A 263494-nucleotide genomic window follows, 5' to 3' on the forward strand; every position below is an offset into this window, starting at 1 on the left:
ACCTCGGTCAGAACCACTCCAGGCCTGGCTTAGTTGGTGCTCGTGTCTGCCATGCCTGCACGGCGCCCCGTTGGAACGCAGTTTAATATGCGCAATAGCCACGGCACGCCCTCACTCACTTTAGTCGAACAATAACCACGGACAATAAGACCCATCGCCGAGCTCGATCGAGTCCACCACAAGAAATGAGACAGACGTACACAATGCGACTGATAGCACCGGGCCCGAAACCGACTGCGACTCTGAAGAGATGTTTACCAGCCCGACGACGTCTCCACTGCTTAGGGTCTGGGAGCCCAACTGCGGATACTCGTGCCCTCACAGATCCTGAGTTTGTTCCTTTGCAATTTCTTTACGTCGAAGACCGATTTCGTGTTGACTTCTCGACCAAAGTCGGCCAGCCAGATCCCCCTTCGGCCCCCGTCTCTCATCCCCGGCAGGCCGTGGAAACATACGCTTCTGAAATGACGAGTTTCAGCGTTGTCAAACGGGTGTACAACGGTCATTTCTTATTCTACATGCCGTCCGAGGTTATACAAGCAGCGCAAAACACATATACACATACACGCAGCTTTAGCCCCTGACAGTCCTTTGTGACGGATTCCTGAAGGCGTGAGAGGGATACGCTCTGGAGCCGTCTGACCACTGACCACCTTGGCACCGGTAGCTCAGGTGCACACCATCCGTCGCCTGGCCTATCGTATTGCTGGCTGACCCATCACAACTCAGTCCGAGCAACCACAACGGCGCCAGACTCGGATCGCAATTACTGACTATAGTTCTGCATCTCATTGCAGCGAGGGAAAAGAGAACCTCACCGGTCGACGAGCAGCAGGTGCCCCTTTTCTTCAAAAATCAGCATGTGCACCCGTCCCACCCACCCTCACTGTTCACCCGGCCTAGACTGCGATGGCACCCACATTGAAGCTTGCCAGACCCTCTTGATCACATCGGGAGGACTACTATTGGCTTCTCGAGGGCCAAATGCCGGGTTCGCTGCACGGGGCGGTCGGAGTCGCATGCTGCCAAGATTTTCAAGAACTGGCCAGCGATTGAACAAAGATCAGTCTACAATCCACTCGAAAGCATTCCCTCCAGTCCCACGACAGCCCGCCACCGACATCGTTGAGACCGCTGTCGTGGCACGGTACCGGAATGACGCCCATGCTCGCTGACAAGGCACGTACGGTGAGTTGAGTCAAGCAGTTTCTTTTTTGTTGGACATGATGAGTCTGCCATGAAACGAAGAAAACATCACTCGGTGTCGTCAGCGTGATCTTGGGAGAATAGCGGTCTTTCTCCTCTCCCTCCCCAGTCCAAGTAGTATCCCGTCGGCTGTCCCTCGCCTGCTCCCGTTTCTCCCCCCGGAGTACGGAGCCGAAGACCATTCCAACTTTGTGCTCCGCCCATAGACTTGTTCTCTGCTGCGACTCTGCACGCTCGACCCGTGACGACTCATTTAAAGGTTGCTTGCTCCACTCACTGAGGGCTTTGCAAGCATCTTATGCCTCAGCTCTGAACGCCAGGATCAGCACACCCCCAGACCGGCAGTCATCCATGAAAGGTACCTGTTTCCACGTTCAGAAGACCGATTTGCCACTCCTTCCTGCGCTTGTATTCACAAGTACCAATATCTATCTTACTGTCGTTTGTAAACAAAGAATTGTAGACCTACTAGAGGCTATGTAGTTCAGGGCCGAGGACTTTTCACTTCGTCATTAGATCGTCTTTGGATACCTAGACAAGCTGTCTGCGGTGAGCAACCTCTTCGTTCATCAATCACTTGGACAAGCCTGAGTCATCAATTTCGTCATGCCACCTAGACTACGTAGACCGCTTCACTTGGCTCTGGCTTTCTTCAGATTTCAAACATCGGCTCATGGTTGAAGTAGATCGGCAGAGATTCCTTTATCAGCTGTCTTAACCCATCAAATCACCAGATGACCGCGGATTGGCGCCGATCATTTCAGAACTGACTTGGGAAGGGCCCTCGTCTTTTCCCGAGCGTCATGATTAGATCGACATACTGCCCGATAGTCACTGCTTCTTAAATATGGGCTAAAGCTACCATCACGGTCCCCGATCAAGATTCAGTTCGGCATTGTACTCTTAAGACGAGGGAAACGCTCACGGTTCTGCGGCATTGGGAACTTTTAGTCAACGCCCGGTCGCCTAAGCTGAATAAACGGCAGTGCTACGCCTCTCAAAGCTTGTCATTAGTGTCACCTGAGAAGGCACAGCTCCGAACTCTGATATCCCTTCCTGTCTACGGTAGCTCAGTTTTTGCTTGGTCAGCCAGGAAACTCCCGTTTAGAGTTCTCAGTCATGGGCCATTTCTTGATCTCGCACCACAACCTTCTGACGAACACCCTTTTAAATTAATTGGGCCTCTTTGATATTCGCGACCTTACGATGCTGCAACCTAAAGATGTTTGCTTGGGACTGTGTCTAATCAACGACACGTAGGGGACACATGCCATTGCCGGGTTTGTCTGTTTTTATCCCTGGGGTAAGGGAGAAGAGAGATCTGCTGCCGGGGACTGCGTTGGGCAGTGGTGCTGCGCTCCAAGACTTTACAGGTTTAATCACTGCAGAGACCATTGACAGTCCGTCAGGGTGTCCTTCACGGAGATATGTTTGGTACTCATCAGTCTTTCCAGCAGGTTGCATAGCTTTCTTCTTAGCAACGGGCTCGAATCACGTTCAGACTCAGATAGATACCTTCAAGTGCTTACTTACTTAGTAGACTGAGAGGTCCCCAAATAGACAAGAAATTGTACGGGCATCTGTGCTAGTGGTCTATAGTTCCGTGACTATGAGTTTTCGAGCTCTCCATGATTATGGCTAATTTAATTGTGATGATGTGCTCAAAGCGAATTGGAAGTCGTGTAACCGGGTTTTAAATGATGCCTTGACGTCTGTTGAGCCGACTTACTTCACTTCAAAAACGCAACAATATCATGAATATCCTACATGTATATGAGGGTATCGTTTCTCACAGGAGACGTAGCAAGATGATCTGCACCAAGCGTTGATTTTCGAGACTCAATCACATGTTCCTGTAACTTCTCGGCTTCGTCCCACCGGCACTGGTCACTGTATATCGATGCCATCTCCTCCATATCGTTCAGCTTGTCGCGATCCCAAGCCTGCAGATGCATATTCTCCACGTCTCCGTGCGATGTGTGGCTATCATGTGTTTCCAGATGCTCTAATACCATATTCGTGGTGCGGGTTTTCTCGTTGGCGGACTCGTCGAATGTCTCAATCGCTCTTTCGGTCAACTCCATCCCAGGGAGTGCGGTTTCCATGTCGGGATCACGGGGGTCAGTTTCTTTTAAGTCCTCAGTATCCGCATCAACGCTATGTTGACTGAATCCAGCATCCTGAGATGTCCCCTCGACGACACCATTCGCTCTATTTGACTCAGCATTGAAGTCGCTCTCATTATCACCCGTGGCAGAGTGCGGGAGTGAAAAGCATGCGAACCTCTCCAGATGCAGCACGATGTGATCTTGCATCGCCCGCGCAGTGCCAAGCGTTATCATGCAAATAGGACAAGGCCGATCCACAGTATCTCGGATAGATTCACTGGCCTGAAGAACACGGCTCGCAGAGGACTCATCGCTGCCGTAGGACTCGGCGTGATCGCTTCGCAGATGGTGTTTGTACGCATCAAGCTCGACGAAAATCTAGTCATGGTGTTCCAGACACCGCCACACTCTGCGATGAGCCGAATTCTCATGCTGTATCCAGTCCTGTCGCCTGTCATAGAGCTGCGTCGGATTTCGGCAGTCCTCGTATGTGCACATGTACGGCCGTAAGTCGTGGATCAGATGGGCTTTCCAAGCCTTGTCCGCAAGGAACTCGCGAGGGCAGAAGGTGAAGCAGAAGGGGCACTCAAAGGGTTCGTTGGAGCGGGTCTTCTGCGGCAGTTTGGGCGGAGGAGGGAAATCAACCGTATCGCGGGCGGGTTGCCCTATTGACGGTGCGTATTCTGATACGGTCCAGGTCGAACGATTGTCTATTACTTCGAGTTGAGCGATGTTCAGTGTCGTGGCGGTCGTTACGGAGTTTGCTGGGATGAGTGGTATAGGTGCTGGCGCGTCGGAATGCCTGTGCAATTCCACGGGTGAAGGCTCAGTCTCTGAAGCCTCTTTGGATAAAAAAGCGTTGGTATATTTGTGGAGGTTATCCCGGTGCTTGGACCAATATGCAAACTGTTGGCGCCGTTTCACGTTTGCCTGAGTGATGCGATCGATCAAGAAAGACTCAGTAGCGCTCCGCTGATGGCTCAGCACAGTCCTGATCGGTTCCCACACTGCGTCGTCGTTGTCCTCAGTTGAATTCTCGGGCGGGCTCGGGTCATGCTCTTGGAAAGCTCGAAATTTCTGATATTGGAGGAACATGGACCTGATATAATCACGATCATTTTTTTCAATGGTCTGCAGGAGGTCGACCCCAGTTTCTTCGTCCACTTGCTGAAACTTTGCGGCCCGCAACGAACCAAGTCTGGTGGAGGGATTTCTGATCTGTGTAGATATCTTGAATAGTCTGTTGATAGGATCACGAATCCCGTCTAGCAAGAGATCGATGTCCGATTCGACGTCTTCATCTTCATCCTCATGCTCTGCACCTCCCGGATTTGATCTGGAGACTGCTCTCTGTTCGTCGACGGGCGTCTGCTCCTGGACGGCGCCTGGAAGCATTTGCATCACCTCATCCAGAGAGTCAATGAGCTCTCCCAACAACCTCTGGAGCGTCTGCGCCAGTCTTTCGGCCTCTCGGACCCGGTAGTCCAGAGAGCCATGACCTGGTACAAACAGCCCCAAATTTGCAGCCCAGAGCTCGAATCGTTCTGACTCGGCCAAGAATAAAGATACGGGCCATGCTTCATCGACCTCGTTGTTGAGGGCTTTCTTAACCTTGAGGAAGAGGCCGGTGGCTCGGGCTCCCAAGGCTGCTAGGACCCCACTGTTGGAGACGGTATTATCTTTGGACGTCATTGGGGGAGATGGCAGATGGAGAGAGGTCATGTGCGGCAGATGAAGAGCATCAGGAGCTGGTGCATGTTGTATGAAAAGAGGATCAATATGCAGCCTCCTTCAGCTTGCGTCAGTATGTGCCTTCCACTGTCGGCTTGACGTCTCTACGGTGGTCAACGTAATCGAACCAATACAATTGCAATTCGGAACCGGGTTTCCCCTCTCTTTACTCACATGTCTCTGGGAGGACTACTGCTGCACGTAAGACCCCAGTGCGGAATAGTCTCAGTGGCGTTAATGATCGCAATTCATCCTCAGCTGGCCGGGCATGAGTCCAATATTGGACCTTTGGTTCTTCCTCCCGTTTATCAAAACCTCTAAGCTCCTGGTACCCTCCAATGCTCAATATTCCAGCTTGGCTCTATCTTTTTCCTTACTTTTCAGACATGTCGGGCATTGACATCGCAGGACTCGTGCTCGGAGCTCTCGCCCTCGTGCTCAAGTCGGTGGACGATTACAAAGACGGCATCCGAAGAATCACAACGCTCTTCAGGAAGCGTAAATATGTAGAGAAACTGGCGCGTGCTCTCCTCCAGCAGCAATTGTTCTTGGAAGAGCTCATAAAGTCCGTCGCACTGCAAAGTGGTTGCGAGCATGTCCTGTCTGTTCAGTTGCTTGTCGACGATCCTGTCCGCTATCTCAGTGATCCCGACATCCAGGAGGAACTGGAACAATTTCTAGGTCCGAAGCACTCTCACTTCCTTGTGGAAGAGCTCCGGACAATCGGCGAGACGGTGGAGAAAGTAGCTGGTGGTATAGCGGGGCTTGTACCTTCGATCCAGGTGATTGCCACTCCCGCATAATATCCATCTTGCCCTGAAGCCGTGACTGATACTGTAGCACCCTGCAGGGCCCGAAAAATGACCTCAGGGCAATCATCAATGCCAACAAAGACAAGTCCAGTCTACGGGATGACCTGGCTCCAAGGATCAAATTGCTTTTCGGTATCACCGATATAAACACAATGATCGAAGAAATCGATGCAGGTACTGAGAAACTCGGCCGTTTTTCAATGTTGATACTATCAAATTGCAAAGCAATGGGAAGGGACCCATCTGGAAAAGGCACGAAACTCGCCAAAGCATTCCGCCGAATTCGAGAGCTGGCCGGTGGTCTGTACAGAGCTGTCCAGGATGGTTTCCGCGATCCGTGTCACGAAAGCCATGAGGTCAGGCTCTATCTCGACGACCGCATCGACGATGCCTCCAAGATACTTCGGCGACGTGATACGACAGACTTGGACACATCTCTCTTAACTTTCGACCTCGTCTTTCATGCCAGCAACCAGAATAGCGACGTGCTGGTTTACCGAACAGCTGTGCGGGTCTTGAACGCATACAATAATCCATGTTTAAATCAGGGCGACAGCAATAATTACAATAACAGCCCTTCTGGTGTCCCGACGAGCGGTGCGGTGACCTTTTGCGTCACTCCAGCTTCCCCAACAATATCCATGCATCAGGTAGTCACCATCACCAGCATCTGTACTACTATCAAGAGTGCAGGTAGCATAAAGCCCCGACTTTCGTTCGTGTTGATGGGGAATCAGAGTATAGGCCCCCTCCCAGATGATAAAATCAGACTAGCACGGGGGGAACATGGGGGATATGTATCCCTCCGCCAGGTTTTGCGAGCCACAATAACAACGCTTCCTATCAAGCCCAGGATGCATCTTTCACTGCAATTGGCCTCCAGCCTTCTTCAACTTCAACACATGCAGTGGCTGGCACAGGCATGGTCCAAAGACACAATCTTCTTCCTCAAACCAAGCCTGTCGGCGAGACAGACCCAAGTCGACCTCGACAAGCCGTTCATCACCCGTAGCTTTGATCTTCAGCAGCGGGTTGAGACTCCCTCAGGTCCCAGAGAAACACTACTAGAACTTGGTATCTTGCTACTCGAAATATGGCATGGGACGACTCTGGAGACGCGCTTCGGGATGGACCAAGCTTTTCGCTTGCCTCCGACCACTTACTATGAGCGCCTTGGGCGAGCGTTGGAGTGGCAAGACGACGGGGGAATGCAAGGGCTTTACGGAGAAGCTGTCTCACATTGCCTAACGGGAAACCACGGGCCTGCGGGACAGAAACTCGACTGGGAGGACACAAAGCTGTGGGGCTCGATCTGTGGCAATATCATTGAGCCGCTTTCGAACCTCTGCAAACAATTTTAAGAGAACGGAACGTTGCAGTGGTATCAATTAGTGAGGAGGTCCGTATCCCGACATGAGGCTTATCTAGCTTATGGTCGGCTATTTGAGGTAGTTTCATGAACATCAATTGGGACCTAAACAGATATACTTGAGTACAGTTGGAATCATGTGCGCTTTCAAGAATATTGATTCATGTGTAGCATCAGGTATGCAACTCAACTATGCATTATCTACTGATATAACTAGGAAAATCATATTAAAATAGTAATTAATTATTGTGAGCCCCAACGTCTCTTGCCTTCTGTATATACATTTTGCCCATATTATTTCCAAGTAATGTCCTGGATGACTAACAACAAGCTGATGAGCTATAGCCATTTGTCTTCTACCAGTGTGTATGTCATATCAAGTAGGTTAGCTCTGTATCTACCTAGTCAATTCTGTTTAATTATATCAAATGCCAGATTAGGAAACTTGTCATCCAGTTTGGCAAAATAATTAAAGAGACCAGTTAACAGCGAAAATGACAGTTGAACCTCTGATAACTCCTCACCTCCCAGACGATTGGTTTCACTCTTCTCTAACCCACTCTCGAAATCAAGTGCTTTTCCCTTGAGAAGGCACGCTGAGCTGCTACATCTCAGGTGGCCGTGCCTGAGCCGTTGCAGCGTTCATTGGCCGCACTAGAATAGGGGAGAAGTGTTGGTTCTGGGAAACGGTTACGGTGCAAGGAAAGGGTTTTTGGGGCTAATGATGAGACCAATTATACAAGGAATTTTTCTGGTTTGCGTGGTTTGAAAACTTGCAAATGACACCATTGTGAATATGAAGAATCACTTACTAATTATTCTATATAAGTATTTACTTATAGTCGCCATCAAGGTCCAAGAAGATGTTAAAGCATATCATATGAGTTTCATTGACGACTGAATTTCTTAAACAAATCGAGCGTGATGACATACATACCTCGGAAATTCAGAGATTCATGGTCCCTCTGAAACACGACCAGGTGCAACCGGGGTTGAGAGTATGGGATGTGACAGCATGGTATGCATATGCAAGGCATAATCCGGAAGGCCGGCAGTGTTAGTGGGCTAAAAGTAGTGTACTACTATAGTACACCCCAGCAGTCGTCAGTATTGAGACTTAGTGCGCTCGGCACTGAAGTGCCGTAAAAACAACGTCATTGATCTCCAGCCGCGCCGCGAGACCCACAATGACGGAGGTCTTACGACTTCGCACAGCCCCTCGAGGGTTCGCCCTCCAGCAGAGAAATATATTCCTGTCACACAGCGCCGTAGTCGTCGTCGTGATTATGAACTCGCGACACAGCTCAACCATCATTATTAACCCAAAAGTCGTTTTCGACTTGCAAACTTCGACTTACAATCATAATCCTGACATCTGAAGCAAGCACGTCCACGATGTTCGGCATTCCGTACTGGATAATACCAGTCTTTGCAGGCTGCGTATGGCTAGGTAAATGATCTCTTGCCCCGAGTGATCCGTTTGGGAGAAGAAAGAATACGCAAGATCTGACACTTTTTCGTCCCTGCGACGACGCGAACAACACACAGGTGGCCTTCTCGCGATGCTCTGCACGTGGATAGCCAAGGGCGAACCCTACTACGAGTTCATGCACGCGACCTCCCAGCACATCGTCTACATCTCAGACATCGGCGCCACCTCGTGGGGCAAGCCCATCTTCATCGCGACCTCGGCCGTCATGGTGGTCAGCTTCGACCTCGTCTTCATGTCGGAGCGCTGGCTGCGGCACAAGCGCCGCCTCACCCCCAACTACAGCCGCTGGGAGAAGGCCATGTCCATCCTCTCCATCTTCTGGTCCATCGTCGGCGCCGCAGGGCTGATCCTCCTCACCATCTTCGACACCGCCCACCACAAGACCGCCCACGACAGCCTCCTCGGCGTCTTCATTGCCGGCTACGTCATCAGCGCCATCTGCGTCTGCATCGAGTACCTCCTGCTCGGCCTCGTCGCCCGCCGCCGCGACCACGGCCGCGGCCTGCAGACCCACCGCCAGCACCGGATCCTGCTGGCCAGCTTTGCCATCAAGGCTGTGTTCATCATCGTTGAGATCGCCCTGGCCGTTGCGTTTGGTGCTCTCGAGTATACTGAACGTTACAACCAGTCTGCGATCCTTGAGTGGGTTGTCGCCCTTGTCTACATATTTTGTGAGTGATAGTCCCTCTTTACCTTTTTCCTTCTTCTTTCTTCTTCCCCTTCCTTTCTTCCCCTCAACAGGAAACAAGTAACCGTCTGGCTAATCATCGCCCGTGATACAGATGTCTGGTCCTACGTCTTCGACTTCCTGCCGGTGAACTTCGCCATGCACAGGACGAGGAGTAACAGGTTCCAAGGTCACAAGAACGGCAGCGAGGAAATGGCTATGGCAAATGACGGATCGCCAGCGTTCGCATGAGAGAGGAAACTAGAAAGCTTCGACAACGGGCACTGAGATGCAGAGGCGGCACCCAACCCAATTGTTACAATAGCGCGTCGCCGTCCAGTGCTGGAAAAGACATATAAAAAATATACTGCTCGTCGGAGCAGCGTGCGGCGTCACGAAAACGACGATAAGTAATGTTTATAGACAATGCATTGATACCCAACTTTCCGAATTTTCTGTTGAGAAACGTCACAAATTCCCGCCCTACCTCCGCTGCATCAACCGATATGATGTTCGCATCGACTTTGCTCAGAGAGTTTCCCTCGTAGGACGGACGGTAGCAGTTGTCTTTTTACAAGGCTTGTAAGGGCGTGCACAACAGAGTTGTGTAACGAGCGTGTATCGCAAGGAAGTTTTGGCGAGTCAAGACTTCAAACACTGTGACGAGACATGAATGTATTAGAGGAGGTTCATGATTCCAGTGGCCGAGACATAGGCTGCAATTAAACCACAGTCGGTGGATTCTACACAGCAAGCCATAGCGTTCTCAACAGTCGTAATGGTCCAAACAAAATCTTATGCGATGCCTTTGATCAGAGGAAGAACTTGTTTTTTTCTCAAAAACGCAATTAATAGCTGGATATCAAATGAGGTTTTCTGCTCTGCCGCTCTGCGACCGTGCCAAGACAACAACTCCCCAAACGCCAAAGCAAAGCAATTCGAATCCAGTTTTGCCTCGGGTATGGGGCAACACAAGGACCAAGACTCAAAAACAAAAGAAGAAAGAAAAACCTCTAAACATCGTGAAAGAAGAAGAAGAAGAAGACACGCCGCCCAGTTTCATAATGTACACTCCAAGGCCTCAACAGTCCATAATCTGCGCAACTCAGTCCACCACCAGCGAATGTCAAGACTATCCCTTACCGTTTCCTGGCAGACGACCTGAGCCGCTTCCGACCAATACCTCCCGACGCACCATTCGCCTTCCTCCTGCTCGAGCTCCTGGATGGCAAGGTGCTTCCACTGCCCTGCTCCGGTAGCGTATGGACAGGTGAAGCAGTAATGGTGCTGTCTTCGACATTAAACTCTAAATCGTTGAGCTCCTCCTCGTCCATATCCGTCAGCTCCTCGCTGAGTGACCTCAGCGCCTCGCGTCCCGCCCACTGCTCCTGAATCGCAGTTGTACCCTCGGGATCAAAAGGCCTCAGGTACCAGGAAATGCCGCCCTCGGTGAGCGTGTTATCCATCCCGCGGCCGAGGCTCCCGTTGGACTGCGGAGGTGTGAGAGGAGTTGGGTGCGAATCTTGGGATATGTGTGTGTATCCGTTCATTTCAGGGGGTGTCGGTGCTGACTTCACGCCGTTGGGCAATCTGCCTTCAGGTTCATGGGGTATGTCTTCCCCAGCTGTGGCATTCTCTGCTGTGCCGCCATTGCTCTCCCCAGCATTTTCGTCCTTGACCTCAATGCTCAGCTCGTCGACGTCCATCTTGTCGGCTTCCTCGCCGCCAGCTTCACTACCCAGCTGGGCATCCGCAACAGTGATGTGAGTCTCAGCCGGAGCATCTACCATGACAACGCCCTGGGCCGCTTGGCCCATTGCTCCCTGTTGATGAGGAAGACCAGGTTTTCTGATCTCGAGGCTGGCGTCGATCATGCCCTCAAGTTCCTTCTGCAAAGTAGCGTACTGCTTCGACGTGATGTCCGCCTCGGCCTTCAGAGCGGCCTCCAACTGTGGCTGGACCAACTTGATGATGCGCTTGCCGAGCCTCTTGCGATCTCGAGTCTCAGAGTATGATGAGCTATGCTTAGTAGGCGACACATCGATGGGCTCAAGCCCGGACTGATCGACAATTTCCGGCCTGCAGTGAGCGTTAATGCCAACATGGATGACTTCGCATAGATCGTGAGCGAAATCGAGGGTTGTCGTGTAGAAGCGCTTCTCGATTTTGCTCTGCAGCTTCGCCAGACCGTCTTTGAAGACGTTCTTGTCGTACCTACTTATCGCGTTAGCATACAGAGCACGCACACAGTATTGGATTTGGGGCGGAGGACACTCACGCTTGGGCTTTATCGATGACAGGCGAGAGAAGCCTGAAGATGGGGAAATAGCACGTGTCGACAAAGTCCTGCTCCATCTCAGCCTGCTCTAGCTTGTCCAATTCGCGGTTCACGACGTCGTCGGTAAGAGACTTGAGCTGTTCGAGGTCATTTAGGAGGGTCTCGGCAAACTCGATACGCCGAGCCAGACGAGTTTTGCCAGAAGGACCCATGGCGGCGAAATCCCGTCTTGTCAGCTCGATGGACGAGAAAGACTCCATCTGCAGTTGCAGACGCTTCAAGAGCGCGGCGCCCCGGCGAGACTCTCGCTTCAGGGTCCAGTATCGACATGCCTCGGCCACGTACTCCTTCCGCTTCCGCAGGCTGAAACGTGCCAGCCCAGCCTCTACCAGGTCGAAGACAGCTTGTGGGATTACTGGTGCTCCTGAAGGCAGCTTCCAGATCTTTCCGGTCTGCCCCTTCTTCTTGTCGCCCGCGCCACCAGAGAGCTTGGCTCCGATCATTTGCGACTCGTCGGGTGGGTGTTCGGTGAAAGCATGCCGGTGGGTCGCCGCCAGCTGTCGAGCTGAATCCTGACTGTTTGCCCAGATCCGGCCTTTCATCGTGCGCTTGTAGAACTTCTTGGCCTCCTTGAACGCAGCAGCCACGCCGTGCTCCTCTTCATAGTCTGGCGGGCAATGCTTGTCGCAAAAAGCCTTGAGCACCATACCGCCATCCAGCACTGCGAGAGCGCCTTGGTTGTTCTTCATCTTGAGGTACAGATGCGCCCGCCGTGCACATGTGACATGGAAGGCTTGGTAGCACGCCTTGTTGCCACACTGTATGCAGGCGCCCATCTTCTGGTTGCAGATGTAACACTGCAGTTTCCAGCGATTTTTGGGGACTTTGTCCACGTCCATCACGGGCTCCATGAAAGTGTGGTTGCCAAGAGAAACCTCCGGAATCCACATTGCACAGAGCAGATGGGCCCATTTCGAGTTGTTGGTCTGTTTGAACGCACCGTCCGTGTTGGGGCAGAAGATGCAAGTCTGTACAGTTTCGCCATTAGCCGAGTGTCACATTCTGCAGTCTGAGCGACCCCCTAGTTATACAACTTACTGGAACTCCACGACCTGCGAGCTGACACTTTCGACACATCCACTGTCCTTCGGGAATGAAAGGTACTCCATAGCATTCCTGATGCACCGCAAGATCGCAGCCATCACAAAACACAATCGCATTGGTATTTTCGCAGTCTCCGTCGTCGCATATGGCACACTTGCTGTCCTGCTCCTCACCCGCCCCCTCGCCATTCACGGCCGCAGCTGAACTTGACCTTGGCCGGTGCGTCTGTGGTGGTTTTGGATTGGGCTTTGGTATCTTCTTCTCCAGAGCATGCCACTCTTTCTCAATCTTGGTAATCGTGATCTCGAAGACCTCACGGGTCACAGGTTCCAGCTCGTGTGCTTTGCGCTGTGAATTAAGTGTTTCCAGCCACATGTCGTCCTGTTCATCCATATCATATTCAACGCGGCCCATATTGGATCCGCTGTAGGGGACAACCACTTCGCCCTCCGCCTTGTGCCCAAGCAGCTGGTCCACATCTTCGTCCACGTGGGCATCGCTTGCCTTCAAGAGACGTCGCTCGGGCCGAATGAAATTGTCGCTCTCTTGATAGCCCGCATTCATCATAGCCTTGTCGACATATTTTGCCTGGCCGAATGTCTTGCTCTCGAAGAGTAATATCCGGTCCGTCTTCCGGTAGGAAGGGTTCTTCAAATCAAGGCGTTCTTTGGGCGTCTGGTTCAAGGTGGACAGGACCTTGGGCGTTTTCGGGGTCTGGCCCAAGTCTGAACGCGTCGCATAGAAGGATACGGCATCCCTCGGACGGGTCGTCCGCCGTCTCGTAGGCGTCTCCACGACCGTGGTTGGAGTCGCTGCGGTCCCTTCCAGCTGTGTCGCAGACTCGCCTGCAGCCCCTATAGCAGTGCCGCTGGCGTCCTTCGAGGGAGTGCTAGCGCCATTGACGGTAGTACTCTGGGAGGCAGGAGGAATAGGGGCAGGTTGTGGCGGAGGGGTCGACTTTCGGGTGCCATCGACGTCCTCGGCGTGGAAGACCATAAAGGTCGCCTCTATGTCAAGATTTGGGTGGAACTCCTCCCAGCCGCGTTCTTCTCTTGGCTTGTATCCCTCACTCTGTGCGACGGCGGCAGCAACGGCGGCCGCAGAGCTGAACTCCATCTCGTCGTCTGCACGGGTTGCGGAGGCTCGGGCGCGCGTGCGTCTCTCTCGCGGGACGAGTGGGGCGCGGGAACGGTTCGAGGATCTCTGGGCGGTGCTTCGAGATCTGGACGAAGCAGCACGAGACTGACCTGTCGGTGCCTCGATAATGTCGTCGGTGAGGATGAACCTGCCGCCGCCGCCAGGACCGCCTGGGATGTACTTCCTCCTCTTCAGGGGGGGCTCTTCGCGATCTTGCGTTCCCGTAGCGCGCGGACGGGCAGATACGCGCCCAGAGCGCGAGCTCCTAGGCGTGGCGGGCCTTGACGACATGGCGATCAGGTCGGAGGGGATGGTCTGAGGATGGAGTTTCGAAGGGTGCGTGGTTTGAGGGGCGCGTCGTCCAAGGGGAGGCGAGCAACACCTGCTAGGGCGCACCCGCGGGCGTTAGCATCGGGAGGAGCGCGTGCGAGTCGCCTGTGCGGCTTGAGGTGTCAAAAGGACAAGAATTCGAGACTGTTTACGATGTCTAGTGGTTGTTGCTGCGAGGGCGAAAGGGCTGTGTGAGGTGCGACAGATGGTCGAATTTACGACTTGAGGTTGCTAACGCGCCTGCGGAGATGGCCACTAGCCTCATCGGGAAGGGACGAGGACAGGGATGCAGGTCCCAAAACGTGGTAAGCTGCCCTGTCGCTTACATAATAAATTCCACGTACTACGGTACATAGTACAAATGTTCCCTCAACTCAAAAGGCTTGTTAGCATCAGCTTGAGGGGGGGAATCGAAAAAAAGAAAATTATCACATTTTCATTCAATACCTGAATTACAATTTTATCAGGGCGATAACATACACAAAATAGTACACCTGTTGTGTTTCATTGATGTCTTTACAACGCGATGGCATATCTGTTGCTTATGCCTCCATTGAATCCACCAAGCTTTTGAAGTCCCGAAATGCCTGGTCAAAACTTAAAGTACGTTCCGTTGCGTTTCCCCAAACAAGGACCCCTGGATGACGGTGGAGTAAGGCGCCCGTCAGAACGCTGGACCCGCTGGTTGATGGATCGGGTCATCGCATCCAAACAAGGCAATTGGCGGTCCTCAGAAATGTACTCGGTGACTCTTGATCTGATCAACTCGTGAAATCAGTTTATACGTAAACACTCAAAGAGAGGAGGAAGAGTATGTCCCAACATGTCCCAATCGGGCGCGGACTTATACTTGCAAGCATGACTTGGCCTCCAACAGCCCAGAAAGAGAAAATTGTGAGACCCGACTAAACATGCCAGCATCTTAAACCGTCCGTCTTCTCTTGAAGACGTCATGCGTTCCCCACTGCAGGGGCCCTCGAGTCTACCTTACCCCGGATTTTAGGGGACCATTTTGACGTGCATCGCATCGTTAGGTAACAACACGTCTTCTGGCCGCTTTCGATCCATGACACCCCAGCCACCCCAGCTTTGGTCAGCTATTGGCCCGCTGTCTCCCGACCAACAACTGCTGCAGACGAGGTCTAACTAGATCTCACTCACGCACGCACGCACTCGCTCGCCTATTCCCGACTTGCCATGTAGCACCCTTCAACTCGATTGCCTGACCACCGCCCCCCTCCTTGGCCCTGCATCCCGATGTCACCAGCACGTTATGTTCCCTGCTACTCTGGAGAACCTTCCAGCACTCGCTTACTCCCGTCCAGTTTACGTGTTGGCGTTTGACACCTTCATCTTTAGACCACCCATGACGATACGAAATCCATTCCAGGGCGACCCGGCCTTTCTCTTTTATTGCAAAGGACTTGCCCCAGGCGACCATTCCTATACCACCAGCGAAATAAGATAGTTCAATTACTGAATGGAAGAAAGGATCATGATACAGCAGCGTGATTTTTCAAAGAGGCAATACATAATTGAAAAGCCCATCTTGGGTCCCTATCAAGGCTGGCTGTCGCAAGACAGGATTGCCAGTCATTATCGAAATCCAGATTTCCCGGCAACAGACAGATCTCTCGTCATAGTCATCTCGCACCCTTTGTTGACAGCATGTGCATCGTCCTGAACGTTCGCAATCCCATACTTCTTCAGTCAGAACACCACGCTCTTGGCGAGAGTGTGGCGTTAGGTTGTAATATCTCTCAATATTCATCGATTCATTCGCAGTTTCGTTCACCACACCGGCATTCACCACAATTGGGACTCGATAGTGCTGGAGAGCGCTAAAGTGTGTTGGACCCACCGTAGGATCTGCTCACAGTACCGTAGGAGAATCATCAGGGCAATGAAGCTTAACAACCGTGGTGTTCAAGGTTCCCCAAAGCTGGTAGGTAGTTAAGTTTGGAATTGGCACCCTGCTCAACAAAAGTGACATGGCAACAAACAATCTGCCGGCCGGGCTGGGTATTTGTCACCTGCATTTCTCACCGCCAACCTTGGAACTCACCTCTCTCTTTTTGCACCAGAGGGACTCGGACTTTGCTGCCGCCATCCACACCACCTACGCCGTGGGTTCAATTATGAACGCAGAAGCCTTTACCCCGACCGCCGGCCCTGGGTCCATACTGCTCATGGAACAAGGCAATTTTATTCGGAGTTATTCGCCCACGGGCTGTCCGCCGCTCGGAAGCAAAGCGAAAGGCTCTAGCGGAGAGAGAGGAGCAAAAAGTACATGCTTGCATCAAGGAAAATTGCAAGCAGGGCGAGCATCATCTGCATACACGTCAAGACTGCACCTATCTACCTTGCAGTTACTGCAAGAGATTCGGGCTACTGCGACCCAGTTTCCTCGAGCACTCGACATGAATAGCGACAGTCCACGACCCCTAGTAAATGACCCTCCAACAGCATCTGATTATGGCTCTATGTCACTCTTTGCCCCTATAACAACTCTTCGCTCGAGGAGAACCCGTCAAGTTCCGAACTCCTATCGGGTTGCGGAGTTGTCGAATATCGGGGCAGGTGACCAAGGGCATATGGCAAAACTCAGTCTCCTATGATTATAGCGTGGCAGTGAGCGTTAGTACAATGAATTCCTCTCGAAGCTGGGGACATACAATATGTCTATCTGATTCCTGGAGTTCGGCAATCGATAAGTTGTAACAGACCTGGTCGTGAGCTTAGCAGAAGGCGGGATCACAAGCTTGCCCAGCTTGCAACGATACATCATGCCCATAGCAGCGTATGGCCCTAACGAGATACTAATAGATGCTTGCTTGCATCGTCTCGAACCAGAAATTCTTGTGCTCCAGGGCGAGGTGTTATCGCTAGCTTTGTAAGTCAAGATTGGTAGCAAAGTCAGCAACGTTTCTATCAAGACTTAGGTTATGTCGACTTTGTCACGGATAATCAACCAGGGAGGGAGGACTACCTGCGTTTGTACATTGGACAATCAGGCGAAGTCCATTCCGCATAGCTGTCGAACACATCGGGCAGATACGCCGAGCCAACACGGCTCCGCTTCATTATTTCGTCTTGGCTTGTGGACAGGGTCACCGTTTCGCCAACTTTCTACGCTTATGGCCCATTAATCCCGCGGGTTTGGCCTTGCGTGAGACTCAGGCAACAATCGAGACTGGCGTCGTGCGGAACATTCTCAAGATGATGTTCTGTCGAGTGTTTGAGTTGTTGCCTGGTGTCCTTTTGACCGAAAATTTCGGACGGCCGTCCGGGCACAAAGAATACGCCAATGTTGGTCTCAACATTCTGCTGCGTCTCCTGCAAGGGCTCTGGGTGCCTCCTGATCAGCGAGACAAATTTGCTCAACTGCAGAGTAACTAATCAGACTCGGAGAACAGAGAGTGGGTGAAGGTCCGCGCAAAGTGGCTGTCCCAACAGTCCAAAAATGAGGCACGGAAGCGCCATGCGAGGGTCCTTACTGCAGGAAATTATCGCTCGGTGACTAGGAGTCTGGCCAAGAAGAACGGATTCTCTCCGGATTCTATCAAGTCACTGAGTCTCCCAGCACCATTGAGCGCTCCTATCGACTTTGCGTGTGAACTCAGATACATCATGGCCGAAGAAGTCGGCGACCGGGTGGGCAACAACAAATTCTTAGCCCCAACGGGAAATACTGGTGCACTCATCAGCATTGTGATCGATTCGGACGACGTGGGAGCTGGAAGGACCGACATTTTAAGTGATCCAAACCGTCTTTAGGCCCTGGAAGGAATGAAATTTACTCGAGCAAACGCGCGTGTATGGACTATTTCTTTCGAGGCATATGGGTCAGGACCCTCAAGATTTGAGGCCTTCTCTCCGGGTTCCACTCGTGTCTCAGAAGTAAATCGTCTGGCTATTCTTGGAAGCGCTGCCAGAATCATCATCATGTGTGGCTTGCGGTGTAAGATGATATCGTACATGCTATGAAACACAACCTGGTTGGTCCTTTCGTGATAAATCTCAGGGACCACAGTCATCGCGTATGGTTCTCCGCAGATCAAATTGAAAAAGCCAGCGGATATCCAGGATCTTCATCAGCCCCAGGATCCTGATCTTGCTTGCTTGATGCTAGATATTGATTCTTTTAGGCGTATCACAGATGTTTTTGGGCTTGCCAGTGCGGTCACGGGCGTCCAAAGGCTGAATCTCGCTTTTTTCGAGAACACAACATTCTCCGCAGCGATCAGATTACGATTGCGGCAGGGACAGGGCCAGAAAAAGCCCATGACAGTGGGCACCTTGGACATACAATTCCGTGAATGGCTTTGGCGTTGTAGTTTTGTCGCCGATGCCGATATTCGTCGGCTCGAAGATATTGCAGGTTCCCTCACTCGTGGCATCATCTACCTGCCAGTCGCCCTCTCTCACGAGGTCCAAACAGCAACTCCGGGACCACCAGCCCGCAAACAATGGAGCCACCCGCTTGTGGCTCACCTTTGCAGAATGACAACGCCTCGGTACCCAAAAAACCCAGAGTTCAAGATCCAGAGGCCATTCGCCAAATCAGGGAGCTGTGGGGGCAAGTGCATGAAGAGCACCGTAAACGCATTGAGGGCTTTAGGAGGGCGCGAAACGACCATGCGTAGGTAGACCAGGAGGTCACCTTTTTCGAAGGCTCGCTGCCTTCTCGTCATGATTATGAGGAAAAGTCGAAAACGTTTCCAGATCTTCTGCCCACAGTTCCTATAAAACGGGCACTTGATTTAGATCCGGCGCTCTCGGAACGTAGGTCTAAGAAGACCTGCTTGGCCAAGGATATGCAACCTCCAGCAGCTCGTCGTAAATATAGTCCAGCTATTGAGCTCACAGCTTACTCCACACCTGCGCATGTTGGCCAATTGTCAAGCCAGCCTACTGAAGCCAGCTAGGAACAAGATCGGATTTCGCTTGACAGTCATGATAGACATAGTTTGTCACTATTCCCGCAAGATGTGGATACAGCAGCAGAATGCAGTGTCCTGGACCATTCAATCACGAACCTGTGCGCCCAGGTCTTAGAGGAACACATCTGCAAAGAAGCCACGTTGGCCTGTTCCATAGTGGATGGCCCACGAGAGGAAGTCAAGACTGAGTTCAAGGTTGCAGATCGTGGACATACAAATGCTGGAAAGGACAGGCAGTTGATGAGTACGCTATTGACGGGCAGCTATACTGCCTCGCCAAGAATGATCGGTAAACACCTCCCCATCTGCTGGCTTTACGTAGGACATTACGTGAACTTCCCAATACCCAAACACTCAACATTAAGCAGCAACACACATCGTGGTTTGGTGTTTGCGTGCGGGCCGAACTTTCAGAACCAGATACACTCCATCCTTATCGAATACTGGGCAACTTTGAGGGGTACGAGCCGAGCGACCCAGCTCTTCGCTTGGCAATTCAGTACCGCTTAGAAAGAGAGAATGACAGAGCGGGGTCGTCGTGGCAGTGGGCGTTGAAGAAAGCTTCACGCGAAGCCCTGTCCCGGCTGAACTCGCTTGTCGATGGATTGGAAGCCGTACCGAAGGAGATCATTCGAACGACGCCCCGAAGGTGGTGGCAAAAATGGGAGAAGAACATGACTACTGCCTGTTACAATCAATGAATACACCGTAATCAAGTACTGTATCTTGGTAGTAGAAAACGTCAGGGTTAAATTATCTGGAACCCGGTCGCGATAGGAGCAGCGCAACAAACGAATATCCTATTTTAATATTACAATTTCGCCCACGAGATCGCGTCCAGTCAGCTTTCGACTCTAGACCCACCGGGGATTGATGAATATTTGCATTTTTGACACATATACAACAATTAATAAGCTGGGTCGTTCAGGACAACTGTATAGGCCAATAATCGTGAGAAGGAATGACAAGCGAACATTGAAGTCTACGGGAAAATGCCACTCTCTTACCAGGGATTAGGTCTATGAGTGTTATTTTGGGGAGTATATTATTAATTGATGGTACCTTGGCCGAGCGGTCTAAGGCGTCTGAGTCAAGAGAATATCTTGTCCGCATTTATGTGGATTTCATCTGATCTCGAAAGAGGCGGGAGTTCGAATCTCCCAGGTACCATTTTCAACTTTTTTTGTTCTGGTTTTTGCACGTTCATCAATCGAGTTATTTTTCTCCTTGTACTTTTATACTTTTTGCCCCTTTCCCCTTTCTCTGAAATCCTGGGTACGGTTGCCGGTACATGCCATAGCCCGGCTTGTCCATACTATGGGATAACGAGCTCTTAGCTGAATGTGAGATACAGGCATCTCCTTGTAAAGTGTACTTTTCGCTGTCAGGACATTTCGACCATAAAATTTCGGAACGTCACCCTCCCGATGGTCCGTCCGTCTTAATACCCCGGTGTGGAGGTCCAGAGTACTACATGTTATAGCATGTCTTAAGAACAGCGTATAATGCCGTGACTGTACGGCATATCTGCTAAGTTTCTTACAGCTATATATTCTCCGAATCTCTAATAATATCACATCTCAAGTGCTAATCGCTGGGCAGGCTGGGCACATATCCTGCCTAGCAATCTCTCTCATTCGCCGCTGTCTTATTGTCAGTCGAGCTTGAGCTCCAGACATTCGAACGAAATTGCAATTTCTGGCAGCTATCAACTCATCAATAGCGCCCAGCTGTGCCCACAACGCTCCACCCCTCAGCTGGCATCAGCCTGAGGAATTAGTTGAATTGCTGCCATGTGGCTTGCCCTAAAAGCAGTGGCTGAGCGGCTAGCTGAAAGACCCGCTTCGACAGGGGCCCTCGCTCTGTTGTTGCAGGCCTCGGGATCACTACCCAAACCCCCTTATTGACTGCCAAATGATCTGTACAGCCCTACAAAAGGTTGGTGCATGGAGTATTTCGATCTCGCAAAAGTTTCGATCCACAAGCAAGTCGACGAGTACTTGTTTTGTGATAATCATGTTGAAGTGGTTAGATGTCACATCTTATCGTCGTTGAGATCTTGAAAAGTGATGTGCGGACCAATCAACTATTTTGACTCGGTGGCATGCCTGTAAGTAATTTCCACCTCCTGAATATAGATCGCTCCACAGCCTTATCACGGCTTAGCTTGGACAAGATCCTTTCCGGATACACCGTAGTTCCGACGACCAAGAGCCCAAATATGGTATGGGGTATAGTTGGATATCATGAACTTGACTACTCGAAGGACGTGAAAAGTTCGTGAGATCATCAAGACCCCCCTCGAAGCTCCCAGGCTCCCCCTTCTTGTGTACTGAGTATCCACAGCTGGCCAGCCACAAAGTAGAGAAAGCCTATCAGGTCAAGCCGTGGCCAGATGTGATTCACGCAAAGAGACAGACTATAAAGTATATGTAGGAGCATCGTGTACTTTGTGTGAGCCCTGATACTACTTACGTCTCTGGTCCTCCTGCTGTCCGACCTTTTTGGGGGTATTTGGTTATCCTTTCTTTCCGGATCCCAACTACGTGCTCTGTCCGAGCGTCCTGTTAATCATTTGGGCTTCACTGTCCCGTCCGTTCGTTCATTGTACTCACTGCCAACCAAATCAGGCGTGATCAAAACTTCCTTAATCCCCCCCCCCCCCCTCTCTTTTTCCTGCCTTTTCCCAACTCTTCTGGTCAGGCGTATACGACCATGATGAGATATACTCTTTTTTCGTGTCTTTCAGCCTTGAGCTGGGGCATCGTCTCTGCTCAAGACGTGACTTGCACGAACCCGACGGTGAATGTTTTGACGAATCCCTCGTGGGAAGATGGGACCGCCGGCTGGAATTACTATATTAGCACCGCAACGACAACCAATGCTTATGCCGATGACGGCTCCTACTCCCTGTTCGTATCTTATATCTATTCCCCTTCTCTTTTCTCCTGTCTCTGTCTTGGTCTATGTGGCCTTTTTCTCCTCGTTTATATCACATCAACAGGCTCAAGCTGACGTTGAGAACCAGCCTCGCCGGGTCCGTTACGACGGCTGGCGAATTTACTCAGTCACTGAGTAACCTTCAAACGGGAGTGACATATACATTCTCAATCGACGTCAACGGAGTGATAAACCCGTCCTACTCTATCTCGGAAACGTGCATAATATACCTATTCCATGACACCCTCACGACGACAAACCTGATCACCTACTCTTCAAAGGTCTTCACCAAGACCACGACTGGTTGGACGACTTTATCTGGCACATATGCACCAACTAGCAGCACCTTGTTGTTTGGTGTGTACTATTCGTGCAGTCCGTACCACAGCACAGTTCTCTTCAACCTTTACTTTGACAATGCCATTGCATCAGGTAAGTCCCAATGATCATCCTTTTGTATCTTGTTTCCTGTCCCCGTCCTTCACAATAAGAGAAGATCTCGTGGGCAGCGAAGACGCCATGTTGCTGGTCGAGTCTTAACTAAATGCCTTGAATGATCTAGCTCCGACCCAGGTCTGCACCACGACCTACCCGTCATCAACGGCGTCGTCTACCACTTCGTCCGCCACTGATTCGGCGACAAGCTCCTCGTCTAGCAGCTCTTCCGATGATACCTCGTCTATCACTTCGATGGCCAGCAGCTCGACCGACGTGCCATCAACAACCACCTCATCGTCCAGCAGCTCGTCTGATTTTGTCTCAGCCTCTGCGACTTCGACTGCTTCAACTACATCCAGCTCGACTGACCTGCCCTCGTCGACTTCATCGTCGTCTAGCAGCTCGTCTGATATTGCCTCAACCTCCAGCTCGACCGATCTGCCCTCGTCGACTTCATCGTCGTCTAGCAGCTCGTCTGATATTGCCTCAACCTCCAGCTCGACCGATCTGCCCTCGTCGACTTCATCATCATCTAGCAGCTCGTCTGATGTTGCCTCAACCTCTACGACTTCGACTGCTTCAACCACATCCAGCTCGACTGATCTGCCCTCATCGACTTCGTCATCGTCTAGCAGCTCATCCGATGTTGCCTCAACTTCTACGACTTCGACCGTTTCAACCACCTCCAGCTCGACTGATCTGCCTTCAGCGACCTCATCATCTACCAGCTCAACCGAGTCTTCTTCTTCGTCCTCTTCAAGCCTGAGCACCGTGGCTTCCTCTTCAGCAACCCCTGACGCTACATCGAGCTCGGCATCGACGTCAGCCTCTTCGACGACCTCAGATGTGTCCAGCACGCAGACATCATCATCGTCGTCATCGTCTGATTCCACGAGCAGCAGCAGCAGCAGCAGCACCCTGAGCACAGCCCAATCTTCTTCCTCCACGGTGCCATCCGTAATTGCCACCAGCACCCCGTCCCCACTGCCCACTGCCCTGAACACGACCTCGTCCTTGCCTACAGCCCTGTCCACCCGCCCGGTGTCCACCCTCTCCTCCAGTACCCCAGCAGCCATCAACGCAACCACATCGCTGCCCCTGAGCACCCCAACCTCGATCGCCACGGTCCCGGCGCTCAACTCGACCATCACCCCCGCAGCGGGCAACGCAACCATCCCCTTCCCCACGTCGACGCCCACGAGCGGCCTCGTGCACCGCAACTCATCCACCACCGTTGGCTTCCCCTCGCCGACGCTGAGCACGCGGCCTAGCGTGTCGGCCTCTGCGCACGTCAACGGGACCATTCCCACAGGTCACTCGGGTCACCCCAGCGGGACCATTCCCACAGGTCACCCAGGCCACCCCAGCGGTGGTGCCAGCGGGGGCAGCGGCAGCTCGACCCGTCCCACCGGAAAGCCGGGCAGCGGCAGCGGCTTCTCGGTGCTGCCCTCGGCGTCTGGAACGGGGAGGGTGCCCCCCCACGCGGGTACCCAGACAGGTGGTGCACCAGTCCCGACCGTGTCCAAGAAGCCTTGCCACCGGAAGCCAGCTGCATAGTGGTGATGAGGATGCAGCTTCTTTTCTTCGTCTTCTTTTTTCCTTATTTTGATAGAGAAAATAAGAAGGGCGTTCAATGCCATTGAGATGATTCGACGGAGTTTTGAGGAGGAACATTTAAAAAAAAAGAAGGTCAAAACAGATTTTAAGATCTGAAGCGCTTCTAATGATAATTTTGTAATCTAAAGTTACCAAGCGTCTCTCGAAGTGTGGATGGTCAAGGCTGTAGACACAACAGAGATATACTTCTGCCGTTCACTTTGCTTAGAAAGAATTGTAACAAAGCTTGTGTATTTCTATTCTCATTCATTGAGTGACTAGACCAGGCCGAGTATGGCAAGTCTGATGTCCTGCCTGTTCCCTGTTCCGCAAAATCTCTTGCCGTCTGAAAGTCCTCAGCTTTGACTGCAAGCGATCTTTTTGTTCTCAAGGTCTATCCCAGAACTGTCTGGCCCCGGGAATGCAGCAACTCTCCCAATTCAAAGGAAAACTTTCACCTACATTTCATTCCCATAGAAAAGAAAGAAAAAAGAGAGAAGAAAAAAAAGTCACGTCTCCTGGCCAAGGATTCGTTGGTATTAGCCGCTCGCTCTCGGATCCCTGGGACCAAATCCCCGCAGAAGATAATTTTAAAATTCGGATAGAGTTTGCCATTAAGATCAATGCTAAGGCCTGGCTGGACTACCTGCGCAGTCCAGTTCGAGGGCTATCAGACTGTCACAACATTCCCCTCCCGTTCAATGCTCTCCCACCACTCTCACAATGGTGAGTCACTCGCTGGACGAGGAGGGGGAGGAGTCGGAGTCGGTGACAACCAACATGGCCCCTCTCTTGGGCCGTCGTTGGATCTCTTGAAGGCGCCACGTGCGACGAGAAGAAGCAAATGTAGTAGTGCCCATTTCTACCCCTCCCCCCACTTGCAGAAGTGAGACTGACCGACTGTTTCGTCGTCACAACGCGTCTAACCTTCTCTCCCCTAAGACGTGACCGGCCGTCGAGAACTCAGCAGCAGCGAGAGTGGAGCCTCGGCAATTCTCTGTGCATATCCTGGGGAAAACACATTGCGTACAAAAAGGAGAGAAAAAAAGGAAAGAAGAACAAAAGGCCATACGGCCGACTTTTTGCTGCAGAAAGGTGGTTTGACAGGGATTGGGAAAGAGAGGCGGGGGCGGGGAAGGGTTGGATGAAACTTCCTTGGATGTTGCGTGAACGGTTAGACCCAAGAGGTTGTTGACCTGCAGCCAAGTGGGACTGAGAACAGCTGTACAAAAAGAAGAAGAAAAGAAAACAAAACCAGCGCCCAAAAAGAGAAAAGACAAAACTCCCCTCACCCCACTGTCACGCGCTGGAGTGGTTCTTAAACGCGTCAAGCCCCAGCCCCGTTCGTCCGCCTCGGCGGAACGTCACCGACGGCGAGGCTTCCTAGGCGCCAGAGGCGAGCCGAAAATTCATGCACAAGTGAGTGGGCTGGAAGAGAAAAAAAAATTCCCGACTCGCCATGTGATGTTCGAGAGGAAACGATGACGACGCACATGCACACACATAAGTAACTGTTTTGAGCAGAGGAGGAGAGGGGCGAGGGAGGAGCTGAGGCTCTTTGTGCATGTCCGGCTGCAGCACAAAAGACATGTCGTGTCAACAACATCATCACTGACTGTCAGCAACACAGCTGCGACAAGATCCCTCGGCCGTTGTCGACCCGTCAGCGGCCATACCAACGGCTACCTTTCCCCCCCTTCCTCTCTCTCTTTCTCCAGGTTTGCGGGGCTTCTTCCATTGGGCCAGAATGCATGTCCCTCTGGCCCCCCTGGCCACAGACCAACATGGGATTTCAAAACGTGATCGAAATCCTGTGGGAACCCGGGCTTGGGTCGTCAGCATCGAGATCAAATTGCTGGGGAGGGGGAAAGAGGCCTAGCACATAACCGCTCGTCGTCTTCCAGCTGGTGCCGATGACCGGCAGTCCAGGCGCCTATTCTTAACGACAGACTTCGGCCCTCTTAGATATGGGGCGTTGTTCTTTCTTCTTCCTTTCTGTTCCCTAGACCAAGAAACATGTTGCGAGATGCAAAAGATAGCCTGCGAGCAAATCAAAGAACGGGTCTTCCCTTTTTTCTTTTCTTCTTCCTTGCTGGACCTTCTCTACCGCGTGTGTCGCCGTGCGCTGTGCTCCACCAGCCCCTCCTTAGGCCCTCAGCTAGGCCTGAGTGATGATGATTCCGCGACGATGTAGTGGTCGACACGAGAGGAAGAAGATGTAGCGAGATGTACGAGAAGGGAGGAGGGGAAGAGTCTTTCGTCCGAGGTTCCTAATTACAACAATCAGACCCAGACGTTGTCTCTGGAAAGAACCTTGTTTGATATCCCTGAGGACCTCACAGAATCATTTCAAGCCAATGAAAGTTCACATATCGAAGAATTCGTCCCGGAATGGGAAAGTCAACTTACTGGGTCTGACAGGGTGGGGAGGGGGGGGGGCCGCTTCTGTTTCTTCGTCTCCATCTTCATGCGTGACGAATGACTGACCAAGGTAGTAGCACTATGGTCTACATGTATGTAGTATAGTGACGTTTGGGAGAGGGGTAATAACTCTGTAACTGATTGTAGTAAATATAGCACGGCATGTCGGGGGTTTCAGAACTTCGCAGAGAAAGCATATTTGTCGCCACAACCAAATCCGGCCATGCATAACACCCCGCGTCGGGCCATGATAACGGCGCATCGACTATGGCAGATGGCAGACGGGCCGCGTAATAAAGGCCTGTTCGCCAGGGTAGCTTCGGGGTATGGGACAGCCCGCTGCTAGGTCGGCGTATGATGTTGATTGTGATCAGAACTCGGAAACGCCGCAGCAGCAGCAAGCTGAACTCCACACACGGAGACGGCATCCCAAGTTGCATTGCGGCGGCGTGATTGACAAAGCGGCGGGCGACTGGGAAGCCTCCGAAAAGTTCTGCTCTTCTCTCGACTAGACCCATCGTGAGAAAAGAGGGGGAGAGAAATCCTGCGAGAATTTTTTTTCTTTCTTTCTTCTTCAACCTCGCATTAGGACCCAAGAGTCCTTGTCTCACACCGCGATTCTAGAAGAGAAAAGATGCAGCATGGCGCTGCATGCATATAGACCAGCGTCCGACGCTGTCGACCAGGCGAGAACAAGACGTGATGCGAAGAAGGGTAGCAACGCTGACAGCCACCTTCATGTACGTGAACCTTTAGTGAGACGCCTCTCTTAGGGTGCGCAGGCAAGCCGCCATGTCAGCTTGGCCGTGTCTCAAGGCGGTGAGAGAGAGAGAGAGAGAGAGAGAGAGAGCGGGCAATTGGCGTATCAGGAGCCGACGTGCCTTCTTCGCTGCTGTCTGTCGAGGCACCCGCAATGCAGAGGACGAGAGGTGCGACGTGGTGCGACACAGAAATGCCCGTGATCCGATCTGACGATCACGATCATGGGTGGCGGCGAGGATATTTTATTTTCATTTTCAATCTGAGCAGGCCCTCCTCTTTCCCTAATGGTTTATCTTTTTCCTTTTCTCTTTTGTCTTTCTCTTCCCTGCAAGACCAAGGCCGGGCGTCGAGCATGTGGGGTAGAGAAGGAGATGCAGGATTTCGAATACTTGGCCCCTCCATCGAAAGCAAAAAGAAGCCAGAGAGGAAGGGTGGCCGGTTTGCGACAGGGATCCAGAAGCGTGTGTGTGTGTGTGCGTGGGCATGTGTGTGAGTGTGTTATTATGGGTGCATATGTTCCCAGCAGGGATTGAGCACACCACAGCATGCGCAGGTGGGGCGGGTTCACCAATTTCGAACAGCCGCCATCGCCGCGTCTTTGGGCGACGGTCCACACAGCAACAATCCGGGGGGTCCAATCCTGCGATCATCCCTTTGGGATGCACGGACCTGCAGAGAGCTCGATACTACCTACTACCGCAGATAAGGCAGTTGATATGACCCTCATGACATCGAGGTAGGGTTCGCACAATGCCTCGACCTGCAGCAAGCTCCAATGTTTCTGGATTTGAACGTTGGCTGACCAATGCACAACAGCACGTTTTCTTGTGCCCTGCTGATCACAAGACATGACGACGAGGCTCCAAGTGGCTGACTCGCCCGATTGAGGATCACGCACGCCTTACTATAGTAGAAAGTCGGTTTTGCTATGGAGTACGTCTCCATTCTCAAAGGAGGGGCCTCCTCCTCTTCCTCATCCCGCTGATAAGAATGACTTTCTGGCCTGCAGATGGGCACCAATGCCTGCTAGCCTGCGTTCAAACGGCATCTGAGATAGAGCCCGGCATCCTTGATCCGGAAGCCCTGTGTCACTTCACGACACACCCTAGCACGTTCTTGTATGTACGTTAGTACCATAGTATGCAAGCACTTTGGAGAGTGTGGTGCGTGTTCAAGATGCATGTGCTATTGGCTCCTCGGGAAAAAAGGAGAAGATAGATCTGCGCACCTGCGAGGCTGAGGTAGATACACAGCATTGGCCCCCCTTCGTCCTCCATCTTTTTTTCTTTTATTTTTTATTTATTTTTTATTTTTTATTTTTTATTTTAGCGGCGCGCCACTCAATTTCGTAGCGACTCAAAAGACGTTACACAGTGATCGAGGAACGCGATGGTGAGGGTATCTTCCTAGCCTCGAGAGACGCTTCATTGTGCTAAAAAGGTATTTCTCTCTGGTCAACCCCAAACACGCCAGTCCGCTCTGCAACGACAAGTCGAATGGCGACAGGCATCACGGGAATACGAAGATGGATGGCCCCTGCTACCCCTCCACACCCTCCCACGTCATGGTGTGCACACCTTCGTCTACACATGAAGCGTATACGGCCAGCATTGATTAACTTCGTGCGCCGGAGCACGACATGCATAGCCCACCGCTCTTGGAGAAGGAGTGATCGCTGGTCGATTCATACTAAAACAAATCAGAAATCATCTTCTGCCGTGGATAAGACGTTTTTTTTTCTCTCTTCTCCCTAGCGATGCCCGGCATTTAGTAGCGACGAAATAATTGACTGCGAGCGCGACAGCAGGAAGAAGGTGAGCATTGTGCCACTCGTTAGACACGTGATAGGGCTTTTGCAACTATCAGCCAATCCAGATAAGGACAAGACCTGTGGCAGCTTCCATATGGTATTCCAAAATCAAAACGACCTGCTGAAGTTTATTATGAGGCTGTAGGCGCAGAAAACGGCTCACTTCCCTGCTATGAGGGGAGTACGTGCAAGAAACACCCGTGGAGAAAACAAGGCCGCACATTGGCCATACATAAGACTGGCACAGGTCCACGATGACTTGGTAGCGGCTGCTTAGTCTCTTGTCCTGGTGTTACGGTGGACGTGGCTTGAACGACGAGTCTGTTTGGTGAGACGGCCGGTGGAGACAGAGAGCTGTTGAACCGGAGGGGTCCCGGTCCAAACCTGCAAGGCAGGAAAAAAGATATGCGAAAGCTCTCGATGCTGCAACGTAGGGTTTCCTTGCCTGCCATTATGATGAACATTTGTCTGACTCTTGCCTGTGGCGGGTTTGCCAGAAATATTGATCGCGGGCGTTGTGGTGGCTTTCTGACAATGATGCTTCATGTTGATACACAGCACACACATCAGCCGAGCTGTCGGCTCCAAACTGATGGGGCATAAGCACAAAAGCTCTGGTTTTCCATGTACGAGCTCCACACCACGCGAGAAATTAACCAAGACTCGTGTATAATGGCCTCAGATGATTGCCGCCCAGGACTTGGCTTACGAGGAGGTCATCCAAGCATCGGTGCGGATCGAGCACCTCTGACCGGAAGACTGGGCAGCCAGAATGAATGATTAGGAAACTTCTGTGCATTGTGCGCAATCCATGGGTGTGTTCGGCTTCTGGTGTCACGGGAGGTCCGAGACGTATTCAAATGGAGCCACCCCCGGGACTACAGTGGTCAAGGGTGCGCTTCGGCAGTGGTCAAGTTGCTGTTCGCCATATGCACAATGGCGTAAATGGTGTGGTCCTGTTTGTGGTCTCAACCCCATCGACCTGCGCTCGCTTGTTACCCGTCTGGAGAGGGCTTCCTCGACACAAGTTTCAAGATTCCCCATCTCCAACGCCTTGGAGAAGAACTGGACGCTGATCGAGACTCGTCGCAGATGAGGCGACATACCAGAGCTCTCGGTAGGCTACACCGTCTGTTGCACCGCCGTGATCTGCTGTTGAGCCCGAGCTTTGTCCGACTCAGTTGGGAAGATCTCTCAAAGTTCTCACTCGAGGATAACCTGTCGTGCAGTGGCTACTATGGATACATGCTCTGCCTTGGCTGCTTGGCCTCGAGGGGAATGGGCGCTAGAACATCAACGCTCCGACGCACAGACAAGGCCCTTGAAAAGTCAGGGTCCATCCGCTGCTAAGGATGGCGCGGGCCACTGGACGGTCTTCTTCATTCATAACCCTGGCAGGTTGACCTGCAGGGAGCGCAGATCTGGTGAAGGGAATCCTACCGTGAATTGGAGAAGAATGAATGGCGGCCTGTCGTGCCTGTCCACGGTATCGGGAGGGGGCCAGTTAGGCGCAGTCGGATCAGTCGAGCCTGCATGTGTGTGCGAGCAAGCTAATTGGGCCGTTGAAACCATCCCAAGATCCGACGTCGAGGCGGTCAAGCCCAGGGCGGGCGGCAACGTAAAGTATGACGAACGACTGGGGGAATCGATAAACTCATCTACTCTCCCTCTCTTTCTTTTGTTTTCTTCTTTCTCTTCTACGCCGCGCTGGTGCTTGGTTGCTTGGTACTGGTCTCGCCCATGTCGGTGTAAACCTTGTCGGGGACCAAATTCTGGGATTTTTGTGACCCTGCGACCGCCACGGTGTTCCACAGTCGCGTCGAGGACGGACGTTGCTTGAACAGTGGGGCGCTCGTCAGGATCCTGGTCAGTAGTTGACGCCATCAAAGGTCCAAGTGGCACCCTCATTTGGGGGACAAGCCACTAACGGCGAGCGCATGAACTTGTCATTCGGAATTGTCGTCGCCAGCTCCGGAGGATGAGCGCGCCGGACGTCTTGACATACTGATTTGGAAAGTAAACAGCAGCTGATGATGTCGCCGCCACCGGCTTCAGGAGGATCGGTGGCCACGCACAAGTAGTATGGACGCCTGTCGCCACAAATAATAAATGGCTTGAACCAAATACTACTTGATTAGCTGAGGGCTGGCCGCAACCCAAGTCCAGAGGAAAGGTTTCGTTAATATGCGAGTTTAAAGGTCGAGGCTGAACCATAGCGCGCCGTCACAGCGATTTGGATGCGGCGTTGAAGAATCTGCAATACCCTGTCTGAGCCGCCTTGACCAGTAAGTTGCAACGGTGCTGGGTCTGGACGAGGGCCCTGGATGCCCAGGACAACACGGAGCCGAACTGGGCCACCTCTACATCCCAGTTGAGAGTCACCGAAGACCCGTGGGTTCAAGGAGGCAGGTCGATGGTTGATCAGAAAGGCAGAGTAAGCTTCTCAAAGGCGTGTAACGGATGTAATTCATTTACCATTGCCGGCATCAATGCCTCTAAAATGCGGCTGGGAGCGTGGGCCCCTCCTCTTTCGACCAGTAACCAGCCACGAGGCCACCGCCATGATCATGGCAGATGGACAGACCCTTCGGAATGATTCCGACCACACAAATCCTGTATTGTCATGCGATACCCGCAACATGATGTAAATGCCGGAAAGAGTCGTGCACACCAAGAAAGAGGACGGAGGAGGAGGAGGAGGAGGAGGCAGAAGAAGCCGCAAATGGCTGCAGACTATGGGATCACCCACTCAGCGCTGCGCTCTGCCTTGATGTGTGCTATAGTAGCACCATAGAAGTGCTCTCTGTATCGCGGTAGGTCTGTAGACGCTTGGTTGTTGGTGAGGTGAACCCGCATTCTGATTCTAGCGCAGTCAGATGCAGGTGCTAATGCAGCTTGGGAAGCCCCTGTACCCTCCATCAGCGGACGAGTGACCTGCCCAGCATACTTGCGTTCTCATGCCCTCCTCATGCTGCACCAGAGCTGACAAGGGAGGTTCTAATTTATTCCCTGTCAAGTCTGAAGGCGACAAAAGTTCAGCTGTGACAATAGTCACGAAGAAGGAGAGGTAGAACATCAACCACTGCATCGTGACCATGGTGGCAATAGGAGGCAAAGTATGAGCTGCGCTTAGTGGATGAGGAGCAGGTGGGAACGAAGAGATGGTTGACCACGACCACACAAACGATAGGAAGGACGTACGTACTACTATGGTAGTGCTTTTGAGGTCCCTCCTTCACCCACCTCTCCGGTTGCACCCTTAAACGCCCCCCCCCTCCTCATATTGATGAAGAGATAAGACAGATTATCAGCAGATTTCAACAACAATGGAGAGATGTTTAGCACCAGACGATGAATCTCCTGTCCACCTGACCAAGCTGCAGAATCAGCCAGACTGTCTGTCCAGGAACAGGCAGGAGTGGATCTTATATTTCATTTCCACAAAGTTGAGGAAACCGCCAGGAAAAGCACTTCGATACGACCAGGAGCGACCCGTGCTTGGCCCGCTTGCCACTATCCCTGATGCCATCTTACAGGGATATCCCAGCAATTTGCACAAGAACCCTGGACATTGGAACTGGGATGGCTACCCTCTCTTTTTCCCATCTCTGCCCCCCCCCCCATATGCCCTTGTCCGTTTGGCCCCACGCTACATGGCAATAAGACTAAGCGCCTACCCCAACTGCCCTGCTCCAGCGTCCAAACAAGGGCCCTCTGGTCTGTTTTCATCTCCCTTTTTCAACTGGGCCAGTGCGACGGAAGGGACCTTGGGTTGGGATTTTGAGAGAGAAAACAACAGAAAACATCCATTCGTCCCGTCGTCGAATTCCACGATATTCTCCTACGCTTTCACCTCCCCTCCGTTTCCTCCCCCCTCCTCTTCCTCCTCGTCGATCCTTTGCGGCCACACCTGTTCTCTTGGATACATCACGGCGTAGCATCATCTGCTGCACTCGAACGCAGTCCAAGCCAGTTTTTGCCCAGTAAGTCTACTTTTTCTTCTTTCCTGCGCTGTGCTGTTTGTTGCCTTATCTCTCTGCCTTGTTTGAGTCTCCCTGATATGTACACTGTTATCTCTATGGTAGTGGTGTTGGTCCTGCCTGTTTTATGTCGTTGTTATTGTTGCCCTCGCCGTTGCTGTTGTTTGCTGTTTGTGTCACTGCTCCTATCGCCTGCTGGCATGTCGACCCATCGTCGAGTGTTCGTCTGTCTCTCTTCCCCGCCATTCCAGTGAGCGCCCTCTGCAACATTCCTGGCCGATTACCTGGACCGAGATCTACTGCAAGCCATGTGTCACAAGGAGAAAGCAATCAAGGGGAAAAGAAACAGGCTAGGAACCCAGAGGAATGGAACAACGACAAGGTGACAATGGACCATCTTCGTCCCAACCGTCGGCGTCTCCTTGTCCCCGTCCTCCTGCCTGTGTCCTCGTGCGTTATCTTGTGCTGGACGACCTCCTGTTCTGGCTGGTCCGTCTCTCACTCAAGCGCCTGCTGCACTTCGACCTCACTCGAGTGTGCTTCACAAACTCGTGTTTGTCACCATTGGAGTAATTACGACAGGGTATGTGTGCGAGGCTTGCGTGTACCCGTCCAACACTTCCAAGTCATGCTTGCGGTCGACCACGACGCCCCTCCAACCTCGCTACGCCATACAACTCGTCCGACGTAGGATATCTTCCGATTTTTGGGATTCTGGGCCTTTCGATCACTGTCCAACTGAACACTGGAAACAAGTTTCAGTGACAATGCCCCGCCGCTGAAACAGGCGAGACCATTTTCCTAGCCGACATATCTATAGTTCAGAGTCACTGCCGTGGTCGCTTCTTGGGCCTCAACTCTGTCCCGACCCAACGACACCTCAGCCTCTTCCCCTAAGAAGGCTGACCTCAGCTCCTGCTCTCCAACCCACTCCGTTCTGGAAACCAAGGGATATCCTACGTCTTTTCCGGGAACTGGCTTTGGGTACAGCCGCGCAGCACCGTAATCTTACACCACATACATCACACACACCAACACAACTTCTCTCGGTCTCCCATCGAGCCCCATTCTCTCCTCTTGCATTTTTCGGCTCCACGGCCCCTCTTCTTTGTTTTTTTTATTCTTCCGTATGATTTTGTGCCTCGTTCTGTACACCAGGATACTGACAGATGACTTCGCACAGGCTGCTGGCGACCAATCGCCAAGACAGGTTGTGCCCTCGATCCCCCAGAGCCTCTCGACCTCGAAAATCACCTCGTCTCTCGCGACCCGGCGCTGGTACGGCTTCAAGAAAATATCGTCGTGCACTGTTGGCATATTGCTTCTTTCCCAACCCCTCCACTGCTGGTGGGATCCTCGATTCCATTCTGCATAGTGCCCCGTCGCTTCTCGCTGGCTGTGTCCTCCATGCCTTTTCAGCAATGAACATGGACTCAGAAGACGGGGAGTTGTTCATCAAGGTACGACCAAGGCATCATCCAAGTCCTCAGCGTCATAATTCAGAGATAAGAGACTAATGATGTTTGGCATGCAGCAACTAGCCACATTTGTGCGCACCCACGAGAAGGCATTGGCCAACGCCCTGCAGCTGCGAAAACAGAACGCCCCGCGACATGGTGCTTCGCACAGCGTCTCCTCGGTCACCCCCAATGGCCTCACATCACCCACCGTCCCAGAGAGGCCAGCCACGTCGGGTGCTTCCGCATCTAATGGCCTTGCCTCCGCACTGTCCTTCGGCTCCCTGAACTTCACGTCACAGTCCGCCAAGTCTGCGAAGCTCGCCCTGACGCCCCACCACCTTTTCTACCTGCTGTCGCGGTTTGAAGAACTGGCCATACCCGTCGGCCCCATGAAGGTCCGCCTAGAGAATCTACACGACACGACTTCGTCAGCAAATTACGTCTCCTTCCTCAGCCAAACGCAGAGGTCCAAGACCGGCGCCTCGGAAGTTGGCTCTATACGATCAGTGTCCAGCATGCGGAGCGTAATGTCGGGCATGTCTGCACTCTGGTCCAACTTTGGCATCGGAAACAACATATCTGCCGCCCGTGGAGAGAAGCAAAAGGCTGCTCTGCAGGCAGACCTCAAATATCTCTACTCGGCCTTCACCAAAATCCCGTGCCTCCGACTAGCACCAGACTGGCGGGCAAGGCTCATCAAGGGGTATGAGGAATTCCCCTTCGATTCGGCAGTTCCACTTTACGTGTTCAAAAATTGCCAGGCATTGGAAGTCTGCGATATCGATTTCCGACAATTTTTTGGCTGGGATCGCATGGCGGACCAGTTGAGGTCCCTCACCCTCAAGAGGGCAAGCATCGAAAATCCCGCCGATTTGCTCATCGACATCGTCCTGGACGATATGGACAAGAGGAGACGGCGGACATCAAAGCAACAGAGGTCGCCGACAACGCCATGGCCCGGCAACTCGAGCCCACGGAGGAGTATGACATTTGCGACCCCGGCCGAGCTTCAGAAGTCTACCTCGGCCCCAGGCTCCCCCGGCTCACGACCTGCGTTGCTCAATCTCGGCTCTGTGGGAAGTGAAGCCGCTGTTGACGACGACAACGCGGCTCGGTATGCCAGACGGAAGTCTGTCGCTGTCGCAACTATTGAACCGCCACGATCACCCACCAAGACGTCGTCCAGGCCCAGAAGTCACTCGCCAAGAAGACCTGCCAGCTCACGACACGGCTCTCAGCACATCCGCGGCTCCCACAAAGTCCAACGGTCGGGTTCTGGCAGCTCGCAGTCGAGCCTGTCTGATTCGTGGTATCCAGCTAGAGGCAGCATGAGTAACTTTCCCACCACAACCGTGCTGCCTTCGTCAAAATGGCGCTTCTTGAGGCACCTTAGTCTTGCCGAGAACTCCCTGACCTCGATATCGGCAGCGAGCTTTATGCCATTGGCAAATACTCTGTACTCCTTGGACCTGTCCAACAACCTCTTCAAGGAGATTCCCGACAGTCTAGCCACACTTACGGCGCTCCGTGCCCTCAATCTCTCAAAGTGTATGATTGAATCTCTGCACTCGCTCACTCGGAACCCACTGCCAGCCATTACTGCTCTGAATCTTCGAGAAAACCGCCTGGAGTCGCTGGCTGGTATTGAGAGGCTGTACCCTCTGGAGCGACTGGACCTCCGGGACAACGGCCTGAAAGATCCAGTGGAGCTTGCGCGTCTGACAAACATCCCCGATATACGCGAGATCTGGGTCGAAGGAAACCCATTCACAAAGACTCACAAAGACTACCGAATCACGATCTTCAACCTATTCCGCCAGTCGCCTGGATACACCGAGGATATCTTGATCGATACGGCCGGCCCCACATCTTCAGAAAAGAGATATCTGGTTGAGCGTACCAAGGAGCCTCTCCCTGTACCTGTGATTAGACCTCCAGTGCCAGAGATCAAGGCTGTGGACGTGAGCAAGCCTACCATTGTGTACGATGCACCTCCCAAGTCAACGGTCTTGCGCAAAGAGCGTCCATCCCCCAAGACGGTTGCCAGCGAGGTGAACACGAGCTCGACACGAAGGCCGCGTCGAGCACCAAAGCGACGAATTGTGGATCTTGCCGACACCAAGCCACTTCCACCTCGGCCGGTACTGGAAGAAGAAGAAGCTCCACCGGCCATTGTATCCCCTGATTTTAATTACCGAATCTCACAAACACCTGAAATCCATCAACTCAGTCCCACGCCCGAAGCGAATCGTGGCGTTGCGACACGGGTCATTCCTCGCATTGATACCTCAACGATACCCAAGCTGCCCCCTGTGGTCCCTGCTCAGGACATTGGAACTCCAACATCATGGGCCGAACCTGATAGATGGGATGCGGGTGGCGAGCTGTACCGGCGCAAGATCGACACGCTGCGCAGTAACGTCGTCGATGGGTATCTGGGCGCCCTCAGCGAAGAGCGCTGGGATACCGGTGGCACTACACATTTTACAGAGTCACCTTTCGGTCACTCTAACTCATCAATACACCCGAACTCGGCTGCTCCGACCCTCCACCGTGGGAATACCGAACTATCGTCTGTTGCCATCTAAATCGAAACCTCGCCCCCTCCTCCCCCTTCTTCTTACCATCAATTGCTATGATACCCCTTTTTTTCGGCCCTTCGGTAGATACCAAGCCGCTCCAAAATACCCCTCTTCTTCGATACCATCATCTTTCGGGGACTTGTGCGGTTTTCACGATTGATTATCTGGGTTTTTGTCATTGTCAATAAAGCATAGCGGACACCGGCGTTCATGTTTTCGAATTGCTTTGGTACGACTATACCTCTACATGCGCCCTTTCCAACCACTTGGGACTACGGGCGACAATCCTCCGCCAAGAGACGCCGTCTATGGCGGTAATTCCCACCTAAACACACACAGGACAATACGTCTCTAAAGCACAAGACAACGAGGGAAAATTGTCTGTCTTTGCCTCCGCTTCATTCGTTGTTCAGCAACATTACTACTCGGGCTGGTGTCTCGGGCCGTCTATTCTATCTTCCAACGGTACATTATTACTTCTCCAAGATGGGGTTACATTCTTCTACTGGTCGTTATTCCTCGTCGTTTCGCAGTGTCTCATGGTGGTTTTTTCTCACTTTTGTCAATTGTATGGGCTAGCATGGCGGCATGTCTGATTAAGCAAACTCTATTTGGATGTTTTTTTCCGGTCGTCTTTCTTATTATCTTCTTCCGAGTCTTCGCGTGTGGGTACATTCGCGAGTTTGATCATAGTCTCAGCGTGGTGTTCTATTTGACATATTTGGATTTGTCCTGTACGGCGAATTCTAGATGGGTGGGAGGAAGAGGAGCCACAAAAGAGGACTTGGTTGTGTGTTCTCATATAGCAGGAGTGTTTACTTGGACGAGTAGATGGGAAAGTGACGAGTTGATGCATACTTCTGTCAGCCTGTCGGCCCTGGAAGATGGTCGTCGGGGTATCTTTTATTTTATTTTTATAAGTGAAAAGGCTTTTACTGAGCTCAGAAAATGACATTACGGCTGGCAAAAGAACATGTTCTAATTGTGTGACCCTCGCAACCACGGTTCCATGTCCATTGATGCCCTACTTTATTCAACATGCCGGCCCAAAGAAAGGGGTGGGGAGCGAGTTCGTTCGTCATGTGGTGCTGGAATTTGTTGTCCGCTCATCATCTCTGTGCCCCCGGTTTTGATGTGATATTGTATCAACACAACGGTGAACAGAACAAGAATTGACTCTATCCTTCCATGAAAGGGAAATAAGGGGGGAATATGCAGGTTTCCTTCCCCAGGAATCACTCATTGACAACGAAATCCGGATATTAGGAGAGATACAACGGTGCTCGTTACTACGCCTTGATATGTTATTGTCAGCGCCTTGTATCGCCGTTGAGATTCGCAAGTAGATAGCTGCTTGTGAGAGATGCTACACAATGTCACGATTCTACTTTTCTCTATAACAATAAAATTAGGTATAAGCAGGCAGCCTTAACCCATAATCTCCCAAAAAGTCAAGCAGCCAGATGTATGAAATATTGGCAAGGCAACTGGAGCATATCTCTCTGGCAGACTTGCCAGTAGCCAAGAAGAATGTCTGTTCGCTAATTCAAACACACATACTAAACACGGGTAATCCTACTGGACTGTAAAGAAAATCAAGACAGCTATTTCATCCAACTAGCCCCTGCTAAATACATTGAAAGGAAAGACCACGGAGAACACAAAGATCAAGCGGAACGGCGAATGGGCCTGTAATGAAGTCAAGTCGCCGGTGCTGAGTTCAATCCACCATAGTGCCATTTGGATTATTTGGATTCCAAAAAACGGTCTACTAAGCGGGAGGCGAGTCCCAGAACCAACAGGTCGCCATGCGTACCCAAACACGTAGGCCTAAAATCTGGAGTAAGATAGACACCAGTCCAGAGGTAATCGGGGGAACAAGGCTACATAACCTTGACTGGTTTGATTGAGTTTTCACGTGTACGTTGCTTTGTGTAGCCAGTATCCCTGACCTGTATAGTCTCGTTGCCAGTTGTGTCCGCACGAAACAGGTTCAGAGGTAACCGAGAGCGCAGCCCCAATATGCCCTTGATATGTCCTTAAGACGTTCTGCTGTAGTGCTAGTCCAGAGCTTGATGGTATGATTATTCGAACCCGATAGAATTGTGCCGTCCCTCGGGGAGGATGCCCTCTAATCGAAGAATATCTGTATGGTCTTTGAGCGTCTCTATGCATCCATTGGAATGGGATTGGATACATGAAACACACTTGAGAACTGGAAAGCACTGGCCTCGAAATACCTCTAGTGTATTCCGTCCGTACGGGAGGTCAACACAAGGGGAACATCATAAATCCATGCCGGATACTGGTGGAACCGGAAAGGAAACCAGTGGCCAGCACCTCTGCGCCTGCTGCTGAAGAGGATTGCGAGAGCTCATACCAGGTGTCACTAACAAGCGAGGGTGTACATGCACTCCAGTGCACCAGATACACACAAGTGCTTGTACATTCAACATGCTTCTTTTTGTGAACTATTCCAAGCCGTACCCAACCTTGAGTAAAACACGCCATATGAGAGGCTTACTACTTGAGCAGACGATCTGCCAGAGTATCCTTGAACTGCTCCGGGCGGTAAGGGAGGAGAGCATCCACAGCTCTTCCCTTATCGAACAGGTTCCCGCTCGTAATGTCGACTTTATATCGTGTCCCTTTCACCTTGATCGGGGCGAATCCCTCCCTCAATAAGCCCCTCCTCAGACCCAGAAATGCACCATTGACGCCCCTCCCAAAAGCCTTGAAAGGCCTCGTGATCATGCTCATGACGCCGCCTCCGCCCTGGGGAGTTGCAGCCTCCGCCGGGGCAGCAGAGGCAAGGGGCATTGCCTGGAAACGGAAGGGCAGCCACACCTCACTTGGGGCGGCGATGACCTTCTTGGTGGGCAGGAAAGGCACGAGCATGCTCATCTCGCACTCCAGAGCGACGGGGCTCTCCTGAAGGGCGGCGAGTAAGGCCTGGCGGGCAGGGGTCATAGTATTGCCGGGGCCAGCGCGGAGATAAGAGGCAGGCACGGCGGTCTTGGGGATGGCGGTGATCCTCCTCACAATGAACGCGGTGCTGTAGAGGAACCAGAAGCCGGCGGAAACCATGGTCAGGCAGATGACAGCGAAGAGGTGCGGAACGTACCAGGCCAGACCTTCGGGCGGGTGGACGACGCTGTTCCAGTAATGGAAGACGGCATAGGCGATACAGAAGACGGCGGCGCTCAGGGAGGAGACGTGGATCCAAAAGTGAGACGGGCACTGGTAAAGAACGGTGGGCTTGCCGCGGGCGGCGAGGCGGTTCGCCATGGCCAGACTACCCGTGGGCGAGGGGGCTGATATAGAAACAGCAGGTGTTGGTCTGCGTGGAGGTGATGGTGGTTTCAATGATGATTTCGGTGCTGGTGTGGGCTTTTTGGTCGGGGGCGCTCGTTTCGCAGCGTGGAGGCGGGCCGATGTCTGGAGGTTGCGAGCGGCTTGTATTATCGGACTGCGATGGATAGCTTGTGTTATCCTTGTGGCTAGTGGTCGCGGCGCATAGCTGTGTCTGGCTGTTTGAGGGAGGGAGGAGAAGATGCGGTGGCTCAGGCCCAAGCCTAGGCCCCTCGAGAAGGCGGACATGATGTCGTGGTGGTGGTGGTGGTGGTCCGATGCCTGAGAAAGAGGTCTTGTTAGAGTTATTGCGCAAAAGGAGGAGATGAATGACCTTAGGGCTACTCGCCTCAGAGAGAAAGAGGAATTCTCGTCAGCCGTCCAATGCTCTTCAGTGGATAATATAAGAGGTAATCCTCGACCGACAGAAGTGGAATTAATGAAGGTAGAGAACGGCAGTCATATGAAGAAAGAAAGCAAGGGAAAATAATGCCTGCCAAAGCTCAGAAAACATGTCGGCAGGCGGATGCAGGGATTTGCTATCCTAGCATCGTCGCATCCTGGTCATTGGTCGATCGCATATTTACTATGGTGCATAGTAGAGCCCCGTTCTGCGCTGAAGAATGTTCACCAATGTACTTTATGTAGGGCAAAGTGTACTGTACCATACTATTTCCTTGTCAAGAAGAGAAAGAAGAAATAGAGAGGCACCAGGGATAACAAGGTATACCACGCTCACTTGACCGTGAAAATAAGTTGCCAGAAACGCATCAGTGTTGAGGTTGTGCTTGTCCCGTTGTCTAGTGAAAAGTACTAAGTACGTAGTCGCTACAAATTCTCTGGACCTGAAAGTGGTTTCGTGGCTTGTAGAATATTGTATATGGTACATTGTCGTTGAGCTGCAAAAGCTGACCCTGCCATAGCTGGCTGATCCTTGCTCGGACCAAAAGCTCATCAATTGGCGCCACAGTGAGAGCGGAAACCACCGATTCGGTTCCCAACGGAGGTCCAAATATTTCTCTCAACGCCCGCGATCGCAACCCACCAATTATCCCACCTACGCATCGCCGTCTCAACACCACCACTTCCTCCTCCTCCTTCACGCCACCTTCACTGCTCCCTCCTCCCTTCTCTTCGTCAGGTGCTGTGGCCTTTCTTGACGTGACTGCCTGCCTCACCATGGCGTCCCTCATGACCGCATGCCGCCTGACGGCGAGGTTGGCACGGCCAAACACTCGGGGTTCGTAGATGCCATCCTCTCTTCCTCTTTCTCACTCGTTTGCTACGAGAGATTAGAGAAGCCAGAGCCAGGCGCCATGCTGACAGAGTTTCTTCTCTCACTGATTAGGCTTCCGGACCTCCACTGCCTCCCTCGCCGCCCAGAATTTCACTATGCCCGCCCTCTCTCCGACCATGACCGAGGGCAACATCGCCGCTTGGCACGTTAAGGAGGGCGACAGATTTTCCGCCGGCGACGTGCTCCTCGAGATCGAGACCGATAAGGCTACTATGGACGTCGAGGCCCAGGACGACGGCGTCATGTTCAAGATCACCACCGGCGACGGCGCCAAGGGCATCCAGGTCGGCACCCGCATCGCCGTCATCGCTGAGGAGGGCGACGACCTCAGCACACTCGAGGTCCCGGCCGACAAGGCGCCTAAGCAGGCCGCCGAGACGCCGAAGGAGCAGGAGGAGGATACCAAGTCCGAATCCGTGCCGCAGGAGGAGAGGACAGCCTCGGGGTCTGACGACGTGGCCCCAACTGCCCACTCGGGTGCCAAGGGTGGGAAGGCCCAAAAGCAGACATACCCGCTCTACCCGTCAATCATCCAGCTACTGCACGAGAACGGTCTAGATGCCTCCAAGGCCGACGAGATACCGGCCACCGGGCCCAAGGGCCGCCTGCTGAAGGGTGATGTCCTGGTCTATCTGGGCAAGGCGAAGTCCGACTCGGCGGCCAATGTGCAGGCGATATACGACAAGCTGGCGCACCTGGACCTGAGCAATGTCAAAGTCGCCGAGAAGAAACCTGCGCCCGCAGCTGCAAAGCCTGCCGGTGCCGCCAGCCCCGCCCCCGTTCCGGTCGTCGAGGATCTGCAGGTCGCCCTGCCCATCTCCCTGGCGTCGGTGATCGAGGTGCAGAAGAAGGTCCAGGAGACACTCGGGGTCTTCATGCCCCTGTCGACCTTCATCGCCCGCGCTACTGAGGTGGCCAACGACGAGTTGCCACTGGCTGCCGACTACAAGCCATCCGCAGACGAGCTGTTCAACCAGGTGCTAGGGCTTGATCAGGCCGGACCCCATGGCTCTAGGGGCCACTACCTACCGCAGATCTCGGCCCTACCGCCACCAGCCTCCTTCTCGCAGAGGGCAGTTAAGGCTACCAGGCCGGATATTATTGATATCCTCTCCAGTGGGTCAGCGAAGAAGACAACGACGGTGGCTTCACCAACGACCAGACCATCTGGTCTGTCGACGGGGCTGAATGTGTTCAGCCTCAAGGTGCCCAAGGCGGAGGAGAAGAGGGCCAAGACGTTCCTCGAGAGGGTCAAGCTGGTGTTGGAAAACGAGCCGGGGAGGTTAGTCCTATGAGGCAACTTTGGGTTCGACTGTAGGAAAAGGGGATAAAACTGTGTAATCTAGGCTCGAGTACAGCACAACACTATAGACATGGCGGGGTAGCATTCGTGAAGGATGTAGCACACCGTTTTTTCTTCTTCTTTCTTGTTGTTTTCAAGATTACAAAGGCGACACGTTGTTATATGACACGTGCGCGTTGGACAAAAGCGGCATATCACATTCTAAAGAAAAGCAGTTCACAATTTGTTGACAAATTGCCTGACCGTCCTCCCATGTCTTCTTCTATGCAGAAGCGCTTACACTCACGCACGCTACATGAGCAACCAAGATTTGAACCATTAATCATCTTATCATCCATCACAGCCAAACGGCAGTAGCAGCCTGAACGACCCCACCATCCCCACCAAGCCTTGTAGCAGCCACCTCTCGAAAAGCCTTTCCATTCCATCCCAAAATCGTAACCCATCCTTCCTCGCTATCCGTCAGCGCGATGTACTCCTCCTCCTCCCCCCCTCCAGACCTCGATAACGTCTCGTACAGAGCTCGTGGCGCAGGCTCGACCGCGTTCGCCAGGCCTCCGCTCGTCCTCGTCTCGAAGATACACCGCGCGGGGCCAAGGATCATACCCTCCGCGTCCAGCTCGTAGGCGGCCACGTAGCCCTTGGTCTCAGGTCGCAGACCTCTCGTGCTGGCATACAGCCACCTGGGCGCCGCCGCCGCAGCGCCACCATCCTCACTTCGACCCAGGCGCAGGCTAGTGGCGGGGGGCAGGTTAGACGTGCGCACTTCGTCTGCCCAGAAGTCCTCGGCACTACAGCCCGCCGACATGATCGTCTCCCCGCCTAGATGCTTCAGGGCTAAGGCTGCGTCCTCTCCCTCCCCTGCCTCCCCTCCTCCGATGCGAAACGCGTCTACCATGCCGCTGTGCTCCTGGACAACGTACAGCACGCGGCCGTTGGGGTGTGGCCAGGCGTGCCGGGGACCGTCGTTGGGGCGGGGGGAGATGTGTTTTGCCTCAGGGGTTAATAGTGTGCTCCCTTCTCCTTTCCCTTCATCTGCTAATGTGTCGAGCCGGTAGGTCCAGACGCAGTTGTGACCAATGTCAGCGACATACACTGCCCGTCCGTCCGGCGAGATATCAACGCTGTGTGCCCCCCACCGCAGACCTCCAAATCCACCGTACGCGACGCCCTCTCGTGCCCCGTCGTTGGCACCGCCTGCCTGACGGAAGGACAACGCCTGTACGAGGGGGCCAATACGACCCCCACCTTTTCCTTTCTCTTTCCTTCCTTCTTCCTGGCCCTCACCCTCGTCCTCTTCCAGCCGAAACACCTCACCACTGGGCCCGCCGGCGGAGAGGAGGTGTCGCCCCGAAGGGGAGACGGTCACGTAGCCCGACAGCGAGGCCACGGGAGCCGTGTTGAGGGGCGTGGTGCTGCCTGTGGCTAGGTCGACGGCGTAGGCGCCTACAGAAGGGGGATCGGTCCAGTTGGTAGTGTAGAGGCGGGTGTGGTCTGGGGAGAGGGCGAGCCAGGAGTGACCGCCCCAGGCTTTGGATATGTGGGCAATGGTGAGGTTTCCAGACGCTGGAGAGGAAGAAGAAGAGGAAGAAGAGGAAGAAGAGGGAGGTGGTGGTCTGAACTGGAGAGTGTATATTTCTGGGGACCTGAACGTGCCGACTAGTAAGGTGAAGACATTGGAAGGAGACCCATTGGCTTGGTCGCCGCCGCCGTTGGGTAGGGGGGCGTTCGTCGTGCTCATGGTATAATGATAATAGTAGATATCCGGAGAGGGAGAAGAAGAAGAGGAGAAAGGACTATGTCGGAACCGCCAGGCTGACTTACACACCATCCACAATCACAGGCGGAGGAGCAACGATACATAGAAAGAATTTCTTAATAAGGAGGAGGAAAACGAAGACAAGGACCTTATAAGACGACACACCTCATCAAGAGTCACGAGAGGAGGGTGCTAAGGTACGAGGAGCACAAGAAAGAAGAAGTGTGAGTAATATACACGTTACTTGTCATCGTACTTTTGAATTAAAAAACTGGGCTCGTTTCCTCTCTTCTCTCGTAGTCGGAACATCCGCGCGACAGGGACGGCCCATCGCGGATGAGGCACCGGAGAGGAAAGAGGAGTAGTGCGCAGACGGCAAGGCGTACAGTAGCGCCCAAACATGTCACTTTGAGCCACCTGCTCGGTTCAAGCTTAGGACTAATTCGGAGGTATTCTTCTTTTGAAGCAGGAAGGCCTTTTTTTCCTTTTTCGGAGACACAAGGTTAACTCTTGTTGCGCAAAGTCTGCTGATGCTGCGGCTAACATCCCAAGTCACAAACGAGAACGGAACGCAGTTTTATAGGAGAATATACGGGAGCCGCAAGACAACATTTTGGTCCACAAAGTTTCTCCTTACAGGGCACCCTGAAGAATAGGCACACCGTTCTTTTCTTCAGGGGCTCTTTTTCCTCCCCTATCTGGCATGTGAGCCCCTCACTGGACCATTTGTTGGCAAGAGAAAAGAGACGGCATCCGAGGGCAGTCCACTTTTGAAGGAGTAAAGGAAATCAAGAAGGTTGCGCTAATACAGAGAGGGTTATCGTTATCCTCGGCAGGTGCTTGATCCGATGGTTACTTGCATACAGCAGTACTGTGGTACATCTACTTGATACTATTAGTGCTAGACACGAACAAAAGGAAAAAAAAAACCCCCCCTTTCCTTAGGTTGGCCAGAGTTGCACTGATCGTCTCGCGTATATACCATAGTAAGCAAGTTGCATTCGCTTGGCTCGGTTGTACGATAGTACTATAGGACATACCTATGCAGCCGCAAGAATTCCAATCACTCAGTTCCCATCAATCAATTACCATGTATCATGGTAATCAATCGCCTTTTTGTGCAATGGCTGTGGGGAGTGGGTTTCTAGAGGAGGACTTGCCAGATGGAACCAAAAGATGTGCCACAAACGCGTGTTCTCCACACAACTGCCTTGCCGACTCAAAATCTGGGTGTCTATTGTACTTACTGATAGAAAGATAACTCTAATTGATCAGCGTGTGTTATGGAAAAGACAAAATAAAATAGAAAACCACAACTTCTTGGCAAAGATTATACTCTCGGCGCTCCAATTTCCCAAATTGGGCCGTGAATGGATTACTATGGAGTTTACACCAGTCATGGAACCATAGTTGCTGTGTAAGTGGTTGTGTTATCGGTTCAGGACTCCATTCATAGCTGACATTATGGGGCGATACCATATCTATGCCTTGCCTCGTGGCAACTGATAGCGGGCCGGACCAGACCAGCTGTGTAGTATTGGTGAAACGCACATGCAGCTCATATAGCGCTGGTGCAGCAGCCATGAGGGGGAAGGGGAACTGATCAGGTAATGTAGAGAAGGACTTAAGTATTAGTGCTGCCCGAAGATTTTCAACTGTACATGAGAAAGACCGGAAGAAGAGAGAAAGGCACCTCTCATCTTCGCCTCACCTCTCCTTTCGTGTGCTGGCCGAATTGATTGTCATCACCACCAACTGCGCAGTGACCATGGGAGCAGGAAGTGGAGCCATACCGCCTGCGGCAGCTGCTGCAGCCGCAGCGACCACAATGGACGATCCAGCCTGGCCTCCTGGAACTGTCCGACTTGAGAGGCTCCACGGAGAAAATGCTGCAGATATCATCCTGCAGCCCCGACCGACCAGCGACCCGAACGATCCGCTGAACTGGCAGAAGTGGAGGAAATACCTGAACTTTGGCCTGGCGACGTTCTACGCCGTCATGGCTTTCGCTCAGATCAATGCCACCACCCCGACCTGGGGCCCGATGGAGGATGAGCTGGGCTTTGATGCCGTGCTAATGTACGGCTTCCTCCCTTCCTGCTGAACATGATTTCTCGTCAAGCTTTGCTTGGGGTTTGGTGCTGAGCTGGTCGCATTAGGAACAACACATACGCCATTGGCTGCGCGACGCTCGCCCTCGGAAGCTTTATGCTGATCCCCTTTGCGCTGAAGTACGGACTGCGGCCCATCTACATCCTCAGCAGCGCCGCACAGATGGCCATCATGATCTGGGCGGCACGGACAGAGACCGCCGGCGACTGGTGGGGTGTCAACGCCCTGCAGTGCTGGGTGGGGTCGCTAGCCGAGACCATGGTCCAGATGACAGTTGCCGATGTCTTCTTCGTCCACCAGCGAGGCCTGATGAACTCCATATACATCTGGGCGTCCAACTTTGGAAGCTCCCTGGCGCCCGTCGCCGCCGGCTTCGTTACCACCTCGCAGGGCTGGCGGTGGGTATGGTGGTACATGACCATTTTCTTTGGGCTCGTCCTCATCGCATTCGTCTTTGGGTTCGAAGAGTCCAAGTTTGATTGGTCCAAGGCGGCCCTCGTGGGGAGGCCGGTCCCGGCTGCGGCAGTAGAGACGGCCTCAAACGTCGGTTCCAACAACGGCGATGACGTGGTGGAGGAGAAGAAAAGGCCGCAGTCATCCGATCCAGAGAAGCAGGCCCAGGCGGTGCTGTCGCCGCAGGACAGCGCCACGTCGGCTACAGCCATCGAGATTGACCCAACGATCCCCCGCAAGACGTACTTTCGGATGCTGAGCCTGGCGACAACGACCCCAGGGCCCTTTATGCTCTTCGCACGGCACGCATATCAGCCCTTTGAGATCCTGGTGACCATCCCCGGCGTGGCATACATGTCCCTGGTGTACGCGGTGCTGTTGGCATGGTCGACGGTCATGTCGGCAGCGCTGAGCACGTACATGATCGAGGAGCCGTACGACTTCAACTCGACCCAGATTGGCCTGATGAACCTAGCCCCTTTTATCGGCAACACGCTCGGGTCGCTCATCTGCGGTCCCCTGAGCGACTGGATCATCCTGCGACTGGCCAAGAGGAAGGACGGCATCTACGAGCCCGAGATGCGCCTCTGGATCTTTGTTCCCTTTATCCCCTTCCAGGTCGCGGGGGCGTTCTGGTTCGGATACGCCCTGCAGGGTGGACAATCGTGGGTTGCGGTGGCATGGGCCTGGGGTATCTGCAGCTTCGGCTCCGCGCCCATCTCCTCCATCGCCCTGACATACATGACAGATGCGTACAACGAGGTAAGCAGCATCAGCAGCATCAGCAGCATCAGCAGCATCAGCAGTAGCAGCAGGGGACAATGAAGCTAACCTAAACACCCCTTGACGTTACCAGATCATTGGCGACGCCCTGGTGGCACTCACCTTCTCGCGAAACACGCTGAGCACCGTCTTCGTCTTCGCCATGACGCCGTGGATCAGCGCGGTGGGCATCTCCAACGTGTTCAACACCATCGGCGCCATCGGGCTGGCCGTGTTGCTCTTTGCGTTTGCCTTCATCTGGAAGGGCAAGGTCTGGCGGTACAAGAGCGCAGGACGATACAGGTACTTTGCAGCAAGGCAGTTCGACCCGAGGCCCATTGACAACAAGCAGCACTAGTTGGTACCCGCGTATATTGTCAGTTGAGATTGGTTGTAGTGGTCATAATATAGGAACAATACCCACCCACAATGATTCTTGTCCTGAACTGCGACGCTGCCTCCCTCGCTCCCTCTCCATTCATTCCAACTGCAGTACAGTATCAGCCGGTTCAGACCCCTGCTATGAACATCAAGATATCGAGCTGACAGATCATCTTTGTGTTACAACGAGGGGAGGGAGTTAAGTGACATCGCTCGAGACGGAGGGCCAGGGATCTTTTTGAAAGGGTGGTATGTTTGTAGGGGCTTGTGTGACAACCGAGGCACACACCTGCAGGAGTCTAGATAGGTGCGTCATCCGACGGGCGAGGAACCGCGGTCACAATTCCGGCATGCTGCCCCCCCCCCCTCCCCCCGGGCACCTTTCCACTTACGACGATGCTGCTACAGGACCGTGTGTTTTACACACTACTTATTATGTAGTACTCTAGTACGGCAGTACATAGTCCCTGCCATTGAAACACGGTATACTACATCTGGTATGTCGACAATAGTAAATAAACCACAGCAATAAAATGATCTATACAGCATCTATCCCTGCCCTGCCCATGCGAGAGCCACGTTTATTCATCCCATCTGAGATGGATGACTATGCCTGCTGTCATAATTAGGCCATTGTCAGGCCACAGTGGATCATAGAGGTATCAATTCTACATATGCAAAACAAAGTGATAGGGATCGCCCTCGCTGAGAATCTAAAAATGATGTGTTTGTTGCTCTCATTTCAGCTCAAGTCAAATATGATGTACAGAAGGCACTAAGAAGTACTTAGTCCAGGCAGGTATGGGTGGTGGTGGGTGACTTCCAAATGCTTAGGATAGCTGCTAATCCGCCCCCCCCGGGGCACACACCGCCTTCTCTCCCCAGGCCTCTCCTTCTAGAGGTGTAATATACATAAATATACATATTACATCAGTGACACAGGGCCTTAGTACCATAGCATCATAGCGCATCATACCAAGTGAATCTTGTACCTGTCAGCTGCTGTCGAGTAGAATCAGAGTAAGTACTATTGTACCTACAGTGCACCCCTCACACCCCTAGCATTCCCTCACACCCCCATGTCCGTCCATGACTTGTCAACAAGACTACCCCAGCAACTCGATCTTGGCTCTACTATGTAGATGTAACCAGGCCACTGTCTCTAATTCCATTGTGCCTATTTTTCTTGGGGGGTTGTTTTTATTTCTTTGGGGGGGGGGGGGGGCGGGGAAGTCTCCTGCATACCGTAGCTCCCGGTTCAACAAACATTGCCCCCCCCTTCTTTCCAAAAACGCTCCTCATCAACCGCTAATCTTCGCCAAGCTTGCCAATACCGACCAGCTGCCTCACACCTGACAAGCCAATCCCGTTTGCCCTCCTCCCTTCCAAGAACTACCAGGCATGACTTCAGCCTGCTGAAGCTGGTTCCATACTTTGCCATTGGCCTCCATCGCCACTAAACACCACAGCTGTTCCCGACATACACATGATCTCTATCTCTCTCTGTCTCTCTTTCCAGCGTCTTGGATCTCATCGTTCATCTAGCTGAAGCTCATTCATCTATCTACCTCTTACTTCACCCGTCCCTCTCTGTCTTGGAGCTTATTCCGAGCCCTCCACTCCCTTCCAAACCCCACCTAAACACCACTTGTCCTCCCCTTACCTAGCTGAAAAGGGGATGAAGCTTGCTGCAGGCATTTGTCGACAACAGTTGGGAAGTTGACAAGATCTGGTGATCCACCCGGCTCCATTGTGCCACGACATCCTGTCTTCCAACTCAGAAAGCTCTTTCAAAGTCAGGCCTCCGTGCTTGCCGACCTTGCTTATTCAAGTATTCGGCCCGTACGGAGTGGGTAGGCAAGGCAAGGGGACTTAGCCGATCAGTCATCGTCCGCCGTCTCCGTCTCTTGGGGGGTGATCCGCCCCGGAGCTTGAAGGCCGATTGAGACTCACTGCTGTCGACATCAGCCCACCTCACCGTCGCCTCACCTCACCCCAGCCCACCTCGCCCTCCTCATCGGGTCCGCTTCCGATACGATCAATCAACACCTCCCACGGCACAGGTGCTTGGCTTGGCTTACTCCCGCGCATGGCGGGCCGCGACCTGCCGTGACTGTGACCACTGCCGCACCCTTTCTTGTCTCCGTCTTGTGTCTAGGCCCCTCCCCCCACATATACACACACACACACAGAGAGAGAGAGAGAGAGAGAGTATCTCTTGCCAGACAATGACCCGGCCAAAAGTCCCAGATGACAAGAGAATTCGTACTGCGCAGGCCTGCGAGTCCTGTAAGCGTCGGAAGCAGAAGGTGAGAGCATCTCTGTCCCAGATGTCGACACCACCATCTCCTTTCTCACTATCTACTGTCCAATCATGTTGCTTCTCCTCCCTGTCAGGTATCATTTGGGTCTCTTCCGAACAGACACTCTCTCTCTACATTGTACATGTATCACCTAGTGCTAGGCAACATGCAATGAGGAGGGTAGGCAAAGGTTTTGAGAAAGAAGGAGGAGGCGGGATGGGGGCCGGCAGCGATGTCGAGAGAATAGCCCCCATGTTCTCTCAGCCTGTGTTGTTGTTGTCGTTGCTGCTGCTGCTTTTGTTGTTCATCTTACTCCTGGTGCGGGTCAAGATCCTGGCGGCTAACAACCAGAGCCCAATGTAGTGCAATGGGTTGCAGCCTTGTAACACATGTACCAAGAGGGGCTTCAACTGCGAATATGTCGCACAGAACGGCTCCACTCCGAGCCACAGCGGCGGTCCCAGACAAACTTCAGCCATAGATACGTCTCCTCAGCACGAGCCGGTACCCATGTCGGATGCTGTTGAGTCTACTGCCGAGCCAGTTGCCAAGAGGTTGAAGGCCTCTGGAGACGGATCAGGTCACCCAGCACGTCCAAAACCAGCTCGTCATCACGCCTCGGATGCCAATGAGACGGCTAGGCCGCCACGCCTCCCGACTCCTATACTTGCACCTGCTCTCCCTGCCCTGCCCGGCCGAGAGTTAGATCCGGACGCCCGCTCCAGGCAGAGTACCGTGAGCGCTGCTGATGAGGTCGCCGAAGTCTATACCGAGACCAGGATGCTTCAGGATCCTACTGGAAGGCTGCGTGAGTGAACTGCGCGACTCTTCCTCCCCTGCCAGAGTCTCTTTGAACTTTGCTGACTACAGGTTCAGTATACCTTGGTGATTCCGCGACGCTGTCATACCTACAGTTCATCCGTATGATAGTGGAGAGTGTCGATGGCCCATCTCAATTTACCACGGATCCAAGTCGTCACCGGCTCATGGAGGCGACGACCACCCTCCCACCGGATGCGAGGGCGCCCGTCTTGCTCCCAGACCGCAAGACTGCGGATGTCCTTGTAAAATCATACTTCACAAACGTGAGTTCGCTTTCGCACATTGTTTCTTGTGCCTTTTTCAAGGCGAGAGAGCAACTCTGGCATCTAGTATCGTCATCCTTCCACAAGTGGTGGTACATGCCAACTTTGGTTGTTGTATACTGAGTGATGCTGACTTCGGACAGACCAACAGCCTAGTGGAGGTCTTCGAACGGACCGTCTTCGCTAAACAACTTGATGTTTGCTACCAAGACCCCCTCGCTGCGGAACCGACCTTTCTGTGCCTGCTAAACCTCGTTTTTGCCATTGGTCTCCTGCTTGCTACGCCCCTCTCGGGCAGCGACGAGGAGAAGGTCGTACAGAAGCTTCAGGCAGGCCAGGCGGACCGTGCCGAGCTCTTCTTCAGAAATGCCAAGTGCTTAGGAGACCCTACCACGGGGTTTGAGGATGCAGACTTCTGGTCTGTCCAGGCGTTATTGCTCATGTCCGTGTACATGTTGGCAAAGACGAAGCGGAATGCAGCCTATGCGTATCACGGTAAGACGTTCAGCCCAGTCAGTCATGATTGCTCTCTTGATACTGACAAAGCGGGTTAGGAATGGCTGTGAGATCTGCGTATGCCCTAGGCCTGCATAGACTCGAAACCATGGTGATCTTCCCTGTGCCGGATCGTGTGCAGCGGAGAAATGTCTGGCGAAGCCTATACGTCCTCGACCGCTTCCTGGCAGCAGCTCTCGGTCGACCGACGTCCATCTCGGAAGATGACTGCTCTCCAGATGCTCTTGTCACTCCTGACAAATATTTCGCAACGAACGACACCGACTCTTCATCCTTTGGTGGCCTGAACGCAGCCGTGCGTAGTTGCCAGGTCATCGGGATCATCCTGAAGAAAATTTACGCGCACCGCAAGATATCAACCAGGCTCGCACAGGATATATCAGAACAGTGCAAGGGGGGTCCGCAAAAGTACAGCCCGAACCTTCACTGGCGACAAGCTATGAACACCGATATCGATCCGAAGCATGGCATGGCAATATTACACGTCAACCTGTTGTACTGTCACGCGGTTATTCTGTTGACGAGGCCCTTCTTTCTCTTCCTGATGAACCGGCTGCAGCAGGAAAAGCGAGGCATCCCTCGTGCAGCGATACGCCCAGGCTCAAGGATGGAGAAATTCTCTGAAGCCTGTGTGAATGCTGCCTACCACACTGTCACACTCGTACACATGGGTTTTGAGGGCAAATATTTACCACAACGTGACCCATTCGTGATGTGAGTTTTCACAAACACACACAAAGAGCTACTGACGACTACGACGCATGGCTGACTTTCTTGCTCCAGACATTTCCTCTTCGCTGCTGCCCTAGTAGTCCTCAGCAGCGAATTCGCCTGCCTCCACCAGAATTCCGCCTATGCCGAGACGTTCCACAAGGCCATGACAGTCATGAATTACTGTGCCAAGTCAGACCCACAAGCCGGTCGGCTGGTCTACATCCTGACAACCTTTAACCATGTTATCGTAACCAGGAATCCTGCGACAACATCAGCAGGGCCAGACCCGACCTCTGTCCCGAATACACCAACGGGCACGATAAGTAACTCATCCAATGATCCAATGGCCAACTTTTTCTTGTCACATCCGCCGGCTCACCTCAACCCCACCAACCCGCTGGGCACCTCGACCTTCACATCGATCAACGCCCAGGCGCAGAAGGCACCCGGCTTGCCCCGCCGCGACTCTGCCAACATGCCCCCCGGCCCCTCACCATCCCCTGGCACGATGCCCGCAGCCACTACACCTGCCACCTCTGCAGGTGGAGACGTGTTGTCTGACACGGATTGGTTTCACTTCGATAATCTGTGGGAGGCGTGGGCTCCACCGGTCAGTGGCGGCGCTTCCAGCAGCGCGCCGGCAGCCGCGGTGACGGACCCCGCGCTCTACAACGATGCTGCGATCAATGATTTCGCCGTTGCAAGTGACGCCGGGCCGTCCATATTTGCTACACCACCAATGCCATCTGCGCAGATGGATGCCAGATATAATAATAATGGGGTCGCAGGGATGCCGGTTCCTCTTTATCCTATGATGACTTTTACAGAGTAGACTGGCACGTTCCTGACAAAAAAGAGCGCACTCAACAACAGACATTTTTCATTTATCCTCAATGCCCAGTAATTTCACCATCATTATCGACGCAATCTTGCAAAATCTGAGGAATTGCATCAATCCAGCTATTTACAGTAGAAATAGATAAAGCATTAAAGCCTTCCTGGGCTGAAAGCCTTAATGTATCATCATCCCAATGGGGCTGTTTCCGTACATACATTTTCAGCCCTTGAAAAGCCTTTTCAATAGGGCTTGCGATGAGATCTAGCGATTGTGGACAATTGAAAAGGCTTACAATGCTATTTTCCTCCTTCCACTTGCGTACAATATTATTTCCTCGCGTACCGCCATGCTCTGAATCGTTATCTTCTTCTAATACAAACTGATCTCCTCGCCGGATCCATTCGCCAACAACTGGTTGAAGAATCTCATCGCGATAAACTTGTAAGTTCATCTTACTATTCTGATTCGATGGAATATTATACCAGTGAAGACCATCCTTGAAGCCATCATAGCCAACTGCTGCCCAGGCATGCAATCGTTTCTGTTTTTGATCCATTTCTTTCTCTGGCTGCTGATTTTCAACAAGGCAATCTGCACATGTTCTTTCCCAGGGGCGCCGGCAGATATAGATCTTGCCTTGAGGGCCATATCCGAAGTGAGTCTCATTGGTAAAGCGGAAATGCCTCCAGTGTATTGGATCAGTGCCATATTTCTCAAGCAAGCCACGGCAGTATTTTTCTCTTGTTTCTTTTAACTGTGGCGAGATCCAGGTCTTCGAACAAGCTATACAGAAACGCCAGCTTCGAGTACCAAGCATTCGATGTACTGTACGGCCAGAAACCTCGATATCAAGGCCAGCTGCTGCTGGCATTGCTTCCCAGGAAGTTGTACGAGCATCAAAGCCTTCAGATTCAAGGAATCTTTCAAGCTGAGCAAGGCGTTGATTATCTATCAATCGACGCCTTCCTCTAGTCTCGGAGTATGTCGAATGAAATGTTCGTCCATTTCTTTGCTCAGGCTCACGGAGGGCAGCCCAGCCGGATGACTTGCCAAAGCCGAAATGCCGAAATGCGTCAGATTTAAAGTATGGGATACCATGTGCATCGTTGAATTCACAGGCTCCTTGAAATTTATTCTTTTTAGGCGTCGAATGGGCCATAGCACCCATCTTGAATGAAGTTGATTGAAAAATAACTAAATAAAGAAAAAAAAAGAAAAAGGAAAGGGATGGAAAAAAGAAAGGGGGTGGCCAAGTCCTTGCCTAGGTTTAGTGCAATGACGTATTACTGAGTGCGCTCTTTTTTGTCAGGAACGTGACTGGCACATGTAGGGCACGATTGGAATGGAAAGGCGATGCGGAGACAGCGATCCTCCATGATAAGGCACATACTGACGAATTTATGACACACACAAAGGTCGCACAGTCAGGTTGGCGCCAGCTTGGCGCTGCGAACCTCTCTAACGCTAGATCTGTATAAAAAAAAATGTGGATGCGAATACCCGTGGACCCTGGTAATACGTTCTAAGTTATTTCAAAGACAGGCGGCGGGCCTCGGATTAATCAAACTTCATAATTTCCGTTATTATGACATGGAGAGTTTTCGACCCCACCAGATGTACGTAGACTTATTATAATTAGTATAGCTGCTGCTTGATCCTCCATATCACCACCTCGAGATGGCAATTTTCTTTCAATCAATTCAAAAGATCCAAGTTCAATCGTCCGCTACTAAGCAATTACAAAAGCGTGATAGCCTCACCTAAAGATATTTCCCCCATAATTATTATAAACATTCCCCCCATGTTGCGCAACCACCGCACTGTTATTGTTACCACGCTGCGAGGCGCTCTGCAGGTTCGCGTGGGACTCCCTCTCCGCTTTCTCCTTCTTTGCCTCTTCCCTTCGCCTTTGCCGCTTCTGTACCCACAAGCCAACGAGTATTCCTGCGATTGGTATGATGATGCTGCCTGGAATTCCGAGGCCAAGGGCTATCTTTTCGCTGGGGCTGAGCCCGCCTGAGGATGTGCTCGTGGGCTTGGAGGAGGTTGACGCCGTGCCTGCGGGAGATTACATGTTCAGATCGTGTTTTTATCAAGAGACAAGTCGGTCGTGGATGAAGGGAAATGAGATAATTAAGCTGAAGCAGCCTGGATAGAACTAAGAAGAAGGAAGAAGAGAAGAAAGAAGAAGAAAAAGGAATGTCTAGACAGGAGGAAAAGAGAGAGGATGTTGTTCGTCTCACCTGTTGAGCTGCTTTGCCCTGCAGCCGATTGTGTTCCTGTACCACTAACATCCGACGTCGCTGTGGACTCTTGACTCTCCGGCACCGTGGCTGCTAGGACGTCGTATGTAGTAGCAGCGGCGCCGCAGGCCCAGGAGGTGGTCTTGCTGCCGCCGTAGCTTGAGGATAGGATATATGTTACGCACGAGGGAGTATCGTCAGAGCTACGTAGAGGAATTTGTTTCCGGGTTAGCCGTGGGGTTTACTTCCCTTTTATTCGTTTATTTATTTTGGGGAAAACAGAAAGAGGATGGGAAAGAGGCAAGGGACATAAACAAAAAGAAAGGCCGGGGGGGGGGGGGTTAAGCAAAATTGCTAAGATAGGTAGATGGTATGATAAAAACGATGTCCCAGGGAGGCTGCTGCTACTCACCACTGTTGTATCTGCGTGTAGACACAGGCGTCAGACGCAACACCACCGCAGTATGAGTGGCCCTCTGGCTCGCATGTCGCAGGGCTCCAGCAGGTAGAGGCGTCGCAACAGCCCCAGTAGTAGCCCTTGCGGTAGTCACAGGTCGATGTCCCAAGGCAGGTGACTGGTGAGTCTTGCGATGAGAGTGTTAGATTCATAGTTGCAAGGTATAATTATTGAGTTCGGATCATCAACATTGTCGGTTTCGAAAGATGTTTTGGTTTTGTTTCCGCCCCCCCCCCCCCCGTCTCTTCAAACTTACTTGAGTCGCCGCTGATGAAACCACATGTCTGCCCGGATCCCCTCTTGACTAGATCTGCCGGATCGAACGCTGGGCCCGGCGTGACGACAGCAGGAGGAGGAGGAGGAGGAGGAGGAGAAGGTGGGGTGGCGAGGGCAATTACGAAGGCATCCTCGCTCCATACTGTAAGGAAAACCCAGAAAACAAAGGAGCGAGTCGCCGTTGAGAACATTGCCTTTTCTTCTTCTTCTGCATTAACAAACAACGTGTGTAAAAAGCAGAGGATGGTTCAGAAAGACGACAAGTAAATCAGAGAGCGAGACAGAAATGAAAAGGAAAAAAGAATTACACCAGTGCCTTTGCAGAATCAGACCATTCAGTAAAGAATGTGGGCAAGAAGTCTTTGAAAAAAAAAAAAAAAAAAAAAAAAAGTTTTTGGTAGGCCTCCCCCAATGAAGCCTGGAAGAAGGCAGCTGAAAACTATGGACGTCCTGTTCATGCGACCATGATGCCTTACGGCCATTTCGGGCTGGCCTTGCGTTCTTTACAATTTTCCCTCGGCGTATCTAAAGTTTGGCGTCCACGTGCGTGACATGTCTGTAAGTATACATGGCTTTCTCAATGAACGATTAGCCAGAATCGTCTAGATCTCACAGTGGCTGTCAGCCACATTCACAGACTGCGCCGCCGGAAGGGAGTGTTACCGACGGCAACCAGATTTTGTCCACATCACTAGACATAAATTCTTGTCCAGACTCAGCTGGAGCCAGAGAACAAGTTCAGTGCTGACCCTTATGGGACGATAGCCCTCTGCTGAATTGTGCACTTTCTGCTGCGCCGCCACTTTCGCGCCTTACCAATCTGAGCAAGTCGTCCTGGTGAGCTGAACTGGAAGAGCAGCCCTGAGAATATCGGGAGTGATCGAATTGAAAAATATAGACGATTCAGCGGTAGGCTGGTGATGTCTGCACGCCTTTTGGGTGGCAAACGGCCTTGTCTTCATTGTAAGTAAGGCTTCGTTCAGCCTTGCCAAGAGCCTGTCTCGGACACAAGTGTCATAGTGTATGTGGGCACTAAGAGGATAGACATCCTTGTACAGGCTGGAAATGGAGTAAGAGGTTTATATAGAAAGCAGCTGCGGTTCTCGGAGTAGTAGATTGATTGCTTACAGGGGAAAGAAACGGGTGGTGAGGATCCTGTGTAAAGACCAAAGTCGAGCCCAATAGTTAATTTATTATGAAGACGATGGAATCCACAAAACGAGACCATCACAACTGCTTTGCACACTACGCCAATTTAAATCCAACGCCAGGTCTTCAAAACCCGTCTTCCCCTCTTGCCCTCCCAAAACTCCAACCCAAGCCTTCCAGTATTCTAATGCCATGTCTTCGGCCCAAACGTTTGTCCCACCGGCAGAATAACTTGTATAGCGGTATCCTGCGCATCCATCGTCTGCGTCACGATGTCATTACCCCACCACGAGGGCGGGCTGATGTCGTTCAGCGTGAACGCGAAAAAGATGACCAGGGTGCTGAGCGCGAGGCCGAGGTCGAGAGCCGACGAGGTGAGGAAGTTAAGGCGACTCCACCATCTGAAGTGCCGTGTCTTAATAAGGTACTGGAACACGAACCCGACGACACCCCATGATAGGTAATTGAGAGGCGTGGCAGGCGGGATGGATCCGGAGCCGCCGAAGATGACGGGGGCGATGAGGTACTTGGCAGGTGACTTGGGCCAGCGCTTCATGGCATAGTAGAAGATGATGGGGACGACGGCGCCAACGCCGAAGAAGATGAACAGGCCAGAGTAAATCTGGCCCGGGGAGAAGATGCGCGATGGGCCGAGAAGACCCCAGATGACGGAGGCTGTTGTGTTTACATGATCAGCGTGGATTCCTTCTTGAGACCACATCTTGGAACCTCCAGCAGCCCGGGGAAGAAGCGTACCTGAGAAGAAGACCTTGCCTCCGGGGCAGGAGAAGTGTTCGCGCTGGGTCGTTGTGCAGACCTCGGGAATAGCGTTGAGCGAAGCATTTAGGACAATGATCTGGATGAAGCAGGAGAAGGTCGTTGCCACCACCTGGGCCATGAACATGGTCCGCGGCGGGATCTTCATGTAGTGACCAAACTTCAGGTCAGATACGAAGGACAGTGCCTGGCTCATTGTGATGTACCCAAACGTTTTGAAACTATAATTACATAGGAGTTAGCAGATATCCAGTTGTAGATGGTAGGAAAATGCTTTATTGAACTCACATCATTAGCGCCAGAGGACGTCCAGGTTGGATGTACCCATAAACAAATTCGGTCAACACATTCAGGCCAATCTGGTTGTTCGTGATAGCTTGAATGATTCCAATGGGCAGCGCGAACCCAAATGAGATAGCTACTGCCAGTAGGAAGGACCACCAATTCAGGTTGGTGGGGTAGGCCAGTACAGTCACGAAGCCAAGACAGAGCATCTACAAATGACATCAGCTTGTGACCTCGGATACAGCTTGGGGTAAGGAAACAGCGTAACTTACAAGAATAAACAAGCTCCCGTACCACCACGTAGGAGCCTCGGGGTACTTTCTCATGAGCTTCATGTGGATATCATCAGGCTCGCTCTTGCTGTGTCTCCACTGCGTCCAGATTCTCTCGCCATGATGTAGATACGTGTAGACTATGAGAGACGTGATGGCAGCAAAAGACAGACCGTAAGAGAGAGCAAAAGTAGTACTGAAATTGCAAAGTCAGTGGCCCCGTCCGCGCGAATGAGAAATGGAGGGACAATAAGCACACACCTGATGAAGAGGGGCGAATAATTCTCGTACGCCTCTTGGTCGAGGGTGAGCTCTGGCGTCAAGATGCGCGTCGTGTTATAAGGGGCGCCCGTATTATCGTAGGTTCCGGAATCGCTCATTGGCAGGAATTGGCCGTACCAAGTCCCCGTGTAGTGGAAAAGAGAAGCACCAAAGATGAAGAAGACCACGACACCGATCAGGGTATTGGCGATAGCGTGCCAAGGGGGAATCAATGGGGAGCCAATGAAGCCTGAGATCTGAGTCCAGTCAAAGGTGATAGGGATGATGGACAAGCCAGTGGAAGCGCCAAAGAGCTGATTGACCACGGGATTCTGGGGTGCGATCCAGGTAGCAAAGGCAAAGGTACTCAGGAACTGAGCAAAGAAGCCAGGGATGAAGTAGTACACGAAGCCGCCAAAGGTGACGTACGCAAACCACCTGTAGCGAGGCATCATGCCGCCAAGAACCGTGGGGTCGGGGTGCTCGTTCTTCTCGTACATAGCGTTCATAAGGGTGACAGATACCAAGTTGGCGGGCCATATCATCGACGCAGGGTATACAAGGAACCTCCTCATGATGCCCGCGATTCCATAACCAAGAGACTGCGTCGAGATGGTCAACATGAACTGCCAGGCGATGCCAAAGTCCTGCTTGTAGAAAACCTTCTGGGCCAGGATAATGTCTGTTGCATAAGCCACCGAAAAAGAGACACTGGCCATCACAACAATGATGGAATGCTCCTTGATGTTGAATGGTCCCGGGTTAAGCGACCACCTCAGACCGAAAGTGTTGAAATGCTTCTTGGGCATGATTTTGGCCCATCCATGACCAATAGGCCATGCGATGATCTGGGCAATGAGTGCTCCAAGGCCGATGGACGGGTTCCGGAGTGAGAACAGCGTGTTCATCGAAGCACCGATGACAACAAGGGCCAAACCAATAGTCCAAGCACGCACCTGGGTGGTTTATGTGTGTTAGCAAGCCGAGGGAAAATTTCAGCTACCGATTCAGAACTTCACTCACCGTATTGCAAGGCATCTCAACATCGTAGTTGTGCACCGCGGCCCGGACTTCCGGGTAGGGTGAGTCCTCCTCGTCTCCATCCTCGTTGTAGATCTTGGACGCCTTTTCCTCGTCGATGGAGTCGGCGGAGTTGATAGAGGTTCGGGATGATACACGTGTCGCCAGCGGTCGTGTGTACTCCTCGGGTAGGTTCGGGTCTAATAACAATTCGTATTCTGATCCTTCTTCGTCACTGTCTGCTGGCTGGGTATTAGACTCACCCCATAGCGAGAGGCGGTGCTTGAGGTCATCGACAGGGCTCATCCGGCGACCCAGAGGGGTCTCGAAGGTGCCCGTCGACGACGATTCAGCTTCCGCCTCCTTCCCACTAGCCCCCGTCACATCAACCTCAGTGTTCTTGTCTCGATCGTCTCCTGCCATACGAAGCTTTTTGGCCGTACCAGACGGCTCGTCTCTGTATGGCTGGGCCATGGTGCAGGACCCGACAATGAGGAGAACGAATCAAGAGACAGACAGACACCCGTAGAGGTATGATGAGCAAGAGGGGAGTGTGCTATTTAGGGGTGATCTAATTGCCCACCTATGCTTTGCTGGTCGACGACCAGCTGGGCCGAAACCACGGCAAAGCAGTCCTGGACTATACTTTGTCGATCGCAAACGAACATGAAGCAGCCCAAAAGTGATCTCAAAGTTTGGCCCGCGAGGACGCTGATAAGGTCCAGTAATGGGATTCGCCTGTCCCACGAGGCAAGACCGTCATCCGCGCTTCGACCGATGTATTAGCTCGTGATTTGCAACCCCAGACCCGGAGCGCTGCAGAGCAGGGCACTCGGATAACAGGTTTGTCGTGTGCCACCAGACAGCAACTGCTTGCAGATCAATGCAGCTGGGCTATCCGGACAGAAGTTCTGAGTTCGGAAATGGTGGTCGAGTCGTAAAACCCTAGCCCTGGCCTAAAGTGTCGATTTGGCAGACCCAATCCGCATGAAAGTGAGGTGTCTCAGATGAGAACCAAGGTTATCGTCCAGTCACGCAAGCCGAGGGCGAGACTATACCACGCGGACGCGTGTGATTGCAAAACTGACCTGGTCGAAGGTCTATCCTGGCTAGATTTTGACGATCGATTATATGGCGATAAGGAAGGGAGAGAGTGTCTAGAGAAGGCTGAAACGGACTTGCGGCAAGCACAGGTTGGGCCGCCAGATAGCCTCGATAGTCAAGGAACGGGAGTGATCTCGACTACCATGTGGAAAGCTTTGGGAAGCACTGCATCTCTGTGGATATGAAACTGTGGACCCTTATCGTGTCTCTTGGCGTAACGAAATATCTTGATGGACTTTAAATGGTCGGATACGGATCTATGATGGTGTGATCATGGACTCGCGATGAAGCAGCTGGGAGTATGGACAGACAGACGTCTTAAGTCCCCTGGTACTTGTTTCCCAGCCTCGAGAGAGAGGCCGTTCACCCTGTACTCACGATGTACTGTCTCGAGACGATAGCCCAAGAAAGCGAGAGAAAACCTGACTTGCAATCGCCGTGTTTCGAGACGAATGAACGAATCGAAGGTGGCTGAACCCCGAAGAGATGTTCCGCGCAACAAGGCCGTCTTGAAGGAATGGATTGAAGTGAATCAGCTGCCAGAAGAAGAGAATGTCTAAATTGAAATAGAGACGAGTTTCATATTGTTTACTGGAGGGTATTTCGTGGGTGCAGCATCTCTGGTCAAAATCCAGAAAGGCAATGTGTTGTCGTCTCTGAGGAGGAGGAGGAGGAGGAAGAGGATGCGGATTAACAGAGCAGGGGACTATCGGGCCACGTTCTTTGTCAGACAATGCGGCTGCGTGGGCCTTATTGTGGTCTGGATTTAGAAACCGCGATCTGGTCCTAGTAAGCCTGATACCTCGCCATGCCTTGCCCCTGCAGATACCGCCTACCACTGGTTACGGGGCGAACCTGGGGGTCGTAGGGCAGGCCCGTGGGCTTGGGGCAGGGGTGGTTCACCTTCCCACCTGGCTCTGGATTAGCGCAACCCAGTCAGAACCTTATCGTTTCTTTTCCTGTCTTCTGCGGATGACAAGTTTCATCCATGGAAAATCCTCCTCCATTCTCAGCTCGGACACATACATTCATTGCTACCAAGAGCCATTGAGAAGCCTGAGTGATCAAGCTTCTCATCAACCTTAAGCCAGGAACAGGAACAGGAACAGGCTCACTGATACTGAACCCCCTGTCTCTGTAGCTTTGACGCCTGTGGCCTCGCCTGTTAACTCTCGAGTCTGGGCCTCGGACATGGAAACACTATGCGCCGTGTTGTCGTGACAGGTCTTGGCGCCGTCAGTCCCCTCGGAGTAGGCGCCCGCAGAACCTGGAAACGTCTCCTAGCTGGGGAGGCTGGATTGGTAGATCTCTCTGCAGTCGAGCCTCGAGCCCGGTGGAAAGGTCTCACCAGCACCGTTGCTGGACTCGTTCCAGGCGGCGCGGGTGGACTAGCTGAGGGACAATGGCATCCACCAGACTGGCTCGATGCCACGGAACAGAGGCGCATGTCAAAGTTCGCCCAGTATGCGATTGCGGCTGCTGAGATGGCCCTCGTGGATGCCGGGTGGAAACCAACCTGCCAGGGTGACCTTGAGGCTACTGGGGTCTGCGTGGGGAGCGGCATTGGCAACCTGGACGAGCTCTACACCACCAGTCTCGCCTTTGAGAAAGATGTGAGCGAGCTTGGCCCTCCTGAAACGTTGCTGCGGTTTATGCGCGAGAGGCTAAGATCATAGGTAGGGTTACAAGAAAGTGTCTCCCCTGTTTGTCCCCAAGATTCTCATCAATCTTGCGGCTGGCCATGTCTCCATGAAGTATGGGTTTCAGGGACCCAACCACTCCGCAACCACGGCGTGCACAACTGGCGCTCACTCCATAGGAGACGCGTCCAGGTTCATTGCGTACGGGGACGCCGATGTTATGGTCGCCGGCGGCTCGGAATCTTGCATCCACCCTCTGACCTTTGCGGGTTTCGGCAGGTCTAGATCCCTATCTACCGCCTACAACAGTGATCCGAAGGCGAGCTGTCGGCCCTTCGACAGGGATAGAGACGGATTTGTCGTGGCTGAGGGGGCGGCTGTCCTCATTCTCGAGGAGCTCGAGCACGCCAAGGCGCGAGGTGCCGACATTCTGGCTGAGGTTGCCGGCTATGGCTGCAGCGGTGATGCACACCACATGACGGCTCCACGAGAGGATGGGTCAGGCGCCTTGCTAGCCATGAAAAGAGCTTTGAAGAATGCGCAGATAAGACCACGTGAGGTGAACTACATCAATGCTCACGCTACCAGCACCCCGATTGGCGATGCTGCAGAAGCTAGTGCAATCAGGACCTTAATGCTGGGAGAGGATGGTGTGGACAGTGAGAGCCAGGTCACCGTGAGCAGTACCAAAGGAGCAGTCGGTCATCTGCTCGGTGCTGCTGGTGCGATCGAGGCGCTCTTCTCTGTGTTGGCGATCTCAGAGGTAGGCCACCACAAGCCTGAGCAAATACTTAAGACAAAGCCACTGACTGTTCGCAGAGCGCAGTACCACCTACCCTGAATCTGCACAACCCAAACGTAGGAGCCGATTTCAACTTCGTGCCCCTGCAGGCACAGCAACAACGGGTGGATGTTTCCATGTCGAACTCTTTCGGCTTCGGTGGTACAAATGCCTCCCTTGTATTTTCAAGATATTTGTGAGGCCGTGAGTGCATGGCAACTGGCAGTATGGGCTTTGATTGCATCAGCAATGGCGTCTTGCATTACAGACTTAGGTGTCAGCCGAGTCCAGCCTATGGAATTTCCGAAGAACCACATGGTTAAAAGGCTGAGAGGACTGGGGCGACTTGTTCTTTGTATTTATTCCTGATAATATCATTTCTAGGAGGTCAAGACAATTCCGGGACTTTGCCATAGTGTATTTGGTGCGAGATCTGTCCAGCCTTTATTTTGCGGCTCGTGCCTGCGATTTACCTTGCTTTCCTTTTTATTTGTATGCTTTATATTCATCTTCATCCTGCTTGAATTGATGCCCTCTTCCTTTGATGCTTCTTTCTATCCCGAAGCCTAGGGCAGGGGGTGCACTTGGCTGACCAGGAACAATTGTCTGCTAATGATTTGAAGACCCTTCATCATTCTAGTGCTCGGAACTCCACTTCGACGCTGCTAGAACCATGCAAGCACTGCAGTAAGCCTGCCTGCCGGCGCATCATTACAAGGATTGCATCACTAAATTTTTGGGCTCGAAGCGCAAACCATCCATGACGCGAACCATTGTCAGCCCGTATATCACAGGAGCTGCATGCTGTTCCAGACCTGGGCTCTGAGATTCGAGACCCTCCCTCTCCAGTCATATCGAGGTTCGGCTACAAGATCATGGCCAACCAGCTTTGCAGACCATGCCGCGACCTCGCGCGGCGGCAGCTTCGCGCCTTGATCGAGCTGAATTACACCCAGCGCACCTCCGTCGCAGACATTGCAAGACATTCGAGACGAGCGTTCCACCAGACCACCGCACGTCGAGAAGAGAAGTCGCAGCCAGCGTCTGCGCCTTCCGGGCTCAGTAAGACTCTCCTCACTATAGCTAGTGCGATTTTGCCGCGGAGAGCAGTGCAGCCGTACGCGATCTACGGTGCGACGGAAACCATGTACAAGGCCTGCTCGAAGCCGGCAGCGTATACGATTTCAGAGGAGCTTCGAAAGAAGGAAGAGGTCCCTATGACAGAGGACGGCATGGAGATTGGTGTCGGAACTGGCGTGTGGTACGAAGGTAGGTTAATTTGTCCATCCAAGGCGCTGTTGGGTGCGCTGGGTTCAATAGGTCACTAACGGAAGCTTTTTGTTTCTTTGTGCGCTGCAGAATTTGGCCTCGTCCCCACCTTCAGCACCTGGTCCCAAGTTACCATGCTACACCTCTACCTCATTGTCGTCCGCCTGCGCTGTCTCGAGAAGAACGCCTGGCAGGCCTGGCAGACGCAGCTGGTCAATCATTTCTTCCAGCACGCCGAGGACCTGATGGAGATCAACCACGGCATGAAGAGCAGGATGATCCGGTCGGGCCAGCTCAACTCACTCTTCCAAACATGGCGGGGCGTGATACTTGCCTACGACGAGGGGCTGGTTAAGGGCGATGCGGTTATGGCCGCCGCCGTGTGGAGAAATGTGTTTATGAGTAGGGAGGATGTGGACATGCGGCATGTGGCGGCAATCGTTAGCTGGATGAGGTCGACGCTGAGATCCTTGGATCAGATGCTCGACCCGGCGTTGTTGTATCATGGAGGGACCGTGTTCAAGACGCAGCCTACCGCGGAACTGAAGGTGGTGGATCAGATGGCCTCTTTGAATGATGTGAAGCCAGCGTCTGTTGAAAGCGCTAAGCAGCCAAAAAGCCCGGCCAGTCGCTTCGGGTGAAGCATTACGGGCACGATGGCTTGCGTATAGAGGGCAGATAATCAGCATCTGGCCGCTGTGAGCAATGTAATTATCTGGAACAAGAAGAAGGGAAGAGAAAATGACGAGAAAAATAAAATAAAAAATTAATCTGTCCTCTCCCACATCTGAAATTCGTACTGTGTGTCGTTTTCAGATTGCACACCCTCTGGCACTGCTTCCCCAGCCCACGCATCCAAGTCCTCCTTTGGCCTCTTTGTCCACCCGGGAGTGCTTTCCCCCTCATCGCTCAGCTTTAGCGAGAAGTGCGTGTCACATTCGAAATCAGTCATGACCTTCGTCAAAAGTACCCTCCTCGTCTCCCCCAACTCCAAGGCTGAAGTGTAGATCTGGCCGCCGCCTATGACGAACACCCGTCCCAACGTGCCCGGTGATTTACCATGCAGGTATGATATTGCCTGCTCCAGCGACGAGGCCTTGACCGGACCTGCCTCGATACTGCTTGGCTCCTCGGGCGGTGTGCTGAAGGATCGGCTGATGACGATATTGAGACGTCCTTTGAGAGGGCGAAACTTTGGCGGGATGCTATCCCAGGTTTTGCGTCCCATGATCACTGTATTGACAGTTGTGGGTTCGACCTGACCAATGTCAGCCACAGGACGACCTACTTTTCAGCATACTTGAAGACCTGTCTGAGATGATACTTACTGCGGGCGGAAGCCTCTTCGTGATTCTTGCAAAGTAGGCCATCTCCTTTTTCAGACCCGTCCAGGGAAGAGTCCCTCGCAGGCCAATGCCCATGTCACGGGTGGCTGCAAGTACGAGGGTGAGCTCTAATGGCCTCATTGTAGACGGAGAGGTTTCACTGCCCATGATATTGAAAACAAATTATCGCCGGTTCCAAAAGACAAACCAGATTCATTATACAGACTAGAATAGATCATCGCACCTGCCTTTCGTCTTAAATTTCCAATCGTTAGACGGCCGCCCTAAACCAGGAGGTGAGCCTGTCGTACACAGCATCCCCTTTGCGTCCAGAGCACCTCAATAAATGACGTTTGATTGCAAAATAGAACTACAGAGGTGGAACCGAATACTTTCTCAACTTTAGATCAAGCTTTCAGGAGAAATTTACTTGAAATGGGCTCGTCTTCTATCCTCCTTTGCAGCACAAGGGGCTACAAGGACCCTAACCCTGGAGGGACAAGAGCACGTGACCATTCTGGCTTACCTAACTAGCGTTTGTTCCCCACCAAACCTTGGAACGTTACAAAAACCAGCCGCTGAGCAGCTCCCGCATTCGTCTTTCTTCCTAACACCACCAACGACTTCTCTCACCGCAGAACAATGTAAGCTCCTCTCCCCCATCCTGTGTACCAATATCATCAGCAGCTGCAGCTGCATCCTCGCAATGGCCAATTGATCATTTCCATTCAATTGATCTGTCCATCCGCGACCGCGCTGCTCTGCTGCTGATGCGAACTACGTCACACGTCGCTCGGAGCTTGAACATACGCAGCTAACCCCACCACCAACAGTACCAATCGTTCACGATGAGAGCCAAGTGGAGGAAGAAGCGCGTTCGCCGCCTCAAGCGCAAGAGAAGAAAGATGAGAGCGAGAAGGTTCGTCTCTCCAAGCTTTTCTGCGTCCTCACCCATTCCTGAATAAGTACACTGACTTCATCTACAGCAAGTAAACACCTCGCACCAAGCGACCTCACGGTAGCTCGAGCCTTAAACAACAGAGCCATCATGACAACCATCAAGTAATGATACACACCATGTCATTGTCACCGGCCTGAAGCAATCACTCGCGTTAAGCACCATCGTCATCTCTGGTCTACCATCTGCCTGTGTTGGGGAGGATCGGATCTCCTGAGATTCCTGGACCCAAGTTTTGGGGTGGATTGGAGCTGGGCGGGTTCATGACGACGCATGAAGGCTGGCAATTGTGACGGCTTCTTTGTAGAGAACTACCTATTACATTTAACCCGGAGGTCGATACGGGCACACGTGTTTGCATGACACGCCACTACTGGAGCCAACTGCGATGCTATGAAGGACACTCACGAAAACTTGAAGGGGGTCTTGAGACAAGTACAAAGCAAAGAAAAAGCAGTTCGCTTCCATCCATTCCACATCTGTGCGTGACCTCGCGTGACCTGTCTCTGGACCACAGCAAATCCATGTCAATTGTCAGTGTTGCTACTTCACATTGTGGTTCCACGTCGTACGGACTTCAAACCCACACTTGACGAGTGAGAAATAGACAAAACGATGTTTGGTATATGAATTTTCTCCACATCTTGGGCATTTGTTGCCAGATCACTGTACACCTGCCTACACGAGCGTAAAAAGGCTACCGGGCTTGTAGAAGAGATCTGAGCTGCAGAGAATCGCAGGGAAAAAATTTCCTTCCTCGGCTTCAAAGTGCTATACTACCCAGTCTGGTAGCGTTGAGCGGCCAGACATGGTTCTCCGTTGCCATCGTGAGCTGAAGAATACTTCTCTGTCAGCTATTGTCTAATCCAATGACTTTTAAGGCATTTCGAGATTTCAAGCTGTGCGACAGCTTCTTCCGTATGATGTCGTGAAAGTGGGGCTGCCTGCGGGTGTTGAGACTGGCAAGCGGTGTGGTCGGCAAAAACAAAAAGTTCAGAGGCCCCTGCCGGTTTGGCCTGCGCCTGGCCCGCCAACTTCCTGAAATTTTTGGCACAGCAGCCCTGTGCAGCGATTTGTCCGCAACGACAGCTCTCCATCTTTGGGTGATTGATTGCAATTCTCGATCGGTTCAAAGATGGCGGGCGTGAGTAGCAAGAAGAGAAAACACAACGACGACCACGGGTCCGAAAAGAAGAAGTCGAAGAAAAATAAAGTTGCAACAGACTCAACCGCATCTCTCCAGGGTCGGTCGATCAAAGTCTCCTCCGTTGTGCAACCACGAATCTCTCCGCCAGTAGTCGGTATGTGTTTCATTCGACCCCAGACGTTGACATGGCTCTGACACTCCATCTTCTCCTTTTCTAGCTACCGCGCCTGGCATTTCGGTGTCCCAAGATGCCGTCTTCAACTCATATTCACGACGACCTGCAAAACGCCCTCGGTACCGTTCTGATGACCTCCTCCTGCACTCCGCGAGCCACAGGACACTGGACTACACGGCACGAGAGGACAAGCCGAAAGATGGCCAACCGCTTCTCAAACACTACATAGGGCTCCTCGATCCAACCACAGGCCAACTACAGCTCGCAGAAGCCAAGAAGATGATCGTGAGGGGCGCTGTACGGGCACAACAGGCCTCCGAGGAGGAGATGCAGCCACAACTGTCATCTCAGGTACACATCACCCAAATCACTTGTACTCCAAACACCCAGCTAATGTCTTTTCAGTCTATGTACGATCAACGCACCGAACTCGGCCAAGCTTTCGGCACCAAGAAAGCGAAGAAAGCGCTCGCCGCCGTGGTCGAGAATGCCATCAACCCGCATAAGTCGAAGATTAGCGACGGCGCGCAAATACTTGACGCATCCGAGAAGGCCCTCATGGCTTCTATGAAGGATGTGGCCATGAGCGTGCCGACACACGAGGACCTGCAGAGCGCTATCGATGCCGGCAAGCCGGTGCCCAGGGGCAACCTCGAAGCCGACGAGATACAAGACGTGTACAAACCAGAGGAGCTCATCGGCAGGGACGTACTGGAGCTGATCCAGGTCAACGACTGGATGCAGGCTGTCAAGAAGAACGAGGATGTCAAGCTGCGGTCGCGGTTTGTGGCAAACCGGCTGAGGCGGATCGGGTCGGGGGAGAATGCGGTGGCCCGACTGCGGTTGTTAAGGTACACTTATTTCTTGCTAGTGGTGTTGATGACCTCTCGCAAGGGTAGGGACAAGGGCGCCAGGGAGATCCTTAAGAAGGATAAGCTTCAAGAAGAATTGGCGCCTGCGCAGCCGCCCGTGATCGAGAGCATCCGCCGTAAGTTCACAGAGGGGGGTGTTATGCGTAAGCCGCATGTGGATCTGCTCACGACACACCTGTGCGCATTCGCGTGCATACTTGATAACTACGACACGAACACCTGGGATCTGAAGGAGGATCTCAAGCTGGAGCAGAAGGAAATGAACCAATTCTTCATGGAGATTGGTGCGAGGATCAACAAGAGGAAGGTCGAGGAGGGCAGGACGGATTGCTTTGGTGTGCTGAAGTTGCCGCTCGTGTTCCCGAAGATGAGGCGGGGAAGACGGTGAGAATGACGATGAGAAGGTATATGAACATGCCATCATCAAAATTATAGACCAACGCTGTACAAGGGCTGTCTTGGGGGTGGGGCTGAACATTGCATTAGGAGGCCGAGACCCATGCATGGACCTCGCTCGAAACTCACCACCACGGGAAACCATCCGTCAACCGGCTCACCGATGTTTAACCCACCCGATTAAACCACTAGCTACAGCACAGCGCAACATAAAATCCAATCACTATTTGTTCACAAGGTAGCACATTCAGTGCATGCCAATCTATAATTTCTCTTACATACCCTCGTCCATATTCGCCTGATTTGCGTCTATGTTGAGCAGTTAGTATAGAGAACAGGCAGAACTACAGGTCACACTTTTCTCACTTTTCTCTAAGATTCCGGGGTCCTCTGGCCTCTTACGGGTGGCAAGGTTAGAGCCCAAAAAATATTAAAGCAGCATCAGTCGACATCAACTCGGATCCAACCCAGCCAAGTCACTCAGCATCATTCTTGTATAGAACCGGTCGACCCACATAGAAGCGGTTCGCTTGGGAGTTTCCAACTACAATTTTAGCACGTCCGTGGTGGTAGAGCAGTGCGTCCAGTGGAAGGGTTTGCAAGATTTGACTTGGTCAAATCTCAGCAAAAACTGCCCCTCTAGCTGGCAGCCAGCACAGCACAGCCAAGCTCATCCCCCCCCCCCCCTCCTCTTCCCCCTCTCTTTCTTCTCCTCCCTCCCTCGTTCAACCTCGACCCGTCCCTTTGCATCCTGCAGCAGGGGAGATGCTATCGGGTCCTGCCGATCTGCCTTGAAGCCCCAGTTGCCCCGAACCCCCTCGTCAATAAGCCCACGTTAGCAAACGCCATGTCAGTCCGTTGAGCCTCATCCTACCCGCCCGCCATGTGGAGTAAATAAGTCTCCCGACCACGCGGTACCCTAGACATCTGCGAAGACAATGACGACACGCGAAAATAGATTTCCCATTTGAGTAAACTGTTTTTCTGTCGATGACCATGGTGAGCAACCTTCATATTATTGTAAATTCTTCGTAGCCCTGAGGCAAGACTTTCTTTCTAGAACCGAGAGCTAGAGTATATCAATTGCGCTTTTTAGGAATTCACATCTGGTAACATTTCTCTCTCTCCTGACTTGCTCTGGGTGTTCAATAAAGGTTCACAATCTTTTTCGAGTTGAAGCGGCTTTGAGGGTTTTTGCCATTGTCCTGAGGTTGTCAGGGGGAGAGCATCCGTGCTGACCCGCTTATGCGGGGTGCGATTGGCCAGAGATTGGGGGAGACCCACAGTTCTTCCCAGGAAACGCGTCTAGTGACTGCCATTTTCCTGCCATCAGCCATTCACCCTGTCTGTCTGAGGCAGCGCTTTTGCTGAACAAGACAAAATCACTGCCCATCAACTGTGACGATCGAGTTCATCAAGCAGTCTGCATTGCCTGCATTGTTCATCACACATACAGCATGTACTCCACTCTGGCATGTCAGTTCGAACCCTCTCGCTCCTGATCTCCACACAACAGTGACCACAGCCACTCTGCTGCTGCATCATCCCCGGATCGCATCTTCCTTCACAAGCAAGCACTGCCTATCTGGTGTCAGCTCCCCTACACACCAGCCAACCCTCTCTGACCCTCTGCTGCGTTATACAATGTAAGTCTTTATCAGCTTTCAAGAAGTCCACAGCACTGTGTCACACCCGTCTGCCCTCTATACAAGGTCCATGGCCAGTCATAAAGCAAAGACTTCCGGAAAGCCTCCCCTCCAGCTCAAAGTGAAATTACAACTAAGCCAACCAGTTGACGCCTTATCAGCACAGCCCACTGACCTGCATCATCATTGCGCATTCATTCAGATCAACCTTGCTACAGACTCAAGCAAGGCCATCTCTTGTTATCGATTCTGCCACCCATGCTTGATTAATTTTTGAGCAAACATCCAATCCAACAGCTGCCTGTATCCTCCCAGCCCCCACGAAGCAAGCGATTCTTTGTCTTATCACCACAATGGCGCCGAATAAGCGAAAGAGGGATATCCTCGATGGCTTCGACCCCAATCAGTCCGATCCTGACGACGAGAATTTCGATCCCAGCGAAGATCGACCACGCCGTTCCAAGAAGACGCCCCGGGTTTCCTATGCCAGGGGCGGTCGCCCCAGTCGGCGCGCAAACAAATATCGTGGTTCGGATATCGACGATGATGAAGATGATGTTCTCTCGGATAGTATGGACGAGGGGTCCTTCGTCGATGATGACGAAGACGAGGAAGAAGCACCCGTCAATGCCGCCGGTCGCCGAGCCAGAAAGGCTGCTGTGAAGGCCGTCAATTACGTCGAGGCAAGCGACGAGGATGAGATCGTGGACGAATCAGATGACGATGATGAACCGAAACCCCAGAAGCACTCAAAGATTGTGATTTTGAAGACGGGCCACAAGGGTGGGGCGTCGTCTTCCGAACCAGTGCCCGGATCATCTGTCGGTACCCGGCGCACCAGGGCCAGGACGGAAGAGGCGGATGAAGAAGAATTCGTGGAGCTGACAACATCTGGCAAGCATCAGCAACCCGCCCGAGCTGCATCGAGGAGCAAGAGCCCCGAGACCTTGACCCGTCAAACACGGAACTCCAGGGCATCAAAGGCTCTCAAGGAGCCAGCCACTGCGACGATTGAGGAGGCATCTCATGAGACCTCATTCCAACCCGAAGAAGAGCATAACGAAGATGCTGATGCGCATGCTGACGAAGAAGTGGTTGAGGACTCCGAGGGCGCTGCTCAGCAAGAAAAGGGCGTGGGAGAGCAAGCGCCGGTGGAAGACGACGTCCCCATGGAGGATCCCAACGACCTTGCATTGCAGAAGCAGGATCCCGACGAGGACGAGGACGATAAACCCATTGTAGGACGTCGCATGACCCGCTCACTCCGCCAAAGTGTTTCTGGCCCTGCCGCTGAAGAAGGCGGTGACGACGAGTCAGTAACTTCGCGCCCTCGACGTACAGGCCGACTCATCCGTAAGGGTAGTGATCGCATGAACAAGGGCGGTGACGACGAAGTTAGCGATTTCAATCCCAACGACTCTGGCGAAGGCGAAGGTTCCGAGGGCGGAAACATGGATGAAGACGACGGCGATTCAAGCGAGCGACCTGCTCGTGGGCGCAGAACCACAGCGCGTGCTAAAAACCGGCGCCATGAAGATGATTCTGGCGACGAGTTGGTGTTCGACCCGGATGAAATGGCCGAGGAGGCCGAAGACCTCAAGCGCAGCTCGCGGTCGCGGTCACGCCGAACCAGGCAACGTCGCCGTCAGTCCACGCCAATCGCATACGAGGAGCGATCAACCCGAAGACGTCCGGTCGTCGACTACAGGATTAGAATTCCTGCAGAACAGATCGAACAGGAGGATGACGAGGATATACCACCACCTGCCTCACAGCGCAAGCGCAATGGCGGCGGCCCCGCCAAGTGGCAGCGCACACTGAACTCAACGTTTGGCCCATTCGGCGGGGCTGGCGGGGCAGGGTCCTTGCTAGAAGGCCCATGGGGCACCGGCGCTGCCGCAGCTATCGGTGGTGCGGATTCAGACAGCAGTGACGACGAGCTGGGTGCAAGGACGGGCACTGTCGGCGGCGCGATTGGCATGACGCCGACTGCTGCTAACGGTCCTGGGCTGCTGGGAGGTGGTGGGGATCTCGAGAAGCTTGGTCTTGGTGCATCGCCAAACGTTGGCAAGATCAAGGACCGAAAAGCTCTTGCAGATGCAGACCCGCTCGGTGTTGATATGAATGTGGATTTTAGCAAGGTTGGCGGCCTGGCAAACCACATCAACCAGCTGAAGGAGATGGTACAGCTCCCTCTGCTCTACCCTGAGCTCTTCCTCAGGTTTAAGCTCACGCCCCCGAGGGGTGTCCTCTTCCATGGTCCTCCAGGCACCGGTAAAACTCTCCTCGCGCGGGCCTTGGCGAACTCGATTGGTAGCGGGGGTCGCAAGATCACCTTCTACATGCGCAAGGGTGCCGATGCCCTCAGCAAGTGGGTGGGTGAAGCTGAGAAACAGCTACGACTGCTGTTCGAGGAGGCCCGCAAAACTCAACCCAGCATTATCTTCTTTGACGAGATAGACGGTTTGGCACCTGTTCGTTCTAGCAAACAAGAGCAGATCCACGCGTCGATCGTGTCGACACTGCTTGCATTGATGGATGGTATGGATGGGCGCGGTCAGGTTATCGTCATCGGCGCTACCAACCGGCCGGACAATATTGATCCGGCCTTGCGGCGACCTGGACGATTCGATCGCGAATTCTACTTTCCACTTCCCGACGTCGACGGGCGGAAGGCCATTCTTGACATCCACACCAAGGACTGGGGCTTGTCAGAGGCATTCAAGAAAGGCCTGGCTGAGAACACCAAGGGCTACGGTGGTGCCGACCTACGCGCACTCTGCACCGAAGCTGCGCTCAACGCCATACAAAGGACATACCCTCAGATCTACTCGTCTGAGCAGAAGCTCATTGTGGACCCGGCCAAGATCAGCATCCACGCGACCGACTTTATGATCTCGATCAAGAAGATGGTGCCCTCATCCGAGCGGTCTGCATCATCAGGAGCGACGCCCCTGCCGAAGAGTGTCGCGCCTCTCCTCCGAGACCAATTCGCTGCTATCCAGGAGCTCCTGAAGAATATTCTCCCCCTCAAGCCAAAAATCACTGCGTTGGAGGAAGCTATGTACGAGCCCTATGAAGACTCTGACCATGGCTTTGGACGAGAGAGCATGCAGCAGGATTTCGATAAATCCCGTGTCTTCAGACCCCGCCTGCTGATCTCTGGTGTACCTGGCATGGGGCAAGCTTATATCGCAGCTGCCGTGCTGCACTACTTTGAACGGGTCCATGTGCAGAATTTTGACCTGGCGAGCATCCTTGGGGACGGTCGGGTAAGTCAAATCTTGCAGTCCTTCTCATGGTGCGTTTACTGATCCGTTTGTCTGCAGCCTGCCGAGCAAGTCATTGTCAGCATGTTTACTGAGGTGAAGCGTCACAAGCCAAGTGTCATCTACATCCCCAATGTCGATGACTGGTGTGCCACTCTAGGAGCTGCAGCTATCACCGCGCTTGTTACCATGCTGAGAACCATCCCGCCCACTGATCCGGTTCTGCTGTTGGGAACTTCGGAACGCGAAGCGGGCCAGCTCGACAGAAACATTCTGAGGGATTTGTTCGGGTACTCGAAGAAGAACCGGACAGAGATCGCTCGTCCTAATGCCGTACGTTGACCCCCCCCCCCCCCCCAGCGCCTCTACTCAGATGTGAACTAGTACTTACAGCCAATTCGCAGAACAAACGCAACGAGTACTTCCGGAACGTCGTAGCTCATATCAAAAAATCACCGACTGACTTCCCGGACCCTCACACGAGAAAGAAGAGAGTGCTCGAGGATCTGCCTGTCGCTCCGCCGCCGCCTCCTAAGCCAAAATCCAAGGAGGAGGTCAAGCAAGAATTGAAGAGGGATAGAACGATGCTGAACCAGCTGAAGCTCAGGCTCCAGCCCGTGATGGATCAGATAAAGAAGCGTTACAGAGCATTCCACAAACCTATCATACCACATGACAGGCTTGATTTTCTCTTCGAAGAGGCCGACCCCAATTACGTGAGCGCCGACGTCGTGCAGGCACGCCCGTTTGTCATCTCAAGGGACAAAGAGGGCAACCAGGTGATCATGGAGGTTGCAACCGGCAAGTACTATTACAACCTCGATACAACTGTCATCGAGGAGCGGATATCCAATGGTTTCTATGCCCGACCCAAAGATTTCTACAGAGACATCAAGACCTTGGTGCACGATATCAGGAATACTGGTGATCGCGACAGGATCATCAAGGCCAACGAGATGGAAAGCAATGTAGACGTCGACATGAACGACATTGAGATGACGACCGGTACGGCGCAATGGGAGGCCTTGTATCAGCGACAGGTGCAGCGCCATGCCCAGGAGAATGAGAAGGCGAAGAACAGAGCTGCCATGGAGGCTGCCGTTGGTATGGTACAAACGGATGTTGTTATGAATGGCACCGAAGATGAATCGCAGCAAGGCCCGGTCACGATAGGCGTGCCCGTGCCTCCTGAGGCGGGGACAACCATGGCACGCTTCCGGGTAATGAGCCCATTGGGCAACGAGCACGCCCCTGAGCCTCCTCTCACCAATGGTGACTCGGTGCCTTCTCGACAGGTGCAGAGCGGAAGTGATGAGCCTACACAACCACACTCCCAAATGGGACCGCCGCAGCTGCCTAGATCCGGGACCTCTCAATCCCAGACAACGTCTGCGCAAGCAACCGCTGGGACAACCCAGCAGGGCACGCAACACATTTCCCAAGTCTCAGCACTCACATCACTTCCACCAGGTGTGTCGCCTTCTGCAGTCCTGAATGAGGCTTCGACGACCAATGACCCGAGTACGACTCATCGATCATCTGACAATTGGAGCACGAACGCGACCAACGGATACCACCCAGGTCTGGAGATTGCCTCGCAGCTGCAAGATACACAGTCACCGCCTTCGCAAAGGTCCCGTGACCCCAGCCAGCACACGGCTTCTAGCCACTCGTCATGGGTTCACTCTCAGGCGGCTGCCCTAGCTCGTGGCGGGCTGGGCAACACCGGTTACGGGGCAGACAACTTAACGAGCCCTACATCGTCTCAGGCGGATAATGATCAGCGTGCCTCTAGGATGGGTGTGATAAGCCTGCTTAACGACCCTGGCGTCAATGCTGAACACTCGTCCATACGCAACTCTGGTGGTACAGCTACGACATCGTCATCTCAAGTGCCTGTGATACATCAGGGAGAGATCGAGAACTTCCTGGAGGAGCTCACAGATCGGACGTCCGGCTGCACAATCGAGCAGCTAGAACAGATCAACCGGGAGATGATGGATCACATATGGGCCTCTAAACACGAGTGGAACCGTATGAAAGTCCTCAACCAGCTGATGCAGGTCTTCAACGAAACCATTGCGGACATCGAGGACATACAGGGTTTTGGTCCGTCTAGTCAGGACGAAAACGATGAACGTGCGAGATTATACGGCAGTGGTTTTGACGAATCCGCAATGACATAGGACATACAAGATCCGAATGGGAGATGGTTACTTATTCTTTTCTTCCTTGAGCTTTGTGGACATTCATCGAGGGCGTTTTGCCGGGCCCTTGTACATAACACCACTCTTGTCAGCTTGTGAGGGCCGAGGAGGAGTCGGGCAAGACAAGGAGCAGGGTGCGACGAGTTTGTTTCTTTGTTGTTTACTGGATTTTTTCACACTTTGGACATACAAGGTAGTCCGATGCGACACAAAGAGGACAAAGGAATATTTCCGAGCAGCTGCACATCCTGGGTGCTTTTTCTCTTCTCCTTTTCTTTTTTTTTTTTTTTTTTTTCCCTTCTTTTTTTCTCAACCGGCCCCTCCATCGGGCGTAATGCCTCTCTATTGGTCAGAATGAGGAGAGGGGGGGGGGGGATTTGGCAAGCATGTTGCAACAGTGTGTGAAGACAAAAAGAATTGCATGTGTTGTATTTCTAGAGGTTGCACCGGTACACACATAAGTGCGTAAATGCATTTCCTCATCATCACGACGCCCGGGGGGGGGGGGGTCGTTGAAATAATATCCTCAATGTCAGACGAAATATTGTATCGTCCCGTCTAACAGACAATCTTGTCGGTAGGAGTGTTTGTGTCAACTCCTCTTGACTACGTACTTGTGTGCTTGAGCAGCCCCAATTCCCGAAGCAAAGGCCGAACGTGTGGATGTCTGGAGGAAGAAACGCGGGAAGCAGCCAAAACGAGCCAACAGCTAACCACAAATGCTGATTTTGGTTTCCTTTTGTCCTTTCTGATTTTTCTATACCACCAAGTCAAGGGCGAACGAGGGTCGTAGAGGTAGACAAATCATTATGCTGCGCCCTTCGTTGTCACGCGCACACGTCGATCGATCGTCTATCGAAAAGGGGAGGGGGAAAGGAGGCAGTCTTAGCTTTGACCGACTCGTAAGGTCCGTCGAAATATGTGATATATCGCCGTCGTGGTGGTGGAGGTAGTGTAGAAGAAATACACTAGCTGTAAAGAATTGGGATGGAGGGGGGAGGGGCCTCGTCATCCTTTCTGCTGGCGACGAGGCGCCGTATTACCCTATTTGGTAGGGATTTACCTGAATCGTACTTAACCTGCCGCTCGGCATTGGTGAGCGTGGGTGGTGGTGTGTGTGTAAGCATGCATGTTGTGTGTGTCTGTACATATGTATGGGTGGGTGGGGGGCTTTAATGGATTGGACGACAGGCGGTAAACTTTTTCTTCTTTCTTTCTTCTCAGAGTACCCACTCTTGGTAATTATGCATACACCGAGACCGCCTAACTACAGAGAACCGGAGGAAAAGAACGAGAAGAGGAAGAGAAAAGTTACATCACATAATGTTGATCTTCTCTCAACGGGTTAATTTAAAGAGGTGTACTGGGCCAAACGTCGCTTGGGCAGCATAGACAGATTTACGCAGTATGAGCCCAGGGCACTTAATGTCGTCTAGTCGACAGAGCGAACTCAGGTGATAGAAGAAGAAGGGGGAGGGGGGGTCAACAAACGAGGCTGAGAGGCTGAGCACCCACCCCAGCATCCCCAGCCATTGATCGTTTGCGGTGGGGGATCTTCCGACCGACGTTCGACAGGTTGGATTAGGCACCTAGACCTGACAGGAAGATCGATCGATTGATTCTCTGTGGTTTGTGGTATGGCCGATCTGTTCCATTGGTTCTTTGCTTCGGCAGCCTACCATAGTACACTCTGAATAGGCTAGTTTCCTTTTTCTTTCTCCCCGTCCTTTTTTTTTTCTTTCTCTCTCCATTAATTTTTCCCCCATCATTCCCCACCTTTTCTTCTTCCCAGGTAGTAGGCCTGCTTTGAGGTCGCCATGGGAAGCATGGAAAGAGGGGGGAGGGGCTTAGATTCATTGAGTCTCTGGAAAGGCAAGGCAGATGCTGGGCTGTGTGGCGCTTTCTTCAAGCCTCATTGTGAATATCTCTACCTGTATGCCTGAAGAGTTTCCGGGCTGCAGAAATCCTCGTTGATTCATCCTGACAAGGTGCCTCATCTTGGCTTCTTGAAGAGCAAGTACATAATTCAAATGCAATCGAGCCCTCAAGTGACTTTTAGGCTAATAAGGTACGGAGGTTGGAGATGCATTGCAACTGGCAAGTAAAAGGAACAAGAGGAGGAAAGCAGTCATGTTTCTTCATGGCAGACAGGCGTGTATGATAGTGTGGCTGCAGCAAGCGCTGCACTACCTTGTCCTGAGAGAATGAGAGAGACATGGGTTTGGAAGATTGTGGCAAATGTCCATGTCAGTGTCACGGAGACAATGGCTGAATGGCATTGAAGAATTAAGCGCAAGAATAGGGAGCGGGTACAGGCCTTGGCACAGTGGCTGACAGGGCCACTACTATAGCATTGTGCATGCATGCCACTATAGCGCCACTGTAACTGTTGTGGATATACATTACTACGGACAGCGGTTCAGTGGTGCAGTGAGCAAGGAGGCTCAAATAACGGTTGAGAAAACGCTAACCAAGCTTGGTAGTACCTGGTCTAACCGCCCTCTCACCCCTGTTGGGGTATCCTGCTCAGGGGGCCGGGGCAAGCCACCATGTACTATCATAGTACAGTCCCAGGCGCATTTTCTAGTTGCGGAGAGGCAAGGAGAGGAGGAGGCGGGGGCAACAACCACTCACCCTCTAGGATCCACCACCACCACTGCGCTGCATTGCACTTGCACTGCCCTGCCCTGCCCTGCCCGACCCTATCCTTGCAACACCGCATTACCACTGCGCTGGTGCTGGACCGTACTACGGTGCTGTACTCACCCTCTGCAAAGCCGTCACAGCACACATGCCCATACAGCAAACACATCATTTCTCATCATCATCACCACCATCAACAACACCACCACTGCCACCTTCAATTGCCCTCAGTCAACAGGACAGCAATAACCTTCCTCCCCCTCCCACCTCCACCTCCTCCACTGGCCACTTGTCACCTCCTATTGTATCAATCACCTTTTCTTTTGTCTTGTCTTGTTTGATCTTGTGGCCAATTCCCCTCCTGACCCAGGCCAATTCGGCCTTGTCTTTTGCGGACCCGCGACTCAAGGCTGCTCCACCTGCTTCGCGATATTGTCCTGCTGCGTCCTAGCTTTGTCCCAGACACAACACGGCATTCTCATCCCAACTCATTTCAACAATATCATCCCAGGGCCAGACACAGCACCATCAGAGACAAGAGCCCATTACGCCTTCCTGGCTCTTTCTTTCTCCCTCTCAGTCTGGCTGCCTCTCCTCTCCTCGCTCCCTCTCGTCCTTACATTACTCCTCGCCACAGCTCGACACCCATTCGGTTCCACCACTCGCGCTCTTTCTCCCCCTCCCTCTCTCCCTGAACGGACCCTGGGCCTGGGCAAGAATCTCCACTGTCGACAACGAGACGACAAGAAAGGTCCTCTGGAACATTCGCCCCAGTAGCACAAGGCAAGGCACAGGGGGACGGGACCGCCACTGTCAACCTGTCTTGCTTTCCGGTGACACTGCGCTCTCAGCCTGATCTACCCTGCAAAACGGGCCCAGCCCAGACCAGATCACCGTCCCTGTGCTACGCGACACTCTTGTAGCCGGCTGTGGATCTCTGTGCACGCTTGGCCCCCCGTGGTGGCCGTGCTTGCTCACCAAATTGCTGTCGGCGCTCTGGGCTTTGACGGGCTAAGCGTCGTGTGCGTGCGGATCGCTTCTTTTATGGCACAGCAGCCGAACCTTTAACAAAACCCACCCGCCTCCATCCGCCCAAAGTACACGAACCACCTCGAAATCTCCGGCCACTGCGGGTACTCGCCGCCCCGACAACAACACCGACTTTGAATTGCTGCCTCCCAAGAAGACCCGGCCGCCTCGTGCCGAGCTTCACAGACCTTGCTTGGCCTTGCTCTCGCTCTCTCTCTCTCTCTCACACACACCCTTTCACTCCCACACCCTCTGAGCCACCCCCGCGATCTTGGACGAACAGACACATCCGCCCACTCACGTCCAATCCTCGACCATGAGCTTCAACCAGGGGACGGCCTACGCCGAGTCCGACGCCGACGATGAGTACGAACGTGACCTCCACGAGAGCTCTCCCGTAGATGCTACCGATGCCTCCTTCTCCCCGACCGACTCGGACCCCCCATCAAACGAACACACACCCACGACCTACGGTTACCGGTCGAGCGCAGACCGCCTGCCCGAGACAATTATAACAGAATGGACTGCCGAGGAGTGTGCCGACTTCATTGCGACCATCGGGCTACAGCAGTACTCGGATCGATTCATAGGTGCGTGACCAGCTGGCCCCACATGCATATAATTGCTGAACACAGGAATATACTGATGATATGGGGAGTTGCACCCTGAACAGAGAACGAGATTGTTGGCGAAGCTCTGGTGGCCTTGCTACACGACGACCTCAAGTCCATGGGCATTTCCAGTGTTGGACACAGGTTGACCATCCTCAAGAGCGTTTACGATGTAAAGAAGGCACAGGACGTGCCTTTAGAGAGCGATCATTATGTACCCTTGTGTAGGTCAAGATCGAGTTCTGAACCAGCTCTCAGGCACCTGAGAGACGCATGTGAGCACCCTACTGATGTTGTCTTTTGCAGCTGCCGACGCCGAGGCCCAATATGCTACCGCGACCCTGAAGGACATCAGACACCTGGTGGAACAATTAAGACTACGAGATGAGCGAATGAACCTTTTCGAGCAAGACTTCAGGAGGTTAAGCGAAGATTTCCGGAGGCTACGAGAAGACATGCTACCAGCCCTGCGCCTTGCCAAAGATGCGGCACAACCTCTGCCACACGTCAGCAATGGCTACGACACGACCGTGTCCCCACCAGCGCCCACACCGTCCACAAGTAGTCAGTCTGGCGGAGGACTTAAGCGGCAGTACTCCACCAAGAAGATCATCCTGGGGACTACGCCTAAGGCGACCTCCCCCTCCCACCAGCAGACAAGCCACGACCGAGGCCTAGTGGAGCAGACCCTGGATCCGTCCAGCGCTGCCGAGAGGGCAGTGCTATCCTCATCACACCTGGCCGCCATGAACGGAGCCGGCGGCCCGAGTGCAGTCTCGCCGGGCTACCCATCACCCAATATACCCTCACCAACCTCTCCACCAAGTGTCGGTGGAACCACCTTAGCTTCACGATCCTACCGTGCCGACCAGCCCACGCCTTCCAGCCGCTCGACCTTTTCCCAGTCCGAACACAATTACGATCCCCCCCGCGAGAAGCCACCGGCACCACGACGAGGCCAGACACCCGCCCCTGACACGCCGAGCAGCAGCTCCGTCGAGATTTTCAAGTCCTTCCGCGTGAGCCTCGACGACCCATGTTACAAGGTCTTACCAGCAGCCCTCAAGAAATACCAGATCAACGCACCGTGGGACCAGTATGCGTTGTACATTGTGTATGGCGACCAGGAGCGCTGTCTAGGCCTTGAGGAGAAACCGTTGATACTGTTCAAACAGCTGGACAAGGAGGGCAAGAAGCCCATGTTTATGCTGCGAAAAACGAACAACGCGCATGTGGACATATCGGGTGAGGCGCCGGGGAGCGCTGGACTGGGATCTGCCAGCGCAAGGGGCGCAGCGACAGGCTATGATCCCCCAGGTGGCATCATATGAGGAGCGTCGGGGGTTGAGACGTGACCGAAAGAGAATATCAGGCTGAGAGCCAGGACGGCAGATCCTGGATCGCTACAAAGCTGCTCGAGATCGACAGACGAGAAGAAGCACGCTACTCTGGGCAATACCGACGACGTTCTGACCCATGTGATGCTTCTCGCATCGTCAGGCCGTCGATTCGCGAAAGTACGGAACAGCACCGTCGCACTGGATCGAGAATGTGGAATGTCATGCCGGACGCCTCTGGGCACCGTATACAAGGGGACCAAAAAGGGTTATGTTCAATTAAGGCTGGTACGATATGGAGGCCAGCTCTTTTTCGTCTGTCTGGAGCTTGGGTATCACCTCCAGCGGTTTGGATCGTGTGTGGGATCCGCCATTTGTTGTTTTACTTTTTATTTTCTTCTTCTCCATTTGAATCTGTATTTCTCCTTGTTGCTTCAGGTATTGTGTTGACTTTGATATGTGAGAACACGGGAAATGCTGTTGATGTCGTTCTGTCTTGCAGCGGCGACGAGCTGGAAAGGAGAGAGGGGTACATTTTCTCGAATTTCTTCTTCATCCACATCTTCTTGGGCTTTTACTCCCGGTCAAAATACTACTTGCACCACCTCACCCCGCCTTTGGCATATCTCCAAAAACTTGGCTGCTGTGTTTGCTAAAAACTCCTTCGGGTCCGGAATGTGAAAGAGGGGGGTGGGGGACACACACAGGACAGTCCGGTTATGGCTTTCTGTCTAGCTTGATAAGGCCCAATTTCTATTGTGGCCTGGTCTCAACTGACGAGGCACTGTTACTTCTTCCTTAGCTCAGGTGGTGTGTGTGTGTGCAGAGATCAGGAGACCTTCACAGGAAAGTCTCAGAATCTCGATCAGGGCCTGTGTGGTTTTAGCGGCAATCTTGGTTTTCTTCCTACAGGCTTCCCCGCTCATCCATTTGCATCGCATATATGTGTCTGTATTGCTTAGATATTCAGTGGCATGGTGAGGAGAAGATAGGCCACACATGTGACAATGGACAAATTGTTAGGGCATTGCTTCATTTTCTATTTTGTGTACAGTGTGCGTGTGTGCGTCCGGCCGTGCCGTGCCGTGCCGTGTGTGCGTTGCGTGTGGCTTGCAGAAATAGATCTATTTCTGCAGGTTGATTGAAAAAATTGATGCTAATGTGCTGTCTACTGATGTAGTAGTCCGTACAACATTCCCTCTAATGAAGGAAAAGAAAAGGAGACCTACCCCATGCGGCCCCATCCTCCCGCCATGCCCCAAGGAACTGAAAGAGGATGCCCCACCAGCGATCAGACGATCTCGCCTCCGAGGAAAAAGTAAAGAAGAGAAAAAGGAGAAGAGGTAAAACCAAATGACGAAGTGAAATGAAGGAGAGTGAGAGAAAGAATGTGGCTGGCGGGGAAGAACGCCTAGTTATGGGTAAATGTCGTTCAACGTTTTCCCGAGACTTTTCAATAGACTTTTCTTGGTCCCGAACTTGGCTGGTTCATGGTCCCGATATTCCTTCCCGCTATTGCACCCCCAGAAGCAAAAACCAGAATTACAAAGGTGACAAAAGACAGCAGAGCCATCCATGGCTCCGCTGCTGTAGCGCACGACGGCTTTGCAGGTGTTCTTCGGCCTTGGAGGGCGCGCATGGGCACCTAAGGCAGAGTAACATGAAGCGGCTTTGGTGTGCTAGCGCCTTTCGCTCGAAGAATTCATGTGCTGGTGATGGATTCGGCTTGCTCGAGGTTGTTGCCATACACATTAAAAGTGATACTCAGGCTCCATTCAGTAATATGGTCGTTTTCACCCCAACCTCCCTAATACCTCCTCCGAGCAACCTTGGTGGTGTCCTTGGTCCGAGCCGTCTCGATGGTCGTCTTAAAATCCATAAAAAGGTTCTTGATGATGTCGTTCTCGTCCCAACCATCAACGAGCTCATCGGCCAACTTTTGACGCTTCTTCGCCTTCATTCTGTCTCGTTCCAGAATCCTCTCCTCCTCCAGCCAGCCCTCGGTGTCCAGGCGCATCTCAACCCAGTCGCGTAGCGCGGACTTCCAGTGGATGAGACCGTGGGCTGTCTCGGCGTTGGCGTTGCAGGTCGTGCCGACGAGGAACTCTTCTTCTTCAGGTGGAATGGGGTTTCCATCGGCATCTACAGTACATAGTTCAGTATCAGCACTCCATAACGCATACGCATGCCCGAAAACACGTTCTGGAGATGCTCTTCTCTGTGTAAATTGCAGGATAGGGTAGCTTACCGCGATCAACGTCATCATCCTCGTCATCGGAATCACTCTCAACCTCGTCCAATGTCCTGATATCATAGGCCTTCCCCTGAAAACTGATACTCCATGTAGCAGGATGACCCGACCGGCCACACGCCTGACAGTTTTCGTACTCAATGCCGAGGGGGCCGGCGTCGACCTTTGTCTGCACAATGTACGGGCGAGCCCTCAACGCCTTGTAGAAATCAGGCCTCCATACACTTGAGACGAATTTTGAGTTGGCTAGACCCGTGACTTCGTCACTGAGACGTCGCCATGCCGTTGCGTATACCTCATTGTCCCTGTCAAAGGCAGGGTTGATCTTGCGGTGTACCAGCCACTCGACGGCATCCCTGAAGTGTGCCTTTAGAGGTTTTCGAGACGCGCGGGTGAACTCCAGAGGGATCAGGTGCAGCGCCTCGTCGGGAACACCCAGCGTGTCGTCATCATCATCGATGAAATCCTCATCATCGCTGTTAGCGTCTTCGTCGAGAGGAACCGACTTTGTAGCTTTCTGCCGCTTCTTTGCCTTCTTGGAATGCTTATTGGCGGCTGCCTCCACCTCCGGCTCAGACTCATCATCGAACACCTCGAGAACCTGATGATCAGAATCGGTGTCGTAGAGGGCGCCCTCCTCATCGTCGTCCTCGCTGGGGGTGAGGTCATCCATCTTGAGATCTTTTTCGCCTGCTCTTCGGCGTCGAAGGAGCTCCAGCTTCTTGTCCTTCTCAGTGCGATGACTCCTGCGCGCCCTCGACCTCGTGCCCCTGGCTGTTGAAGTAGGCGACGTGGACACTCGCTGCTTAGAAGATGACTTGCCTCTTGACTTGGTCTGCACCACAGCAGAATCTACGTCATCGGAGTCTGGACTGACAGCTGCAGCTCTATTCTTGGCAAGCCTCCGTCTCTTGGCCGGTGTTTGGATCTCCTCATCCTCGTCTTCATCCTCGTCTTCATCCTCGATATCGATGACCTGCCGACCTCTCCGGCTAGGCATACTTGACCGCGGTGTGGCTAGTGGCTGGTCATCGTCAGGATCGTCCTCAACCGCGGCTTGGTTTGGCAGAGACTGAGACGACCGGACGTTCGCCTCCGGCTCCTCGCCGCACTCGTCGTCGCTTGCACTAGACTCGTCCTCGTCACTGTCTTTGGAGATCACCACCACCTGGCTTGCTCGAGCTTGTCGAGGAGTCTCTGGCCTCAGCGGGCCTTCGCCGTCGCTGTCACTAACGCCTCCATCTTCCTCAACTGGGGTCTCTGAGTCACTGCTCACGAGCACAACATGACGACTTCCATTTGTAGATTTCAGCATGAAATGAGACGAAGGTCTATTGCGAGCAGCTTGTCGGCCTCCTGAATCGGTTTTACTGGTGGGACTGGGTACTGGCTCATCGTGATCTTCCATGGCTTTCTGCTGTCCAAACAATTTCTTGCTCGTACTGTTCTCCATCGATGCCTCCAAAGTCTGCTGTCTGGCAGACTTCTTCTTTCGCCCTACTTTACTCGAGCAAATAGAGAGATTTCTGCTGGGGCTGCCCTCCTGAATCTTGCTCGGCGAAGAGAACCTAACCCCGGCTGGAGAAAGTCCGATGCCTGGTAGTGGCGAGCTGCTCGCGCCAGTAGCACCTGAAGATGCGGCGACGGGCTCAAAGGTGAGCTTCTGCTGCTGCTGCTGCTGCTGCTGCGCCTTGCGGCCTCGTTTGCGGGACGCCATCCCAAGGTCTAGATCAGTTGGTGGTGGGATTGAGACTTGTCGCAGCGGTTGGCTGCGTGATTGATTCTAGTCAGAGGCTGAAAGTGGGGGGAGGGAAAGTAAAACCATCGACGGTACCGAGCGCAAAGTCGCAATAGGAAGGAAGGAAAAAGAAAATCCCTCCTACTTCTTGATTATGAGCTGTTCAAGAAAAGATACAGAAGGAAGGGATGTGCTTATGAAGCTGCTTCTCTGTTGTCAAGACGATCAGAATTGTCATGGCAAAAGGTAGAGGCAGGTTGGGATCGTTTCGCTTCTCAAAGACACTTCCAAGGCAGCCACAGGGCCGTGTAGAAGAGTCCAGAGACCGCACACAGGCAAGAGGCCAGGCCGCCTGAATCAGTCAGAAACAAGAATCTCAGTTTTGAGAGTGGATGTTGATGGAAGAAGTCTCGGTGATTCCGCAAGCTGCCGAGACTGCCTTCCCAGATGCCCGAGTTGGACCCTGAAAGAGGCGACGCGCTACCGTTAAAGTGTTTCCTCAACAAACGCGTTGGTGCACGGACCACTCAACCGCTCCCATTAGGTCATACCTTCCTCTTCGAGAGTGACGAGAAGGCACGAACTCAAAAAAGTCATAACAACTCGCCGCAACATGACAATGGTGGCGCAGTCTAAATACGGAGTACTTTCTCTACACGAATATGCACTGCCAAAAGGAATGTATTGTCTTTTTTTCTGTTAAGATACTACAAGAGACCACCGTGGTATCTGAAGCCTTTCCAAAATGCTTTGTAACCAGATTGTCCAGAGGAGACATGCCAGACTTTGGGTACATAGAAGTAAACACCGAGCCCGTGCTTGCACCTCTCCAAGAAAAGTTCAACAAGACATACGCCCCCTAGAGCAAAGAAATATATCATGATCACTAGTTGGTTCACCATCTGCGCAATATTGGAACGGGCTTTCAACGCAGTTCAAGAGAAGGGAAATATCGTGGCCCCGCGAAGCCCTTGGCGTATACTCCTTGGATGTCAATGTTGTCAGACGGATGATACATCTTCAAAAGTATGAATCTTCCAGTGACGGGAGGGTCGAACTTGATGGTGCACCGGTTCTTGCCCTTCTCGATGAAGAACTTTGCGTGCGGCCGGAGAAGCTTGCCGCCCACAGCCTGCACGGCCTCTTGTGTTGCGAGCTGAGATGCCTCTGCTACCTCTGCCAAGGTCAGTCCGTGTGAACGACGGGGAGGTGTAGGCTGCTGTGGAAAGTCTTCCTCGTCGTCAAAGCGTATATCATCCCAGGCGTTCACATTGTTCTCTTCATCTTCACTGCTGTCGCTCTCAAACGGCATCATGCCAATCACATCATGAGGGAGCCCTCGGAGCCTCGGGTGCGGGACGTTATCCTCGGGGTCGCTACAATCCGTGGCTATCGTGACCGGGAACCCCAGTGGTTCGGCAGGAAAGACTGCCGTCTTATAATGGAGCTCAAACCGTGCGAGCGTGGGCTGCTGATGCAGCCTCGTAATTGTTGTTCCATCCTCGTTGTGCCGCACTGACAGTATTGGAGCGGGATCCCGCTCCGCATTAGAGCTTCGCGGCTCCGGTGCTAAGACATATTTGACCTTGTACTGTGCCGTTCGCGTGAAGAGCTCGTCTGTTGCCATCGACACAAAGACCAACCCCTCTCGAACGCTGTGTGTATCGTCAGTAGCTAGATTTTTGGACGGGGGTTGAACTATGGAGGCACATACGGTGCAGAAAACTTGGGTCCCGGTGCTCGTATGATCAGCTCGGTCAGAGTGAAGACGGTCGCACCCTGGTGTCTCAACACGATGTTACAGCTGTCTTTCTTGGAGCAGTAGACCCCGTCATTGTTCATCAAGATGTTCTCCGGCGGGTTGTTTGCATTATCTTCGTATACGCCGCCATCACAGCTGTGAATTTCCATCTTCAACTGGCCGGGCTCAACCTGCCCAAATCTGCCATAGCGGAATCCCTTGAACGTGGAGCCCGGTCTGTCGCAGTCTAGCTTTCGGCGCTTGGCTCGTCGGCTGTCTTCTGCCTGGTCGTGCTGGGCCGTGTGTATATGTAACGATGGGGTAAGAGGCGATGTGATGCTCGTGTTTGTGTACTCCAGGAGCGCCCGCAGCTGTGTGTTCGCGTTGTTCAAACCGTATTCCAGACCATCCAAGGTCGAGGAGGCTGGCTGTCTCTGTTCAGGGACTCGATATCTCTGCGTCGTTCTCTCCGGTCTGTCCTGTCGCTGTCTGGGGGGCGGGCCACCAGTGCCGCTGGGACTGGACGTATCGTCCGATACCCGTGGGTTGGTCATCAGGCGCAGGGGCGGGAGCGTGTTCGCGATCGTCGTGCCGGGAAAGTTCATTGGCACGAAAGTGGGCATCTGACGAGGCGGCGGCTCTCGGGAGAATCTGCGTTGCAGATCCCGGGAAGGTTGACCCGAAGAGGTGTCTCGCGAGTCATTGTCGTCGTCGTCACCGTCGTCAGGCACACCCATCGCGTTTCTGTACAGCCTGGTGTGCTCGCGATATCTGGCTGCATGTCTTCTCGCTGCCACCATCACTTCCCGTCGAGCCATACCGCCAGGGCTGCGATCGTCGAAGATTGAGGTGGCATGCATGTTATCCGTCAACGGTGGCTCTCCGGCGACATACAACAAACGGGGACGCCGACTCTCTTCGGAAGTATCTCTGTCTCCAGTCTGTTCCCGTTCACGGCGCGTGTCTCCTTCTCCGGACTCGGGCTGTGCTCCCCGCGTGGGAGAGAATGGCCTTGTTCGGCCTGGTGCGATCGGCGAGAAGGTGCTGGATGGCCTTGAAGACTGTCCTTGTCCAAGAATTCGGTGTCGATCTCGAGGCTGCTCGTGTTAGGGACAAGTTAACTCGTATTCCATCAAGGTTGGCGAGTCAAGGGTAGGGTAGTCAGAGCTTAGATGCAAGCATCACACACCATGTTGGAGGATGAAGGCAAGAGCCTGGTCAACGTGAGTTTGCAGGACGAGGCTGACAAGCCCCCGCCGGCTCAAGTCTTGCACGGTTTGCCGCCGCAGAAGAATGTTTGTTTGTAACGGCCACTATGTGGCAGGTAGACGTCAGGTCTGCAGGCACAGACAGTCAACCTGCAAAAGATGAGAAAGAGGAATAGGGAGAAAATATAGAGACGATGGTGCGAACAAGGGTAGTGAGTTAAAGAGTGACGAGATGAAATTGGGTGAGTGAGGGTGGAGGATCTAGTGCTGGGCAGAGGGATGTCGTTGGGCGGCGGGGAGAAGACGAGGAATATGGGGGCGTGGTTGGGTCGGCGCAGTCAAAGGGCCCTAGCGCTGGCGCATTTGATGTGCCACAAAATGGATGGATAGACGGTGAATGGATGAATAAAGTAGGTAGAGAGGGTGAGAGGAGAAAACAGAGAGGAAGAGAGGACAAGAGTTTGGGGGGAGGGGGAGTGCGACGTCAGGGCTACTATGCAATGTTCTAACAGAGACGGGTGGCACGCGAGACCTACTGCAGGTTGGTGGTCAAGCTGAAATCATAGGCTGACTGCAAATAGGCTGTAGGTTCAATCTAGAGAACAAGCAATAAATACTCTATCAGTATCCAACACCACGCGCTAGGTGTGACGAGCGGGCGGGACGGTACCGCTACCAACCGTGCACCACCCACCCTGCTGTACTCCACTGTACTTACTCCCCTGTAACAGCTGCTAGCTACCCTGCTCGCTCACTGGCTTGGACCACTGCACATTCACCTTCGAATCTCAGTGAGGCGTCAGAACCTGGGGGATTCAAGGACCAAGCGCAAGCTGCTTCTGTGAATGCAATCAATACGAGACGAGCATTTGACACAAGCCACGGCCCCCCGCGCACACATTTTCAGCCCAAGCAACGACCTATCGCAGAGCTCTGTCTGCTCGCTGGCGTTCAGCCACCTTAGACACGTCCTGCGCACAAACCAAACCCTGCAAACGCCTGGCATCACCACACCGGCAACTTACAGAAACAACATCCCGCCCCCCCCCCCAAAAAAAGGCAAAAGGACACCGAGAGTATTGTCTCATGGTCAGATAGCTGCTATTGGATCCCATTTGCATCTTTCACGGTCGTTTTGTCCCTACCTTTACTCACGGCTCTCGCTTGCGACGGAGAGCCGCTCCCACTTTCACCCCTCAGCTGCCTCGGCTTCGTCATTCCTCACTCATCTTCATCTCAGCCCAAGATGGACCAGCAGCCAGCACCAGCAGCACCGGTTCAGGACGATAAGAGCCTCTCTGCTCAGGCTGACACGGAATCGACCCAGGCGGCAAGCACTACAAACGCCGCCCCTACACAAGCGCCTGCCAACATACCAGCACCCGACTTGAGTGCTCTTCCCCAAGGCAACCTCGCGAATCTTCCTCTGCAGGGCATGCCAGCAGACATGAATCTACTGCCCATGATGCCACAGGATGGCAGCCTATTGACGGATGAGCAACTAATGAATATGCCTCTGATGGTCCCCATGATGATGGACGGCAGTGGCATTCTCAACATGCCTCAGAACGGCATTACCAATGGTATGTTTAGTCGCAGGCGCGCCACTTTGAACCCACGCTCACGTGTATGTGCAGACGAGATCGCCCTCTACGACCGCCAGATCAGATTATGGGGCATGCAGGCGCAGCAGAAGATCCGCAACGCAAATGTGTTGCTCATCACCATGAAGGGACTCGGCAACGAGATTGCCAAGAACCTCGTCCTCGCAGGCATAGGGTCCTTAACGGTCCTCGACCACGACAACGTCACCGAGGCTGACCTCGGCGCCCAGTTCCTCATCTCTCAGGAGCAGATAGGTATGAACAGGGCGCAGGCGTCGCTGACGGAGATACAGAAGCTCAACCCTCGCGTGCACGTCATCGTGGACACGGGCGACGTGCGCCTGAAGGGGCCGAGCTACTTTGCACTATTCGACATGGTCATCGCCACAGACCTAGACCCAGACGCCCTCAACATCATCAACACCGCGACGCGCTTCAATATGCGTCCATTCTACGCCGCCGGCGTCCACGGCCTCTACGGTTTCATCTTTGCCGACTTGATCGAGCACACCTTTGTCATTGAGCGCGAGAAGCCCAACGTGACCACGCAGCCCAAGGCCGAGACCAAGACGCGCATGATCTTCGACGTGCAGACCAGGAAGGAGGGTGACAAGACGGTCGAGATGGTGTCCAAGAAAGAGCTGTACAGCACCTGGCTGCTGGCAAGCGACGGTGCGTTCCTGCCAGAGGATTACACCAAGAGCAAGCGGCGGCTCAGGGCTGTGAGCCCTGCGCTGTCGTGCCTGCGGGCCCTCTGGGATTTCCAGACGCAGCATGGTGGGCGCAATCCCGCCGACAAGAACGACCTGGTGACATTTACGAGGATCGCGACACAGAAGCATAAGGACCTCAGCCTGCCGGCGGAGACGCTGACCGCGGAGTTCCTGCGAAGCTTCCTGCAGAATATCGGCTGCGAGATTGCCCCGGTGACGGCAATCCTGGGCGGACAGCTGGCGCAGGATGTGATCAACGTGCTGGGCCAGACGCAACAGCCTATCCAGAACATGGTCATCTTCGATGGGAACAACATGGAGGCTAGTCTCTACCCTCTGCACCCCCCAGGACCTCTGGGCGCGGCGCAGCTGATGAGCTCGCTGCCCGGACTGCCTGGCATGGGCAACGGGGACATGAACGGGTTTGGCATGACTGATCCCTCAATGATGAACATGGCGATGCCCCCAATGGACATGGGCATGGGCGCCATGAGTGGTGCCACGGGACATGCGGTCAACCTCGGCGCTATGGGCACTGCAGCTGCTACAGGCAACGCAGCAAGCAATACAGGGAATACAACAGGAAACACGGGACCAAACAACACGCAGTAGTCAGGTGTCTTGGTTCTCTCTGCGTTATGTACAGGATAAAGGGCGTAGGGCTTGGTTCAAAGCGGACTTGGTAAATTACGGGATTGCATAGTGAGGAAAGGATTCATAAGACAGGAAGGAAACCAAATGGGAATTGGCAACGCTGTTACCACCCAACGTGGCCGATAATCTCTTTCGATTCGAAAAAGAAAATGTACAGTATTATGGGGGGTTTTTATTTATTAAATTGCGCTGATTCTTTGTCCATGCCTGAAAGCATCTCCCGATTGGTAGAAAGGGTATGAGGGCTTCTGTGTGGAGAGATGAAGAGGCTCATATGACTAGAACGGCGTGGAAATCAAACCAAGCACTGACTTTGATTATGCAGGCATAATTACTCACATAGGCGTTGTTTCGCGTGGCCAGACCATGATTTGTATGTGCGATGATGCAGAATGACTACAAGTGGGCCTTCCCGTTTTTGGGGCGTTCGATCCTTAGCCTTGTGGCAATGCGGCTGCAAACGCAAGACCTGAACGACTAATTGGAGGGCCTGCTGTTGCCGTTGCTGCCTCTGCTGAATCATTTTGAATCAGCTTTTTCTCTTCTCTTTCGTATTCCTGCCAGGCTGGCTAGAAAAAAAGTCTCACGACAACGAGATTACCCAAGGCTCTCACCTTGTCATCTCTGCAAGGAAAAGTCAAGAGGGCTCCCGAGGCCGTGACGAATATCTCAAGGCCGCCGCCCACCGCTGCTGCCCCGCGATTGCAGATAAAAGTCCAGCCTTCCCCGAATACCAAAAATTTCATCTCTATCAACAATCACAACCCAACTTTGCACCACACGCAAAAGCGAACGAATCCTTCGAAAGAGGATAGAACTCACTTCTCTTACAATTTGCAAAGATCTTTAACCTCCATCCAACTGTTTTAAAGTCAAGTTGAAACATCATAGATAGCACCGCAATCATGGCTGTACGAGCACAATTCGAGAACTCGAACGAGTGAGTGCTGTGCCCCTCCCCCTCTCCCATTGGCGTTTACTTCTTCTTGTTCCTAGGCTTCCCGGACTGCGCATCATGAGAACAACATGCTGACAATCATTCTTTCTGATCGCAGGGTCGGCGTCTTCTCGACCCTTACCAACAGTTTTGCACTTGTCGCCATTGGCGCGAGTGAGAACTTCTACAGCATCTTCGAGGCCGAGCTGCAAGACGTCATACCCATCGTCAGAACCACAATCGCCGGCACCCGCATCGTGGGACGGTTAACAACTGGGTACGCAGCAGGCCACACTAACACTCGACTCGAGGCTACGTGAGGAAAGTAGCCAAGACAAGAAGCATTTGGCTAACAGGAGAACATTCTAACAGCAATCGCAACGGCCTCCTTGTCCCCACAAGCACAACAGACCAAGAACTCCAGCACCTGCGCAACTCCCTCCCAGACTCGGTCAAGATTCAGCGGATAGAAGAGCGCTTGTCGGCGCTGGGCAACGTGATCGTGGCGAACGACCACATTGCCCTGATACATCCAGACCTGGAGCGCGAGACGGAGGAGATCATCGCGGACGTGCTCGGAGTGGAGGTGTTCCGGCAGACGGTGGCGGACAACGTGCTCGTGGGCAGCTACATGGCACTGTCAAACCAGGGCGGCCTCGTGCACCCCAAGACGAGCATATCCGACCAGGATGAGCTTTCAAGCCTGCTGCAGGTGCCGCTGGTGGCCGGGTCCGTAAACAGGGGCAGCTCAGTGGTTGGTGGCGGGATGGTGGTGAACGACTGGATGGCGGTTACGGGTTTGGACACCACGGCGACGGAGCTGAGTGTCATCGAGAGCGTCTTCAGGTTGGGCGAGGGCGCGGCGCCGGGCAACATCAACACCAGCATGAAGGAGACCATGGTAGAGTCGTTCTACTGAGCCTAGAACAGGAGGCTGAAGGTTTAATGAACGTCTCTGGGACGACGGGATCAGGCTGGCGACTTCTTCTTTCTCGTTCTTGGCTGATGAGTGCCAGGAGTTATCAGCGGATACATGAACATTTCGCTTCGAGAGGCAGGCCTGAAACAGTGTTTGATGGCTTTAGCTTCACAAAAAAAGATGATGCTCGCCTCCCAAAACATGATCAGTCCGCGATCCACACGTCGACAATTTTGTCTCTGGGCTATGGTCATCGTCTTAGAGAGGATCGCAGGCCAAGCTCGGTCGTGGGATGAAGTTGAGTCTCCGAAACCTACTATGTATTATGAGGCCACCTCAAGCCACAAATCGTCTAGATAAAAAAAACCAACCTATCATGCTTTGCAATTTTTGAGTCAAAGAAAAATTGAGTAACGTTGGGGAGTGACTTGTTGATTTGCTGCAGCGTGGCTGCACTGAGCCAGGAACAGCTTGGTTGGCACCCCTGCCTACTCCAGCCCAGCCACATGGACACCCGCCAGATGACGCTGCCTTGCATTGCATCACAAGCTGAGAGCGTATTCCTTGGTTTACCAAGTTCAAGGCGCATACTTATAAATAAAAAAAAGGTACATACATGCTACCTTTCAAGCCCTCGAAAACAAGACGACGTTTTTTGAGAACCCTTCCCGTTGAACATCTCACCTTTTAATTTTTTTGCGAACCTCGCGGCGTCTCTTCCGTCTTTCTTCGTACCGTCTATCATGATTCTTGCAGTGGCAAAAACCAAAAGAAAAACCGCTGCCGGCGAACCCTAAACAGCGCCTCGCCCCACCAACTTCACGCCTACGCTTGCTGCCCTGTCACTCGCCTCTTGATTGCCTCAGACAGTTCCACGTCGCCTACCACAGCCGCCGGGTCAGGTGGACTTCACTTGTCAAGGACGTGTTCACCTCAACCAGTCGAGACACGACTGAGGGCTCGAGGAGGAAACGAAATCATCCTCAATCGACAGCGAACGAGTGACGTCTTCAAGTATTATCGGACCTGCCGGCACTTGAAAGGAAAAGGGAGACAACAGGAGGACCGAGGCAAGGGTGATCCTGCGTTCAAGGGCTGTAGGGCCACTCAAGGGGTCTCGACGGTGCATGCAAGGTGGTCCTCGGCTTGTGGAGCACTAGCAATTGTGTAGACCGCACCGAGCCTCTGGTTTTGCTATCCTGCCCCGAAGAGATCGATCTACTCTACTCTAGGCTTGGACGAACATCTAGGAGGGACGGACCCTGGAACCTCCCCCCCCCCCTCCTTGTTGTTGTCGTCCTCCTCCTCCCTCTGTCGGCCCCCGCCCAAACAACAACAAGTCCTAGATTGGACCAGCGTTAGGTTTTGGCCTCCAAAGACCTTCGGATGACTGGTCAGAATTCCTTCCAAAAAGGATTCCCAAATCCCTCTCTTTTCTCCGGGATAATTTCCCCCAGTGGGATCTAACGGAATCCAATCTCGTCTGCCGCCCGCTTCCCATTCCGCCCCGCGGAGGAGCAGGGAAGCAAGATAGGCCGTACGGGGCGTCTCCTTTCCAAGGGTCCACTAACGTCTCCACGAAACATTAGCCGGCTATGCTAAGCACCTGCGCGTCTGCCACCGCTGCCATGTCGTCCGACCAGGAGCGAACATCATCTCTCGGGGGACAGGGTCAAGATCGATGTCGAGGTGCTTCTCCCCTCTCAGTCACACCGCGTCGGCCTCTGCCCGCAGCAACAGCCCCAAGATACCTCCCTGCACGAAGCCCAACGGCTCAAGAACAGCCTGGATCCGCTTCCACGTTCTTCCCCTTGGACCTACCACCCACGTCCTCCTCCCTTGGCTACGACGACAGGAACAAGACCATCCTCAGCTCCCTGCACGAATACCACAATAGTCACGGGCAGGGGCAGGTGGAACGTGCGCTCGCTCCCTCACCGTCTCGAACCGGTCCATCAGCCTCCCTCGCCAGCTTCCTTCCTGCAAGTATCAGGGCGAGACTACAGACCCAACCACATCAGCGGCAGTCCTCACTACCCGTTACAGCAGCAGAAGACTCAGGCGAAGACGACGACAACGACAACGACGACATGGGCTTCACAGGCGAAGGGAGGAAGACTCGCAGGGAGTTGACAGTAGAGACACTGGGCGACTCAATCACGAACCACCCACAACAAGCTGCCTCTGAAGGGATCCCTTCGCCCGAGACAACGCCGAAGAGGCTCGTCCGAGGCTCGACACCAGGCCCTACGGACAACGTCCCCAAGAGTGCAGGACCAGCTACCGCTCCGTCTCGACTGTCACTCCTCACCATGTTCGCGAGGAACACACCGCCCTCGATCACCCCTGAGATGCACGACGAGTTGCTGAACATGAAGGTGGATGAGGCGCTGTTTCCCGCGGGCGCGCCGACAGGCAAAGACACCTTCTCGCCCGCGGCGTTCAAGAATCTACAGGCACAGGCCACAGGTCTGCTCACGAAGATGCAGAGTGCATACCGCCAGAAGGCACAGGCGCTGTCCGAACTCGAGAAGGAGCGCGAGGCGGACCGCGACGAGCTGGACGAGGCCGAGACTCGCAGCAAGCACCTCAAGTTTCAGCTGGAGGACATGGCACACAAGGCGGCCGAGCAGGAACAGCGGATGAAGCAGCTCATGGAGGAGCTGGCTACGGAAAGGCGCGCACGGGCCGAGCTGGAGCGGCTGGGTGCCTTTTCGAAGCAGCGGCTGTCGCCCGGCGGCCTCGCCTCGGAGGCCGGCAGCACCATATCCGAGGACCTCGGGGTGGACGAGGAGGAGATGCAGAAGCGCAAATGGCGGAAGAGCAACGGCACCGACACGAGCTTTGAGACGGATGACGACAGCATCAGCTTCGAGGGTGAGAGTGTCTTCTCCCGACCACGAAGCCCGTCCGTGTCCACCACCACCACGACGCGCGGTGTGGAGACCGGCAGCGTGATAGATATGCCCATTCCCACACCCACGTCCATGAGGGGTCCCAACTCGACGAAGCGCACCTCTGTCCAAAGCAACCGGCCCCGCAGCCAGATGAGCACATTCCAGAAGCTGATGAAGGGCATCTCGGGCGAGGACGGCTGCCGCAACTGCAAGGGCCAAGACTCGAGTTCAGCATGGGACACAGTCAGCCTGCTTCGAGACGAGAACAAGAATCTCAAGCAGCGGGTTGGCGAGCTGGAGGACTGCCTCGAGGGCGCGCTGGACGCGGTCAACGGCGTCGGGTTATGACTTGAGAGCGCGAAAAAGATGTGCGATCAACTGCTCGTCCGGCATTCCGCCCTGCCGCCATTGACCGACACCAACAACATTGGGATGGAGTTTCTGGATTTCTTTTCTATTTCTACAACAACAACAATCACATCGACGGCGACCATTGCTATCGGCTCGCTCGAGTACCACCGGGCTCTGGCCCTGACCAACATCCCTGCGGCCCTGCGTACGGCGGCGGTCCGCAGCTTTGCTCTGATTCTGGCTTTTGCTTCACGCTCGAGTGTCCTCCTCATCGCCATCTGGCTCATGATGGAGACCGGCGTGCGTATTGTCCTCGTGCTGTCATATGCAGCATGGTTTTTAATTCTTACTGTGAGCGCGGCTATCACGGCCTTTACATAAGTCGTCTATCTACGGTTCTCAGCATACTTTTTTCTTTCTCGGATGGGTGGCCTTATATGTCTCCTTTTTTATTTTTATTTTTACATTATTGCATACCCCATTAGGCGCGAAGAGATAGATGGACATTGGATCATGTGGATGTTTTCGGGAGCAGAGAAGAGAGGCTATAGTGTTATAGAGACCGCCCCGTGGCTTGATGCTGCGACAAGAATGCTAGATGACAAAATCAACCCCCCTAATGGATGTCGTCTCGCTGCTGCTACCGTGGTGTTCGTGAAGCTGGTTCTAGATGTTTCGTTGCTGGCCACTTTGGGTTGTGGGATAGTGTTGCTCGGGAATAGAGAACATGCTCGTTTCTTGCGAACATGATGGGCGTCCACCTCTGGAATGCATGCCCGACTTTTCCTCTGAGCGCTGCCTCATGCGTTGATCTTCTACACCCGAAACTGTCGGGAACGAAGCCTTTCCATGTATTCTCTTGTGTTGTTGTAGCAACAAGGCAAATGCTATGGGCGTCAGGTCTCCAGCCTCGTACCACGAGGCGTTGATCAATAAAGCAGTCTCTCGTAGAACGGACCCTTCTGGCATGACCTCTGGGAGTGATGGCTTAAAAGCCGCTAGTATGCCTGGCCGGTAGCGGATTCATCAAGACGAAGAAAGCCATTCGTTATCTCTCTCCAGTGGCCATGCTCGACAAGATCACGAGAGCGAGGATCGCACTCTTGACAGATGGCCGAACGACTTGGAATATGTCCTTTTTGTCTTTTTTTCTTCTTTTTTCTTCTTTTCAGATTGAAGCACCGACATCTACTATGTACAGCGGAGACAGTCCCTGGTCTCCAATCCCCGGCCTGATGAGCCAGTCCACTCCTTGGGCCCTCAACCTCAGTGGTGTCCCTCGCCGTGTCCCTCGCCGTGTCCCTCGCCATGGTGCTCATCTTTCAAAAAGACGTACTCATACCCGCAGTATGCCGCAAACGCCACCGTCGCGATTCCTAGGCCGGGAAACGCACCCTTGAATCGGTTCCATCTGCTGAAGAGTCCTGTGTACCGCCACCTTTCACTGTGATCCGGAACAAGTCAGTAATCAAAGGTCGGTATTTGGGGTTTGTCTCGGCTGGCAGGGGACTGACGCTCTATCCCAAGGGTCGTAGACGGGCTTAGTGGCCGCCTCCTTCAGCTTGTTGATGTCGAAGCCGGTGATGTTGGCATGTCGGCCGTTGGACGCCCGTAATATCCTGTACTCTTCTCGTCAATTGGGCTGGACTGGATTGACCTTGAAGCAAAAGGAGGAACTCGAGGGACTCACATAGTAGGTCGCAGCATCTTGTACCAGATTGGTCCGTCAACAGATGCACTGGTGTTGTTGTGGTGGCGGAGGTGGCGGAGGTGGGAAGTGGAAGCTTGACGCTGGAGCAGCGGGTTGACTGGAGAAGCTCACACAATAGACGTCCTCGACTTGCTGCAGCGACGGTGGGTTTGGCGGGCAGGCGAGGGAGAGAGGGGGTGGTGGAAATTGGAAGAAAGGCACGACCCGGGTGACTTTAGCGCGTCGCCCCACCAGACCACTATTCTTAGCGTCAGTCTGACCTCTAACCTCGAGACAGGACGAGAGCTGCCGTCGACCATGAGCGCTCCCAAAAAGACAATGCCCAACAACGACCCAAACCACCCGACTCCCTTGCAAACACATTGAGACTGACGAGTATCGCAATCGCTCTAGCCAGGCGACAACATACTTCACGACCATAGGACACATTCTCTCGGTGGCATCGACATATACACGCACGCAACACACCCCCCCACGCTACCCGCACACAACGACGAGAATCCTATCCTGATTGACCGATGCACTATCTCGTCGACCCCGGCGTCACGGAGCAGATACAAAACTCGAAATAGCATCCAGGAACTGCAAACTGAGCCCCATCGCACTGGGCACGCCACCCAGTCATGCCTCCCCATCTCTCGAGGTTCCAGAGTGGACCGACAAATGTGCCTCCCTACCAGCACCAGTTCGCCGGCCTAACGCCTGGTCAGAGCACCAATTTCCCACCACAGCTGGGCGGCAACCCTTCTCACCTAAATCCGAACGCACAGATACCTTCTTTCGCCACGAACGGAAATGTGTTAGCACTAGGCGGTGGCATGAGCTCAGCGGCCGCGGGATTCGGTGTCGGCCCTGACACGGGGCTCGGGAGTCATGCCGCGAGGATGGGATTCCACGGCGCTGCGATGCAGCAACAACAACAACAGCAGCAGCAGCAGCAGCAGCAGCAGCAGCATGCTCAGCAGCAGGGACATGCTGTGATGGGAGATCATCCCGCCCGTACCCAGGCCAAGGGTCGAATACGAGAGGTGTGGAGACATAACCTAGAGGAAGAGATGGCTGTGCTGAGAAAGCTGGTGCAGAGGTATCCGTACATCGCCATGGTGAGTTCGAGCAGGGCCGTCCCTGATCACAGCGTGATGCAAGTACTGATGACAAAATTCCGGTTCAGGATACCGAATTCCCTGGCGTTGTTGCGCGGCCGATGGGTGGGTTTAGGGGTAAGAGCGACTACCACTATCAATGCCTGCGGGCGAACGTGGATCTTCTCAAGGTTATCCAGATTGGCATAACGCTGTTCAACGAAGAAGGAGAAACACCGGGCACGAGGCCAAACGGTGGCGATCTGATCGATGGCGACGGTGTGGGCCGGAGAAATGCGGGCCAGAATCAGCTTCCTCACGCGTGGCAGTTCAACTTCAACTTCAATATCGACGAGGACATGTTCAATCAGACGTCAATCGAGTCCCTACAGCAGGCTGGTATCGACTTCAACCTGCTCAAGAGGGACGGCATCGACCCAAAGAAGTTTGCTTCCGAGCTCATCCCGTCTGGTCTGACATTCTTCGAGGACGTGAAATGGATTTCCTTCCACGGCGGTTACGATTTTGGCTACCTCACGAAGCTGCTCATGTGCAGACCGCTTCCCAAGGACGAGCACGAATTTGAATACTACATGAAGAAGTTCTTTCCTTGCACCTACGACGTCAAGCACCTCATGAAGCACGCCATCAAGCTGCACAACAGCGGTATGTTGACGCCCAGCGACGCCAGCACCACCGAGCTTCTGCAGAAATTCGAGCAGAAATCCGGCCTGGAGAGCATAGCAGAAGCCCTGAAGATCAAGCGTGTCGGGTCAGCTCATCAGGCGGGCTCCGACTCCTTGTTGACAGGCAAGGTTTTCTTTTCCATGCGTGAGAAGGTCTTCCACGGTGACATAGCGAACGACCACGTCGGTAAGATCTGGGGTCTCGGGGTGCCTGATATCTCCATCCCCCCGGCATACCAGGCGGGCAACCCGACTGTGGATAATACGCCGCCACAGAGCAACATGAGCGGACAGAATGGAGGAACACCGAGCACGCCAAATACTGGAAATGCAGGTCTGGTCCACACACCGGCGGCGCAATCGCACAACACTAATGGTGTCATGGGGCCGATGACGCCGGGCGGGGTTTTTGGGAACTTCCAGATGGGTGCAAGGTAGAACCCACAAGCCCATGACTTTGTGCCGACAGGGTCCGGAGCTGCTCAGATGCCGATCAATCAATATGACATGGCCGCAGAGGCGAAGAGACACAGCTTGGGCGAGGAGACCGGCTTCCCCTCGCCTCCCGCCTATGCAGAACTACCACCACCATTTCCTTACGTGCAAGACCGTCGATACCAGTCCTCAGGGCTACAGGCTATGGCCCTTCACTCCCAACCTATGTCTGTGGCGCCATTACCTGGCTTTGAACTTCATCGACGCGTATTCTCAGGACCTTCCAATACGGGCTTCAACTGTGAGCTCATTCCTATAGGAGGCTCAGCTGCTATTACTCGAAAGCTCCGATGTATGTCCTTACCTGGCTGCAATTCCCGACTTATTGGACGACGACAACCTCCTGATTTTGCAAATCATCAACGTATACCCTCGTTACCGCAATTTGACGACCAGGGTTGGAGGCAGCCAGTATACACGGGCGGGCGGGCGTCGCTGGGAGAGAGAGGTCACACCAATAGCACGCCGTTCTAATTGCGAAGCACCAAACAAGTTTCCCTATCTTCCGTCATGTTGTTCAACCGGGCTGTTTTGAGGAAAGGGAAGGGGGGAAAAGGACACAGGCAGCAGGTATCTTATCTGGTTCACGATGGGGGACTCACCGGACGGAGTTGTAGGGGTTGAAGGGTCGGTTCTTTCTTCCAGCAGAAAAACATAAAAGACAATGAAATCTCGGAAATGTTGGTTTATTCGGTAAAGAAAGGGTCTGGGTCTGGCCTGAGTGTGGTACTTCTCTTTTTCCTCTTATAATCCAATGTAAATGTAGTGCTTTTTCTTTCATCCTTTTTCCTGCTTCTCAATGACTGTTAAGGGTATGGATACCTGACATGGATAGCGATAAATGCATTCTGTGACACACAAGTGCTTGCCTCTTTCTTCTACGGACTCTGCTTATCTGCCTGGTTCATGAGTTCTTCAAATCTTGATTTGGTAACAAGGGGGCAGCCTGTATGGGGTTTCGCAAAGTGATGCTCATTTAATTATCTTATGCAAACAAGACTTAGTTGGTACTTCGACTACAACTCGTCGTCAAGATATTCATAGAAAGTGATATTGCTGAGAGGAGCACTATGGCGATGTGCCTTCTCTTGATAATAATAAGAGCAGACGCCAATGGTCATGACGTGTTCCAAAACGCCAGGTTCTTTACCATCCATATCCATGCCCCGCTATGCTTTTTTTTTTGAAAAAAAAAAGTACAGATAATCATCAACAGCGCTACCATATAAAGCATTGCTATGGGCGACAGAAAAACACCCCAAAGCCCCAGCCAGCATCCATGTCCACAGACTGACGTGTCAATGCACGGCAGAGCAAAACAACTGGTGACCATCACCACCACCCTTTAAGTGATATAAATCTTCTTCAGATCATCCTCAGCAACAACGTCCCCAGTCCACAGATCCTTGACCTTCCCCTCCGGCACTCCTGCCTTGCGTGCATACTCTTCCAGCCGCGCTCGAGCATAGACCCTGCCGCTGGGGAGCATGAGCAGGTCATGTTCGACATGGCTCTGGCTGTGGTGCGCGTACGGCACGCTGCGCGCCAGCTCGTTCAGCTCTCTGGAGCAGATGGGACACACAGAGCTTGTCAGGCCCGTCGAGCGGGCGGCGGGCATGCCGTTGGTGGTGTTGGGGCTGTGGCAGGCGGGTGTCTTGAGCGCGGACAGGCCCGACTGCAGGGCAATGTGCAGCACAGGAAACGAGGGCAGGCCCAGGAGGGTGTTGTGCGTGTTGACAAAGATCTCGGCGAGCTGATCCCACCGGGCATGGGAGTACATCGACTTGTGCTCGATGTCGATGGCATCCGGTGGGCAGGCGAGCAGGACTCCTGCTTGGGCGTACTCGTCCGGGAACGTCTTCTCGAAGGGGAACAGATACTTGCGAGCGAAGGCGATGGCTTCGAGGAGCTTCTCCTCGTTCTGAGTGCGGACTAACTCAATGTACTGTTGGAAGCGCAGTTGGAACTCGAGGTTGCTCTGTGAGATGGGGCAGACGGGCTGTCAGTTGATGTTGGGGTAGAAACTTCAAAGACAGTATGCAGGCATAGTTAAGGTAGAGACTCACATCCATTTTCCTCAGCTCCTTCTTGTTCTCAGTGCACCAATCCAGTGCCTCCTTCACGCTGTGGTCTAGCAGGCTCTGGCGTATGCGGTTCACCTGCTGGAACGTCTGAATGTCCACTAGGTCACCAACCCCCTTCTTCTCGGCCAGCGCCTTGGCACTCTCCTCGTAACCCTGCCTCATCAGGTAGTCCACCAGCAGCCTATCGAGCCTGACGCGGCTCCACTGCTCGTACTTGACATCCTCGAAGACGCGAATGTCGTGCAGCTCGCTCAGGTGCTTCGCCCTGGCGTCCACCTGCCGATACAGGCGAGCCTCCTCGTCGGCACACGCCGATAGCTTACGCTTGATGCCACGCATGCGTGCGATCATGGTGTCGAGATTCTTGAGGACATCGCCAGGAGTTGTGCCACCCTTCAGAGCGGTGTTGGCCGAGTCCTTGAGGGTCTTCTTGATCGAGGAGCCTTCCTTCTCGACAGTGAAGCGGGCTGCTCGGAAGTTGGTGTGGAGGAGCTCATAGGGGAGACGCACGAGCGGCTGGTCCTGTTGGGTTTGGGGAGTATCCTCTGGTCAGCCTATACTGGCGTGGCGGCAATGAAGCTCTGGAGGTCATGGGTGTGCGGCTATCTCGCAGCTGAACAACAGCTTGATGTGCCTTTCCCAGGGACGCTGAGAAGAAGAAGGACTTACAAGGAGGAGATGGTTGGGGTGGTCAATCTTGGTGACTAGGTGGTCGCACATGTTTGGAGAATACGCTCCCTCGAGTGGGATGGCAATATCGAGGATGGCCTTGTCTTTCTTTATCAATGTAAGCTGCTCGAAGACGGCGGGATGTCTGCCCGCACAAGTGGTGGTGCAATGGTGGTGGTACTGGGCTCTTTAGAGCAACAGACAATGACGCTCAGAGGGTCCCTAAGCAGACGGCGATAAGCGATAAGCGCTTCTCACTATCGAGACCCCTAGGTGTGTGAGTCCGTGCGTGGAGCTCGGGCGGGGGACACGGAATGGATGTTAAAACATTCTATTCAATACCCTGGGCAAAACAAGGACCCAAGAAATGAAGGAAAGAATCCTATTTGCTCCAGGGAAATTACCCACCCAGGGCCTTGCGGGTCCAGAGGAGAGGGGGAAGGGGTAAAGACGACTCCGATGCAGGTGGCTCGAAACGGAGGACCGCTGGCTGAGTCTGTAAGGCGTGATGCGCGCCTGACGAGATGCTGGGGAGGATATTCCCGTGTTATTGACGGTCAGCTGCAGATCAGGTATAGATGCAGCTTGGTGACATGGACACTCTGCTAAGACAGGACTGGGAAGAAGAGCAAAATACTATTGATATCATGGCATCTATTTTGTAACGAGATCAAGTTGACCATGTCTGCTTTGGAAGCCTGGAGTCAATGTTGTCATGGCCTGCACGGCTGTATGATTTCACTTGCAGGCCTCGTTGTCCTTCTATAGACCATGGAAAAGAGCGAGTCCCATTCATTCATCATCATTCAGAGTCTCATCGCGTATCCGACGAATACGAATTGACGCGTACTATGTGAATGGCAGTCAGTCCGTCTAGTTGAGCGATCGGCGAGGCGCATTTAGCAGGACTTCACGAATGAGATGTGAAGCTGCTGGTTACGCAGGCATGACACGAAATGATTAGGGGCTACACCATGGTTGCGTCTACACACCATCTCCCCTTGGACTCTGCATCAGATGACGAGTGTTGGACCCAAACCACACACCCCCTCTCCTCGCCCACCAACGGTTACTGTAACCAGACAGTAAAACTCCGCGACGCCTGCAGGGCATTAACTTGACGCAACAGCCTGAGACACAACAGACAGCCGCATCTCAACGCTGCATTTGCGGCCTGGAACGCTGGGGTATGACCAGTAGGACTGATCAGGCCTTAGGTCAGGTGTTCCAGATGAGTGTTGGCTATAGTCTTCACAGTCCAGCCGATCCACGCCATCACGGGATCTTGGTATCAGATGCCCAGAGGGCAGGAAGAGAGAGAAGAGGGAAAAGAGAAACGAGTTGTGACCAGGCAGGATGCATAGTTAGCTTCCCTTTAGCCTCTCCAGAGTCTTGTGTGGTGTATCATATGTGTGTAGGGACCATGCAGCCAATCAAGGAGTCATCTCGGCTGCTGGCCTTGACCGGCCTTGTTGATGGTGGCAAGCCTTCTTCAGTCTGTCACTCACAATCACCTTATTGTTTCCCACCCTCTGGTGTGATGAGATGGGCAGGGTTCAGTCCAGTCAGGTCAAGGTCCCAATTGTTGTGGGATGCGAGTGTTGGTGGTGGGCGTGAGTTGGAGGAGTGAAGGGTTGGAGGGGGGGTGTGGAACAGGATGGAATGGAGTGGAGGCCCCACCAAGCCCGCGCTAAAATGAGTCCATTTGACTTGACATTTGTGCTGGGAGCGTTTGGTGCCTCCCGCATCTCTCCTCAGCCCATGATCAGGAGTGACCCCAACCGAGGTGTCTTCTTGCATAGCAGGCCGCTGTGTCCCTTCCACCTCTCCAGGTACCACCTGTTAGTCACAGGCACGACCAGGTCTGCTGCGCACCCTTGACCAGCACCGCCCAGGAGCTTTTCCTTGAAAAGGCCCCTCCTCTCTGCTTTCCTCGAGGACTCACGTGCACTCGGTAACCAATATCAAAGAGAAGCCAGAGCAGCAGCCTCGAGTCTGCTGCCGACCAGGTATGCATCCATTCAGCCTTGCCTTTTTCACCTCGGACATGATGAAAACTGACTTTGCAGACCACGAACTACCCATCAAACTCATCAGAAATCATTCAAAACCCCCAGATCCTTAATCCGAGGCAATTTTCCACTGCTACTGACATCCTCCTCTGGCCAAGAACACCTGACTGGTCATGTGCAAGAGCTCCTCTTCACTATGTGAGTCGCCGCCATCTTCTCATCTCCCAACCGCCCTCCTACCCTCTTCCATCGTCCATCGTTCAGTCCACCTGCTCTCTCAACCAAGAGGCATCTCAACATTTTCATCACAAGGGTTCATCATGGTTGTCATCAATTTTTTTTCTTTCTACAACCTAACAGACAGCTCTCTTGCTTGGTGCAGCCAGGGGAGTGAAAAAAGGAAAGAAGAAGAGAAAAAAAACACGCATCCTCTTCACAAACACGTAACGCGTTCACTCGCTCTAATCGAGCCACCACCAACCTAGAGCCAGGCTCAGCCAAGTTTGACTGTGCTTGACATGATTCGTTTGCCTGTCTTCCTCGCAGACACGTGTTTCTCCTTTTCTGTTGATGAGCTAGATGCCCCTGGGCTCGAAGCTTGCCTCTTGTCGCACCTTCAAGTGAAGTTGCTGACATGGAAAATTTTCCACTGCATTATCAACCTCTCTGCATGTCTCTATTTGCTCAATCAAACAAGTCCATGATCATGCATTGCCCCTCCTAGTCTGTGTTTCCGTCATTTTTTCTCTTTCCAAAGATGCTTCTTATTGTTAGAAGGGCAGAAATGCCTCTACTCTTGAGCACCCACTAAACACCTTACATCACATCTGTCGAGTGCCCAAACTGAACAATCATGCAGAAGCTGTTGACCAGTTCAGCTTGAGGACACATGTCTACCGATCTAGCTGCACTTGTTATGGCACAAGTGGCGGTGGCGAACTCTGAGCCCAACCTAGCAGCCCTCACAGATTCGCCGCCTCAGAAGAGAAAACGACTCGGAGAGTCCTCTCCCTCAGATCTTCGCCATCCCAAACGGAACACCATGGGAAGTCCAGACCCCACAGATGAATATGGCAGTGCCATCGACACTGCGCAAGCTGCCGCAGCTGGCGTAAATGTGTCTGATTTCAACGCCCTCCAGCAGGCCGCAGCTGGCGCAGACCACAGCGATGCGACTGATCCAGCAAACGCATCGAGTACTGCAGCTGCGGCCCTGGTCTACCCTACGATTCACGCACCTCAGCCCTCGGAGGAGAACTTTGCTGCTCAGCTGGCAGTAGAGGAACGACACCACGAGATACCGCACTACGGTCACGATCAAGACACCCTCCACTTGGACCACCCGGTCTTAGCACCAGCTGTAGGCGGTCAGCATAATGGCGTGATGCGGCAAGACATTCCTGGAGTCCACCGTTACTCTACCCCCAAGCCCGCTGTTGGCTCTGAGGAGTGGCACAAAATGCGAAAGGACAACCACAAGGAAGGTAGGTGTCACACACAAAGCACAGCGTTCTCCCAGTACCTGAAGGGGAGGGGCGTAACTTCCTGCGACACGCCAAGTTTACGCTCAGTCTGCCAAAGATTTCTTTGCTAATGATACATAGTCGAACGCCGCCGTCGTGAGACCATCAACGAGGGCATCAACGAGCTGGCAAAGATCGTGCCTGGATGCGAAAAGAACAAGGGCTCCATTCTGCAGAATGCTGTTCGTTACATCACCAAGTTAAAGGAGGACGAGCAACAGGCGATCGAAAAGTGGACACTGGAGAAGCTCCTCACCGAGCAGGCCATCTCCGAGCTTAGCACTTCCAACGATAAGCTCAAGGCTGAGTGTGATCGGACCTACCGCGAGCTCGAGGCGTGGAAGCGAGTCGCTGAGTCGCACGGCCTCTCCATCGACGAGGGACACCACATGAATGGCGGCCCCGACATGGGCGACGCCAAGTAACGTCTTTGCCAGCAATTGGCTCACGGTGGAAGGCTCGACCTGTCTTCGAATATCGAGTCTATGCGTTCAGCTCGACTATACCCCCTAGGAAGGCGACGCTCAAGTTTTGTACCTAGGAGAAATTTGTTATCGTTTGCCCAGGCGTTTCTGATTCGGTGTCGGGAGGTAATGACTGCTTGCGATTGGCGCCGCGTGTTGAAGGATTTGATCCATTCCTTCTTGATTCTTGTTGTTGTTTTTTTATCTCGTCTTTTTTTTCTTTTCTTCTTTTTTTTTTCTCGCTCGGGACGATCAAGGAGGCAGTGATTTCTGGTGAGATCACCATGTGGCATACTGCTAAGGCATAGGCGTTCCGGAGGTAAGTCTGGTCTGCCGATGGATTCTGGGAGGCTTTCTGAGGAGTTACACGGTTGATGGAATTATACATGGCCATTGCGATTCTTTTGATGCTGAGTGGTCCTCTCTGGAAACCACACGTGGGAGCCTCTCTGGAGGATGGAGCAGTCGGGGGCTCAGGAGGGTCTCCAGCTATTAGTAGGGGAAACCCATGAAACGGGGCGTCAAGAGACCGCAACAATGGCATCTAGTACATGTGCAAGGCTGTTGTTCAATGCAGAGAGGGATTTCTAGAGAACCGAAGAGGTTCTGGGGAGGACAACTTCTTATAGAAGGCCGAATAGCTGCCAGGGGAGAGCAAGAGCCGCGCTGGTGGAAGGTCGCTAGCCGGAGAGAGTCTGTTAGGCACATGAGTCTTGTGGCGATCGTATTCCCAATAGTGGCAATACAAATACTTTACAGACCGTTCTGTGGGTGTGCACTTCCGATCGCGAGCATTGGGTAATAAAGGACCCGACTGGTTGCTTGATAAGACATGCTTTCTCACCTATCTCTGACTCGAAATCATTCGTCGAAAGAAAGATACCAAGACGGGTGTCCCTCTGCAAGTACCTGAGACTTGGGCTTGGATGCTCATCACCCCTACATCTGATACAAGTTACCAAACAAGGCATGTCCAAGAGGCCTCATTACTAGTATGGGTATGTGTCGGTCGCTCACTAATGTTCGTAGTATCAGATATGTAGTATGCAGCGGGCGTCGAAAGAACAAGAAAACACGGTGCAATCGCGTAGACATTCCTCTTTCGGACATATAGAACGCCCCCTAGGTTATCACACCGACCCGAAGTCGGTTCTTGTCACAAAAAGCGGATGAAAAGACGCGATTTGCTAACCGGGTACAGACGGCAGTAGCCAGATGCCCTTTTTTTTTTGGGGGGGGGGGGGGGGCTTTTTCTTTCTTTCTGTAGTGAAAGGCAAAGAATCCCGGCCATCGGAGCCGGACCGGGTACAAAGAGAGCGTAAAAGGGCATTGAGAGGCCGGATCGCTGCGCCGGCTGGACATGCCAAAGACAGTAAGGCTGGCAGGGAATTCTCCACGCTGCCGGCTTTCTAGCTCGTGACCTGAGATATTGACCTGGGGTGTAAGGGCAGTGGAGGAGGAAACTGTTTTGCTCTGACATGAACATCAGGAATTGGAGAGAGTATGGGAAGATACTCTCCTTCTCCTTCTTATGAGAGTAGAGACGCGTTTGCCTCAAAGACGCTCAAACTCAGGGAACTCTATCAAAGAGTGTAAGAGCCTCGATGTAAAGTAATATCTTGCAAGATCTAGACAGCGAATCTAGCAGCAGATCTGTGAGGAAACCCCTGTAACCACCTAGCCACGGTCAGCAAAACGCCTTGTACCCCACCGTCTCGAGCCCCAATTCTGGTCGCCACCCCACATTGATAAGCCTCCCGCCTGGTCTCTGATAGTGCACTGCGAATGCGGGACGTCAGCCAGCAGTTTCCAAAACCACGTAAATACATCAACCGCCCCTTCGTCTCTTGTACCCACGACTTGGACTACTAAACTACGGATCCAATTGCTTAATTTTTACCTAGTTTTTGTGACACCAACCTTTTGTTGGTCTCCTTTTTTCTTGCCTCTCGCCCCAGTGCCAACCACAAGCTCTTTCAAGCCGCCAGGCTCTTTCTATAAGAAGGGAAGGAAAGCTTTGCTCCTCCTCCCCTCTTCCCTCCGCCACGATGTCTGCCCTTCGCACTATCTCACGGCGTGTTGCTGCTACTAGACTCCTCGCCTCGCGACTTGCGCCCGCCTCCTCTCTTTCCAGCAGATCCTTCTCTGTCTCTGCCAGCAACATGGGTCGCTTTGACGGCATCGAGCCCAGTGCTCCCTCGGTCAAGACGGAGATTCCTGGCCCCAAGGCCAAGGAGCAGACTGCCGACCTCGACAAGGTCTTTGACACCAGGAGTTTGAACATGCTCACTGACTACAAGGCCTCGATTGGCAACTACATCGCTGATCCGGATGGAAATGTGCTGCTGGATGTGTAAGTGCTTACGCCCCAACCTACCTCCTCCCCCCCCCCCTTCCTTTGCAGCAACCTGCATGCATACTTAGTATTGTCCATTCGTTTATAGCCAAGACATGGGAAGCTAATGCTGTGTTACTTGATGTGTGTGTCTCCTATATAGCTACGCCCAGATCGCGTCCATTCCCGTGGGCTACAACAACCCCCACCTGATTGAGGTCATGAAGAGCGATGCCGTTGTCAACTCCCTGGTCAACCGCCCTGCCCTCGGCAACTTCCCTCCCAATGACTGGGCCGAGGTCCTACGCTCTGGCATCCTCAAGGTCGCACCCAAGGGCCTGGACCAGGTCTTCACGGCCATGGCCGGCTCCGACGCCAACGAGACCGCCTACAAGGCTGCCTTTATGTGGAAGCGCCAGCAGCAGCGTGGTGGTGCCCACGTCGAGTTCACTGAGGAGGAGCTGCATTCGTCCATGAACAACCAGACCCCCGGCGCCTCGGAGCTCTCCATCATGTCCTTCAAGACCGCCTTCCACGGCCGTCTGTTTGGTTCCCTGTCCACCACCCGCTCCAAGCCCATCCACAAGCTCGACATCCCCGCCTTTGACTGGCCCCAGGCCACCTTCCCGCTGCTCAAGTACCCCCTGGAGGAGCACGTTGAGGAGAACCGCAAGGCGGAGCAGGCGGCCCTCGCCGAGGTCGAGGATCTGATCCTCAACTACCGCGTGCCCCCCTGCGCAGTGATCGTCGAGCCCATTCAGTCCGAGGGTGGTGACAACCACGCCTCGCCCGAGTTCTTCCGCGGCCTGCGCGAGGTCACCAAGAAGCACGGCGTGCTGATGATCGTCGACGAGGTTCAGACTGGTGTGGGCGCGACCGGCAAGTTCTGGGCGCACGACCACTGGGACCTTCCCTCGCCTCCCGACATGGTCACCTTCTCCAAGAAGGCCCAGACCGCCGGCTACTACTTTGGCAACCCTGAGCTGCGGCCCAACAAGCCCTACCGCCAGTTCAACACTTGGATGGGTGACCCAGCACGCGCCATCCTGTTCAGGGCCATCATCGACGAGATTGAGAAGAACGATCTGATCGCGCAGACGGCGCGCGTAGGTGATTACCTGTACGGCAAGCTGGCCGAGCTGGCCAAGAAGTACCCCGGCCAATTCGACAACCTCCGCGGCAAGGGCCAGGGCACCTTCATCGCCTTCGATAACCCTCGCCGCGACGAGTTCCTCAAGAAGGCCAAGAGCTTCGGTATCAACATCGGAGGCTCCGGCGCCAGCGCTGTGCGCCTGAGGCCCATGCTGATCTTTGAGGAGAAGCACGCGGACATCCTGCTCGAGGCTCTGGAGAAGATCGTTACGTCGTGGTAGACAAGTCAGTCCAGTCATACACTGAGCTGTCGTCATAATGGCGTGACATGCTCTTTTCTTTTTCTTTCTTTTTTTACCCGTCAATACTTCACCTCCGCGGGTGACGATGTGGGAACGTTTAGGCAAGCAGGCAGTTGTGGATCTCGGATCAAGGTTCATGTGTTGGTTGTGTGTGCAAGCATCTGTTGGGGGGGGCATCTGGAGTTCAGGGAGTGCACTGCGATGAAAGTTTCGCTTACATTGCGGCTCGTATTAGCATCCGCTTTCTTTTTTCTTCTTCCTTTTCCTTTCCCCTTTGGTATGGGGGATTGTTGACAGAAAAATCAATGATTGATTCTTCCAAAAAATGCTTTGCTCTCTTTGCATTGCCTTAATGTGTCGTGCACATGCGCTTTAAGGTCGATCGTCGTAAATATGCCAAGGCTCATACCCGACTGACAGGTCGGCCAAGCCTGTCTACCTGCGTTTGGGCAGCTTTACATATACTGATCTGTATGTGGTCCAGTAGTAATCATGAATTTTGATGCAATCGGATCAATGGGGCTGGGTAATGATCTCTATACATCTAAACGTTGCACAAGCACCTGAGGGCCTTCAGACATCGCATAAGAAGCAATATAATAGGGGTTGACGTAGTCAAATCAACTACGTCGAAGTGTTCTCTCCACTTCTCAACATGATGAGCAGGCAGGACCAAGCTACAATATGCACAACCAACGACGCGCGATATCTTCGTTGGAGATCAAACTGCTTGCCTCGTGATGGGCTTTGACCAACGGTCTGGCTGTATTGCCAAGTGTACAGATAGCTTCAGGACCTGCTCTCAAGGTGTCTCTGCCCGGTGTGGAGCAGGCCCCCAATCTCGGCCGCCACGAGACAATTTGTGGCTGGCTTTGCAAACGTCCTTGCACATGGCACGGACTCTCTCGGGGTAAAAGTAAAAGAAAATTAAGTTCCTGAAGAGCACAATGCGGGAGGGGAGATGCGGGAGCACGGTGCAAGTGGAGGAGGGCCTCGTTTGGAGTTACTTGTACTTTAGTTGGACCAGGCTGAGGTGTGATGATGGGGTTCACGTCAGTCAATTGAGTGCTCAGCAGCAGGCGATGAGGTTCAAGCGAGGCCGGCTCTCCGGAAGACGTTTTGCAATGGCGTAGCAGGGACCGGAGCTGTTCCTTCACTATGGACAGATTATGTGCATAGAAGTATGTATCAAGTCTTCGGGGTCTTGTTTAATGCGTGAATGCCGAGGTACGGGCGCTACGGCAAGGGGGGGGGGCAAAACAAGGTCGCGTAGCCTTGTGTAGGAAGCTTGGATGAGGCTGATGAATTGTGGCCCTAGGCGCAAACCATAGCGCCTTGCACAATACATACAGCATTGTAGAACAGGTAATGGATAAATACCTTGGGCAACTAGGGAGGATTTCATGGTGGGTATATCAGATGGGATGTGGCTGTGGATGGGTGCCATCGTCAATCTGCCTTCCGGATCACTCTGCGTCTACGATCGCTGCGTGCATGCATAACACGGTTGTGCAATCCCATACCTGGCTGACAAAACCACCCCCCCCCCCCCCCAAAAAAAAGGCATCAAGCTGTTTTTCTTTGGTGACTTACTATACTATCTGCTGGCATCGTCATAGCCAATGTTTGAAAGCAGGACTGCGGATCGGCCGGATCCCTTGGGCCTGTTCTGTGCTTAGCGCCAGGGGAGGAAAAGGGTTTTTGTATTGATTTTTTCTTTTTCCCCCTTCGAAGATATTAAATCCGCGCTTGGTCCAGCCCAACCTAAGCCCCGCTGCCCAGGCGATTGTTCTGGCCCAGACCTGGGAGCCGTTCGTCTTGTCAGCCTGGTAACTGCATCGAGTCAGCGACCGCTGTAGCCATGGTGCCTTCGGCTCGTCCTCGCGTGGTCGCGCAAAGGCCGATCTGTCCAAGCATTATCATTGCTTGGAAATCTCAAATTTCCACCTTTTATCTCTTTTTTTTCTTTTCCCCTCCCCAGCCCTCAAACCAGTCAATCTTCTTCGAGAAGGATTGATGTGTCACCTCCGTACTCTAGCCTAAGCCTACTCTAATAAATCTCGCGCCACTCGCCGTTTTTTTCTTTTTTTTCTTCCTCTTTACCTTTTCCCCCTCATCTCAATAGGGTTTACGGCAGGCGAAGCAGCAACAGATCCAATAAGGGGGATCGTCACTCAGAGCCCGCTGTCCTTGCCTTGGCTTTTCCAGCCTGCGACTTATCCGCTGCCGGGAGAGGGTCCCACTGCTGGGGAAGTGGGCGATAGCTGCCCCTTGCAGAAATTGTCCGACGCGATTCTTGTTTGCCACAGAGCGTGTCGAGCCTTGCTGTGCCCATTGTTGATCTTATCACCTGTGTGGTTGGCAAGAGTCTCTTGTTAAAGTAAACAAGAAGAAGAAACAGAGAGCAGAAAGAAAGAAAAGAAATTGTAAGTTACAAAAAAGTTTTCTTACGAATCGGCCTGCAATCCTTGGGGTTTACGCTGTTTTGCACAAATGAATGGGAACCTCGTTGGTCAGCATGCATATCCTCTTTTTCCCCCCGTCTACTATGGTACCTTGCGATTATTCCTCCACTGGTCGGGAGGCCTTAAAGTTGGCCCCTGCACGGCCCCTTCCGGGCGCTGGCCAGCCAGTGGTTGCGCCTGAATGCGTGCTGCCAGGTGCTGTCTACTGGGCGCGGCATAGCAGCACGTCCGGGTGCGGTCCAGATTGCCGCAGGTGCCCAAGTGCCTGGGTTCCTGGTAGCTGGCTGCCTGAGAGGGGGTTTTTGGCAGAGGGTGGGGCGGTTGGAGGGGTGTGGTTGGTTGGTGAGAAGGGAAGTGGTAGAGGAGACACGTTCTGCGACGGCCTATTTCCGGAGCTCCCGGTCGACCGCTCTTACCGTACAGTACAGTCCCATAGCAGTACTAGGTACTCTGGTACATGTCCTATCCTTACCCAGACGTCCAATTTTTCCCGTACCAATCACTGACCCAGAACATCTCGTGCGAGCTCGCATACACCCTTCCTTCCACCCTTCCTGCAATCTACCTGCCACTTCTCCTTCTCCTCTTCACCTCACCTCACCTCTTGCCTCTCTTCCAGCGTCGTGGTCCCGTCTCACCCCTCCTTCCCGTACCTATCAGACCACCGACCTGATCTCATGCACGTTGACGGCGTCAATTGGCTCGAGGGTTACTCATTGACAACGTCTCCTCCATCACAGCTCCCTCCCTCGACCTCGACAGGCTTCGCCTTTATCGTCATTTCACTATAATTCCCTCCCCTCGACCATTTGAATCGAGTCATTTACCCACCTTAACCATCATTGCTACCTGTCCGGCGAGGAGAGATGCCACGCAGACTGACGAACCCTTTTTCGAGTTCATCCAGCATGACGCCCTCCGAGAAGATGGGTGATCGTAGGCCGTCCACCTCCCGGACGAACCGTCTCACCCAGCTCTTCTCTTCGTCCCCCAAGAATAAGGACAACCTCTCTGCGCAGCAGTCCCTGCTGGCTGTCCACCAGAACACCTCATCGCAGCAGATCACTGCGCCCTCCTTATCGCTACCGACCATTTCTCTATCCACCGCCACCGCCGGCGAGGTCAACGATGAGGAGCCCTCGACCACGCTCTTCCAGCCTCCCTCCACTGCCGAGAGCAAGCGGCAGACGCGCTCCGAGACCCAGTTTGGACCTCTGCTGCACCCGACCCATAGATATATCAGCAAACACCGCGGAGGTTCGCTCGAGACCCCCATCGAGGACGAGCCGCCCTACTACTACGTCCTCACCACCTACATCAGCTATCTGTTCCTGATTGTCTTCGGCCACGCCCGCGACTTCTTTGGCAAATATTTTGGCGACCAGAAGCGCTACAGCATCATTCGCGGCGCGAGTGGCTACGCCCCGCTGACCGACGACTTTGACAGCTTCTATACCCGTCGCCTGAAGAGGAGAATTGACGATGCCTTCGCTCGCCCCACCACTGGCGTACCGGGCCGCTACATCACCCTGCTAGACCGCACCTCAAACGACTTCAATTACACATACAAGTACACTGGCACCACCACGGAGACCCTCAACGTCAGCTCCTACAACTACCTCGGCTTTGCCCAAGCCGAAGGCGCATGCGCGGATGCTGTTGAAGAGGCTGTTCGCAAGTGGGGCCTGGCCGCCTGCAGTGCGAGGGCCGATTGTGGAACATCCGACTTGACCCAGGAAGTCGAGCGCGAGGTCGCCCGTTTCCTCGGCAAGCCCGACGCTATGGTCTTCTCGATGGGATACGTCACCAACGCTGGCGCCTTCCCTGCACTTGTCGGCAAGGGCTGTCTGATTGTCTCCGACGAGCTGAACCACGCCTCCATCCGCGTCGGCGCCCGTCTGACCGGTGCCATGATTAGGTCTTTCAAGCACAACGACATGGCCGACCTGGAGAAGAAGCTGAGGGAGGCGATTGCCCAGGGACAACCCCGCACCCACCGCCCCTGGAAGAAGATTCTGGTTGCAGTCGAGGGTCTATACTCGATGGAGGGTACCATGGTCGATCTGCCAGGTGTCCTGGCCCTCAAGCAGAAGTACAAGTTCTTCCTGTACGTCGACGAGGCCCACAGCATTGGAGCACTTGGCCCCAATGGACGGGGTGTCTGTGACTACTTCAAGGTGGACCCCAACGAGGTAGACATCTTGATGGGCACCTTCACCAAGTCTTTTGGCGCGAATGGAGGCTACATCGCTGCGGAGAAGCACATCATCACCAAGCTCAGGAGCATCAACGCGGCATCTCAGTACGGCGAGTGTGCCACTCCGGCTGTCCTGATGCAGATTCTCTCGTCTCTGAAGATCATCGAGGGCGAGCTGGTGCCGGGGCAGGGCGAGGAGAGATTGCAACGTATCACCTTCAACTCGCGGTATCTCAGGCTGGGTCTCAAGCGGCTCGGGTTCATCGTTGCGGGTCACGATGACTCTCCTATTATCCCGATCATGCTCTACAACCCTGGAAAGATGCTGGCGTTCAGCCACGAGATGCTCAAGCGCAAGATCTCGGTGGTGGTGGTCGGCTACCCTGCCACGCCCCTCATCAGCTCCCGGGCGCGGTTCTGCATATCCGCGGCGCACAACAAGGACGACATGGACCGCCTGCTGCAGGCATGCGACGAGGTTGGCGACATTCTCCAGATCAAGTTCTCGTCGGGCATCGCGGGCGGTCTCGAACCCCTGCCGGCGGGCGTGACACCCGAGATGGAGAGGGAGTGGCGCAAGACCGGCGGCAATGACAGCTCTATCATCAAGCCACCGAGGTGGTCGCTGGAGGACGTGTTCGCCTGCGGTGTGCGTGATACCCAGCTGCCTCTGCGATAGGTTCAGGAAACAGTGCTTCTGCGGACACGGGTAATGTCTATTACATAGCTATATATGTTTAGGCGGCTTTCAAATCTCACCGGAGTTGTTGAGAAGAGAGGGAGAGAGGGAGAGGGGCCAAGGCTTGAGGCACAAAGCTTTGCATCATTATCAGAAAAGGGACAAGACATTACGACGGCGTTTGAGATATCATGTATGAACTTACTAATTCACTTCTATGGCCGGCATGGACCAACAATGGCCGGCATGGACTAACAAGCCGTGGCTACGAATGAGCATTTACAATTTTTAATGCCGATCAAAATCGGCCTAAACAAGATATTTACAGAGCTAAGGTTGCCGCTTGCAAAAACGAGTGAAAACACACACACGCTGCTTCAAGGTCATTACAAGGCATATACGTCTATCTATTCGTTTACTGTGCATGCTCACCGTCCACTAGGGCATGCATGTGTCTAGAAGTATGCAAACGGCATGGACCAGTGTCGGTGAGTGAGGAGGACCCGTGTGTGTGTTGTCAACTGCACGGGACTGACCGACCAGCCTATACCCAATAACGACTTGGAACAACACCTGCGTCCTTCACACACCGATGCAATACGACTTTATATGACAGACATGCGGCGTAGGAAATGAAAGAGGCGGAGCTGAGGTTGCCTGGGCTGGGGCTGTGTTGGGTGATGAGGCTTGTTTACTCACACATACCATTGTCTCTCTCTCTCTTTTTTGCCTGTCAAAACATGACAAACAGGAAGCAACAAAGCAATCTTTAGACGGTGTGTGTGTGTGTGTGCATGCTGAGAAGAGTCCCACCTCCAGCCAGCAGCACCGAGAGAGCCGGCTGTGCCGTTAGTTCAAGAACGTGGCAACCAGTGGGCGTGGGTGAGGCTGCGGAGATTTGCAGAAGTGGACGAATTGAGCATGTGTATTACAAAGCCGTTCGCCAGGGGTGCTTGCATTTCCTACTACGGATGTTACTATTTCTATTTCTAACACTTTTTTTTCTTCTTCGCTTTTTTCTCTGTTGAAAATCTGCAGCTCCCTGTTTCTTTTGCACCAATCAGTTTCCTTTCGAGGAAAACAATACCCAATTGATCGTTAGGACAGGGGAAATAAATAAAGGAGGGTTCGTAGCTGTTCCTCAAAGTTTGAAAAGAGAAAAAGAGAGAGACAGAAGGTAAAGCAGGCCATTAAAAAAAAAGGGCTAAGGACGTCATTGATTAGCTGCGCGCCTAAAAACCGAGCATAGCGGGCGGGCGTTCAGGGTACTGTCGCCGTCACGTTCTCTCTGCGGCTTCGCTTCCGAACAGCAGCAGCGACCCAACCTTTGCGACAAGGTCCTGCGTACATCCTCACTCCGCCGACGACCTCCGAGGACCAATTTCTCGGGCAAATCAGGGGAAGGAGATCATAAACTCCGTATCTTTTCTCTCGTCTCTTCCAGCTCCACTTCTGCTCGTCGTCGCTTCATCAGAGAGACAAGACATTCCCATTCCTTTTCCCATCCCGAGACAGGAAGAGGCATGCTCTCCCCGCCAGAACTGAGACACTCTCCTCACGCATAACCTTACCTACCTTCTCACCTACCTTCTTAATCATCTACCACACACGACCTGGGGCTCAAAACCCACCCTGCCCTGGCCTGGCCTGGTTACGTGTCTCGTCCGGCGGCAATGATCTCCGACCTCGCCGGCGGCGGCGGCAGCAGCGACCACGGCGGCGGCGTCATCGTCACTACCGATTCGTCTCAGCAGCAACCCTTCTTCCTTCCCTACGACTCGGGCTCCTTCACGGGCTACTGGACACCCTCCTCCCCTTCCCACGCCGAGAGCCTCCTCCGAACAGGCTACCTGACCGCCACAGATGACTTCAAACAGCCCCTGTGCGGAAACGAGGAGGGCTGGGGCCCCCTGAGCCGTATCCGCTACGACTTTACGCCGTGCTTCATTGATGTCTGGGTGGCCTCCGTTGCGGCATTTGGAGTCTTGTTTGGCCTAATTGCTGTGTTGTGGCTGCTCAAGAGAAGGAAGCCCAAGGAGGTTGCCAAGGGTCTGCATTTCTGGGCCAAGCAGGTATGTTGTCTTGTCAGACAGAAGAAGCAGTGCGGTTCCTGGATTATCAGCCAGAGAGGATGATGATGTGGCGGTCTTGCTCTTTTCCTTTACAGGCTGTGGCTAACGTATACACACTATGCTTCCTCGCAGAGCCTTCTTGTCCTCGTCATTGCCGACTTCGTTGTGCAGCTGGTCATACAGATTCTCAACTACCCTCAGATATGGTTTGGCGACTTCCGGGTCTGGACCACTGCCCTCACGATCGTATCCCTCGGCGTCATCTTCACGATCCAATGGCTCGAACACGCGCGCCTCCGTAACGCCAACGGCGTAGTTCTCCTCTACTGGCTCTTCCTGTTGATCGTCCTAGCCGTCAAGCTGCGATCGCTCGTTTCACAGCAGCTCTTCATCTCGAACCGCAGCTATTTCATCACATACTGTGTGGGATTCGGGGTCGCGGTCGCAGCCTTTCTCGTCGAGTGGTGGTGGCCAAGGCGGAGCGGTCAGTACGAAGCCCTGGTCGACGAGGAGGAGGAAGAAGAGTGCCCATCTGAGTACGCGACCATCTTCTCGCGGCTGACCTTCTCGTGGATGACACCGCTCATGAAATTCGGCTATAAGAACTACCTGACCGAGGAGGACCTGTGGGCACTGCAGAAGACGGACACGAGCAGGGCGACGGGGGAGGCCTTCGAGAGCGCCTGGCGCCACGAGATCGAGACCCGTGAGCACCCCTCGATGTGGCTCGCCCTGTTCCGTGCTTACGGGGGGCCTTACGCCTTGGCTGCCATATTCAAGTCCGGCAACGACGTGGCGCAATTCATGCAGCCGCAGCTGCTGCGGCTTCTCATCGCGTTTGTGGGCTCGTACAGCGTGGGTCGGGAGCCAGAGCCTGTGATCAAGGGCGCCGCCATCGCACTGGCCATGTTTTCCGTTGCCGTCTTCCAGACGGCCATGCTGCATCAATACTTCCAGGGCGCCTTCGTTACAGGCATGCGCATCAAGGGTGGTCTCACCAATGCCATCTACCGGAAGGCGCTGAAGTTGTCTAACGAGGGACGTTCATCCAAGTCGACGGGCGACATCGTCAACTACATGGCCGTCGACGCACAGCGTCTGCAGGACCTCACCCAGTTCGCCCAGCAAACGTGGTCCGCCCCCTTCCAGATCATCATCTGCATGGTCTCGCTGCACCAGCTGGTTGGCTGGTCCATGATGGCCGGCGTGGGCGTCATGCTCGCCATGGTTCCGCTCAACGGCCTCGTTGCCCGCTTTATGAAGAAGCTGCAGAAGACCCAGATGAAGAACAAGGACACCCGCTCTCGCCTGATTGCCGAGATCGTGGCCATGATGAAGTCCATCAAGCTGTACAGCTGGGGCGCCGCTTTCATGAACAAGCTCAACTACGTGCGTAATGAGCAGGAGCTCAAGACACTGCGCAAGATCGGCGCCGCCCAGGCCGTCGCCAACTTCACCTGGAGCACCACGCCCTTCCTGGTTTCGTGTATCACCTTTACCGTCTTTGTGCTCACCCACGACGAACCCCTCACGACTGAGATCATCTTCCCGGCCCTGACACTGTTCAATTTGTTGTCTTTCCCGCTCGCCGTCTTCCCCATGGTTATCTCCTCCATCGTCGAGGCTACCGTCGCCGTGGGCCGCCTGACCGAATACCTGACCTCCGAGGAGCTGCAGTCCGATGCGATCGTCATCAAGCCTCCTGTCGAGGAGATCGGTGAGGAGACCATCTCGGTCAGGGACGGGACGTTTTCGTGGAACCGCCATGAGGAGGGGAAGAACGTCTTGCACGACATCACCTTCTTTGCCAGCAAGGGAGAACTCTCCTGTGTCGTAGGTAGGGTGGGCAGCGGCAAGTCATCCTTCCTTCAGAGCATCCTTGGCGACCTGTTCAAGATCAAGGGCAGCGTTACCGTGCACGGCAACGTCGCGTACGTCGCTCAGCAGCCCTGGATTATGAACGCCACGGTCAAAGAGAACATCGTCTTTGGCTACAGGTACGACTCCACCTTCTACGAGAAGACTATCAAGGCGTGCGCGCTGCTGGATGACTTCAATGTGCTACCCGATGGAGATGAGACGGTCGTAGGGGAGCGCGGCATCTCGCTGTCGGGTGGCCAGAAGGCGCGTGTCGCACTGGCACGAGCTGTCTACTCAAGGGCGGACATCTTCCTGCTGGATGACGTGCTGTCTGCCGTCGATGCGCATGTCGGGAAACACATTACTGATGAGGTGCTGGGCCCCAAGGGTCTGCTGGCTTCCAAGACACGGATCCTGGCAACGAATGCGATCCCCGTGCTGGCCGTGTCTGACCACATCGTCATGCTGCGAGACGGCGGGATTGTCGAGCAAGGTACTCTGGAGCAGCTGCTGGCCATGCGCGGTCTCGTCGCGGACCTTTACAAGTCTGCTGGTCAGGACTCGGGACCCTCGACCTCGGGACCGGCTGCTCCCGAGAGGCCTGGAAGCTCCTCTTCGGACAGCGCCATGACGCTCGAGGAGACCCAGGAGAAGGATGACGAGATGGAAGAGGCCCAAGAGAACCTCCCTGCGCTGGAATCCATCCGACCTGGGCCACGCACCGGCGCGCCCAAACCCCGAACAGACAGCTTTGCCACACTACGGAGAGCCAGCACCGCGAGTTTCCGAGGGCCCAGGGGCAAGCTCACGGACGAGGAGACTGCACCCTCCAAGACGAGGCAGGCCAAGGAGCATCAGGAGCAAGGCAAGGTCAAGTGGTCCGTCTACGGTGAATATGCCAAGATGAACGACCCGCTGGCCGTGTGCGTCTACCTGGTTGCGTTGTTGGCGGCCCAGTGCGCTCAGATCGCCGGCAACGTGTGGCTCAAGGACTGGGCCGAGACGAACACGAAGGCGGGCGGCAACCCTGATGTCGCCAAGTACATCGGCATCTACTTTGCCTTTGGCATCGGCTCTTCGACACTGACCGTGTGCCAGACGCTCATCCTGTGGATCTTCTGCAGCATCGAGGCCAGCCGGAAGCTGCATGAGCGCATGGCCAAGGCCATCTTCCGCAGCCCCATGTCCTTTTTCGACACCACCCCGGCGGGCCGGATCCTGAACAGGTTTTCGTCTGACATTTATCGCGTGGACGAGGTTCTGGCCAGGACCTTCAACATGCTGTTTGTAAACGTGGCCAAGTCAGGATTTACGCTTGCGGTCGTGTCCTTCACGACGCCTGCCTTCATCGGCCTGATCATCCCGCTGGGGGCCATGTACATCTGGATCCAGCGGTACTACCTGCGGAGCTCCCGAGAGCTTAAGCGGCTGGACAGCGTCAGCCGTAGCCCCATCTACGCGCATTTCCAAGAATCGCTGGGCGGCATCTCAACCATTCGGGCGTACCGTCAGCAGCAGAGGTTCCTGCTGGAGAACGAGTGGCGGGTGGACGCCAACCTGAAGGCCTTCTTCCCGTCCATCAGCGCCAACAGGTGGCTGGCCATCCGGCTCGAGTTCATCGGCGCGGTGGTCATCCTTGCATCTGCAGGATTTAGCATCATATCGGTCACGAGCCACAGCGGCCTCAGCGAGGGGATGGTGGGTCTCGCCATGTCCTACGCGCTGCAGATTACCTCATCCCTCAACTGGATCGTGCGCCAGACGGTCGAGGTCGAGACGAACATTGTCTCGGTGGAGCGGGTGCTCGAGTATGCCCGGCTCCCCAGCGAGGCGCCCGAGATCAACCCGAGGAACCGGCCGGCCGCGAGCTGGCCTGCGAATGGGGCGATCCACTTCAACAACTACAGCGCGCGGTACCGCGAGGGCCTGGACCTGGTGCTGAAGAACATCAAGCTCGACATCAAGTCGCACGAGAAGATCGGCGTAGTGGGCCGCACAGGGGCGGGCAAATCAAGCCTGACGCTTGCTCTGTTTAGACTGATCGAGCCGGCCACTGGAAACATCACCATCGACAATCTCAACACGTCAAGCATAGGTCTACTGGATCTGCGGCGGCGCCTTGCCATTATACCGCAGGATGCCGCTCTTTTTGAAGGAACAGTGCGTGACAACCTAGACCCGGGTCACGTCCATGATGTGAGTTGTCACCGAACCCTTTGCTCTTCCTCATTCCTTCTGTGTGTTTGCGTTCCTCTGTGTCGGTCTGCCCAGTGTATGTCTGTGAGAGAAAGGTACCACGAATGTACTTTGGGGTGGGGGGGGGGGGGTCTGTGGTGAATCGGTCCTGTGGGCCCTTTGACTTTGTTACATGGCCTCGATCCGAGTTGCCCTTTCTCACAAAACAATATTTGTGTTTGTCCCGGAATGACGAGTGCTGACTTAGATGCTGCAGGATACCGAGCTGTGGAGCGTCCTCGAGGTTAGTTGCCACACCTGGAGGGGCATTCACCCTCCAATAACCCGGACACATGGCAATGGAACGTTGATGTTGTGTTGCCCTCGTTCTCCCCTAGTGTCGATCAGTGAGAGAGAAGAGGAAATAAAAGACTGACGGTTGTGTGACCCCTTCTTTTAGCACGCCCGGTTGAAAAGCCATGTCGCAAGTATGGACGGCGGGCTGGAGGCAAAGATACACGAAGGCGGTAAGTCATGTTTCACACGTGTACACACACGAATTAACTCTCCTTTCTCATACTATCTATCTCCCTTGCTTCCGCTCTTCTCGCTTTTTGTCGGCTTCTGCGTTTGTTTTTTTCTTGGTCCTTTCTTTGGTCTTGCTACGCACGGCACTGAGAGCCCGCCTTGCACGGCAGCATCCACCCCCCCCCCTTTTTCCGGTCGTCATCATCATCATCATTATGATCATCTTGATACAGCGGTCAGGGCTCTTGCTCTGGCAAGGTGATAAGCACAAAAGATACGAGAAGATGGTGGGCGGTGAGAGGACAAGAGATCCCCATCCACTTTCCTGGGCCGGATAGAGGAATGAGAGTGAGAGAGGATCGCTTGTCATCTCTCTCCTACAGCTTCCCTCCGCACCCCCCTTCCCTCCTTTTCCCTTCCCTCGTCTGCCGTAAATGGCCATGGCCCCTGCACAGTCATCATTACTCGCAGCAAGGTTTGTTCCCGTGAACAGCTAAATCCCCAGACCTCGGTCTCCCTCTCAGCAAAATCCTCCCGGCGGTGTCGTCGAGAAATAGGCTTCGGAGCTAGGAGCTCTCTCTGTCTCCGTCTCTTAGCTTGCTTGCCTGCCGTCATCATGTTCCTTCTTTATCTATCATGATACGCTGGCACGTACGGCGGCGCACCATATCTGGGTGGCAGGTCGCCCAAAAAAAGGGGAGCGGAGGCGAGGGGAGGGCGGCTGGACCTGCTGGATCAGGCTTGTTGAGCTCGTGGTCATGTCACGCACACGATCATGTTGCTGCGTCTCACCACCCTCCAATACTGCCGACGACATGCCTCCTCCGTCCTTTTCCTTCAATGCACGACAGCGAACAGTTATCTGACTGTTATGATTTTTTTTCCTCTCCCGCCTCCCCCCTTGTTTACCTATTTAACTTTATTTGTCTTGTTTAATTTCATTCATTCACCCAAATTTTGCCTTTGCGGCTCTGGGTACCAGTCAAAGCTAACCTCGTTGAACCAGGCTCGAACCTCTCACAGGGCCAGAGGCAGCTTGTGTCCCTGGCGCGCGCCATGCTCACGCCATCGAACATCCTCGTGCTGGACGAGGCCACGGCCGCCGTGGACGTAGAGACGGACGCGATGCTACAGCAGACCCTACGCAGCCCGCTATTTGCACACCGGACCATCATCACAGTGGCCCACCGCATCAACACTATCCTGGACTCGGACCGCGTCGTGGTCCTTGATAAAGGTGAGGTTGCCGAGTTTGGCACGCCGGCGGACCTGATTGCGCAGCGGGGTATCTTCCACTCGCTGGTGAAGCAGGCGGGGCTAGAGAAGGAGGTGGTGGTGAGCGGCGGGAATGGGGTGGATGGGTAGTATAGTCAAGCCACCCAGTCCGTCAAGTCAGTCAGTCAGTCAGTCACGTCTGCAGGGGCTATTCTTTCGTTGCAGACCAAACCAAAAGAGGATTTGAAGAGGGTGGGTGGGCACAGAGTTGCCGATGGACAAACAGGCCGACAGACAGGACGGTAGACAGCAGGGAAGACGGGATGGATGGATGGATGGGGTCAATGCATTGTAGTGTAAGATTCAGAGCAAAATTCGTAGGGGGGCGGGCAGGCCAAAAATCCGTCCAAACTATCTACGTACAAAAAACAAAGAAAAGAAAAATAGAAGAAAAAAAATAACATTTACATACATACGTACTATACTATCACGCATCACACACAGACACACACACACCCTTCATCATTTACATCTTACCTCCTATACACACCTACACAAAACCATGGTACCCCCCCCTCCAAAATGATCTCACAAATGATCTCAGACGTCATGGCCGATCCTGCCTAGCTCGGATCCGCGCCGCCAACGAGCAGCAAGAGCAGCAGTTGCAGCAGTAGCAGTAGCAGCAGCAGTGAGGCCCTATGGCTGTCTGTTCCATCGGATCATCCAAAGCAGTGCCCTGATGGAAATTTCAATCTTAGTTTGATTTGATGATCTTTCCAAACAGTAAAAGTCCCCTCACACACGCAGACAAGCCTATAGACGAGGGGACGGACAAGGTTGCGGCAGGCAGATGGACAGGCAGGGCTGGCAGAACAAGGTTCACACCGATTTATGTAGTTTTGTCTCCTTTTGTCAATCATGGTCTGTGTGTCTGTCTATCTTTTGTCCTGTGGTGCGCTGTCTGCCTTGTCTGCCTGCCTAGCCTCCTCCTTGGCGGTGATGGCACAGTGATTGGACCAAGAAGGGGGGTGGTGGAGGGTGGATGGAAGGGGGAGGGAGGAGAGGGAAGGGGGGGGGGGGTGGCAAGAGGAACATCATTGAATTTACCATTGTAGTCAATGATCATCCACCATCATTCATAATGCTCCCAAGCCCGGCCGCCCCTTTTAGACTGATGCGTTGTACAAAATGCTGACGCCCCCGTCTCACCCTGTGTTCTAAGGCACGCCACCAACAAACCATGAGGAGGAGGAAGAAGAAGAAGAAGAAGAAGAAAAGGATGACAATTCTTTCCTCTTTTGCGTTCTACCTCTTCTCCGCCCCCCTTCCTACCTTAAAAAAAAAAAAAAAGGAAGGGTGGGGGGGGGGGGAGGAAGACAGAAAAAGCCAAAATCAACCACCTTTCTGTCCATTCACCGAAAGGGCAAAGAAGGGGGGGGGGGGTGTGGTGGGTGTGTGGCAGCGCCATGTGACGCCAAGGGGACGAGAGACATTAGACAACAAGAAGAGCGGGAGAGAATGAGAGAGAGAGAGAGAGAGAGGAGGTGAAGCCAGCCACATCTAAGTTTTCTGCCGCGTATTCGTGAAGGAAGGTTGCGCGTCGACACAACCCGAATGGCCCTTTGGGGCCCGATGGATTGCAGGCCGGGAGGAGAGAAGGGAAGGGGGGAGGGGGAAGAGAGACTGATGGGAACACCACTAGACGGATTCACCTTTCATCGAGCAATCATTCGTTGGTATTTTTATTTGTACATTTATCAATATTCATTCTTGACTTTGTTTATATTGGCTTCTTCATTATGTTGCTTCTGCTTCTTTCTTCTTCCTCTCATCTCTCTCTTTTTCTCTTCTCCTTCTCCTCTCTTTTCGTTTCTTCTTATTTTTTTTCCCTTCCTTTTTCTTCTTCTTCTTCTTCCTTGCCTCATGCCCTTGTCTCTAGTTAAGTGTTGCCGTCAATACGTAATCTGCCCCAGTGATCTCGCTCGGACGTTGTGCGACCATCCCCCGCCCTCTCCCCCCCTCCTTCTCGTCTCTCATGGGTTGGTCTAGGGTTGCCTAGGGTGGCCTCGTTAGAGGAAACCGGCCTGGGCCAAAGTAAGAAAAAAAAAAAAAAAAAAAAAAAAAAAGGAAAGAAGAAAGAAATGCAAGGTCAGCAAAAAATGTGGCTTGCATCTTCGCGCACCGGTCGGGACGCGAGCTGAGTGAAGGGGGGGGGGGGAAGACGGGAAGGGGATGGAGAAGGAGGGGGGGGGAAGACGGGGGGCGGGAAAGGGAAAAGCAAATGTTTAGATCAGCTGGTGCTGGCGCATACGCCGACGGGACGGGAGAAGAAGAAGGAAAAGGGGGGTAAATAACAATCAATTCATAATAAATAAATAAAAAAAGAAGGTTTCGTGATTGCTTCTGCTTGGGAAACTAGGGGAACCAGCCGTGTATCGTTCCGGCGATGATGTCGGCGCCGGAGGCCACCTCTTTTTCCCGAAGAGGCGCGGGAAAGGCGTTTTTCGTCTCAAAGCACTTTTGCGGAGTGTGGTTTGTTGCTTGGAAGACCCTTGTTCTTTCTCAATTCCTTCTAGCTCTTTTCCTCTTGTTACTTCTTACCTTCTTACCTTCTCTTCCACCCCCCCCCCCATCACCACCTCTACTTTTTCACCCGGAACCGAGCATCTAAATAGTTCCACTTGAGTACGAAGGGTGGGGAGCGGGCGGGCGGCAGCGGGCCTGCATGAATGAATTCAAACGCCTTGACGGCGATGGGGGATTTGGAATCAAAGGGTTTCAGGAGAGAAAAAAGAAGGGCCAAAATAAAAGTCCCCATCATCTACATAGTACTGACACTGATGGCCCCCGCCCCCTCTTCTTCGCTCTCTCTCGCTCTCTCTGTTTCTCTTTCTTCTCCTTTTCCTCCCCCCCTCTCTCTCTTGTCTCTTTATGGTGGGCGCGAGAAAGAAAGAGAGAGTGAGAGAGAGAGAGAGAGAGAGAGAGAGAGAGAGGCTCTGAAGCCACAGAGCCGCTTCGGCGCAGGAGAGAGGGGCAAGAGAAACAAGAAAGCGACACCGGCGCTTCCTCCTGCAGGCTAGACGCATTCGCTTGAGATCCTGGGCCCCGTGGTCGGCCGATGTTTGGTCGTGGGTAGACACACACAGAGAGAGAGAGAGAGAGAGAGAGAGAGAGAGAGAGAGGAAGGGGGTGGAAGGGGGGCAGGCAAGGTCGAGCTTCTTTGCGCTCGCAACGCCTCGCTTTTTGCGGTACGGTGGGTGGGTCGGGGGGGGGGGGGCTCTCCCAGCTCATCCGGCGTGGGGACCGATGGAGATGGAAGGATCGAAGCCAGATGTGGGGGATGGCGTGAGTTCGGTAATTCAACCGAGGATTCGCCTGCTTCTCGCGTGGCTCGGGTTCTGCTCAAAAACTTGCCGTACGCTGTTGTACATAAGTACTACTACCAGCAAGTAGTATTCGCCCACCCAGGGGCCTTCGTCACAAGCAAGTGTGGAGCAGTAGGAGGCCTTGTTCGTCAGGACCAGCGTTGCATCTGCTTAGTCTCGTCGCAGTCGGCCACTGGCACACACCAACAACCCTCCCCCCCCCCTCTTCCTCCCTCCTCCTCCTCTCTACCGCTGTACTATGGTACATGCCATAGCAAGTAGACAAGGCAACGCGTCGTGTGGTCTTGACGGTCTTAGCGAAGGCCCACCTCCAAGAACCTCATGGAGAAACTCCATACAATCTCGGTGAAAAAAGAAGACTGGGGACTGAAATGAACCTCTCCTCTCGCCCCTCCCCAGCCGCAGCCGCCGGGGAAACTCAGGCTCGACCCCCGCCCGCAGATGCAAAAGAATCAAGACAGGCGTTGCATCACGAGCTCGGTGAAGATGGCCTCCACAGCTTGCCTGTCATGAGGCACTGCGGCGTGCAGAGACTGCCGTGTCCCCAGTGGCCGGGGTCAAGGATATGGTTTGACGATCTGTATGAGGCATCGCATTTTCCCTCCCGTAAACCTTAAAAAGAATTCAAGACTTGAACAACAAGAAATAAAACCACTGGTCTCAATGCTACGTGTCACCGAGATCTGCGATAGCCGCCCTGGCGGACCGAGCCACTTTCTCCTTTCCTCCTCCTTTCGTGCTCCTTCTCCCGGGGGGGGGGGTGGCAAGCACAGGGGAGGACAAACCCTTCCAGCATCCCTCTGATACATCATGGTTTAGCATAAAGTTATGTGTGGGATAGTAGCGTACATGATAAGATTTAATTCACCGAAAGGTGGGACGTGGGTTCAGAGACATTACGCACTGGCGAAACGGAAACCCTCGGTCGAATTGCCCCCGGCGGAGGCAGACTTTTTGACAGGCGGCGTGGCCGGCAAAAGTTGCCCACCCCTAGTCTCGTGGAAGGCCATGAAGGATCATGATTCAGAAAAAGGTTGTTGTCTTCTGGCTCGTCCTCGCAAATCTAGGCCATGGGGCCAGGTACTATGGCTGTCCCGTTGCTCTGCATTCCTAATGTCCATGTGAGCGACCTTCTCTCCTTGTGTACACAAGGGACAATCTTACCATACTTGTGTGTGCTCCCCAATTGAGAGTAAGATTCAGAGCAATCGGTAGCGCTTGCAGATCCCTCTACGGGCAGCGGAATGTGACCCGTACAGGTACCATGTACTGTACGTGACTTGCTATCACAAGCTTGCAGGCTGTTTAAAGATCCTCTCTTCCTCGGTAAAGCAATCGGACGGAATTCCAACTTGTCGCATCCGCGCCATCCAGCCTGCTAGTCCACAGAGGTCACGATCATGGTTGCTTGACTGAGACGGAGCCTCCAGTGACGATCCTCAGCCCATTTCTCATGGTGGGTACCAGTTACCGCGTGGGAGTGGGCCACTATCCTGGTCAGTCATCGACGACAGCCGACAAAAACGTCTGCACACACACACACACACACATACACACACACACACACACACACACAAGCCAGGCAGGGTTGATCGAGAGGGGTAACACTGATGAGAATGAAAGAGACCAAGAAAGAAAAAAAGACCTAAAAAATTAATGGGTCGACAGCCCGGCCTGCACTCCCTTGGTGGGGACTGAAGTTGATGTCGAGACCCCCCCTGAGTGGTGTAATACGAGCTTGATGCGGGTAGAAAAAGTTGCACATCCTCTCTTGCGTGTGTCGACGATCAGGCGAGGTTACACGGCAGAGTGCCATGTAGGCCCTTGAACCTTCATGGACAAGTGCTGCATCCAAAGACAAGAGTGACTATATGCAAGAATCCAATTCGGGCTCGGCAGACCTGCCACGTCTCCGTTTGGGACATGATCTGACAACATGGCGGCGCACACCAGCTCGGATCTCGTGCCTCTGGCAGGCGGGCCATCAACCGACCTTACCTTTTCGGCTCCAAAATAATCTGTGAGGTATCGTGGACAGTCATAAAATGCCTCGTGGCATCGAGGAGGGGCTAGGTCTGACAGCTTCCTGTTGCGTCAAGGCCTGCATCTAGCCAGTGTAGCCATGACATATTCCGGCACGCTCTTGGTCGTTTGAGCCTTCGTCCGACTGCCTCCACCCCACGCGCAAGATTCGCTTGATGATCAGGGCAACAAGTCAACGAGAGATCCAACTGGCGTGAGGCTACTATTGAGAACTGTCCCCTTCCCTGCAGGCCTGAACTGGAAGCCTGCCAGTCCCATTGAGATTTAGCAGCGCAGATCTCGGAGGAGTGAACCGAAAGCAAGTGGCCCCTACTCCCAGTCCCTCAAAACAAGGCGCAGCGTCGCGTCCATAGCTGTTCTGGAAGATTGTGATGAGATATCACCCTTGCGGCGTCAAGACTGAGTACTTGGTCGAAAGAGAGCCATGTGCGCAGACCTCAGTCTATTGAAATATCGTGAGATTCTGGTCCACCTGTAGCTCACTTTTACAGTACATGGCCACGCGTCTCTGTATAGACTACGCAAAGAGGCGCCGCCGGAGCTGAGACCGAGCAGACTGAGGAGGGAGTGTGCCGGTAGCTCTTGTCTCTTCGGCATCCGATTCAGCTGTGTATGTCTCGGGAAGACTTCTTTGACGGGTAATGGTTCTGGCAGCGATCGCCATAATCGAAACACCTCAGTCAGTATTGACCATCGGGAGATGTAGCACTAGAGTCGTCTTGCCTTCTGCTCTCCAAATTTCAGTGGTATGCCTGGATGCAGGACGACTGTGTAACCCAAAGTTGAGAGATTGGTGGAGGGGGAGGGAGAGGGTGGCTGGGGGCGGGGCTCCATAATTGACAGAGCCATATGTCGCAAAGAGATCAGAGAGAAGAAAGCCTGAAAATTCGTCGGCTCTTTCTTGCGCGATATAGGCCCGTAGCGAGCCGGGATTCCAGCTCAGCGCCCTGTCAAACGACACGTCAAGTTCCTTGACCCCTCATGGCATGCTGGTCCCAACAGGACGTTGCATGGCTGGTCTTGTACACGCCAATTCCACAGGTGATATACCTAGCGATTAATCGACGAGAAGACGGGTGTGGCGGCGACGGCTTGCCTACGCCTCGGGTAGTTGATTGCGTCGTATTACACCGGCTCCTCGAGCACCCGCTCGTGAGCTGAATTCCAGGTTTCACCCATGACAGTCTCATCTGCAGGCGGGCTTCACAGGTCAAAATTCTCGGGTAGACGGCGGGCATTCTCCCTGAACGGCCGCCAGATAGAGACGTCAACTTTTCCCCCAGAGACGAGGATAGATGCCCTCAAGCCCTCGAAGTGTGACCTGTGAAAGGATCAGGGTTCCTCAGGTGCCCGCTGCTTCCACCCGCCTTTGACAGGAAAACTGGGTCGTGGTGTAACGTTGGGGCCCTGAGTTGTGGCATGTGTTCCACTTTCTGGAGCAGGCCAATCAGGATTCCCATGTTTTGTCCTCTCGCAACAATTTCTGGAGCCAACGATCGTCTCACCGCATCTAAGATCAAGTTGCGGTCCAAGCTTCCAAGAAACCGCAGACAGTCTAGACTCGATTTGCTTATGAGAAGGTCGTGTTGCGTTCGATAGGCCCTAGGAACCTCTACTGTCGGCCCGCGGGACTCTTACCGCCAGAGGCTGGGTGGGTTGTGACCCAGGGTGGGGTCCAAATGCCACGCCATGCAAAAGTCGGGCGATTCGGAAAGATCGTCCTGGGACTCCGACCTGGGCCAAATATGGAACGACTTAGAAGATGCGTGACCGCCTAACCGAATATTGATTTGGTCAGTGAGAGCCAAGGTTGAAGACCCAGGGCTGTGCTCGTGTCCTAGCATATCAAGAATTGTGCTGCTCTAGGGACTGGGCTATCGATCATGCTCGGTTTACGCAGTAGTCTTCGCCGTAGTCAAAGCTAAACACAGTTGTGTGACTGCAGTGGCACAGCCACCAGTTTGATGGCTGCCAAAGGTTGGATGAGTATGCCATTGTCCGATTCGCTCAGAGAACAGAGGGGGTTTCATCGTCGCTGATTAGGGCATCATGTCTTCAGTCTCCAGGCGGGTCGCTCCGTGATATTCTGGCGTGCTCCGTCGGGGCGTAAAGACACGTGTGCCAGGCACGACTCTCTCGCATCGGCAGTCGAGATATCACAGGTAAGTAGGTGTGGGGTGGGCAATCCCGACAGTCTGGATGCACCTGTCAGCGGGTGCAGCGGTGACACATGACGGACGTGGTATGTGGCATCATCCTGTTGTTTGTTCCTTGCAGGGCGGGATGGTCAGGCCAAGTGAAGCTATTGATACCGGTGAGGACTGATGCGGTATCGTCGGAATTTAAGGTTGGGCCGGTGAGGCGTGGAACACCAACGGGACGTCGAGCTGCTGACTCGCAGGATCTCGGCAGCTTCCGAGCCGCTAAAGCGCACAAGTGAGAACTGAGTGCCGCCAGACCCTGCTGGCCACTTTCCAAGGATTCGTGGAGTATGGGCTTCCTCAGTTGCACTTGGACAGGACAACTTAAGGCGGATTTGTCAAGGACATGAAAAGACGTGTCCTGAGTGCCACCAGACAAGACACCACCATAGTAGAAGCCTTTCCTTCCGAGCACGAATGGCCTTGTCGCTCCTTGTGTCACTCGGGATTGGCCAGCCGAGGTTGTACGATCTCCCTGACGAAATGCGATTGGACGCAATTTGCGTTAACCTCATGCAGCCGACCCTGAAGAATGCTGAAAGGCGCTGGCCATGTAAAGGACCACCGCCGCATACCGCACGTTAGCGTTGGCCATACGAAACCTGATGCTGCAGGATTGTGATTCCTGAGCCGGGCAAAATAGCTGGGAGGCTGCTTAACGACTCGGGATCTGAAAAGCCTTGGCCAACCCTAGACGAGAAAATAGCAAGGGTATCCCCAGGGAAGGGAAGCTCTCTCAGATCAGCCAGATACACTCGGCTGGCTGCATTGCGTGCTTCACAGGCTTGGCTGCCCCGAAGTTCCAGTATGCTGCAGCCGAGCACGCGCAAGCTGACGGCATCCTTCGAAGTGAGGGGCAATGCTGTTCATGCAAGATTATGCGGGAAAAGCCACTCCATCACTCAAAAATCGATTTCTGCTTTTCAGCTTCATCCAAAATATTCCATCATCTGCGCAGACACGATGGAATAGTACTGTGTGGTCTTTGACTCGTTTTGGGTGCCCATGCTGCCTAGAATTCAGGAAGCTGCAGAGAGCTGCAGCCAGAGTCGCTAGCCATCGAGATATGTTGGAATTGTATGACACGAAAAGCCGATTCAACTTTCTTGAGTCGGTTTTTTTTGGTTTTTTTTGGTTTTTTTTTTTTGGCTGGCGACGCTGGGCAAGTTGCGACTGGCTCTTCCACACAGAGCCCCCACCATTCCCCTTGTCCCTCCCTTGTCGTACAGTCGATGATGTGCACGGTCTACTTGCTTTTTTTTTTTTTGTTATGTTCGTCCGTGGATGTAGTGATCAACATCCAGCATGGGCCCTAGGCATGGACTGAGGGAATAGAAACACCATCCGACAGGCTCTGAAATGCATGGCCAGAATGGTCTAATCAGTGTCGGTCCGGTGCTCCAGCGCTAAGCCTATGGAGGGCATTCCTGTTGTGCTGGAAGAACTTCCAGGGTCGAATTTTTGTGACAGCTCATGCGGTATGTCAGCCTGCCCGGCTGCTGCGCGGTATAGACTGGCATGTTCCGCGTGCTGACAGTGTGGTTGGTCGCAACTGGTATCACAATCAACCAGCACAGGTCGTGGGTCATAAACGAGATGACACAATGGTATACCGATGGAGATGTGGACATTTGTGCCTCTCGCTTTGCTGTTTGGTTTATGACTTGTCAATGGTCGGATCGAGATCAGTTGACAGGCCGACCCACTGGAGGGGTATATCCAGAGGAGGGCAGTGAGTGCTGCAAAACGGAAACTGCCTGTTGGGTAATAGATGGCATCTATCCACGACAATCCAGGAGTCTAGGCCATGGGCATTCCGTCCTCTTGTGCCTGTCATCTTGACGCTGAGGAAGTCGGGTGGGCTATCGTTTCAAGTAGACCATCATCTCCTTTCTGCCCTCTGCTGGAATGTTGCGAGATAGGCAGAAACCTGGCTAGACCTCCAGTAGATAGAAGGGGGGGCTGTGTGTTACGGGTTGTGAGCTGAAAGTTTCGCTGGAGTTCGAGATTCCTTGTGGGCGGCGGCTGGACCAGGGCAGACGTCAATGGCTTGTGCGAGGAAGAGAAAAAGCTTATGTCTACCGTAGTAACGTAATCATCTAGCAGGGATGACGCCCTATCTTTGGAGAGGAGTTGAGCTATGCAGCTGGCAGGCACGCTCCCCATAAACTAAACCCACACTCAATCAAGGCAAGGGCAGATCCCTACCGGAATTTGTGTGTCAAGGTCGACTTTGTACTGTACCATAGTAGTCTCCGCTATTTTCGGTATTTCTCTTTTGCGAATGTATGCTGAAGTCTACTATATATATCAAGAGATAATATCGAAATTCTCTTGTCCCTCAGGGGAGGCAGAAAAGAATAAAGCAGTCAGTAGCTTTGTGTCAATCTTTCCGGCGTCTCGTCGAAATGCATCACGTCCAGCGAGAGCCGTCCCGGCTGGTAATATTTTTGCTGGGGGTGCGTCTGTGTGTATGTGACAGTGTGATAGGGCAAGTACGCACAGCAGCGGGATCAGGACCAGCGGATGCCCTACGTACTGGTACAGGCCTCACGGAGACCCACTATCTCCCGAGCCCAATCTTAGTACCATTAGTGGGAGTTGTTGGAAATTCTAATCTGGAACCTGTGACCCTGATGCAGGGCTTATGAAGAATTTCTCGTGCCTTCCTGCCAAGCCCCCCTTCCCCCCCTCTCTGAGGAAGGAGAGACATGAAAAAGAGGAAGGAACATGGAAGATGGTGAGAAGAAAAGAAAAGAAAAGGTTGGTGGAACACGGAAAGAGCGCCAGAAAAGAAAGAAGAAATAATCAACAAAGGAAAAGAAAAGTCTGAGCAAAAGCAAGGCACCTTGGTTGACAACCACCCTCCTTCACCACACCAACTGGTATCATCATCAAAATCAATAATGTCGACCTTAACCGAGCCACATCACCTCAGCCAGGGGCGCTATCACGACCTGCCGATACTGACGATAGATCGACTCTCTCAGCTGTGCGCAATACTTACGACTGCAGCGCATTGGTACCTACAGAGCCATATCCTGTCGAATGTGCTACGGCACCCCCATGGCAATGCAGCCGGTGCGACAACAACACGATCACTCACTTCTCGCCGGCAGCGGCAGCCGAAATCTTGCGCCCAACATGGACATGATGAACCCCCTCTGTGGGTTGAGGGGAGGGGTAGGTGGTGGGGGGGGGGTGGGAGGTGACCCGTCCCTCTGGTCCTCCTGGGCCTGGTCCCCTGATGGTACCTAGCTAGGTATCCCATACTGTGTGCACCTAGAGCACCCTCACAATTCAGTCCGTGCAGCCTGTCAGCGCACTAGTACCACGGTTCCAAGCATGAATCACAGGTATCCACCCAGTCGCCGGCCCAGGGTCTCATCACTACTCTAATCCGGCATAGTTTCCCCACCAAATCACCCTTGTTGTCGACAGGGCACCATTGACATCCTAAACATTTCGAATGCCATTTTTTTTGCCAACGTCCAACATTGTCGCACGCGGAGCACCACGAGCTCTGAGATTTCGCGCCTGGGAAGGCGGACAGTGCTGGTATTAGGTGCTCTGGAGTCTCGACCAACCATGAGCGCTACGCAACCCCCGTCCCTCACCCCGTCCATCCCTCCCAGGCGGACGACGTCGCTGTTTCTTCGACCAAAGGAGGGATGTTGATTAGCACGTTGCCGAGCGAGACTGAGTTCGTCTTCGAATGCGACCTGACCACATACAAAGGCGGTCAACGGCAATGTCAAGCTCAGGATATGTTGGTCATATCGCATCGCATCGAGAGCCTAGGTTCGATATGCGACGTCGACCTCAATTTCCTGCTCCTTGTTAGTCTCACGCATAAACACTACATTCACTCTTGAGCTGCCGCACTGGAGGCTCGACTCGACGGGTCGATTACTCACACAGATACTTCGGTACTTTGGTACCGTGATATGACTCCGGCTATGAGATCAAGGGTGTTGGGGGGGGGGGCTGCTGTCATCGCCTGTGGTGACAAGCAAGCAACCCCCGTCTCTCTCTCTCTCTCTCTCTCTCAATGTACTGTGGTACTATGGTAATACATACTACTACGTACTATCCGTATACACCATGCAACATTTCGCAACTCCCGCGGACGGGTCCATTCGTTTCGGTACCAGCAGCAAGATGTACTATGGTACAACCCACGTTTCCTCATCGACCTTTCCGTCCACTTACAAGGCGCATGACTGTGACCCAGCTGCAGATTGCAAGCTGCTTGGTAACACTATCTGGTTGGTCCATCACAGGACAAGCTATGAGGAGAGGTCCGGTGCAAGGTCATCACGCTCATCTCCCGTTCTTTACGTCGATCTTTGGGATGTGTCTAGCCTTCCAGCTCATGGTACCATAGTACACTGGACTTAAGATCGTACTGTGTCCCCCCCCCCCCTCCTTCCAGCCCTTGTTCAGAACAACCCCCCTCCCTCCGAGTGGATGGGTGGAGAGAGAGGGAGAAGCAAGAGGCAGAGACATGCACATGAATCACGCTAAAGGTACGAGACGCCCTCATTTTCCCTTTCCTTTTTCCCTTTTTTTCTTTTTTCTTTCTGTCCTTCTCTTTCTTCCTTTTTCTGTTTTGTCCAGAGCTCCTCGTCATTGCTTTCCCCTCCCCACTCACGGTGCGACTCGCGGCCTACCATGCGGCCTGGGATACGCGCGAGATACCTGCAAGCAAAGCTCTACTTCTACTGTACTGTCTACAGGCCAATACGTGGCGGCGCCTTCGTCCAGCTCCCGTCGTCCCCACATCTATACTATAGTAGTATTCTCGACATACCGTTGGTGCTATGGTACATCTTCGACCGCCTCCACCCCGGTTCTCAAGATAGCGTCGCAAGCTGGCGCTAGCTTAGTTGGGCAATATCTCAAGCACGGTGCGGTTGACCTTTGGGATTGGGTTGTCCTGTGGCCTGCCAGTGCATCTGCTCCCTCAGCTCGCCTAGAAACAGCCATCAGTTCTCGTTAGTCTCATCGGTACATCTCTTCTTTTGCAACATGCATACAAGATAGAACATACAGCCCCGTCTCTCTCTCTGTCTGTCTGTCGCTGCCATTGCCAGCGCTCGACTGATCGATTCCTTCTTGTTGCTTATCAAAACCCTGCAGATCTGCACCTCTGACTCCCATTCCTTCTGTATTCGCCTACCTCGCAAGTCTTCCGCACCACCATAGTACGGGGGGCGCGCGCACTGGGCTCTGTGTGTGTCTCTCTCTGTCTGTCTCCACTGCTCTGCATAAGACTTTAAGAGCAGCAAGGGTGGCCCGCAGCCCTCTGTGTGCGCCGCCTAGGGTCCTCTTCCACTAACACGGACACGGGAGCATCTGTACAGACAGACGGGTCTATTTCACACATCCCCCTTACATACATACATTAGATGTTTCCTCGCGCAGCCGAGTTCAGGTTTCCTATTCACGATCTTCATACCTCATATTCTTTTTCCTCGCCGCAGCTCAATTCTTCGTGGTCTTGCTCTTAGTTAGGCCTGAGTTCGGGCTTCGTCGCATCTCGCCAAGGTGGTTTTCGCCTGCAGCACAGCTGTCAAATCACACCTCGTTGCCGCCAGAGTTCCTTGGCTGCAGGAGACTGTCCCTCCTCTTTTACCTGCAGTCTGCTTTCCCCTCTTCCGCCCAAAGTCGCCGCGTCCACGACCAGCGACCACCAGTGGCGACTTCACAAAACCACCAGAACCTGTCGTCTCGCATAAGATCGGTCTCGGGTTCGATCTTCATATTACCCTCAATCTCTGCCTCACGCGTCGGTCCTGTTTTCTGCGCCTATCGCGCCTGCTGAACGCTTCTGGTAGGAGGACTGCTTGGACGTCCAATTCGAAGACGGAGTGACATTTGGCAATTGTGCGAACCCTCCTTTCCTGGAAGAGCCTCGCACGGGATATCGTGGCCCCAAGTCCACAAAGCTCTGTTCATCACACTCGACACCATTTACTGTCTTCACTTTCGCCACTGCGACTCTTTTACTCATACACACACACACACACACACACACACACCGTATACGGAAACAGCCAAAACCCTTACTGGCGAGGAGCCCACGTTGATTGACCGACTTTCCCCCTCGGCGTCTGCCAGCGTATACACCTCGAGCATCTTTGGCTGTCCATCGTTGTCCAAACTGTTGACAGTCTCTCATCCTTCTGCGCTGCTCTCATTCACCACCTCTCGGTTGGTAGTGCCGGTCTTCCTGTGGCGGTCCCGCCCGTCCTCTGCTGGTGGGGATCCTGGTGTGGAACAGCCTTCTTGAGCAACAGGGCAGCTGCTCTCCGATGTTTCACAGCCGCACAGCAGACAAAGCAATCCGTGACGTCCGACCCCCAGGGTACTGATCACGAAGGGCTGGTTGGTCTGTGGAGCGGGGGCTATCCACCCAGTCTTTGGGCGCGGATCTAGGTCTGTTCGCAGACGCAAATCATCAATCTACCTGTCGTTGGTCATGTACGCCACCGCATTCACCTGACCATATTCAATCAGAAAAGACATTTCCAGGAAGGGGGAGCACTTCGTCTTGAACCGCCTTGAGCTCTACCAGGGTCAGTGTTTAGTGTCCGCCCTCCCGTCCGACTCGGCAGCAAGCTCCCGTACGAACAGACAGGCCAGATCCGTGCCTGTGGCCCATGGTCTTGAACTCGAACAGGCTGGTGCGTAAGGACTTGCCTTCTGTCGAAGGAGCAACCAAATCACTCGGCAGTTCTCTTCAGGTGCGGCTATCCATTTCTGTCTTGCACATATATAGAGACTCTGTCCCCCGCCACCACAACCTGGCAACAACTTGACAAGGAGAGCCGTCACAGCCTCTCTACCCCCCCCCCCCTCCTCTCTATCTTCTGCATCTACTTTGTCGTGTCTCACCCGTATTCCTGGCGGCACTACGGTAAGCCAGGCCCACTCGCTCTGGTGAGAGGCCCGTCCGACATCTAGTCAAAGACTGTTTTTTCTCTTTCTCTCCACAAACCCATGCCTGTTTTGCCTCACCTTCAGCCTCACCGAAACTAGTCCCTGGAGCTAATCAAATTCTCTATATACCCAGAGTATCGGCGGCGCTGTCATTTCTCATCCTCTCATCCCCTTTCACCGCCCAATGTATTGGGATTAAAAAGGAAGCCCGCCAGTCTCGCCAAAAAGACGAGCTTAACAACCCGTTCTGATCTCTCAAGGCCAAATTTCGTCCCATATCCTACCCTTCGACAAGATGGTTCTGCCACAACACCCTTCTCGTCAGTGGACGGCGGAGAGGCTCTCGGCAGCTCGCCCTCCAGTCGCCGATCCCATAAACCAACGCAGATACCCAATGGTAAACAAGCCTCACTTATAGTGTGTCATTCTTTTCATCGGCCAGATCTGACGTAAAATAGGACATCTGTACAATGCTTCAGCAACACTGCAATATCTCGCTATCCCATTTCATCATGGCAGGCATCACTAAGCAGGGCGAACTGATCACCTTCAGCGGTCCCAGAGAGGCTGGAAACCCCATGGTCTACAAACAATACATCAATCTCGATGGATATCTCAACTGGTATAACAACGAGAGCATGCTCCCAAGTACGAACAAACTGGATACACCCTCACAGGCTGCAACGATAGCTGACTGGAAATTCCTTTCAGCACCGAGCCCATCCTCATACGAGGACAATTACTTTGGCCACGGAGACTCCGAACGCCATCCCACCTACGGCGGTCGTCGACATTATGACCGCCGTCGAATTCAATCGGCTTTTGAGTATGACGACGACGCTCTCAGAACTCGCAAGCGGCCAAGAGGAGCAGTGAACAGGAGAGACCCGGCTCAGGATGCTGGACCAGCAGTCAGTGTCGTGGTCCCGAAGAGAGCTCTCAAGATTAGCAACAGGGAGGAGGTCTGGAAGTTCTACGAGCAGCGTTTCAAGAATATCCAACAGTCGGCCTGTAAGATGATTGCAAAGGCCTGGATCAAGTTGATCGCCCCAAAGAAGCAGTCCAACCATCCCTATACAGGGCAGGAGGCGAAGGCGCCAGACTGGTGGCCGAAACCGACGGGACCCACGAGAGATGACAGAGTCAGACACAAGGAACCTGACCATCTGTACAAACCCGGTACGTCCCAAAGCCCTTGCCTCACACAGTACTTGTTAAGCTAATGCATGCCCAGAGCGTGTGTGGCTCCTCTGCCATATCCTGAGCATGGTCGTCGAGCCCAATCGCCTGCAACACAAGGACATACAGAAGTTGAATGTCACGGTTGGAAAGCTTGAGGAAGCGACCTTCGAAGCACTCTCAAGCTTCTTTGGAGACGTCGAGAACCCGAACAATGCCAAAAAGAAGCCTTACCTGAAGGAGATTTTCAGAGTGGCCAGATACGAAGAGCGGTTCAAGAATGGCGAGATTGGTTCGTAAACTTATCAACATATTGTGCAGGCTCGTTTCGACTGACACGAAACCTTCCATACAGATGCCAATGCCGAGGTTCAAGTCACAGCTGATGACAAGGTGCCGGATGATTGGCATGAAGAGGAAGAAGAGGCGCCACGGGACGACGATGACAATCAGCCTACGCCTACTTCCCCCAAACAGGAGCACGGCCTGCCTGCGCTCGCCCCTCCTCCCGCTCAACAGAGCTCGGTTGGGAGCTTGCAGGGCAGCTCGTCGTTTAACATGGGCGAACTGCCCGTCCGCGGTCCTCCATACCCCCAGCCGTCGATGATGCAGTCGGATCTCAACGCTGGCCCGCCCAATTTTGTAGAAAATAGCTCTCTCGGGGTCAGCAGCCAGCCGCCGCCCATCTCTCAGGCGCACACAATGCCTCTGTCAGAGGGCTATTCAGACCCACACGCAAACAGCCGGCGCTCGTCACTGTATACTTCGAACCCTGAATATGCCACTTCTTCCACCTCCACCTTGTACTCTACCTGGCAGCACAGCAACCAACCGACCACATCGCCTGTGTACTCATTCAATCAGTCACAGCAGCAGCAGTCGCACCCGCATGGGTCCTACGTCGAGCAGCAGCAGCAGCCATCCGTACCTCTGCCACAGACTCCACAGTACCTCGAAGCGCCCACTTACGACCCCATGCACAACAACCCTTTTCGCCCGGCGAATGTGACCCAGGGATCTTTGCATCCTCACACTCCCCATTCGTTCTCCAACTATCTCTCGTCTTCCGGGTCAGGCTTGAAGGGAGACCCTCTTAGGCCTGCACACCCGCACGAGGACAGTGAGCACAAACGCTGGAACTAGTAATCGTCAGGGATATCATACGGAGTGGAGGATGAGATACCACTTCAAAGAAACAACTCTTCTCTTGGGCCGGCTGAATTGCTTTGCCTATACAACACCAACGGGTTTCGCAGCCCTTTCATCCCCGCATTCCCTTGTCTGTCATGATGATCCAGAAAGGTCTACGTCGGTTCTTATTATGATTATCATTTATTATCCCTTTTTCCCCTTTCCCCTTTCTCCTTCTGCCTCTTTTTCTTCTGTTCTTCAGAGTTTCATCCAACCTTTGTTCAATCATGGATAGACAATATGGTGGCAGGGTGGCAAGTGGCTGGTTCTGCGACGAACCAGTCACTCTTTGCTAATTTTATTTTGGACTTTTTCCTTCTTTTTTTCCTCCTTTTTTTCCTTCCGGTTTTGCATACCCTTCCTTCACCTTTCAGTGCGCAAACGATACATCACCCCAATTATCTCTAATTTTTTTGATACACAACATCGCCAGGCGTCTGGGGTGGGCTCGACGGTCAACGAGAATCGCATAATAAGTGTGTTCTTTCAGTGCCGTTTTCGTTGTGGTCCTAAAAACGCCCCCAAATAAGCCCTCGCAGATTGACCGAGGAGAAGGCAGCCATGGTAATTTCGATATTGAGCAATGACCGGCTCAGCGATGACGCTCATCGCAGCCAGCTTACACGAGGGGTGGGGGGGGGGGGGGAGACAGAGAAAAGGGCGTGAGGTGTTAGTCGGATATACTAAACAAGCGAGGAGCATCGGTTGGATGGAAGAATGGGATGACGAAAGACGAGGGAAAAATCTGGAGCCAGGGCCATATGGACGTCAGAATGAAACAAGGTGCTTGTTATGTTTGTGGTTCTTTCTCTCTTCTTTTTGCATGCTTTAATTTTCTCTATCAGGTCAATCAAGGTTGTTTTGCTGGGTTTATGGGTGGCTTTTGTCTGGTATCATTTCTTGGAAACATGAATCTCGAGTCTGCTTTACTTCACGGGACCCAATTTGGGGGCCAGCACAGCACAGGGGCCGGGAGCAACACCGGCATTGTGTGGAAAGACTGGCAGGTCGATGTTCTGGCTCAGTTTCCGGGTGTTCGGGTCTGAAAAGGCAGAGGAGGGTTTGGGCGGCCGTCTGTCAGTCTATTGTCCCGCAGTAATATCTCTGCCGTTTGTTACGACTTATGAAGAGTGACACCTTCTCTCTACACGTCAGCGTCATCGTGCTTCTCTGCTTTCCATTGTTGCACTTGTTTTATTTACAGGTGCCGATATGATGATCCTGAACAGTGAAAGAATGAAGCAGGAGGTCTAGGGCGGGGAGAACCGAGGGTATTTTTGCATGCTAGCCCCCCCCCCCCCCAAAACCAGTTCTGTGGAAGAAAAGGATCCAATGGAAGACGCAGAGTAATATTGGACAACCGCCGCGACCGCTACCACCATCACACCAACACAGCAATACACAGGCAGGGAGAGGAGGGGAGAGGGGAGAAGAGAGGGAGGAAGGCCGCATCAGACGTTTGTGGCTCCAAGCGACTAGCCACTGGTAACAAGTAGGGGAGTTGGAGTGGATCAGACCTCCCTTCCTGCGCCTGAGAAGTGACGAGACGGGCGTCTGAGGCCAGCTGAGATGAGCTCGGTTAACAGACCCGGGAGGTGCGGTGTCCGACCGCTGTCGTCATGGGGGAGGGAGAGGGGAAGAAACGATGCCAAAGTGGTCTCAGCTAGGCTGATCGGGTACTCCTGACCAGCTGAGGTTCTTTGTCCTCTGTATCGAGGGGGGGCCGGGGTGTTGAAAATCGGCCCAACAAGTATTGGGGCAGAGGAGCGGAAGGAGAAGGCTTACCATTCTAGTTCCTGCTTCGGCCCTCCCCAGGTTCAGACCCCTTCGACGCAGACCCTGGAGCAGACAGTCTCTCTAGGGAAAGTACTGCTGCTGCTGCTGCTGCTGCTGCCTGCAGCTTACTCATGACAGCAAGCTGGATCGCATCTGCGCGTCTGGCCTAGATGCGTCTGTCTACACGCCACTTGACGCCAACCTCGTTCCGTTCAGAGTGCACAGGTGCCAGTCAGTAGAGGGAACACGGGACGATGGACAAGAAACAAACAGACACACACGCACACACAAATCCAAAATACACCATATACATACACGAACAGGCCAACCACTTTTTTTTATCTCAATAGTAATAAAAACTTTTCTAGGCAGAGCAAAGGGACAGCAAAAAAGAGAGGGCGGGCGTCCCCGAATATTTTCCGAGTCCTTGTGTCTGCGACAAATCAGCCGTTGGCTTCCGCTGCCAGATCATGCGGCGGCGCGGGCAAAACGGCAAAGCAATTTACCTGCCTCCTTGGGCCATTTTCTCCTGCAAGTGTCACCTGCACACATATCCAGCTCTTTGGGCGCTCTTGATACACGCACACACGCTCACACGCACACACACAGAGAGAAAGAGAGACGGAAAGAGCCCAACAGTAAGATGCGGCTGGTGCCCAATGGTGACATCCGATCCCTTGGGCTCCTCCACATCTCGGTTAGAAGAGAGTGGTCGCCCAAAGAGGAAAATAAAAAAGGGTCCAGCCTTGTGTCCGGCTAAGCTGACAAGATAGACAGGCAGACAGAAACTTGGACACTAGTACAGTAATACTCCGCAGATCCTCTTTGGTTGGTTTCTTGTTTTTCTTCTTCTTCTTTTCTCTTTTCATTTTCAGCTCATCCTTCAAAGACAAACCCCTCGGCTACAACCAGTTCCGACGATCTGAACGGCAGTTGTTGTGCCAGTCCAAGGCCTGGAAGTCACAGTTCCATTCGCAGGCCCCTCAGGATCAGCTAGCGTGTGAGCAAGGTGCAGGTGGCAAATAAGAAAGATGACATGGCGTTGAAGAGAAAGAAAAAAAAAGAGTGAATGAACTGCTACCCCCCAACTGCTGCCCAAGATTACTTAAGTACCTACTTATGTTTTCTGCAGACTACTACTATGCAGCAGCCCGAGCATGTTTTGGAGCTGGCTGGCCGGGAGTGGGGCAATTCTCTGTCGGGCGAGTCTGGTCCTTTGTTATGCGCGTGACACTATTTGTCTGGCCGGAATATGATATCAGATGAGGAAGGAAAATAAGATCCTTCATTATAAAAAATAAGAATAAAATTGGAATTCAACAAAGGCCCGAATCGTTTCGATGCCCAATCTACTTTCCCTTTGGCCGGGGGGGGGGGGGGGGTTTGCTGCACAAGTGCAGTAGACAAGTCTCGACTTCTCTTGCTGACTGACAGGTTACATGATGAATTCTGCTGTATACAAAATAATGACAACAATCGATTACACACACAGTCAAGAGAAACACACTATTTATTTCATCTATCACATTATCTAGACAAGAAAATAAAAGGACCAGCCAGCCAGCCCCTCCCTTGTCCCCCGCTCCCCATACCAGTGTCACCTCCCCTAATTGACCAAGAAAAAAGAGGCCAGATTCACGGCCAGCCGCACCTAGACTTGCGTGTGGGGGGGGGGGGGAGGATGGAAGGGCAATGGAAGTCAACCATGTCTAGAATCCAAGCTCTTGAAAAAGGGAGATGGAAAAGAATGAAAATAGACCCCCCCCCCCCGCTCCCATCTTTCCACCCTCGTGGAAAGGTGGCTTGTACTCATAAAGTATTTCACACAGTGCTTATCAACTTTCATATTTTTTTCTTTCATTATAGTTTCATCCTCTTCTTCTAGTTTACAAGCGAGCCTATCATGTTCCAGTACTAGAGGAGGGGGGAGAAGTGCAGATATGGGATGGGGTCTGGGCGTGTGTAATGTCTCGGAAGATGGACATTGGGGTAGAGAAAGAGAGAATAGGGAGAGAGAGGGCTGGCTGGCGGCAGCAGATGATGGGTGACGATGTTTCGTGTGATGGAATGGACAATACGAGGGCTGGGCGTCTTGAGTGGGGGCAGGCAGTTCGGTTGTTGAGGGTTTGCGACGGCTCATGCGTTATTTTTTTTCTTCTCTTTTGGTTTCTTTTTGTTATTGCTGTGGTTGTTGTTGTATACGAGGACGGGACTTGTGTCACCATTGGACTTGCATGTGTGTGTGTGTATGTGTGCGCGTCTATGTGCGTCCGTGTACCATGTAGTTTGGCACAAGTTCCACTGCAGGAGGCACTTAACTTGTATTTTGTTCTTCTAGTCTAGTGATAATATCTCCATACACCCTGCCTTGACCGGTTTTGAGGGGGTGGAAAAATGTGAGACAGTTGACGTGGAACGATGATCCCATGGGTAGCCGGCTGCGCTCGGCTGTCAATTATCTTCTTTGCTTGGAAACCTGCAGAGAGTCAAATCATATGCCGTCGGCAGATGTTTCTCGCCTTCTCACCTTTGTGGTCAGTTATTGTCGGCATAGATGGATGATGTTACGATGGCTGAGTCAAAAGATGATGGTATCTACTTCCATGATGCCTGGAAAGTGGCCAGACGGCGTGCGAGTGAGTGTAGGAGAGAGGGTGCAAGCTGATTTTCGTATGTCTGAATCTAATGTTCTGAGCCTCCCAGATGTAGAATCCAATTTGGGCACTTTACTTCTCTCTTCGCTGTCTGTACTCACACTGAAGCCTGATCTGGTGAAGTTTGTGTCGGCGGTGTGAATGTCATAGCGGAAGACGACCGAAGATACGCCCCTGGGCACGCTGGGAAATGCTCCCCTGATCTGGATCGCTTGTTCAATTGTATTGTTGGATTCTTGAAACAGTGTTATACAAATGTGTCCAAGCTTGACATTATTACTCTCTTGGTTGTATTCTACTCTGAGTACATTTAATCATTGCATGGTGATTCCTGCGCAACGCTTCAGCCTAATCAGAACCTCGGCGTCTATCATGCTTTGTTCTTTCTCTTCTCACAGTTGTTTGGATTCAAAATATTGGCCATCCTCCCCTCTCCTTCTTTACTTACCCTTTACTTTTACCTGCATTCATTACCTGACTTACTCGTTGGCTGAATTGATACTCCCGAGGAGAATAAAGACTTTGACGGGTGCGAGTAGGTATGGAGAGCAGCTGGATCTGGGGAAAGGAGCTGACGGCGAAAGGTTGGAACAATTCTGCACAAACTTAGACTGAAGAAGTTTGAACAGAATTTTGAATCAGCCACGAGCGACGGTTCTTTGACATCTTCAAGTCCATGTCAAGTCGTCGGCCATATGATATGTCATTGGTGACTCGTTCTTGACAGGCAACGTGAATGATGATGATGACCTAAGTAGCCCGTCGTACATTGGTGGCTATACCATTATTGTGTGTATGACTTTCATGTCAAGTGTTTCTTCCCAGATATGCTTCTCCAACCTGTTTCATTCGGTAGTCAGGACATGCTCTGTTATTTTGCCAGACGCAGATTGCTTGACTGGGCTTCGACCCCCAATTGAGCTCGTACTGCTGTACAGACTGTCTTTTACATAGACTTGAGTATAGAAATCAAATCCAGAAAAGGATATAATCAGGTGTGGTTGAAAAGGACCTGAACTACCTTCTTTGTCAAATTCAGAAATGTAGTGGATGTGTGCGGCCTTTCTTTCAGTGTGGCCCCATGGTGTTGAATTGAAATGTATCATGACCATAGCCTTGGAGCTGGGAAAAGGCATCTCAGGGTCGACCATGAGTAAAACGGAAATCTGGAACGAAGAAAGCTGCCAGAGTTTTCTGTTTTGGCTTCACATCATCAAGCGACGAACTCTAATTCATGAGAGAGAAATGGGTATATAGAAGCAGAATACGAGGAGAAAGAGGAAGGAAAGGCAGGACTCTCTATTCGCTGGTAGAGTAAGGTGTGCTGGAATTCTGGAGGACATGCATAATTGTAATACTTATCTCAGGCTCAAAAGAAAAACATTAGACTCAAGAAAATGATTTTTGGTTTACGGAAGTGGCATATCCTTTCGACAGGCTTAGTAGACGAAGCCCCAACACTTTCAGAGCCAACTGCACCACATCATTATCATATTTCCGAGAGATCGTTGCTTTGACAGACAGAGAGAGAAGGAGGGGGGAAGGCAGGTAAGAAAGATGAAATCTAGATAACACATCACCATTCGTCATTGTGTGCTTGAGTAGACCTCCTCAGAGTGTTTGGGGCCTTTGAAACATGCTTCTTAATGTTCTGCGGTGAGAATACGGTGAGAATTCAGTATGGATTCAGTTATTTATGTCGTTTTAATCGGAAGGAACGTGCGCTTTGAGAGAAAGACCGTGCTAATTCCATTTCCAAGTGTATCCTCCAGAACATTAATGGTGATGCATACGAACTGGCTGTCTTGGGAGCACAAGCAGGATTGAAGAAATACTTCTATACGATTTGATTGCATAGTGGTACAAGTAATAATCTAGTAGAGCAGAGGTGGCAACTCTCCCCCCCTCGTTTGCATCTGAAACCCAATCACCTGCACAGAAAACGGCGAAGAGCATCAATGATCCAGAGCGAGTCTTGGGAATGGCTTGTGCATAAACCCAAGTATCATTGAGTGATTACTGATCACCATCCACCCAGCCAATTCCCCTTTATGGCACACTGCCTATGCCCGCCGTTGACCTTAATTTCCTGGAACTCGCCTTATGATGGTCTTGGTCTTCTGAGAATGATCACATCCTCGCAGTCTCTATACGACCACCCTTGGTGTCCTTCCAGGCAACGAAGCTGCTCAGAAAATATGGCTGGTATTTTAGGTACCTCCACTAGCAAATTCTCGGTGCTTCACTGTTCATGCTCAGCATCGCTTTACGTGTTTTTGCTCTCCAAGGCTTGCTTTGGTCCTAGAGATAAACTCGTTTCCAGCCGTGTATCCAGACCGAAACGCCGGTTGAGGTATCAAGAAAATCTGCTTCTTTGCCGTATGAAGAATGAAGCCGTCCATGAGGCAGAAGAGCCTTCCCAGTCGCAACTGACTGATTATAGATACGCAATGAGAGATATATGGCTGCATAATGTGACAAGATAGGTATCTTACTTCAATCCGAATCGTCGTCATCATCATCAGCTTCACCACGCTTCCGTTTTTTTGAAGAAGACTGCACCGGCTTGGGCGTTTCGTCCCTCCTCACAAAGACATAACTTCTCGCCGGGCGCTCCTCCCCCTTCCACCCGCCGCCCACCTCGCCCTGCTTGTTCCGCACGACACCCAGCGTCCGTGCGTGGTGGTACCCGGGATACGCCGAGGCCTGGAAGCGGAAGCTCCGCTCGACCTGCAGGCCCGAGTGGCGGCCCAGGTCTCGGATGTTCCAGAGGGTATAGGGCTCGCCCTCGAAAAGCGTGACGATGACCGTCCCTCCTGGTGCGAGGGAGAGCAGGGCGCGCTTGAAGAACTCGACGAGGAGCTCCTGGTTGTAGCGCACCTGGCGGTTGACGTCTGTGGACTTTCCCCCTGTGTGGGGAAAGTTGAATACTTTGACGAGAAGAAAAAAAAAAAGGTTAAGTAAAATCAAGATATTGGCGAAAGAGATGCAACTGGGTTGGTTGAATATTTCATGGGCAGAGGAGGAGAAGAAGAAGGAGGAGGAGGAGGAGGGGGCAATGTGATGGCATGGCATACTTACTTATCCTGTCAAAAATCCCCACCGACTCCTTTCCTGACTTCTTGGCCCAGGGGCCCATCTTCTTCGCGTCTACGCCGTAGATGACCTTGCCGCCTTCGCCCTCAATGATTTCTACATTTTCCTTCACATGGGAGTACTTCTCGACGAGCTCGTCCAGGTTCCGGTCCAGCACGGTGGCGGTGACGTGCTCGCAGTAGTGATGCTCGACCAGCGCCCGCGAGAAGCTGAGGTCGCCCTCGCCGACCAGAAGGATGGTCTCGTCTGCAGCGAAGGGAATGGTAGGTGTCTGGTCGCGCGTGGGCTTGGGATCTTGCGTGCTAGACTTTTTGGCGTGTGACTTGCTGGTGGTGGTGGACTTGGGAATGCTGGCCTGATGAGGACTGGGTCTGCTGCTGGGCTTTTGCTTGTGTTGCTGGATCTTGCGCTTCTTGGCCATTTTTAAATCCCAGAAAATAGGTAATTTTTTTAAATAAAAATATACTGGCTTCTTCGAATACTTCTGCAATTGTTTTATTCTGACGTCAGGAGGTGGAGGATGAGGTGGTGGTGGAGGCGCGTGTTGGTCTCTGCTTAGAGAGAGAATTTACTGTACTCAGGAGGCGAGGTCCTCCTACTCAATTCTTGGACTGTCGTCTCCCCCGTTGGCGGGCTGAATTTGGAGGAGTGGAAGTCGGTACGTACCGCCACCATAACAAGACTGGGGGGGGGGGGGGAAGAGGCAAAATTAGCATCCAGGAGTCTTACCATAAGTATATTGAGCCAATCGAAGCCGCTGTGATTAAAGTCTGCTCACCCCTGTCCAAGTGTTCGAAATAGGCCTGGCTCGACGATTTGGCACGTTTTTTCTCTCTTCTTGTCAGGGTTAGGAGCAGCGTTTGCCATGGATGGAAATTTCATTTAATTTTTCTCTATTTGAGGGAAATCTCAGAATTAATGCATGAATCATGGTCACGGCCTACAGCTCCTAGTACAGACCTTTCTTTTGTCTGTCTCTGTCTTGGTGCAAATACTACAGTAGTAGTACCCCAAGTACAAGTGGGGAGGAATTATGTGTGCGTTTGGAGCAGTGGGGCGCGGCTCAGGAGGTTTCGTTGGCTACGGAGTAAGCTGCACATTCTGAGGCGGGATCAGATCCAGGCAATAGTATCAGGGGACAGCAAACGCTGCGATGCAGGATGAGAATGGTTCTGAGCGGAGCCATTCCCCAGAAACCTGTACTTGTCATCGATGCATCTCTAGCTTTAAGGCCTGCCTGCTGCTGGGTTGGTTTGGGCCCTCAGCAGTAGTACAGTATGAACAGGGACCGCCTGAACGAAACCACCAAGCCATGGGTGTTCGTTTTGTACACCTCGGTAGTTATTGACACCCCTCCCCCCTCCAACCTCCCTCGTCGATCGCATCTGGAAAAGCACGAGGTTCCCTCCGCCTGCGAATGTTGCCATATCACTGGCGTCGTGAGAAGGAGAAGGAGAATAGCATAAAGGTCCAGAAAATGAGTTCACCTAGGAGAGATTGAGCAACGTAGATAGGACTCACCGCCCTTGTCGCTCCTAGGCCAGCGTAATTTGAGAGAGAATAGAGTTATACACACTACTTGGTTTCTCTCAAGCACATGATAATGATGGAGTGCAGATCTGGCTCGAGGTGGACAGAAAAAGAGGCGAGACAGCGTGGCCGTAGGTGTTTTGAATAGGTAAAAACCAAAGTACGTCCCTACCTCTCTCATCTTGCTACTGCTGCTGGTGTGGTGATGGAGGAGGCTCGAGTGCTGTAGAAAAATCCGTTCCGGGATGGCCGCCAAGAAGCAGGGCTGATAGCGGCACCCCCGGGGGTTCGTATTCTGGTGGTGGTTGTCTCTTACTGCAGGCTTGGAACCGACGACACTCAGCTTTCTCAGCACAGAATTGCATCAAACGCAGTCAACAACCAACTCGCTGAATGGGCTCGCGTACCTATTGTCTTTCACATTCTTTGGCCCTCATTGATCTTCCAAGCCTCAATTTATTTTACTCTTCTATCTGCAGCCTGCGACACCTTGCAGAAAGCTGGCCTCGACTCGACCTCTTACTGCGCGGCTCATACCTGTCTCCATCTTTCTCTCTCTTTCTCTCGCCTGCACCCCAGAAACCAAATCTAGCAGCGCCCAAAAGCCCGCCAGCCATCACATCACTTTTCCTTTTCCAACAGGCAACACATAACAAACACGCACACGTCCTCTCTTGCAGCTGAGAAAAAAACAACAAAGATAAACTGTTGATATTGTCAATCAGCAATCTTTTTTTTTTCCTTCATCAAGGCGATAACCCCCCTTCTGCCTTACCCTGCACGAACTCTTTCGTGTCCCTTTCAAAACCTCTCTCCCCTGTTACCCGATCTCACCTTTTTGTAACCCCGTTACCAACAACCCTTTTTTCTTTCTTTTCTTTTCTCCTCACCCTGCTCCAACTACCACCACCAATTCTATCTTGCCTCTCTGCATTTTCAGGTGAATGGCATCTACACACCATGAGTGACGCTGCTGTTCAACGCCCCAGCCCGTCCAAGCGAGGTCGCGGCAGAGGCAGGGGAGGCGGTGGCAGGGGAGCTGCGTCTGCCCGCGCCAGAGGAAAACCTGCCGCTGGCCGTCGTGGGCGCGCCAAAGTCTACGATACCACTCGTGCTCAGGCTGCCCATGAACGTCAGCGCGATCTCAGAAATGCCTACTCCTCTCTGGCGTCTGCAATGAAGCCCGCCCTCGAGGAGCTGGCTGACCGAAACTTGGACCGCCTCAAGTCCGATTTCAACGCTCACCAGGAGGTCGACCAATACAACCAGATCACCACCTTCCTCAAGGAGCGACACAGAGATCGCGTCGACGAGGTCGAAACCAAATACAACTACAGCATCGCCTGTCAGAACCACCAGATAAATGCACAAAAAGAATACACCCTGTACTCCTACCGAGTATGTCCAAATGCCCCCCCCCCCCAATCTTTTCATCTGACTGCGGGTTTTCCCCCAAAGGTTTCCCTCCCGCTTCTCGGCTGGCCTGCTAACGACCCCTGCCTTACCCACCCTCGTGCAGAATCGCTTCAGCGAAAAGGTCGAGGAATATTACGACACCTTGCTCAGACGCCTTGACATCCTTCAGCAGCTGTCCCAGAATGGAGAACCAGTTGATGTAAGCCACTTACAAGAATCCACTTCAGGCCTCTCTCTTTCTCTCTCTCTCTCTCTCTCTCTCACTCACACACACGCACACTCATTCATACTTACCAACTCCATATAGAAACCTGATGAGTCGTGGAACTACAAGTCCATCACCACCGAGGAGGCTGCCCAGCAGGGCATCTACTGCAAGATTCACAAGGGCGTCGAGGTTCCTTACCCACGCCTACACCCTGAGCTGTGTCGAGAGGAGGAGGCGGGCAAGTCCAAGACCCTTCGCACCCCCAGCAAGCGCAAGGCCGCCAACCAGCTCGAGGACGCCAACCATCCCAAAAGACCAGTGAGTGCTCTCGACGGCCAGGCTGCTGCTGCCATCCCACGTCACATTGGCGGTCTCCTCTCCGCCGTCGCCCCCGATGAGCCTGTCAGCCAGCCCCCTTCCCCCTCTCCCGTCGACGACAATGGCGACGCCGCCTCCCCCCAGGCCAATGAGCCCACCGCAGCCGCTCGCGGCAGAAAGCGGAAGCGGCTGCTGGAAGCCTCACCAGTGCCTATGGCAGCGTCTATGGCAATGGGAGACGGCGCCGAGGAGTCGGAAGCCGAAGAGGACGAGGCCATGCCGCCCCTGCCCAATGGTGCAGGTGAACCAGACGAGTACGGTGTTCGCCTCATCAACAAGAGAGCGCGGATCAACGACATGCCCAACAACCGCATCATGACCCCTCCCCTTTATGAGTATGAGAGCCATGAGATTGGTTTCCGCGACTCGACCAATGACAAGAGCCGTGGTGCCACCAAGGCGAAGCGCAGGAAGTTCCTCAACCAGCCCAATGCCGGCGCCATGTTCTTCGATCGCAACAACTCCAGCTACGATGCCACCCGCTACGCCGACGGTGACCTGGACCAGGACACCATCGCCAAGCACAACATACATCCCAAGTACGGCCTGTTCATGGAGGGCTCCGTCAATGACTCGGAACCCGCCAGGCCTTACCAGTCTGGTTGGATGCCCACCGTTTTCGTCTCCGACGACGGCAAGGTCCAACACACCTCGCGATCCATCCGCGCAGCCAAGGCGGAGGAGGCTTATGTCAAGCTCACCATGCAAAACATGATGAGGCGACACATGGAGCAGGAGGATATCAGCGAGGATGACCTGATGGACCGGGAGACGAGGCAGCTCATGAAGGAGCGCGACGAGAAGAGGCGAGAGCTGGAGCGACAGGAGGATGAGGCCCAAGATGTCCACGACCAGCAAGTCGCCGCTCACAATGTGGCCCTCCTCCTCGATGCCGCTGCGGCGTCCGAAGCCCAAGAGCTGCAAAAGACCAAGACGCAGAGTGTGTCGCCGGCCTTGTCACGCCCCTCGACCATGTCTCGACCATACGATGCGATCCGAGATGTCTTTGCTGGCTCCGACCTGCCCCCTGCCGCCGCATCCACCATTAATGCGCCTCGCTTCGAAGACGCAACAAAACTGATGGCCTTGGCAGATCTCGCGGCCCTTGAACCACGGACGGAGGCCCTGCCTATGCAAATTCCTGCTGATGCTGCTGCCCAGGAGCCTCGGCAACGAATCCCAATCCAGATGCCGGAGCCAGTCCGCCCCAAGCAACTGCGGGATCCCTCAGACCTCGAGCAGCGTGAACAACAACACGTGGTAGATTACCCTGATCCAGACAACGAGTTTGTCCCCAGGCAGATTGCCTTTTCCACCAACTTTGTCGGCCGCCAGCCAGGATATCCCATGCAGCCGCCGCCTCATGCATACCAAGAACGAGCAGTTTCCCAGAGCCCCCTGGCGCGTCCTGAGAGTTATGCATATCGCGGAGAGCTAAGTGGGCGGTACGAGCAGCAGCAGCAGCAGCAGCAGCAGCAGCAGCCGCCTAGACAGCCAATGCAGCCGCCGCAGGGCTACCTTGGGCAGCATGATGCTCAGTCCTCTGGTGCACCTCATGACAGCTATGCCTACGGAGAGCCAGAGACGTCCTACGAACAGCAGCAGCAGCCGCTTCTGAGACGGCCATCACAATTATCACAGCGATCCGAGGAGCAGTTTGCCCCTGTACGCCCTAATACTACAGATGTTGCCTTGCTGGATCCGATGCTGTTCGAGGGAGGCCAGCGCCCTGGAACCTCCCAGCTCCAAGCACCACAGCCCGAGCAGCAGCAGCCGCCCAAGTCTCAGGCCACGCACTCTGGAGGCGTGCTTCAACAGCCACAGAACAGCTTCTTTCAGACCGCGCTGAACGCACCAGGCACACCCACCTCACAGGATCTACCACAGGTATCAGAATATGGCGAGCCTTCTTCTGCCTCCCAGGCGCATTTCCCACCTGGCCCACCACCGCTGGCTTCTTCTGCTGCACCTCATCAATTTCCTGGTGGTCACGAAGGCTCTCCCGGTCGCACGCCTTTCAGCAACCCAATTGGCACCGAGAACATGCCGGTGCCCACGCTTCGGCCATTACATCGTGGTTCTGGCCCTCTTGTGGCTCCTACAGCATCTGGAGCGCAGGTTCCTCAGCACGTTATGATGACGCCAGGTGAGCCAGCAGACCCATATGCGGCCGCACCTCCGCTGCCTCCTGGCTCTGCATACCTCGACCAAGCCTACGCCCTTGACGGCTTTGGTGGCCCAGATCAACCCATCATGTCGACGGAACAGGGTCCACGGCATGGCTATATGGCCCAGCCCATGATGCACCCTTCGCAGCAGCAGCAGCAGCAGCAGCAGGCGGGCCAGGGTGGTGCATACCCTCCTCCGCATCAATCCTACCCGCCGCCAGGATCAACGGGTCCTCAGCACCCATCGCACAATGATTATTCCCCATCAGGCCCTTCTGGCCAGCCGTTCCAGAGCCCTCCTCCCTATGGTAGCAGCGGCCCAGGCGTGTCTCCGTCCCCGTCTCGGCGCAGCAACAGCATCTCGTCCAGCTCTCGAAATAACAAGCAGTACCGCGAGATCAAGCCTGCGCCTCGCCAGGCTGAGACATGGGAGCCTCCCAGCGCCGAGCTGCGCACCTTCATGTTCAATCCGTACGAGGGCATACGCGACTACCCCGCGACCGCGCCGCCGCCGACACACGGGCCCACCATGATCCGCGGCTGGACACACACCACGGGAACTAGGAAATCCCGCGGGAAGAACTCCACCGACTCACATATCGATCCTTCTCTGGGGCGAGAGGAGAAGAAGTAGGGCTCTTCTTCCCGTGTCAAGAAGGCAGTCGCGAAAGAGGGGGTGTCTGTTCAGAAGAAGACTACTTGGGCAAATGCTATAGAGAAGATGCTCGAAGACCTGAGTGATTCTGAGGACACGCCTGCAGAGGATGAGGATACGCCTATGCCGGACGCGCCTGAAGAGCACGCGCCTGTGGAGGATACGCCTGTAGAGGACATGCCTGCAGAGGACAAACCCGTGGAGGACACGCCTCTGGAGGACACGCCTCTGCAGGACACGCCTCAGCAGGACACATCTCCCTGGGACACGCGTCGAGAGGACTCACCTATGGAGGAACTGCAGTTCGAGGACATATACCAGGAAGACAGGTATCCTGAGGACGCGCTTACGGAAGAAGATTATAGCGACGAGGAACCGACACTCGAGACCCTTGAGGGCCCTGCTCAGGGAAGAAGAAACATGCTCGACATACTCTCAGGCTTTGGGGAGGCACCTCGTGCCATCAGTCCAGAGCCGACTGCCGGTACCAGCACCGGCACCAACGCAAGGCAGACATCTCCGATGACTTCGGTCTCTTCGGATGGTCGACAAGATGCGTGGGATATTACGCCTCCCGGCTCACAGGGACCGAGACCTCTGCCTCGAAGAGTTCTTGAGCTGCGACACGGGGTCAAGAAGAAGAGAAGAAGAGGGAGGAGGAGGAGCTCTCGCCGATCCCGTGATAGGGAGAGGAATAGAAATATTCCCAGGAGTCCACTTGGCCCCCAGCCCGGAAGCGGCCGTATGCCACCACCCCGGTGAGCGGATAACGAAAACATCCAAGAGATGCAACGCGACAACAGCCTGCGTCGCATCACCCTTACACAAATCGAAGGGGGAAAAACTTGATGCCTTCATCTTGGGCTTCATTGGGGGGCATCGACATCACTGTGCGAGCCATCTCAATCACCAGAGGACATAGACACTGGAGGACAGACCAGGCAGCATCAGCTGCCCACTAGATTGTTCGCCAGAGCTTGATCAGGAAGGCCCAATCCACAACAGCATCGTGGAGCTCAAGGACATGCAAGAAAAGAAAAGCGACAAAAACAAAAAAAGGAAGAGAGAAAGGGTGTGTGGGGGAATGCAAGGGACAGACACCAGAAAGGAAGGGACGATACCCCCTCAATGGCGGCTTATTTGTTGTTGGGTTTTGTTTGTATTTGACATATCACGAAGGATGATCGAACCTGCTTCGACCCCTTCTAATCTCGTTTATTTTTTTTTTCTCCCGTCCCTCTCCAGGTCTCATGGTTTGTCTTGTTTTTCCCTGGATAGGGGGGGGTTCGGGTGGCAGGTTATCATCGTGTTTGTAGGCATTTACAAGGGAATTGAAGGGAACGGGCATTATGGAAATCGGGGCCTAGGAGCCCAGCCTGACTTGATATTGAATCAAAAGATCTGCATGATCATCATCAATGTCTTGCGCGAAGTCTTTTCCCCCGTCAAATGCCGTGATACTCGGGGCTGTACAGGGGCGGGCTCCGTAATCGAGATCACAAGGCAATTCAGTAATGGCCGCCGACTTTAAGCAGCAATGGCAGCAGTCGAGACAGTAGCTGTCTTGTTCCTCTCCGCCTCCTCCAACCTCTTCAGCTCCTCCTGCTTCATCTTCTCCTGAATCTTGAGCCTCTCTGGAATCACGCCCTCACGCTCATGCGTAATCTTCCATCCTTCCAAACCATCCTCCTGCCCCAGCATCCGCAGCGTAGCCCTCTCCACCAGACTATACTGACCCTCCTCCTCCTCGCCGCTCCTGTCCAGTCTGAAGGGCTCGCGTAAGCTCACAGGCGGGTTCGTGATGATCCGCACGTTCCGCAAGCTGTTGTTGGTGCTACTATGCAGCATGAGCGGGTGCAAAAGATACACATCCCCGACGTCACCAGAGGCCTCGACATAGTCCTCATCAGCCCCCTGGCCAGAGATGCCGTTGAACCAGTCGAGGTTGCGGTAGCCCTCGGTAAAACCTGGTTCGCCGCGTGGAACCATGCGCGGGCTGACACCCTCTGGGTGGGCGTGCAGGTGGGCTGCGACTGCGCGCATGCCGGCTGGGTAGAGGGCGGTGCCGCCGCCCTGGGGGGGAATGTCGGTGAAGAGGGGCACGACTAGGAGGGCTTGCTCGGGAGAGTCTAGGTAGTGGACGAAGAAGTCACCGTCGACATGCCAACCTGTGAGGGCCTGGGGTGGGTCGGGCTGGTTCTCGTACGTGGGAGAGCCTAAGTTTACTATGAGGGAGTCGCGCCATTCCCTCGAGGTTGGGCTGATACGTTCCTGAGGTAGGTAGGGTGGTCAGGCTCAGTCTCTCTGCATGTGAAAGGAGGAGGAGGAGTGGAGACAAAACGAACCTCACCCCCGCAGAGCTCGCATATGGCAGCCCACGCACGAGGGGCAAAGTGAGCGGCATCAAAGGTCTGGTGACTTGGCATGTTGGTGCGGATGGTGTGCCAGGTAGACTTGTCGTGAGGTTCCATGCCCAGCCTGGTCCAGACGTTCTTGGTCATTTGGGCGGCTTGCTCTTTTGTAAACGCCTTGGGGATTCTGAATGCATGGTCCCTCTGTTAGTGAAATTGCTTGTACTGTGGTGTTGCGTGGGAGAAGGCTTAGGCTTCAGCAATAAGAACCTACTTGATCCAGCCGTGGTTGAGAAAGTGCTCCCTCTGCTCAGGAGTGAGAACCGGCTTAGCAGTCATCTTGATGTTGATATGTTCGTTTTCCAAGTTTCGGGAAAGAATCAAGAGAGTGTAAAAAGGTAGAAGTCCAGTCGCGGTTCACTATACAAAGGGGAGTCTTAACAAAACGGAGAGTAGATCAAGACGGAGGAGGGCCTTCTGATTTATGATGTATGATATAGTCCATTACTCCACCACCAGGGCGGCTGATGTCTCCTCTCGACGCTGTACTTGTGCGACCCCCTTCTCGGCTCAGTGCAATGATGTACAGGATCATCCTCGCCAGTATTGGACGGTGAGGGATGTAGCATGCGGGGGAAACATGCGCCACGAATTTATCCAGCCCTGTAGCGGGCATTGGATAAAGTCGCTGGCTAACTGCCTCACTGCCACTGGCTGCTGCTGGTGGTTCTAAAGGGGAAAAGTAATGATAAGAAACAACCATGTCGGTTTGACGGAGAAAAGAAAACCACAACGGTGATGATGCTGATGTTTTTGTTGCTGCCTGTATATTTTGTCCTGGGAAGGTGCCTTTGAGTATTTCTCTCCTCGCCTCTCTGGTTACTTGCTTTCCAGGTACTGTGACATGTACTGGATGTATAAGCTGTCACCGTATCATCACCTTGTCCAATTTATTGCACCAACTCTCATTCTCACCTCAAAAGAAGTACTCTTCTATTCACATATGCATCAAGAACATGTATATGGTCCTTCTTTCTCTCTTCCCTTTTTTCCTTCCTTTGCCTTACAAAAGAGGGAATAGTGACCCAAGGGCTAAGGTCCATTGATTTGCTTGAACGTACTACTGGTAGTCCGTACATTACCCGAAGTGGGCCTGAGGACATACAATAAAGTACAGTAGCGCACATACATGTAATCACATCCTGGTCCCTGCCCTCTTCCTGATTGGGACATCCAAGAGTACATTTAACAAGGTTACCCCACTATTTTCAAGCTATAGTACATAGCACGCACTGCGGTAGCAGCCGCTGCAAAGCTCCAGGCCCATGAGCTCCTCCTAGCTCTGATACTGCTGCTGTACTCGTCTCTGCTTCGACTTCCCTGATGTCGATCAACGTGACCAACAACACAGCATCTCTGCCCCTCAAGCCAGTGACTCTCTGCAACGACTTTACAAGACAGCTTTGACAGCTTTGAGGACTTACACAGCTACCGCTACAGCTACAACGACTATCTAGATCCTTTTTAGGCAACCCTCGAGGACGACAGGGCACTCAAGTAACGTACACCAAGGAGGGGTACTCTCCCGCAGTCTCAGCCCTCCTTCGATCTCAGCCCTCAACCCGCAGCCCTCAGCTCTCTGAGCTTTGCTGCAATCGGAGCAGTTCATGATCACTAGGGCTCTTCAGCTCCTACCGGTGGTCTGATTGCTGCCCACCCCTCCCGATCTCTCCTCCCAGAGTCTGCCTGCTCTTCCTTGCTCGACTGTTTGGTCTCGTACATAATCCAGCGCTCCACGCGAGAGGGCGCACGCTTCGCATCTTCCTGCCCCCTCGAGCTGCTTCACGAGTCATCCGCTTCACGTCTTCCTCTAGCAAGATTGCAGCTCACATAATATTCCCTCAAGATGTCGACAATCGCGCCTAATGCGTTGCAATCATCCAAGCCGCCGGCCGTCCCCCTCTCCTTCGAGGCCAGCCAACCCGAGACCATTCGTCTGTTCCCGCTGTCCAACTACACATTCGGCGTTAAGGAGACCCAGCCTGAGGAGGACCCCAGCGTGATGGCGCGGCTGAAGCGGCTCGAGGAGCACTATACACAACACGGCATGCGGCGTACCTGCGAGGGCATCCTCGTCTGCCACGAGCACAACCACCCGCACATCCTGATGCTGCAGATCGCAAATGCTTTCTTCAAGCTCCCTGGCGACTACCTCAAGCCCGAGGACGACGAGATCGAGGGCTTCAAGAAGCGCCTGGACGAGCGCCTCGCCCCCGTCGGCAGCCTCAGCGACGGCCAGACCGACGGCGACTGGGACGTCGGCGACTGTCTTGCCCAGTGGTGGCGGCCCAACTTCGAGACCTTCATGTACCCCTTTGTCCCCGCTCACGTCACACGTCCCAAGGAGTGCAAGAAGCTGTACATTATCCGTCTGCCCGAGTCCAGTAAGTTTCGCAAGAAGCCCCCTCCCATTGTCCTGCCGCCAGCCGCCAGGGTCTGGTCATGTAGACAAGCTGATTTTGAGCTTGCGCTCCCTGTAGAGGTCCTCAGCGTCCCCAAGAACATGAAGCTCCTAGCAGTGCCCCTCTTCGAACTCTACGACAACTCCCAGCGCTACGGGCCTCAGCTGTCCGCCATCCCCCACCTGCTCAGCCGCTACAATTTCGAGTTTGTCGACGAGAGCGGCAATGTCGTCGCACAGACTCCCTGTGGCAGAAATGCAGAGATGCCCAAGGCTAAGGTCGTGGCAGGAGACGACGTCAACATGCAGGAGGAGGGCGCTGAGTAGGTCCAGCTCTTTCTTGACGATTTAAGATGTCAAGGGGAAGAGAGCGAGGTAGAGACAGAAGTGTATAACCGTTAAGCGTGTTCACAATGTCGGGACCGTTGCCGAGGGCATTCGATGTTGCTGCTGTTATTGGCGACTAGGTCAGGTGGATGAACAAAGGGAGGCTCGAGTGATGTGAATGCATCGATATTGCAATTGGGCCTAAGGCGAGCATGGAAGCGCCGTATGTTCTAGAGCGAAGTACGAGGATCATAGGATTGAAAACAAGTTGCGGCAAGACATTTGCTGCAGAAGCTTGCTGTGCTACAGGCAAGATATGCTGATCGGCTGCTTACTCAGGGAAGGGCAGGCAGGATCGCGAAATACGCGCAACACCTTGCTTTAAAGAAGCACAACGAAGTTCGAATTTCAGCGCCATTTCTTCTATGCCTTCTCTCCTTGGATGGTTGCGACAACACGCCGTTGATGCTTCATCGCCCGAAACTCCAAGTACCATATTCCCTGCCAAGTGCCTATAGGTTTTATGTTTAGTGGGCCTTAGATCTGGTCCTCTGTGATTTGAGATATCAGAGGGGAGTGAAGGCAGGATCCGACATACCTGTTGCAAGTTTGCCGTCCCGGATCGGTATCGTGACACTCGCGCCGATAAGTGCAGACTTGATATGAGCTGGCATGTCGTCCGGTCCCTCTACCAAAGGCAGCCCGCCTTATGTCAGCAAACAACAACGATAATACAAAAAATGAGGCACTCTGAGCGATTATCTGGCGAGGCCACGTACCAGCAGAGTGTCGATATAGCTCCTCCCCCTTGGCACCGGCCTCTGGGGCTATGCGGTCCAGCGCATCGCTCATGTCGGCGCGCACATCGTCGTCCCAGTTCTCGTTCAGCGAGAGCGCGCAGCTCGTGTGCTGGATGAAGAGGTTCAGCAGCCCGACCTTGTAATTCTTGATCTCGGGCAGCGAGCTGACGACGTGGTCGGTGATGAGGTAGGACCCGCGGCTCTTGCTGGGGAGGGTGAACTGCTTCTGGTACCAGGAGCCCATGGCGAGACTTGGTTCGCAGGACAGACAGTCGGGCGACGGTGCTTCGGTCGTTGTGGGATTGGAAGAGAGCGGCGAAGAGGGCAAAAGGCTTAGTGGAAGGGTCCAGAGGTAGTGGAAGAGTCCAGGGAAGAAAGCGATCAGGATGAGTAGAAAAAAGATAAGTGTTGTTGTGTGTGAGGCTTGTGGTGAGGCTCTGTTTGTCGTAGGCATGGTGCAGTGGGTATAATTACTCGTAGCAAGTAGCTTTGATGGGGGGGGGGGGGGTTGAGATGCAGTGGACGTCATTCGTGGGGCTTGCACGCCACCTACACCAGCGAAGTGCGGGGAGCCACTGTTATGCTATAGTACTATTATCGTAGTAGGGGTCGAAATTTACAGGGGCCGGGGGTGGCCCTGGAGACTTGTCGTTGGGCTGGCGGCTGAAGTAGCATTCACCGATGACATCTTAATTCTCAACGCCCAAAAGTTTAAGACTGTCCTACCTCTTTCCTTTTTCCCTTTTTACTCCTCATCCTGCTCTTTTTATCACCAGCCACATACGTCAACTCTCGCAGCTTTGAGAATCATCGCCCACTCGGCCAAGATGAGCGACAATGAAGAGTTCGAGATCGAGCAACCCGAGTTGGCGGAAGATGACCCGATGCGAGCATTTCTGCCGGCGTCCTTTGGCAAGAGGTCAAAAGAAGCAGACATCGCCGCACAGATAGACCGCAGCCGGCGGGGAGCAGAAAAGCCCAAAGCTGCACAGACACAACAGGTGAAAGACGAACCATCGAGAGGAGGAGACTCCAACGCAGATTCTGATGGCGGCGACAGCGACGACGACGACGATGATGACGATGACGACTCCTCGGACGATGACGAAGACGAGTACCCCGTGTCACACGAGCTGGTGCTCAAGACCCACGAGCGGACGGTCACCAGCGTGTCGCTGGACCCCGCCGGGTCGAGGCTGGCCACGGGGTCGCTGGACGGCACGGTGAAACTGCACGACTTCGCCTCCATGACACCGACGACCCTTCGCGCCTTCCGCAGCGTCGACCTGTGGAAGACAAAGAGCTCCGCCGCGGCCGAGTCGTACCCGGTCAACCTCGTGCAATTCAACCCGCTGTCTGGCGGCACGTTCCTATGCGTCTCGGCACACCCACAGGCCAAGATCGTGTCGAGGGATGGTGACATTCTTACAGAGTTTGTCAAGGGAGACATGTACCTGCGGGATATGCATAACACCAAAGGGCACGTCTCCGAGGTCACCACGGGCACCTGGCATCCTACGGACAGGAACCTGTGTGTCACAGCAGGCACGGACAGCACGCTGCGGATATGGGACGTCAATAACAAGAGGAGTCAGAAAGATGTCATCGTCTTCAAGTCAAAAGCCGCCGGGGCAGCAGGGAGGACAAGGATGACTGCGGTGGCGTGGGGGGCGCCGGCCTCTGGGGGCAGCAACGTGCTGGTCGCGGCTGCGCTGGACGGGTCACTGGTCTTGTACGGCGGAGATGGACCATTTACTAGACCGACAGGAGAGATCAGCGCTGCGCACAAGGCTGATACCTGGACCGGAGGTGTGGACATCAGCTCAGACGGTCGCATGGTCGTTACTAGGGGCGGAGACAACACCATCAAGTTGTGGGACACGCGCAAGTTTAAGCAGCCGCTGGTGTCGGTTGACCACCCATCGACGTCCGATAAGTTCGCCATGACGAACATCAAGTACGCGCCGAACTCGACAAGCATTATCACTGGCTCGGCATCCGGACACCTACACATCCTCAACCCAGGCAATCTAAAGCCAGAACATGTCACACCGATCACGCCCGGCGCGCCACTCATCGTGGTCGATTGGCACGCAAAGCTTAATCAGATTGTCACGGGCTCCGCGAACGGCGAGACTCATGTCCTCTACAATCCCACCATCTCGCAGCGCGGTGCGGTGGACGTGATGAGCAAGGCTCCCAAGAAGCGCCATATCGACGACAACCCGTCCATGACCATGGACCAGACCCTAGGTCTCTCTGGCGATAGCATTGTCAGCCCTGCTGCCCTTTCAGCACAACAACGGAGGAGCGCCAAGGCTGGGGTTACAGCCACGGGCAGGTCGCTGGATCCTCGGAGACCACAGGTGCAGCAGATCACACCATTCATGCGAAGCCAGCCCGATGAGAAGCATATCGAGGAGAACATTCCGCTGTCAAAGATGCTGCACGAGGACCCGAGAGAGGCACTGCTTAAGTATGCAGATGTCGCGAAGAAGGACCCGCTCTTCACAAATGCGTGGAAGGAAACGCAGCCCGTGACGCAGTATGCAGAGTTGAGTGACGAGGAGCAGGAGGAGGGGCCAGATAAGAAGAGGGTGAAGAGATAGATAGAGCTCTCCCCCCCCCTTCTCCTGGCAAAACGTGGGGCTATTGGAATGTTTCAAAGGGTCAAAAGCCACTATCAAAGGTGGCCGTTGCCGCATGGTTTGGTAATTCTGGTAGTGCTGATGGTTCTGAGACCCTAGTGTGGTACCGCCCTCCTTACGCCGCCTCCTTACTACTGATACTTGTATGGTAGTAGCTGTCCAGTGCTGTCTTAGTTATCCGACCCCCCTGAGCTGATGCTTGCGGCGCAGAGGCCTCTTTCGGTGGAGACTCCGAGAGTTTAGTAAGCAGATACAGCCTTTGATTGGTGGGTGTGGCCCACTTAGTGGCTGGTCCGTGTCATCCGTGCATAATTGTTAGTGCCTCAGGAATCAAGTTTTTGACCAGGCCTGCCATTGCCGCCCGCGCGCGAGTTGTGGTCAATCCATTCTCAATCACCACAGCGGACGGTGACTCCATCGAAAGCGAAGCCTGCGCATCGCCAAAACAGCTTGGATTCATCGATAAACCATCTCAAGCTGCCCTGCAAACTTCACGGCACGCGATTTTTTCGCGCCATTCCTGCAGGCACTGGCCTTACCGCCCCCCTTTTAGGCCTGTTTTTTTCACATTTCCTTCCGTTCACTCGCCTGTTCCCTCCACCCCCAAGCAGCCACTGCCTACCTACCTTTCACCACCCACGCACGCAGCCTGCGCCCAAAAACCCCCCACTGCAGCCAACCAGCAGCACCCGCCTTGTCGCATCGCATCGCATCGCATCGGACCTCGAGGCTTGCCCCAGGGTGCAACTGTGACTTTTAGCTTCCAACGATTCACCCTCCCCCTCCCCCCTCGACGCGATAATTTCGTTATCGCATCCCATCGCTCAACGACTTTTGACGGTCACCGCGTTTTTTTCACCTGGCTCGGTCAAGGAGTCCCCCCACTCCCTGACACGTCTGCTCATCAACCAGCGACGCGCCCACAGTGACACTCGACATCTTCGCGTCGCCTCTTTCGGACCTGATCTTGACCACATCACGCTTTGTATCAATTGTCTCTCTACCAACTGAGCGCGTTGCTTGATGGATCTGCGACCAGAATAATATTTGGCCCTTGGTGTCACCCAGAAATTCCTACTCTTGAAGTGTCCGACTCCGTGCCGAACCAAATCATGGCTTCAGTTCAGCCTGCGGGCCCGGTACATATGCCGGGCGCTGGTCTCCCCAGCTTGCCCTCCAATCTGACCCAGCAGCAGGTCAAAGATGTCTACCAGGTATGCTCGCCAATGCGGCTCCCCTGCGCGTTCGCCCTCTGAAGTCTGGCTCGGCATGCTGACACACTGTAGAAATTCCAAGAGATGAAAAAGAACAACACGCCTACGACCGATCCCGAGTTCATCAAAACATCAAATTTCCTGGCGAGCTTTCAGCAACATCAGCGCATGCGGGCGAAACAGCTTGAGTACCAGAAGATGCAGCAGTCCCAGCAGCAGCAGCATCAGCAACAACAGCAGCATCAGCAACAGCAGCAGCAGCAGCAGCAGCAGCAGCAGCAGCAGCAACAACACCAACAGCAACAGCAGCAGCAGGGCGCCGTTGCTAACGGTGCTATAACAGATGGTCAAATAGGTGCCAACGGCGTGCAGCCGGGTCCACAGGCCTCGCCGTCTTCAACCTCCCTTGGGGCTTCAGCTCTTCCCGCCGCGTCTGGAGACGCTTCAAATGCGGCTGCCTCGTCAACTTCAAGTGCTGGCACGGGCCAGTTCACGCAGGCACACCTTACTCTACTTAGGCAGCAGATCGCGGCCTTCAAGTACCTGAGCAGAAACTTTGGAGTACCCGCACAGATGCAAAATGCCCTTTTTGCACACCGACAGCGGCGCCAGGCTTTGGTCGCGCAGCAAATATCTCAACCGTCGTCGACCCCGACCACACAACAAACGCCAGGCAAGGCTGGTCCGAGTGGATCGGAGCCGCCAAAGCCCGAAGAAGCCGCTCAGAAGCCTCCTGCGCATGAGTTCAAGACGCTGAAACGGCCTGATACGATGCTGGCGGATACCGTCAGCTTCTTCAAGCATGCACGGCGGGACCAGCGGCTGTTCATTCCTGGCCTCTTCCCGCCGGGTGTTGATTTTGACCAGCTGAGGGCGGACCGGGAGAAGATCATGTTCAGCAGGATGAGTGCCCGGTTCCACGAGTTGAAAAATCAACCAAGCAACCTGGCACACTGGGACACCTCCGAGGATAGCCTCGAGGTTGATGACAGCCTCAGGCGGAAGGCCATCATCGAGATGAAATCAATCGCGTTGTACTCCAAGCAGAGGAGACTGCGTGAGCTGATTGGGCGGCAGATGATGCAGTACGACAACCTCGCGACCACGACAAACCGCAGCCAGTACCGCAGGCTCAAGAAGCAGAGTGTGCGTGAGGCTCGCATCACCGAGAAGCTGGAGAAGCAGCAGCGTGACGCAAGGGAGAACCGTGAGAAGAAGAAGCACTCTGACTTCCTGCACGCCGTGTTCAACCACAGGCATGAGATCCTGTCGACCGGCGCCAGCCAGCAGAATAAGATGGGCAAAATGGGCAAGCTCATGTACAACCACCACTTCAACATCGAGAAGGAAGAGCAGAAACGTATTGAGCGGAATGCCAAGCAGCGTCTGCAGGCTCTCAAGGCCAACGACGAGGAGGCATATCTCAAGCTGCTCGACCAGGCCAAGGATACGCGTATCACTCACCTGCTCAAGCAGACAGACGGCTTCTTGGGGCAGCTCGCCTCGTCCGTCAAGGCCCAGCAACGGTCTGCCGCAGAGCGTTACGGCGACGAGTCCGGCGAATTCCTCAACGAGGAGGAGAGCGAAGACGAGGAAGAGGAAGAGGAGAACAGAGGCAAGATCGATTACTATGCTGTTGCTCATCGCATCAAGGAAGAAGTGACCGAACAGGCTAGCATCCTGGTGGGTGGTCGGCTCAAGGAGTACCAGGTCAAGGGTCTGCAGTGGATGATATCACTGTACAACAACAACCTGAACGGTATTCTTGCAGACGAAATGGGTCTCGGCAAGACGATCCAGACCATCAGCTTGGTCACCTACCTGATCGAAAAGAAGCAGCAGCTCGGTCCTTACCTCGTTATCGTCCCGCTCAGTACGTTGACGAACTGGAATCTCGAGTTCGACAAGTGGGCTCCGACGGTCAGTAAGGTGGTGTACAAGGGGCCGCCCAATACTCGAAAGTTGCAGCAGGATAAGATCCGCCAGGGGAGATTTCAGGTTCTGCTCACCACCTACGAATACATCATCAAGGATCGCAACATTCTTAGCAAGATCAAGTGGTTCCACATGATTATCGACGAAGGTCACCGCATGAAGAACGCCAACTCGAAGCTCAGCGCAACCATCCAGCAATACTACTCGACCCGTTTCCGTCTCATCCTCACGGGAACTCCTCTCCAGAACAACTTGGCAGAACTCTGGGCCATGCTCAACTTCACACTACCAAACATCTTTAAGTCAGCCAAGACTTTCGACGAGTGGTTCAACACTCCCTTTGCCAACACTGGAAGCCAAGACAAGATGGAGCTGACAGAAGAAGAGCAAATCCTTGTCATTCGACGTCTGCACAAGGTTCTGCGCCCCTTCCTGCTCCGTCGTCTGAAGAAGGACGTGGAGAAGGACCTGCCTGACAAGACCGAGAAGGTCGTCAAGTGCAAGTTCTCTGCCCTGCAAGCTCGCTTGTACAAGCAGATGTTCTTCCACAACAAGTTCGCTGTCAGCGATGGTAAGGGTGGCAAGACGACAGCAAAGGGTCTGAGCAACATGATGATGCAGCTCCGGAAGCTCTGCAACCACCCGTTCGTCTTTGATGAGGTCGAGAACCAGATGAATCCGGCCAATACATCCAACGATCTGCTGTGGAGGACTTGCGGCAAGTTCGAGCTGCTTGATCGTATCCTGCCAAAGTACCAAGCCACAGGCCATCGTGTTCTCATGTTCTTCCAGATGACGGCCATCATGGATATCATGGAGGATTTCCTTCGGCTGCGAAACATTCAGTTCCTCCGCCTCGACGGTACGACCAAGTCGGACGAGCGTAGTGATCTGCTTTATGAGTTCAACCGGCCCGACTCGCCATACTTCATGTTCCTGCTCTCGACTCGTGCCGGTGGTCTTGGTCTCAACCTCCAGACTGCTGATACTGTCATTATCTATGATTCCGATTGGAACCCTCATCAGGATTTGCAGGCTCAGGATCGTGCGCATCGTATTGGGCAAAAGAACGAGGTCCGCATCCTGCGTCTGATCAGCTCGAACTCTGTTGAGGAGAAGATCCTGGAGCGAGCTAGGTACAAACTCGACATGGACGGCAAGGTTATCCAGGCAGGTCGTTTCGATCACAAGTCTTCCGAGACTGAACGTGATGCCATGCTCCGGACGTTGCTTGAATCTGCAGACCTCGCCGAGGCTGGCGAGCAGGAGGAGATGGACGACGAGGAGCTGAACATGATCCTCGCGCGTAATGATGACGAGCTCGTGACCTTCCAGAAGCTTGACGAGGAAAGATCAAAGGACCTCACCTACGGAAATGTGCCGGGGTCCAAGAAAGTTCCCCGCCTTATGACGGAAGACGAACTGCCGGACATTTACCTCAACGAGGACAATCCAGAGCAGCCGGAAGAGACGGACACAATCCTCGGACGCGGTGCCCGTGAAAGGACGAAGGTGCGGTATGATGATGGCCTGACTGAAGAGCAATGGCTTATGGCTGTCGATGATGATGATGACTCGCCCGAGGCAGCGGCTGCTAGGAAACAAGCCCGCAAGGACAAACGGGAGCAGAACAGGATGAAGAAGATCGGTGTGCTGAACGGTTCCGAAGGTTCTCCTGCGGCCAGCAGAGCTAGCAGCGAAGAGCCTCCAGAGACACCCGCTAAGAAACGTGGCCGCAAGTCCGGCGGCAAGAATGAGAAGAGGAAGGCGGAGGAAGGCGACGATGAGCCTCCGCCAAAGAAGCGCCGGGGTCCGCAAGGTCGAGTCAAGGCCGTTGCTGCGGCCAGCGGGGAGCAGAAGATGAGCCTTGAACAGCGTGCGCTGCTGCAAAGAAGCCTGCGCTCTCTCTTTGACAAATTGATGAACCTGGAGGTAGACGACCCTGACCCGGAGCCGGAGGAGGACGATAAGGACGACGACGACGAGCCTCCGAAGCGTCTGATCATTGGGCCGTTTATCAAACTGCCTCCTAAGAGAGACTATGCCGACTACTACGTCGTCATCCAGAGTCCTATCTGCATGAACCACATTGAGAAGAAGATCAAGAAGGAGGAATACAACAGCCTCAGCGACATGCGCAAGGACATCGAGCTCATGTGTAACAACTGCAGAACCTACAACGATGACAGTGCACTGATCCACATGGACGCCACAACCATTCAGGTGAGTTTTGAGCATGAAGCCATGGGGCGCCTTGGACGAACTGGGCTTGACTAACGCTCTCGATAGAACTTCTTCACGAAAGAGTATGAGCAGCTGCTACAGGACAACCAGGATTTGAATGAGCTGGAGGATTCGTCGTCGCAGAAGGAGACATCTGCACCGCCCACGACGAGTGCGGGCACTCCACAGCCCCGCATCAGGCTGATCAACAACTCAGCCAACAACACCAATGGCGCGGCAAGCAGCGCTGCTCGTAGCGAGGACGGCGATGACTAGCAGGACGACGTGATTGTTGACTTCTCCAAGTATGATTGCATCTGCGTTCGCGTGGAGGGGCAGGAGTTAGACTGGGCGGGCGGGACGGACTTGTCTGCGGCACCATTGCATTTTGGTTCATGAGGCGTCTTTGGCAGGGTGCGGTTTGAAAGGGAAATACCATGAAGGTTAGGGCCGGTTTGATTAGGAAGCGTGAGGGCTTGCCTTGTACATAGAAACTGCACTGCACTACATTACACTATACTACAACTACACTACACTACACTTACTCGCTCATCCATCCAACCACCACCCAGTTTGTCGAGGAGAGCTTTACTTGCAGCTGCTGCCTGCCTGCCCCGGCCGGGCCATGGCGGAGGCGGCAGCGGCGCTGCTTGTAATTGTGGCTCCTGGGGTAATGCTATAGTGGGAGGAGAGGAGGAGGGGCCACAGCATCGTTCCCCCTTTTATGGTGTGGATCAGGAGAGTGCCTCATTCTTCTTTCGCAGGTTGTTCCAGACCATAATATATTCATAATCGTTGTACATAAAAAAGGTTCGGTGGTGGATGGTGTATGATGAAGGTACAATTGGGTGAGACTAGAACACGATCATGGAGCAGGAGATTCCCAGCGTAGGTTATGTATGCTTGCAAGCTGGACTGAACTAATTAAGTACTTGTAGATAGCTTGCGTAGAGGAAGGTTGGATGTACGTGGTGGGGGGGAGGGGGTTTAGTGGGATACAGTAGAGAAGAGGGTCCAGCCGCGCCGTGGTCAGGCAAGGTCCTTTAAATTGACGTCCCGCTGCAGCCAAGCTACCCTGAACCTAGCCTGGCCACCTGCACCTATTCCGTAACTGACACTGCCCCTTTACCTTCTCTTGTGTCTTACTACCTCAACACTTGTTTCTTTTCACTTTACCTCACCTACTACTACCTACCTTCGCTCTGGTCTGCTGTGTCTTGCTGGCTGTTGCTGACAGCAGCATTCGATTATTGTCTTATCTCTTTCTTTCTTCTTTCAGTACAAGCTCTTCCCCACCAAGGAGTTTATTGCGACAATGGCTGGCCGGTTCGTGCGCGCGTCCAAGTATCGTAAGTCTCCACCTGCATCTATGACCGTGGCCGCCCCTCGAGGCACGCGAGCAGGCAGCAGGCGCCCAAGCAGACGGACCTCGAGGGAGATGCTTGGTCGCTTTGCCATACGGGAATCGGAACTGGCTGGCTGACAACGACTGGGCGCCATTGGTATGATACAGGACACGTCTTCGGAAAGCCGACCAGGAAGGAGTTCTGCTACGATAACCTCCATATCAGTAGGAATGCCTGGGACACGAACCTCATAAAGTACGAAACCTGCAGCCTCACTCCCTCCCCATACGCGCATTGTTTGGCCTCTTTTGACGGGTAGCTGACGTTCTTTGTTCCTTTTGTCTTTTTCTAGGGCGAATCCCGAGTACCTCTCCGTCAATTGGGAGTCTGGCGGCGGCGGCGCGTTCGCGGTCATTCCTCTCAACGAGCGCGGAAAGCTGCCTGATCAGATACCGCTGTTTCGCGGCCACACTGCCGTGGTGCTGGATACGGACTGGTAAGAGAGAGAGAGAGAGAGAGAGAGAGAGAGAGAGAGAGAAAGAGAAGGGCTCCCTTGCAATTTGGCTGGCAGCACGTGCCGTGTCATGTCCTGCTCTTCTTCTTTGTGCTGACTTGGGTGGCCTTCCTCGTTTTGCAGGCACCCCTTCAACGACCACATTATCGCATCCGGTTCCGACGATGGCAAGATCTTCATATGGCAGGTCCCGCAGAACTTCACCCTCTTCACTGACGCCGAGGAGCCTGCTGATGTTGCGCCCGTGAGCAAGCTGACTGGCCATACGAGGTATGAGCGCCCACACAGTAGAGCCGCCGACAAGAGGAGGGGCAGACATGCCTACAAGGCCCATACATGCGTGTAGATGATGATGACAAGAGCTCTGACAAGCATGCAGAAAGGTCGGTCAAGTCCTCTTCAATCCCGCCGCCGAGAACATCCTCGCCTCTGCCTCTGGCGACTACACCATCAAGCTGTGGGACATTGGCACCGGCCAAGCCCCACTGAAGCTCCAGCACAACGACATCGTCCAGTCCCTTTCGTGGAACGCGAGCGGTAACCTGCTCGTAACGACCTCGAGGGACAAGAAGCTGCGCGTGTGGGATGTCCGCCAGGAGAAGCCCGCGCACGTGGGACCAGGCCACGAGGGCGCAAAGAACAGCCGCGCTGTGTGGATGGGCGAGCACAACCGTATTGCGACCACGGGCTTCTCGCGCATGAGTGATCGCCAGATCGCACTGTGGGAGCCCGGTCAGGACAAGCCCATCGGTGGGTTCACGAACCTGGACTCGATCTCAGGCGTGTGTATGCCGTTCTGGGATGACGGCACCAACTGCCTTTACCTTGCCGGCAAGGGGTGAGTGGAACAATGCAAATGAACCCCTTCATCAAGAAGAAAGAAGAAACCCCCAAACAGAAAGTAGACATGTGCTGACAACATTCATCCGCGCGCAGTGATGGCAATATCCGCTACTTCGAGTACGAAAACGACAAGTTCGAGTTCCTGTCCGAGTACAAGTCTGGAGACCCACAAAGAGGCGTTGCTTTCCTCCCTAAGCGCGGTGTGAACGTGAGTAATTGGCTCCTGGCTGTCTATACTTCAGCACGTTGCTGATAGAAAAAAAAATATGCTGATCCTGGGATGTAGCTGCACGAGAACGAGGTCATGCGCGGGTTCAAGACCGTCAACGACCTTTACATTGAACCTATCTCGTTCACCGTTCCTCGCCGGGCCGAGACCTTCCAGTCCGACATCTACCCACCATGCACAGGTCTCAAGCCTGCCATGTCCGCGCAAGACTGGCTCTCGGGAAAGACGGGCCTGCCTGCCAAGATCGACCTCGAGAGCGTGTACGAGGGCAATGCTCCCAAAGAGGTCGCTGCCGACTACAAGCCTCCTTCAGCGGCACCGGCGTCCGCTCCTAGCCCTGCTGCTAAGCCTGCGCCCAAGGAACCCGAGCCGTCGCCCGTCGCTGCCCGCGCACCTCCGCCGTCCATGGCGCAGCAGAAGGGCTCCATGGCTGCGGCAGCGTCCAGGTTCGCTGACAAGGACGACGAGGAGGACGACGAGGCCGAGACCTCGAGCTTTGAGGAGGTGCAGAAGCCCACACCGAGAGCCTCCCTGCCCATCCGCTCAGAACCCGCAAAGCCAGCGTCTCCCCTCAAGAGCAGCGCGCCGGCCGCCTCCATATCACAAGGCCAGCCTCCTTCGCCGGTCAAGGCCACACCACCAGCAGCGTCGGTGCCTCAGGCCTCCTCCTCATCCTCTGGACTGCACACGCCCTCGGTCGAGACGTCGCTGGAGCAGATCAAGCAGCTCATCGAGGCCCAGACCAAGATCATCACGGCGCAGGGCGACAAGCTGAACAAGCAGAGCGAGGCGATCAGCCAGCTCACGGGCGAGGTCGAGACGCTCAAGAAGAGAGTGGTTTCGGCAGGGAGCAGCCAGGACCAGGTCGAGAGGATCCGTCAGCTGGAGCTAGAGCTGGAAGAGGCGAGGTCTTGAAAGGAATTCCCGCCGGGAGGAGGTTAGGAAAAGAGGGGGAGGGGGGCACGACCGTTCTTGCAACTTTGCAACGTTGAGCATGCTGTCGAGTGTGTTTTCTGTGTGTGATTGGCACTCCCAAAGGCCGAGAGAAAAGAAGAAAGGGACAAATCGTACCGCCAGAAGAGGGAGAAAGAGAGGTCTTGCCTTTTTTGTACTTATACTCGGTGCGTGAAAGAGAGGGGGAGAGTGAGTCAGTGACAATAAAATCCCAGAAGCCAGGGCGGAGTTAGCATGGTCCAAATACGTGCATTTGATCCGTTCGCCTGACGTATCGTGTTGTAGCAGTAGTTATGCATTCCAAAGAAGAAAGAAAGAAAAAGAGGGGAAGAAGTGAGCAGAAGGGAAGGAAGAGACCCCCCCCCCCCTAAAAAAAAAAACCCCCCACAAAAAAACCAGAAATATAAATGTAGAAGCAGAAGCCACTCGCGTCAATACATTAATACCCATACCTATGTTCCTTCGACATGCTCGTAGACGCGTTATATGGCTCGACCTCCAAATCCGCTGAAGAAATGCTTGACGGTTATAGCAATTCTACTGCGGTGTACATTGCCCCACACAACGCCCTTGTCCGTCACCATACTGCCCATTCTCCATTTACCATTTTGAAGGATTAATTTGGGTTACTTGAGTACTTATGTTTTAATTCAGCATGCTCTCCCTTGGACCATGTTGTCAGCACTCGCCTTCTTTTTCCCCCTCTCCCGTCAGGTTTCCCAACTGGGTCAACCGAGGAAGGCGCTTCCAGGTCAGGGCCGCTCCTGTCACAGCCACGGAACGGCTAGAGAGCCGCTGCGAGGATAATCCTGGCCAGCTGCAGTTGACGTTCAGGCTCTTGCTTATATCAACAACAACTAAAAATGGGAAAAGGGGGGGGCGCTTTCCCCCTTCGTTGTTGATTCTCCGACCTAACCTAGTTTACCTTTCTGCATCCTTCTCTCCATTCAACGACCAACGTTCGACTTATTTCTTTTTCTCCACAAGCAGAGACTTATCAGAGAGAATATGGAGACTCCTCTCGCGCCGGAACGGAACGGGACCCGCGACCAGTCGATGTGTGATGGGCTTGCGGGGGAGGATCAGCGGGCCGATGCGATTCGCGACTGCGAAACAGGGCTTACAGTCCCCCCTCCTCCTCCACATTTGTGCCTTGGCGGTGGTCTTGAGGATGAAAAGCAAAGAAGAGCAAAGAATATCGTGCTCATTACCCTTGCTGGCAAGGCCAGATCTAATGGGTCTTCTTGTACTATGGTACCAGAAAGCGGTTTCTGGATGATGAATATCCACTGGGCGAGTTGCCTGCCTGGCTGGCATGCGTTCGGAAAGAGCAGCGACGAAAGCAAAGTTGTTTCGTTGCCTGCGCCAGCTGCGTCAAGAGCCTACATTAGGTCTTCCTTGATCTGTTATTTGTTTCTCCTTTCATTCTGCCTGCTCTTTTCGCACTGCTATGGCTTGCCACACCATCTCGAGAGTACCCCAGAAGGCCTGACCAGGACGAGAAGTACTCGTTCCGGGTCCTGTCATCTTTACACTCCTTCTGAACGGGCCTGTCTTTGCGTCCCTGTCTGTACTGGAAGCCACTGTGGCAAACGTAAAAGTACCATGCATGGTTTTGTGGCACATGCAATTCAGATGAGAAAAGGTGGGCCTCTTGGGGGGGAGGCATTAACAGATGCCCACCAGAACGGTGCGACACGGTCAAACGGATCATCAGACCATAATACCAGCGGTGTGTGCTCTTGGAGGTAGACTGGGTATAATTATGGTAGCAGGCCCCAGTCACTGCTGCTGCAGCACCCCAAGCGGGCCTTCATCCCTCGGCATACATACCCCGTTCACGTACGTTACAAAAAGATGCAGGAAGCGGGGCTTGAGACCTTCATAATGTAGTGTTCTGGTGGGGTCTACCAGTGTTGACCTTGAAATGCTCATGGGCAATTAAGATACTTGGTACGGAGGTTGTCCTTGGGTCTTAGGAAGGAAACCCCAGCCAGAAGCGCAGATCACCGAGCCCTCCAAAGAGGGCAGCACATCAATGAGAGAGCTCGCCTCTTTGTGCTGATCACCAGAGGGTGTACTGTTTCCACCTATTCCACCCATCCAAAACCACCTCAGGGGGGAGGGTTGATCCAATGATCATCTTTCAGCATGTCCAGCCACCATCGACTGAGAGGTTCTCTCCCGAGATGAAGGAGGACCAATCGCTCAGCATGAAGAGGACGGGCTGTGCCTGCTCGTGTGCGTGCGAGACACGCTTCTGGATAGTATGAGCTGTCACGTCGACCATCTCACGGCCGCTCGCCTTGAGTCGGTTTGTTGCATTTTCCAGCATGGCTGTCCAGGTATGGCCGGGGCTCGTGGCATTGATTCTTATCCCTTTGGGTCCATACTCCTTAGCCACGGCCCTGGTGAGTCCCAACACACCGTGCTTGGAGGCTGTATAGGGGGCGTTGGCCTCTGTTACAAGGTCAGCCCGGTGGGTATTGATAGTATTTTGCAGACCACTCGACAGGGGGGACAGGACAGGAAGGGCAGATAGAGATGCAGAGAGGAGGGTGGGGGAGCGAAGGCACGTGTGTGACAATACGTACCAAGACCGACTTTACTCAGGATGCTGGCGACGTTGACGATAACAGCACCCCGCTCCATCCTCTTCAGCTCGGAACGCATACAGTTGAACACACCGGTCAGGTTGGCGTTGATCACGGTGTGCCATGTCGACGTCTTCATTTCTGTGATGGGCACAGCCTCAGGGGCCTCGAGGGCTGCGGCGTTGACTGAAGGAAGTGGGGGAGGGAGGCAAATAAGTCAGTCGCCTCTTCTTAACCCTGCTTGTTTCGAATCACCTGTTTTTTTTTGACTAACCAGCGCCGTCCAGCTTCCCAAACTTGTCCACAGTGGCCTGGATCCAGGCGTCCACCGCATCCTCATCTACCAGGTCCAGGCTGTACGACAGTACACCGTCCCTGCCGTAATGAGACAACGAGGCGACCTCAGCTTCGTTCTTGGCCAAACGCTCCTTATTGCGTCCACAGAAAGACACGTATGCGCCGAAGGAGGCCAGTGCGAGGGCAACCGAGAATCCCATGCCAGAGGAGCCCCCCGTAATAGCATAAACTTTACCTCGAAAGCTCGACTCAAGAGTGACCTGCTCCGGCCGCAGGCCGACGGCACTTGATCCGTTGGTACCGTTGGTATCAGTCATTGTTGGTTGTTTGCGCTGGTATCTTCTTTTTGCTAGAGTTGCAAAGCCTGTGTATGGTCCGTGTAGCCGTTTCTTTGCAGCACTGTTTTGTGCATCAAAGAGTTGGGTCTGATTGAAAAGGTTATTAATTCACCCTTCGCGATGCGAACTCCTTTGGACCTCCTTTATTTCCTTTGGGGGGGGAGGGGGGAGCAGACGAGCAGTCCGCCCAACACACATATGGATTGTGGTGACACAGTGGAGTCACGCCCATGAAAGGGCCGAAAGATATCCAGTCCTCCCAGGCTTTTCCTTTCCAGAACGATCACCACTGGATGCTAGAACCTGAGATGGTAAACCCGTGTCTTGTCCGGGCTGCGGTGGATCTCCGGCTCCTACTCCGTTGAGTTCCTGGAGAGCAGTGTGGAGTCAGGGGAGTTCAAGACGTTGCGCAGCTGCTGCAACGTCGATGGGTCGGTCCGCCGGCAATCATCAGGGAAACGCATCCTTATTACCATAGCGAGTACCAGCTGCCGGCACCCCACTCCAGTTAGTCATCGTCATCGTGGTTCGATGTCTGTTTCCTGCTAACCATATTCTTCATCATAGGGTGCTCATCTCAATGGAGGTGACGAAGGGTTGGTACGCCCTGAATTGGCATTGTTGAGGTGGAGAAGGAAACATTCGAGCACACCAGTGACAAGTTATGAATTAGAAGGAATACCTTGTAGGCCCACACCACGGCATTTTCCCCCCCTTCTTCCCAACTTGACCTATCGGATTCGGCTCCCATGAAGTCGCGAATTATCCCTAGTCGTCCAGGGTCACTTTCACATTGTTATAATCTCAATCACGCCGAGATGTTGAGTGGTTGGATCTGCGAGGACCCTCTGCGTCGCCTCGATCGCACTCCGGGCTCTCCCTCTCTATCAACTTCTTCGTTAATCTTGAGGCTTCTTTACGACATACACAACAATACAGATCACGAGGCGATGGGGGGAGGGATGGGTGATCTCGATCCTCCATACGAACTTGACATCAATTGTGCTCCCTCGAAATATTGACGGAACATTGTACGCTTCACGTCTGTCCATCAGGGGCCTTTCCTCCTCCCCTCTCGGCGGAGACGAAGTTGCTGTCGGTGTTACATGAACATTCTGCAACTATACACCAACACCAACACCACCAACACCACCACTACCACCACCTCCTCCTCCTCTTCCTCTTCCCAGCCCAAGGTCTAATCAGTCAGACACACTGAACTTCTCATATCGTGGCCATGGAGACTTTCGCCCCGGTGGCGGCTATAGTGGCGGCAGAAGCCGCAAATATCACGCCTGGCATACCTCCTCCAGCCGGCGTGGTTTCCAACTTCGTCGACCCAGAGGACATTTCAGGACCAGTGTACAGAGCAGGATACGCAACCACCAGTATAGCATTGTATGTTTTGCATGTCAGGAATGGTTCAATCCCCTCCTTCACACAGGCTTCCTGGGGGAGCCAATGCCCTTTGCCCTGGACGCTCCAGCTTTCTCTGCCCTGAGAGGCTCGAGGCAGTGGCACCTGTCCTCCCTCACGCTTCGTCCCAGATCATATGGGAGTACATTTTACTGACACAGAGAGGGGTGTGAATTAGCTTTGTGTTATGTCTGCGTCTCTATACCCGTCTTCACATCGTCCGAAAGGGCCTGGGGGCGGATGATCTTATGATTTGTGTGGCGATGGCATTGTCTCTGGTTTTCATTGGTGTCAGCTTCAAGGTTGGCCAATATGGACTTGGTATACACCTATGGAACGTGCCTGCGAGCGAGTGGTCCCCTCACTTCTTGTTAGTGAGTCTTGGTCCCCTAAATCACACGCATACCTCCTTTTCCCTCTCCCTCTTTCTCCAAGTCAACTTTGCTGACCCACGAGTATCCACCTCTTCAGTGGGAGATCATCTCCTCTGCGGTCTGGGCCGTCGCCGTGACCTCGAGCAAGATCTCCATCCTCCTCCTGTACCTGCGACTGTCCGTCGAGCAAAACATGCGCCACATCATCTACGGGCTGTTCTTCATGGTCGTGGCCTACTCGCTGACCTCGGTCTTCACCCTCATGGTCGGCTGCATCCCGCCAGCTGCCAGCTGGGACGTCTCCATCACGGACGCGACCTGTATCGACCGCGACGCCGCCATCTACGCGACCAGCATCATGAACATCTGTACCGACTTTGTCATCTTGATTCTTCCCATCAAGATGTTCCTCGGCCTGCGTGAGTCGTCATCCCTCTGTGTGGTCTGTTTGGACCGCTTGCTGTGGCTGATGGAGCGGCAAACATGCGGCCATTATGCTTGCCTTTTCCCCCACAAGAATCATTCGATAGAAAAGTGAGAAGGAGCTTGCTAACACAGAGGGAATCTGATCAGAAATGGCAAAACGGCAGAAGATTGCACTCATTGGACTGTTCATAACGGGTGGTTTGTACGTAAATCACCTAGAGAAACCGACTCTTGGCGAGAGGCACTTGAACAATTTCAAATCAGCTGACATTTCTCTCGTAAACTTGAACAGTGTGTGCGTGACAGCAGTCGTCCGCACGGTACTTCTCGCTCCGCTCTTCGACAGCGCAGACTACACCTGGAATGTGGTTGACCAATATGTTTGGTGGTGAGTCTTGCTTTTCTCAATCTACCAAGTTTGAACGCCCCCCCCCCCCCTTTTTCCCATTGCAAGCCCACCCAAAAGTCCGAGCCAACCGCTTGGAACTAACACTTCGAACCATGACAGCTTCATCGAGATCAACACCGGCATAGTCTGCGCCTGCATCTCAACCCTGAAGCCCTTCTTCAGCCGCCACATGTCCTTCCTCCTCGGAGGCTCACAGAGCGCCTCCGCCGGCAAATCCTCACCGCACTCCTCGTCGCTCCGCTTCCCCAGCCTCATCACCTTTGGCGGCAGCGGCGCCAACAAGAAGAACAACAAGCCCCGCCGCGGCCGCGGAGCGCCGGGCTACGAGCTCAACAGCATGGCCGACATGGCCGACGACGGCGACGACATCCTCACCACCGTCGTCGTGGACGGCAAACGCTCCAGGAACCGCGACTACGGCGACACGAGCAGCACCGAGGAGATCTTTGCCGGGCCCGACTCGGCGCGGACGAGGTCCGAGTCGGCGGCTGTGTTTAGTCGGGAGGGGATACAACCGGATCACGCCGGGGGCGGGCTGGCTGCGCCGTCTATGGGTATTACCAAGACGACGGTTGTGTCTGTGTCGAGATCGTGAGCGGGAATGATGGGAGGGGAGAAAGGTATGGGTTTTTACTTTGTAGAGACGATGAACTATGACTCTTTTTTCCCTCTCGGTATTACTTGCTGCTGCTATTGTTAGTTGTGCTATTTGAGGGAGGCATGTGTGATATGGTGGCAACCTATCTTATTTCCTCCTCTTTCTCTAATTTAGTTTATACATACGTAGAGACAACATGAGGTGTTTGCTGAGTTATGAGCCGATTCAGTCAACTCATGTAGTCTTCTCATCTGGCTGCCTGGGTGACCCACCAGCAGCAGCAGCAGCAGCAGCGAAGAGGTGATGTGAGGGTATGGCATCGATAACCACTGTATGGCACCTTTGATTGGACGCGAAGCACTAGGTCTACTTAGAAATTGATGTATACATACCTGTATACATACTCGAGGTTTTATTTACAGAGACACGCACTGATATCTTCCTCGCCCCCCATCGTAGCCCAATGGCCTACCTGCCTATTCGTCATGACAAGCAGTACATCCAGTGCTCGGAATGCCTCGATTTGAGGATGGTATAATTCGTCTTCTACTACCGACTATATCTTCCATCCACAACCGAATCCCAAGAACCAAACCGCCCTTGAGTCCCCATCCATCCTGTCATCGCCCCCTTCTTCTCCGCGACACCAATCATCCCGTCCTTACAAGGGACGTTGTTGATTTGCTTTTTGTTATTTTCTGTGGTTTTTGTTTGTTGTGTTTCTTCTTGTTTTCCCTTCTTCAATATGTACAATCTCGAAGAACGCCTTCCAGACGAGATCAACTCATTTTTGGTCCGCTCTTTTCCCCCCCTCTCCACACGCGCTCGCTCGCTCAGCTTCTAGCAAAAAGAAAAGGCAATGCTGGTGCTTAGTTTGCTTTTTGCTAACAATGCTTGTCGGTCATGAGCATTTTCAATCTCAACTTTGTGTAGACCAGACGCCTGCTCAACGTGAAACACCTTTGGCTGATGATCGCATGCGGAAAGTGGAGAAAGAAGGTAATGATATGGAAGAAGCGAAAGAGAAGGGGAAAAGAAAAAACAAAGTAAAAAGAAAGAAAAAGAAAAGAAAATTGGGAAGACAAAAGAGGGAAAGAAAAGGGCAAAGAGTCCCGCAGGGGTATGTGGTGGTATCAAGACGTAATAACTAGGGCTCGGCCGTGCGAAGCAACAAACAGATCCAAATTTTTCTTCTGTTTTTTTTTTTCTTCTTTCTCTTTCTTTCCAGTCTGGGAGAACGATTGAACTAGTTGGGGGAGGAGGACAAATGAGAGTAGAAGACATAGAAAGATGGTATGAGAAAAGGTTTGGAAAGTCTCAAATCAACTGCAGATGGCCCTTCTGGGGAAAGAAATTTCAGTGCTCGCTGTTTTGAGGAAGAGAAGAGAAAGAAAAGAAGAAGAGAAAAGAAAAGGGAAGAAATTGCCAGCATCATATGAAGAAACCCAAGTGATGGCTGGTTGGCGCAAGCCGCAAAGTAGATTAGAAGATACTGTAGGGGTCGTGACTTTTTGTTTCCGGTAGTTCGTTCGAGTCGGAGGACATAGGGAAGCTCTCGATAGAGGTGAGGCGTTGAAGCACAAGCCATCCTCTTTGGCGAGAGATGCTCGTCGTAATTCAATGGAATTAAGTAATGATAGGGCCACCAACGAGTTTGGTTCTTTATTGACCAAATGAGGTGTGCTTTTCATGCGCGTCTTGGAGGACTGTTTAAGACCCGTCAATATTTTTTGCCCTCTCTCGTCACAGAACATACACAAAAGGACTTGGACTTACCCTGCAGCCCATTGAGCTGCCCAGCGCGGTCCTGGAAGGCAACCTGCAGACCGGAGCCACTCTTCAGATCCAAGCACACGCTGTTCGGAAGTTCCTGGAACTCAATCTCGGGCGTATAAGGCGGCTTGAACTCGCTCATGTGGAAACGCTTGAGCTGCTTCTCGCGAGCAGACACTGCCCCCTGCGCAGGGGTAAGGTGGAGGAAGCCGGACGCGTCCATAGACATGGTCCTTCTCTTCCACAAGAGGTTCTCGGGGAACTGCACATTGACATCGCCCATAAAGGCAACCATGTTCGACAGCCCGGGGGTAGCAGGTGCCGTCACGGTCTGCGCTGGCAGGGCCTTCTCGGCGTCCAGCTCCTCAGCCAAAGTCGGCGAGGTCATTGTGGGCGTGCTCTGCTTGCGGCCAGGGCTGAAGGTGCTGGAGAGGCGACGCATCAGACGGCTGGCCCGGTTTCCCTCCTTACCCCTGTTCTCATCTCCTGACTCGCTCTTCTCCGTCGCCGTGGGAGACAGAAGCGTCGGGTCCTGGCTGATGGACTTGCGCCTCGTGTTGATGCTCAGGCGGCTCAGGAGAGAGCCAGATTGGTGGACCGACGGCGGCCGAGCCTGGTTTGGGCTGTCCTTGCCCGCCATCGAATCACGGATGAAGTCCCGGGCCATGGTCAGCGAGGTCCGCTGACCCGGTCGATGGAGGCCATCCCGACTGTCTTCAGGCGAGACGTTCTTAGAGTCTCTGGACAGCCTCCGCTCATGGAGTGACTTTCGCGGCTCTCCTGCGTGGACCAAGGGAGTCGGAACCGGCGGTGCATCGGCTGCAGGTGTCACCAGCTCCGAGACGTCCACGCTTTTCCGGTGATCGACGATCAGTGGCGACTGCTTGAGATCCAAGGAACTGTATTCAGCAGCATCGGCCTGAGATCCCGGGGCCCTGGGGTAGTTTTGGCCAGGGTCGCGAACGATCTTGGCTGTCACCTGGACCGTTTCTGGTTTCCCCCTGGGGGCACTGCCGCCCTCAAATACAGACAGGCGACTGGCTACCGAGCCCGACCGTTCACGCGATGGCTTGATGATAGATTCTGGAGAGCCATCGAGAGACTCGGCTGGCGTGGTAGGCGTCCTTCCTCGATAAATGGAGTTTGTTCTCTCCAGCACCGAGGGGGATCTGGCTCCATCCCTGACGCTGTTCTGCCGAATGGAGAAGAAAGCAGAAGATGGTCGCCCTGTCGCGCCGGTGTTGACAGGGACAGCTGTTGGGCTCTTGGTCGCGAGCTGCTCAAAGGCCTTGATCCGTGAGGAGATGCCGCCGCTCAGCTTGCCAGGCGCTCCTCTCGGGGTGAGGTGAGCGGCTGGTGGCTGCTGCTGCTGCTGGCTCGTTCTCTGCTGGAATGCTAGCGAGCCGGACGAGATCGACCTCGCAGAGTGAGGTGGGGCATCCCCCGCGGCGGAGTAAGGGCTGTGAACAGGACTCGACACAGTCCGCAGGATGCGAGGCGTGGGTGGCTCGCTGGGCTGCGGTGGGGTTTCGGTCACTGGAGAGTGAATCATTGTTGGATCCTCACTTTCATGCGTGGCGGGTTGTGGTTCGACGGCAACAGTCTCAGTCTCCTGCGGTGGTGCTTCTTTGGCAGGCGGGACTGCTGAGTCCATCAGGAGGGGCTCAGGTGGTCCAGACCGCTTGTTCTCGTCAGTGGCGCCGTCGTCAACCATCTTGTCAGGCTCATCTGCAGGCCTGACCTGGCCGCTGCTGGAGGAGGACTCGACAGGAGAGGTGTCAATGACTGGAATGGGTGAGGGAGCGAGGCACTTGGTGGAATCAATCGTCGAGTACTTTGAAATAGGGAGGTTCCATTTTGTTGATGCTGTTGCGGCTGGCCCATCTTCTGTCCTCTCCAGGGGCTCCACATGGCTAGGGTCCGCTTCATCAATCCTCCCAGGTTCTGATGTAACATTGAGTGGGGCCTGACCCCTGGAATCCAAGGGGTCCATGGCGGCCTGACCGGACGGCAGCTTCGCAGCGAATTTGGACGTGGGGACAAAATTGTTCTCTGCATCAGACATTTGCTGAGCGGGTCTCGCGTCGCTGTGTTTCTCTTCATCTCTTGCAAACTCCTTTAGCTGCTGCTCCTCCATCTGAGTCGCGAGGGATGCTGTGGTGGCAGTCGCCTCGTCACTTGTCTTGTGCTGCTGCTGCTGCTGCTGCTGCTGCATCTCAGCCCCCTCGCCCTCTTCCTCCCCGTACTCGGCCTTCTCGCCCTGAGGATGCACGGTCTCGTCTGTGGATTCAGAGACAGAGGAAGCCTGTGTCGAGTCCCCCACCTCGGAGGATGCGCCGTTGGGTGTGGGCGGGCGCGAATCAGTCTGGGTGTGCTCAGAGGTATGGTCTGTCGGGGCGGTAGAAGCCACATCGATGGCAGAGTCCGCTTTCGAGACGGACATCTGGTCGGCAGCGGGCTTGTCCTCGCTGCTGCTGCTGCTGCCGCCGCCTGTAGAGTCCTGCATGCTGTGCTGACGGGCTTCAGTGTCGTCGAGCACCGCCGCGTTCTGGTTGTTGTTGTTGTTGTTGTTGCTTTTGAGCTCTTCCTCCTCCTGCTGCTGCTTGTCAGGTTGTTCCCCAGCGCCCGAAGGTGTGATCTCGACAGAGGGTACTGTCGTCTCTGGTACCGCGCTCGCCCTTCTTTTCTTCTCCCTTAACTGCAGTGCCTTCATGAGTCGGAGCTTCTCAGGGGTCATAGACTGCTTGACAGGCTGCGAGATGGCTGACAGTGACTTGACGGAGATGCCAGAGCTGGTGGTAGGTCGGGCGCCCTCGCTGGTACGAGGTCGGAGGGATAAAGCTGAATTTTCTGGAATGGAGGCGATCGGGGCTAGGAGGTTGTGGTCGGGCGGGTCTTGACTGGTAATAGAGGAAGAATCGTCGTGTGTCTTGGTTCTCTTGCCTCCCTTGAGTCCGAGTCTGAAACCTGCGGGCATGGCCGCCACGGGTCGTACCGTGTCACCACCACCACCACCAGCTGAGGACCGCGGCCGGCCGGCCGGTTCGTTGAAAGGTCTCGGCCCAAGCCTCACCCGGGGCTTGCTGTAGAGGTACGACGAGTTGCTGTAGTAGTCGTGTCGCGAGGACTGCGTCGACATGCGTCGCTGGAGGTCGTTGTCGAAGGACTTGGCGGGAGAGGCTGGCCGGGGCAGGCCGCTAAATGAGGGAGGCTCTGCAGTGTTTGCAAATGTTGAGTCTTTGGGCGACGTCGCGAGGGTCGGGTCGAGTGTCACAGGTGGGCCCGTGATCGGTGACCGCGGCCGTGCCGGGACATTTTCAATCTCGCCTGGCTGATCCTGTCCCTCGACCACGGACTGCCGTTTGGTCTCTCTCTGGTCCTCCTCTTCGCCCTCCTCCGCGATCTCCACCAGCCTCCTCCGCCGCAGCGAGCTATGCGAGGATGACGTAGACGCCGAGGCTGTGTGTAGGGAGCAGGCGTTGGACAGCTTGACCTCGCTGAGGTCCTTGCCGTCGGTGATATCGATGGTCGTCTCGCAGGGGCCGAAGCGTTCGCAGACAGCGTTGAAATGAACCGTGCTCCGTGCTGTGTAGAGAGAGAGAGAGAGTCAGATGGCAATTACGGTTAGTCGGATCAATCTTGAGTGAAGCGCAACGATAGTCAGGGGTTGTAATAAGAACGGCTCTTTGCCGTGATGCGACCGGGATGATAGGTAATTGTGTTCTGGAAGAGGGGGAGGGGGCAGATGGGGGCGAACGAGAAAAAGGATTCACACAAAGGAAAGAACCAAATGAGGTCACACCCACCTTGAATTAATCGAGAGCAGCCCTCAGGCATGTACTTGAGCAGAACATTCCTCCTCCTGTACCTCAGGAACCCAAACAGCGGCGACTCCTCCTCGTACTGCTCGATGTTGGCCCGCATCTCGGCCACACCACCGCTCCCCTTGGCCAGGATCTCGACCTCATCGCGACTGGCATACTTGAGCAGGAACCTATGAAAGGAGGCATCCACTAGATTAGCGATTGATCTGTGCGTGCGACCGCACGAAGGACCGAGATTGGCAATAAGAAAAGGGTGCCATGGGACAATATCGGGAAGAAGAGGGGGGGGGGGGAGAACGGTGCGCATCCCGCCCAGGCCCCCGACCGTAAACTCTCAGACGTACCATCCTCCCGCCTCGGCAACCACAGCCTCGTGGGCCTCCTTGACCTTGACGTCGTCCAGGCCATTCAGCGACATGTCCACCTCCCAGCCTGAGGATCAAATTCGTGTTTCCCAGAACCAGAAACAGAAAGATAGGGATCAGGCTGGCTTGGCTGGCTCAGCGGGCGCGCCGCTGCACTGCGCTCTTCCTCCTCTTCGTTTTGCTCTCTCCGTCTCTCACACACTCTTCCTTTCCCCCTTCTGCTTATCGTCGTCGTCGTCGTCGTCGCCTGCTTATCGTGAGGGGGCCCGTTTGCGCAGGGTGGTGGCGGCGGCGGCGGCTCGTGCGGGTTTTCCGTGACAAAGCAGACCCTCAGGGGTTTGGCACGACTACGTGGTATTGCAGTCGTCGTGAGGGTAGCAGTGACGAGCCGAGGCGTTTGCAGGGCGCAGCAGTCGAATCGAACCGGTCGAAACCATGTGGGAAAACATTCGTTTGGGTAAACTTGTCGTGGAGGGAGGAGTGACGTGAAGGGCGTGCGATGTTTCGGGTTGTCGGGCGCAGAATGTGTGTGTGTGTGTGTGGTTGCGAAGCAGTTTGGTTGGGTAGGAAGGAAAATGGATGTCCTCCTTCTCTCCTCCTCTTTGAAGCTTTAGAGAAAGTGACCAGTATGAAAAGAGGAAGTGGAAGATGCAGGGGTAAATTAGTGTGGGAAAAGAGTGAACATGCAAGCCGTCTGGGGTAGGGAACGGAGCTGTCTGGTACTGTAGAAAATATCCCCGTCCCCACTGCGACGGTGTCTCTGCCCTGGCCAGCACAACGATAAAAAGAAGGGGAAAAAAGACGTGCTCAGATAGAGGAGGCAAAGGCTTACGTCGTGAAACCTCAGATGCGAGAGAAAAGCATTGATACTATGCTGGCAATTTGAGGTTTCTGCCAATACAAAGCCAATGCTGCCCCGGCACTAAGAAAGCAAGACCTCAAGCCGCCCAGGGGTTCCCTTGACTCGCTCCTCACAACGGCCAGCCCAGGCACGGAGAATTATGGTCGACCGACAGGACAATGCCAGTCTGCTTGTTGATGTTGTAACTGCTATAGTCGAGTTAGAGCAGAACTGTACCATTATGGGAATGTGTAGTCAGCCCTGCGCAGATGAGGGCGAGCAAGTAGTAGGTGGGCCGCTAAACTCTTGTGTTTCCCAGTTCGGTATGCAGGATGCATTGACCCACGAAGCCAGATATGATTACTATGATTGCGACACCTGACCGGACCTGTGCGGTGCTGGGCATCGGTGCTGGGCAAGTTAGAACCCGAGTACTTCTGTAGAGAGGGCGGGTACATCTATTGCAGCGTGTTCCGCCCCTTGGCAGCCGGTCATCACTTTGTCTTCCTAACGTCTTTGTCGTTGAGGTGGCAGGCGCGCTCAAACATCCGGTGCCCGTGTGCCTGCATGCCCTGTGTGGTGCACGACCGAGCGAAGGAGAGGAGCCTGTCCCACTTCCTTATGCCTGTAATCGCTTCTGGGCAGGGCCTTGCCAGGGGATGGAGGGGGCCCCATGTCAGGGACAGCCCCTGCCCGTGGGCTCCATGTTCCTGCGTCGATTGTCACCAAAGCTTCTTGAAATCATCTACTACCGTGTGTACTACTGTAGTGGGACCATACGAGGTACAGTACTTGCATACCACTGTAATCAGTAATTTACAAGCATGCCACGTACTGTGTGGCCATTCTCCTGTCACCTTTACGACAACAGCATCCATATCTAACCCTAGCCTCCAAAACGCGCACACAAAAACAGATACACAGCCCTCATTGGCTACCTTTTGTCGCATGAAAGTATCGCGACCAGCATGCAGTCTCAGAACGGAGCGACAGAGAGTCTACCACGTTGCGTGTGGAGTATATGATCCCGTAGTTACTATGGTACATACATGCTGTGTGGCCCCCACCACCACATGCGACTTACTGAACCCACAAGGACCTCCCTCCAGAGATACCACAACCACCTGCCATCCACCCCCCAGGCCCATTAACTGACTCACTCACATTCGGCATTTGCGGTCTTGAGAGAAAGACTACATTGAGAAAAGGGCCTGACCCGTCCCGGACCGCCTTTAATGCCCGAGTTGGTGACACGAGGGGAAGAGGAGAAAAGACACCAAAAAAGAGGCCTAAGAATAACTACTTAAAACTAAACCATCCCTCCCCAGGCGAACGGCCTCTTTGTCTTCCGGTCCGGGCATCCATAAACAACTGGGGATCACCCCCGTTATCCAAAAAGAATTCTCGAGTGATCGGCCTCCCCCTTCTCCCTGCCTCTCTCGTTCGGACTCGCCTTGTTCCCCAACACACACACTCTCCTTCTCCCTCTCAGACACACACGCCACAGAGAAGGGGAATGAGTGGAGGGAGGGGGGACCCAGAGGAGACCGTTCCCCAGTCCGAATTGGGTGGACATCATGAAGATCGCCCGGAAGAACCAAGGGCGCCCGGGGCCTACTACGGAGCCCGGACTCTCCTTTGCCTTTCCTTTGGCCTTTCTCCCGCCCTTTCCCTCCTCTCTCGAGACAGGATTGTCACGAGCGTTGCTGTAAAGAGACCCCCTCTCCGACCTGATCATGTATCTGATACTCATCACGTCCATAGCATAGCACTTAGTCCTACAGCAAATACATCAATTACCGGCTGCCCGCTCTCACTGCGGGCGGGCCCTGTTTCGTTATGCATATGCTATGACACTACCAAACTGACAGAGCAGCAGCACATACATACCATAGTACTATCACATACTACAGTACATGGCGCCTCACAGTGTCCAATCTCAAATCCAATCTCGAACAGGCCGCAATTTCGGCAGCCCCCCCCCCCCTTCTTCTTCTTCTTCCCTCCCTGGCCGCACAGTTCATGTCAATGACTAGCAGTTGGTCCGTGCTAAAAGAATCGCCGAACTGATCCCCTTCCAGATCCATCTTAACCTTGAGTGACATTTCCCATGCTCAAGCAAACAAAAAAAAAAAAAAAAAAAAAAAAAAGTCTCTCCTCCCCACACACACTTTAACACTGATGTCGGCAGTCAAAAAATGGAATTGCATTACTTAAAAGGGGAAAAAGAAAAACAAAAAAATATGAGGAGGGTTGGACAGAACCACCCTGGCAAAAGCTTAAAAGTATAAGCGTCGGTCCGGACGTAGCAGTGCAGTCCTGTTACTGTAAAAGGGGGTGCGTGTAAGTGTGGGATACGTGAAGCCAGACCAAATCGAGCCAGACCAGCGGGCTACAAACTGCGTTGTGCACACAAACAACTCCGTCTACGTATGTGTTGCATGGAAAGAATATCGCAATGCAGTGACGAGGTTACTCTGACTTCCTGTGCTCAATTTCCCTCTGGAGAACCACAATGCAGAGCTTGCGTCCCGTTCGATGTGAATAGAATGACCAGCCCGGAAAGCACTCCCAACCTTGCTGGTGAATAACATTGAAGCGTGCTTTCTTATCATATTTCCATCCTGCCTCTTCTACCTCATAATTTCGTGCGTATTCCGATTGTCATGAAGACGCCGCCGAGTTTCCTGCACGCAATGAAACCGGCAGCTCATGACAACAAGAGGGGAGAACAAGGTCGGGACACACAACGAACTGGCCCACCACTCCTTAAGACTCTTTAGCCAACTCCTGGTTGGGAGGATCAGGCTCGGTAGCAGGCTTGTCTGGCGTGCTTTCTATCTCGCCGTCCATCTCCAAGGGCTCCTCCTCCAGAGATCCCTGGAGGGTCGTAGGCGTAAAAGAAGCGCTGTCATTGTCGGGTCGTATAGGGTCATGTCCCTTGCCGCTGTTGCTCGCCGAAACCCCGATGGCAGTCCCGCCCTCTTCGATTTGCTTCTTCACGTCGCCCACGATTTTTTCGACCTCACTGATCTTACCGGTCGTCGACGTCGGGTCGACCTCCACACCGATATCCTTCCTATTCTGACTCTCGACCAGGGCCTCCTTGTCGAAGCGAACGATCATGCATGACAGGTTGTCGGTACTGAAGCGGGCAAGCGCGTGGTCTACCAGGAGCTTGGAGGCTGAGCTGGGGTCTTGGACATTGCGGACCAGGTCAACCGCTTCCTGGTCTGTGCAAACATCCCATAGCTATCGATCCGGTCTGTCAGTTTCTTTTCGCAGGATGAGGATGAAAACGCAAAAGGAAGAACAAGAGAGAAAAGAACAAGAATAGAGGCAATGAGTACTTACACCATCGCATGCAATGATAATAAACTCGTCCATGTCCGGCTGGATGACAGTCTCCGTGGTGTACGGGTGACCGGTGACAAGGTCCTTCATATAGGAGTCGCCAAGTGCCCGGGTGACTGCGAGCACACCGTTAACGCGATTGTTAAGGATCAATCCGCCCGCATTCGTGATGCGCTTTCCCTCGTTCTCGTCGCTGCCCTTGTGGTCATACGACAGGCGCAGGGCCTTGCCAAAGCGACACAAGACGATCCGAGCATCTCCGACGTTGGCCGTGTACAGAACCCGCTGTCTCGATGCAGTGCCCTTGAGCTTGGCGCGCTCGGCCTCTGGATTCTGCTTGGACTCCGTATTCGCCTCGGTGCTGTCCGATGTCTTTTCGGGCACCTTTTCCGTGGCCTTGGCCAGCGCGGGCGCGATAGACTGAGAGCCGGTCTGGGAAACATTGCTGGGAACCCGGTCTTCCCAACGCAACACGGCGATGGCCGCGGTGCAGCCGCTGTTCTTGAGAGGTAGCTTCTCGAGCTGGGTGTCGACAGTAGTAAACGTCTGGTCCAGGAGCTCCGGTATGGCGGCATTCGGGTTCTTCTTGATGATGTCCTCAAGGATGATGTGCAGCTTCTTCCCACACCAGTCTGCTGCGAAGGTACCGGCATGACCATCAAAGATAGCAAAGTAGCCATTGTCCGTCTCCAACATATCCTGCGCAGCCGACGCACAGCTGTCACCCGAGGCTTTCGACGATTTCGCGCCGCCCGCTTCCGAGGGCAAGGCCGGGGCAGGGGTATGCAGGAAGTTGTATAGGAAAGCATGGGTGTCCTCCATCGTCCGCCTACACTTCTTGTTCCTATCCTCCCACACACCGACGCGAAAAGTAGACTTTGGGCCGGGAAGGGATTCGCCGGCAGCGTTGTTATGCTGGCCCTGGGGCACTGCAAGGGAAGGATCCTGCTTGCCCAACTTCTGAAGGGGCGTCTGCTGCGCGGGAGAGCCTAGATCACTATTGCTCCTACCCCCAACCTGGGCAAAATTGAGGGTGTTCTTCGCACTCGCGATAAGACTGCTAGCCTTGCTGCTAACACCGCTACTCCGTCTCTTGGCCGCAGCGGCGCCGGTGCTGGGAGGACTGCCATTGCCGCTGCGCTTCTCGCCGCTTGCAACCTGATCCGTAGTCCTGATGGGCTTGGGCGGGGAGTCGCTGGAAGGCGAACCGGGAGCAGCGTTGGGACTGGTAGGGTCGTCCTCGGGCGAAGGCGACTTGCTGCTGGGCTTGGCAGTTGACTCGGGAGGAGAATTGCTGTCTGCCTTCTGCGCAGAGCCAGATGAGCCGCCGAACATCTTACTGAACAGCAGACCTCCTTGAGCGGAGAGACTGCGACGCTTGGATCCTGCCAGATTGTCTTGGGGAGGGGGGGAAGAGAGAGGAGAAATCAAGGGAGGTATGGGAGGTTTCGTGGGGCTGGGCACTTGGGCTCAGAGATGTGTGAGGCGAATGACGTTGTGGCTAACGTCAAAGCTGGTTTAACCGTCGTGTGCGCGCTGGCGTGAATTCGCGGGGTTGACAGCTTGACTGTGGATAGCGGCTGTCAGGGTAGGTCCTGTAATCGAGAGGCTCAGGTCTGCGGTCAGCAATGGCCTTTCAGTATCTGGAGTCAGAGAGAAGAGAGACAGAGGACGTGGTCGATGATGAACGTCTTGTAGTAGGATGGCTATGGCGTAAGAAAGCAAGCCCAGTCCAGTAGTGCTGGGAAGGTGTGAGGGTCGAGGTCCCAAAAGGTGTCTGTCTGTCCCCCGCGGTTGCGACGGAACGGGGCGAGTCCACTGTAGGTATGGACTAGTGAGCTGCTAGCCCAGATCGGATGCATAGGGCAAATTCGCAAGACGCGAGCAGAATCACTGGAGGTTGATAAATAAATCATGCAAGAGCGAGACACATAAGTGTACGATACTGGCGAGAGCGTCAAGTTTCCTTCCAAGGGCCAAGCCAGCAGGAAACAAAGTGTGTTTTCCCGTCACTGCTCAGTGCTTGCCTGACTTCGTGTTGGGCAGACTTGCCAGAGCGTTTGTTACCTTTGTCTTAGGTACAGGGCGTTGTGGTGTTGGTTGGTGCAGACTGGGCAGCGGTACGTCATTGATAGCCTAGCCACAACGGGTCAAAGTTGCAACTTGTAGGTGCAGGCCTACTACCCAAGCACGGCAAGCTATGGTAGGCGTACTGCACAGGTACAAGGCTCACAACCCAAGTGCACAGGCACTTGCTTTTCTCAGATTTCGCGCTCGCTCGAGGGGCGCAAACGACGTGGGGTCTCGTGTGAGAAAATGATGTAATAAAGGTGTGGCAAGCATTGGGATACGGAGCAGCCAAGGTCTGATGACAACATCAGACAAAAGAACAATGCACCTGCTTGCAAATGGAAGCACAGGCAGGAATTGTCCAATGCACCAATGACGGACTCACTTTCTCACACAACTTTAACTTTCAAGCAGTTTCAAGCACAAGCACAAGCAACGCATATCTCTCAGCGTTTTCCGCAGCAAGGCGTAGGTAGAAGTGATGGAGCTGATTTCAGGCTTCCCGCAAACCAGGATCAATCAATCAATGCTTGCATTGCGGTCCTTGACAAGCTCCAATCATACAAATGAATGCTCAACATTTCCAATGAGTTGTCCAATTCTCAAGTTGACACATGCCCTATGCTGGCAATATAATTCTTTTTGTAAAGGTATCAGCTGCGAGAAGCCGCTGCTGCTTCTTGGCGCGTATAGTAGGCGACCGGAACTCCACAGCATGTGCAAGAAGACCGTCCGGCATTTGGCTACAGAACACGAATTCCCATATTCAAGAACCGACCGTCCAACCGCTGTCATCTTCTCAGGCTGTCCAGTCGAGCTTGGAGGTCATCGTCGCCGGGGTCAAGCCCACCACCGCTTGGGACCGCTTGAGCAACCCGGCCCTCCGCCACGGCGGTTGTCTGGAGGCCGGATGGTGTCTCGCCCATCTGATAGAACACCACGTTAGTCCCATGCTCAAGGGCTGCTTCTTGATATTGTCACTCACCGATTGACTCAGATCGACCCCGATCTCCTCGAGGACTTGTTCCACGACCTCGTCCCCTTCTTCTTCGACACCGGTGTCCATCGCGTCATCAATCGCGATGTCCACCATCTCTTGCCGCTGGTCCATAATGTCGTTCTCTCTCTCGAACTCCATGGCTATCCTCTGTAGTTGTGGGAGGTTCATGCTCTTGTTCATGCTGCCGAGGGCGACAGTAGCGCCTTTCATAGCTTGCATCATCTGCTCGTTCGTCCGATAGGTCTGGGGGGAACTAAGTCAGCGAGGTGACCTGCTGCTCAGGGTGAGTTGGCCGGTATCGTACCTGTAGGCGCAGAGAGATCTTCTGCAGCTGGCTCCGCATGCCGTAAAACTTCTCGATATACCTGGGGGCCATCATCAACCTATGGTCAAGATTATCGGTGTTGCCCAGCAGTCGTACCTCCTCGTCCGCACGAGATCCTTCGCCTGGATCTTGGCCGCGCCCATCTGATTCTTCTGTGCGTTCTGCTTGATCTGTGTGACCAGCGTCTTCTCCTGTTTCTCCAGCTTCACTCGGACCTGGTCAAGCTCGCGGATGGCCTTGTCGAGCATTCGCTGGTTCTTGCGTAGACGCTCGGCGGGCGTCATGCGCTTTCCGAAGGCCCATTCTAGGATCTGCCCGTTACATGTGGTGATCAGAGCAAGTCAACTTCCTAGATCTCTCGAGTAGCTCGTAACTCACGTTCATGATATCTACAACAACGGCGGTCCCGCTGATAAAGATCAACTGATAACGTGCTCGAGCTCGTCAGAGCAAGTGCCTCGGGAGGTGAGCGCGGAGAGACAACCGATGTCGTATCGATCTCGAGATAGCCCGTAGAAAGCGAATTACACTCTCCGCAATATGTTGTCTGGATCTTTAGTGGCGGTGATACGTAAGAAGTGAATCTTGGAGGGGATGGGCAGGTGTCATTTGACGACATGCAGCCTGCTGTTGAATCAAGGTGCCCAAGCCATGTTCGACTTGGCGCTGTCAGGACAAGCCCCTACCCTGCACCAACAGCGCTAAGCGGGCAGGCAAGCCACCTAGCAGTGAAAGTCCAGTGCTAGAATTCTACTACGTTGGGTGGTTAGGTAATCGATTTCTCGAAGTCTGGGGATGGGGACAGGCCTGGGCAGGGCCTGGATGTAACGGAAGGCGGAGGCGAATTGACTGGCTGTTGGAAGCCAAAACTGGGTGGCCCTGGAGGAGCAACTTTACTTTTTTACAGGGCATGCATCGCGCGCATGTGAGTGCATGAATTTGTGGAACGGATCCTCGTCCTGGCCCAACTCCATCCGCCGACCAAAAAATAGAGTCACCAGTTTTCATCTTTGCCCCCCCCCCCTTCATTCTTTCCTTCTTCCCTCCACATCATTCCCTTCTCTTCCTCAATTCATCACATCAGATGGACGTGCACGATCCAAAATGAGTCAAGACTATTTCAGCGACAAGGGCAAGTCGCCGGCGCGGCAAGTCGACGACGAGACGACTTCATCCTCCAATTCCGATGACGTCGCGAACCATAGCCGCTCACCAACCATCAACACCAACAACAACAACGGTGGCCTGCTCCCGGCCTTCGCGACCATCGGCTCTGGGTCAACGTCCAAGTACGGCGCGCAGCTCCAGGAGATGATCGAGAGGGACTCTGGCTATGGTGGGTCTATCGCCAGCGGACCCGTGGGCAACGCGCTGATGCCGGACACGCCAGCCTGGGAAAATGCGACACACGCCGACACGCCACCCCGCTCGGCGGTTGCTGACCGGCGGCTTCAGACCAGCGCCGTGCATCAGCTGTGGTACAATCAGCAACGAGGGGTTCTCAATCGGGCTATCAACAAGGTCATTGACCTCCTCACCGAGCTGCAGGATGAGAACGCGAAATGGCCTGCCCACTACCCATCGGTCCAGCGAAATGAGATCGACTCCACTTCCTCTTCCCCGACGAGACCTGAGTTCCGACACCATTTCTCGAATCTCGATGACTTTGCTGCCTCAGCCCACAGATCACCCCCGCCACCGATCAGGCGTGCGATGACGTCCCTGGAGGATCATGCTGAGTCAAGCAAGGTAGCCGAGAAGAGACTCGGGGCAGAGCCACGGCTTGTTACGCCTCAGATTGCTCAAGAGTTTTCTATATTGAAACTGGATCTGAAATTGGGGTCTCTGCACCAGACGCAGCTGGTCCACTCGCTGGAGAAGGGATCGATCGCGTCCCTGCTCGACGGCAAGATCAGCTCCAGCATCGCACACCTCCTTAAACTACGGGAACGGATAGAAGATACCGCGAGCAAAGTCCTCATCACGGGAGACCTCAACGCTGGGAAGTCGACCTTCTGCAATGCCCTGCTGAGGAGGAAGGTTCTACCGGAAGACCAGCAGCCTTGCACGAGCATCTTCTGCGAGGTCTTGGACTACAAGGAGAACAGCAACGTCGAGGAGGTCCACGCGGTCCACAAGGATGCCATCTACGATCGGAACGACGAGACAACCTACGACGTTTACACCTTGGCTCAGCTCGAGGACATCGTCATCGATAACGATGCCTATCTGATGTGCAAGGTCTACGTGAGGGAGGTGCGGTCCCTCGACGAGTCCTTGCTGAATAATGGCGTGGTGGATATAGCACTTATCGATGCGCCTGGTCTCAACTCAGACACAACCAAGACCACCGCCGTCTTTGCCCGGCAGGAGGAGATTGACGTTGTTGTCTTCGTGGTCTCTGCCGCCAATCACTTCACACAGTCGGCGAAGGAATTCCTGTGGGCCGCAGCAGCAGAGAAGGCTTATCTCTTTATCGTGGTCAACGGCTTTGACATGATCAGAGATCAACGGCGATGTCAGAAGATGATCCTCGACCAAGTTTCTGGCATAAGCCCGAGGACGCACAAGGAGTCAGCCGAGCTTGTCCACTTTGTATCAAGCAACGCGATACCAATGATGCCTACACCACCAGGTGGACCAGGTGGCGATGGGAGCGGCAGCTCAAGTGGAGGAGGCGGCGGTGATGACCCTAGCGATCCGAAGGGTAAAGGCAAGGACAAAGAGAAGATGCGGGACTTCCAGAACCTGGAGCAGTCCCTGCGGAGGTTCGTCCTGGAGAAACGAGCACGTTCGAAGCTTGCTCCGGCCAAGCATTATTTGCTCAATATTCTGGCCGACGTCAACTCCTTGGCGACGGTAAATGCTGAGGTCGCCCAGTCCGAGGTGGACCGTGTGGGCAAAGAGTTACGGGAGATCGAACCCCAGCTCGAGGCCAGCAAGAAGGCTCAGAGCAAGATCACGGACGAGGTCAACCAGACCATTGACGAGACATGCGACGACGTCTACCAGCACACCCGCGGCAGTCTTAACGAGGCCATTGCGCATGCGGACGAGAACATCAACGTTCCTTATCCTGGACTGTTCCAGGCCTTTGACTACGCTGAAGAGCTGAAGGAGGCTATGTTGCAAGGCATCCAGGCTTGTGTGAGCAATTGCGAGGAATACGCACGCGGACAGGCTGTTGGTGGTGTCAACGCCATCAAGCAGCTCGGTATCTTGCATCTGGGCAATGAGTATGCCGGACTCAACTTCCATCCAGACGTCATGTTCCGGCGCAGACGTGACGTTCTGGCTAAGCAGATTGACGTGCCGACCGAGCTCTTTGATTTTGTTGACTGGTCAACCATCATGCAACGACAAGAGAAGGTGGCCGGCACGGGTATGGCACTCACTGTGGCTACGACCGTCGGCATGCAGGTTGTCGGTGGATACAGCTGGATGGACCATGCCTTCAGCGCTGCTCGAATCGTTGGCAACGATAATCTGCGCCGGATAATTGTCCCTGGCTTGGTTCTTGCAGGTATGTACTTCCAGCTCACCACTTAACTTCATAAATCTGTACTGACAACTGTCCATAGCCGCCGCAGCCGCAGTTTATGTCCTCAACCAGATCCCCCAATCTCTGCCCCACCGCCTTTCCAACAAGATCTCAGCACAGCTGACCGCTATGGAGTATGTGCACAACAACGCACAACGCATCTCAGGCTCCGTCCGCAAGGTCCTACACACGCCCAAGGACCATGTCGTCTTCAACCTAAATCGCTCGGTGGAGCAACTGGGCCAGCGTCGCGAGGAGACGCTCAAGGTCAAGAAGGAGAGCCACGACGCACTGCGGTACTTCACGAACCTGGTCCGCAACAGTGCAGACCAGAAAGCGCAGGTCGAAGGTGTGGACCTCGAAGGCGTTCCCGCCGCGGCGGCGATGTAGCCAGCTCTTTGGGACGTGACTCTTAGCTAGGTGGCATGATGGTTGTCACGCAAGTCCTCATCAGAGCTCTGACATGACGGCTTGGGGTGGGCTGAGAAAGAAAAATGAAGAAAAGAAAAACAAAATGAGAAAAGGAAAAACGTTCAATACCCCTCTCTACACAAGTCGGATCGACTACTGGTAGCCTTTTATAACTTTGATAGCAACATCCCACGGCGTTCTAGAGCATATGAAAACCGCATGAATTGATTACATCCTTAGGCACGATGTGTGTGCTCTGATCTTCTGAGGCTGGCATGTGCGTAGACTTTTGAAGATGTTGTGTTGATAGACATGAGGTTTCAAGAATGTACAACGCCAGCTAGAATGCGTGATGATCAAGCAGACTCCACTTCGAGTCGTGTTGATACCACAAAACATCTAGTATGGAACACACTGGGCCGACAAGCGGTTCCCACGGACAGATCAACACAAGCACAGACGAACAGTCTTCATGTGGACGAGCTTCAAGAGCTCCGAGGTTCGAAAAAGTCAAAACTCCATTTCCATATTGACCGATTGCCTCTGGCCGTTCCGAGCCGAGGTCTTATGCAAGTATACACGAGGGCCTCTCATTTCAGCCCTTTCATAGACAAGAGAAAGATAGAGAAGAGTTCCTTTTCCCCAGACATCCAGTCCCCCATATGCGGAATGTGTGATGGCTTAGATGTTACCAATACAGAACATCGACACAATCAGAAGGGAAGAGAGAGAAGAACGAAGAAAGAATTCCACCTCCCTTCTCAACCGTTGCATCACATCATCATCAAACTACTAAATAAAGAGCCCCTACATCTAAGATTCTCCTTCACAGCGCAGGCCTCGCCTGCACACCGCCCTCCTTGCCGAGGGCGTCTCCAATCCTGTCTGCAGTGCTGCCGTCCGCGCCGCCGGCGGTGAGAAGATCTTGACCCTGCTCGCGCTGGCGCATCTCCTGCTCCATGGCGATCATCTGCTGCTCCTCTGCCCAGCACAGGGCGAAGGGGACACCGATCAGCAGGGCGGAGACGGAGATGGACCACATGGAGCGACCGGCGAAGAAAAGGACGCCGGTAATGACGCGGCGGGTAGTCTGGTACTTTCCGTAGAACCAGGAGCGGGTGGTTGGGGGGATGATGTCGCGGAGGGCTAAGAGGCGGTCCGCGAGGGTCTCGGCGGTAGGGTCGAAGTCTGAGTCGTTGGAGATCTCGGAGTCTGTGAGGAGAAGGGAGGGAGAATCGTTAGCAAATTGGTGGCTAGACCAAATGATTGAGACAGAGAGCTGGCAGCGTGGTGGTAAGACCAAGGGTGAAGGTGAGGGTGAAGCTGCGACTGATGCTGAAGGGTGCATCTCGAAATTTTGCAATTGCGTCACTACGACGCAGGTGAAACTGCAGAAGAACAGCCGCGGGAGTGCTCACCAGTGTCGGTGTAATCGCCATCCTCCTCCTCAGGGCCAGGCTGGCGCTTCTGGAACTCCTCATCCTCAACCTCGACAAGCTGGACCATCTTGAAGGCCTGTACTTTTGCTTCGGCACGTAGATACTGTTGTTGTAAGTCGTGCAGAACTCGGAATGCTCTTGACAATGCCTCGAGATAGCTGGGCGGCGCAGAGGCGTTGTCTCGTTGTCGCGACTGGAAGAGACCTGCGTCGACTTCGCACTGGAAGGGAACTGGGCTCGCGAGGCGTCTGGCGAGGGGAGAGAGCTGGTCGTAGGATGTGGGAAGGTGACCAAAGGGAAACGTCCGCTTGAGTTGACGTAGGGCAAATACTTTGAGCACTTGCTGCTCAAAAGGCGTCAAATTCTTGAGCAGGGGGCGCTGATCCATGTTGCGCACGGACCTCATCATGGTAGGTGCAAAGTTGGTGTAAAATGATTGGCAGATTCAGAGGTGGTCTGTGCGGTCCAGACTTGGTGACGACTTCCAATTAATGAGAAGAGGCACATGGAAGGAGCAGATGATGGCTACATTCTTGTGTTAGATACTCTACAAGTTAAGTTGAGGTATTCAATCGGGATCATAATATATCTCCTTGTGGTTCGGTTTGTTTATTCCTCTAAGGTCAATCACTGGATCCCAAAAAAGAGTCCACCAAGGCAAGGTCTGCACCAGCCTCAGATGAGCTGGCTGCCCTCGAATGATGCTTGTACTTCTGGTCACTGCTGATCAACATGACACTACTCTCTCAGGGTGCATATAACTATGACTATGATAGAAAAACACAATCAAACCTCAGTAGGTGTTTCCCTAGAACATCTGCTTGAGGAACTTGGCGGCTGGCTATATAGAGAACAATTTCCTCACAGCGAAACAACCATCTCAAAACAATCATTATTCAGCAACAAACCTTCATGCCCACCTCAAGAGGGCATGTTCTCCAGCTTTGAAAGACTCCTTTTGTGATCCTTTATACCTCACAATAATGGGGTATACTCGAGTCTTTTTTTCACGATTACACAGTTCCATGTTCTCATCGAGATCGGTGGATTCTTCAAGACATATCAAACGTTATCATAACTTGAATCTAGCTTGCGTCCGTCTTCCTTCGAAGCTCACTCTAGACACGCAACAGTCATTTTCCTAGCGTCATCCAAAGTACCAAACATTGATCGGTCTGGATGTGTGTTAAGTAACGATCCGAAACTCAGCCTTGCAAGGAGAGTTCAGAGCTGCTATGCTTAATTCACAGCTGGGACAGACAGCCATGAGATGAACTCTCAAATCCAGGCAAACTGACCTCAAGAAACCTGATGCAAATTCCCGAACCTCGGACTTCTGGGAGACACACGAAATTCGAAGGAGGGTTTAATTTTTCCAGAGTTGCTTTTAGCTTCTCTCGTATTACGTTGATCACACTTGCTCAAGCCACACTATCGATCTCATGCGCACGTACTTTGTATAAATTTGCAGACTATTCATTGACATGTTCCCCCCGCGCATCTTATCTGATGTAATGTGCATCTGTAGCACCTGACATATCGGCCATACTATTTCGAGACTGCCACACCTCGATACAAGGAATCTCTTAGTTGCCCTTGTTCTTCTTGCCCTGGTGGTGGGGCTCACGAGCCTCAATTTCCTCGACGTCACGACCATTGTTCTTCTTGCCCTTGCCCTGGTGATGGGGCTCACGGGCCTCGAGATCCTCGACATCACGGCCGTTGTTCTTCTTGCCCTTGCCCTGGTGGTGAGGCTCGCGGGCCTCGAGGTCCTCAACGTCACGACCATTGTTCTTCTTTCCCTTGCCCTGGTGGTGGGGCTCACGAGCCTCAATTTCCTCGACGTCACGACCATTGTTCTTCTTGCCCTTGCCCTGGTGGTGAGGCTCGCGGGCCTCGAGATCCTCGACATCACGGCCGTTGTTCTTCTTGCCCTTTCCTTGGTGATGGGGCTCGCGGGCCTCGAGGTCCTCAACGTCACGACCATTGTTCTTCTTTCCCTTGCCCTGGTGATGGGGCTCACGAGCCTCAAGCTCCTCGATATCGCGGCCGTTGTTCTTCTTGCCCTTTCCTTGGTGGTGGGGCTCACGAGCCTCAACATCACGATCCTCAAGGTCAACCTCCTCTTCCTCCTCGTCATCAACATCGCGACCATTGTTCTTCTTGCCCTTGCCTTGGTGGTGGGGCTCCCGAGCCTCGATCTCCTCAACATCACGGCCGTTGTTCTTCTTGCCCTTGCCCTGATGGTGGGGCTCACGAGCCTCAACATCACGGTCCTCAAGGTCAACCTCCTCTTCCTCCTCGTCATCAACATCGCGACCATTGTTCTTCTTGCCCTTGCCTTGGTGGTGGGGCTCCCGAGCCTCGATCTCCTCAACATCACGGCCGTTGTTCTTCTTGCCCTTGCCCTGATGGTGGGGCTCACGAGCCTCGACATCACGGTCCTCAAGGTCAACTTCCTCCTCCTCTTCATCGACGTCACGGCCGTTGTTCTTCTTGCCCTTGCCCTGGTGGTGAGGCTCGCGGGCCTCGAGGTCCTCGATATCACGACCGTTATTCTTCTTGCCCTTTCCTTGGTGATGGGGCTCGCGGACATCCACATTGACGGGCACAGCCAGCGCGGGACCGGCCAGAGCAGCCATCAGGGCGACGCTGCGGCGCGACAGGGCCACGGAGGTGCTGGGAGCGCTGAGCTCAAAACCAGCGGCGGTCGAGGCCGCAAGGCCCGAGACGAGCAGGCTGAGGACTGAAGGAGCGTGCATCTTGTCGGTTGTGTGTATAAGTAGCGATTGGATGCGCTAAGTTGAAATAGGTATGAAAAAATCACTGGCCGGCCAGGTGAAAGGTGAATGAGTGGATTAGGTGGAGACGAAAGGGGACAACCCAGGCTAAGATGAGAAGAGAAGAGAAAGGGAGAAGGAAAAAAAAAGTGCTCAGCTGATTAGGGATGGAATGTGGCGTGAGCATGTTTGGGAGATGAGAGCGTTTTTGCCTTTATATACGATACTTGCCTCCTTACACGTACGAGATGTTCTTCAGTCATTCGCCCGGGTGAAGACGACGGCCCCTCCGGGGAGAAGGGGGTTCGCAAGCTGCGAACAGCCACGTCTAGCCATGGTCATGCGAGACGGGACGATGACGAGACCAAGTTCGTGGAAACTGTGTTGCGACTTGGGCATAATTTGGGACGATAGAGGGAAGACCAGGCCCTGCTCGCACAAGTGGATTCCGTCTGAGAATCGGTCTCATCGTTCATCCTGGGGCAAATCTGGTTCACCGTGTGCGGCCTCTGAGCCCAAAGATCCATGGGTTGGCATTGCTTTGGCAGTGATGGGACAAGGCTGAGACTGAGCTTAAGAGAGGCGGGACGAGACGTTCTGGGTGTGAGATGAGAGTTTGGTATGGTCTCGAAGAGAGCCAGGGACTACCTGCCCTCACAAGGCTGGTGGCTAATAAGACACAGATCTTGCGAATCTGAGGGCGAAGGACGAACAGATGTTCCCCAGACACTCTGAACAAGCCCTAGAGGCGGGTCCCCGGCGATTTATCCCCGTACATATGCCGTTTTTTCCGATTATACTTCCGATACTGACCTGAAAGTTTCGATTAGCAGCGTGACTCTGTACGTACTCAAAGCTGAGAGGAGATGAATAGATGAGGCCTCAGCTGGTGCAGCTGAGGGTGGTCTTGAAAATCAGAGCGTGATGTCAAGGAAGGTGACAAAGTGGCCCACTCAGATGCTGTGTCTCTCATTCTCTGGTTGATAGCCGAATATATCCATTAAGCATACTTAATGGGATCAACTTTGGATGCAAAATGGCATGGCATCGCGTAAATCATAATCGCCGATCCTTAACACATAAGCCAGGCCTGCAAGGTTGAGGATAGAATACACATGACTATGGATGTCGCTGCGCCAGGATGAGGCTCAAAAGGCGTTGAAACTCGACGCGATTTGTCGTCGCAATGTTCATTTTTCCGAGACAAGTCGTTGTCGAGGCTAAAAGTGCTCTCGTTTGGCTGGTCATTGCCATGACAAGGGAAAAAATTGGAGCAGTTTGAACCCTGTAAATATTCTCCAGTATAGGCAGTAGCAACCATGCTCGTTGTGAAGCGTTTAGCCGGGCGCTATTCCTGGTTCGCCAAGATGAAACGCTCATACCTTCCCCAAGCTCGTGACGGACAACAACCGACCAAGACTCTGAGATGCGACAGCAATGGCTCACAGAATGATACTGGAATTTTTATTATATAATCAGGCTGAGGGGCCAATTGACACACCAATTCTATGTTTTGATACGGCAAAAAATGGCGAGTCATAATCGTAACAGAAATATTCATCGAAGCCCACGAGAGAGACAGGAACGGCCCGGCTGATCGTGGACGAATTACTACTCTGGTTCACTCGAAACACCGTCGACGCCAAGCGACACGCCTCAGAAGAGCAACTCCTGAATCCGCTTCTCCCCACCGCGTCTCTTCAAACACACCCTAGCCTGCGAGGTGTCTCATGAGTCGCTCTGCTTGCATCATCAGACGTCTCGTACCGAATAGCCACTTGTCTCACACAGGTTTGTGTAAACAGTTTGCTTCTCTTCTGCTTCTCTCTCTCTCTTTCATCCTAATTCGCCTCACTTTCCTTCTCTTTCTCTCCCTTTACTCTATTTCGCAAGGGCTGGTTCCTGGTAAAACGTTGATCACACTGCACCAAGCTCTGGTTATTCCTGCTTCCACGATCTTCTGGGAATCATTTCAGATCACAAAGGCTTGGCTCAGTTGATCTGGCTTTGAGACGATCACGAGGCAACTCTATTCACGGAACGACAGTTCCGGCTACGAAGACTACTCAGTCGTCTGTGTTGCTCTATTCACCTCCAGTCTCCGGCTGCTTTGTCTTCCTTCTTCCATCTAGCTCACTTTCATTCTTCTCACTACACCTGGCGTGTGTTTCTTTTCAAATCATACAGTCTGTGACTGCAACCAAACCCCTTTTGGATACCATATTCCAATTCATCATCATGCCTAGGAAAGCCTACCGTCCCCTCGCCGCCGACGAGGAACAGAGCCGGAGCAGCTCAGACACGTTCTGCGAGAAGGAGCCGCTACGAGTGAGGTTCGAAGATGACAAGTTCGAGCGAGATGTCAGGACGAGGATGCTCGACTTTCTCTTCAGGAACTGGGCTTGGATCGCACATACCATACTGTTGTCGATATCATTGATCCTTTTCACCATTTCTTTTTGCCAGAGGACGGCGAGGATATCGGATCTGGCAGTCACACAACAATACGCGTCATACTGTACGTCATTTCCGATCTCATCCCGTGTGCGGACAAGAGAGAAGCAGAGAGTTTGCATCTGACAACGAGTACAGCACCGGTGGCGCCCATCGTCAAGTATGAGACCGTACGGTACAATCTCACACCGCTGGTGGAGGGACCCTTTGTCGGCTTTGGACCCAAAGTGGACGAGGCATGGGATTCTATTGCCAACGACAGTATGTTTTGCTTGTTCTTTTCCCATTGAGCGTGGTGTACGGCCTGCAGGCGAAGTTACACACAGCAAGTACTGACGAGGTGGTTACTGTATAGTGGGCGATCAGATGATCTCCGAAGAAGAGCTGAACAGGCTTGGCCTCCCAAAGAACTCGCTGAAGGTCAAGGACCCGGCGACGGGCGTGGTCGGCTACCGCGCCGCAGTCGAGGTGTTCCACCAGCTGCACTGCCTGAACCTCCTACGGCAGTACATCTACAAGGACTATTATATCAACATTTACAGCGATATCCAGGAGGAGGAGGAGGGTTTGAAGGGCCACGTCGGTATGTTTAACACGAGGGGTATTCCCCATATAGAACATAAACACACATCCAAACTGCATCCTTTCTCAGATGGTATTATCTCAGACCAACTTCGCTGACACATATTCATCAAGACCACTGCCTGGAGGCGATTCGGATCAACCTCATGTGCACAGCCGACATTGGCATCTTCACGTTCAGGGAGTATCCGGAGTACGGGTACGAGAAGGACGATTTCTGGCCGGACTTTAGTACGCTGCACACATGCAGAAACTTCGATACCATTCACCAGTGGGCCATCGACCACACCGTCTCGTGGACTCACGATGTGTGAGAGGATCCCCATCTCACGTATTGATCCACGACACATTAGCGTTTGCGGCGACGAATGCATCATCATTCTTTCTTTTTGGCATTACAATACATTAATTTCAACCCGTGACTTATTGCTGGCCTCGAAGCAGTTGTCCCAGTGCATTGTGGCTGCACAATACTTGAATTGATATGGGTATCTCATGTTGGAGCTCGCTCGTGATGGTCCTCTCTTTTGACGAGCAATAGAAGTCCTATGGGACACCCTCACTCTCTATACATTCTGACCTGGGGACAAACGACGCCAAGTTGATGGCCCAGCATTTAGAAGATACCCTCTTCAAAACTCGTTCTCGATGTACTTGTACTTCTGCCGATACAATCTGATAGCTCATTCGACTATAGCTTAAAGACGTCTCGCGATCCAGTCTGCTCTCGTAGTAGTCTGGTCAGCGATGACTAATTAACGAGTTCCGGCTGTTGTATGTTCTGCTGCTTGAGCATCTGGTGGGGTGTTCCTTATACTTGTGGCGATTATTTCTCGAGAAAAGGGCAATGAGGGGCGAGTATACGTATAGTCAGAGTGACTGATGACTCTCACACTTGCTGCGAAACCGTTATTCATGCCAAAATGAAGAGCACATACCAGCGTCGTCCCGGAAGCCTGGGCATCCGGATCATTTGCACTCCGGCTCGGACTGTGGAGCTCGTTGGTCCTTGCTTGCCCCTGAGTGAGCCCAGCGGCGATGTCGGAGTTCCCATTCCCCAGAAATGATATGCATGGACAATGTGTCGTCATGTCATATTAATTGGGTTCCCATCTTTCCGGACATAACCTCCTACGATCCATCACCCTGAAGTTGTCGTCTTCGCTGTTACTGCTGTAGGTTGAGATGAAGCGCCTTTGACTGGGGTTCAACTGTTCTGTAGGTAGGTGTTTTCATTTGTTCTTTCATTTTCTTTTCAAAGTATCAAGTCGGGCTTTATTTTGCGTGCTGGTGACTGTATTGCAACCGTAGCAGTGAAGCACACACAGTAATACCGTGTAGTATTGCACTAATATGACAGAGCAGCAGCATGGGGCCCAGCAGATCGGATTCTAGCGAGTTAGGCTCGGAACCACAATTTCTTAATCATGAATTGTTTATCAGATCGAGGGCAGCACTCTGATTTGATCAGCCTTGAAAATGGCTGTTTTTGGTCACTGCAACGACCAAAGAATGCATGTGCACAGGCTAAAAGCCACCTGCAAGAGGATGGAGGTCAGACTACCCAACGGACTCATACTACAATCCGTACCGTGGCGCTTCTTTCCCTTGCTATTACACCTGCATGGTCTATCCTGTACAGATTTGGAGAGGCGGTGACGATGGGCCGTACATTAGCTCGCTGGCTCAGGACGGATCCGAATGTCAAATTCTCAGGCCACTTTGAGAAATCTCCAATTCCACCCCCAATCGCCCATCCCATCACCCACCACCCCTGTCGTGCATGGCGCCGCTTAGCCCAGCTTCCGGCGCGGCGTTTGGTTTGCCCAAGGTTTTGTTAACCTTTCAGAAGAAGCAACGGCGCAGGAGGCAACTGGAAATGGGTTTTATTCCCAACGCAATTCCCAATGGCACTATGGTACGTACCCTTGACCTCCCCTGCCCCTTTGGCGCCACCGCTTCTACCCCCCCCCTTCCGACAGCGTGCCCCCAGGGAACGAATCAGAGCATTGCTATGCTCCACCTGTCGTGCAATTATCATGGTGGTTGCACGACTTGACAGCAGACCAACACGCAAAGGATGCGCTTTGGGAAAGGCGGGATGGGCATTTTGGATTGGACGGGCCCATTCACGTTTTGAGGTTGATCGTACGGTTCCGTGAATCGACAAGACAGGGATGGGGATGGAGGGCTTGGTACTGGGCAGTGCGCTGGTCAGTGCAATTTAGGGAGGAATCTGACTTGCATTTTGTTGAGAAGACCGTACTACGTACAGAGTATAATACTTATGGTTACTCCCACACCATCGCATGCCAGATTACTGTCAAACCAATTACTAGAAAAAGAAGAAGAAGGGAAATACCCAACACGGTCGTTGTTGCTCCTCCTCTACTATGTACACGGTATATGCTATGTGGTCCCATGGTGGACTTCTGGGTTAGTGATCTCGTCAGTCAAGCCTTAGTTCTTTCCCAAGAGCCTGCAGTTGGTCAGATCCCACTAGGCATTTCTCAGTAGTCAGGACCCCCTTCGTGCAGTAAGCTAAGGTCTACAGGGGGGGGTGCATATCCTTCACCCTGTCCTGCAGTAATCTGTGTTGCCCCGCCCCTTTCCTGTCTTCAAGTCTTCGTGGAACTGTCATAATGTCCTCCTGTTAGGCAGGGCAATAAAAGAAGTAATTAAAAATCACGTACATGCCATAGTACAACAAAGTAGACCAAGGCCGGCATCGTACAAAACTTGAGGTGCAATATCACGCCGATAGGGAGCTTGGGCCGCGGCGTTTCCCTTATCGATCTAGGATTAGGGAAAACAAAGAGAAGAGAAAAAAAACGAAAAGAAAATTTCGCGAGATTACACATCATACCACGGTCCAAGGAAGCAGTAGCCGCCCCCCCCCCCCCCCTTCCTCTCCCCCCTTCACACCGTGCCGGCGAGTACTCTTCCCCCGCGATATATTCTCGGTGACCCGCTCGGGTCGGGAACTGTCCATCCTCCGTCACGCGAGTTGCCCTCGATCGAGTCGACTTGTTGCGTGTGGCAACGTGGGCCCCTGTGGATCTTTTCCCTGTACAAAGCATTTACCCTTGTTACCCAATTGTATGGCTAAGTGAGTGGGGCGCGCCTCTCGAGATTCTTTTTCTAGAAGACGGCATCCGCCTTCTTGAACCCACACCTCACCTTTTGTCCTCGGCCCCTTCTTCCCTCCTACTACAACTCTCGACCCTTCCAAAGACAGTATCACCACTGTCGAGCCGTTCCTTGGTCAAACGGGTCCAGGGCCTAACCTGCAACCCGCCTCCTTTCCACTCTATATTCTTGTCCGTCTCCTTCTAGCCGCCCATCATGGATGTCGTCCTCGAGGTGCTCGACACCTTTGGTGTCGACTACATCTATGCAACCCTCTACCCGGCGCATCCCGCCTCGTACAACTTCCAGAACCCCCCGGCAAACCAGTCAATTGACCAGCAGGTCTTCTCAACATGGGTCTACAAACCATCTACCGAATACTTTTCCCTCGAGCCTTCAAAATATGCCTACATGAGCGCATGGCCCCGCGATAACATCTTCCGCCAGGCCTTGTCGCTGTTCTTCATCGTCTGGTAAGTGTCCGCCGTGTCGTACGCCCCCGAGTGCGATCTTGACAAATCTTAACTAACATGACATCTCTGGGCTAGGTTATTTGGCTTCCTGTTGTACTTCGCCTTCGCCTCGCTGTCATATTGCTTCGTCTTCGACAAGAAGACCATGGAGCACCCCAAATACCTCCGCAACCAGATCGGCCTCGAGATCAAGCAGACCTTGGCCGCCCTTCCCGGCATGTCTGTCTGCACGACGGTCATGATGCTTCTCGAGGTGCGCGGGTACTGCAAGCTGTACGATGTGTTCGAGGACGCGCCCTTCCCCGGCTACAACTGGATCCAGTATCCATTCTTCATCATGTTCACCGACTTCTGCATCTACTGGATCCATCGCTGGCTGCACCACCCGCTCATCTACAAGCGTCTTCACAAGCCGCATCACAAGTGGATCATGCCGACCCCCTTCGCCTCCCATGCCTTCCACCCCCTCGATGGCTTTGCCCAGTCCCTACCCTACCACATCTTCCCCCTCATCTTCCCCCTGCAGAAGGTCGCCTTCCTCCTGCTCTTCGTCATCGTCAACATTTGGACCATTCTGATCCACGACGGCGAGTTTGTCTCGGATAACCCCGTCATCAACGGCGCGGCCTGCCACAGCATTCACCACCTCGCCTTTAACTACAACTACGGTCAGTACACCACTCTCTGGGATAGACTGGGCGGTAGCTACCGCAAGCCCGACCGCGCCATGTTCGACAAGGAGAAGAACATGTCCAAGGAGCAGTGGGAGAAGCAGAGCAGGGAGATGGAGAAGATTGTCAAGGTGGTTGAGGGCGAGGACGACAGGTCCTACGAGCCCAAGATCGAGAACAAGAAGACGAGGTAGAGGCTTGCCTCTTGTCGGAGTCGCACCGGGCATAGCCTATACGGGTAGCACGTCGAAACGTACAGACCCCCGGTGTGAGGAACATAAAAGCCCAGCGGGAGAGGCTGGGCGCGGCGCAAATGTTTCTGGCATTTACGATCAAATTGGCCGGTTCACTTCAGTAACACGAATCGTCCCAACGATCTGGGATCTTTGTACATAAGGTTATGGAATCCCCCCGTTTATAGCCCGCGGGCCTCAAGGGGATCATCTTGGCCTGGTAGTGGCAGGAGCTGCAGCACCACCACTACCACCACAACCAGATGGACCAACGCATTTGCATACGAGTATGGAAGGAAAATTGGGCAGAGTTGGGAGGCGGAACGATCTTGGAGGATGATGATTGATTTTTATATGGGCCTTGCCAACCCTCTCCGTTGGCGATAAGGCATACATTTGCAGAATCCGCCGGCCTGTGCCGTCGGTATGCGATGGTGCCGCCTCGTCGCCACAACGAAATCTTGGACTATCTTAATACTGGGTAATGTTTCCCTCCCCGCCTCTCATTATCCTTGTGCGTACAAGGAAGAAAGGCGGGGAGGCGAATGAACCGCGAATAACGCGTGTGACGAACGATAATTATGGTGTTGTAATAGAACGAATGAGCAATTCTACTCTGCCTCACCTTTTTGTTGATCATCCTGATGTTTTCCTGCTCATAGTCCGAGAGCCTGGTGATCTTATGGTCTGCACCTTTACAAGAAGCCCTCATCGATCCTGAGGATGTTTGTCCCCTTTGTTAACGAGGTACACTGCTAGCCCCAACAGGAGCTCGACGACCCCTGGGCCTTTGCTGGGACTGCCTAGTAGGGAGAGGGAATCTGCTTGATGTCGTAGTATCTCGGTCAACATCTGTACACCTTAACACCTTCAACTCAACTTCATTTGAAGGATTAGTAAGTATTCTCTGTCCTTGTTTACCACCGGACAGACAGACCATTGAAGAGGGAAACAAAAGTAAAGTCCCAACAAGGCAAAGAAAGACGACTGGTTGAACAAGTTGCCCTGCCTACTCACATGTTTCTGATCAGTCTTCTTGTAAACTTGCTCAGAGGTTTGACAGCATACTAGTTAAGGATGGAAGGGAAGGAGGTTGAAAGGGCAGCAGCAAAAAAGGGAAGAAAAAATGGAGGCAGAATAAAGTTGACAGATAGGGGACCAAGAAAGACGGAAGAAGTAAAGAGAGGAAAGGAAAAGGAAAGAGAGACTTGGGGGGGAAAAGGGTGGGGGGAGGGGGGCACAAGAGCAAAAGTGAAAAGATGTGCCACCGACGAGCACCTAGCGTGTGAGCGCTGCTTCAGCTGCAGAGCCATTGAGTCGATCGCAGCGTCTGCCTGAGCTATGCAGCTGAAGTAGTGCCCACAAGCCAGGTGCTCATCGGTGGTAAGGGAAGAGCGGGGTGGAAACAGTTATATAGACAGGAACCAGGCAGGTCTGTGAATGGAGAAAGAAGCAGGCTTCTGTATCTGTGTCGACATCAGCATTTTTAGACAAGTAATACTTTTCAAGGAGGCTGGGGGACTGACGCCAGAGTCTGCTGATGGACCTGCCCTTTTTCTGAGCCTCGAGGTGATATCCTCTGCCCTGGCTTGTCTCTCCTGGCTATAGGCTCAGGAACCACGCTGTATCCATTTGCTCATTCTGAGGAGCTTTCTCTTTGGTTCATCCATTCTTCCTCTCAAGCTAAATACTCAACCTGGTATACTTCTTGCTCACAGTAATGCCTCATGCAACTTGATGCCATCTTCCAACACTAGCTGGCGACTTTCCTCAACGCCCATGGATGGCCCACCCACGCTAATTGCATTTGAACGGTTTGATATGCTCTGAAAGAGGGAACCTCGTGCCATGAGACTTTCCACCCTTTGTTGCTAGATACGATAACGCTGAGGAAGACCTCGGGAGAAAAATGCATTGGCTAGCACTTGAAACTAATGAGCTATGTATCTGATATCAGAAGTATAGGTTGAGAAAGAAAGGGAAAAGTAGATCTGGCGTCTGCCATGCGGTGCTATAATTTTCAAGCCTCGACTTGAGGAAGAATAGCAAATCAACCCATGGTGCCTCAACACCAACAAGCCTGCTCCCTACCAACAGAATAGGGTGGGCAATTAACTTCTCTCGGCAATTCGAGTGCAACAGTACCATTCCACAAAACGCCATCGCAAGAGTCCGTCGTCACCACGAAAGATAATAAGGCTTGCAACGAAAAGAAAAGACATAAGAAAAAAAAGAAATAGCAAAAGGAAGAAAGAAAAAAAGGATATCACATCGGGTCCCACCCGCTGCCCACGCACAAAGCGCCCGTCACCACCAGAGTGAACCAACTCTCTTCCCCAGCGCCTCTGTCCTTTCTATAACTGAAACACGGGTATTGTGCCGTCACTCCTCTTCCTCCTTTCCCCCCTTCCTCTCCTCATATTGTATTCATGAGAAGCTGACAAACTTTGGATCCCTCGGCCTGCCGTCGGGCCCAATACCGTTCGCCTTGAAGCGGTCCTCCATGTAGACGCGCCTGGCCTCGTCGAAGCGCATCCGGCGTTTCTTCATAATCTTGAGGATCTCCCGCTTGGCGTCGTCGTCGAGCCCTGCGCGGCCGTCTCCACCGGCGACATTGGCGGAGAGGTCGAAGTCGGCGGAGGAGAGGCCCGCCTCGATGTCGCCGGCGAAGGAAGCCGGGAGGCGGGAGTAGAGGTAGTCGGAGCCAGGGAAGCCTGGGAGGAGGTGGGCCCAGCGGCCGCGGGTGAGGTAGAGAAGGGTGACGAGGAGGAGCGGGAGGACGAGGAGGGATGTGTAGAAGAAGAAGTAGGCCATCGTTTTGGATTCTGTCTCTCTCTGGGTTTATGAGGGCCGGCAGACAGAAAGTTGTAGGTTGGAGGTTGGATGTTGCCGTAGGTCTGATTTGTTTTTATGGAGGGCAAACAATTTTTATCGTGTCTCGTCTGGATGTTGTCTGGTCGGGGCTGATTATGCGCTGTAGGCGGGGTCGTTGTTTGAATAGAAGTTGACTTGAGAGAGCGGACAAAGGGAAGGACTTAGTAAAGGTGACTTGAGGTTTGCGCGAAACGGAAGGTGAGTCTGCAGCGTTTGCGATCTTTCCTAGGAAAGCAGAACTTCCTTTCCAGATTTCATGGCAGAAGTACTACATAGAGAGGAAGGAAAATGATGTGAAGAAGGAAGGAAAGGGAATATGGTCATGTCGTGATGTGATCGTGGAAACGGAGGATGGGCGAAGCTGGCCTTGTCGTCAGCGGCCGTCGCAGCCGGGGCTGACGCAAGTGTTCACTCTCCGAGTCTGCAAGAGACGTTCGGATACGGAATGGGTTGGCTAGCGGCCGCCCACGCCAAGACCTGATCTGGGGCCAACCCCCCTGCTACTGCCTTATGTAAGCCGTCCACAGAATCGTTCTGGCAGAGAGTTTGTCGAAGCGAAAATCACCAGCGCCGAGGACGACTGCGAAAACAGCTCCACGACTACCCCCATTGACGACCTCTTTTTGTTGTTTTCCCCTTTTTAGGTCATATTTACAACACAGCCAAAATGTCTCTTCCTAACGTTTCCTCCGATCTCGTCTGGGAGATTGTCCGTATGTGATTTTCTCTCCCTCTGGTGGCAATTGGACGGGATAAAAGAAGGGGGGCGAGGACAGGATTTCTTATGTTCTAACCTCTATCGATATACAGGTCACAACAACTCCTTCCTGGTCAAGCGCAAGCAGGCCGGCGGTGTCCAGTTCTCCCGCGACCCGTTCAACCTGCTGAACAAGCACTCCCGCAAGGTACGAAGCATCTCAGACCGATCCAGCGAAGTCAAGGGGCAACAGCCGAGCATCATGAACAAGGAATGAGGAGGCAAGGGGGAGAAAGCCGGAGGATCGTATCTATATCTTGGGAAAGACCACAAATGGCTGATTTATGTCCACTTTACAGCACGCCGGTTTCGTCAACGACAAGGCCGTCAGCATCTCCACCGGCGGTGAGAAGGGCGTCGTCTTCCAGTCCAAGAAGGCCAAGTCCGTCAACCAGCCCGCTAAGGCTGGCCACAAGACCACCTTCGGTGGCCACAACCGCAAGTACGTATTTTCTCGTGAAAGGACACGATTTGTGTGGCGATTTGATATAATGAAGGGGCGGGTTGGGATCGGGGTTTGCGTGTTTCTATGTTTCTAACGAGCTTGCCTACCTTTTGTCTAGGACCTACAAGAACGTTGCCAACCACGTCGCCAAGGGCGGCTACCGTCCTGACCTCCGCCAGGCCGCCATCGCCCGCGCCTCCGCCATCAAGAAGTCCCAGAGGCCCGTCAAGCCCGACCAGGAGAAGAAGCTGCGCGGCAACGCCGCCAAGCGCGCTGCTGCCTCGGAGTAAGGGATGAGATGATTTAGAGGGTAGGGGGGGTTTCGGGTGAAAGAGCTTGACGCCTTGAGGTACACGTCTGGACAATTTGAGTCAGTAGAGGCCAGGACATTGCATCTGAGCTTACGGGCTACTGCCATCCCGGTCCTGCTAAGAAGTAGGGACAATGAGGAGATATGTGGCATTTTGATATCAAAAGGAGTCAATGGTCAACGGACGGTCAACAGTCAGGGTCAATTCAAACGACGCTAAATTTCACCTGGTCGGCCGAGAGGGCGTGCTAAATCAATGGCCGTATGCTGCTCCCCTCGGTGAATACGGTGAGCAGCAGCAGCAGTAGTAGCCGAGATGGTGAGCAGCGGTGCCAAGATGTGGGCCAAAACCAAAACACTACGTCCCATCCGAGAGAGAGACGTCCCTTGACATGCAGGCTACATGCAGCTCGTGGGTGTGTGGGCGCCCAGCCTCCTCGGAATCGTAGACCCGCAACGGGACCGCGCGCGTGCCTTACCGAAGATTGGCAGGCTAGAAACCCGGTTGTCTGGCCGTTGTAGTCAATATAGATGTGAATTTCCGAGAGTTGTCATTGCAAGTCACAACATGTGGCATTTATGGAGGGGCATTGCCGAGGAAACCTCGGATATCCTAGCATTCCCAACCCGCTGATCAGTCAGTTATCGTGTGAATTCGGGATCTATGTAGGACGGGACAATGATAGACAAGGTGGCACTGTGGGACTTTCATTCTAGGGCCGTCTGTGATGATGGCTAGCTGCGTCAATAATAGTACAAATGGTATCATGACCTTGAACTTGTTTCTGTTGTTTGAGCAGGGTAACCAAGAAATGGGGCTTGAGGGGGGTGGGCGATCAACTTAATTCATGCTGTCTTGCAGAGAAAGTGACCGAAGTGTGCCGTTTTTACCCCGCCAAGATTACAGATCCCACCGACCCCCCAATCTGCACTCCAAGCTGCATCCCCCAGTGCCCCATGCATCCCCAGAGGAGGGAGGGGCATAGGGGCGTAAGTACCTACCCTGCTAGTACCCTACCTACCTACCCAGGAAGGGGTAGCTAAGGGTGTAACCAGAAACTCAGCCATCGTATACCTTAACTCGTACCTCCATCAAAATCAATAACGACCCCTCCTTTTCCCAACACCTCCATCCTCACACCAAGCTTCCTTTCTTTCTCGTCGTGGCACCCAAACTTCCTTCGACATTTCCCCCTCCAACACAGCCATTCACACGAGAAGTTTTTGTCTTCTTCATCTTTCCTCTCCTTGTCTGACATATCTGAGCACCATCACTGGTTACCTTGACGTCGCCGAGACCCCACAGCTGTTCAGAACAGCAACCAGCACCTTGAAACCCCCTCCTTTCGTAACATCACAACCTTACAACGTCAAAATGGTCAAGGCTGGTATGTTGATAGCTTCTAGCATATAAGACTAGAAACATGTGTTCTGTTGACCTGCTGCTAATCAATACTTTTCGAATACAGTTGTTGCTGGCGCCTCTGGTGGCATTGGACAGGTTTGCAACCCCTCCTCAGCCCGACGCGCTTCGGGGCAGTTTGAGCTAACACTCCCCCTCCTAGCCTCTGTCCCTGCTCCTGAAGCTCTCCCCCCTTGTCGACGAGCTTGCCCTGTATGATGTCGTCAACACCCCCGGTGTTGCTGCTGATCTCTCTCACATCTCCTCCAAGGCTGTACGTGTCCCTTCCCTCTTTAAATTGGATGTCAGGTCCTCCTAGCTGTTGTTGCTTATGCTGACCACTCTCCCCTCTGTAGAAGGTCACTGGCTATGTCCCCAAGGAGAAGGGTGATGTCTCGCAGGCCAAGATCGCATTCAAGGATGCTGATATCATTGTCATCCCTGCTGGCATTCCTCGTATGTATTGATTGCATTGTAGACGCAATGCCCTTCTCAGTCGGATCTGCTAATACTGACGCGCCCCCCTCATAGGCAAGCCCGGTATGAGCCGTGACGACCTGTTCAATATCAATGCTGGCATCGTCAAGGGTCTCATCGAGGTTGCGGCCGAGGTTGCCCCCAAGGCCTTCCTCCTCGTCATCTCGAACCCTGTCAACTCGACCGTCCCTATCTCCGCCGAGGTCCTGAAGGCCAAGGGTGTCTTCAACCCTCAGCGCCTGTTCGGCGTTACCACCCTCGACATTGTCCGTGCCGAGACTTTCGTCGCCGAGATTGCTGGAAAGGCCAGCCCCCAGGAACTCACCGTTCCAGTCATTGGTGGCCACTCCGGCGAGACCATCGTTCCTCTCTTCAGCCAGGTCAAGCCGGCAGTTACCATTCCCGATGACAAGTATGATGCTCTGGTCAACCGTGTCCAGTTTGGTGGTGACGAGGTCGTCAAGGCCAAGGACGGTGCTGGCTCCGCCACGCTGTCCATGGCTTACGCTGGCTACCGGTAAGGACCCCCCCCCCCCCTCTAGCTATCCCGACATTGAAAGGATTCAAGCTGACTTTCAACCTCTTTTCAAGGTTCGCCGAGAAGCTGCTCAAGGCTATCGCAGGCACCAAGAGCCTGGTGGAGCCCAGCTACGTCTACCTTCCCGGTGTTCCTGGCGGTGAGGAGATCGCCAAGAAGACTGGCTGTGACTTCTTCTCCGTCCCCATTGAGCTGGGCGTGAGTTCCACCCCACCCGCCTCCCCCCTTCGTCCTCTTTGGTACATTCACTTTGGATATACTGACTATTTATAGCCCAACGGAGCCGAGAAGGCTGTTGACATCCTGGGTGACATCACCGACAAGGAGAAGACGCTGCTGGAGGCTGCCACCAAGGGCCTCAAGGGCAACATCGAGAAGGGCGTCAGCTTCGCCAACCAAGCCGCAAAGTGATTCCCCCTCTCCTTTTCGATCTCGGTTATCTTCCACCCCCTTGTCTCGTTGGACTTGATTCAATCGTGAAGTAAAGTGCGGCCAGCAATTTTTGCAATACAGCAGCACGGACTTTGCGATAGATTCGGAAGAAACACATGGGAAACGTTGGTTGCTGATTGTTCTGTTCGTCTTCCAGGTTGTGAGGGCAAGGGTTCCCGTGTGTCAGGTCCTTGATGATAATGGCCAGGGTGGAGGATCATCTGCAGCTTGACGTACAAGGCCAGCATTAGAGATCCTTACGAATTCATTACTCTTTGACGATATCCAGTAGGTCTTGAAGGCCTAAAGTGCGCTCGTTTAGAAGATAGGGTATAAAAGCGCCCGCCCGCAGAAATGAACGCCGTCCAAACGCCGAAAGTCCTCGCCCTGTCTATCTCTCTGTGAATAATGCTCCTCTGTGACTGCCCGCTTTTTGTGATTTGAAAAACAAGACGTAAAATAGATCTGTAGAACCGTAGCGAAGATAGAAAAACTATGACTTTGTCGGTACCGTTTTGATCTGGAATATTGCCTGAGGCAACTCCGTCGTCTCGGCCTGCACCGTGGCGTTGATGCCCATGGCCGCCAACGCGCCTCGTACAATACCACAAGGGAACCAGAGGAACTATAAATCCCATGTCAGTAGATGTGTATTGTGCTGAGGCGTGAGAGCAGTAACATACCGGCTCCGCGCGAGGCACTGCGTTTACGCCAGGACTCGTGCTCATTCTCGAGAAGGGTCGGAACAGATTGTCTGTCAGGACGTAGACTCCCTGTGACATTGATCGTCAGCAAACTTCTTCTTCTTCTTTCTTTCCAGTTTCTTCTCTCCTTCCGGAAAGAAGAAAACCTTGTATGGACAGTGCTGGAGGAGGAGAAGGGGCAATGTGCCATACTCGATGATTTGTCTTCAGATTGTCCACCTGTTTTCGGAACACCAATGTCCACAGGTCCTTGCAGACGAACTTGATCACATCGAGGGTGTCGTTGAAGCGTGGTCTGTCGCGGGAGAACCTAGATTCCGGGGGAGAGAAAAACAAACCCAACTGATCAGCACAAGGGCTTTCTCATCAAACCTCTCTTGGCCTTTGCTCAAGATTCAACCTGCGAGGTTGGGCGTGAAGGGAATAGAGGGCCGAGGGAGCGGGGGGAATGGCAAGAATAGACATAAATAGGTATGTACCTTTCCACCAGCCCCTGGCCGACGCGGTATCCCAGCATCTCAAGTCGGTAAAACACAGCATCTCTCTCCTCTTCCTCATCCATGACCCTCCTTGATCCCGGGCCGCCGCCAGTGCCTGTAGGCCCCGCCCCGACCCCAGCCGTTCCCGTCCCAGACACGGAATCTGAAGATGGCGACGTGGTAGCGGCGGGGTTGTTGCTCGAGGAGGACGGTGGTATGTCGGCGCCGGACGTTGAGGCGGCCTCTAGCTCGTTGGTCACGCGGTAGGCCATGGGCACGAGCTCGATGAGGAGGAGGTCGATGCAGGAGGAGCTGAGGAAGGTGGCTGTCGGGTCGCCAGCGTTATAAGGGGGCATCACTGGCTCGAAGGACATCTTGGACAGCGTGTGAGGAAAGAAGGAGGAGGGCTGACGGTGTACTTGGTGAATCTGTCGTGTCGGAGGGGGGCGGATCGAATGGTTGTAAGATTGTCTCTGGAAGTCCAGAGGGAAGGTGTGCTGTATTTTGGGGGCTCTTGTTTAATTTCTTAAAGAAATCAAGACAGCAGAGGGTATTACTTGTTGTGTCCTGGTGTGTAGTGTTGTTTTGGCTGTGGGAGACTTGAATTGGAGTGCCAGAGCTGTTAGTTGGTAAGAATGCCTTGAAGATTGTCTATTACTATGTAACAGTTAACAATGTTGGTGGCTTTCGTCAGAGCACTCCGAGACCCCCCTAGTGCAGTGTGCTTATCACTATCTTATCGAGGCGGCGGAACTGGGGAACAAGCTCCCTCCAGGGGTCCCCCCCAAAAGGAACTGAATATAAATGTCCATGGCGCCAAATGACATCCAAATCTTCTTGACAGTCCGCTACATCTTCACTGACTCACAGCGCTACCAAGTGCTCTGAGCAATTGACTGAAAAGTGTTGCTGGGCGCAACATATTGCTTTCCTGAGGAGTTGAATCCCTCATTCAAGGTAACAAGGATAACGGAGAAAAGTATAATTGTATTATATGTTGTGCTCCTACTACGTTGACAAGTCTCTAATTTATTCCAGCGTGGCAGGGAATTTTCTTTTTTCTTTTACATCCGGTGGCTTCCAAAATATATTTTCCATCTCTACAAATGGATTGGACAGCACTTCCAAAGATTGAGGTGAGGACAGGATGAGTTGTGCCCATCTATCTCTCATGGAGATACAATTTTCTTGGGGGTGTTGAAAAATGCCTCCTCAGTATGCGAGGGCTGTTGGCTGACCAACGCCTCTCTCTTTTCCTCTCTCCCCGTCATTATAGCTCCACGCTCACCTGAGCGGAAGCATCAGCAGGCGCTGTCTTCATGAGGTCTGGCTCAAGAAGAAAGAGGCTGGCGAGACGGACCTGGCAGATCCTCTCATCGAGATGCCGGACGGGAAACATGACTATGACCTGAAGACGTAGGTAATTACACAGAACCGTTACATAAGGGCGAGGACAAGACGAAAAGGAAGAGGAAGAGAAGGAATAGAAAGATGAAGAAAAGGCAAAGACACGTCTCATTGTCATGGCGTCTGCTTTGCAGAATACCCACCCTTCTACCCTCCCCCTTCCCATTCATGAACATAAAGTGATGACCCAAGTCTCCAAGCTTCTTCCCCTTGTTTTCGTCCTACATCTACCACCTCGTCAACGACCTAGCCTCCCTCCAGTACACCACCCGCTCCGTCCTGCAGGACTTTGCCGCCGACGGCGTCGTCTACCTCGAGCTGCGCACCACGCCGCGCGCCCTCCCTCGGTCCAACCTCTCCAAAGCCGACTACGTGGCCGCCATCCTCGAGACCATCCGCGCGTTCCAGCAGGAGCAAGAAGAGCAGAACAGCATCGGCGACAACCACCGCCGCCGCCTACACACCAACCTCATCCTCTCCATCGACAGGCGCAACACCCCCGCCGAGGCAAGCGAAGTCGCCCACCTGGCCGCGCAGTTCCACAACCGCGGCGTGGTCGGCCTCGACCTCTGCGGTGACCCCACCCGCATGGGCATCGAGGCCCTCCAGCCCGCCTTCCACGAGGCGCGGCGCCTGGCGCCTGGGCTCGGCGTCACCCTGCACTTCGCCGAGGCCGAGGCCAGCGGCACCGATGCGGAGCTGCTTATGCTGCTGCGGGAGTGGGCCCCGCAGAGGCTGGGCCATGTCATTCACCTGAGCGAGGCTGTCAAGCGGGAGGTGCGGGCGTATGAGGCCGGGCTGGGGCTGGAGCTTTGTTTGAGCTGTAATGTTCATGCTGGCATGGTCGAGGGCGGGTTCGAGGGACATCATTTTGGGGAGTGGTGTAAGTCCTCCTTTGGTTCTTTTTCCCCCCTCTTGCTTTGTTTTTCGGGGGGGGGGGGGCATAGAGGCCTTTTGAGGATCAGTGGGAATGGGCCCCCAGGAGAAAGGTCAAGAGTAAAGATTTGTGATCTGTTTTGTACTGATTTGATGTGTGAAATGTTGTAGGGAAAGTCGATGAGTGCACTGTTGTCCTGTGTGTAAGTATACTACTACCATCACCTCTTAAAAATGTTAACTGGAATCTACATGGATGCTAATGAAGTGGGTTCAATCAGACTGATGATGTGGGTGTTTTTGGAAGCCCCTTGTCGAACGAGTATCGTCTCGTCGCCCAGCACTTTGGTCTGTCAGAATCCGATGTCCGGATATTGGCAAGGAAAGGGATCGAAGTGATCTTCGGTGGAGAGGAGGAGAAGCAGAGACTGAGACAGATCATGGCCTGACATGGATGCAGAGTCGTGCTCAAGTCAAAACATGAGAAAAATCACCTCTGCTCCCTTTGAGGAACAACCATCCTTCACACAAAATTCACCCCACACACAGGTAGACTTGCAGGCTCAAAAAGATAGATCAGATATTCAATTTTTGAAATATCGAACGCCAGGCTGAATGCATACTTGAAGCACCTTTTTTTTGCTGTGTCCCTTTTTGTTTTTGCCCACCTCTTCACCCTCAAGCCATTGCTTTGCTCGTCAATGCTGATTCAAGAAAATTTCAGAAAACCAAGCCAGTCAGTGCACTCAACAAGCGAGAGAGGGTCGACGCATTTCTGCATGTCTCTTCTGTTGGTGCAATAACCTCTGTGTCCTCGTCGGCGCACCGTCCCTCTGGGGATTTCTACTCCTCAGCCTGATCCGCCTCGGAAGATTGATACTTGAACTGCAAGGCCCACCTATTGCCAAAATCGATCCCTTTGCGTATCTTGGTGCCAGCCCGCTTCCACACTGCCGCGCCGAGGCCAAGGTCAATGAGGTACAGGTTCCAGTCGAGCACAACATCATCGGAAGCGTGGCCTGTGACGGTCTCATCGTCCTCAGCGGCTCCGGCCGCGATTGCTTCGAACAGACCCTTCTTGGGCGCGCCAATACTGACGACGTAGCGTGGTCTTATGTAGAGGCTGTGGCCATCTTGCACGGTCGGCCGCCCGGTAGTATGGTCGATTCCTGTTGGTACATCCACAGCCAGCACAAAGGCCTCGTTGCGGTTCGTCCATTCGATCAGCTCGTAAACCGTTGCCTGGTCCGAAGCCCGCAGGTCCTCGAACGGCGTGACGTGTCCCAACAGTGCGTCGATGATGAGAGTGACGGCCATGGGCGGCGCTTGCGGTAGCACACTTCTGGGCGCATCCATCGAGATGACAGGCATTGACGCCTTTCTGACGAAGTCGAATAGCTCGCTCTTGGAGCAGACCTTACCGCCAAAGTTCTTAAACAGCCGCAGCTGTTTGGTCATGTCCACAGAGAGGTCACGCTCGCCCTTTTCTATGCCAACCACGCATAAGATTACGTTCAGGCCCTTGTTGCGCAGGTGTCGGCCGGCTGCGACGGATCGGTAGCCGGACTTGTTGTTGCCCGCCAGTATGACGACCGTGGCTGGCTGCTCAGCTGCGTTGCCATCCGCTGCTGCGAGCCTTACCCTGATGGCTGGGTCAGTCAAGGTATGAAGAGCAACCTCTGTGATGCCTCGGGCCGCATTCTCGGTCATCATGTCCTCCGTGAAACCAAGATCGTTCTGTGCTATGTTCTCGAGGTTCAGCATCTGCAGCGGAGACAAGATCTCGACCCGCCGGTTGGACGACGGCACGATGAACCCGGCGGCGGCGGTGGTGGATGAGCCCGGGGGAAGCTTTTCTTCGGAATCAGCATATTGCGCCTTGCGGCGGCGTCTGGCAGCTTTCTCAAGACTTACGCCCGAGTTGGTCCGGCTCGGTGCCTGCCCCACCGTGGCAGCGCTGGCTTTGCGGGATTGGGATCTGCCCTTGCCAGCAGGCTTGCCCTCGCCCCTGCGAGAGCCCTGCCTGCTTCCCATCCCAAGCTCCCGCCCGCTCAGCCGCTCACTGCCATTCACAGCCCCATCGTCTGCCTCACTCTTCCAGAAGTCGTCTGGCGGTGCCTTGTTGGGCTTCTCGATCGTCGGTGTCTCCAGCACGTTTTCTGTGTAGTGCAGGTTCTTGCCTCCAGCGGTGCCCGGCTTTGGTTTGCGGTTATGGGAAACTAATCGATCAGCCTCCTCGATCTGGTCCTTTTCCTTCATCTCGTCGAATATTGTACGCTTGTCGAACTTCCGCAGGCTACCTTCAAAGTCAAACTCGGGCATTTCTTGGACGTCCGTAACATCCTCAGACGCCCACCCGTCCTGGTTGATCTTCGATTTTCGTAGTGCCTTATAGGGTTGGAACGTCGATGTATCCTCTAGCATGGGAGTTTCCCGCCAGCCCTTGCCTTTCTTGCCAGTTTTGGTACCTCTTGCGGGAGAAGCCTCAGTCTCCAGAGGCTCATTGGCATTCTTCTTGCCTGCTCGATTTCGTTTTCTCATCTTCTTTTGAGAGGACTGGTTCTCTTGCTCCTGCTCCTGCTCTTCCGGCTCGACAGGATCCCCGATCTCGACAGGCTTTCCGACCGGCTCAGCTGGCGTGCCCAGACCGAGCCCCTGCATAGCCTGTAGGATCGCAGTTTGAGGAGCCTCGTCTTGATGCGCAACATTGCCGACGAAGATCTTGGGAACCGTCGACTGGGTGGTCCCGTTGCTGGTCTTCGGGGCCAAATTGTTTGCCGCAGCGGGAAAGGGCTGCTGGGCTGTCGAGGGAGACGCTACCGCCGGGGGGAGTTTGCTGACGGGGGCTGGTGCCGGAGTAGGTCGTGTGGGTGGCTTGCCCATCGAGAGGATGGCCGGGTCGACGAAGGCCGCTTTGGGTTCCTGAGTAGCTGCAGGCACGTGCTGTTGTTGTTGCTGCTGCTGTGGCGGCGGCCGCGGCGGTTGCGTGGCAACGTGGGAGAGCGGCGAAGGGATTGCATGCTGCTGCTGCTGCTGGTAGGGCTGATACGTAGGAGGATACTGCGCCGGGTTGGGAGGAACAACAGGCGACTGCAGAGTCTGCTGGTAGGCTGGGAAGGGCACACGATGCTGCTGCTGCTGTTGCTGCTGCTGATGGTGGTGTTGGTGTTGGTGGTGGGGGTTCACGTGCGCAACCGGTGCCGGCCCAGGTGGCTGCCCGTAAGCCTGCGGCTGCGGCGTTTGATTCGCAGCCTGAATGTTGAGGTCTTCGATGTCATCGGACGCGATTTCGAGTCTTTGAGGGTAGGGCCTGCCGCCGGACCAGACCTGAAGGACAACACCCTTGCCTGGGACGATGGCTTCGATCTTGCCAGTCACGGTGTAGGGTGGTTTCTTCATGCGGACGAACATCATCTGGCCGGTCCACGAGTCGCCGTTCGAAGCCATGATGGGAGACTTATGGATTGGGCAATCCTCACGCGTACAACTATGCGCAGGCGACAAATGGAGGGGGATTGTGAGCGTGAGAAGTTGTAAGTTGTTTAGGACAAAGTGGAGACGTGGATAGGGAAAGACGAGGTTGAAGTGGGCTGGCGCTGGTTGATGATCCGCAGCACCGCAGCAGCAGCAATTGTCGTTTGCCGTTTTGTCGTGGGAGCTACAGTATACACTTTTTTCCTCTCTTTCTTTATCGATAAGCGAGCTAGCAGAGGAGGCCACTGCAGGAAGTAGCGCACGGCAACTCGACCCTGCCCTAAACATTATGTTCGTTGTTCTGCATTTGCTGCTGACAAAACGTACCTAACCAATTTAGAAAACCATTGTCGCTTTTTCTTCCCCTTTCATTTTGCAGACGCTATCGTCTGTTGCATGGTAATTATGCCGAGGACGAAGTTTTGCGGAAACGCAGATTCGACTTCTATCAGTAGAGGTAAAGCTAGCGCCTCTTGAGAGCTTGAGAATTTTCTAGAACGCATACCTTGAGCATATACTAGACAGACAGAATGACTGGACTGGTGGTAATTTGAGTGGCTATGATCTGAAAGCAGGTCCGATACACCAAGTTCCCGTGGCACACGCCCACTGTCACATACTTTTCTTTATCCGATGGTTTCGCGCCGCAAAAAAAAAACAAGATAAATGGGACGAGAATGCGCGCAGATGGACCAAAAGCTTGATTAATCCTTGCGGGAACCCTTGATGTATGCTCAGAAACTCCTCTACCCACGACCCATGGAACGCCTCTTCAATAACATCTTCGTCGCAGCGTGACGTTGTTTCTTACAAAGTCTTGCATTCTTACGCATAAGATGCCATGGCCTCCTCATCGTCGTCTAGGTCGTCCATGTACGACGGCTTCTTCTTCGCCTGCGGTCTCGACGCCGTCGTGGTCGCAAAGCCTGTGATGGATGCATTGACGGCCTTCTTCTTTTTCGGCTTCAGGGCTGACTCTGCGCTGTACAGCTTTTCGTAGAATGTCACGACTCGAGGGTGTGCCATCACCTTCTGCTTGTCGAAGCGCAAGACCTGCAATCCCTGCTGTGTAACTGCTCGGCTGAGGGCGACATAAGCCTGGCCCTTCTCGAAGACCTTGCCCAGGTCCACCTTAACCCGCGCGAGAGTCTGCCCTTGGGCCTTGTGGATCGAAAGAGCCCAGGCCAGGATAAGCGGCAGCTGCTCACGAGACGCCTGCACCTCGCCCGTGGGTGTCTCGACTTTCCACGTCTCCGAGATGCAAAGCATGATCCTGGCTGTGCCGTCGACTCCGTGGAATGCCACTATCGGCCACAACTTCTTTTCGGGACCTGCACTCTTTTCAAGCTCTCTGCTAAACATAGCAAGCCGCCTCCGAACATTAGGATCCAGGTCGTCTCCGGCGTCACTCGAATTATCACCGGCACCATTGATCTCGAACGCGCTCTCTGTCGAGAACCCAACCACGGTGCCCAATGATCCATTGACGAGCGTATCATCTAGATTCTTGATGAGCATGACCTGGGCGCCTTTCTTGAGCGTGATGGTCTTGGGAGCCATCATATTTGCCAGTAATCTCTCGCGAATCGCGGGATCCCCGCTGTCCAGGGCATCATATCTTTGCATCTCGCCAGGCAGGTCCTTGAGTCTTCTTTGATTGGAATTTTCGACCTCTGACCTGGTAGGGAACCTGGAATGAGGTTGTTAGCACACGGGACAACACGACCCAGGGGTAAGGCCACGTACAGTTCAGTAACCTCGAGGCCGTCCTTGAGCTGTAGGGGCCGTGCTAGGGCTTTGAAAGCACGGACGGTGTCATCGCTGATGCGACCGAGGCGCATCTCATTGAGCATGTGGGCAAAAGCTAGAGACGGATATCAGCAGATGCTCGGTGTAGGGGAAGAAGATGCGGGGACAAGTAGTGGTAGCCCTGGTCTGAAAGTCTTACCCGGATCCTTCTGACGGAACACTTCTGTCAGGCCGATGGTGTGGTCTATAGAAGTGTTCCAAGTGGCGGCCTCGAATGCAAACCTGACGTCTCGAGAGTCGCGGCGATCTTGGTCCGGGACAGGAGGCAGCTGAAAGAAATCTCCGGTGATGACCAGTTGTATACCACCCCACGGCCGACCATTGTTGCGGAGGGTGCGCCCGATTTGGGACAACTTGTCAAAGAGTTCACCATCGACCATGGAAATCTCATCGATCACTAGCACTTTGGTCTTCAGCCACCGATTCTTTGCCTTTGGGTTTCGCCGAATCTTCTTGACCAGGGTGGCAACGTCGTCTTTGCCCAAGCCGATCCCAGCAAAGCTGTGCAGCGTCATGCCGCCAATATTGCAGGCTGCCAGGCCCGTTGAGGCCGTGACAGCAAGACGCTCCGAGTCCCTGACGAACTTTCTCTTGAGTTGTGCGATGATGGCTCTCATCAATACCGACTTTCCCGTGCCGGCAGGGCCGGTGAAGAAGACGCTCTTGCCACTATCACAAACAAGCTCCTTGACCACTTCCTGTTCGTTGCTGAGCGCAATAGCTGACTGCTTGACGGTGTGGCTTGTCACAGGCTGCTGTTGTATCTCCTCAGCAGGTAGCTCAGGAGGCGTCTCTGTCGTATTGGGAATGGCTTTTTTGGTCTTGTCTTTGAGCCGCTTCTGCTGAGCTCTGACATCCTCGGGCGTCATGTCAAATGCAAGCGGCCCCTTCTTGGAAGTGGGTTGTATCGCAGGGGAGACAGATGCTGGGACTAATCCCTCTCTGGCCTTCCCGTACTCCTGGTATTCCTTCGGCAGGAACCGCTTCTTTGCGATCGGCTGGGCTGCCCGTAAGCCATTCTCGGGCGCCGAACGTTTGGATGATGCCTGCGAAGCAGTGGACTGGGAGATGGACTGAGCGGCTTGGTAGTGAGAGGGCGACGACTGCGACCAAGATACTGTGCTGGCGTTGTCGGCAGGGACATCAGTGCCGGTCCTCGACGACGCGACCCGTGGTAGTGGGGCGGGTAGGGTGGAGGGACACTGGTAATCCAGATCCAGATCCTCGTCACTACTGAAGTCGTCATCAAAGAACTCGACGTTCGCAACAGACTTTTTCGTCTTCGAAACCTTGACGTCCTCATCGGCTGTGAGATCTACGAGGTCTGGCTCCTGCTTGAACGAGTTCTCGTTGTTGCGGTAAAGGGAGGCAAACTGCTTGCTGCCAGCTGAGTGATTGATGGACTGCAGATGTTGTTGGTCTGGCTGAGATGAATTCGAGGACCGCGGTCGCAGGGGTGGCTGAACAGGTTCAGAGGACTGGCTCGGTCTTGAGCGGCCAAAAGAGGGCCCTGGGCGCTTCTGAAGCTGGTCTCTGATGTCGACATGTTGTATCTGGGACGGGCTGCTTGAGGGGAATAGCTGCTTTGCCAAAGACACATGTGGCGGGGCTGCCTTGTGAATATGGGTGCTGTTGCTGCTGCTCCTGCTGCTGCCACCGCCACTGTTCTTGGCCTCATAGGTGGCATTGGCACGCTTAAACATGCTCATGATGGCGGATAGAGGTTGGTAGCGAGGAAGAGGATGAAGGTGAAGACACGGTCGATATGGAGGACAGAGCAGCAGTGCACTATGTCGTGGTGCATTTGATTGTGCTCGTGGCCAGAGACATGTGTTGCTGGATATCCTCCGCCAACTCAGGGATGGAAGGCAAACTGAGCTGGTGGTACCAGCAGTCATACAGCACCAGGTGAAGGGAGACTGTGGTTTGTTGCTGGTGCTGAAATCCTGATTGCTGGGGGCGCAGGGGCTAGTCAGTTCACTGACTTCCTGTTAAGGTGGTCACTCATTTTGGTTTGGCAGAAGTGAAAGTCGCGTCTTACTGATTGACGCGTCCATAGATTAGATAAGCCGTATTGAGACCCCCACAGCCCCACTCTAGGCCATGCCATGCCAACCCTAACCCTGTGGCTCCCTTGGCACTCGTTATCAACTGTATCCCTTGAATAGGTCATTTCCCTGAATATTCTCCATTTGCATTCACTTTCACATCCCCCATTCTAGAGCACGGAGTCAGTCTTGCTCCTGCCACCCCGACTTCAGCCCAGCCTTGCCTTATCTCTCCAAGGCAGCTCTTTGAATAGCCAAGAAAGATACAAGCTGCACCCAACATGCGATGTGACGTTTAGCAAACATTGGCAGTGGTTGTACACACCTGACAGCAGACCAGCCAAACGGATCTCGAGTTCAAGCCACACCCGACCGCATCTGGCAATCGACCATTCCCCTCTGGAAGAACGCTATCTTATGCAATTTTGTATGACACCCGGTTCGAGGTTGAGGTTTGGCTGAGCTTAGAGCCAGCTAGCAGCCGATCCCCCGCATTGCTGATCCGTTGCACCCCACGTCTGGAATACTCTAGAGCTGCCAGAAGGAAGTCCTACCATTGTATAACGTTTTGCATAGTAGTGTACGATGTCCCAAGGTCACGAGATTCAGGCATGCCGCACTTCTCTGTTTTTACATGGTACATCGGGTTTCTGCCTGTATATGCTTCCAACTAATCATGCTGGGCACACTTGGCGAGAAGTTGCCTTCATCGTCAGCCTCTTGCTCGCTGACCGCCAAGCCACGCCCAGAGGCTTGGAAAGCACGGCATCAGTCATCAGAAGGGGGGGCTCGCATCGGCGGTTCGGCCTCCTTGGGAAGAGTGGAGCAGGCGGCGTCCGGGACCCGGTGTGTGGAGTTGGATCCCCATCTGTGACGTTGTCGTTTGTCGATCTGCTGTAGGCCTTGTGGTGTGGGCCCGCGGGGAAACAGAGACGGCATAATGAGCAAGAACAACAATAAATACTGTTTTCAGACGCAGGCGCTGTAGGCGAGCAAACCAGAGCACCCTGATCTACGGGTGTCCAGCCTGAAAGGATCATGTCTCTGCTGCAGCTGCGTGCGAATGCTGTGTGATAACAGCCACGGGATACCGGCTTCAAGAGATTCGAGGGCTTGACGCCTCGTTATCACTTGGGGGCCGCCGCAGGTCTACGGTCTTGGAATAGCCACGGAGGTGATCGACGACGACGTGATCAAGAGGGAGATGGTTGACCCCTCGCGCCTGAGATGAGAGCCGCAGTGCTACGTTGTGCACATGCTAAGTGTCTGCAGGCTGAGACATACTTTGGGCGCCAAGATGGAGGTTTCTCTGCTCGTTTGGACCTCCTCCAGAGACGCTGCAGGTTGTACCATGTGCATATTTACTCCGATGGCGTGCAATGCACGTCTTCGACAATTGGTAGAATTTTCCAGGGCAACAGACTGCTTGGCTGGTCCAGTCGTTTTGACCATAGCACCATTACATGTCAATACTACGTACTGCGTGTGGCACAACCAACTGGGCAGCCATAGTGCCTCCTGCACCTTGCCGGATGATCAGAAACTGCAGACCGCAACTTGAGGAACTCTTCATGATAATCACTTTTCCTTAACCTCGAAAAGAGGTGCCGATTTATATGTCTCAGGAGAAAACAAAAGTGCGGATGATGGGCCTTTGAACGCGATCTTTGCTGCTCGACCCGCCTGTACATTCATAGTACAGTACATTATTCCATGGTACTAAAATGGCGGTCATGGTGGGGGCGACTTAGTGCCCGGTTCAGGGAGTTTTCCCCTAAAGTTATCGCCTGTGGGCCGTGGCGCAAGGCGTAACAGCCCCACTGTGCTAATCCACCCGTGGCCCCCGAGGATTGTGTGCTGAGGCGCCTTGGCTGGCCAGTCAGTGCTGGCGGGTTTCTACTTTTTTTTTGTTCCTTTTTTCCTCTTCTTTCTTGTCCTGGCGCAGATCTATAGTAGAGGATTGAACCATTCTTCTATGTTAGTTTTTTTTTCTCCCCCAACTCTATCTTATCTCGGTTGGTGCCGTCATCAAGTTCCTGTTGTTTTGTCCAGAGCTTTCTCAAAGGGGGAAGAGAGACACAGCTTGGTTACCAATTCACTCATCATTGCTGCTGTTCCCTTGAGCAGACCAATTGTCATTATTTCCCTTTCCCCCTTTCTTCTTGGCATGCCCTTTGGCAATTCCTCTGCTGCTGCTGCTGCTGCTGCTGCCGTTACTGCAAACAAGCTGAAAGTGGTCTTCAATGATGTCCTGGAGTAGCTCATCCCCCGAGTCAGCCACCTGAAAAAAAAATACACCCCGGATCGCCCATATTGTTTGTACTCGGCTCATCCGGTCAAAGTGGACTGCGTTGGCACCTCGAATTTGATCCCTCTTCATACAGGTCTGACGATTCCCATTTACACCTTTAATGTATCGACAGGCTTCTGGACTTGGCCCACGATCGATCGACTGGGGAGTCACAAGCCCATCGCGAGGCTCACCGTCCCACTCCACCAGAGTTCTGTCAGGCTTCCTTGGTTGAAGGAAAGGGGACGAGAACGAGATCGAAGAGGAGGAAGTGGCCCAGACTTGAATCACAAAAGAACCTCGACGCCGCCGCCGACGACGACGACAACAACACCAACAACATCGGATAATCCCCTCTTTGATTCTCTTATCGGTGGCCTAATAAACCATCGCCTGCGTCGCCGATCATGGCTTGGGACCACCTGTCTATCACCAAGCCGCACCTGGTCTACATCATCCTCGGTGGCTTCACCTCCCTGTTCATGCTCTGCTCCTCCGTCATCAAGGAGCGTGCATACATTGGCGAGGCTACGGTGGCCACCCTGTGCGGCGTCATCTTCGGGCCTCACGCCGCCAACCTGATCAACCCCATGTCGTGGGGCAATGCAGACATCACCACCATCGAGTTCTCCCGCCTGGTCCTCGTCGTGCAGTGCTTCGCCGTGGGTGTCGAGCTGCCCAAGTTCTACATGGAGAAGCACTGGAAGTCGGTCGTCTTCCTGCTCGTGCCCGTCATGACCTATGGCTGGCTCATCACCAGCCTCGTCGTCTGGTGGATGGTCCCGCCCCTGAGCTGGCTGCAGAGCCTGGTCGTCGCCGCCTGCGTTACCGCCACCGATCCCGTCCTGGCATCCTCGGTCGTCGGCAAGGGCAAGTTCGCTAAGCGCGTGCCCAAGCACTTGAGGGATCTCTTGTCCGCCGAGTCTGGCTGCAACGACGGCATGGCCTTTCCTTTCGTCTACCTCTCGCTGTACCTGATCCAGGACAAACTGTCAGCCAAGGAGGTCACGTACCACTGGATCTGTTTTACCATCCTCTACGAGTGCATCTTTGGCGCAGTCTACGGCTTCATGATTGGCTATCTTGCCAGACACGGTATCAAGTATGCCGAGAAGCGCGACCTCATCGACCGCGAGAGCTTTCTCGTCTTTTATTTCGTGCTGGCCCTCTGGTGTGCAGGGTCAGGAAGCATCCTCGGCGTCGACGACCTGCTCGTAGGCTTCGCGTGCGGCGTGGGGTTCTCCAACGATGGTTGGTTTACGAACAAGACCGAGGAGTCCCACGTCTCCAACGTGATCGACCTGCTGCTCAACCTGGCCTACTTTGTCTACTTTGGCACCATCATTCCCTGGGAGCAGTACAACAACTCGGACCTCGGGCTCACGGCCTGGAAGCTTGTCATCATCGCCCTCTTTGTCATCTTCTTCCGCCGCATTCCCATCATGATGGCCCTAAAACCTTTGATCCCTGACATCAAGACCTGGCGCGAGGCCTTGTTTGCCGGCCACTTCGGCCCTATTGGTGTCGGTGCCATCTTTGTGGCCATGCTGGCCCGAGGAGAGCTAGAGCACAACGACCCCGTGCCCGAGGGAACTGTGCCGACGGACCCGAGCCAGCCCAACTACGTCCTGTACACGCTGGTCTGGCCTATTGTCACCTTTATGGTCATCTCGTCCATCATCGTCCACGGCTCTTCAGTAGCGGTCTTCACACTTGGCAAGCGCATCAACACCCTGACCATCACCATGTCCTACACGACAGCACCCGAGGACGGCCCCACCTGGATGAACCGGCTCCCGAGGATCTCGTCGCAGTCTAGATCACAGGCAAAGACCATGTCAGATACGGACGGGGATGATCTCAAGATGCCCGAATACCCCCCAGGTACTCTCCCGCCCGTTGGCTACCCAGGCAACTTCCTGAGGCGTGTAAGGGAGGAGGATCAGCCCAGCAAGCAGGGGAGCCGCGCGTCCTCCATTGTCAGCCGCCGGCGGAGGAAGAAGTGGGATGATGGAGTCGGCCCTGGTGGTCCAGTCAGCCAGTCGGCCATCTTCCCACAGAGACGAAGCCAGAGCGAGCTGACCTCGATGTCGCCGCGAGACAGTCAGTCGCCAACGGATGAAAAGAATGCGTCATTCCCCGATGCCAGAAGGATCTCAGCCCCAGAGGACCCCGAGAAGCGCGCAGCACGTCGGGAGAGCCAGACCGCCGAGGAGAGGGCCCGGGATGACGCGCAGGAGGCATTCGAGCAGGAGATGAAGGATCGACTGCAAGAATCGCCCGAGGAGCGACACGCACAGGCATCTCCAGCCATCGAGGTATACGACGAGGGTGACCACATCATCGTCGAGAACGAGGACGGCGATGTGGTGGCAATGGAGGCCTCGGACGAGCACCGCCAGGAGCACCACCTCGAAGACCTGAAGCAGAAGCTCAAGATGGAAGGCGGCACATCGCAGTGGACCTATGACGGGCTGAAAAAGCGACTGGGCCACTGGCGCGACGAGGAGATGCAGAAGCGCAAGGAGAAGCAGATGTCGGACCGTAGACACGAGCCTGCCCGCGCTTACCAGTTCGGCAATACCATAATTGTCGAGGACGAGGACGGCGAGGTCGTCAAGAAATACGAGCTGCCGCCGCCGCAGAGGCACGAGGGCCAACCGAGCCAGCTGACACAGGGGCTGAAGTACATGGGTATGGGCGGGCTGGTGAAGCCCAAACCAGGCGAGTCGTCGGGAGGCGGCGGCGGCGGCGCAGCAGGCGGAGGAGACGAGGGGAGACCCAAGATGACGAACACAGCTGGCAGGAGGCCTACCTGGGTGGAAACCCTCAGCGGGCGTGCCGGAGCTGCTGCTGCTTCTGCGGGTGGTGAAGGCGCCGCGCAGAAGCCGGCCAAGAAGAAGAACCTGGCTGAGGCGCAGCAGAATGATGATCGACACATCCGCTTCACCATCGGCGGCGTTGGCCAGCGCATGACAAAGGAGGACTTCATCAGGGAGATGCAGAAGCTTGACTCGCGCACGCGGAGGGAGATTGTGGACCAGTCCAACGCGCCCGAGAGGGTCAAGACGCTCGCCAAGGAGGACCCGCCACCCGGAGCACCGGTCGAAGAGGCAGCCGTGCCAAAGTCCGTTCGCGGAAAGACCATCTCCGCACCGCGACCCGCCGCCGACGTCCCTTCCAGCCGCGTCGAGGCCGCCCCCGGCTCCAGCTCCTCCTCTGTCGGCAAGAGCCTCATGCCGCTACTCCAGCGACAGTCTCCCTCCGACAGCTCAGGCGCCCCATCTTCGGTTACGCAGCGCCAACGTTCCGACAGCGACGACGAGGACGAGGAGGTGGTGGCCCACACCAGTCATGATGCGGATGCCCCGAGCAACGACGTCCCCGAGACGGCCGTCGAGCGGCGCAGGCGGCTGGCTGTACTCGACGGCCTCGAGGGACGGGGCAGCGGAGCTGGAGAAGACACTGAGACACCCGCGGAGAGGCGACGCAGGGAGGCGGCCCTCGGCGTGGGCGGAGGCGCTGGAGGGGACGAGGAGGATAGTGATGACGATGATACGGTGCGTGTACCGCCGACGCGGAGGGGAATACGGTTCGCCGATGTACCAGACAGAGGGCGGAGGTAAAGTATCCTATTTCTATGATTCAAGATGTCAAGACTGTACTTTGTGTGCTCTGGTGTGGTGTTCTTTGATCGGAACTCAAGACAGATTGATGGATGGGAGTTCATATGCATAAAGAGACAGAGAGAGAGACAGACACACACAGACACACATACACACACACACACACACAGAGAGAGAGAGAGAGAGAGAGAGAGAAGAGATCCTAAAACTTGCAGTTATCACGAAAGGTAGGAAGGCTCGAATAATCACGTTGACGTTTGCATAGCCTGGTGGCTTCATGGTACTCAATTTTTATTTTTATTTTTTGGTAGATGCTGATTCCTAATACTGATTGTTTATTATATAAGTTGATCCATGGTTAGAGTGGTGCAGGTGTTAATCTTCCTCATTGCCTAATGTCGCCCATGGGTGTGTAGCTTACCTAGGTACAGAATGAGACTGAGTCTCTCACTCTCTGCACCGTTACGGACTATAAGCCTTCTTCTTCTTGCCCTGGTAGAGAAGAGATAATTACACTCTATACTTGACTTGAAAAACTGTGCCAGAAGAGAGTCTATATGCAATGGGGGCTTAATCTCACAGCCTCAATAATATTCTTGATCAAAGAACTAATAGTAGTGGGGTGAGAGTATCGTGAGAGCGACTTATAAAAGAACTTTTCCTAAGGTGAGTTGCATAGGATTGACTGAGTTGAGTCTCTTTCCTACAGACTGTTGAACAAATACTTTGAAGGCCGCGGTGTTTTTCTTTTCTTTCCCTTGTTCTTTCAAAGAATACAATTGATGATAGTATTTGCGAGATTTAATATTCCCTGCGACGTTGTATATAATTAGACCACATCTTTCCCTGCTCGCACTGGGAATGGTCGTCATTTCGGTGTACTCATTATGACTGGAAACCTGAATGTCTTATTTCCCATATTCCAGTTCTCATAGGTCTTCTCGAGAACTTCAAGTGAAGAAAGAACTTCAGTACTGTCACCACTCTGGCCATCTGCAGCTCAGGGTCTGTTTGGAGCAGCGGAACGCTCGACAACGGCCTTGTCCTTGACACCTGTGATACTGTGGGAGGTGACACAACCTAGGAAGAAGCCGTGAGATTGCACTTCAAGAAAAAAAGGATCATTCTCATGTTCACATTTATGGTGATCGTCCGGTCCTGTTGTGTTGCAGAATTGGCATCTGAGGGATAAGATCGTGAGCCTTGGTGCTGGTACATACTTGACATGTGCGGTTCATTACTTACTTCTTGAATTAGGGCAGATCTTTTTACACTTTTGTTTCTCCGCATGGCTGTTCACATGTTAGCTCGACAACATAAAGAACTTTTACATATGATTTGCCAACATATGTCCAGATCTCTTAGAATCAACGACGATTACGTTTAGAAGTTATTGCCTTACCCAAACAATGATGTCAGTTGTCAACATCCCCTCAATGACCTATGAGTAATCAGTAGAGTATTGATTGACCAGCTCGCGTCGTCATAGCAATTTTTGTTGAGAGTGGGCTGGGCCACAATCACAACGCTGACCTACACCCTTGACAAGGAAGAAGGCCAGAGAAGGAAATGGATCTGAACGATGATGAGCTGATTGGCAAAGTCAGTGTACGCCCACATGCCATTCTGAGGACTAGTTGCTTTACGAGTTAGTCCGATATGACACGTAGAGGAAGAAGCATACTTTGCATATGATGTATACAGATGAGTCTTGAAGGCGCCGCCATTCCAAGTGCCGCACCGTGCCATGCATGTGTTGTAACTACGTGAAAAAGGCCACTAGAGGGCGTCCAGACTCTTCCGTGTGCATACTAATAATATGAAGCTCATTTCCATGTGATCGCCGCGTGGACTTTGTGTCCAGGTTGTTGCTGGCGCCGAGCTATTTTTGGATCAGGCATGTTTGTCTGTCGTCCGGTATCACACCGAGGAGGGTCGAGATGTGCCTAGATTGCGACGATACCATTGTGATGATCAAAATAATCGGTTGATCTTTCGTTATACAGTGGTGTTCTTGTGTTGAGAACACGAGGTCGCTGCTCGGTCCTGGTAACGATGCGTCTTGGTGCGTTCAATCACATGAATAAATGGCAAACTTCACATGTAAATAAGGGGGATCTTGTTATTGATCTGGCCTCCCACATCAAATATAAATAGGAAGGGCTCCTCCCCTCCCAGAAGACAACATCACAGATTCTTAGGACATCCTTCACAACATACAACACTTCCAATCCATCAATCTCGAGGCCGAGACCAGATCTACCAGCCTACCTCACAACATACCCGAACGGACGAACGACGCTGCGCCTTTCATCATGATGCCAACATCAGCCCCCCGCATTTCCCTCTTTTTCTTTTTTCTCTTGGCAGCCATTATTGGTGCTGCTGCTGCCACCACCGCTGACCTAGGTGCTGTCGGCGTCGAAGGTGCCTATCCCTACCAGATCTCGGTGGTGAATAGACACCACTCGAGCATCCACCTCCGGATCCTGGACAACCACGGCAGTCCTAAGGCGAGCCCAAGCGCGGAAGGGGACAGGGTTCTCGAACCAGGCCTCCTGACGTCGTTCCAGGTACCGATCGGCTGGGGCGGAAACGTTCAAGTCAACGAGGCTAGGTTTCCGGCATGGAGTGGCCACGAGGGCCTGATTGAGGCCACCTTCGGCCCAGCGGACGGGCCATGTTTCGACGTCAGCTACATGTAAGCAGTCTATCATGTCTATATCCTTCCTTGCCCACCCTCTCATATGGCATACACTCGCTGACAACAGTCTGGACAGCACTGGCTACACCGTCCCGATAGTCTGTGGCTGCGTGGAGGACGGCATGGTTGTCGGTTGCAATCTCGATCTGCGAGAACTGAACAACGGACAATGCCCTGAAGGCCAGGATGACGGCAACGGAGCCTGTATCAACGAGGCGAGGTAAGCGAAAGACACCAAGCTCCTGTGGGTCTCCTACACAAAACACGATTGCTGACTTGACTGTTACACGGGCAGAGGGGACATGAACCTGATTAAAGCGCCGTCATTCTTCCAGCCGTGCGATGATGCGGTATACGTGATCGAGTCAGGCCATAAGACGCAAAACGGAGACTCGTGCCGGGAGACATCGACCATAACATGCTGCATCGGCTCCAGTTGCGACCCGTCCGACAAGCAAGAATAACAGGACGGGGAAAGGGCCGAGGCGTATGCAATGGCACGTGTTCCTGGGCTCAACACGACATCCGATCGCCCCCTACCAGCAACAGTGCAGCTCTCGGGATCTTCTTTGTGACTGGCTGGAGAGAGATGGTGGTCGAACATTGCACATGTCGGGTGTGATGGACAGCGATATCAAGGAAAAGCTTATTTCTCTGTCCAAACAACATGAGCAAGGCGTAAGGCGAACATAGATATGGCTTTTGATACCCCCAACACCACTTAGCAATAAATCTCTGTCTTCTGGGCACTGCAGCGTCTGCTCCAAGTAATGTCTGAAGTATCTATCTCAATTCCATGTGCTATGAGCAGGGCAATTAGACAAGAGTATCAAGATCATCTGAGATTGGAACGGCGTTTCTCAACCCTCGGTAGGATGTTAAAATTGTATGGTATGGAGAGGAAGAGAGAGAGAGAGAGAAAAGGAAGAGGAGGACGAGGAGGAGGCTCTCTAGTCGGGACGCCACTGCTCGGGCCGAGCCATGCGTGTTCTGGGCTCGGCGTACCATGGCTGCACCTGTGACAAGCAAACCCGAGCCCCTGGACAAGGTCCAGAGCAGTACTCTTCCCCTCTACCAAGCATCCTGAAGACTCGCTTGCAGCCTTGTTGGTACAACGACAACCTCAACGCTTCAGCCCAGGGCGATTGAGGAGTGAATCGGTGTGCTATGCATGTTGACCCTGACGGCTGTCGATCAGGCGTGAACGAATGAACGATCGAATGATGGCTCAGTCCATGGGGGCTGCAGGAGAGATCTGGTTGTGGGTGGTATCGTTATTATTTGCAACTGAGCCAATCCAACTCGGAAAGAATCGTTGTTGTCTGACGACGGCCTGTGGCGATCTGAGTGGTTGAGGGGGAAAGAGCCTGTGGTGGGTTGCCCTGACCGGCAGGAAAGAAGAAATCGATGCATGCAGGCAGGAAGGAGCCTGAGGAAGTGACCATTGTACACTAGAGTAACCTAACTGACCTTATTGACGGAGTACTTACGTAGCAGTACCAGGGTACTTGCGAGAAAAAGGTAGTCTTGGTGATTTTGTCATTTTCGTGAACAGCGTTAGCGGGCTGATATGGCGTGTCTCACAGGCTGCCGCTGGGACCCGAGAAGTAGAGGAAGATGGTGACCACAGTACCTGGACACCTTGATCTGTATACAAAAGAGACGAGGTGTGCAACAGGGGAGACTTGTGTGTGTTTGCATGTGGCGGTAGTCTATCATGTTTCACGGCAATGTTACCATCTCATCCTCCGTTTACCCACCACACCTGCATGCGCCGTTGCTGGGGTATGGTGCATATGTACATAGTATACGCTGTAATGCCAGTGTAGTGTAATGTGTACATTCTATGAGTATTTCATTACATATTGGTACATAGCACACACAGTATGTAGTGTTGGAGTCGATGGGGAGAGTGAGAGGGAGGGTGGTGGGGTGAGGGGGGCCGGCAGACGCCGTTGTACCACATACGTGTACCATGTACTGTATTAGGCTGTGCGGGCGCACGGATCGGAGGTTGTACCTGCCTCTCTCTTTCTGCAACATCCCGCAACGCTCTCACGCCACTCACAGAAGCCAATGCAAGCAAGAGTGAGGCTCCGGCCCACCCTGCTTTCTACAGTACTACATACCATAAGAGTATCTCGTATGCAGTACGCAGGCGGTTACCGTATACCGTATCAGTCTCACTGGTACACGGTACACCTGTGAGTGAGGCCTTTTGCCTAGCTGACCGGCTTGTGTGGGGAGGCTGGGGATGGGTGAACGACATCCAATCCAGCCCCAGCCGCCGACCTGCCTGCATGCATGCATGGGAAACACTGATCATTCTTCTTTTCTCATGCGGACCAGACTGGATGGACGTAAGACGCCTCACACCCGAAACTATTTGTTCGCTGACTTGTCCGCCGTCTAATCCTGCTCTTCTCCCCTGCGATCGTCTCTTGGGAAGTTGCAGGTGATAGCGGGAGCCGGCATCAATAGGCGAGACTGGGCCAGCACTTTCTTTCTCATCTGCCTTATTATGTGGTCTCAGTGGTGGCGTCCATGTTCCGCCCTGACACCCAAACCATCTCCACTCCCACTCAACTATTCAAGCTGAGTGTCTGTGTGGGTGACTGACTGACCGTGTTGTAGCTCTGGATTTTTTTCTTCCTCTTCCTCTTCTCTTTTTCTTAGTATGTTGCTGCTGTATCGACTTTGGTGTAATGGCATCGCTTGTCTCGGACGTAGAGCCGCTTTCGAGACACATGCGTGATGGAAAACCAAGTCTAGGCTGTCTGGACTAATGCGGCACGGACAGACTCCAAATTTCAGCCCAATCTCTTTTAAGAGATACTATGTACATAGACCCATATGATATAGTACGTGCACACTATAGAACTGAGAAGCGGCGGCAGCCGATCATCCCATCCCCAGCGATTGCCCTCGTAACAACGAACAGCCTTGAAACGGCACAACCAGCAAGAATGTCAGATTTATTCAGACGGTGATTAGGCCTTTTTCTCTCTTTTCTCTTCCTTCTGTATATTCGTATATGTCGTGTTACGAACCTATAATGGAGTCACCAGTCCTATATACTACGCAGTATACAGATAGTACTACGTGTATGTACTGATTGTACTGTACAGTCTACCGGACAGGCACATGGGACCAACGATAGAAACACTAATTCATGTCGGCAGTGAAGGGGCAGCACGTTCGGTCGAGCTGAAGTACCCTGGCCCCTTCGGTCGCTACATGTACCGATAGTGCCATAGACACACAGTAGGGACCCCAGGGACCCAAGCCCGTGTGTACCCTGGCAGACTTGGCACCACCTTGGGGCAGGGGGGGGGGGCCAGGGCCACCCGCTCAGGGATCCCCAAACTGCTCACTAGCCCGGATCGGGAATGGTAGTAACTTCTGGCGTCGACCAGGGTTGTGTCCGCCGGTGGAACCCCCTCTAGCCCCATCTTCAGAGGGAGGAGGGAAAGGGGAGTTTGCCAGTCTTAGCTCAATCGTGCTCTGTGCTCTGCTCTTCTCGGCCGCTGTTTAGGCTACTTTTCCACCTCGCGCTTCTTTCTCTGTTTCTGCTCCTCCTTATTTTCCCTCTCTCCCTTCCCACGATCTCCCACCCCGCGCTCCCCACAATACAGTCTCAATCGTCTCTCAGCAGCTACCATCCAGGTCTCCCGACACTCTCCGTCGCACGCCACATCGCGTTCCTACTTGTCCCTCCGCGGACCACTGCACCGCCGGCGCTGAAGCTCCAAGCTCCAGGGCCGAGCAGCCTGATCGTGCTGATCGCGCCAGCCCAGACAGATTCTTTCCCCAGCCGCAACCGTCCACGGCTCGACGCCCTCACCCCCTCCAAGCCTCATTTCTAACCACACCTGACTGGAATTGCACGCACAGCGACGGGCGATCTGAGTCTTTTTCCTGACGAGAATCATTTCACCTTCAATACACTCTTAATCCAACTTAGCGTCGCGTGCCGCCCGAGAAACGCTCCAAGGACCCACGGGTAGTCAACAAAACAGTCCTTTGCCGCGCCGCAACAATGTCTATGTACCCAGGCCATCGTGGCATGGGAGGTGCTCCTCCAGGGGTCAACGGAGCCGCCCGCCTGAACGAGCTGCTCGACCAGGTCCGATCCGAGTTCGAGAGCCAGCTTCGTCAGTCCGAGAACTACGAGCACCAAAGTGAGCATCAACCAACCACCGTGCCTCGCGGCGCCTCTTCATTAAAAGAAAACCAAAAAAAAAAAAACCTCTCTGCATACGTTTTCCGTCCTGCGCGGTTACTAACAAGCTCGAAAACAGTCCAGACGCAGGTAAACGAGATGCAGCTCGTCCGGGAGAAGGTCTATGCCATGGAGCAGACCCATATGGCCCTGAAGCAAAAGTATATCATCACTCAACCCGTTCAGCCTTATCTACCTTGCCGCAGACGTGTCGCTGACAGCTCGTGGTGGACAGGTTCGAAGAAGAGGTTACCCATCTTCGCCGACAGCTCGAACAGGCCCGCGGCGGTGCTCCTCAGGGCGCTATGGTCGGCCCTCCTCCACACGCTGGCCCTCCTCAGGCCCCTCCCCCGGCTATCGGCATGGGCACCAATGCCTTCAGCGCCATCATGTCTGGTCAGGGCGGCCAGGGCGGTCCCATCCCGCCTCCTCCTCCACCACAGGACCAGCAGGCTCCTCCACACCAGATGCCACAGCCGCCCCCGGGACTCCAGGGCCCTCCGCCCCCTCCTCCCCCACCAGCGCAGGCGCCTCCCTTCCAGCCGCAATATGCCCAGGGCCCCGCCCCCGGCGGTTTCCCTTCCCAGCCTCCACAGAGCACCGCCAGCCCCGGCCCCGGTAAGCGCGGAGTCGGCCGGCCTCCTGCAGGTGGCCCTGCTACGCCTCAGATCAACACTCCCATCCCGTACCCGGGCCCGGGAGGTCCAGGCCAGTCTCCTCAGGTCGGCACGCACCCGACTCCAGACCACGCCAGGATGGCCCAGCCGCACCATCCTCCCACCAATGCCCTGGGAGATCTGGATGTCGAGCGACTGCCCGCACAGCACAAGAAGGCCAGAGATGACTGGTTTGTCATCTTCAACCCATCCGTTCCCCGCATTCTCGACGTCGATCTGGTCCACACCCTGGCTCACGAGAGCGTTGTGTGCTGCGTCCGTTTCAGCATGGATGGCAAGTATGTGGCCACCGGTTGCAACAAGTCCGCCCAGATCTATGATATCATCTCCGGTGAGAAGGTCTGCGTGTTACAGGACGACAGCGCCGATACTGGAGGCGACTTGTACATTAGGAGCGTCTGCTTCAGCCCTGACGGCAAATATCTGGCTACCGGCGCCGAGGATAAGTTAATTCGGGTGAGTATCCCCAGGGAGGACGACCTGTGTGTCTTTGTGTCTGTGTGTGTGCTGACGCTCTCCAAAGGTCTGGGATATCCAGTCTCGCACGATCAGGAACACCTTCTCCGGCCACGAGCAGGATATCTATAGCTTGGACTTTTCTCGGGACGGCCGTACCATCGCGTCGGGAAGCGGTGACAGGACCGTCAGGCTCTGGGACATAGAGACCTCCAGCAGCATCCTGACACTGACCATCGAGGATGGTGTCACTACTGTTGCCATCTCTCCTGATTGCACTCTTGTCGCAGCCGGCTCTCTGGACAAGAGCGTCCGCGTCTGGAACATCCAGTCTGGTCATCTCGTCGAGCGCCTGGAAGGCCCTGATGGCCACAAGGATAGCGTGTACAGTGTTGCATTCTCCCCTAGCGGCAAGGACCTTGTCAGCGGCAGTCTGGACAGGACGATCAAGATGTGGGAGCTCAGCTCTTCCCGTCAGGGCGGGCTGTCGGGCCCCAAGGGAGGACGATGCGTCAAGACCTTTGAGGGTCACCGGGTAAGCAAATCAAACTCCCCTTCTGCACACTTGAAACTTGCAGGTCCAAGAATTTTGCTAACAGCTGCACTTACAGGACTTCGTGCTGAGCGTTGCTCTTACACCTGATGCGCAGTGGGTCATGTCTGGTTCCAAGGACCGTGGCGTGCAGTTCTGGGACCCCAGAACCGGTAATACCCAGGTCATGCTTCAAGGCCACAAGAACTCTGTCATCTCCGTGGCCCCCAGCCCGAGCGGCCAGTACTTTGCCACCGGCTCTGGCGACATGCGTGCCCGCATCTGGCGGTACGATAGAGTGGTGGCTTAAGAGAGGGGAGGGGATGAAACCACTCCTCGGTCGTCCCTGGCAGGCGGTTCACACTCTAGGATGTTTGAGGTCATGGCCGGATCGCATTCAAGATAGAGGACAGACCCGAGTAATTTCTTGATTAGAAGAGGCGCTTTTGGACTGGTTTTTTGTTTTTGCATCTTCTAAATCACCTTCACTGACACACTGCCACTGTTGAATACTCTCTCGCAAGGTCAGGGAGGGCGTGGTAAAACAGGGACGCAGGGACTTTTGAAGGGTAGGCAAAGGAAGGTGGATTTTGGACTGAATGGGGCGGGGAGGATGAATATTACCAGAGATTGTATTTGTCTTGATTGAGGTTGTCATAATAAGTCACTTCTCATATTACCAGCTCGTAGTGAGTGTCAGCTTCGCTTGTCTACCGATCTGTGTTGTAACCACCCAGTGCCTCTATCATGTTTTTTTCTTTTCTTTTGATGTATCAATACGCCAATAAAATGAACTAGATTCATGGACAGTAATGAGGCAAGCCTGTGTGCGTTGCTGGGGGTATCATTTCTGGCCTATTTTACCATACATATTTATGTTTACATGAGTGAGCTGAAGAGATCGTCGAACTCATCACCGCCTTTCTTCTTCCTCTTCTTCTGAGCCTTTTTCACCTCCATCGCTTCCACAACAGCAGGAGGAGACTGCGTCCGCCGCGGCGGCTCCCTCCCCTCTCTGTTCGTCCTTGCCGAGCCATCATCTATTCTCGACCTCTTTTGCTTCCTGCTCTTGCCCCCTCCTCTCCCTGCCTCGCTCACCTCATCCATCAGAGGCTGTCTAGGTACCGGCGACGAGCGCTGCTCAATATCCTGTCGCGTATCATGACTATCGACGTCGTCATCCCTACCACCACCACCGCCACCACTCATTTCGTCCCTCGACACGGCAACGCCGAGATCTAACTGATCGCTGCCACCAGAAGTACCGATCCCCTCAGCGGATCCGTGCGCAATGACGGCGGCTGGTCTTGCCGGCTCCTCAGTAGCCCTTGTCTCTTCTTCCTCCTGCTTTGGTGGGGGGATGAAGAGCTGGATGGCAGCTTGGATCTGGGCGAGCACGCCTAGGAGGAGTAGGCCTAGCTGGGCGAATTGCCTGTCGGCTGTGAGCTGGGTGAATGCTCTGGAGGTGGGTGGTTGGTGTGGTTAGCAAGATGTACAACTGACTGGAGATGAAGGATTCTTGAAGGCAACCACACAACTTACCCATAGCATCTCGTGACGAGCACATCACGAACCCACACAGCCCTCTCCACCACCCTGTCCAGCGCAGGTTGCCTGGCGGCGACGGCTGCTGCTAGTGGTGGTGGTGGCACCACTAAACCCTTTTGCCGCTTCTTCTTGTTATTACTGCTGCTGGGCGCGAGCGAGAAGGAAGATGATGAAGAAGACAAAAGGAACTCGGCTTGCTGCACGGCATCTTCCAGGTCGGAGGTGAGCTTGTGGAGGTTCCGGCGGAGCATGTTGAAAGCGGGCCACCAGGCCGTGGCGCGGTGCTGGTTCTTGTTGCGGTGGGCGAAGCCGTCGAGGATGTGGGCGGCTGTGGCGAGGGAGGTGAGGGTGGGTTTGAGCTGAGTGGGAGATGGATAGGGGTTCGGGCCTGGGCTGCTCATTGTACCTGTGGTGATGGTGGTGGTTGTTGATGGGCGAACATGGGATAACAGAGCTGTAAACCAACCCGCCAGGGCTTGCTGGCTTATTGGAGGTTTTCTTCTTGTTTCTCTTCCCCTTGCAGATATTTTTCAAGATTGTCCAGAAGGACTCATCTTGAGGAGTCTCTGCAATGAAGAAGGTGCTATCAGTGGTGAGAAGGGCTGGGATTGACTGCGGGCTGTGACCACAACAATTCATGTTTTTACAGTCTTTTGTCTTTTTGTTTTTATTCATATTATTATTTCCCTTTTCATCTCTTTCTTTTTTTCCCCGGCTGAGAGAGGGGGGGGGGGGCGGAGGGGTCGACTAACAATTTAGATTCCTGCCAGGTACGGCCCAACAGGGTATGGACTATGTACCCTAGCTTGGCCTACTTACAGTAGGCACTATGTACCTCAAGTAGTGTGGGGGAGGGGCAGTGTAGCCGCCAATGCAGCATAAATTTTTTAGCGACACTACTGTCTTGAACTTATTTTTTCTCTTAGCCCAGCTTCAATTGAAGAAAAGGGAAGATGTCGGTAACCACAAGTCCACCAGGCTTGGTTCTTTTGTCAACAAGCTCCAGGGTGAACAACCTCCCTTGCTTCCTCTGTCTCTCTCTTTCTACACCCTCCAGTCTTTTATTCTTTTTTCCCTACTTTTGGTTCTCTATTTATTTAGAAAGCCCCTCCCACAAACACACGCGAACACACGGAAGAGAAGAAAGAAGGAGAAAAAAAAAAAAAAAGAAAAGATGGAGTCTGAGAATACCCAAAACATTCGCATCCTGCTCATAGGAAATGGAGGTCGCGAGCACGCCCTAGCCTGGAAGCTCTCCCAGTCGCCTCTCGTCGAGTCCATCATCGTCGTCCCGGGCAACGGCGGCACCGCGACCTGTCCCAAGACCACCAACGAAACCAGTGTCTCTGCCGAAGACTTCCGCGGCCTCGTGTCGTTCGCCCAGTCGCGCAATATCAACCTCGTCGTCCCTGGCCCCGAGCAGCCTCTCGTCGATGGCATCGAATCCTTCTTCGCTGGCGCTGGCATCCCTGTCTTTGGCCCCTCCATCGCCGCCGCCCGCATGGAGGGGAGCAAGACCTTCAGCAAGGATTTCATGCGCAGACACGGCATCCCCACCGCCGCCTATGCCAACCTTGCCAATTACGGCGCCGCTGCGAGGTACATCCAAAACCTAAACATCGATGTGGTCATTAAGGCGACGGGCCTGGCTGCCGGCAAGGGCGTCATCATCCCCCAGTCGAAGGAAGAGGCCCTCCTGGCCGTGCGCCAGATCATGCACGACAAGGCCTTCGGCTCCGCTGGCGACGAGATCGTCGTCGAGGAGCTCCTGACGGGCGATGAGCTGAGTATTCTGTCCTTCTGCGACGGGTACACCATCAAGAGCCTGCCCGCCGCCCAGGACCACAAGCGCATCTTCGACGGCGACCAAGGGCCCAACACCGGTGGCATGGGCTGCTACGCCCCGACCAACATCGCCACGCCCGCCCTGATCAAAAAGATTGAGAAGGAGATCCTGGAGCCCACCATTGCCGGCATGAGATCCGACAGGATGCCCTTCAAGGGTGTGCTCTTCACCGGCGTCATGGTCACCCCCGACGGGCCCAAGGTGCTCGAATACAACGTGCGGTTTGGTGACCCAGAGACGCAGACCGTCCTGCCTCTGCTCTCCGAGGAGACAGACTTGGCCGAGGTCATGATGGCCTGCGCAAAGGGCTACCTGAGCTCTGTGGACCTGCACATCCTGCCCAAGTTCAGCGCCACCGTGGTTGTGGCCGCAGGTGGCTACCCGGGCAGCTATGCGAAGGGGACCCCCATGACCGTGGGCACCCCAGCGCCCGACAGCGGGATCACCATCTTCCACGCCGGAACCCAGCTGGTAGGCGGTCAGCTCCAGACCTCGGGCGGTCGAGTGATTGCCGCCAACGCGGTCGGAGACAGCCTTGAGGAGGCGGTGAGGAAGGCATACGAGGAGGGCATCAAGCTCATCCAGTTCGACAAGATGTTCTACCGCAAGGACATTGCGCACCGTGCATTCCGGACACAGCCGAGCACGTCAGGAGGTCTCACCTACGCTGAGGCGGGCGTCAGCATCGACGCTGGCAACGAGCTCGTCGAGATGATCAAGACGGCCGTCCGGTCAACAGCACGTCCCGGCGCCGATGCTGAGATTGGTGGCTTCGGTGGCGAGGTAGACCTTGCGGCCGCTGGCTACCCCAACGCACCGATCCTCGTGGGCGCCATCGACGGCGTCGGCACGAAGCTGATCATCGCGCAGTCCATGAAGAAGCACGACACTGTGGGCATCGACCTGGTGGCCATGAACGTCAACGACCTGATCGTCCAGGGCGCCGAGCCCCTCATGTTCCTAGACTACTACTCGTGCAGCAAGCTCCGCCCTGCCGACGCCGCTGCCTTCGTGACCGGTGTTGCCGAGGGCTGCCGTCAGGCCAACTGCGCCCTGGTGGGCGGCGAAACGGCCGAGATGCCCGGCATCTATCACGACGAAGACTACGACGCTGCTGGTGCCGCCATCGGTGTCATGCGCAGGGAAGCTAGGCTGCCGCGTCTGACTGACATGCGCGAGGGCGACGTCCTGCTCGGCCTGGCGTCCAACGGTGTCCACTCCAACGGCTTCTCCCTCGTCCGGCGCATCGTGGAGAAGGAGGGCCTCGAGTACACCGACGCGTGCCCCTGGGCCGACAACAACAGCGCGTCCTCGGTCGGCGACGCGCTGCTTGCGCCCACGCGGATCTACGTCAGGCCCCTCCTCAAGGCCCTGGAGCTCAACCTCATCAAGGGCCTCTCGCACATCACCGGCGGCGGCCTGACCGAGAACGTGCCGCGCATGCTGCCCAAGACCCTCGCCGCCGAGATCGACGTCGCCAGCTGGACCGTGCCCGCCGTCTTCAAGTGGATGCGGACGGCTGCCTCGGTCGAGCCCAAGGAGATGGCCCGGACCTTCAACAACGGCATCGGCATGGTCGCTGTAGTCGCCGCTGCCGATTATGACAAGGTCGCCGGCGTCCTCAAGGGCGAGGGCGAGACGGTGTACAAGATTGGGCAGCTGGTGAAGAGGGAGAGCAACGGGGAGGAGTGCGTGCTCAAGAGTCTGGAGTCCTGGGCGTAAACAGGGAAAGGGAAGCCCCTGGGGAGGAGGGATTTTAACGCAAGGCAACTCGGCAATAGATGAGGAGCGAGCATGGTCTCTTGACGACTTTATATACGGGATTTATCTTCTCCGTCAGCGAGCGCTCTGTGTGTGTGTGTGTGCTGCTGTGTTTTGAATACAAGCTTGCCTCCTTAGTTGCCTATCTAAAACTGTTCGATTTCCATCATTTCAAAGAAGTCCCATGGTTTTGCCCTCTCATCATGTGCATGACAATTGTATGGGGATTATCGTTGTATACCATCAATAACATGAACATCAATATCAATAACCCGCGCCGTCGCTACCGGTAAAAGCTAGCTAGCCTACATTCAATCTATACCAAGCTGGAATAAAGTATCCTGGAAAAACCAAACAAAGCATCTCTCCTTGGAGCAGACTCAAGTAACAACAGTCTCGATCAGGCTGGGATCAAAATTCCAGTCAAAGTCCTTCATAAATGCATCCCAGTCGATCATGGCAGTAAGATCAGGGACAACGGCCGAGGAACCAGCCGCGACGCCACCACCAGCCCCGGCAATGTCGGCGCCACCACCAGCGCCGGGGGGCTGCGGGGTCAGCTTCTCAGGGCGGATCTGCTCCATCTGGCGCTTCCAGCGGCGGATACAGTCGAGGGGGAGGCCCATGCCCATGCGGTGGCTGTACTGGGGGTCGCCGAGCTGGGAGATCTCGGTGGCGGGGAGGACGTTGCGGACGTTCCAGGCGCTCTCCATCATCTTGGAGCAGCGGAGGGGCAGGTCGGCCTCCTGGACGGAGCAGTGGCGGATGCTGGCCACGGCGTCCAGGACGACCATGTCCGGAGTGGTCACGCCGTCGAGCTGGCGGATGTAGGTCTCGACGGCATCGCGCAGGGTCGGGGATACGAGGGCTGAGATGAGGACGCAGCCCGCGGTGAGGAGAGTACGGCAGACAAAGTGCGGCGCGTGGGAGAGAAAGTTGATCTCGGCCTGGAGCTTCAGGGCGAGCTGGACGAGCAAGTGGGCGGTGGTGCAGCAGCGGAGGGTGTTGCGCCTGTAAATCTCAAGGCTGAAGTTGGGCGTGGGCACGAAATAGTATATCTGGACCTCGAGGAGGGTCGAGAGGATTGTGAAGTGGTCGACATCTTTTTTTTTATTTTTAATTTCCATTTCATCTGTCAGCATGTCATTTATTCAAGGCGGAGATGTGTATTGACCTGCCTGAGATGTCAACAGAAGACATCAGCCTCTGCACCTTGGTAAAGTCATCCGAGAGTTGGTCTACGATGTGATGCGACACGCCCCGCTCTTCCTCGAGGGTGGCAGACATCACCCTACTCAGCCGATTAAGAAAGGCGGCGCTCTCGAGTTGCACGTAAAAGTAAGTTGGGATCTTGAAGGAACTGGTGCGGTCCAAGACGCTCTCGATGGTCCGGTTGAAGAACTGTCCCGTGCTCGGGGTGCCGCTATAGGTCGAGATGCGCTGAGAAACAATATTGTAGCCAAGCCAGGTGTAGACGGCCTCCTCATTAGACACGGCAAGGCGGTATACTGGATAGAGAAGCGTGGGAATATCGCCCCGGCCGGTCTGGATCCCCAGTAGGTAGCAGCTGTTCATGAGCATGGAGGTGTAGATGGGTGACGGGTCTTTCATGAAGCGAATGGTGGGCAGCGGCCACGCGCTCAGGATGAGCATCGCGTTGATGGTAGCCAGCGACATTGGCGGGTCCGACCTATAGTTGACGAGTATCTTGTAAGCAGGGCCCAACAATTCAGAGAGAGAGAGAGAGAGAGAGAGAGAGATCTTGATCCTGAAGCCAGTACAACAGCACGTTACAGTATAGAGAAAAGGGGCGGGGGGTGGTACAAATACATGGGACACAGAACACAGTGAATTTTGTTGGAGCAGAAGAAATAAAAACACATATTGAAACATAGAAATATATATAATTAGGCATAGAAGCACACTTCCAAAGAGATATACGTACACAGCATCCCAGACCTCAGACTTGATGGAGTCGATCAGAAAGTCAAAGACCCCACCGTCATGAGGCAACCGCCGGCAGGCCGTCACCATAATGACCCAAAACAGGACCGGCCCTGCATTGTAGATGGCGTCTGGCTCACGCATACGGACGATAGGGAGGTAAGGGTGGAAGTCCTTGAAGTACTTGTCGAAGTAGACATCAATGTCTTGGCCGGCAAAGACGCGCGACTTGAGGGCGCGCGGCTGTGCGGGACGACTGGTACTGGTCGTGGTGGAGGGCGTCGTCATCTGGTCTCCTGGCGTGAGCGAGGGGACGGAGGAGGCATCACCGAGCCCACCCCTCGGCGGCGCAGGGCCGCTAAAGGAGGAGATGCTCGACATCGGGGTCGCATTGGGCGAGAAGGCGACTGTAGGGTAGAGGCGTGTTCCGGTTGCTGGCGGCGCAGGCGGTGAATGCTGCTGCTGCTGCTGCTGCTGCTGAGGATGGAGGAGGTGGTTGGTCTGTGGAATCGAGGGTAGAGGCATCTGCTGCTGTTGCCCTCCCTGGGTCGTGGCTGTCGTCGTCGTCGTCGTCGTCGTCGCCCCTCGGGGTCCGACAGCCTGCTTGATGTTCTGGACCTCCTGGACGAGCTCCTCGAACCTGCTCCTCTTGCTGACGCGCTTGTGGGACTTGTCGACGACGCAGGGCAGGCTGAGCTTGGCACAGCGCTGGCAGGGCTGGCCGTGGACGGCGCTGGCGTTGCATCGCACTTTGGAGTCGCGACATGAGACGCAGGCCGTGTTCCTCTTGATGCGCGACTGGGGCGACGACTGCTCGGCGGCCGAGGCCAGGAGATCTAGTGACTCCCTGCTCTCCCCGTTGTTGCTGCTCATAGTCAACGAACAAAGGAAAGAAAAATAAAAGAAAAGGCAGAGGATTCGGCAGGCACGTGAATATCTGTTTCTGTGTATGCTGATTGGTATGGTGGACGGTCGAGTTCGATGTCGATGGCCGATGCGGAGCCGGTATGCGCGATCTCGGGAGGAATTCGGCGGTATCTTTTCTTGAGGGGGAATAAGACGTAGTGCAGTGAGTGGTAAGCACATTGACATAATAGCATTTGAGCTAAGCAGGGACATTGGGGTTAGGGTCAGTCAACCCTTACCCTGAACCTGCATCGTACCATACAGTAGTGCATCATTGCTGTGGAATCAAGACCTCCCTCCCCCTCGTCCTTCTTCTTCACTCCTTCTTTTCTTGTACTTACCACCTCCTCTCGTACTCACCAACCCACAAGCCCCAGCCCAGAACATTTCCCTTGATCTTCTCGGCAATCTGTTCCCTGCTAGGCTGTGGCTTGGACGTCAACAAGTCCTTCGGCAGCGGCTCGCTCAGCGCCACAATCTGATGGAAATCTAACAAACATTATGAGACACACGTACTGTCAGCACGCACGCACGAAATGGCTCAACGTATCCTCTCTGTAGCTGTCGGTCCAGCCGGTGTATACTCACATCTATGGGGCCCGTGGTTCATCAGCGGGCGAGGGGGTATATACACTTTGCCTGACCTCGTCATGCCGTAGTGAAAGCCTCCCTTGAGCAGGTTCTTGCTGTCATCAGCCACCTCGATATCGGCATGGTCCACCCTCGTAGTAGTGGCTGCAATGCCAGCAAATATCCTAAAGTAAATAATCACAACGAAGTCTATCAGTCAGTTCTTCCGCCATAGCTAGCCAGCCAGCCACAGGCAATGAGAAGACAGAGAATAGACCTACGCGTGCGAAATAGGCGTCGGCAGCGGCGCATCCGGGTCCTCCACGACGAGCAGCCACTCTTTCACCTTACCCTCCAGGCTCGTTGGCGTCATCCACTCCAAAGACGGCAGCCTGCCCGCTCCGTCAGCCGAGTCCTCCTTCTGCAGCTGGGCCGGCTGGCGCAGCGGGCCGGGACCGCGCGCCGGAGAGGTGATCTCGATGGTCGGCTCTGAAAAAGCCTCGAATGCGGGGAGGCGGTTGAAGCACTTGTCGTCGCGGCCCCTGGCGTTCGCGAACAGCCATGAGATTGTTACTTCTAAGAGTGCCCGGGACATTTTCAATGTTGTGACTCGTGCCGCCGTCACGTTTTATGAATGCAGCCAAGGATGGGTCTAGATTCTTGATCAGGGCGGGTGGAGAAAGACGCAACAAAATGGGCCAAAATCACGAGGACAGTTTAAATCGAGACTCGAGGGATGAGTAGAAGTAGTCTGGTGCAATGACCCTGCTTCTTATTTATAAGTCAAATAGATAGGGAATGGTGAAACTGAGGGGATGGTCTTTGCGGTAGCGACTCGGCAACCGGCTCCGAACCGCTGGCCGACAGAACAGGCCATGAGAACCTCCTCGATCTATTATTCGTCCAGCCCACTGCTGCGCCAGATTGAAAACAAGAGCATTCATTGAACACACAGTCTCCTGACCCCATGACATCACTGCAATGTGCTCAACTCTCTGAATCTCTGACCCCTCGTACTGACTGCCTACCAAATCACAGATGAATCCCCTTTCTCCAGACAGCCGGGGGCCACCAAGAGAGAGACCAAAGACCCCAATGAGACAAGAAGAGAACTGGACAACACTCCTCTCTTCACAGCTCGTCCTTCTTCTTCTCCTCCTTGCCCCCACCACCCATCAGCCCACCAAACAAGCCCGAGACGAACCCCGGCGCAGCGACACGTGCGGCCTTGGGGTACGACTTGCCCTCGAGCTCGACCCTGGGCTCGCACGTACACCACTCCTCCTCGGGCACCCCCGACATGGCGCTGGGGATGTGTCTCCCGCAGCCGCGCCACGACTTCTTGGCTATTTGTGGGCTCCTCTGTCAGCATATTTCTCCGTATTGCTTCCTTCTCCTCTTCTTCTTTGTCTTATAACGTGTCGAGGAAAGGAGTGGGTAGAAGGAAAAACGAGAGAGAAGAGAGAGTGTCTGTATGTGTGTATGTTCGTATGTGAGGAAGTCGTCGATTGTTCCCTTGTCTGGCCTTGGCTTCTACTCACAACAGTCTGGACAGCTCGCGCTCATACACATCTTGTCTCTTTTATTTATGTTTTTGTTTTTCCTTGTAACTCGTGCTCTCGTTTTACTTTGTGCGTGTGGTTCAAATTATCTGTTCTCTGAACTGTGGATTAGAGAAATATGGCAGAGGGATGCTTTTGTAGTTCCAAGTAGTTGATGAAAATCGTATGTGCGTATTTGTCAGTGGGGCAACATTTGAGTTTCCTCGCAGGCCTTTCCCTTTGGGCTATTTACTATCTATTAATCAGGGAAGAGGGTCGGTCATGTCGGTCTCCCGTCAACGGCCCGCGGTGACTCCACTGCGACGGACGGGACTCGAGGTCGGCGAAGCCTGAGCAGCAGTGGGTGCTCGGCGACCAGTAAAACATACAGCCCGGCGGCGACCCAAAAAAAAAAAAAAAAAAAGGGAAAAAAAAGAAGAAGAACCAGGACAGCAATTCATGATCTTCTCTCACCTGCCCATCTTGAAGCAAACCAGGCAAACACTAGGCACGAATATTAATTTCTGTTCCACACATTGTCGCTGGAAGATTAAGAAACCGATATGAAGTAGTTCGTGGTCATGATTATATCCTGCCATAAAACAAAATACACTCGCATCCAGATAGGTATCTAAGCGCTTTGCCCCCTTACGTTTCCGCGCCTTCTCCTCTTTCTACCGCCTCATATTACAAAAGCGTAAAAAGCATAATTCATGTCCATGACCTTTTCAACCCTCAGGCATGTCGTTAGGAAAGAACCCGGTAGCACCACAGGGGATTCTAGTTCTTGTGCAGCTTGGCCTTGATCTTGTCCTTCAGACTCTTCTTCTCCTTGGAGTCGGACGACTCCGAGCCGGCCGACGTCTCTTCTGACCTCTTTGCATCCTCCACAGCTGGGTTGTGGATTCCCTTCTCCTCTAGAAGGCCTAAACAGAGACACAGTAATGTCAGCGGGGACCATCCCATCTCTCATTCCTCTCAAGACAGCAGACAGGAAAGATGTAAAGACTTACGATCGGCTTCACGCCCAGCACCAGGCTTCGTGGCGTCAAAGTCTCCGCCGTCTGCCTGCAGGCCAGAGCTCTTGACGTACTCCTCGCCAGACCCCTTGTTCTCGCCACTGCTACCCAGCGGCTCACCTTCCTTTCCCTCTTCCTGACCCTCAGCGCCTGCACCCGCGCCGGTGCCGTCCTGGCCAGCGTCACCACCCCGCTCCCTGGCGACGTCTTCGATCGGCCGGGGACCGGGCCCGTCCACCTTGCCTGGGTTTTCGGACGCGTCCACGCTGCCCGTGTCGTCGACATTCTTGCGCTCTTCTTCCTTCTTGGGGTCAGTTGTGGGGTTGGTGTCGGGATCGCGGACGTCGGCCTGGGCGGCCTTGAAGCCTGTGTCGCCTGTGGTGGAGGGATGCTCTGAGGTGGGGCCCTTGCTCGCTGTGGTGGTGTCTTTGCTCTCTGTGGCGGCGTTGTCGCCGGTCTGAGTGGGTTCTGTTTGTAGAAACCGTACGAGTTAGCCTCGAGTTTTATATATCAGGTGGTTTCGGAGGAAAGCAAAGCCAGCTAAAGCCTCGCAGAAAGACCTATGTGGGAGGGAGGCCGAAGGGAATATAGGAAAAAGAATTTGACGCACCGATGTTGCCAGCGTCGAACGGCTCGCCCTTTGAGGTATCGCCTTGCTTGCCAGAGACTGGCTCCTGGCCCTGTGTTTCGTTGGTGGTCGTGTTGGTGTTGGTGGTAGTGGTGGTAGTACCGTCTGCGGCGGCGGCGTTGGTATTGTTGTCAGCGTTCTCGCCCCAGATGGCCTTGGAGGCAGAGGAGGCAATAGAATTAATAGTATCCATGGTGGTGGTAGTAAGAGAGGCGAGATATAATGCAATGTGGTAGTGGTGGTGAGTGTTGTTGGTTCTGGGACCTGCTAACGAGAAAAATTGGTAAATCTATGTTGTGTTATGGAGGGGGAAGACCACAAAAAGTCAGGAGATTGGCAAGGGCTGTGCTTATGTATTCAAAGAAAATGGAGGGGAGGCAGAGGGAGGTATTGCGTCTCCCAGATATTCTCAAAAAGCTTGTCACAGTTCCTGTTTCTTGTACTGAACTAGTACAACCTGAAGGGGGGCGACCCGAGTGGGCCTTGAGTTGGTTGGTACCTGAACCAGGTGAGGAGGGACTTGTGTCGTGCTATACGAGACGGTTCGTTCTTCTTTCGTTACGCCTAGTATGAGGCAGTCGTGTCTCCTGCCCATGAGAGCAGAGGAGTGACGTCTTTGCCTGCAGGGGGGATATGTTGTAATCCCAAGAAGCAGGACAAGACGAGAGCGGCGTTAGTCTCGTGCGCTCCTTCTTTCCCCTCTTCTCCTGTCCCCCCCCCCCCCCCTACTAGTATTGGAGAGTGCGACCAGGGCAGCCAGCTCGGCCGAGTAGTGAAGGAGAAGACCCCATCACCTGGGCCGTACTGGACGCCCGCAGCCGGAATATTATTGTACTGGGTAGCCCAGTCACATCCAGACAGGGTATCCAATAGCATCATTTAGCATCATTGACAATGTCCAACTGTTATCGTCCCTCCCTCCGTGAGAGCAACAGCATGCAAAAGTACTAAGGCTAACCAGCTATTCACATCTCATGTAAGGCCTGGCAGGGTATCGATCCAGGCGAGGCTATAGATAGATTTCTCCATATCATGCTAAGGAGGAACTCTCTATGAACCGTAAATATTAACTTTACCAGCTCTCTGGACAGCTAGTTAGGCTGAGGCTCTTCTGTTTCCATCTCATACGCCTCACCACACATACATTCAGCTTGGAGTTGATGTTGAGTGGTTGTTTCATGGTGGGGTTGAAGTAAGACGATGACGTCGAGAGCAGCCACAAAGAAACCTCCCCGCACGCTCTACGTCACTAGTGGTTAATCGCCCCAAGCAGGTGGGTGATGTAACGACGACGCTTCAGGGGGTCTAGGCCCGCCCTGTGCCAAGCGCAGTCCCTAACTCCCAGCTGGGGTTTAATATATACTGTAGCATTCAGGGGTTACGTACCCTCGTCCGAACATCACCACCACTGACTCGCAAGGCTCACGGCTACGTACTTTGTGCTGGCTCTTCAATAGGGAAGAGTACACGCATGGGCTGAGCATCTGCTTGCTATTGATTTATGTCTTTTTTTCCCGTCCGACGACATTATGCCTATCTGTAGCGTGCTTATTGAATCAAAGCACCAAGCGCAGACAAGCCGTCCATCCAGCTCGCCTCGTGTTGCTTGCTCAGTTCCTCCCATGTCGCTACAAAACTCATGAACCGCCCTACATACTTCACAATATGTACCAAGCATACGATCCCACATAGGCACACGTGGCGATGAGAACAAGCGTAATTACATGAATAAATCACAAAAAAGACAAAATTGGTATCATATTGTTCAAAAGTGCGATATGCCAAAAATTTTAAAAAATTAATCCTGCACCCCACCTCCAGGTACGCGCACGAGACTCGCTCTCAAAGCCTTGTCGGCTGCGTCTGCCGTTACCTGATACCGGACCTAAACGAGCCCAGGCTCATTCTCCTCACGCCCTCCGGAATCTCCGCCATGCCCATACCCCCTCTTTTCGCGCCGGCCTCCACCATCGAGACTGGTCGGTCGCCCGCTTCGTCGCCCTGAAGCTTGATCTTGACGGACCCCTTGCCCTTCCGTATGCTGCGCCGCTTCGCGGCCGCCATTGACCTCATCTCGGCGTCGAGATCCGTTTCCTCTTCCAGGACCGGCGCGTGATAGCGCTCGTTCCTGCTGTCGCCCACCATCCGCACCACTGGCTCGCCTCCTGGCAGCTTGATCACCGACGCCTCGAGGGTCTCGGCAATGTCGAGCAGCAACACGTCCATCGGGCAGATATACGCCACCTTCTTGCGCTGGGAGAAGGCCACTACGTGCCCACATACCCGTCCATGGTCCCGCTCCACAATCCAGGCGCCGCTGTCGCCGGGCAGACCCAGAGGGAGGTTTGACTGGTCGCCACCGCCGCCTGTCTTCTCGGAGACCGAACTCGTCACCTGATACGTATGGCTGGGCGAGACACGGCCGTAGATCTTCACAGATGTCAAAGCGGGCAGAACAAGACCAAATTGCAGACCGCTCGTACGCGCCATACACTGCACCTCAAGATTTGGGAGCGCCGTCGCCGGCAGTACGGACTTGGGGTGCATCGAACGATCCTTTGGATCCACTCCAGCCGGTATGGAATTCGTACCGGGCAGGCGGTCGTCATTGAACTCGAACAGCGCCCAGTCGATCTCGTGAATGAGGCCGCGCTCGTCGTTCCGCCGTCGGATTCCACTGGAAGCATAGACCTCGCCGAGGGTAAAGCTATCGAGGTGGTCCTCGTCTCGTGTCTCAGAACCAGCGTAAAAGTCATCGTCGACGTCGTCCAGGGCCGGCTGGCTGACTATGTATCCGTCGCCACACCCAGCCTCCACGCCAGGTATGTCTCCAGGCTGCGAATACTCGTCCTCTTCCTCCTCGTCGTCAGACTCCGAGTACTCGCTAGTGACCGCTGATTCGGTCAGGACATCTGTGCCGGCGTCCGAGAACTCGGCTGCGTAATCCTCACTCTCGCTGCTATCGCCTGAGACAGGCGACTCGCTTGGGTACTGCTGCGCATACCAGGCGGCGAGGTCGGGCACTTGCTCCCTGGAGCCGGCCATGCTCCTCTGGATCCGCTGGGCCTCCTTTGGCGTCAGGGTGGACTGTTCTGCATCGGGGTCGTCAAGCATGTGATGGACCGTCATGCCATATGTCTTGTCGTCAACCACAACTAGACCCCCGAAGCTGACGGGTGGTAGGTGGTGGTCGCCAACCCAGGCTCCTATGCTGGCTCCATTCGATGGGCGCTCCTGAAAGCTTCCATTAGCCGCGGCCACTACTTCAGAAGATTCTCCCTGGGCCATGCTGCGCTTCGTACCGGTACCATCATTGCGCGACCGGAGTACTTGTCCTCGGCACACCTTCAACGCGAAGCCCGCCGGCCCCTCGAATAGGGCGCCCAGCTTCCGTTTCAGGATCGCCCTGACCTTGGACACGGAAGTGCACACTACCAGGACAGTCGCCCTCGTTTCCTTGGCCGACTCCCCTATGGATTCAAGGGAGATCTCGACCGACTCGGGGTGCTTTCGGTAGAAGTGACGCAGCGCCTGGTTGATTTGAGGCATGAGCACATCATTCCAGTGCTCGACTGCTTCAGGAGGCAGTGCCGTTTGCGGATAAAGCCGAGATTTGTTCGGCCGTCTGGTCCTCGGTTCCGGAGCTTGAGGGGTTGCTACTGCTGCTGCAGCATCAGCTGTCATATCGTTGACTTTGTTCCACATATTGGCGGACATACCTCTTGGTGGTTCGACTTGGGGTGAGACGGAGAAGCCAGCCTCGCGTGCCTTGGCGTCTCTCGAAGAGCTTGCCACAACGGAGGTCTCAGGTTTCTCACCCTGTCGAGTTGGCGCTTGAACGCCCAGGTCACTGCTAAGACGACCTTCCAGCCCACCAACACTGTCAATAATAGCGCAGGCCTCGAGGAAGCGGCTGGCCTTGACCTGAACCTGCGTCATGACCTGGCTGCTTTCGGTCCCTGCTCGGAGCTCGTCGTCCACCGCAGCATAACATGTCTGCACCGCTTTCATGTAGAGTGTACCGCATCTAGTCGCAAGCTGCTCCAGGACCGATTCCGGGATGGATGTAGTCGACGGTGTCGCAACCAAGTTCTCAAGGGGTGTCCACAGACCGATGGACAGCAGCAGCATGGCCAGAGAGTAGAGATCAAATGCCTTCGAATCAACGTTGGACAGAAGGGATTTCTCGCCCGTGGTCTTGGGATCGAGGGGGTGGCGATACAGAGAGGGAGAAGGCGCGGAGCTTTCTTGGAAGCTGTCGGAGAAGAGGTCGAAAGAGGATACCAGAGGGCGCCGTATATCGACCTCTCCAGAGCCCAAGCCTGGCTCGATGCCGACAGCCTTACAAAAAGACACATTCGAGTTGACCAGATTGCCGTGTGCAATCCCTCGCGCATGCATATCGAATACGGTGTTGGCCAGGTTGAAGGCCAGTCGGAATTTTGCCTCCAGGGGTGGCTCAGAGTCTGGTCTGGCAAGGAGGTCCGACAGGGAGCAGAGAGTGTTGAGTGTGTTGTGGGTGATAGACTCGAAAGAGACTGGATTGAACGATGGAGGGAAGTGATAGACCAGCCCAAGCCTTGCATTTTTCATATCTTCAAAGTATCCCAGCAGCTGAGGTATGCCAGTCCAGGAGCCTGGAGAGCGTTGTGGCTCCGTCTGTAGTCCTGCAGACAACTTCTCAAAGCGAGACATGTCTGGCATGATGTCCACCTGTGCAAACATGGGATCAAACTCAGCATATTCCAGCAGAAGGGCAGTGTATGGCCTTCCATTGTTCCTTGTCAAGTCAGAATAGGCTTGCGTGCTCATGTAGACAATGTCTCTTGTTGAAGTCTCCGTGGTGAACTCAGACATGGGTATTGGCTGCCTTTCGTTCAGGCTGGTCAAGGTTTGGGGTTCGATCTTCTGTGGTGTCTGCATCCTGGTGGACTCAAAGGCACGCATGTCGTCATTGGAACTGCCTTTGGCCCTGGCCTGGGCAGACAAGGCTGTACTTGAGCGTGTTCTCGACAGGTCATATAGTGTGTCGATACAGGTGGTCAAATCTCTGACCAGCTCTTGGAACTTAGTTTTGTCCCATGGCACAATGGGGATCTTCTTGTCCCCCATGGGCCTGGAAGTCTCCCCAGCCTGACGCCTGGAACTTGCCCACAGCGGTTCCGCCTCGGCCAGGATGTCCTTGATATTCGACATGATGCTCCCAACAACTTCGCTGACACCTGCTTTCGAGAGGGCGTCATCTATAATGTCCGCATTTCCGGGGTCGGACCAGCCCAGACCCCAGGTGACAAGCCGGTCATTTTGTATCTTGAGTTTCCGATGCAGTGACTTGATGTCTGGGTCCTCGGCGCTTTGAATGGGCTGCTTGAAGAAGTCTGAGGATTTCTTGGTATCGGTATAGAGCCGGCTCAGGCGTCGCTGGACAGGCAGCTGGAAGCCGCCCTGCGGCAAGCCGTATGACTCCATGGTGTCGTCGCGAGGTGAGACTTGATCACAGCAGGGCCGTCAATGGCAAAATGGTGACGATGTGGGAGAATTCAAACCAGCCGGTGATTATGAAGTTGCCAGTCAAAACATAGTTGGTCTCGAAGGGCGTCAGCCAGCAACAATCCGTTGATTGCGTCGACTGTGTGGCTGCGTAATGATGCCCTGCCCGGTTCGTTGGATACAACAGGGGGTTGGATAAGCGGTAGCAAATGGCCTCAGCAGCTTGGGACGAGCTGTGGGTCCGGTTCTTTAGGAGTGAAGGAGAGCCCGTGTTAAAGAAGGGACGCGAAAACGAGACGAAGGAAGAGGCGGGAGAGAGGAAGAGAAAGGAAGGTAGCGGTTCGAGTGTATGTGTGTGTGTATTGAACTTGGCATCACGATGCAGCTGAGGACGTAGTTCAAGAACAATTGATAGCCTGATGATATTCGATGGGGGCAGCCGAGACTCCTACTAGGCATGCATGTCCCCAAAGTCGTCGAGATTCCGCACGAGCCTGGGCACTGTGGGGGACCTAAAAGCGAGATGTCGTGTCGTGGAACGCCGATGAATACCGGTAATACAACTGAGATAGCACTAGACCCGCCAGCACATGTCCATCACGGATGAGAAAAGTGCGCCAAGTGCGTTTGTGCCGTTCAAGAGCATCGAAATGTTGCTGCCTGAAGTCGGTTTTTCTAGGCAGCCGAATTAAAGATTCCCCCCTCCCCGTTCTAGTGTTACGCTGCGTCCGCCATTGTCAGACGTCCCAAAACCGGCGGCTCGAGCCGAGGGTCCAATCAAGGGATGTTAAACGCTAGTCACGTGCTGTTTCTGTGCTGATGTAATGCATCAGTTCCCCCTTGTCTTTCTCACTAGACCTGGTATGAACCTCTAACAGCAAGAACAATGGAACCAAACGAGGCTAGGTGCGTGGATGCTACCAGGGGGCTATGAGCACCCAACTAACGGAGCTTGGTCGGCGATGCACGCCCTTTGAACATGAAGTTTGAAAACTATAATGTTTGATCAACAAGAACGATGTACAGACTTGCTGTGAGACGGGTTCTCTTCCAGAACTTCTTCATATCGACCAATATTTACTTCACCCCGCGCGCAATATCAGGTTAGGTTGCCCATGCCTAAATCTTCAGCAAGGACATCTCTATTCTCCTAAGGTTTTCGAAGGGGTTCTTGTTCTTCTTTTTAAATGACGCATTCGATACACATGTTGAATCACTGGATCCTCCATATAGATATAGGTAGGCAGCCACATCCTCGATGATACATCCTCTTTGGAATCACTTTGCCAGACGGTCGAATACTGTTCCCCTTTTACCATCTCAACGTGCAGTTGTTGTATATTGCTAGGGGGAAGCCAGGTCTAGGCCTCCTCCGAATTCCGAGAATCTCCAATAGACTGTGCGCATGAGAAGGTTACATGAGAAGCTGAACCAGATGTTGTAGCTGGGCGCCGCCCCAGCGTCAGCCACTTACTCATTGCACTACCCCTTTAGGGACTCGATATTCAATAGTGATCCAGAATATGGCCTCTGAACACCTAGGAAGCCTTTTGGGCGAGCACGGGTCTGAAAAACACGAGCGAGTTTGATTTACAAGATGAAGAAAATTGTGTTTCAAGAAATGGTCGAAAGCACCAGCAGCACGTATTAAACCCAGGACGCCTCATTGGCATGGCTATTCCCGCTACCGTTCCCGCTCCCTACAGCTGCAGCTTTCGATTTTGGGCACAGTCCACTTATCAATCACACGGTCCCTTGCCCCGCGGGTCTTCGCGAATGCAGCGTGTAATTTTCGAAGAAATATGGTTGCCTAAACAAGAATGCCCCGCTGAATGGTATGAGCACGAGCTTCCCAGCCGAAACTACCAAGCAAGTGAATGAAAGAGAGGACAAGAAGAAACGGAGAGGTCCAAGGATCATGACCTGTCAGATGCCTTACTTTCAACACAAGCCTTGTTGGTCTGCGGCAGATATATGAGTTACAATGTGTCTTAACACGCTCAGGTGCGGAATCCTTCGCTTTCTTGTGAGAGAGAGAGAGTAAGAGGGAAAAAGAGGGATGGATCCTGTACAAGCGTGGAGCCGACTTCCGACTAAGACTGGTAGCGCAATCACTGGTGGCGCCAGGCAACAGATAAATGTCCATGTCCATTTGATCTCGACCATCCCTTGTTCACTGCCCAATCCAAACCTCTTTGCTCGAGCGGTGCGACGTGACAAGGTAATGACAGGCTTGCCCCCGCGTAGTTCCGAAAAAAGGTAATTGGTCGACTCTTATCCCCCGTCTGAGTTAACAGCTCGGGGCCGGGTTGTGAGCATTACTTATGACTTGATGCCCGCCAGGCAACAGTGAATGCACTGGCAGTTTCAATCTGGTTGACAGAAAAGACAGCCTCCTGTCAGGAGCATAGCATTCAATGCCCAGCCTGATTTACATTACCGGTCTTGTCCGCTGAATTTCGTCGTGCCCGATCTGAGCGAGCCCAATCTCATTACTTGACAGCATATGATCGACAAGGAACTGTTGATCGTGGACCATTTAGTGCTGTCATTCTCGCTCATCCAGGGGCCTGAGGTGGTGTTCCTTCCTTATGTTGGCTTTTGAGAGTTGGAGCGAGAAAATGCGAGCCGGGAACTCTGATCTGCATGTCAGCTAGGCAGACCTCGGGATAGATGACCACATGAGATACGAGTGCGTGATGGCTGCATGTGCTCAGAATCTGTCCACATTCCCCCGCGATGACACATACCCTCCCTCGATTATGGCGACCCGTTGTGGTGGATGCGTCGGATTACTGTATAGAATACTAAACAAGACGACAAGCCGAAGGTTCAGACCCAGGTAAAGTATTTACTTCAAGTAGTACTTGCAGCCTGAATCACGTCTAAATGTGTGAAAGTGATCTACAGTCGAACTGATTGCGACTCAACTGGACCTGGCATCATTCAGAGTCCGAAACAATCCACCATCCACACTCAGTTCGCCTGGCTACCTATTAGGCAAGTACTTATAAGACCTATGTGCTTTGGGTAAATGAGTCAAGCACCATGGAGCCTATGCTTTGAAGCCTCTGGGTCTCACTGTCTACAAATACATATGTAGAGAGGACCTCGGAGATGGTATTGGTTTCGGCTATGACGAGAGAAATGCAAAGCCACGTCAACACCTCTTGTCAGCCTTCATGAGGTGGAGACATCCCCTACTACTTACTGAAGTACCTGTTGGTGGTTGATGCGTGATGAGCACCCTGTCGGTTGGAATCAGGCAGCCGGATCAAATCTTTGGGTTTCTACAGTGCGCACTCGCCCCGTTTTGTTGGGCGTCATGTGTACAGCTACACGATCCGTGGATCCTTGCAAATTTAGAATTCTTCATGCATTGCTGTGTAAGTGCATGATTAGTCACTGTGACATATCGGGTTAGAAGAAAAATGGTTTGATACATTGTCCGTCTCTCTGCTCG

General features: G+C 53.7%; 67 protein-coding genes and 1 non-coding gene across 68 annotated transcripts; 36 read left to right on the forward strand and 32 right to left on the reverse strand.

The window, feature by feature from the left end:
• Positions 1-2969: 2969 nt before the first annotated feature.
• On the reverse strand, positions 2970-5006 carry M406DRAFT_348801 (uncharacterized protein; the record flags this gene model as incomplete). The annotated part of the gene is made up of 2 exons (XM_040922423.1): positions 2970-3692; positions 3723-5006. The coding sequence occupies 2 exons, from the start codon at positions 5004-5006 to the stop codon at positions 2970-2972; spliced, it is 2007 nt and encodes a 668-aa protein (XP_040780576.1).
• A 425-nt stretch (positions 5007-5431) lies between these two features.
• Positions 5432-7218, forward strand: M406DRAFT_245590 (uncharacterized protein; the record flags this gene model as incomplete). Its single annotated transcript, XM_040916344.1, has 2 exons — positions 5432-5827; positions 5896-7218. 2 exons carry the CDS (start codon positions 5432-5434, stop codon positions 7216-7218), a joined length of 1719 nt encoding a protein of 572 aa, XP_040780577.1.
• A 1279-nt stretch (positions 7219-8497) lies between these two features.
• On the forward strand, positions 8498-9835 carry M406DRAFT_354075 (uncharacterized protein). The gene is made up of 3 exons (XM_040922826.1): positions 8498-8676; positions 8775-9389; positions 9501-9835. Exons 1-3 carry the CDS (start codon positions 8622-8624, stop codon positions 9635-9637), a joined length of 807 nt encoding a protein of 268 aa, XP_040780578.1. The 5' UTR covers positions 8498-8621; the 3' UTR covers positions 9638-9835.
• Positions 9836-10656: 821 nt separating this feature from the next.
• On the reverse strand, positions 10657-14186 carry M406DRAFT_11121 (uncharacterized protein; the record flags this gene model as incomplete). Its single annotated transcript, XM_040915364.1, has 3 exons — positions 10657-11599; positions 11664-12691; positions 12762-14186. Coding segments are annotated over 3 exons (3396 nt in total), but the record flags the coding sequence as incomplete, so codon positions are not given.
• Positions 14187-20234: 6048 nt separating this feature from the next.
• Positions 20235-20347, forward strand: M406DRAFT_t3. Its single transcript has one exon. It is a non-coding gene; the product is annotated as a tRNA-Leu (tRNA).
• Positions 20348-23777: 3430 nt separating this feature from the next.
• M406DRAFT_319998 (uncharacterized protein) lies at positions 23778-24296 on the reverse strand. The gene has a single exon (XM_040919333.1). It carries the CDS (start codon positions 24193-24195, stop codon positions 23905-23907), a length of 291 nt encoding a protein of 96 aa, XP_040780580.1. The 5' UTR covers positions 24196-24296; the 3' UTR covers positions 23778-23904.
• A 1856-nt stretch (positions 24297-26152) lies between these two features.
• On the reverse strand, positions 26153-27070 carry M406DRAFT_96483 (uncharacterized protein). The gene is made up of 2 exons (XM_040926328.1): positions 26561-27070; positions 26153-26421 (listed from the first exon to the last, which is right to left on the reverse strand). Exon 1 carries the CDS (start codon positions 27010-27012, stop codon positions 26659-26661), a length of 354 nt encoding a protein of 117 aa, XP_040780581.1. The 5' UTR covers positions 27013-27070; the 3' UTR covers positions 26153-26421; positions 26561-26658.
• Positions 27071-34545: 7475 nt separating this feature from the next.
• On the forward strand, positions 34546-37172 carry M406DRAFT_245482 (uncharacterized protein; the record flags this gene model as incomplete). Its single annotated transcript, XM_040916336.1, has 2 exons — positions 34546-34584; positions 34659-37172. 2 exons carry the CDS (start codon positions 34546-34548, stop codon positions 37170-37172), a joined length of 2553 nt encoding a protein of 850 aa, XP_040780582.1.
• Positions 37173-39731: 2559 nt separating this feature from the next.
• M406DRAFT_221286 (uncharacterized protein) lies at positions 39732-40517 on the reverse strand (the record flags this gene model as incomplete). Its single annotated transcript, XM_040915589.1, has 1 exon — positions 39732-40517. A coding segment is annotated over one exon (786 nt), but the record flags the coding sequence as incomplete, so codon positions are not given.
• A 1074-nt stretch (positions 40518-41591) lies between these two features.
• Positions 41592-43109, forward strand: M406DRAFT_284045 (uncharacterized protein; the record flags this gene model as incomplete). The annotated part of the gene is made up of 2 exons (XM_040918543.1): positions 41592-41757; positions 41866-43109. Exons 1-2 carry the CDS (start codon positions 41697-41699, stop codon positions 43107-43109), a joined length of 1305 nt encoding a protein of 434 aa, XP_040780584.1. The 5' UTR covers positions 41592-41696.
• Positions 43110-43454: 345 nt separating this feature from the next.
• Positions 43455-44858, reverse strand: M406DRAFT_245220 (putative isomerase YbhE; the record flags this gene model as incomplete). The annotated part of the gene is made up of 1 exon (XM_040916313.1): positions 43455-44858. One exon carries the CDS (start codon positions 44856-44858, stop codon positions 43455-43457), a length of 1404 nt encoding a protein of 467 aa, XP_040780585.1.
• A 1846-nt stretch (positions 44859-46704) lies between these two features.
• On the forward strand, positions 46705-48561 carry M406DRAFT_325120 (MFS general substrate transporter; the record flags this gene model as incomplete). Its single annotated transcript, XM_040919946.1, has 3 exons — positions 46705-46955; positions 47036-48203; positions 48298-48561. 3 exons carry the CDS (start codon positions 46705-46707, stop codon positions 48559-48561), a joined length of 1683 nt encoding a protein of 560 aa, XP_040780586.1.
• A 2836-nt stretch (positions 48562-51397) lies between these two features.
• On the forward strand, positions 51398-53506 carry M406DRAFT_244838 (uncharacterized protein; the record flags this gene model as incomplete). The annotated part of the gene is made up of 6 exons (XM_040916284.1): positions 51398-51695; positions 51764-51859; positions 52040-52058; positions 52124-52459; positions 52519-53202; positions 53272-53506. Coding segments are annotated over 6 exons (1668 nt in total), but the record flags the coding sequence as incomplete, so codon positions are not given.
• A 147-nt stretch (positions 53507-53653) lies between these two features.
• On the reverse strand, positions 53654-55199 carry M406DRAFT_284053 (uncharacterized protein; the record flags this gene model as incomplete). The annotated part of the gene is made up of 1 exon (XM_040918544.1): positions 53654-55199. The coding sequence occupies one exon, from the start codon at positions 55197-55199 to the stop codon at positions 54093-54095; it is 1107 nt and encodes a 368-aa protein (XP_040780588.1). The 3' UTR covers positions 53654-54092.
• A 578-nt stretch (positions 55200-55777) lies between these two features.
• M406DRAFT_325122 (uncharacterized protein) lies at positions 55778-57207 on the reverse strand (the record flags this gene model as incomplete). The annotated part of the gene is made up of 5 exons (XM_040919947.1): positions 55778-55800; positions 55862-56098; positions 56284-56486; positions 56696-56867; positions 56997-57207. The coding sequence occupies 5 exons, from the start codon at positions 57205-57207 to the stop codon at positions 55778-55780; spliced, it is 846 nt and encodes a 281-aa protein (XP_040780589.1).
• Positions 57208-58189: 982 nt separating this feature from the next.
• On the reverse strand, positions 58190-61086 carry M406DRAFT_284054 (small oligopeptide transporter; the record flags this gene model as incomplete). Its single annotated transcript, XM_040918545.1, has 7 exons — positions 58190-58840; positions 58922-59163; positions 59231-59436; positions 59500-59695; positions 59761-60716; positions 60784-60876; positions 60937-61086. 7 exons carry the CDS (start codon positions 61084-61086, stop codon positions 58350-58352), a joined length of 2334 nt encoding a protein of 777 aa, XP_040780590.1. The 3' UTR covers positions 58190-58349.
• A 2000-nt stretch (positions 61087-63086) lies between these two features.
• Positions 63087-64505, forward strand: M406DRAFT_32790 (uncharacterized protein; the record flags this gene model as incomplete). The annotated part of the gene is made up of 3 exons (XM_040920264.1): positions 63087-63497; positions 63565-64287; positions 64344-64505. The coding sequence occupies 3 exons, from the start codon at positions 63087-63089 to the stop codon at positions 64503-64505; spliced, it is 1296 nt and encodes a 431-aa protein (XP_040780591.1).
• A 641-nt stretch (positions 64506-65146) lies between these two features.
• M406DRAFT_320002 (uncharacterized protein) lies at positions 65147-66323 on the forward strand. The gene is made up of 2 exons (XM_040919334.1): positions 65147-65574; positions 65665-66323. The coding sequence occupies exons 1-2, from the start codon at positions 65181-65183 to the stop codon at positions 66213-66215; spliced, it is 945 nt and encodes a 314-aa protein (XP_040780592.1). The 5' UTR covers positions 65147-65180; the 3' UTR covers positions 66216-66323.
• A 17-nt stretch (positions 66324-66340) lies between these two features.
• M406DRAFT_244595 (uncharacterized protein) lies at positions 66341-67040 on the reverse strand (the record flags this gene model as incomplete). The annotated part of the gene is made up of 2 exons (XM_040916269.1): positions 66341-66832; positions 66903-67040. The coding sequence occupies 2 exons, from the start codon at positions 67038-67040 to the stop codon at positions 66341-66343; spliced, it is 630 nt and encodes a 209-aa protein (XP_040780593.1).
• A 1952-nt stretch (positions 67041-68992) lies between these two features.
• Positions 68993-70439, forward strand: M406DRAFT_325125 (uncharacterized protein; the record flags this gene model as incomplete). The annotated part of the gene is made up of 4 exons (XM_040919948.1): positions 68993-69001; positions 69101-69158; positions 69223-69530; positions 69585-70439. 4 exons carry the CDS (start codon positions 68993-68995, stop codon positions 70437-70439), a joined length of 1230 nt encoding a protein of 409 aa, XP_040780594.1.
• Positions 70440-72446: 2007 nt separating this feature from the next.
• M406DRAFT_335477 (AAA-domain-containing protein) lies at positions 72447-77548 on the forward strand (the record flags this gene model as incomplete). The annotated part of the gene is made up of 4 exons (XM_040921047.1): positions 72447-75365; positions 75423-75695; positions 75767-76962; positions 77029-77548. The coding sequence occupies 4 exons, from the start codon at positions 72447-72449 to the stop codon at positions 77546-77548; spliced, it is 4908 nt and encodes a 1635-aa protein (XP_040780595.1).
• Positions 77549-81557: 4009 nt separating this feature from the next.
• On the forward strand, positions 81558-83183 carry M406DRAFT_33424 (uncharacterized protein; the record flags this gene model as incomplete). Its single annotated transcript, XM_040920916.1, has 3 exons — positions 81558-81831; positions 81915-82076; positions 82159-83183. 3 exons carry the CDS (start codon positions 81558-81560, stop codon positions 83181-83183), a joined length of 1461 nt encoding a protein of 486 aa, XP_040780596.1.
• Positions 83184-83288: 105 nt separating this feature from the next.
• On the reverse strand, positions 83289-84223 carry M406DRAFT_100537 (uncharacterized protein). Its single transcript, XM_040914911.1, has 3 exons — positions 83659-84223; positions 83444-83637; positions 83289-83399 (listed from the first exon to the last, which is right to left on the reverse strand). The coding sequence occupies exon 1, from the start codon at positions 84188-84190 to the stop codon at positions 83993-83995; it is 198 nt and encodes a 65-aa protein (XP_040780597.1). The 5' UTR covers positions 84191-84223; the 3' UTR covers positions 83289-83399; positions 83444-83637; positions 83659-83992.
• Positions 84224-84996: 773 nt separating this feature from the next.
• Positions 84997-87157, reverse strand: M406DRAFT_335479 (uncharacterized protein; the record flags this gene model as incomplete). The annotated part of the gene is made up of 4 exons (XM_040921048.1): positions 84997-85331; positions 85438-86257; positions 86318-86937; positions 87070-87157. 4 exons carry the CDS (start codon positions 87155-87157, stop codon positions 84997-84999), a joined length of 1863 nt encoding a protein of 620 aa, XP_040780598.1.
• Positions 87158-88103: 946 nt separating this feature from the next.
• On the reverse strand, positions 88104-89473 carry M406DRAFT_247646 (uncharacterized protein; the record flags this gene model as incomplete). The annotated part of the gene is made up of 2 exons (XM_040916476.1): positions 88104-88833; positions 88893-89473. The coding sequence occupies 2 exons, from the start codon at positions 89471-89473 to the stop codon at positions 88104-88106; spliced, it is 1311 nt and encodes a 436-aa protein (XP_040780599.1).
• A 2239-nt stretch (positions 89474-91712) lies between these two features.
• On the forward strand, positions 91713-93056 carry M406DRAFT_245188 (uncharacterized protein; the record flags this gene model as incomplete). The annotated part of the gene is made up of 1 exon (XM_040916311.1): positions 91713-93056. The coding sequence occupies one exon, from the start codon at positions 91713-91715 to the stop codon at positions 93054-93056; it is 1344 nt and encodes a 447-aa protein (XP_040780600.1).
• Positions 93057-93670: 614 nt separating this feature from the next.
• Positions 93671-95351, forward strand: M406DRAFT_354084 (translation initiation factor 6). The gene is made up of 3 exons (XM_040922827.1): positions 93671-94038; positions 94154-94312; positions 94408-95351. Exons 1-3 carry the CDS (start codon positions 94004-94006, stop codon positions 94952-94954), a joined length of 741 nt encoding a protein of 246 aa, XP_040780601.1. The 5' UTR covers positions 93671-94003; the 3' UTR covers positions 94955-95351.
• Positions 95352-96582: 1231 nt separating this feature from the next.
• Positions 96583-98811, forward strand: M406DRAFT_343786 (uncharacterized protein; the record flags this gene model as incomplete). The annotated part of the gene is made up of 2 exons (XM_040921916.1): positions 96583-96874; positions 97145-98811. The coding sequence occupies 2 exons, from the start codon at positions 96583-96585 to the stop codon at positions 98197-98199; spliced, it is 1347 nt and encodes a 448-aa protein (XP_040780602.1). The 3' UTR covers positions 98200-98811.
• A 657-nt stretch (positions 98812-99468) lies between these two features.
• Positions 99469-99909, reverse strand: M406DRAFT_58899 (uncharacterized protein; the record flags this gene model as incomplete). Its single annotated transcript, XM_040924615.1, has 3 exons — positions 99469-99646; positions 99717-99821; positions 99893-99909. 3 exons carry the CDS (start codon positions 99907-99909, stop codon positions 99469-99471), a joined length of 300 nt encoding a protein of 99 aa, XP_040780603.1.
• Positions 99910-100536: 627 nt separating this feature from the next.
• M406DRAFT_335484 (CAF1-domain-containing protein) lies at positions 100537-102834 on the forward strand (the record flags this gene model as incomplete). Its single annotated transcript, XM_040921049.1, has 4 exons — positions 100537-100578; positions 100624-101016; positions 101085-102108; positions 102794-102834. 4 exons carry the CDS (start codon positions 100537-100539, stop codon positions 102832-102834), a joined length of 1500 nt encoding a protein of 499 aa, XP_040780604.1.
• Positions 102835-103215: 381 nt separating this feature from the next.
• Positions 103216-104980, reverse strand: M406DRAFT_284066 (uncharacterized protein; the record flags this gene model as incomplete). Its single annotated transcript, XM_040918546.1, has 3 exons — positions 103216-104154; positions 104243-104782; positions 104930-104980. 3 exons carry the CDS (start codon positions 104978-104980, stop codon positions 103522-103524), a joined length of 1224 nt encoding a protein of 407 aa, XP_040780605.1. The 3' UTR covers positions 103216-103521.
• A 2877-nt stretch (positions 104981-107857) lies between these two features.
• On the forward strand, positions 107858-108889 carry M406DRAFT_35857 (helix loop helix transcription factor; the record flags this gene model as incomplete). Its single annotated transcript, XM_040923937.1, has 2 exons — positions 107858-108425; positions 108546-108889. 2 exons carry the CDS (start codon positions 107858-107860, stop codon positions 108887-108889), a joined length of 912 nt encoding a protein of 303 aa, XP_040780606.1.
• A 2201-nt stretch (positions 108890-111090) lies between these two features.
• M406DRAFT_245082 (4-aminobutyrate aminotransferase) lies at positions 111091-112636 on the forward strand (the record flags this gene model as incomplete). The annotated part of the gene is made up of 2 exons (XM_040916306.1): positions 111091-111281; positions 111427-112636. 2 exons carry the CDS (start codon positions 111091-111093, stop codon positions 112634-112636), a joined length of 1401 nt encoding a protein of 466 aa, XP_040780607.1.
• Positions 112637-114658: 2022 nt separating this feature from the next.
• M406DRAFT_86486 (regulated by circadian rhythms/membrane function) lies at positions 114659-118363 on the forward strand. The gene is made up of 2 exons (XM_040926079.1): positions 114659-115083; positions 115863-118363. The coding sequence occupies exon 2, from the start codon at positions 115989-115991 to the stop codon at positions 117996-117998; it is 2010 nt and encodes a 669-aa protein (XP_040782408.1). The 5' UTR covers positions 114659-115083; positions 115863-115988; the 3' UTR covers positions 117999-118363.
• A 1308-nt stretch (positions 118364-119671) lies between these two features.
• M406DRAFT_284080 (uncharacterized protein) lies at positions 119672-126331 on the forward strand (the record flags this gene model as incomplete). Its single annotated transcript, XM_040918547.1, has 5 exons — positions 119672-120070; positions 120203-124126; positions 124383-124409; positions 124566-124632; positions 125640-126331. The coding sequence occupies 5 exons, from the start codon at positions 119672-119674 to the stop codon at positions 125996-125998; spliced, it is 4776 nt and encodes a 1591-aa protein (XP_040780608.1). The 3' UTR covers positions 125999-126331.
• Positions 126332-140896: 14565 nt separating this feature from the next.
• On the forward strand, positions 140897-142052 carry M406DRAFT_221406 (uncharacterized protein; the record flags this gene model as incomplete). The annotated part of the gene is made up of 4 exons (XM_040915593.1): positions 140897-141048; positions 141145-141605; positions 141661-141897; positions 141961-142052. Coding segments are annotated over 4 exons (942 nt in total), but the record flags the coding sequence as incomplete, so codon positions are not given.
• A 7682-nt stretch (positions 142053-149734) lies between these two features.
• M406DRAFT_231753 (uncharacterized protein) lies at positions 149735-150635 on the reverse strand (the record flags this gene model as incomplete). Its single annotated transcript, XM_040915883.1, has 2 exons — positions 149735-150156; positions 150308-150635. Coding segments are annotated over 2 exons (750 nt in total), but the record flags the coding sequence as incomplete, so codon positions are not given.
• A 2177-nt stretch (positions 150636-152812) lies between these two features.
• M406DRAFT_325141 (uncharacterized protein) lies at positions 152813-157360 on the forward strand (the record flags this gene model as incomplete). Its single annotated transcript, XM_040919949.1, has 5 exons — positions 152813-153250; positions 153372-153467; positions 153576-156652; positions 156761-157221; positions 157314-157360. The coding sequence occupies 5 exons, from the start codon at positions 152813-152815 to the stop codon at positions 157358-157360; spliced, it is 4119 nt and encodes a 1372-aa protein (XP_040780611.1).
• An 844-nt stretch (positions 157361-158204) lies between these two features.
• On the reverse strand, positions 158205-159367 carry M406DRAFT_58906 (uncharacterized protein; the record flags this gene model as incomplete). Its single annotated transcript, XM_040924616.1, has 3 exons — positions 158205-158948; positions 159023-159215; positions 159303-159367. 3 exons carry the CDS (start codon positions 159365-159367, stop codon positions 158205-158207), a joined length of 1002 nt encoding a protein of 333 aa, XP_040780612.1.
• A 1567-nt stretch (positions 159368-160934) lies between these two features.
• Positions 160935-161816, forward strand: M406DRAFT_325143 (cleavage and polyadenylation specificity factor, 25 kDa subunit; the record flags this gene model as incomplete). Its single annotated transcript, XM_040919950.1, has 2 exons — positions 160935-161472; positions 161569-161816. 2 exons carry the CDS (start codon positions 160935-160937, stop codon positions 161814-161816), a joined length of 786 nt encoding a protein of 261 aa, XP_040780613.1.
• A 423-nt stretch (positions 161817-162239) lies between these two features.
• M406DRAFT_33647 (uncharacterized protein) lies at positions 162240-162860 on the reverse strand (the record flags this gene model as incomplete). The annotated part of the gene is made up of 3 exons (XM_040921155.1): positions 162240-162328; positions 162415-162504; positions 162596-162860. The coding sequence occupies 3 exons, from the start codon at positions 162858-162860 to the stop codon at positions 162240-162242; spliced, it is 444 nt and encodes a 147-aa protein (XP_040780614.1).
• Positions 162861-163443: 583 nt separating this feature from the next.
• M406DRAFT_247098 (WD40 repeat-like protein) lies at positions 163444-165225 on the forward strand (the record flags this gene model as incomplete). The annotated part of the gene is made up of 1 exon (XM_040916448.1): positions 163444-165225. One exon carries the CDS (start codon positions 163444-163446, stop codon positions 165223-165225), a length of 1782 nt encoding a protein of 593 aa, XP_040780615.1.
• Positions 165226-166376: 1151 nt separating this feature from the next.
• On the forward strand, positions 166377-170912 carry M406DRAFT_96496 (uncharacterized protein; the record flags this gene model as incomplete). The annotated part of the gene is made up of 5 exons (XM_040926329.1): positions 166377-166478; positions 166551-166666; positions 166734-166809; positions 166851-170636; positions 170703-170912. 5 exons carry the CDS (start codon positions 166377-166379, stop codon positions 170910-170912), a joined length of 4290 nt encoding a protein of 1429 aa, XP_040780616.1.
• Positions 170913-171951: 1039 nt separating this feature from the next.
• Positions 171952-174782, forward strand: M406DRAFT_270604 (DUF1900-domain-containing protein; the record flags this gene model as incomplete). Its single annotated transcript, XM_040918084.1, has 7 exons — positions 171952-171985; positions 172150-172237; positions 172335-172478; positions 172620-172766; positions 172876-173334; positions 173433-173547; positions 173626-174782. 7 exons carry the CDS (start codon positions 171952-171954, stop codon positions 174481-174483), a joined length of 1845 nt encoding a protein of 614 aa, XP_040780617.1. The 3' UTR covers positions 174484-174782.
• A 1886-nt stretch (positions 174783-176668) lies between these two features.
• Positions 176669-177730, reverse strand: M406DRAFT_245964 (NAD(P)-binding protein; the record flags this gene model as incomplete). The annotated part of the gene is made up of 3 exons (XM_040916376.1): positions 176669-176982; positions 177117-177302; positions 177391-177730. The coding sequence occupies 3 exons, from the start codon at positions 177728-177730 to the stop codon at positions 176669-176671; spliced, it is 840 nt and encodes a 279-aa protein (XP_040780618.1).
• Positions 177731-179349: 1619 nt separating this feature from the next.
• On the forward strand, positions 179350-180572 carry M406DRAFT_17130 (uncharacterized protein; the record flags this gene model as incomplete). The annotated part of the gene is made up of 5 exons (XM_040915417.1): positions 179350-179541; positions 179639-179960; positions 180115-180169; positions 180260-180355; positions 180476-180572. Coding segments are annotated over 5 exons (762 nt in total), but the record flags the coding sequence as incomplete, so codon positions are not given.
• Positions 180573-190244: 9672 nt separating this feature from the next.
• M406DRAFT_76457 (uncharacterized protein) lies at positions 190245-193132 on the reverse strand. The gene is made up of 2 exons (XM_040925949.1): positions 191132-193132; positions 190245-191029 (listed from the first exon to the last, which is right to left on the reverse strand). Exons 1-2 carry the CDS (start codon positions 192464-192466, stop codon positions 190547-190549), a joined length of 1818 nt encoding a protein of 605 aa, XP_040780620.1. The 5' UTR covers positions 192467-193132; the 3' UTR covers positions 190245-190546.
• Positions 193133-193628: 496 nt separating this feature from the next.
• On the reverse strand, positions 193629-195089 carry M406DRAFT_320014 (putative class E vacuolar-protein sorting and endocytosis factor). The gene is made up of 5 exons (XM_040919335.1): positions 194905-195089; positions 194623-194837; positions 194506-194566; positions 194187-194444; positions 193629-194127 (listed from the first exon to the last, which is right to left on the reverse strand). The coding sequence occupies exons 1-5, from the start codon at positions 194908-194910 to the stop codon at positions 193993-193995; spliced, it is 675 nt and encodes a 224-aa protein (XP_040780621.1). The 5' UTR covers positions 194911-195089; the 3' UTR covers positions 193629-193992.
• Positions 195090-195600: 511 nt separating this feature from the next.
• M406DRAFT_270614 (uncharacterized protein) lies at positions 195601-198710 on the forward strand. Its single transcript, XM_040918085.1, has 2 exons — positions 195601-198049; positions 198108-198710. Exons 1-2 carry the CDS (start codon positions 195631-195633, stop codon positions 198455-198457), a joined length of 2769 nt encoding a protein of 922 aa, XP_040780622.1. The 5' UTR covers positions 195601-195630; the 3' UTR covers positions 198458-198710.
• A 594-nt stretch (positions 198711-199304) lies between these two features.
• Positions 199305-199984, reverse strand: M406DRAFT_34096 (Putative mitochondria import translocase TOM22; the record flags this gene model as incomplete). The annotated part of the gene is made up of 2 exons (XM_040921608.1): positions 199305-199690; positions 199897-199984. The coding sequence occupies 2 exons, from the start codon at positions 199982-199984 to the stop codon at positions 199305-199307; spliced, it is 474 nt and encodes a 157-aa protein (XP_040780623.1).
• A 4951-nt stretch (positions 199985-204935) lies between these two features.
• On the forward strand, positions 204936-206152 carry M406DRAFT_348825 (uncharacterized protein; the record flags this gene model as incomplete). Its single annotated transcript, XM_040922424.1, has 4 exons — positions 204936-205215; positions 205290-205412; positions 205507-205734; positions 205848-206152. The coding sequence occupies 4 exons, from the start codon at positions 204936-204938 to the stop codon at positions 206045-206047; spliced, it is 831 nt and encodes a 276-aa protein (XP_040780624.1). The 3' UTR covers positions 206048-206152.
• A 2926-nt stretch (positions 206153-209078) lies between these two features.
• On the forward strand, positions 209079-210877 carry M406DRAFT_343800 (uncharacterized protein; the record flags this gene model as incomplete). Its single annotated transcript, XM_040921917.1, has 2 exons — positions 209079-209335; positions 209411-210877. The coding sequence occupies 2 exons, from the start codon at positions 209079-209081 to the stop codon at positions 210198-210200; spliced, it is 1047 nt and encodes a 348-aa protein (XP_040780625.1). The 3' UTR covers positions 210201-210877.
• Positions 210878-212125: 1248 nt separating this feature from the next.
• Positions 212126-213053, reverse strand: M406DRAFT_343801 (uncharacterized protein; the record flags this gene model as incomplete). The annotated part of the gene is made up of 1 exon (XM_040921918.1): positions 212126-213053. The coding sequence occupies one exon, from the start codon at positions 213051-213053 to the stop codon at positions 212667-212669; it is 387 nt and encodes a 128-aa protein (XP_040780626.1). The 3' UTR covers positions 212126-212666.
• A 665-nt stretch (positions 213054-213718) lies between these two features.
• On the forward strand, positions 213719-214855 carry M406DRAFT_354094 (ribosomal protein L28e). The gene is made up of 4 exons (XM_040922828.1): positions 213719-213826; positions 213924-214018; positions 214170-214312; positions 214434-214855. Exons 1-4 carry the CDS (start codon positions 213781-213783, stop codon positions 214603-214605), a joined length of 456 nt encoding a protein of 151 aa, XP_040780627.1. The 5' UTR covers positions 213719-213780; the 3' UTR covers positions 214606-214855.
• Positions 214856-215763: 908 nt separating this feature from the next.
• Positions 215764-217757, forward strand: M406DRAFT_320020 (malate dehydrogenase). The gene is made up of 7 exons (XM_040919336.1): positions 215764-216013; positions 216095-216126; positions 216191-216301; positions 216384-216483; positions 216559-217021; positions 217096-217240; positions 217316-217757. Exons 1-7 carry the CDS (start codon positions 216001-216003, stop codon positions 217451-217453), a joined length of 1002 nt encoding a protein of 333 aa, XP_040780628.1. The 5' UTR covers positions 215764-216000; the 3' UTR covers positions 217454-217757.
• Positions 217758-217787: 30 nt separating this feature from the next.
• M406DRAFT_354099 (transport protein particle component) lies at positions 217788-218840 on the reverse strand. Its single transcript, XM_040922829.1, has 4 exons — positions 218658-218840; positions 218371-218488; positions 218158-218247; positions 217788-218099 (listed from the first exon to the last, which is right to left on the reverse strand). The coding sequence occupies exons 1-4, from the start codon at positions 218738-218740 to the stop codon at positions 217968-217970; spliced, it is 423 nt and encodes a 140-aa protein (XP_040780629.1). The 5' UTR covers positions 218741-218840; the 3' UTR covers positions 217788-217967.
• Positions 218841-219763: 923 nt separating this feature from the next.
• On the forward strand, positions 219764-221389 carry M406DRAFT_244725 (Metallo-dependent hydrolase; the record flags this gene model as incomplete). Its single annotated transcript, XM_040916277.1, has 5 exons — positions 219764-219793; positions 219934-220073; positions 220265-220947; positions 221112-221143; positions 221222-221389. 5 exons carry the CDS (start codon positions 219764-219766, stop codon positions 221387-221389), a joined length of 1053 nt encoding a protein of 350 aa, XP_040780630.1.
• A 394-nt stretch (positions 221390-221783) lies between these two features.
• Positions 221784-223481, reverse strand: M406DRAFT_248538 (YjeF N-terminal domain-like protein; the record flags this gene model as incomplete). The annotated part of the gene is made up of 2 exons (XM_040916538.1): positions 221784-222791; positions 222855-223481. 2 exons carry the CDS (start codon positions 223479-223481, stop codon positions 221784-221786), a joined length of 1635 nt encoding a protein of 544 aa, XP_040780631.1.
• A 1758-nt stretch (positions 223482-225239) lies between these two features.
• Positions 225240-227932, reverse strand: M406DRAFT_325164 (uncharacterized protein; the record flags this gene model as incomplete). The annotated part of the gene is made up of 3 exons (XM_040919951.1): positions 225240-225315; positions 226161-226278; positions 226900-227932. The coding sequence occupies 3 exons, from the start codon at positions 227930-227932 to the stop codon at positions 225240-225242; spliced, it is 1227 nt and encodes a 408-aa protein (XP_040780632.1).
• Positions 227933-230968: 3036 nt separating this feature from the next.
• Positions 230969-234496, forward strand: M406DRAFT_270639 (uncharacterized protein; the record flags this gene model as incomplete). The annotated part of the gene is made up of 2 exons (XM_040918086.1): positions 230969-232751; positions 232872-234496. The coding sequence occupies 2 exons, from the start codon at positions 230969-230971 to the stop codon at positions 234185-234187; spliced, it is 3099 nt and encodes a 1032-aa protein (XP_040780633.1). The 3' UTR covers positions 234188-234496.
• A 2006-nt stretch (positions 234497-236502) lies between these two features.
• Positions 236503-237355, forward strand: M406DRAFT_325166 (uncharacterized protein; the record flags this gene model as incomplete). The annotated part of the gene is made up of 3 exons (XM_040919952.1): positions 236503-236888; positions 236959-237111; positions 237187-237355. 3 exons carry the CDS (start codon positions 236503-236505, stop codon positions 237353-237355), a joined length of 708 nt encoding a protein of 235 aa, XP_040780634.1.
• A 6302-nt stretch (positions 237356-243657) lies between these two features.
• M406DRAFT_325168 (uncharacterized protein) lies at positions 243658-244727 on the reverse strand (the record flags this gene model as incomplete). The annotated part of the gene is made up of 2 exons (XM_040919953.1): positions 243658-244237; positions 244321-244727. 2 exons carry the CDS (start codon positions 244725-244727, stop codon positions 243658-243660), a joined length of 987 nt encoding a protein of 328 aa, XP_040780635.1.
• A 690-nt stretch (positions 244728-245417) lies between these two features.
• Positions 245418-247894, forward strand: AD-2 (phosphoribosylamine-glycine ligase activity protein; the record flags this gene model as incomplete). The annotated part of the gene is made up of 1 exon (XM_040915124.1): positions 245418-247894. Exon 1 carries the CDS (start codon positions 245501-245503, stop codon positions 247892-247894), a length of 2394 nt encoding a protein of 797 aa, XP_040780636.1. The 5' UTR covers positions 245418-245500.
• Positions 247895-248313: 419 nt separating this feature from the next.
• Positions 248314-250750, reverse strand: M406DRAFT_245367 (uncharacterized protein; the record flags this gene model as incomplete). The annotated part of the gene is given in 5 exon segments (XM_040916325.1): positions 248314-249035; positions 249108-249111; positions 249125-249623; positions 249879-250408; positions 250475-250750. 5 exon segments carry the CDS (start codon positions 250748-250750, stop codon positions 248314-248316), a joined length of 2031 nt encoding a protein of 676 aa, XP_040780637.1.
• A 370-nt stretch (positions 250751-251120) lies between these two features.
• Positions 251121-251948, reverse strand: M406DRAFT_35669 (uncharacterized protein; the record flags this gene model as incomplete). The annotated part of the gene is made up of 3 exons (XM_040923506.1): positions 251121-251272; positions 251372-251538; positions 251635-251948. The coding sequence occupies 3 exons, from the start codon at positions 251946-251948 to the stop codon at positions 251121-251123; spliced, it is 633 nt and encodes a 210-aa protein (XP_040780638.1).
• A 536-nt stretch (positions 251949-252484) lies between these two features.
• Positions 252485-252925, reverse strand: M406DRAFT_247507 (uncharacterized protein; the record flags this gene model as incomplete). Its single annotated transcript, XM_040916467.1, has 2 exons — positions 252485-252699; positions 252895-252925. The coding sequence occupies 2 exons, from the start codon at positions 252923-252925 to the stop codon at positions 252485-252487; spliced, it is 246 nt and encodes an 81-aa protein (XP_040780639.1).
• Positions 252926-253459: 534 nt separating this feature from the next.
• Positions 253460-254734, reverse strand: M406DRAFT_343810 (uncharacterized protein; the record flags this gene model as incomplete). Its single annotated transcript, XM_040921919.1, has 3 exons — positions 253460-253820; positions 253908-254381; positions 254524-254734. The coding sequence occupies 3 exons, from the start codon at positions 254732-254734 to the stop codon at positions 253675-253677; spliced, it is 831 nt and encodes a 276-aa protein (XP_040780640.1). The 3' UTR covers positions 253460-253674.
• Positions 254735-256410: 1676 nt separating this feature from the next.
• Positions 256411-260010, reverse strand: M406DRAFT_58930 (uncharacterized protein; the record flags this gene model as incomplete). The annotated part of the gene is made up of 3 exons (XM_040924617.1): positions 256411-256662; positions 256693-258197; positions 258261-260010. 3 exons carry the CDS (start codon positions 260008-260010, stop codon positions 256411-256413), a joined length of 3507 nt encoding a protein of 1168 aa, XP_040780641.1.
• Between the last annotated feature and the right edge of the window lie 3484 nt (positions 260011-263494).

Source organism: Cryphonectria parasitica (genome assembly GCF_011745365.1).
Source record: "Cryphonectria parasitica EP155 unplaced genomic scaffold M406scaffold_1, whole genome shotgun sequence".
NCBI lineage: Eukaryota > Fungi > Ascomycota > Sordariomycetes > Diaporthales > Cryphonectriaceae > Cryphonectria > Cryphonectria parasitica.

Excerpts from the sequence above, each read along its gene's own strand:
- M406DRAFT_86486 (XM_040926079.1), top strand. The coding sequence starts at position 115,989 with ATGCCACGCAGACTGACGAACCCTTTTTCGAGTTCATCCAGCATGACG.
- M406DRAFT_76457 (XM_040925949.1), bottom strand. The coding sequence starts at position 192,466 with ATGTTCGGCGGCTCATCTGGCTCTGCGCAGAAGGCAGACAGCAATTCT. Across the intron at positions 191,030-191,131 it reads TTATCATTGCATGCGATGGT|CTATGGGATGTTTGCACAGA; the intron begins GTAAGTACTCAT and ends CCGGATCGATAG.
- M406DRAFT_270614 (XM_040918085.1), top strand. The coding sequence starts at position 195,631 with ATGAGTCAAGACTATTTCAGCGACAAGGGCAAGTCGCCGGCGCGGCAA. Across the intron at positions 198,050-198,107 it reads CCCTGGCTTGGTTCTTGCAG|CCGCCGCAGCCGCAGTTTAT; the intron begins GTATGTACTTCC and ends AACTGTCCATAG.
- M406DRAFT_320002 (XM_040919334.1), top strand. The coding sequence starts at position 65,181 with ATGGCCAACCAGCTTTGCAGACCATGCCGCGACCTCGCGCGGCGGCAG. Across the intron at positions 65,575-65,664 it reads AACTGGCGTGTGGTACGAAG|AATTTGGCCTCGTCCCCACC; the intron begins GTAGGTTAATTT and ends TGTGCGCTGCAG.
- M406DRAFT_320020 (XM_040919336.1), top strand. Across the intron at positions 216,127-216,190 it reads CCTCTGGTGGCATTGGACAG|CCTCTGTCCCTGCTCCTGAA; the intron begins GTTTGCAACCCC and ends TCCCCCTCCTAG. Across the intron at positions 217,022-217,095 it reads ATGGCTTACGCTGGCTACCG|GTTCGCCGAGAAGCTGCTCA; the intron begins GTAAGGACCCCC and ends CCTCTTTTCAAG.
- M406DRAFT_354099 (XM_040922829.1), bottom strand. The coding sequence starts at position 218,740 with ATGGATGAGGAAGAGGAGAGAGATGCTGTGTTTTACCGACTTGAGATG. Across the intron at positions 218,248-218,370 it reads ATCTGAAGACAAATCATCGA|GGAGTCTACGTCCTGACAGA; the intron begins GTATGGCACATT and ends TCAATGTCACAG. Across the intron at positions 218,100-218,157 it reads CAGTGCCTCGCGCGGAGCCG|TTCCTCTGGTTCCCTTGTGG; the intron begins GTATGTTACTGC and ends TGGGATTTATAG.
- M406DRAFT_319998 (XM_040919333.1), bottom strand. The coding sequence starts at position 24,195 with ATGGCATTGAACGCCCTTCTTATTTTCTCTATCAAAATAAGGAAAAAA.
- M406DRAFT_354075 (XM_040922826.1), top strand. The coding sequence starts at position 8,622 with ATGTTCGGCATTCCGTACTGGATAATACCAGTCTTTGCAGGCTGCGTA. Across the intron at positions 8,677-8,774 it reads TGCAGGCTGCGTATGGCTAG|GTGGCCTTCTCGCGATGCTC; the intron begins GTAAATGATCTC and ends AACAACACACAG. Across the intron at positions 9,390-9,500 it reads CGCCCTTGTCTACATATTTT|ATGTCTGGTCCTACGTCTTC; the intron begins GTGAGTGATAGT and ends CCCGTGATACAG.
- M406DRAFT_354084 (XM_040922827.1), top strand. The coding sequence starts at position 94,004 with ATGGCTGTACGAGCACAATTCGAGAACTCGAACGA. Across the intron at positions 94,039-94,153 it reads CAATTCGAGAACTCGAACGA|GGTCGGCGTCTTCTCGACCC; the intron begins GTGAGTGCTGTG and ends TTCTGATCGCAG. Across the intron at positions 94,313-94,407 it reads GTGGGACGGTTAACAACTGG|CAATCGCAACGGCCTCCTTG; the intron begins GTACGCAGCAGG and ends ACATTCTAACAG.
- M406DRAFT_320014 (XM_040919335.1), bottom strand. Across the intron at positions 194,445-194,505 it reads AGATCTCTCTGCGCCTACAG|ACCTATCGGACGAACGAGCA; the intron begins GTACGATACCGG and ends AGTTCCCCCCAG. Across the intron at positions 194,128-194,186 it reads GGGTCGATCTGAGTCAATCG|ATGGGCGAGACACCATCCGG; the intron begins GTGAGTGACAAT and ends GTGTTCTATCAG.
- M406DRAFT_100537 (XM_040914911.1), bottom strand. The coding sequence starts at position 84,190 with ATGTGTGGCCTATCTTCTCCTCACCATGCCACTGAATATCTAAGCAAT.
- M406DRAFT_96483 (XM_040926328.1), bottom strand. The coding sequence starts at position 27,012 with ATGCAACTTGGGATGCCGTCTCCGTGTGTGGAGTTCAGCTTGCTGCTG.
- M406DRAFT_354094 (XM_040922828.1), top strand. The coding sequence starts at position 213,781 with ATGTCTCTTCCTAACGTTTCCTCCGATCTCGTCTGGGAGATTGTCC. Across the intron at positions 214,019-214,169 it reads TGAACAAGCACTCCCGCAAG|CACGCCGGTTTCGTCAACGA; the intron begins GTACGAAGCATC and ends TCCACTTTACAG. Across the intron at positions 214,313-214,433 it reads TTCGGTGGCCACAACCGCAA|GACCTACAAGAACGTTGCCA; the intron begins GTACGTATTTTC and ends CCTTTTGTCTAG.